Source organism: Dipodomys spectabilis, unplaced genomic scaffold, assembly GCF_019054845.1.
Source record: "Dipodomys spectabilis isolate Male_0828 unplaced genomic scaffold, ASM1905484v1 ptg000411l, whole genome shotgun sequence".
NCBI classification, from domain to species: Eukaryota; Metazoa; Chordata; class Mammalia; order Rodentia; family Heteromyidae; genus Dipodomys; species Dipodomys spectabilis.
In genome coordinates this window covers 1,346,422-1,634,779 of record NW_024871088.1, presented here as the reverse complement: position 1 = coordinate 1,634,779, position 288,358 = coordinate 1,346,422, and the positions used below count along the sequence as shown (strand labels likewise).

At 39.7% G+C, this 288,358-nt stretch overlaps 12 protein-coding genes, 1 non-coding gene and 1 pseudogene across 21 annotated transcripts in view; 6 read left to right on the top strand and 8 right to left on the bottom strand.

Moving 5' to 3' along the window:
• The window catches only part of Vbp1 (VHL binding protein 1), a 24,320-nt gene extending 14,507 nt beyond the window's left edge, over positions 1-9,813 (bottom strand). For both annotated transcript variants that reach the window (XM_042667549.1, XM_042667550.1), the window contains exons 1-4: positions 9,687-9,813; positions 5,660-5,784; positions 2,290-2,356; positions 939-1,037 (exon numbers count right to left, since the gene is read on the bottom strand). In XM_042667549.1, the coding sequence (XP_042523483.1) occupies positions 939-1,037; positions 2,290-2,356; positions 5,660-5,784; positions 9,687-9,779 (384 nt within the window). In that variant the 5' untranslated portion in view covers positions 9,780-9,813. The remainder of the gene's footprint in view (positions 1-938; positions 1,038-2,289; positions 2,357-5,659; positions 5,785-9,686) is intronic.
• Positions 9,814-19,564: 9,751 nt separating this feature from the next.
• On the bottom strand, positions 19,565-36,870 carry LOC122097045 (phosphatidylinositol-binding clathrin assembly protein-like). The gene is made up of 12 exons (XM_042667523.1): positions 36,792-36,870; positions 34,737-34,879; positions 31,961-32,036; positions 30,928-31,030; positions 29,490-29,583; positions 29,266-29,377; positions 28,582-28,688; positions 27,455-27,496; positions 24,132-24,211; positions 23,905-23,981; positions 20,831-20,861; positions 19,565-19,703 (listed from the first exon to the last, which is right to left on the bottom strand). Exons 1-12 carry the CDS (start codon positions 36,868-36,870, stop codon positions 19,565-19,567), a joined length of 1,083 nt encoding a protein of 360 aa, XP_042523457.1.
• A 6,512-nt stretch (positions 36,871-43,382) lies between these two features.
• On the bottom strand, positions 43,383-87,803 carry Brcc3 (BRCA1/BRCA2-containing complex subunit 3). 3 transcript variants are annotated; one of them, XM_042667535.1, is made up of 11 exons: positions 87,597-87,803; positions 86,993-87,009; positions 86,138-86,192; positions 80,389-80,508; positions 64,240-64,327; positions 62,474-62,562; positions 61,419-61,474; positions 52,555-52,686; positions 50,366-50,409; positions 46,036-46,210; positions 43,383-44,812 (listed from the first exon to the last, which is right to left on the bottom strand). In XM_042667535.1, exons 1-10 carry the CDS (start codon positions 87,717-87,719, stop codon positions 46,059-46,061), a joined length of 876 nt encoding a protein of 291 aa, XP_042523469.1. In that variant the 5' UTR covers positions 87,720-87,803; the 3' UTR covers positions 43,383-44,812; positions 46,036-46,058. The 3 variants fall into 3 exon arrangements, with proteins under 3 accessions (XP_042523469.1, XP_042523468.1, XP_042523470.1); XM_042667534.1 differs by having other exon boundaries at positions 43,383-44,817; positions 46,040-46,210; XM_042667536.1 differs by lacking the exons at positions 86,138-86,192; positions 86,993-87,009 and having other exon boundaries at positions 43,383-44,817; positions 46,040-46,210.
• Positions 87,804-88,137: 334 nt separating this feature from the next.
• Positions 88,138-95,121, top strand: Mtcp1 (mature T cell proliferation 1). 3 transcript variants are annotated; one of them, XM_042667442.1, is made up of 5 exons: positions 88,138-88,205; positions 92,977-93,128; positions 93,234-93,404; positions 93,487-93,538; positions 93,626-93,718. In XM_042667442.1, exons 2-4 carry the CDS (start codon positions 93,024-93,026, stop codon positions 93,532-93,534), a joined length of 324 nt encoding a protein of 107 aa, XP_042523376.1. In that variant the 5' UTR covers positions 88,138-88,205; positions 92,977-93,023; the 3' UTR covers positions 93,535-93,538; positions 93,626-93,718. The 3 variants fall into 3 exon arrangements, with proteins under 3 accessions (XP_042523376.1, XP_042523377.1, XP_042523375.1); XM_042667443.1 differs by lacking the exons at positions 88,138-88,205; positions 93,626-93,718 and adding exons at positions 88,395-88,482; positions 95,081-95,121; XM_042667441.1 differs by lacking the exon at positions 88,138-88,205 and adding an exon at positions 88,395-88,482.
• Cmc4 (C-X9-C motif containing 4) lies at positions 88,144-96,227 on the top strand. 2 transcript variants are annotated; one of them, XM_042667445.1, is made up of 3 exons: positions 88,144-88,205; positions 95,088-95,148; positions 95,887-96,227. In XM_042667445.1, exons 2-3 carry the CDS (start codon positions 95,091-95,093, stop codon positions 96,030-96,032), a joined length of 204 nt encoding a protein of 67 aa, XP_042523379.1. In that variant the 5' UTR covers positions 88,144-88,205; positions 95,088-95,090; the 3' UTR covers positions 96,033-96,227. The 2 variants fall into 2 exon arrangements, with proteins under 2 accessions (XP_042523379.1, XP_042523378.1); XM_042667444.1 differs by lacking the exon at positions 88,144-88,205 and adding an exon at positions 94,003-94,082.
• An 8,301-nt stretch (positions 96,228-104,528) lies between these two features.
• On the bottom strand, positions 104,529-116,109 carry Fundc2 (FUN14 domain containing 2). 2 transcript variants are annotated; one of them, XM_042667440.1, is made up of 5 exons: positions 115,954-116,109; positions 112,790-112,940; positions 108,687-108,762; positions 105,742-105,873; positions 104,529-105,045 (listed from the first exon to the last, which is right to left on the bottom strand). In XM_042667440.1, exons 1-5 carry the CDS (start codon positions 115,970-115,972, stop codon positions 104,968-104,970), a joined length of 456 nt encoding a protein of 151 aa, XP_042523374.1. In that variant the 5' UTR covers positions 115,973-116,109; the 3' UTR covers positions 104,529-104,967. The 2 variants fall into 2 exon arrangements, with proteins under 2 accessions (XP_042523374.1, XP_042523373.1); XM_042667439.1 differs by having other exon boundaries at positions 112,790-112,901; positions 115,954-116,059.
• LOC122097002 (ATP synthase subunit ATP5MJ, mitochondrial-like) lies at positions 106,660-107,839 on the top strand. The gene is made up of 2 exons (XM_042667446.1): positions 106,660-106,668; positions 107,450-107,839. The coding sequence occupies exons 1-2, from the start codon at positions 106,660-106,662 to the stop codon at positions 107,696-107,698; spliced, it is 258 nt and encodes an 85-aa protein (XP_042523380.1). The 3' UTR covers positions 107,699-107,839.
• A 2,065-nt stretch (positions 116,110-118,174) lies between the features above and the next one.
• On the top strand, positions 118,175-202,083 carry F8 (coagulation factor VIII). 2 transcript variants are annotated; one of them, XM_042667468.1, is made up of 27 exons: positions 118,175-118,488; positions 124,091-124,212; positions 126,321-126,443; positions 129,753-129,965; positions 135,416-135,484; positions 138,487-138,603; positions 141,100-141,321; positions 143,829-144,090; positions 145,364-145,535; positions 147,126-147,219; positions 148,260-148,474; positions 153,080-153,230; positions 156,414-156,623; positions 161,213-162,740; positions 162,780-164,198; positions 171,756-171,909; positions 175,126-175,338; positions 175,615-175,843; positions 176,033-176,215; positions 177,656-177,772; positions 178,306-178,377; positions 180,116-180,201; positions 181,783-181,938; positions 190,939-191,083; positions 191,500-191,648; positions 192,472-192,648; positions 201,174-202,083. In XM_042667468.1, the coding sequence occupies exons 1-27, from the start codon at positions 118,343-118,345 to the stop codon at positions 201,327-201,329; spliced, it is 6,900 nt and encodes a 2,299-aa protein (XP_042523402.1). In that variant the 5' UTR covers positions 118,175-118,342; the 3' UTR covers positions 201,330-202,083. The 2 variants fall into 2 exon arrangements, with proteins under 2 accessions (XP_042523402.1, XP_042523401.1); XM_042667467.1 differs by having other exon boundaries at positions 161,213-164,198.
• Positions 185,414-187,256, bottom strand: F8a1 (coagulation factor VIII associated 1). Its single transcript, XM_042667469.1, has 2 exons — positions 187,137-187,256; positions 185,414-186,923 (listed from the first exon to the last, which is right to left on the bottom strand). Exon 2 carries the CDS (start codon positions 186,674-186,676, stop codon positions 185,540-185,542), a length of 1,137 nt encoding a protein of 378 aa, XP_042523403.1. The 5' UTR covers positions 186,677-186,923; positions 187,137-187,256; the 3' UTR covers positions 185,414-185,539.
• A 9,375-nt stretch (positions 202,084-211,458) lies between the features above and the next one.
• Positions 211,459-218,019, top strand: Smim9 (small integral membrane protein 9). Its single transcript, XM_042667522.1, has 3 exons — positions 211,459-211,654; positions 212,788-212,917; positions 217,989-218,019. Exons 1-3 carry the CDS (start codon positions 211,459-211,461, stop codon positions 218,017-218,019), a joined length of 357 nt encoding a protein of 118 aa, XP_042523456.1.
• A 9,920-nt stretch (positions 218,020-227,939) lies between these two features.
• Positions 227,940-228,696, bottom strand: LOC122097052 (annotated as a pseudogene).
• Positions 228,697-230,220: 1,524 nt separating this feature from the next.
• Positions 230,221-256,056, top strand: Mpp1 (membrane palmitoylated protein 1). Its single transcript, XM_042667433.1, has 12 exons — positions 230,221-230,425; positions 238,560-238,703; positions 238,870-238,948; positions 240,885-240,970; positions 244,358-244,426; positions 248,285-248,481; positions 249,286-249,392; positions 251,660-251,740; positions 253,126-253,206; positions 254,553-254,755; positions 254,957-255,031; positions 255,476-256,056. The coding sequence occupies exons 1-12, from the start codon at positions 230,324-230,326 to the stop codon at positions 255,650-255,652; spliced, it is 1,401 nt and encodes a 466-aa protein (XP_042523367.1). The 5' UTR covers positions 230,221-230,323; the 3' UTR covers positions 255,653-256,056.
• Positions 256,057-257,493: 1,437 nt separating this feature from the next.
• Dkc1 (dyskerin pseudouridine synthase 1) lies at positions 257,494-268,564 on the bottom strand. Its single transcript, XM_042667432.1, has 15 exons — positions 268,445-268,564; positions 267,714-267,781; positions 266,994-267,080; positions 266,123-266,214; positions 265,796-265,980; positions 265,046-265,110; positions 264,760-264,886; positions 264,420-264,550; positions 263,791-263,934; positions 262,487-262,607; positions 260,976-261,094; positions 260,408-260,511; positions 259,473-259,581; positions 258,136-258,273; positions 257,494-257,751 (listed from the first exon to the last, which is right to left on the bottom strand). The coding sequence occupies exons 1-15, from the start codon at positions 268,458-268,460 to the stop codon at positions 257,683-257,685; spliced, it is 1,575 nt and encodes a 524-aa protein (XP_042523366.1). The 5' UTR covers positions 268,461-268,564; the 3' UTR covers positions 257,494-257,682.
• LOC122097085 lies at positions 264,188-264,320 on the bottom strand. The gene has a single exon (XR_006145466.1). It is a non-coding gene; the product is annotated as a small nucleolar RNA SNORA36 family (small nucleolar RNA).
• Positions 268,565-288,358: the final 19,794 nt, after the last annotated feature.

Below are 288,358 nucleotides of genomic sequence, written 5' to 3'. Positions count from 1 at the left end.
ACTCTTTATCTCCAATTAACCACTGGAAAACTGGAAATGATGGTATGGCTCAAAGTAGTAGTCTAGCTTTGAGGGAAAAGAGCTCAGGGACAGTGCCCAGGCCCTAATTCAAGCCCATGGCCAATAACAACAACAACAAAGTGAATGTGTTGTATAAGTTGAAATCTTCACTGCTAAAAAAAGGATAGAGAAGGGAATTTCCTGGTGCTAATCAGCATATCACTTCTTAGGAGTGATGCTATAGGACAGTAGCAAGGGAAAATCCTCCCAGTGGGAGAAAGCTAGAAAGCAGTACAAATGGTTTACTACTTCGTATCAGAACTTGCCTAAGGTAATAAGACCCACAGAAAGCTAGCTGGGATGGAGGAATGAGATAAAATAGTAGACAAGATCCATGAAATCATCTAAAAGTGAGTATTTTTTTTATTGTGAAAATACTGTACATAGGGGTTACAATTACATGGGCAAGATAATGAGTACATTTCTTATCAAGCACTGTAGCCTCCTCCTTAAGTGAATATTTTTTAAATGGACTCTAACCTAAAGGTCTTCATAATCATCTTTTCCTCTTTTCTTCTAGAGGGACTTTTCCAGAGCTATTAAACTCTTATAGGGAGGAAACATCTATTAATCAAAAATTCAGCAGTATTTTCTATTTCTATTCCTTTCCTTCTGTTATAAAACTAGTGAGATAAAACATTAGTTGGAGAAGGTTGGATCGTTTTTATCATGATAGGGATGTTAGAAACATGTTTTTTGGGTGCTATCTTCATTATATTTCTAAATCCAGTCAGTTTCTAACATAGACCACTTTAATTCTAACCCTGCATTCCTTTGACAGTCAAAAGATGGACATTTTATACATCTCAAGTACTACTATTTTGCTACACAAAATGCACTGGTTTACAAGTATGTCAGCCATGGCTATATATACTTACCCCCAACCACAGACACACTTTATCAGTAGGAGGAACCGAAGCTTTGCAGTACAGGTTATCTGCCAATAAAAATCTGGTCTCCATTGAATCGGGGGACTCCTTTAAAAAAAAATGACAGAACCATAAACAGGACAGATTGATATCAGGGTTATAAAAGAGAGATTCCATGGCAGAATGCTAAGGATTTAAAACTATACCATAATGCAAACTAAGTAGAGTTGTAAAAACAAGGCCAGGTGCTGGTGGCTATGGCCTATAATCCTAGCTACTCAGGAGACTAAGAATTGCAGTACAAAGCCAGCTGGGGCAGTAAAGTCCATGAGACTCTTATCTCCAATTAACTACCAGAAAACCGGAAGTGGTGCTATGGCTCAAAGTAGTAGAGTGCTAACCTTGAGGAAAACAGCTTAGGGACAGCATCCAGGCCCTGAGTGCAAGCCCCATGAGCGACAAAAAGCCAAAACAAATAAACTACTACTACTACCACCAGTGCCAGATGTCTAGCCATGGAGTCTGGCTCAACTACTTACTGTGTAAATTTGGCATCTCAATCTATGTCTATAAAACAGTAGTTCCTACATCTATTTAAAAAATGGGGGGGGGGTATTAAGTACTAAGTGTATACACACACATACCTATACAACTTGGTATTCAGAGTGTTAGATACATATTACATAAGTGCTATATACAAAGTAGTTATTTTATTTATTATATAATTATTATATATTTACATAATGCTTCATATGCCCAGTTTCTGAACTTTCTTAAAAGTTCACCACATGTTACAGTAGACGTGTAAAAAATATCCTTCCAGTACAATAATAAATCCTATGTGTACACAATCTTTTTAATATGCTTATGAAATTTAATCTTTATAGCCCATTTTTATTTAATGAATACTAGACTAACACTGGACTAAGACATAGGAGACTCAAATTTAGACCTAAATGTAATCAGTTAACGTGACACTGGTCACAAAACTAAATTATGAATTGAGAACCTGAAAAGGGTAATCACAAAGATTTTTTTCTAGCTGTATAGATCTTCTTAGTGAAGATGACCAAAAAAAAAAAAAAAAAAACCATTTTCTTTTTATACCTAAAACAATTTCTAATTACATCTGAGTTCTGCTAACACTACACAGAAAATAAGCCAATTATGAGCCTTAAAATTAAACTGGGCATTTAGGGAAAGGCCACAAAACCACATTTCACAAAAGCATACTATCCATAATAGTTATAGAGAAGCAGACTAGATCCTATAGTGGAATTAAATACCAGTAACCAAGAAAGACAGGCTGCAGCCAAAGCATCCTGGTTCGCTCATTTTTACAAACAAAAATGTAACTTACTTTTTTCTTCTGCATGTATTTTAGAATTTCTAAAGTCTGCTTAATTTCAGGAATCTGACTTTTCAGTCTGTGGACAAGAATAAAGGATAACTTAGTATTTTGCAGCTAAAAATACACTATTAGCTTTGCATTTTCTAGTTTCTAATGTCAAAAATAATGGATATTCAAACATAGTCTTAATTTGAAACCACTGTTCTCTATCCAATGCTGTGTAAACCTCCTCCTGGTGAGTGCACAAACATAGCCAAATGTCAGGTAAACCATAATGACATTTTCTCAGTATATACTTTTGTCATATTGTGAAAAAAATATATAAAATCATCTGCCTGTCCTCTGAATTGCCTTAGATGAATCACTATCTACCAAAATGACTGCTACAAGGTAAAAACAAAAAAAGAGAGAGACAAAAATGGCCAGAGTTGGGGGAGAGGGCTGAGTTGTGAAGTGAGAATAAAAAGTACCGCCAACAATCACTTTGTTTACCCCACTACCTGATGACAGTAAAGACAGTCAAGAGTAGAGGAAATAATCCCCCAAGTAAGAGTATCTGTTTGATTGCTGTATCCTAGACTATAACACCAGCAACATTTCTCCACTCCTACCCACTAGGAAGAACTTAAATTATCCCTGCCTCCACATAGATTATCGGTCAAAGTAGGTAACATCCCTGAGGGAATATGAGCAGATAGAGAAAAGAAATGATAGTCTAATAAACTTAGCTATAACAAAATAAATAAAACAGACTCATGAAACAAAATAGAGGCTGAAACGGGAAAATTTTGAGTTTGAGGCCAACCTGGGCTACACAGAGTTCCACACCAGAATAAATGGCTCAACAACTTGCTTTTTCCAAGAAATTTACCTCCTGGTAAAGAAAGACACACACACACACACACACACACACACACACACACACACACACACACACACACACACACACACACACACACACACACACACACACACACACACACACACACACACACACACACACACACACACACACACACACGCACACAGACGCATCTCAAAAGATACAAAAATAGCCTTTAATAAAACAACATACTGCTGATACACACCTGTAAGTTCAACACCAGAAAGCTGAGGCAGGAGGATCCCAACTTGGAGCCCCGCTTAGGTTACATAGTAAGACCCTGTCTCAAAAAAAATTCAGTATGTCTTCACAATAAAAGTTTTAAAGAAAGTAGGTAAGGCTATATACAACAAAGTCATAGCCAACATCACAAGAAATGTTTCTTGTGATTTCTTCTAAAATCAGGAACAAGACAAATGTTCCTATTCTCATTGTTTTTACTCAATATAATACTTGAATAAGAGCAACTATCTAAGAGAAAGAAATAAGGAGGGAAGGCGAGGAGAGGGAAAAAAGAAAGGGATTCAAATAGAAAAGAAATCCAATTATTCCTTTTTGAAGGTTATATGAGTTTATACCTAGAAAATTCTAAATACTCTCAACCAAAGACTTAGAAATGATAAATTTAGTCAAGTAGCAAGATACAAAAATCAACATACAATAATCCATAGCTTTTCTATAAAATAATGAACTCACTCAAATAAATCATGTAAACAGTCCGGTTCACAGTAACCATAAGGAAATAAAACTAGAGCCGGGCGCCGGTGGCTCACGTTTGTAATCCTAGCTACTCAGGAGGCTGAGATCTGAGGATCGCAGTTCAAAGCCAGACTGGGCAGAAATATCTGTGAGACTCTTATCTCCAATAAACCACTAGAAAACCGGAAGTGGCACTATGGCTCAAGCGGTAGAGCACTTGCCTTGAGCTGAAGGGCGCAGGAACAGCGCCCAAGCCCAGAGTTCAAGCCCCGTGACCAAACAAAAAAGAAAGAAAGAAAACTAGGAAAAAAGGCAAGTCAAAGAGGTTCAAGACTTCTGTAATAAAAACTATAAAACATTAAAGAAAGAAATTGAAGAAAACTATAGAAAATGGAAGGACTTTCACCCCCTAAATTCATGTACTGGCAGAATGTTGAAATGTTAATGTTAACTTGGCTATATTAATTACTTTAGTGCTCAGGCCTTGAGTTCAAGCTTAAGATTGGCACAAAAATAAAAAATGCAAGGCCTTAGTTTAAAGCCCAATACTACCCAAATAAATAAGTTAATTTTTAATCTAAAAGAATGTGCAGAGCAAATGAAATAATAGACAATCTACAGAAAAATATCTTTGTCAGCTATTCATCAGACAAGGGATTACTATCCAGATTATACAGAAAGAATTCAAACTATTAGACCAAACAAGTTAGTCAATCAATAAGTGGACCAACTGTATGAACAGACATCTATCAAAAGTAGTACAAAAAACTCATAGAGGTCATAAGTGTTATAGACCACGATAGACAATTTGTGTTTGTGACTTTAACTTAAGCATCACTATCCCACAGTACTGTGAAATTTGGGAAAGTATGTTATCACTTAATCATAATAAAGAATTTGAAAAAAAAAAAAGTAGTACAAATGGCCAACAAATTCAAGAAGATACTCAACATCCATAGCCATCAAGGAAATGCAAATCTAAACAACAGATTCTTATTGCAGTCAGAATGGCTACTGTAAAAAAAAAACAACTATGAAACCGCCTTGTACTATTAATGTACAAAAAAAAAGAAAGAAAAAAAAAAAAGCACTATTGCCAAGAATGTGGAGATATAAGACCCCTTATGCACTACTGGTAGGAATGTAAATGAGTATATTAAATCTTAATACAGAAACAATAGAGCATCTTCAAAAAACTCAAAACAGAACTACCACATAATTCACTGCTTAGTATATACCAAAAGAAAAGTAAGTCAGCATACCCATGTTCACTGTTGTACTATTCATAGTAACCAAGGTAGGTAATAAGTCTAGGTGTCCACCAAAAGATGACTAAAGAAAATAGAAAGAAAGCACAATATCTGCATATCTGCATATATGGATATAACACTGTGAAACCATTAATGTTTATAACTAATATGCATTAATTATAATAAAAATAAAAAACTAATTTACTGACATGATACCATAGGCCACCCACAAAGAATGTGACAAAACAGAAGTTACTATGTGCTTCCATTTTTATCAAGTTCAAGAACAGACAGAACCAATTTATAGTGAAACAAAACAGCTATCTTTTGTTTTTGTGACTGGAAAGTAACACAAGGGGAGTTCCTGGGATGATAGAATATACAGATCCCAGCAGGAACCAATTCTGGACAGACTTAGATATCTTCTTCAAAATTCATAAAACTTAGTACCTGACACAGGGACACTTTTCGTATATGTAAATTATATCTTGTTTTAAAAAATGTTTAAGCCATTTAAAAAAAAAAAACTTAAGAAATTTTTATTTACCTCCTTTTCTTTTGAGCAAGGTTGAGTTCCATAAATTTATACTTCTGATATTGTTCATCCAGCTTCTTCAGTACTGTATCTGCAGTCTCATTGCCAGGCTGTTTCATGAAGGAATCTACATCTTCCTTAATAATCAAAAATAAATAATACATTACAAAGTTTAAAATTCATACCACTACTCTGATCTTTTTTATTATTTTGATTTTAAAATCTAAAGGAAAATGCCAAACCAGGTACCAGTGGCACATGCCTGTAATCCTAGCTACTCAGGGGGCTAAGATCCCAGGATCATGGTTTACAGTCAGCCTAGTAGGAAAGTCTGTGAGACTCTTATGTTCAAGCCAAAAGTGGTGTGGTGGCTCAAGCAGAGTGCTAGCCTTAAGCACAAAAGCTCAGGGACAGTGCCCGAGGACTTGATTTCAAGCCCCAGGACCAGTACACACCAAAAAAAGGTAGATTTTTTTAACTAAAAAAAATCATTTAAAAAGTTAGAGATCATTTCAGACAGTACACATATGTTATATAACTAATTTAGTCTTTAATTTTCCTCTTACTTTACTATAAATGGTTTCTCTATTCCCTATGTGGTCCCAGTAGTAAATATGAAAATTACCAGAATCAAGCCCATTGCCTATTCATATGCCCTAGTCATAGAACAATTTAAGAAGGGGCTGGGAAGGTGGCTCAGCGGTAGAGTGCTTGTCTTGCATGCATGAGGCCCTGGGTCGATTCCTCAGCACCACATAAGCAAAAAGAAAAAAGCCGGAAGTGGCGCTGTGGCTCAAGTGGTAGAGCGCTAGCCTTGAGCTGAAGAGCTGAGGGACAGCGCCCAGGCCCAGAGTTCAGGCCCCACAACCGACCCCCCCTCCCCCCCAAAAAAAAAAAAACAGAACAATTCAACAAGCTGCCAAAGCTATTAGCTTCACTACTAAACTTTTTTTTGTCAGTCCTGGGGCTTGAACTGTGGGCTTGGGAGCTGCCCCTGAGCACTTGAAGCACAGCACCATTTCCAGTTTTCTGGGAGTCTCAAAGACTTTCCTGCCTGGGGGTGGCTTTGAACCACGATTCTCAGAACTCAACCTACTGAGTAGCTGGGATTACAGGCGTAAGCCACTGGCTCCTGGCTTCATAACTAAACTTTAAAATTTAACAAATTCTCCCATAGAAAATAGGTGGGAAACACTGGGGCCCATGGATTGTATAAAGCTAGCAAAAATCATCTAGTATATAACTGGACAGGCTATTTTTCTTGGCTTCCTAAGCAATCTACCTGTACTGATAATTTTGTATGGCCCATGAACGATGGTATAAATATCCAAATGGCCCTTAGCAGATAAAAAGTTCCTCACCTCTTCTATATGGCCCCTAGGTTCCCAACACAAACAACAAATATTTCCAGTAACTGAAATAAAGTCAATCCAAAAAACCCAATACAATCATCTTTTAAAACAAGCAGAAGAAAAGCAGTAACACTGGCCAACTGTAGTGACATTGTAATCCTAGCACTTGGGAGGCTGGAGCAAGACAACTGTGAGCAGGCCAGCCTGAGTTACATAGTGAGACCTGTCTTTTTTTTTTTTTTTTTTTAAGGAACAAATTGTAAAGGTAAGGCTGAGTCAATTACTGCAGTCTGTGTGAAAAGATAATCACCTTCAGAAAAAGATCAATGCAAGAATGAAAATTAACTCAGTTTTTGGTACATGGTACAGGTTGTCAAGAAGGAAGTCCAATGAGAATTAATCACAGCAGCACAGGATGTTGCTAAAAAGACAAGATCTGCCAAATTTCAACACTAGCTTCACTACATAGACTTGAGGAAAGTTATTAATCTCTCCTTGCCTCAATTTCCTTGTCTTGAAATAAATGTACCTTTCCTCACAGGAGATTATGTAAGTTAGTATGTATAAGGTGCTTAGAAAAATGTGTAACACCTATTAAGTGTTCAACAGACATTAACAATGTGATGTGGGGATGAAAGTACCAAGAATTTTGTTCTCTGGTAAAGGTCAGGAAAAATTACAGGAGTAATATCTGAACCAGTTGTTCAAAACTAAGAGGACAACAGACAAGGCTGAAAAAAACAATAGAAACAGAAAAAGAAGAAAAGATTACTGAACCTATGGGGATGGAAAAAATATCATGTCTGACTAGAACACTACCTCCTATTATTGCAGAAACTAGCACTTACTAAGTGCCTACTATATTGGCCATATTGAAAGCATGTTTTGTTTCTTATGACAGCTCTGTAAGTAGTCATGTCTACTTAGAAAAAAACAGGCTGAAATCAAAGTCATGGGTAAGCAGGAATTGGAAAGCAGGTTTTATACATTCAACTACTTAGAATCTTTCTACAATATAATGTGACTCATTATTTTGGAAACATAAAACTAATTATGGAAAACTGGGTTGTTTATTACATTGTTGGTAGAAAGTTTAAAGTTTAGAAAGAACCCACAAAATTTAGGGGAAAATGTATTTTTAAGACTTTATGAAGCCATATGTACCAAATTCATCTTTCTGAATTAGATTTCATAGTATTCATGTATGGATGTTGTATTTGAGGCACTACAGAAATCAATTATGCACTTATCTATCAGGCACTGTGCTAGGACCAGGAGAAATAGCACAAAGTTCTGAGTATTACCTCACTTTCTTCCAAGTAGCAGAGCAAGAGTACAGATTTGGAGCCCTACAGAAAGCCCAAGTTCAAATTCTGGATATCTCAAGTATATCCTGATCACAGAGAAATTGCTCAAGGGCTCTGTTTTTTTTCGTATTATCATCAGTAAAATGAGAATGACAGTACAATTGCGTCGTAGAGTTTTGTAAAACTCTTAAATTAGAAAAAAACTCTGAATTATTGAAAATTTCATTTCTGTAAAAAAATATCACTTTCGTGATAGAAATGGAGTAGGTCTGAGAGAAAACAAAAAATAAGGAAAATAATCACAAAGTCCAACTATCAAATGCAGATATATAATGTAATGTACAGTCAAAAAAACATGACCTTTTGAAGGATGAAGTACGTAACAAAAAGCAGGATATACCTTTTGGCTCAAAACTACATTAACATTTTACAGTAGCTCAATACAATTAAATGAGGAAAGACAAACGATGATGACCTGGAAAGCCATAACAGAAGTTTTGGCCCATTATTCAAGTGTTTTTTCGAGAATATTGGATAAGAAATGTATTCATTATCTTGTTCATGTAACTGTAACCCCTCTATACAGTATTTTCACAATAAAAAAAACTTAATTAAAAAAAAAAAAGAATAGCTTCATGAAAAGCTGGGGCTGATCGGTTCTACTTGGTTCTCTCTGAACTTGGATTGCTCTCCCTGTTGGATAAAACCTCTGAACTGAATCCCCTACCTCCTCTCTCAAATGCATACAAGTCATTCTCAACTAAATTGTTAGAACGATGCTCCTAAAACCAAGTGTGGTTGCACGGTGACACCTTGTTCTGCTGACGGCAGAATCTCGCACCCTTCCTAGCCACACACCACTTCACGCTCACCCCAAGCAGCGGGTTTTCCCTCAGTCGCTTTCCACTTCCCAGGAAACAGACCACTGCATTCCTCAAGCTGACCGACCAGGGGCCATTCGGCATTCACGCCTTGCCACCAGCTGCTCGGCTTACTCAAAGTGCTCGAGGTGGCGACGTGTATCTCTCCAGCATCTGGGCTGAGTCGCCAGCTCCTCAAAGCCTCTCTAGCTGGGGACCTCTGGGAAGTGGTGAGACCAGCAGCGTTGGGGCGGGACGCCCCGCCGGCCTGCGCTCCGGAACCCTCCCTCCGCGGGTCATCACTTCTAAAACCCTTTCAAAATGCGTTTCTTCAAGGCCATACCCAGAGAAGCCCACTCCGCCCACAGACGGAAGCTGAGGGACCGGAGGGAAGCGGACCGACCGCTCCCTACCGGAACCTTTACCTCAGCCCCGACTCCCAGTAGTCCATACTGGGGTGAGGTTCGCTAGGCGTTCCTCGACCTGGAGCCAAGATACCAGGAAACAACGCAACACTTACCACAAACACTGCTTCAGGAATCCCCAAGTGAAGCCGCCGCCCGGTCCCCGACGCCACTTCTTCAACGGCAGCACCTTCCTTAGCAGCCGCCATCTTGAGAAAGCGAGCTCCGGATTGACTGCCTTGAGAGCCGTTGGTACCTGGGGTCAGTGATTGGCTCGCCTGACCTAAGGGCCCGCCCCTTTTCTATACGTGCTGATTGGCTGTGAGCAAATGAGTGACAAACGTAGAACGAACTTAAAGGAAAAAGCTGGAACTTCCAGGAAGACCAATAAGGGCTCCAGGGAAAAGCGAACTGGAAGACTTCTTTTGAGAGCCGGCAGATCTAAACCCTGGGAATTTGAGCCACGCCAGATCCCAACTCAACCCAAAAGAGTAACCTCCGGCACGACTCCAATCTTCTCTGGCACTCGACCTAATCTGGCTTGTAGATAAGATAGCTTGAGGGGGAAGAGAAGGCTGGGCTTTTCAGGACCCGACATTCGGGAAACTTTCTTGCCCTTTGAAAGGGAACTTGTTTTCTGTCTGTTTCCAGTGGAGCCTCCGGGACTGTAGTAATAAATACCCAGACCCAAGCACCAACTTTTCTCAACTTCAGCCCAAAATTTTCAAAATCCTAAGAACTCTGCCTAAGCAAAAGTCCCCTTTAAAAGCAAGTTGCAAGCCTTGCAGTGGTGATTCTCACCTATAATCCTAGCTATTGCGGATCCCTTTCAAAGCCAGCCAATTAACCACCAAAAAGCCCGAACTCGAGGCATGGATCAAATGGTAAAGCACCAGCCTTAAGTGAAAAAGTCAAACAAGAGTGCATCAAAACACTGAGTTTAAGTCCTAGTACCTGCACACACACAAAAAGAGTGCCCATAGCTTCCAAAATTTTGAATCTCAAAAGTATGGAATGCCAAAGTGATTATTTTATTTTGAAGATGTGGATGGTTCAGTTCAGCGTGCAGGAAGATCACCAATTTTTTCCATCTCTGAGTCTGAATCCTTTTGCTTTTGTACCTCTACTTGGACTACATCTGAGTGAAAGAAAAATAGTTAAGTAAATCTTTAATCATTTCTACACCTTCTTTGTGGTTATAAAATAAATTATGAATGTTCTCATATAGAACTCTGGTCATTTTTTTTCTCAGTATCTAATATCTGAAAACTTACTCCTTCTAAAACAGATCCAAAAATTGTGGTATCTATATACAATGGAATATTATGCTGCCATTAGAAAGGACAAAATAATGGCATTTGCAGAGAAATGGATGGAACTAGAATAAATCATGTTGAGTGAGGTAAGCCAAGAACAAAGAGACAAATAGCACATGGTCTCCCTGATAAGTGGATGTTAAATCCAAAAACATGATACAACAAAGTAAACAAGACTGGAGAAACAAAGGACTTCCACTAATCTGTTCGAATCATTACTAAATAACCCCATGCTGCTGACCACATAGATGGTATATATGTGCATACCAGAGGGAAACTGGGAGGAGGACACAGAACTAGAGGGAAACAGGGAAAAACATACAACCGTGGGACCCAGCAGCTTCACTGGCCATTGATCAAAATGAACTAAGCAACTCAATGGCAACGATGGGAGGGAGGAAATGAGTGGGAAAGAGGGAACAGCTGACACTAAGCAAAAGGAAAGGAATGTACATATCACCCAATGTGAAAGAAATAACTGTATTGTCAAAGCTCACAGAATTCATAACCTTTATAGGCTACGATAAACAATTTGCCCCATGAAGATTAGAATGTGTTTGTGACTTTAACTAAGTATCACTGTCCCACAATACTGTGAAATTATGTAATCACTTAATCACAAATAAAGAATTTGCAAAAAAAAAAAAAAAAAAAGATTAAAAAACAAAACAACAAAGGGACAATCCTTATCAGTGTTTCACTGGGAGTCTCCAAGGGAACATAATTAAAAGCTTATTTCCAGAGTCTACTTTAAGGTAGTCTATCTGAACCATGCAAAATGGATAATTCATCTCCTGCATCTTACTTCTATAAGTGATGCTGTACCTCAGGGTTCAGCAGGGCTCCTTGAAACTGCGTGAATATGATCGAATTGCCTTCAAAGAGGTTCCACCAGTCTCTCTCCCTACCAAAAATAAGTAAAAACACCTGTTTAATTTGCTTGATTATTTTTTTCTGTTGGGCTAAATTATATTGTTATTTTAGGGATACAAAAAAATAGGGCCGGGAAGGTGGTTCAGCAGTAGAGTGCTTGCCTCGCATGCATGAGGCCCTGGGTTCTATTCCTCAGCACTACATAAGCAGAAAAGTCCGGAAGTGGCACTGTGGCTCAAGTGGTAGAGCTCCAACTTTAAGCTGAAGAGCTGAGGGACAGCACCCAGGCCCAGAGTTCAGGCCCCACAACTGACAAAAAAAATATAAATAAATAAATAAATAAAACAGATTTCAGGAACCTGAGAGACCAATATATCAACTGAAGAAAACAGTATTGCTTGTAATGCTAATATTCTATCCATTATGCGTTCACTAGTTGAAAGTTCCATCATCTAGTATTTACTGACCACAAACCTTCTCTCTGAATGTATTATTCCCTCCCTTGGGTGTCTATGGTGCTTTATGCTTATCTCTCTAATTTAATGTTTATATATGTTTACCTGATGGCATGCATTCCCCATTCTTGGCTGACCATCTTTTTTTTTTTTTGGTCAGTCATGGGCCTGAACTCTGAGCCTGGGCACTGTCCCTCAGCCCTTCAGCTCAAAGCTAGCACTCTACCACTTGAGCCACAGTGCCACTTCTGGCTTTTTCTGTTATGTGATGCTGAGGAATGGAACCCAGGGCCCCATGCATGCAAGGCAAGCGCTCTACCACTGAACTGAGCCACCTTCCCAGCCCATCTACTTTAAATGTTACCATTCAAACTGAGGTACTAGTTTCCTGGGGAGTCTTCCCTGAAATTTCCAGGTTGGATTACTCACCTTCTACACTAATTACAGTTTTATTCAGTTTTTTAACTGAATAAAAAAGGAATGAGCAAAAAGGACTGTTGAAACCAATTGCAGTTTAGCAATACAAAGTTCTCTCTACCAGGTTTACATAGTCCTGTGCCAGTCCTGGGGCTTCAACTCAGGGACTAGGGTACTGTTCCTGAGCTTCTTTTGCTCAAGGCTAGTGCTCTACCACTTGAGCCACAGTGCCACTTCCTGCCTTTTCTAAGTGGTTTATTGGAGATAAAAGTGTCAGGGACTTTTCTACCCAGGCTGGCTTCAAACCACAATCCCCAGCTCTCAGCCTCCTGAGTAGTTACAATTACAGGCATGAGACCAGCACCTGGCCTTTGTCTATGATGCACAAAATGCCAGAATTAGTTTTTCTTCTATGAAAGACCAATATTAAGCAAAAGATATATACATTCTAAAACTTCATTATAACATTGGGTTCTGTATTCAAGGACTTCTTTATCTATCAAGGCCCTAAGCAATAACAGGTCATGTACCTGAGGTCCTGAGAATGAGATGGAAAGGCTACTGGAATTCAAGCCTTGTTGGGTATAAACCATGGGTTGATATGCCATTAGGGAAGGAGATCCCATGGGAGTTTGAACCTATGAATTTGAATAAAGAAAAAAGTAAAAAACATAATTAGTTTTTAATTGCTTTCCTAATATAATCATACTAAGAGGACAAGTTTCCTCTGTACAGTGAACATTGCATTTAATGATTATCACTTGAAAGAAATGTTAAATGCCAAGTACAAAGGAAAAGAAAAATAGATCTTTGAAGAAGCTAGTAACAATCAAGTGTAAGGAGGAAGTCCCAAGTAATATTTCTTGAAAATCAAGGATGAATTAACTACAAAGTAGTACCTACAAACAAACCTTTGCAAAGGACTTTTAATGAATGGTGCTGGTGGCTCACACATGTAATCCTAGCTACTTAAATAGCTGAGATTTGAGGATCAGAGTTCGAAGCCAGCCCATGTGGCCCATGAGACTCGTATCTCCAATAGACTACTCAGAAAACCAGAAGTGGAGCTGTGGCTCAAGTGGTAGAGCACTAGCCTTGAACACAAACAGACTCAGGGGAAAGCACCCAGGCCCTGAGTTCAAGCCCCATGACCAGCAAAAAGAAAGAAAGAAAGAAAGAAAGAAAGAAGAAAGAAAGAAAGAAAGAAAGAAAGAAAGAGAAGAAAGAAAGAAAGAAAGAAAGAAAGAAAGAAAGAAAGAAAGAAAGAAAGAAAGAAAGAAAGAAGGAAAGAAAGAAGGAAAGAAAGAAAGAAAGAAGGAAGGAAGGAAGGAAGGAAGGAAGGAAGGAAGGAAGGAAGGAAAGAAAGAAAGAAAGAAAAAGGACTTTTGTTTTGTTTGTTTGTTTTTTTGGGTCCAGTCATGGGGCCTGAACTCTGGGCCTGGGCGCTGTCCCTCAGCTCTTCAGTTCAAGGCTAGCGCTCTACCACTTGAGCCACAGTGCCACTTCTGGCTTTTTTCTTTTTGCTTATGTGGTGCTGAGGAATTGAACCCAGGGGCCTCTGGTATGCAAGGCATGCGCTCTACCACTGAGCCACCTTCCCAGCCCCAGAAAAAGGACTTTTTATTTCAGTAACTGAAACTCAGGCTGGCTTCAAACCCTAATCTTCACATCTCAGCCTCCTGAGTAGCTACAATTACAGGTGTGAGCCAGAAGTGCCTGGCCTGTGTCTTTTTATGATGTACAAAATGCTACTGTAGGGTACTCTACATTGTGAGGTGTGTGTGGGGGGGTGATGAAATTAATACATGACTTAGTAGGGCCAATTCAATGTTAAATGTAAAGGATGTGTAGTATTTGTGAAGTGAAATGAGTGAGAGATAGCAGGCACATCAAGTCAAAGGCATTTAGGTCTGAAAATTAATGCCCATCTATTCTTACTTTGACATCTCTAGTTTGTATCAACAGAGGACTAATGAACTCAGATATTAAAATTCATCCCCAAAATGAAAGGATATTTAAAGAAGAAAACATAAATAAGGTACACAGACTCATTAATAAAAGACTGACCAATAAATGGACCATTAATGAGTGTGTAATCTCTAGACATTGTTTACCAAGCCCAGTGCTTCTCTTTCTAACTACTGGATGTTTTTTTGCTGAAGCAATATGGACTTACTCAAGAACTAGATAAACAAAAAACAATCAAATTGACTCATAAACAAAGTTAATGATTAAAGTGTTGACCTGCTGGGCAGTGTCTGGTGATATACTGCAAGGCTATGTTCTTGGTCTTCATCTTTTTTGAATGTGGGGGTTGAGACAGAGTCTCATTATATAGCCCAGGTTGGCCTCAAACTTGTGATATTGCTGCCTCAGACTCCTGAGTGCTGGTAACACAGGTTGCAAATGAAAATGCTGTGAATGGCATATTCATTGAATATGTCAATAACATATACATTGGAACAGATAATAAATAAAATATAATCAAACAATCTGTAGAACTGTGGACAAGGACACTACCAGATGGTATACTCTGGAATATAGAGAACCTAGGTGTACATATCTCATTCAATCCATCTGAGTCTATAGTTATTTGTGACTAAGGAGTGTAATTTCCATTCTGTAGTCTAGCCAGTGCTGGAACCTATTTTGTGCCTGGTTCCTATCAGCTCCATTCATCATTCATGCTTACTTGGAAAAAGATTCTGGGAAATAATCTGGCTTTTCATCTGGTCCTTCATAATTTTCACTCTGTAATCCATACTTTTTGCCTCAAACTTTGTTATTCTAATACAGGTACTTGGATTACTGATGTCTAACATGAAATCTGCCACACTCCCTTTGGCACTTGGAACCTGGCCATGTATCAGTGTAAATCATAAAGAGTTTTAACCACATTCACACCTTAATATCACAGAAGGTTTTTAAAAATATGTATATGTATACACACACAGACACACACACACACACACACACACACACACACATATTGGTTGGTCAAGGGGCTTGAACTCTGGGGCCTGGGCGCTGTCCCTGAGCTCTTCAGCTCAAGGCAAGCACTCTACCACTTGAGCTACAGCACCACTTCTGGTTTTCTGGTGGTTAATTGGAGATAAGAGTCTCACGGATTTTCCTGCCCAGGCTGGCTTTGAACCTTGATCCTCAGATCTCAGCCTCCTGAATAGCTAGGATTACAGGAGTGAGCCACTGGCACTCAGCTACAAAAATATTTTATTCTTTATTCTCCATTTTCCCTTTCCTTCCCTTCCTTCCTCTCCCCTTCCCTCCTTCCCTTCTTCCATACCTCTTCCCTTCTATCTTGGAGTTTTTATTTTTTTTTCTTTCTTGCTATTGTTTCTTTTTTTTATTTTTTATTGTAAAGATACTATACAGAGAGTTACAGTTACATGAGTAAGGTAATGAGTACACTTCCTATTGGGCATTGTTACCCTCTCCATTGTTTTCCCCCTACTATACCTTCCCTCGCTACCTTCCCCGAGGTTCTTTTTTTTGTGTGTGTGGTTAAGTGATTACATAATTTCCCAAATTTCACAGTATTGTAGAATAATGATGCTCATCACAAGTTCATTCTAACTTTCCTGGAGCAAATTGTCTATCACAGTCTATAATATATAACGGTGTACACATATACACCATACATGTGATCAGCAGCCTGGGGATATTTAGTAGTGGTTCGATCAGATGAGTGGAAGTTCTTTGTTTCTTAAGTCCTGTTAATTTTGTAGTATCACCTAACATTTTGGATTTAACATCCACTTATCAAGGAGACCATGTACCGTTTGTCTCTTTGCTCTTGGCTTACCTCGCTCAACATGATTCCTTCTAGCTCCATCCATTTCCTTGCAAATGCCATTATTTTGTCATTTCTAATGGCTGCATAATATTCCATTGTGTATAGATACCACAATTTTTGGATGCATTCATCTGTGGTGGGGCTATCTTGGAGTTTTTAAACCACTCTCTATATAGGCAATTGCTTTAGAGTCCCTGAATAAGCCACTGGAGGTAGTACTTTGAAGCAAAGTCCCAATTACTGTATAGTATAACTTCTGCTACTATCTAATGAGAATTTCACTACAGTGTAATAATAAAGTGATGTGAAGTTCTAGAAAAATCTATAATGCCCAGTGTGTTCATAATCTTCCTAGACTATCTTCATTATTGTTACTTGGGGTGATTATCATTCTACTTGCTTTCTTATTTCTACAACCTTACCTGAGAGCTAACGAGATTCAATTTAATGGTTCATGTCTCATGTACTAGTGGGTAAGAGTACTGTGGCACAAAATTGCTATCATCTATCATTGTCATTATCACCACCAGCACTACATTACTAGCTAATATTTAAAGCACTTATGTGACCGAGAAACTATTCTGGGTACTTTACATATATCCTTACAACAATTCTATAAGTGCTATTTTATCCTTACTTTACAGGTAAAAAACCCTGAGACATGGGGAGGTTCCAAACCTTATCCAAGTTCATACAGATATTAAGTAGACTCCCACCTAATTTCAAACTCAAGCAGTCTAGCAAAGCAGCCTGTACTCTTTTATTTTTTGTGTGTCAGTCTTGAGGCCTGGGTGATATTCCTAAGCTTTTTTTGTTCAAGGCTAGCAATTTACCAGTTGTGCCACACCTGCACTTCTGGCTTTTCTGGTGGTTGATTACAGATAAGAGTCTCCCTGCCTTTTCTGCTCAGGCTGGCTTCAATGACGATCCTCAGTCCTTTGTCCCCTGAGTATAGCTAGGATTACAGGCATGAGCACTGGTACCCAGCTCACAGCCTTTACTCCCAAACACTTCGTATAATATGACAAATTCCTCCTGGTCGAAGGCCTGCCAGCCAGTGTACTATTAATACTTCTTCCTACAATGCTAGAAGAACAGATTTTTCAATATTTTCATCACAAAAAAAAAAATCAAGGAGATGAAGCCTTATTTACAGTCTTTCCATAGTGCATGATACCTCTTAACATCACATTATACTTCAGTAAAAATGTACAATTACTATTTGTCCATTAAATCTATGAGAATTACCTTTGGACACATACTGTAAAGTGGGTAAACCTTGAAGATATTGTGTTGAGTAAAATAAACAAGACACAAAAACACAATGATCTTCGTAAGAGCTAAATATCTGACAGAGAAGAGTTTTCTCTTTTATCAGGTGCAGCTATGACTTCATGAAAGCAGGAACACTAATAAAAAGGGATTTCTTTTAAATTCTTTTATCACCATTTTAGATCTTGACTTATCAGTCACTGAAGTGATTAAGTAAAGCTATGACCAGGAAACTGGAATAAATCAGAGGGAACCTATTTATGAATTTTCTTAGCTCACTGACTAGATCTAATATACAGCATGGACTAAATCTAATATAGAAGATAGACCAAAGGAAATTATCTAGTATAAAGAACAGAAAAATAAAAATATTTCCAAGAATCAAAAAGTCTCAAGGATCGGTGGGACAATGTCTAATGAAATATGAGGAGAGAATGAGTATAATGATTTTTTACAAGTATTTGAAGAAATAATGGCAGAAAATTTCCCTAATCATTCTCAAGTTAGGCAAATGACATAAAATGCAAATTTGGGTGAATGACCCCAAAAGAGGATAAATGCCCCCTCCCAAATTTATGCCAAGCTATATCACAAACTCCCATAAGTGAAAAGTAAAGAAAGACATCTTAAACTCAGACACAGGAAAATAACACAATCCCAATTGGAGAATGATGACTATAGATTTCCTCAGAAATCAATGGAGGCCAGAATGAAGTGACATAGTTTTTAGGTGCCGATTTAAAAAAAAAATGAATATGGAATTCTATATTCATTGAAAATTTGCTTTAGAATCGAGGTGAAATATAGCTATTCTCAAATGGAAAAAATATAAGGATTCATAGTCAAAACTGTTAACATCAGAATTGCCAGTATTATTCATGAAAGTTCTTCAGGTTAAAGGGAGATGATACCAGAAAGACACTTGGGATATGAGGAATGCAGGAAAAACAATAATAATAAACACCTGGATAATTATAACAGACTATTCCTATATTCGAGGTCTCTAAAAACTTTCTTTATAATTATTTTGCTAGCTTCTTAATCATGCTTTATATTTTTAAATTCCAAGACACCATTTGAGGGCTGGGAATGGGGCTTGGTGGTAGAGTGTTTGCCTTGCATGCATGAAGCCCTGAGTTCAATTCCTCAGTACCACATAGACAGAAAAGGCTGGAAGTGGTGCTGTGGCTCAAGTGGTACAGTGTTAGCCTTAACCAAAAGAAGCTCAGAGACAGTGCCTAAGCCCTGAGTTCAAGCCCCAGGATTGGCAAACACACACACACACACACACACACACACACACACACACACACACACACACACATTTGACTCGGTGGATTTAAAATAAATGATGTAGACCTGTGCAAATCTCAACTACAAAAAGCTCTGGAAATCAAGTTTATTTATTCTTTCTCTAACTACTTTTCATATACGTTTATTTATTTACTTATTCGGAGGTTGATAATGGGTCTTGAACTCACATGATTTCTTTTTTTTTTGTCGGGGGGGGGGGGGGCGGGGGTCCGGTCGTGGGACCTGAACTCTAGGCCTGGGCGCTGTCCCTCAGCTCTTCAGCTCAAGGCTAGTGCTCTACCACTTGAGCCACAGCGCCACTTCCAGCTTTTTCTGCTTATGTGGTGCTGAGGAATCGAACCCAGGGCCTCATGCATGCAAGGCAAGGGTGCTACCACTGAGCCACCTTCCAATCCCCACTCACATGATTTCACTTGGGATTTTCACTCAAGGCTAATGCTCCACCACTTGAGCCACACCTCTACTTTCTCCTTTTTTAAATACAAATATTTACATTATATTCTACATCATATTTATTTAAAAAATTAAAGCAATTATACAGCATAGGTTTTTACCATGCTAGGAGCAGAAATGGAATCCCAGATGCTTGATGTGCATGTGCAGGTGTTTAACTGCCAGGTCATTCCATCAATCATTTCCTTCTCTGAAACCTGATGCTGATTCATGTCAGTTCTAATAGAAAAAGGAAAATAGTTTTAATAAATGATATTGGGGAAACTAGATATCCAAATGCAAAAAAATCAGACCTTATTCTCATACTATATATAAAAATCAATTCAAAGTGAATTGTACTTAAATGCAAGATTTAGTACTACAAAACTACAGGTTGGTCAGGCACCAGTGACTCATACCTGTAATCCTAGCTACTCAGAAGCCTGAGATATAAGAATCATGCTTCAAAGCCAGCACAGACAGAAAAACCTGTGGGACTCATTTCCAAAAAAAGACTGGAATTAGCTCAGGGACAGCACGCAGGCCCTAAGTTCAAGCCCCAGGACTAGCCCGAGTGTGTGTGTGTGTGTGTGTGTGTGTGTGTGTGTGTGTGTGTGTGTGTGTATCTGGGAAACCATCTATACTGAAGGACTGTGGTTTAAAGCTGGCCTGCAGGCAAACACATGTTATTCTAACTGAAAAAATACCTAAAGCAAAAAAGGAAAGGAGAGACTGGGAGACATTCCCTTTTATCTATGACCTAGAATTGAAACTATCTTTTTTCCCTTGCTTCCTTTTTTTTCCGGTCCTGGGACTTAAACTCAAGGCATGGGCACTGTCCCGGAGTTTTACTGCTCAAGGCTATCACTCTACCACTTGAGCCCCAGCTCTCCTTCTTACTTTCCTTTTGATTTGTGGTTGAAATTTTCTTACTGAAATAACTGATTATCTTACTCAGGAGTTATAGCTGGTAATTTTGTTGTCTTTGCTTCAAAATAAGCATCATTCATGTAATATGGTATATATCACAAAATAAGGAAAGAACCAAGAATACAAAAGACTATGAAGAATGTCAATTTTTTTTAAACATACTCAGAAAAAGAAAATCTTTTATATGAACCCAGAACAGATTATCACAGGGTAGAAACTATGTAATATAGTATATTTTAACAAAGAATTTTACTTTCAGGAGACAGAATATAGCAAATTCTCCATTTTAAGTAAAAATCTACATGTTATAATTTTATAACAAGTACTTACTATATCTGATTTAAAATTATTTTCTAGTTGTGACTCTTATGAGTCCCTTCCTCTGATATATATCTGGTATCTTGTTTAAGTAAAAACAAAAGCAAAAACAAACTTACTCATTGACAGGGCTTTCTCCAAAGTTAAGACCTGTTTCAAAAAACAAACACAAAGTTTATATTATTTTTATGTACTGTTTTATTTCAAATATTTAATATGTAAAAGATTGATTGTGAAAACAGATGATTACTTTCTGCAAGGCCAGCCAGTGAGTCATGTGAGTTTCTTGCTCTGCTTGTTTCACCTTGCTGACTGCCTCCAACAGACTTGGGAACTTGTGAAGATAATGCCACATAGCATGCAGCAGAAATAATCTGAATACAGAAAATGAAATGAAAATATAAACATATATAAATATCTACCCATTGCAAAGTAACAGGAGTTCAAATGATTGCATAAAAGAGTACAAACTTTAAATTAGTTGCTCAGTTTTTTGTTTTGTTTTGGCTTTCTTCTGGTGGTTGTGGAGCCTGAACTCTGGGCCTGGGTGCTCTTCCTCAGCTCTTCAGCTCAAGGCTAGTGCTCTACCACTTGAGCCACAGCACAAATTCTGGCTTTTTCTGCTTATGTGGTGCTGAGGAATCGAACCCAGGGCCTCATGCATGCAAGGCAAGCACTCTACCACTGAGCCACCTTCCCAGCCCAAGCTGTTCAGTTGTAATTGAGCACTTTTCATGCACCAGACACTGTACAAGGTACTAAAGTGGCAGCAGTTATTGACATGGCAGGAAGCCAAAAAAAAGGATAAAAAAAAAAAAATCTGTCTTTCTGTGTTTATATCCTATTGGAGATAGCAAATTACCAAGAAAAATAAGTTTTAGAACAGGTAAGAATATGTTCATAATATTTTAGCACTAGTACTTACATCTACAACTTGCCTGAGATTATAGCATGTACCATCATACTCTATTTTTTGTTTTTGCAGTCTCGTAATCTTTTCATCTAAGCTACTTCATACCGTGCTCCTCCCAACCTCTCCCTCCCAAGTAGCTGAGATTATAAGTGTGAGATACAATGCCTGTTATGTGTGTGTGGGGGGGGGGGGTAAGGGGGTGGGTGTGTTGAAACAAGGTCTGTAGCAAAATATAAGCCCAACCTTTCTTTAAGATTGCTATGCAAGCCATGATAGCTTGGAATTTATGATCCTTCTATCTTAGCTTCCTAAGTGCTGGAATTATGGACATGTACCACCATGTTGTTTAATTGCAATGAATTTTTCACTACTGTTAAAGAAAACAATATGTATTGCCAATTTTAACATATGTCTATACCCAGAAAGGTATTTAATGATTATAATATACTTTTTCTAAAATGATATTTTTGAAATATATTGCTTCAAAAATGATATTTTTTGAAATTTGAGTCCTAAACCACAGAGATTCAAAAAAGTGAGTGATCATTTTTTTTTGAGAAATTAAGCAAATGTCTTTGCTATACATATGACTTTATGCAAAAGATTTATACTCATCATAATTTTGGTCAGACTCACCCATTAAAAATGCAGAAGATATATCCATTGAAATATATACATATATACAAAAGAAAAATAAGAACAAATTACAGTTAAAATACATGCAGTTAAAGTCTCAAAGCTAAATTAGGAACAGAATTTTATTTAAATATATAAAATCATGATATTATAGCTCATTAATACATGGATTTGTCTATTAATGAGTAAAGAATCATCTAACATCAAAGACACAAAATAACACATTAAATAAAAACAAAATATGCCTGTCTATGAGAAGCCACATGCCAGTAAATATCGAACAAACAGCTCTCCAGATACAATGAAGACCAAAACAATACTGAAGGCTGCTCCTTTCTTTTTCTTTTTTTCTTTACTTTTTTTCTTTCCTTTCTTTCTTTCTTTCTTTCCTTCCTTCCTTCCTTCCTTTTCTTTCTTTCTTTCCACCTATCTCCTTCCTTTCTCTTTTTCTTTCTTTCTCTCTCTCTTTTTTCTTTCTCTCTCTCTTTCCTTTCTTCCTCTCTCTTTTTTTCTTTCTCTCTCTTTCCTTTCTTCTCTTCTCTTCTTCTTTTTCTTTTCTTTTCTTTTCTTTGTCAATAGTAAGGCTTGAATTCAGGGCCTGGGAGCTGTCCTTGAGCTTTTGTGCTCAAGGCTAGTGCTCTACCACTTTGAACCACAGCACCACTTCCACTTTTCTTGCAGTTTATTAAAGATAAGAGTCTCATGGATTCTCCTGCCCTGGCTGGCTTTGAACTGCGATCCTCAGATCTCAGCCTCTGGAGTGGCTAGGATTACAGGTGTGAACCACTAGCACCCAGCCAGGGTTTGCCCATTTCTTTTTTTTTTTTTTTTTGGTCGGTCGTGGGGTTTGAACTCTGGGCTTGGGTGCTGTCCCTGCGCTCTTCAGCTCAAGGCTAGTGCTCTACCACTTGAGCCACAGCGCCACTTCTGGTTTTCTAGTGGTTTATTGCAGATAAGAGTCTCACCGACTTTCCTGCCCGGGCTGGCTTTGAGCCCTGATCCTCAGATCTCAGCCTCCTGAGTAGCTAGGATTATAGGCGTGAGCCACCAGCGCCAGGTTGGCTTTGCCCATTTCTATAGTATAAATGCTACTATCATGGCCAATTTCAGACTATCAACATGACACCAATCACCAAGCAAAATTCTTAAAAAAGTACTGACTCTTGTAAGTTTATATAAACTAAACTAACCTTAATGGACTATAAAAGATTTCTACCTCAAACAGTCCAAAATGTCACTTTGTATGCATGTGAATATTTTCTTCATAAAATGTACAGATTAACAAGTAATTATTTCCAAGGTATGAAGTTCATGTAGGGTATTCAGTGAAGACTCTCCTTCTATCTCTTTTATGAATAGCCAGACATTTCTGAGAGGCAGCTTGTTTTAACTCATTCTTACATATCTCTCTAGAAGTGTGTGTGTGTGTGTGTGTGTGTGTGTGTGTGTGTGTTTCTGTTCGAAAATGCAAAGATGGTAGTATACTATAATTTGTATACTTTGCTCAATTGTTACAGAAAACCAAGCACTTCATAAGTATGCATATATGCTTCAGGAAAAGATAGATTGAAGAGTGGAAGAAATAAATATTCTAATCCTGTCTTCAATGATCACTGATGTAATCATGAAATAATGTCATATTACCTGAAAACAAAACTCTGCTTGCTGAAATTTCCACAACTGGACTCTTTGGGATGAGTGGGATAAATGTATGCTGGAGACTAAAGAGATCACAAGAACGATAAATAGAAACACATATATCCTCCTATAAGTGCCCCAAAGGGAATAGATAGACAGCGCCCTTTACTTAGGCAATTTCATAATTTAAGCTGAGGGGAAAATTACCTCTATTGAGACATTTATTAGCTTACCTATAAGGAGGCAAGATATCATTCTTGTCTTCCAAAGAAGCTAAATGCTGTTTTAGTGCTTCAATTAAACTGTGAGGAGCCTAAAATGATTATAAAATAGTTAATCTTTGATAGGTTTAGAAACTCATAATCCATTATATTATTACAAATACTTTCAAATGAACATTAAGACACTTCTGCACCAAACCATGAAGCTGCTGTGCTAAGTGAGGGAAATACATATAAGCACACACTATGGCCAAACTGGCTAGCAACCCCTGCACCTCTGACAACTACCATGGCCCAGAGTCATTATGTTTGAACTGCTCTAGTGTGGAGTATGGTACACTGGATCACAGGCAGAGCAGACCTTGACGCACACATTTGTGGAAGTTCTGTATACCAGGAACTGCAGGGAAGAGTGGAAAGGAGAGCAACAGACATACAGACAAACCACATGGCCACAAGTTAAGGCAGAAAGTATTAACTGAGGGAATGAGGCAAATTTCCTCCTTAGAGGTATAACATCCAGAAGGGATTTCTCAAATGGTGAGCAGTTTAGCAGTTTACCCTTAATTCACAAAAGGTAAAAACTGTTGGAAACAATTCACCATCACAGAAAGAGTGGCTACCCCTTCCCATTCCATGGTATCTAGCCATGGCCTAGCTGACAAAAGCTCCTTCAAACGGCATTGTTTTCGCAGACCTCTGTCAAGGAGATTTCCTGGCAGGAGCATTGTGGGACTGGCTTTGTTCTCACCTTTCCATTCCCTCACATTGCCCTGCATTCATTCCACTTTGGAGTTTCCAGGAAAGCTGTTGGCCAGGACAAAGTAACTGTACTGGCTGAGGGTAGAGGCCAGTGTACTGATAAGGAAGCTCTTTTGGTAACTTGGGCAGATTCGCAGATGAATGTATGGGGGATCTGCATGAACATTCACCAACAAGAGCCTCACCAAAAGACCTCTTCCTGCCTCCAAGACTTCCCCCAGGGAAGCAAGGGAAATATCAGAGTACTACATTATAACAGACACTTAGCCATGCTTCTCTAGTACTTGGTCCATCTTCTGAACCCAGGAACTTGAGATTGTGTCTTTTATCTTCTGTACTAACCCAAACATTTTCATTGTACCAGTGTCTCCACACTGGGGTAATCTGATCACTCCTTCAGGAAGCCATGTACTATTTAACCAGTGTACCACTCTTAGGGTTTAATATCTGTGTGCAAATCCCAATGTTTGACAGAACACATTTCCTGCTTTCAAAGATGTTTGAGCCATCAGGCAGAAACTACATTTTTGTGGGCCACCAAACAATGCTTCATTTACATCTATAACCATTCTCTATTCCTACTCCCTCATCCTCTTTGTGGCCACTACTTCCACTTGTGTTCTGGGTTCTATAATCTCCCTTTTCCCAAAGTACCACACTTAATTTTCTACCACTCTTCCCTTCCACACCAACACCTTCTCTCCCCACAAGCTTTCCTCATACCCCAAATTGCCACCTGAATCAGACACTGAGCATTCTACATGTGTTGTCTCCAGCAGCCTTTCATTCTTCAGTCTTAAGCAAGAAAGGCCTTGCTATATAAGATGGGAACATCTAAAGGGAAGAATGTGAAAGTCCAGGGTCTCCAGATTCCCCCAGAAATCTCTGCTATTCCCTTAGTTGGAAAAGATACACAGGCTTCTACACAAGTAACACAACTCATCAAGATCTGCCCTACCTCTCTTCCTGGCCTCTAGACTTATAATTAGAATCAACTCATCTTAATGATGAGCTGGGATTGGAGCGTTGTGGTTTATGCCTATAATCCTAGGACAATTAAGTCCCAGGCCAGTCTAGGCTACTGAGTAAGGTCCCTGACAAACCAGACAACTTAGTGAAAACTAAGACTACTTGCCTACCGTCCATGCATGAGTCCTTGTTTCAAAGATCAGCTGATATCCTGTCTTTGAAACAGCCCCTCTCTCTAAGCAAACAAATAGCTTCCCAAGAGGACAGCAGAAAATAGTGACCATTTAAACACATGTAAAGGATACAGGGGCAATGGTCCCATCCCCATCAAACTCACTCATGTCGAGTTTCTGGGGAAGGAAAAGTCTGAGCTCATTTGATCCTTTCAATGTTGTTAAGGGATAGAAAATAACATCATATGCTTTTGCAGGTGTAAAAATGAGGAACAGAGTTGGTTGTGGCTCACACCTATAATCCTAGCTATACAAGAGGCTGAGATCTGAGGATTATGGTTCAAAGTCAGCCCAGATAGAAATGTCCTCAAGACTCTTAAATTCAATTAACCAGCAAATGCCAAAGTGAAAGTGTGATTCAAGTGGTAGAATACCAGCCTTGAGCAAAATACCCAAACAAGAGCACAAGGCCTTGGGTTTAAGCCCCAGTATCAGCACAGGAAAGAAAGAAAGGAAAGAAAGGAAAGAAAGAAAGAAAGAAAGAAAGGAAGAAAGGAAAGAAAGAAAGAAAGAAAGAAAGGAAGAAAGAAAGAAAGAAAGAAAGAAAGAAAGAAAGAAAGAAAGAAAGAAAGAAAGAAAGAAAGAAAGGAAAGGAAGGAAGGAAAGAAGGAAAGAAGGAAAGGAAGAAGGAAAGAAGGAAAGGAAGAAAGAGAAAAGGGGGAACAGATAATGAAAATCAGTTGCTTCAAATCACACACCTAAAATGTAGATAAAACAATCCTTAACCTAAGTCTGTTATTCAAAATACTCTGCTATTTCTACTGGTGAGCTCTTCCTTTTAAAACACATGATATAGCTATCTTACTGTGATACACTGTGTGTGTGAAAATATTGTTTATGGGGAAAGAAAAAGACAGGCATGTAAGCATAAACAAAAGATGGAATCTCAGATGATGGTTAATATAGTACACCTTCAAATAGGCATACAAATATAACATGTTGGGAGCCGACAGTAAAGTTTAAAGGTCATCTTGACCCTGGTGCTCACTTGAAGGCATGTACAAGGAACTGGCTTACTTAAAAACACCAGGTGCCTGGGATTGCTTTGCTATGTCCTGCAGAGTTTGTTTTACTTTCTACCAGTTGACCTTGTCCTGTTTTTACTGAAATTTTCCTTGTTTTTCTGGACTATTGTAACCTTATGTTACCTCTTGACTTCTAATAGTATATATTAGGGAAAGTTAAAAATAAACGGTGCTGCAGTCTTGAGCTGCAGACCTCCTGACCCCATCCTTTGTCTTATGTCTTTATTTTTCCGCATCCTCGCCCCCTAATTCAGGATTCCCTTTCGTTGCTGGCAGGCTCCGGCAATAACATACAATGGTAGACATACAAATGGGCAAAAAATACTTAAATACGTAAGTCACTGACCTGAGTAAGATACGGAATGTTGCTCTGATGAATTCCAACTTCCTGAATTCACAAAAAAGAGGGGACAATACACATTACAGCAGGTAATGGCAACTAAAACAGAGAGATCATCATACACAAAAGAGAAAGTATACCAAACAATGTGACATTTTCTTACCTTCAGTCAAGAAAAAACATGTCAGGCAAAAATATACTTTGTGGAGCTGGGAATGTGGCTTAGTGGTAGAGTGCTTGCCTTGTATGCATGAAGCCTTGGGTTTGATTCCTCAGTACCACATAAACAGAAAAAGTGGGGCTGTGGCTCAAGTGGTAAAGTGCTAACTTTGAGCAAAAGAAGCTCAGGGACAGTGCCCAGGCCCTGAGTTCAAGCCCCAGGACAGGCAAAATAAAAGAATGTGTGTGTGTGTGTGTGTGTATACATATATACACAAGAATAGACTTTAAAAGACTTGTAAAGTATTAAGTCTTTGTTAATTTAGATAAGAGGTAAGCTGTATTTCAGCTCTCATACAAATGTATACAAATTTTATTTTATGTGTTAGTTGGAAGGCTTGAACTAAGGGCCTGGGCCCTGACCTTAAGCCTTTTTGCTCAAGGCCAGTGCTCTACCACTGAGCAATGGCACCACTTCTGTTTTTTTTTTTTTTTTTTTTGCTGGTTAATTGGAAATAAGAGTCTCGTGGACTTTTCTGCCCAGGCTGGCTTCCAAGCATGATCCTCAGATCTCAGCCTCCTGAATAGCTAGGATTACAGGTGTGAGCCACCAGCACCTATCCACAAATCTGTACTAATTTTTAATATTTCAAGAGTTGGTCATTATTCATGTTGTTGTTTTTCTGAGTGAAATGTGTTTATTATTCTCTTTGGATTTATGTTTCACCATTATTGTCTAGGAGTGGTTCTTTCTGTATTTAATGTGTTTGTGTCCTTATGAGCATCAGGAAAAACGTAAGCTTACTTCAGGTATTTCTATTACTATCTAAAGACCTGTTGTAGGTATTGTTCACCTCCTGTAAAGACTATGTCATGTCCATTTTGATTTAATTTTGGAGTCATTCTGCTGATAGGGTACTAAAACAATGCACAAAACAGCAAAAAATTCCTTTGACAGAAACTAGTTTCTGTACCTCAGCAACCTTCAGGAACTGTGCCAATCTGGTTGTTCTTGCAAGGAACGCGATGTAAATATCCAAACTCTGATTGCATTGGTTCTTCCTCATGTCAAAATACTTGCCTAACAAATAAAAAATACAAAAGTCAGAACAGTATTCTTTGACCTTGGTGGACATAGGCTTTAATATGTAGAAATATAACACCCCTTGTTTCTTATCTGGTAATTCCACAGATATATTCCTTAATATTTATATTAAAAATGTAAAAGTCTTTGCCTAATTAACCAAATACTATTTAGGTAAAAAGGCACTATAATATCTCATTACTTAAACATTTTTGTGATTCTGCAATGATCTTCAGTTTTGAATCTATAGCAAATATGAATCTGAAGGTAGAAAGATTTTTACAAGCTGGGCACCAGTGGCTCTTGCCTATAATCCTAGCTACTCAGGGGCTGAGATCTGAGGATCATTGTTCAAAGCCAGCTTGGGTAGGAAAGTCTGTGAGACTCGTCTCCAATAAACCACCAGAAAACCAAATGTGGCACTGTGGCTCAAAGTGGTAGAACACTAGCTTTGAGTGGAAAAGCTCAAGGACAGTGCCTAGGCCGAGTTCAAGACTCATGACTGACAAAAAAATTACAAATAGTCTTTACTCAGAATCCTCTTTTTAAAAGTAATGTTTATGCTTTACATTACCTAGAAGATTAAGGATTCCTTCATTGTAGGCTGCAAAGAGACGAAGACAATCTTTAAAGAGGAGCATAAAAGCAGCACGTACTATTCCATTAGTTATTTCATTGGGACTTGCCTAAAAAATCAAATAGTAATTCAATTACCACTAAGGTTAAAAATAACTCCTTCTGCTATGTGTAGTTAAATTATTTCATCCATTAATATTTTAAGGGATTTATAAGACTTACATTAAAATTAAGAAGAGCATCAAACTGGGTTTGAATAACTGGAAGTATGTTTAGCAGCTTTTTGGTGTTCATAGTCCTCATCACCCCATCTGTCCTATAAAAGGTAAAAGAAATTCATAAGCCCCAGTCACTAACAGCTTGTGAAGGAGCATGACATTAGCAACTTGTAATAGAACTTGTAAAAAAAAAAAAAAAGGATAGTTAAAAGAAAGCCTTAAGAATTAAAAAAATTGGTATCCTCTAAATAAAATTAAAAAAAGTAAAAATTGTCTTAAAAACAAACCTCAAAAAGTTTAAATATATAGCAAATGGTCTAAGTATATCTTAAAAATTAAAGCTTATAAGTACAGCTGGTATAAAATTAAAGTTAGCTGTAATACACAAAGTCAAAGTGGTAAAAAAAAAAATGTAAGGGCCTTTGGTACTGTTAATTTTGTTACTCACAATTAAACCTTGTTAAAAAAAAAATCAGCGCAGGCTATTAGTTCTAAAATCCCAATACCAAACTGTAAATATAAAAAACTGTAGCAAGGGACTGGGAAGGTGGCTCAGTGGTAGCGCCCTTGCCTTGCATGCATGAGGCCCTTGGTTCGATTCCTCAGCACCACATAAGAAAAAAAGAAAAAAGCCAGAAGTGGCGCTGTGGCTCAAGTGGTAGAGCACTCGTCTTCAGCTGAAGAGCTGAGGGACAGCGCCCAGGCCCAGAGTTCAGGCCCCACGCCCGGAAGAAGAAAAATAAACCAAAAAAAAAACAAAAAAAACCTGTGCCAATTAGGGAACCATAATTGGTCCCCAATGCTTTATTAGAGGAGGGAATGAAGAGCTAAAATAACTCCATTTTAAGATTAACCCCACCAACTTGTAGCTGTGCTGCCCTCAGAATAACTCCGAAAGAGGAACAGTTTTCGAAAAAAAAAACAAAAAAAAACCTGCAGGTTGCCACCAACCCTGCCCACCCTTAAAAAACAGAGCAATTGCCCAAGTGTTCCAGAAAAAAAAAAAAAAATGTGTGGTCAGGGTAAACTCAAACCTCAGTACTAGAAGTGGCGCTGTGGCTCAAGCGGTAGAACGCTCGCCTTGAGTTGAAGAGCTGAGGGACAGCGCCCAGGCCCAGAGTTCAAGCCCCATGACCGACCAAAAACAAAAAACAAAACAAGCAAAAGCAAAACCTCAGTACTATGCAATTTTTAACCAATCATGTAACTGCTTGTGTTAAACCCCCCTAAACTTGTAAACTTGTTTCTCACCCGTTACCAAGTGGGCGAAGAACCAAGCTCAAGCTTGTAATAAACCAACTCTTTGTTGTTTGCATTAATCGTGGCCTCTGGTGGTCTGTAAGGGGGCATCCAAAAACTGGGTACTTCAAACTGTGTTTTTTGGCAAATTACAAGGACTAAGTACTTTAGTTTTTCCTTAAAAACTAATTCTATTTACTGACCCTCTCTTGGATTTTGTGATGTCATATGCAATCAGTCTATATACGAGTGACTTTTCATTCAAGTATCTGCTGTATCGTCTGATGAAGGTTGACATAGTTGGACCTAAAAATAAGATGTGCTGATCATTTCCAATTCAACCAATATGATTTATACTATGTCAAGAAATGAAAACCCTTATCAGTCCACATTCTCCTGTATACCTCAAAATCTCTGAAGCACAAATTCCCTTAGTAAGCATCTAGCTTGACATCCTGTTCAAGATAGTATTCATTGCCTTAAAGCCTTGGTATCACCATTTATCATGTGGCAAGATGGTTACATTTCTGAACAGAGGAAGTAATTGAACTTTATCAGCTCCTTTGGTATTTCGGACTATTTTAAATATTTAGCATTTCCCTTGCTGTTCTCATGTGCTCCCCACCCTCCCTTTTCTTCCTTCTTTCCATTCAGCAAATGATATTGCTGTTCACTCCATGGAGAAATCAGAGAGAAGCCATGATATAAATTCAACTTCTCACTACTCAATCTTTGAATATATCTTGACATTTGTACAGTTAATCCATTCACTGAATAATTAGAGTGCCCACTCTAGGCCACTCAATACCTAGGTTTTAAGTATTGAAATTTTTGTTGTAAACAAACTAAGAGAACCATCCCTGCCCTCATAGATTTTACATTCTAGTGAAGACATAGGAAATAACTCAAAATATATGGTGAAAAGTAGAAAGAAGATAACTCAGGTAGAGAAATGACATACAGGCTGTGGTACAATTTTTGGTAGGCTGAACAAGGTCTCACTGAGTAGGGCCATGTAGGTATCATTAATGTTTATGTATCTAAAAACAGAATATTATGTTATTCATAGTAAGCAATCAAATGTGCTATATTAACAAATATAGAGGTTATTTACTTTCATAAAATGTACAACACGTTATAACATTTATAATTTAGAAACATTTCTTAGCTTCACATTTTTTTAAATGTTTTTCCTCTTTGCCACTCAGAAATATTTCCACCAAAGATTTAGCCTACCTTCTGGGACACCTTTATCCAGAAAGTTGTGTAAAGTAAACAAAGAATTTCGAGATGCAACATGACGGATAAAACGCTGTCAAACAAATGTGTCAAGTTATAAAATTAGTTTCTGTATACCAAGAAAGCTCATTGATTTTTGTCATTATAAATTTAATTATACATTTAATATAATTCTATCACAGTTTTTATTTTAGGAGAAGCAACTTGAACATGATTGCATATAATGATCTACACTACTGTCAGTTCTTTCCTACTCATGTAAATAATAATGGTAGGGTATAATAATACTGCTAAATAATAATAATAGAGGTTAAATACTTTCCCCAAGACTGTCTAATCATTCCATACTTTTACTTTTTGAGTCATTTTATAGTACAAGACAATACAAAGAAAAAATTTACATATCTAGGCTCTAGCTATGTAGAAATGACAGCATCTAAGTTTTTTTCATTTTTTTTAAGGTCATAGGGCTTGAACTCTGGGCCTGGGTGCTGTCCCTGAGCTCTTCAGCTCAAGGCTAGCGCTCTACCACTTGAGCCACAGCGCCACTTCCAGTTTTCGGGTAGTTAATTGGAGATAAGAGTTTCATGGACTTTCCTGCCCAGGTTGGCTTTGAACGATGATCCTCAGATCTCAGCCTCCTGAGTAGCTAGGATTACAGGCGGATTACAGGCGTGGGCCACCAGTGCCCGGCAGCATGTGAGTTTTGACAAACCTGCCTTGAGAATATTTTTATACTAAGAGTAATAAAGCATTACATTTAAAATAAAATTACCCTTGGAGTCATCCCCAAGATCCATTTCTTTTCTCTATCAGAAGTAACTGGCATTATAATTTTAACATAGTATCTTTACAATCTGTTTCCTTACAGTTTCACATATATACATATGTGTGTGCTACTGTATTTTAAATGGAAGAAACAAGTTGTTGAGTGAAATCCAACATTGTTGTTATACATCTTGTTTAATACTAAAGGTGTTTCAATGTTCTCTTTTCCAAAGTGGTAAGCTGCAGTAACTGCTAATTCACACCCAATTCAGAATGTGAGAGCTCTCATTTCATTAAAATCCTCTCAGTTCTTTACACTATCGTAATATTTTAAATTTTGCCAATTTGGGTATGCTCTGAGCCATTTGGTCTTCTTTTTCATGAACTCTCTATTCATTACTTTTACTCACGGTTTTGCCTTTTTCTTAGAATTGTGTGTTATTAGTCTTTAGTTTGTAATGTATATGTTCTAAATGTGTCCTTTTAATTTTTAAAAAATTACTTTATTGTTATTGTAGAGGTAATGTGCAAAGGGGTTACATTTACATGAGTCAGGTAGAGTACATTTCCTTTTCCACAGTGTCTTCCTGTTCCCTCTTTCTCTCACAGTCCCTCCCTCCCATCTCCACTCACAAGTTTTACAGTTCACTTTAACCAGTGTCCAGTGAGCTCCACTGCTGCACTTTTTCACCCTTTTTACCCCAAGTTCTGTACTCCCCCAACCTGCCCGAAGATGTACACTTAAATATACCATACATAAGGGAATGAAGACAGAATCATAAAAAATAAAATATAAAAAGTTAATAAATTAAATGAATAAAGAAGAGAGGTCTCTTGTTTCCATATAGAGTTTGTTTTAATACATATTTTTATGTTAATATGCAGAGGCACACAGGCATTGTGCCTTTGTATTTCTCCCTTAACAGTATCCTATTTTGGTCTCACCACACAGGATTCCTTTTAACTTTTTTTGTGTGTGCCAGTTCACAGGCTTGAACTGAGGGCCTGGGTGTTATCCCTGAGCTTCTTTTGCTCAAAGTTAATGCTCTACCATTTGAGCCACAGCTCCACTTGCAGCCTTTTGGTAGCTTATTGGAAGTAAGCCTGAGCTGGCTTTGAACCATATGCCTCATATCTCAGCCTCCTGCGTAGCTAGGATTGCAGGTGTAAGCCATTGGCACCTGGTTGTCCATTTAATTTTATGGTATCAATCTTTCCTAATGTCACAGAAAATTTCTTCAATCTTTTGCATATGAAGTAAAATAAGGATCTTAGTCTACTTTATTTTGGTAGGAACACCATTTGTGCTAATAGACTTTAAATTCTTTTCCCCAGTTGGGCATGGGTGGCTTATACCTGTGATTCTAGCTACCCAGGAGACTAAGTTCTGGAGGATTGTGGTTTGAAGCCAATCCAGGTAGAAATGTCTGCAGGACTCTATCTCCAATTGACCAGCAAAGAGCCAGGGTAGAGGAATGGATCTATTGGTAGAGTGCTAGCAAAGCATGCAAATCAAGCAAGTGCAAATCCCTGAGTGCTAGCTACAGAACTCACAAAAAAATATTCTTTTCATGTTTTAGGATCACCAAGCTCCCATATAATAGTTGCTCTATTTTTGATATCTCTGTTATGTTCTATTAAGATATATGTGAAATAGCAAGAGTAGATGTGTGGGGCGCGGCTGACAGGTAATGATGTGGCACACTTTGCAATGCCAAATATTGGGATTTTTGTCTAATTTATCTAAGATGTCTAAACAACAAATATCCACTCTGCTGTTTGATAACCAGTGAGTACTTTAGCAGCATGTAAATGGTGTACTTTAAAGAAGGCTGATTCATTTTTTAAAAAAGCAGGAAATAGATGTTTCAGTATATACTATTTCACCCCCACTTGTCATTAGTGGAAGAAAGGCTTTAAGAAATAAACATTTTTCAATTTTGTACTTAGTTATTTGTACTCGAAGGAAGGCAATGATGGCTCTAGGTGTATACACTGAACTTACCTCGTTTCCATGAATCATGAGGTGGTGTACTGTAATTAGTGCCTTGAACACCACTACCCAGCTGCAGTTCCCAGTTTTCTCCAGAAGAATATTAAATGGTCGTTCAGCATTCATATTTGTTCCATTTATGTACTTTACTAGGCCTAACGTAGAAACAATGGTATTAAAACAGAAAAGTTAACTTCCATCATTTCATTTCCCCTTGGTATGTGATTATTCTCTACTATCAATTCAAAGTTCTTTTTTCTTTCAAAATTAAGACTCCCATTACAAAGTAAGATAGATGCTAAACAAAAGTGTTTAATTAATGTTTCCCAGCAGCAGGTTGACCTTAAGTATTCACACACATTCATGTATTACCAAATATACCAGCTGCTGCCTCATGTTTAAAGTTATGTAGAATAAAATTCTTTCCTTTCTATTAAGTTAGAAGTGTGTAGTATTCTCCTTTCTGTACATTCTCCTGGCAGGTTTCCTTTTTCTCCATTATTTGAGGTTGTAGGAACCTTTGGTACAAAGGTATAAAGGTATAAAGTAAAATACACCTTTCCCCATTTCTTGTCTCTTTTTCATAGTTAACTGCTGTTCACCTTGGGTCTGTTCTGGCACACATTACATAACCATCCAGGGCTGGATAGCATATATTTTCCCAGAATTGATTACATGGTCAGAATAATGCTTATCAAAATTTGAAAAAAAATATAACTGAACTTATCTATTTAATGATGTATACAACTGCAACATTACATTTCATGATGACAAGATACAAGTTAAAAGGCAAATATAGATGGAGTCATTGGATAAGTTTAAAATAAAATATCGCTGGGCGCTGGTGGCTCACTCCTATAATCCTAGCTACTCAGGAGGCTGAGATCTGAGAATCATGGTTCAAAGCCAGCCCAGGCAGGAAAGTCCATGAGACTCTTATCTCCAATAAACCACTCAAAAACTAGAAGTGGCCCTGTGGGTCAAGGCAGAGTGCTCGTCTTGAGCTGAAGAGTGCAGGGACAGCACCCAAGCCCAGAGTTCAAGCTCCACGACCGACCAAAATAAATAAATAAATAAATAAATAAATAAATAAATAATAAAATAAAAAATATCAAGGGGTTGAGAAGGTGGCTCAGTGGTAGAGTGCTTGCCTTGCATGCCCGAGGCCCTAGGTTCTATTCCTCAGCACCACATAAGCAGAAAAAGGCAGAAGTGGTGCTGTTGCTCAAGTGGTAGAGCGCTAGCCTTGAGCTGAAGAGCTGAGGGACAGCGCCCAGGCCCAGAGTTCAGGCCCCACGACCGGACCCAAAAATAAAAATAAAAATAAATAAAAGACCAAAATAGAGAGGTAATTTGAGGGTGGGTCAGCTGTGAAGATTCCGCCAGCACTAGGACTTACATCATATTATTTATAGAGTTACTGCTTATTAGGAGCTGAAACAATAGGCAGTGGAGACAGCTGGAAGTCTGAATTTGAAGCAACAACATTTTAAGAATCAAACAGTTTGACCGGCAATGGGGGCTCACACCTGTAATACTATCTACTCAGGAGGCTGAGATCCCAGGATCGCGGTTCAAAGCCAGCCCAGGCAGGAAAGTCTGTGAGACTCATTTCCAATAAAGCACCAGAAAACTGGAAGTGGTGGTGTGGCTCAAGTGGTAGAGCACTCACCTTGAGCCGAACAGCTCAGGGACTGCACCCAGGCCCAGAGTTCAAGTCCCATGACTGGAATAAAAACTTTCACCTTAGAAATACACACAAGGGCACAAAAATCTTCTTGTGGACACTATAACCTACCTATGAACCTTATTAGAAATACCTTAGGGTTATATACTCAATAGACTGCTTCTTGTATTTCTGAAGACTCAAGGAATGTACTGATTTGGGAGACGTGGGGTAGACATGGAAAATCAGAACATTCTAAGAAACCTGACTTGCTATCCCATCACCAGTCCCCCCTGTAAGTGATTTAAATACAATTTTAGAATTTGACATTAAAACAGTGGTTTGATTACACTTAAGCTGCGCTAGCTGTGTGAGCTGCCCCAACTCAGCCTGTTACTCACTGGAAAGGTGTTTCCTCTCTGGTTCCGTGGGCTCTTCGGTGGTAGCCCCGAGGGCAGCCTTGGACGCTGACAATCCCATGTGATCATCCCAGGCATGTACTACCAGCCAGGAAGTTAAAGGCTGTAGAGTCCAGTCCCTCCTCTCCCTGACCAGCGGGGATGAGTGCCCCGCTTGGCAAAGGATGAGGAGTCTCAGATGTTGGGGAAAGGTCTGGTCCTAAGGCAACTGGTACCTGGTAAATTTCTTCGTGCAGCATGACATGGAGCTCTCACATTATGAGGTGGCATTTGAAGTCACAAAGCACCAGGGTTTGCAGGATTGCTGGGAAAGCTGGCAGGGGGTCTGGGGGGGAGGGGTTACTAGACCATCCTTTGGGACATGATGCACCCTCTGAACTTGGGGCTAGGATCTCCAAAGGAGTGAGGGCAGATTCTCGACACAACACAGGCTCCAGGATGGAATAAGCAACAGTTTAGCGAGTATTAAAAATCTTGTAGTTTTTCCCCCCTTCAGAGTCTATTCCTCTGTTAATCCCATCCAGAACATGTGACATTTCTTAATTTTTTCTTTTATTATTTTATGTTAATATTTTCCTTCAAACCACTGAGGATAGTCATAATGGTGACTTCTAATTCTTGAAGGTGCTAGTGTATATTTTGACATGTTCCTTAAAAGAATGTTATAGTTTGTTTTGACAGGCACATACATTAATTTCAAATCACTTTATCCTTGAAAGGTACATTTTTGTTAACAGTTATTGTTATTTAATTCATATATCATTTTCCCACAATACACAATTGAATACTTACTAATATATTCATAGAATTGTGCGACTGTCACCATGGTCAATTTATGAAATGTATATAACTTTCAGAAGAAGCCCTTTACCCACTAGCAGTCAGTCCTTCTCCCCTAAATCTCCAAGTAGGCAATGGTTTCTCACCTCCCCAACTACCTACCCCCAACTCAACAAAGAACTGAGTTATTGTTGATGGGTTCTGGTTCTGTTTTTCTGCAATGATGGGGATGGAACCCATGGGCTTGTAGGACTAAGGGCTGGCTAGAGCTATAGTGATGTTTCCTTTTTTTTTTTTCTTTTTGTGTCAGTCCTGGGACTTGAACTCATGGCTTGGCACTGTCCCTGAGCTTCTTTGCTCAAGATTAATGCGCTACCACTTTAAGCCACAGCATCATTTCCTGCTTTTTCTGGGTAGTTTATTGTAGGTAAGAGTCTTATGGATTTTCCTGCCAATGCTGACATTGAACCGTGATCCTCACATTTAACCCTCCATTGTAGTTAAGATTACAGGCATGAGCCACCGATGCCTGGCCAGGACATTTCTTTTTCAATACCTTTCTTTCCTTCTCTCCTTTTCTCCCTTTCTGCTCCCTCCTCACTTCTTATTTCAGTGGTACTATGGTTTGAACTCAAAGTTTCACACTTTCTAGGCAGGCACTTTACCACTTGATCCATACCTCCAGTCGTTTTTGCTCTGGTTATTTTGAAATGTGGTCTTTTTTGTTGGAGCTACACTATGATCCTATTTACATTTCCTCCTATAGCTGAGATGACAGGTGTGCAACAGCATGCCCTGCTTTTTCTGTTGAGATACCATCTTACAAAGTTTACTTGTCCAGACTGGCCTTCAACAGTAATTCCTGCCAGAAGATGCTCCCAAGTAGCTAGGATTCCAGACCTGAGCCAACAGTGTTCAGCCTTATCCATAGGTATTTTTTCATACAAAACAACAGACTCATTTAAAGTTTCAGTTGTGTGTCTGTGTGCATGCGTGCGCCAGTTCTGGGGCTTAAACTCAAGGCCTGGGCACTGTTACCTGAGCTTCTGGAGCTTAAACTCAAGGCCTGGGCACTGTTACCTGAGCTTTTTCGCTCAAGGCTAGCACTGTATTTTTTTTTTTTTTTTTATCATAGCTCCACTTCCAGCTCTTGGTGGCTAATTGGGGATGAGTCTCACAGACTTTCCTACCAGGGCTGGCTTCAAACCACAGTCTTCAGATCTCAGCCTCCTGAGTTGCTAGGATTACAGGCTTTTTTTATTGGTCAGTGGGGCTTGAACTTCGGGCCTGGGCACTATCTCTGAGTGCTTTTGCTCATGGCTAGCATTCTACCATGTTAAGTTACAGTGCCACTTCCTTGCTGTACATTTTAACCCTCATCCATATATACACTTCCTTCTAATGCCTAGTGAGCATGGATCCACTACCCATCTCTATGTCTCATCAGGATATTTTATAGAAGTAAGAGATAATACACTATGTGGCCTTTTGTGTCAGGATGCTTTCAAAAGCATGTGTTCAAGATTTATCCATGTTGTAATTAATTTTGATTTATGAGAGAATAATATTCATGGCATGAAGATAACATATTTCATTTATTCATCAGTGGATGGACAGTTATCTCTGCCCTTTGGCCATTGTGAATTGTTCTACTATGAATACTCATGTACAAATTTTAGTTTTAATACTTGTTTTCTGTGAGATATACACCTGGAAGTGCAATTGCTGTCTTTCATGTTTAATTTTAGAAGGAACTATCAGATAAACTGACTACACTATTTTACATTCCCATTTGGACTACACAAGTTCTAGTCTCTCCACATTCTCACCAATGCTTATTATCTTCTTTTTTTACTTACAGTCTTGCTAGACTGGCCTCAAACCCTGAGGCTCAGACTGTCCTTCTGCCTGTTTTCCAAGTATCTGGACCTAAACCTGTGTGCTGGGCTTACATTTTTATTTTAAGTGGGCATGAATATCTCATGGTTTTGATTTACATTTCTCTGCTGATGTTAAGCATCTTTTCATGTGCTTATTGTCAATTGGTATAGAAATGTGCATTTAGATTGTGCCCACTTAAAAAAAACTTAATAGGCATACACTACTTGTACAAAGGGGTTTCACTATATTCCCACACATATATCATGATCACCTCATTCCTTCTACTTTTCTCCCCCTCTCACTCCCCTTTCTTAAAATAATTTCAATAGGTTTCATAGTTCAATTTTCATACATGCAAATAAGCAACATCAACCATATTTATTTTGATTCATGATTCATCCTCTTTGTTAGCACCCCCCCCCACTTGCACAGGTTCCCAAACTCCCATCTGAGCCTATTTTACTTTCCTGCCATTAATTTCTTCTATTCTTCAGTGTTAATTGAACTAAGGAGTTACACTGTGGTATTTCAGAAGTGCATATATATTTTGCTCACAATAACACTTTATTGCTTTCTCTTCCCCAACTCTCCCAATCTCCTATTCCATGCCTCCTTTTGAACTGCATTATTTCATGATGGGTTTTGCCATCAATTTTTTCTAGGAATTTTGGAGACTAGTGTCTTAGATACATGACTTGCAAACATTCTCTCCCATTGTCTGAGTTCTGTTTTGATATATGGATGCACAAAAATTACTTTCATGAAGTCTAATGTATCTATTTTTGCTATTTATATTTTTGGTGTCATAACTATGAATCCATTGCCAAAAGCAAGGAAAGATGTTTTTGACTCTGCAGGCATTTCCTGCCAGACAGTTTAAGAGGTGGTTATGGAGATGGGGAGGGTCTGATATGGATCCACCGAGAGGTTTCAACAGCTGGAAGCTCAGGAAAGGGACATAGTGGTCTGTGGCCCCACTCAGACTGCAAGATAATTCTCTTTTTTTTTTTTTGCCAGTCCTGGGGCTTGAACTGAGAGCCTGGGTACTGTTCCTGAGTTTCATTTGCTCAAGGCTAGCACTTTACCACTTGAGCCACAGCACCAGTTCTGGCTTTTTCTGTTTATGTGGTACTGAGGAATCGAACCCAGGGCTTCATGCATGCTAGGCAAGCACTCTACCACTAGGCCCCTGCAAGATAATTCTCATTGCAGCACCAAGCCTGTGGTTTCTCCTCTTATATGCAATGTAGTGCTGGAATTCCTAGCCAGATCAATAAGGCAAGAGAAAGAAATAAAGTCAAATTGTCCTTACATGCAGATGATACTATATCACACTCAAAAGACCCTAAAGACTTCACTAAAATTACTCTCAGATGTGAGAAACACTTTTGGCTAACTAGCTATGTAAAATCAACATAAAATTAAGTAGCTTTTCTTTATACTAATAATAAATGATATAAGAAAGAAATTTGAAATACAATACCAATCACAATATCCTCAAAATTAAACATGTAGTAATAAACCCAACAAAGGATCCGAAAGATCTCTACTACAAAAACTAAAACCCTGAAAAAAATTGAAGACATTGGAAAATGGAAGGACCTCCCATGTTTATGGACTGGAATAATACTGTGCAAATGGTTATGCTACCATAAGCAATTTACAGATTCAATGCACCCCTTCATTAAAATGTCAAGACCATTCTTCATAAAAATATAAAAATCAATCCTAAAATTCATATGGAAGCATAGAGGACCCCAAATAGCTGAAGCAATTCTGAGCAAAAACAGCAGTTTTGGAGGTATCACACAACACCTGACTTCAAACTATACTATAAAGCCATGGTAACAAATGTAGTACAGTACTGCCACAAAAACAGATAATAGAAGACACAAAAATAACCCAAGCACATATATTCACTTGATTTTTGAAAAAGATGCCAGAAACATACATTGGATAAAAGTTTCTTCAATAAAGTTTTGGAAAAACTGTATATCCTTATGTAAAAGACTGAAACTAGATGGGTTGGGAATGTGGCTTAGTGGTAGAGTGCTTGCCTTGCATGCACAAAGCCCTGGGTTCGATTCCTCAGCACCACATACACAGAAAAAGCCAGAAGTGGCGCTGTGGCTGAAGTGTTAAGAGTGCTAGCCTTGAGCAAAAAGAAGCCCTGGCTCTGAGTTCCAGCCCCAGGACTGGCAAAATAATAAGTAAATTATAAAAGCACACCTTAAAAAATAAAGACTGAAACTAGAGCCCTATCCCTATTGTTTACAATAAATTTAGGTGGCACACACCAGTAATCTTCGCTGCTCAGAAAGCTGAGATCTGAGGAGCACAGTTCAAAGCCAGCCTGCGCAGGAAAGTTCCTGAGATTCCAATTAACTACCCAAAAAAGAAATGGTGCTGTGGCTAACAACAACAAAGTTACAAGCTATCACCCAAGCCTGGAGTTCACCCCCCCCCCCTGCCAAAAAAATAATCAATTCAAAATAGATCAAAGATCTTGCCAGGCCCTGGTGGCTCACACCTGTAATCCTAGCTACTCATAGACTTTCCTAGACAGCCCAGGCAGGAAAGTCTGTGAGACTCATTTCCAATTAACCATCAAAAAGTTGAAAGCGGAAATGTGGCTCAAGTGGTTGAGTGCTATCCTTGAGCAAAAAAGTTTAGGGATAGTACCCAGGCCCTGAGTTCAAACCCTAGGACTGGCATTAAAAAAAAATCTAAAAATGGAACTACCATATGTCCCTGCTGTATCACTCCTGACATATATCCACACACTAGCCCACCATGGAAAGACTAGGTGCCCACAAATGATTAAAATGATGGATAAAGAAAATGTGGTAAACACACAATGGCAATAAAAAATAATGAAATTATGCCAGTTGCAAGAAATGAGTGGATCTGTAGATTGTCACATTGAGATAGGGCAAGCTCAGAAAGGCAATGTATTTCTTATTTTCACTTCTCTGAGAAACCTAGACAAAAATGACATGTTTAGCCAGGCGCTGGTGGCTCACACCTATAATCCTACTAAGGAGATCTGAGGATCATGGTTCAAAGCCAGCCTGGGCAGGAAGTCTGTGAGATTCTAATCTCCAGTTAACCACCAGAAAACTGGAAGTAGTGCTGTGGTTCAAGTGGTAGAGTGCTTGCCTTGAGCTGAACAGCTGAGGGCCAGCACCCAGGCCCAAAGTTCAAGCCCCATGACTGATCAAAAGAAAGAGACATGCTTGTAAAGGTAGGGGTCAATCTTGGGGAGTGGGGAAGGACAGGGCAATGGAGAAGATAAATATAATGGAAGTAATGCATTAAAAAAAATAAAACATACATAGTGAGGCTCCCTAAAGTTAAAAAGGGGGATGTGGAGGGGCTAAGAAATAAAGTTTTTCTCAAAGTACATTATATGCATACATATAATAATCTGTACTTTGCTGCTAATAAAAAATTTCAAATAAGATGTCATATGTGGTTTTTATAATTGTAGGCTCTAACATTTAAGTGTGAAACATTTTGAGTTAATGCTCATATGATGTGGGGTAGTGGTCTAACTTCATTCTTTTACATGTGGATATTTGTCTGATCATTAGTTGAAAAGACTATTCTTACCCCAACCAATATTTTTGGCTCATTTGTTAAAAATCAGCTGACTACATATGTGCAGCTTTATTTCTGAACTACCAACTCTATCCCACTTTTCATGGAGAATGGTATGTGATAACCACCATCGTGGTGGTAGGGGTGCTCATTGATAATGGGTGTCACTTTTAGTTCCTCTTCATGAACACATACACCTCTTCCTTTGAAAAGAGTTCAAGTAAATACTTTAACTTTCAGTTCAACATCAGAGTTCATTTTGTCTTTCTTCCCTTTTTCAGGTTTGTAAATGATGTCTATAACACTGAAAAATCAAGCTCCCATTTTCTTTGTTAAAATTTCCAAGTTTTTATTTTGTAGTAATTGAATGTTGCAAAAATAGTACATGGTATATAACTAAGCAGATTATAGACTCTATGGTCACCAAACTTTACATGCATTTGTGTATATATAGATTTATACAACTTTAACACAGGTACAGATTCACACACAACACTACAATCAACATACAAAACTTCCATCACCACAAAGGAACTTCTTGTGTATTCCTATATAGTTATACATATGCCATACCTCATTCAGTCCTATCCTTGGAAACCACTAATCTGGTCTTCATTCCTGTAATTTTGACATTTCAGTAATGTGTGCAATCACACAGTATGTGACCTATTGAGATTAGCTTTTTCATATAAATTCAATGTGGTTAGTAGCCTTGTGTTTTTTTCCATTAAAAGCAGTATTCATTAGTAGAGATTTGTTTAATCACTTATCTATTGTAGGATATCTGGGTTGTTTTTGATTTCTGGTTAATACAAATAAAGCGGCTTTGAAAACTTTTGTGACAATACCAGTTTCCATTTCTCTGGTATAAATGTCCAGGAGTGCAACTGCTGAGTCACAGGTAATGTCTATGTTTAGCTTCAAAAGAAATTTCCAGAGTTTTCTCCAGTGTGGCTATACCATTTTACATTCCTGTCATTGATTAAAAAACCAATTAGTTTGTATTCTCAATAATGTGTGGTAGTTTCCCTATTTTTCTTCAGCCATTCTGACAAGCACAAGTACCTTCACTGTGGCATTAATCTGCATTTCCTATACTCATGAAATTTTTTCACGTCATGACTTATATATCACACATTTTGGTGAAATAGCTACTCAGGTTTTTCACTCACTTTTTAGATATTTTTATCTTTGAGGCTTGAACACAGTGTTTCCCACATTGATTAAATATTAACATTTTTTTCTATTTGTAGCTTGTTCTTATTTTGATGAAATACAACGTTACAACTTTTTTCTTTCTTTATGTATTGTGCTTTTGACTTGAAGTCTAAGAATTTATTTCCTAAGGATTTTTATCCTATGGCATTTTTCTAAAACTTTTATAGTTTTACATTTTACATTTAAATCCATAATACATTTTGAGGTAACTTTTATAGAAGATACTAGGTTTAGGTTGAAGTTCTCTTTTTGCTTTTAGGTACTTATTACTTTAGCATGACTTGTTGAAAAGTTTGTCCTTTCTCCATTGAACGAACCACTTTTGTACTTAATCAGACTTATTTGTGTTCTCTCTTCTGTTCCATTGATCCATGTGTCTACTCCTCTGCCAGAATCATACTGTCCAGATTTACTGGAGCTTCACATTAAGTCTTGAAGTGGAGTAATGTGAGCACTCTAATTTTTGGTTCATCAAAATCAATTTAGCTTTTTTTAAAGTGTAATTGTTCTCTGGGTATTTTCACCTTCCCTAGAGGAAAAGAAAAAAGAATAGAGAACTCTGGTGAGGGACACGAGAGAAAATACAGTACCTACATTCCATTTAAGTTTCAGAATAGTGGTTCTGAATATAAGCTGTTCTGATATGAGTACTTCTAGAATTGTGATAATCTAGGGAAGAAACAAGAAGAAAAACCCAAACCAAAAAACAACCTTTAGCATTGTTTTGGAGACTGAAGGTCTCTTCTTTCTTTTCTACTTCTCCAATCCCCACTTTAATTCTCAACATATAACTCTTTTCTGAAGACATACTTATTGTTCATGGTGATATTTGACAGGAATAGTGTAATCAAATTTTTTTGTGTGCCAGTATTAGGACTTGAACTCAAGGGTCTCACACTCTTACTTGGCCTTTCCCCTTATGTCTGGCACTCTACCACTTGAGCCACACCTCTACTTCTGGGTTTTTGTCAATTGGAAAATTAAGAATATAAAAGATTTGTTTTCCTGGGTTGCTTTTGAACCATGATCCTCAGACCTAGACACTTGAATAATTAAGATTACAGGCATGAGCCATGGGTGCCCAGCCACAAACTGTTTAAAGTATGATTCTTATTACATCCTAAGTTCTAAATGTTTCTGGAAAAATAAATTTAAATTACAATGAAAATTCCTAAATATATAGGATCTGTTCAGTAGAGACTTGCTTCACAGTCACAAGTTACAACTCATTTGGTTGGTTAAAAAGGACGCCCATATTAGACGCAGTATTTGGTATCAGAATACCTATTGTCTCTCAACAAGGGCAAAGAATAGGAAGGTGGGTGCTGATGAGGCACCTCTAGTACCTTTTGGAATCCTAGCATCATCCAGAAGCATCAGAAATACAAAATCAAAACGTAAAAAACTCTTCTTCCTTTAGCTTATTATAGGGGATAAGTGTAACTGGAAACAAAAATAAATACTGCCAAATTTAAAAAGAGAAAAACAAACATTTTAAATGTACTCCTCATTTTATTCCCAGATATCTCTTGCCAATGTACTTCCTATAGCCATACAAAATAAAGCTCTTTTATTATTTGTAGGCCAATTATAGGTGAGATGATTCAACAAGCTGTAGTGAAAATTTTAGGAAGACATCTTGTATTTATTGCATGCATAAAACTTACTGGAATATAAGAAGAACTGTTTCACTGTCTGCTAACCTATGAGCTGTGTGTGGATTCTAGATGACGTTTAGTGCACAAACTTACCCCATTTTTGTCTTCTACTTTATTCTAGGGAAGAAAGTTCTTCCATAAGCTTTTCCTTTTCTTGTTGCAACTCCTGTAAATGCTGTTGATTTTGTTCCAGTCTGTCCTCCAACCATTGCAGGAGAGGTCCACTGACTGCTGACATCTGACTACACAGATTCTTGGTGAACACTTTGGGAAAAAGACAGATGAGCTAACTGTGGCAAAGCTCATTTCATAGAATGTTCCCACTTCACCACCAATAGCACCTCAGTCATGAATATAGAAAAAAAGGAGATGGAGAAGTAGAAATAATGCAATAAATTGGGCCCGGGCAAAGAAAATACCAATTTCTAAAGTCACTTTGAGCACCCTACATTCACAAGCCAGTGAGAAGCCTGGCTATATTGAGAGCAGAAAAATGGCCAACTCCATTCCTTGAGGCAGAAGTGCTAAGAAAGTAGGAGGGCTCCCTCTCAGCCCTTCAGCCCTTTCAGCGCTAAATGACTATTAGAGAGCTAGCAATTTGCCTATCAAATGTTATGCATATAATTAAAGAAATAAATACATTAATTCAACTCACCTGAGAGGTCCTCTTTCAAAATGAGAAAACAAGAGAGATGAAGAATAAAGGAGTTATATTTTATGTCTTACCATAAATGTTCAGCTTCATGGTGAGACAAAGATTCTATAACATGCGGGTAGTTTTGTGTGTGTGTGTGTGTGTGTGTGTGTGTGTGTGTGTGAGTGTGTCCTGTGTGTGTGTTTGTGTGTGTGTGTCCTGGGGCTTAAACTCAGTGCCTGGTGCTGTGTGTGTGTGTGTGTGTGTGTGTGTGTGTGTGTGTGTGTCAGTCCTGGGGCTTAAACTCAGTGCCTGGTGCTGTGTGTGTGTGTGTGTGTGTATGTGTGTGTGTGTGTGTGTGTGTGTGTGTGTGTGTGTGTGTGTGTGTGTGTGTGTGTGTCAGTCCTGGGGCTTAAACTCAGTGCCTGGTGCTGTGTGTGTGTGTGTGTGTGTGTGTGAGAGAGAGAGAGAGAGAGAGAGAGAGAGAGAGAGAGAGAGAGAGAGAGAGAGAGAGAGAATCCTGGGGCTTAAACTCAGTGCCTGGTGCTATTCATGAGATTTAAAAAAAAAAATTTGCCCAAGGCTAGTGCTCTATCACTTAAGCCACAACTCTAGCTTTTTTGGGAGGGTAGTTAATTGGATTTGAGTCTCACAGATTTTGCTACCTGGGTTAGATTTGAACCATCATCCTTAGACCTCAGCCTCCTGATCAGCTAGAATTTCAGGCATGAGCCATCAGTATCTAGTTTATAGCACACTTTTAAAACCAAATCTGCCTAACAGAAATACTTCTTGTCTCTTAATACATGATTTATTGAAATGAACACTATAATACAAATCTTTCTAGAGATATTTGTGCATGGATATACTTATTTTGGGTGTTACTTTCCCCTTAACAATATCATAAATAGGGGCTGGGAAGGTGGCTCAGTGGTAGAGTGCTTGCGTTGCATGCATGAGGCCCTGGGTTCCATTCCTCAGCACCACATAAGCAAAAAGAAAAAAGCCGGAAGTGGCGCTGTGGCTCAAGTGGTAGAGCGCTAGCCTTGAGCTGAAGAGCTGAGGGACAGCACCCAGGCCCAGAGTTCAGGCCCCACGACCAGACCCCCCCCCCAAAAAAAAACCAAAAAACAATATCGTAAGTATTTTTCAATAAAAGTTAAAAAATCTAGTTTTCCTTAAAAGCTACATAAAACTCAATAGATATATGAACTTAATAAGTCTCTTGCTGATAGGGATCTAAGTGGCATCTAATTTCTGCTCTCTGCTTAAGTGGAATTGTCATACCTAAATTCATGTATACTTTAAAACTGATGAACCACTTTTTAATTGATTATACCATATTATAATTTCAGGAACAGAGGCAATTTTACTTTTCCCACATCCTTGTCTAGTTGTCTCTCAATTTAATCTTTCCCAATGGGTGAAAAAAATGGTAACTGGGTCTTGATTCATACTTCTTTAAAATATTATATTTAGTATTTAAGTTTTTCTGTAGGGGCCTATGAAAGTGTTCAATTTTTATTTAGTCAAATCTTTTATGAGTTCAGAGTTTCAGATTATACTTAGGCACCATGTCCCTAGAATTTGAAAAGTATTCTCTTGTGTTTTCTTAAAATGATCATCATTAGGGAGAGGCAGATTATAGACAATAAATCAATTTAAAGTATACAGTGCAATGAATTTTGAAAACTGTATACCCCATATAACATCCCCAGCAGAAACACAAATCATTTCTATCACCCCAAGAATCCTCTCAACAATTCCATTTAAGCAAAATGTGCCATCCCCCTCTATCCTCAAACAGCTACCAACATAGTTACCAGCATAAATTAGGCTTCCCTATTCATGAATTTGTAACTATACAGTATATGACTTTTTATATGATGCTTCTTGCACCAGACATAATACCTGAGATTCATCCAGGTTGTTCATGTGTCAGTAGTTTGTTATTATTCCTGAGTAGTACTTCATTGTATACATATATTACATACTATTTATCCATTCACCTATTAACAAACTTTGGATTATTTCTACTTTTTGGGTATCAGAATAATACAGCCAGGTACACTTGTATACAAATTACGTTAAAATTTTGTTTTCAATACTTTTGGGTACGCGCCTAGATGAACTGGTGGGATATCTGGCAATTTTAATTGCCAAAGTGTTTGAACCATATTTAATTATAAAATCTTAAGCATATTTGGAACATATTTATGGACAGGAATCTACCTTCTTTGAAACAGAAAAATAATAATACAGGCTCTTGAAACCTATGTTAAATTCAGCACTATATCCCAATGTCCAGAAGAATGTCTAGCAAAGAATAAGCTTAAAATTTTTTGTCAAGGGCTGGGAATGTGGCTTAGTGGTAGAGTGCTTGCCTACCATGCATGAAGCCCTGGGTTCAATTCCACAGTACCACATAAACAGAAAAAGTCCAAAGTGATGCTGTGGCTCAAGTGGCACAGCATAAGCCTTGAGTACTGAGAGACTCAGGGACAGAGCTCAGGAGTAAGTTCAAGGCCCAGGACCGGCAAAAAAAGTCACTAATCAGTAAATAATCCATCCATTTTATCGATTTGAAAAATCACATTAAATATTAATTCTTAAACATACATTGGCCTATCTCCGCGATTTACCTAGTTCCACTGATCTATTTAAGCGATTCCACATTTGAGTGATTATTATACTTTTTAAATTACTATTTTTAACCAATATTAACCCTTTGTAATGTTTTATTCTCAAACAGAAATGATGAGACAGATGGACCAAGCCAAGTCTCTCTTCCTTTCTTCATAAAGTGATTACTGCCTGTCAAATTTGAACGTGTCTACTTTTCCTCACTTATCACTTAGCAAGTAAATGGGGAAGACTTTACTGAATCACTGGGGGATCAGGGTTATTTAGAAAGTATTTATCGCTCCAGAGTTGTGGATGCTGGATAAAAGTGTCTTAAGTATATTGTAGTGAGTTTTTTTTGCTCTTTAACAGTATACAGGAATTTTTTCTCTATTAACATGAAAACACCGTCTTCTCTCTTGTGCCTTCCATTTTATCTGTCTATAGGCTGCTGATAATGTGCTGAACTAGCTTATAACACTTCACAACAGTGCATTATTTTTGAGCTACCATGCTAGGATTTTATCATGGAAACCAGCAAACACAGTAAATCAAATCTCTATTCCCTGAGAGGTAGTTGTTAGACATATGCCAGTATACCACTGAATTGATCTATCATAAATAAATCTCTTTCAATCTTTCCTCTTATCTTACTTTGGGCTGCATTTTGCAGTTATCTGGAGTTCAGGCACCGGTGGCTCACACCTGTAAGCCTAGCTACTCAAGAGGGTGAGGATCACAGTTCAAAGCCAGCCCAGGCAGAAAATTTCCCATGAGATCCTTTTTTTTGCTTATGTGGTGCTGAGGAATCAAACCCAGGGCCTCATGCATGCAAGGCAAGCACTCTACCACTGAGCCACCTTCCCAGCCCATCCCATGAGATCCTTATCACCAATTAGCCACTCAACAATCAGAAGTGGTGCAATATAGCTCAAATGGTAGAGAGCTAGCCTTGAGCACAAAGAGGCTCAGGAACAGTGCTCAAGCCGAGTTTAAGGCCCAGGACCAGGAAAAAAAAGAGTTTGTGAGCAAAAGCAGTAAAGCTCTTGAGAAAGGAAAATAAAAGATAACTGGTATTCATGACATGGTATTCATGCTTAAATGTGCTTCTGTCAGGTAAGTATTTCAGAGACCACTCTATTCGAGGAAATAAGAAACATTACCTGAGCCATTATGTATCTTGGTTACTGAGTCCAGATGTGTAAGACTAAAGAAATAAAATAAGTTTATGTCAGTAACAAAGCAACACTGAAGGGAAAACAAAAAGGTCATGATCTGTAACAAAATCTACTTTAGACCTTTGCCAACTGAGTTAGATGAATATTTATGATTTACGTTTCAATTCCTATTATTTCCAAATTATTGTAGGGATATGACTTTATTTAAAAATTTGAAAAATACTAATAGAAAACTTTGAAATTAATGTCTCTCAGTAAAACCTTGATATGCATTGATGGAGGAAATCCAGTAGAAAAGGGTTACTAAAATGTCATTTATTTTGTTTTCACAAACAAAATGAAAATATGCTTTTCCTTGAAGTATCCAAATATACCAGGACAGGAAGATATGTTAAAGAGACTGTTAAAATAGAGTGCAAGACAATTCCAGACCTCACACTCTCTACTGAGCTATAACAACAAAAACAATTTGGTACTGACACAAAAATAGGCCCAAAGCTCAATGGAACAGACTTGAAGACCTAGAAATAAAGCCTTATAGTTATCTGACATTTGATAAGGGAGCCAAAAATGTACGGTGGACAAAAGATAGCGTCTCTAATAATTGGTGTTGGGAAAACCAGACACCCATATGTAGAAAACTAAAATTGGATTCCTGTTTGTCACCGTATACTAACATCAACTCAAAATGGATCAAAGACCTTAATCACAAACTATTGCAAGATGGAGTAGGAGAAACATTAGGACTTATAGGCATAGGCAGGAACTTTTTCCAGAGTCCCGGGCAAAGCAGACAGAAGAGAGATTTGACAAATGGAATTACATCAAAATAAAAAGCTTCTGCACAGCAAATAACATCATTTCTCAACTAGAGAGACAGCCAACAGACTGGGAGAAGATCTTTACCAGCAATACATCAGACGAAGGTCTAATATCCAAAATATACAAGGAACTCAAAAAACTAACCTCTCTAAAGTGAACAAACAAATCAACAAATGGACAATGGAGCTAAAGAGAAACTTCTCAGAAGAATGGCAAAGACACATATGAAAAATGTTCACCACCCCTGGCTGTAAAGGAAATGTATATCAAAATAACTTTGAGATTCCATCTCACCTCAGTTAGATTGGATAGCATCAGGAATTCAAACAATAAATGCTGGTAGGAATATGGGGTAAAAGGAACCCTATTGCACTGTTGGTGGGAATGTAAACTAGAATGACCATTCTGGAAAGCAGTCTGGAGGTTCCTCAAAAAACTCAGAACTTTTCTATGACCCAGCCATAACACTCTCGGCATCTACCCAGAGCATCACAAGCCGGGATATCATAAAGACACTTGCACACCCATGTTCACTGCTGCATATTCACAATAGCCAAGTTATGGAAACAGCCCAGATGCTCTATAACTGATGATCAAAAAATGTGGTACCTATACACAATGAAATTTCACTCATTCATTAGAAAGAATATAAATATGTCATTTGCAGAAAAATAGATGGAATTAGTGTTCTAGTTAAGTGTGGTAAGCCAAGCTCAAAGAGACAAACAGTGCATGTTGTCTTTTATATATGGATGCTACATGTGAAATACAACTGGACATAATAACCTATTCAGGACTCTTGGCATTTACACACAAACAGTAAGACCAAAGGAGGATAGCAGTAGGGGAGGAACCCAAAGGTGTAATTCTCCTGAACATTTAAAATACTATTTATCGAAAAGAATTCCAGGAAGCAGAAACATGGGTTATATTTTGTTATTGATGGTGGTAGTGTGTGCTTTCTTTCTCTCTTTTTTTTTTGCTTCTTGGGGAAGACAAAGGGGAATGGTCACAGAAAGTGAGGGAGGAAGGGTGAACAAATGAAATCATGGTAATCAGTATACACTTTGTGGAAAATGAACTATATAACTTATGGGCAGGGACAAGGGGAAACAGGTTAGTGAAGGAAGGGGTGACATTGTTCAAAAGGGAAATGTATGCGTTGCCTGAATTGTGAAATGGTAACTCCTCTGTACAATGCCTTAATAGAAACAATATCATTCTTTAAAAAACATAGTGTGAGAACTGTAATTAGAGCAGTGAAAGGAAAGGAGATGTGGCTCAAGAGTTCAGCTGTTACAGATAAAAGGATTCGGCTCTGAGAAGTAGCAAAGAGGCACAACTGTGTCTACCTGTGAATCCTTCTATATGCATCCTGCTCTTCCTGGCACAGGATCTTGGGCAGCTCTACTGCTGATTCGAGGCACACTTTCCCAATGGTGACATGAGGTACAATATGGATTGGGATTTCAATTCTCTCATACCTGCAAGATAACCAGTTCAGATCAGTATTGAACCCTTCATTATAATAAGTTCTCTATAGTTTTGACACCTGGGGATATGGCATGTTTCAGAGGGTAAGCATTGCAATAATTCATTAAGTGGCTTAATTTCAAAGTAGAGAGAGTTCAAACTGGTTCATTTGGGGAGCAAATTAGGAGTCTGCTTGAAGAGTCAATATTCCTGGTCCTATAGATAATCAGAATCTACATCTGCTAACTTACCAGAAACCTTTGGGAGTTCAAGGTCCCACGCAAGGAAAATAGCCAACTAATATTGTTTTTAGTCAGAAAGTTGCCAGTGAAGCTGAACAAATTGATCATAAAGCCTGGAGAAGAGAAACTGCAAACTGTTTATTTTACAGATGGAATTATTCACATTCTGACTTGCTCTAACTCTGTTCACAAATGACCCTTACTTCTCATTCTCTCCTTTTGGGGAACACAGTTAAGAAGTTCACATGTATTTGTATTTTCATGCTACTGTGAAAGAAAAAAGATATGTATGTTACTAATGTCAACTAATCTCTTCTTTCTTCATACTCCCAATATACCTAAACTTCTAACTGTGTATTCAGTGGAGAATCCAGGTTGGGGACCTTGACATACTGCAGGCCCCTTGACACAGGGTGGTAAAACAGAATAATATCTAGTTCTATACTATCCTTTCCCAATAAGTATGCTTATGTACCATGCCACAAATGATGGGAAATTAAAATCACTCTTTACCTCTCTACACTTAAAAAGTCAGGAGAAAAATTGTGAAAAAATATGCCACAGCTGCTAAGTGGCTTGAAGGCCCTTTCAAGTAATATCTGATATTATTATTGATATTTCCAGAACCAAGACTGCTATTAGTAAAGTTACCAAGGCTTCCAAGTAAATCTATCAATAGTACAGGCAAAAATAGTTTCAATCGTTTATTGGGTTTAGACACATATCTTCAAAAATTCCTAGAGAAAAGTGCTAAAGGTTCTGTCAGGTTATTGAAAACAACAATCCTTGGACCAAAACGGGTAGAAATTTAAAATTTATGACAAAGAAGTGTTTAGAACAGATAAAACAGCATCTATTTAGAAGTCATTGGCAATGACTAATAACAGTACCAACAAGTAGAACAGGAAGAAAAAGAGCCTGACAGGAATAGTTTTCCTAGAAGGGTATTTTCTGATTCCAAGGAAGAAACTTTAGAATAAGTTGAAAACATTTTTCAAAAGGGTTTGTGGGTCCTAGGTCTCAGTTGAAAAAGTCAGTAGAGTAAGGCTCATAGATAATACAGATACATGAGGAAGCCAACATACTAGAATGTTTTAGGACTTTGTGCTTCCAGAGACACTGAATACCACCAGACTGATTAGAATACCTTTGAAGAACTCTAGAGACCAGTTGAAAAGTTCTAACATATAGACAAATGTAAAATAAAGCAGGGATTCCAGCAAAACTTGTAGAAAAATCTGTGATACTTTGTGTACCTGTGTGCTTCCCTTGTCCTATTTGACCTTTCATAGTACAAAGAGGATGGAAACTCTCACATTGAGGATCCTGCCTTGAGATGTAAATAAAGAGCAGACCAGCCTAAGCTAGGAAATTTCAGAGAGACTAGAATCTGTATCATTTGACTTGATTGCTGACAATACTGAAAGCTTGGTATGGAAGGTGATGAAAATAGATACAATCTGAGCAACAAAAGAGACTCAGTTCTATATGAAGCCAGAATGGGGAGCAGGAAATTTGGACGTCTCTAAAGAAGCAGAAAATGGTTGCTTAGGGAATTGGAAATAACAAAAATGTATGAAAAGTCCCAGAATCTCTAGATGGACTTACCAGTGAATGTTTTCCCTAGCACAAAGCCATTCAATAAAGACTAGGACAGGTGGCTGCTTTTTCAAATGTCTGAGTGTCAATAATTAACAACACTTCTGTAAAAAAGGTATATAAACAAACAGCGAAACAAGACCCAAATCACAGGGTAAAATCCAGAAAACAATCCTAAGAAAAGAATGATCTGAGATGCTTGACAAATAAATTAAAATAACTAGCATAAGGATGCTTAAGTAGGTCAAGTGAAAACACAGGTAAGTAAATGAAAAAAGGAAAATGATACACGAAAAAAAATGAAACCATCAACAAAGATAAGGAAACTGTAAAAAGAAAAGACGCAAATAGGAATTCTGGAACTAAAAACAGAATTACTCAACTGAAAATTTAACTGTAAAGAGCATATTATCAAGCAAAAATCATAAATAAGTATCTTGAAGTTAGGTCATCTGAAATATAGACGGGAATAAAATGATGCAAGAATGAAGCAAAAAGTGAAGAAGCCTAAGAGACTACTAACAGGACAGTAGGAAGTAGATCAATACCTTACATGATTTCAAGAAGGAAATGAGATGAAAGAAAGGTACAGAGATTATTTGGAGATATAACTCACTTCTGAGAAAAGAAGTACAAATTTACAAAAGTAAAAAAACTACAACTAGGACATATCCAATGACACTAACACCAAGGCCATATAAGCAAACTGTCAAAAGTTAAAGATGAGAAAATTATTGAAAGCAGCAAGAAAAAGTGCTTCATTATGTACAAGAGCTTGCTAGTCTATTTCTCAGCAGAAACCTTGTAGACTAGAAAGAACTGGGATGATCTATTCAAAGTCCAAAAAGGAAAATAAAATTCTTGTCAATCAATATTGCATCAGGCAAAACTCTCCTTGAAAAATAAAGGAGAAATTAATGTTCTACTAAATAAACAAAAGCTTAAGAAGTTCATTAACAATAGATATGCTCTATAAGAAATGCTAAAGGGTGTTTTTCAAAATAAAAGGAAGGGCAGAGAGGAACATGGAACCATATAAAAATATCAAGTTCTGCAGAAAAGTGTAAATACAGACAAAACCAGGAATCCACATTATATAACTTTAGCCCATAATTCATTTAATTTTTGCATAAATTTAAGCGACAAAAAGCATTTTTAAAACCCTATGAATTAAAACATTAGACTTGAATGGCAAGGAATTGATTTTAAATGCTGCAAAATCAAAAAAGGAGCTAAATTACAATGGAAAGAAAATCAGAATCACTGCAGACCTCTCCACACAAACCCTCAACACAAGGAGAGCCTGGAATGGTATGACCTGAAGATCAACAACTGCCAACCCAGACCGGTGTGCTCAGAGAAGCCATCATTTATATTAGAGGGTGAAACAAAACCTTCCATAACAAACGAAAATTAAAGGAATTCATGAACACTATACCAGCATTACAAAGAATACTAAAGGAAAGAATAAAAATCTGAAGATAACAACCAAAACCAAGGAAACACATCAGAGAAAAATCAGTAGAAGATCAATTTAGTAAGCACAGGATGTGGAAAGAAGTAAAATACAGGAAATCAAATGGGAAGAAGTAAAATACGGGAAATTAAGAAAATGGAAGGAAACATGACACATCTCCCTATAATAACTAAACATTAATGGACTCAATTTCCCAATCAAAAGAAATAGAACAGCAGATTTGATCACAAAACAAGATCCATCCATTTGTTGTATCCAAGAGACCCATCTCACAAAGATTATAAACAAACTCCAAGTGAAAGGGTAAAAAAAGATCTTCCATGCAAATGCACCTTGTAAGAAGGCAGGAGTAGCCATACTGATACCTGATAAAATAGACTTTTCATTAAAATCAGTACGAAGAGACAAGGAAGGTCATATTAATAAAGGGAATGATCCATGAAGAGGAAATCACAGTGGTCAATATCTATGCACCAAACAATGGAGCACCTAAACTTGTTAAATACTTTCAGACTTACAGAGACTCTTTTCTGCAATAAGCCACTCAGAAAACCGGAAGTGGTGCTGTGGCTCAAGTGGTAGAGTGCTAGCCTTGAGCTAAAGAGCTGAGGGACAGCACCCAAGCCCGGAGTTCAAGCCCCATGACCGACAAAAAAAGAAAAAAAAGATCATATCATAGTTCACACAAAGAACCTAAGCAAATACAAGAGGACTGGCATAATAGCTTGCATCCTATCTTAACCACAGTAGAATCCAACAACTTCTCAACAACAAAACATAATGCAGAAATTACTCAAATACATAAAGTCTTAACAACACACTACTGAATAACATCTGGGTCACAGAAGAAACTAAGGAAGAAGTTGAATATGAAAACACATCACAACAGAACCTCTGGGATACAGCAAAAGCAGTGTTGAGGGGGGAAAGCACACATAAAATGGAAACAGCTCAAGTAAAACTAATGATACAATTAAAACTGCTAGAAAAACAAGAAATAAAATCAAATCTTAAACCACTAGAGATAGCAAGGATTAGGGCAGAAATCAACAAATAAAGAAAACTATACATAAAATCAATGAAACAAAATTTGTTTTTTTGAAAATATTAATAAAATTGACAGACCACTTGCGAGATTAATGAAAAAAAGAAGAGAAAATTCAAATCAACGAGATCAGATATGCCACAGGAAACATTACAACAAACATGTAGGAAATCCAAATGATTATAAAGGACTACTTTCAAAACCTCTGCTCACTAAAGAAGGAAAACCTAGCAGAAATGGAAGAACTTCTAGAAACATACAAAATACCTAAACTGAACCTAGAAGATATAAACCAACTAAACAAACCAATAACACGTAACGAGATAGAGGAAGTAATCAGAAGTCTTCCAACAAGGAAAAGGGTAGGCCCAGACAGACTCACCATTGAATTTCAGAAGACTTTTAATGATGAACTGATACTAATCCTCCTCAAGCTTTTCCATGAAATAGAAGCAGAGGGAGCAATCCCAAACCTATTCTAGGAAGCCATTATCACACTCATCCCCAAACCAGGTAAGGATCCAACAAAAAAAGAGAACTACAGACCAATTTCTCTGCTGAACACAGATGCAAAGTTCCTCAATAAAAGATTACCCAACACAATCCAGAAAAAATTTAAAAAATCATACATTATGACCTAGTAGGCTTCATCCCACAGATACAAGGTTGGTTTAATATAAACAAATCAATAACTTAATTCACTATGTCAACAGAGCCAAGGTTAACCACATGATCATCTCAATAGACAAAAAAATAAACCTTTGACAAAAATACAACATCCATTCGTGCTAAAATCTCTGGAGAACCTGGGAATAGAAGGAACATTCCTTAAAATATTAAAAGCGATACATGACAGTCCAACAACCAATATCATACTGAATGGAGAAAAACTAAAACCATTTCCCCCAAAATAAGGAACAAGGCAAGGATGCCCACTCTCTCCACTCCTCTTCAATAGTTATGTTAATTCTTAGAGCAATAAGGCAAGAAAAGGACAAAAAAGGGATTCACATAGGAAAGAAGAAATGAAACAATCTCCTGTTGTGCTTTTTTTTTTGTCGGTCGTGGGGCCTGAAGTCTGGGCCTGGGCACTGTCCCTCAGCTTTTCAGCTCAAGGCTAGCGATCTACCACTTAAGCCACAGTGCCACTTGCAGCTTTTTCTGTTTATGTGGTGCTGAGGAACTGAACCCAGGGCCTCATGCATGCAAGGCAAGCGCTCTACCACTGAACCACCTTCCCAACCCCAAATTAAACAATCTCTTTGCAAATGACATGATCTTATATCTAAAAGACCCCCAAAATTCTACCCCCAAACTCCTAGAGCTAATCAACCACTCCAGCAAAGTAGCAGGATACAAAATTAACCTGCAAAAATCAGTAGCCCTTTGTATGCAACAATGTACAAGCAGAAAGGGAAATCATGAAAACAATACCATTTGCAATAGCCTCAAAAAAAGAATACCTAGGAAGTAACCTAACCAAAGATGTAAAAGATCTTTACAGGGAAAAATATAAAAATCTAAAGAAAGAAATTAAAGAGGACACCTGGAAATGGAAAGACCTTCCATGTTTATGGATAGGTAGAATCAATATTGTGAAAATGGCCATACTGCCAAAAATGATAGACAATTCAATGCAATCCCCATCAAAATCCCAATGATGTTTTTTTATCAAGATAGACAAAACAATCCAAAAATTCATGCAGACCAACAAAAGACCTAGAATAGCCAAAGCAATACTAGGCAAAAAAGCAATGCAAGCAGTATCAGAATATCAGACCTCAAACTTAACTACGGAGACATAATAACAATAACAGCTTGGTATTGGCACAAAAATAGACCCGAAGATGAACGAACAGATTAGAAGACCCAGAAATTAAACCACATATTTAGAGCTGGGAAGTGGCTCAGTGGTAGAGTGCTTGCCTTGCATGCATAAGGCCCTGGGTTCGATTCCTCAGCACCACATAAACAGGAAAAGCTGGAAGTGGCGCTGAGGCTCAAGTGGTACAGTACTAGCCTTGAGCTGAAGAACTCAGGGACAGCATGCAGGCCCAGAGTTCAAGCCCCACAACTGACAAAAAACACAAAACAACAACAACAACAACAACAACAACAACACATCCCCCCCCCCACACACACACACAATCATCTGATATCTGACAAAGGAGCCAGTGGAAAAAACATAGCCTCTTCAACAATTGGTGATGGGAAAACTGGGCAGCAGAAAACTAAAAGAGGATCCCTGTTTGTCACCATGCACTAATATGAATTCAAATGGGTTAAAGACCTCAACACCAGAAACAGAACTCTGAAACTACTGCAAGAGCAAGTAGGTGAGACATTGGAACTCATAGTATAGGCAGGAACTTCCTGAATAGAGTCCCAAGGGAACAACAGATAGGAGAGAAACTCGACAAGTGAGACTAATATAAAAAGTTTCTGCACAGTAAAGGACATAGTTACTAAACTAGAAAGACAGCCAGTCACTTGAGAAAAGACCTTTACTTACCATCAATACATCAGACAAAGGCCTAATATCCAATATATACAAGGAGCTCAAGAAACTAAACCCTCCCAAACACACCAATTACTACATGGGTAAGGAGGCTGAGAGACTTTTTAGAAGAAGAGGTAAGAATGGCAAAGAGACACATGAGGAAATGCTCATCATCCCTGGACATAAAGGAAATGAAAATCGAAACAACCCTGATAGATTGGCCAACATTTTGAATTCTGACAACAAATGCTGGTGAGGGGTATGAAGAAAAAGGAACTCTACTGCTCTGTTGGTGAGAATGTAAACTGATAGAATCACTCTGGAAAGCAGTCTGGAGATTCCTCAAAAAACTAAACATAAACCTTCCCTACAACCCAGCCATACCACTCGTAGGCATCTACCCTGAGCAGCATAAGCCAAGATATGATAAGGACACCTGCACATCCATGTTCACTGCCACACTATTTACAATATCCAAGATATGGAAACAGCCCAGATGCCCCATAATAGATAAGTGGGTACAAAAAATTTGGTAACTATGTACAATGGAATTTTACATAGCCATTAGAAAGAATAAAATAATGTGATCTGCAGGGAAATGGATGGAACTAGAATAAATCTTGTTGAGTGAGGTAAATCAAGACCAGAGAAGAAAACAGCACATTTTCCCTGACATGTGGAAGTTAGATCTAAAACACACTGGGATATGATAAATTATACAGGATTCTATATAGTCACATACAGTGAGACCAAAAGAGGACAGTCAGGAAAAAATCACGAAGGTGTAACACCCAAGTACATCTTCATACCTGTATAATATACATACCAAAACAAACTGCAAAAATATAGAAACAAAGGACTTTTTTCTTTTTCTGATGACTGTATTCTTTACCTTATATACAATATATTTATATGCACATCTGTGGGAAAGTGGGAGGAGGAAAACTGGTAGTATATGAATATTATCTGCAGATTAAGTAGTGGTATTATATGAATTTTAATGTCCTGATACTGACAATTATAAAATGGCTATGGAATATAAAGTCCCTGACTTTCAGGGAATGCCTACTGAAGGAGAATCATGTATGCAACTCACGCTCAAATGGTTCTAGAGAAAAATATCCACACATACAAAGAGAAAATGATATTACAAATGTACAATTTTTTATGTAGTCCCAGGGCTTGAACTCAGAGCCCAGACACTGTCCCTGAGTTTTTTTTGCTCAAGGCTTGTACTCTATCACTTGAGTCACACTGGCACTCCTAGCTTTTTTTTTTTGGATGAGTCTCATGGACTTTTTTTTTTGTCAGTCATGGGGCCTGAACTCTGGGCCTGGGCGCTGTCCCTCAGCTCTTCAGCTCAAGGCTAGTGCTCTACCACTTGAACCATGGTGCCACTTCTGGCTTTTTCTGCTTATGTGGTGCTGAGGAATGGAACCCAGGGCCTCATGCATGCAAGGCAAGCACTCTACCACTGAGCCACCTTCCCAGCCCCTCATGGACTTTTATGTCCTAGCTGGATTTGAACTGTAATCCTCAGATTGCAGCCCTCTGAGCAGCTAGGATTACAGATGTGAGCTACTGGCACCTAGCTTGTTGTATAATTTTAACAGTTAAAGATTCTGGGTGTGATATATACAAGACTTCCTTATACTATTCTTACAATTTCTCCGTAAGTCTGAAATTATTTTAAAACAGAATGTCAAAAATATAAGAATAACTAAAAGAATCAAAACAGAACAATTTCTTACTGAAAAAGATAAAGAAAAAACCCAATCCAGTCCAAAAAGTAAGAGGAAGGAAAGCATGACAGGAAAGAAAGAGAAGGAAGGGGAGAGGCAGGGAGCCTATCCATAAATACATGTTTCTGTCATACTTACTCTGAACTCTTTTGGGCCTGTATGGATTGGAAGCAGGTATAAAGTACCCGACCAGTCTGTTTAAAAAGAAAGAAAGAAATCATACATGAGTATTTTTGTTTTATTATTTCTTATCAAAATATACTTTTTGTATATCTTTGTGGAATACATTATAGCAATTCAATATCTGTATACAATATGTAATAATCAAATCAGAGTACTGGGCATTACTATCTCTTCAATCGCCAATCATTTTTGTGTTGGTAATTTCACAGCAACTTAGTAGTCTCTAACCTAAAACACAAAGGACCCTGGAAGTAGAAAGATATAAGAAATCTCAAACATGGAATTTGCCATAAATGAATTTTTATTAGAAGGACCATATACTCAAGTCTATATGATGGTCACAACCAAATGTTGCTAATAAATGTGAGATCCAAGAAAGTAAAAACCCAAACATTCACATTGCTGTGTTGGAAACAGATAAACTTATTCCACAACTATTTATGATGATTACACAGATAAATTTATGATGAAAAGCTGAAAGCATTTCACAGTATAAAGTTCAAGCTATTGAACTGCTATGTTTCTGGAAAAAAAGTAATTTCATGACCTTATAGGATTAGGTCTCAGGATATTCTGGAACTCATCTGGAATCAAATGAGCTGTCCATTAAATGGGGATACTTTTGAGAGGGAAAGAAACTAAATAGGACACTATTTAGTAGAGTCTCTGAGGCAAACTGGGATGAATGATCACAATCTTCCTCACTCTGCTATGCCAGTTTCCTCAATATTCCCTGTATATGCCACATTCACCTTAGGAATCTTTGCACTGCTTACTTCATCTGCCTAGGGTGATCTTCCCCCATGATATCCACAACTTGTTCCTTTGCCTTTGGGTCCTGACCCAATAACCCTTTTCATTGAAACCTTCCTTGAATATTCTATTAAAATTCCAAAGACTTTACTCTCTGCATAAACACACACACACACACACACACACACACACACACACACACACACACACACACACACACACACACACACACACACACACACACACACACACACTACCTTTGTGTTTTTATCCTCTATGAAACAGGAAAAAATAAGTCCTACAAAGCCTTGATCCATCATCTGGTACATGGCTTGTGTACGAACATCTGGAAATGAAAATAAAATATTCCATCAACAAATTATTTCACTTCTAAGCCTACTTCCTCATCAGTTAAACGTGGGTTAACATCAACCTATCTCTCACAAAGCTGATGATCTTTTAAAAATGGAGATTTTCAGAATAATGCCTAGCAAATCAAAGGTAAGCATTCTCATTCTGTTTCATCCACAACCACTGAAAACAATTACTGTCTCTAACATGTTACCCAAACTGCCTTTGTCAAGGTCACCAATGACCTCTACTTGGTTCTTGATTTGTCTTTTTCTCAACTGATCACTCCTTCCTGAAATACTGTTTTAGTTGGCCTTATACTCTCTTATACTTTGTATACATCGTAACTTCCTGGCTGATCTTGTCCAAGATCTTTTTTTCAGAATTCTCATCTTTTTACTAGAAATATTATGATTGCCAGGGTTAGTCTGAAGTCATTTTATCTATCTACCCTCACTCCCTGCATGATTCATATAGTTCATTGCTTCACATTTATATCTTCACTTACCACTCATAATCCATATCCAACAAACTAAAAATCCAGAATCATATATCTAGTGGTCTGACACACAGATTTAGTTGTCTAAAAGTGTTACTCAGCTGGGTGCCAGTGGCTCACGCCTGTAATCCTAGCTACTCAGGAGGCTGAAATCTGAGGCTCACAGTTTGATGTCAGCCCAGGCAGCAAAATCTGTAAGATTCTGATCTCCAATTAATCACCAAAAAAGCCAGAAGTAGAGCTATCTTAAGCGGTACAGCATTAGCTTGAAAAAAAAAAAAAGCTCAGATACAGTGCCCAAGCCCTGAGCTTAAGCCTCAGGAATGGCACACACACAAAACAGTGCTACTCAGTGCTATAGCAGGTCTGTGCACCATGTTACCTATTCATAAGGAATCCAAACAAATGTGGGGTTTCCTCACTGAGAAAGCCTTCTTAGGGAAAACAAAACAAAACAAGCTGAACTAAATATGTGCTTTGTGACACAAATGATGTAGTAGGTTCTAACCTCAGTTCCACCTCTTATTTTAACCTCCTGAGCCTTGTTTATTACTCTGTATAGTAGAGAAGACCACTAACCCACCGATTAATATGAAGGCTAGAGAAAACATTGGTAAATCATTATCATATAGTTAATTACTACTGCTCATCAATGTAAATTCACTCTAATCAAAGTTTTTGTACTTTCTAGAGACAGGTAGAAGAAAAAAAATCAATCATTCTCAAAAAAAGAAAAGACAAAAACAGCAATTTAGTTACATTATACTGATTGAGAATTAGGTTATGAATAGGAAGCCCTACAGAAAAGATTAATTATGTATAAACAGAGATTATAAATGTCAATTTTTCAAATTTCACCTTTAACAATAACAAAACTTCAGATTGGAAGTTACAAATAAACAATGTTCAGTTTTTCAGTTACACTTTTAATTTGAGGCGAATTAACAGCAGTTAGGCTTTAGTCCTGATTTCTCAGGTACAGTTAAAATTGGAGGCTGAAATTTGTCTCTCACTATTAAAACCAATAACACATGGCAAAAGAGATCAAGATAATGACATCTGTTTAAGAATAGTCAAATTTGAGGTTAAAATAACCCTGGCCTATGTGGTGGTGAAGGAAAAACAATTATTCATTTCTAAAGACAATAAACAATGCTACCACATGATACTTACCAACATGTGAAGGCCAAACGGTTATATGAGGATGGGAATGATACCAGCCCACAACTCTCATGGGGCGACCTGTTAGTTCAGCTAACCTGTGTGTTTGTCAAGGTATCTGCAAAATGTGTGGTAGCAGGACAGAACCCAGGCTTGACATACAAAGCTGTAACCCAAGACTCCAAGAATCTTTTGTTTTTTCATTCACTTCATTTCTCTCTGGCATTTATCAAGGTTAACATCAGCAAACAGAGTGGTTTCAAAGTCCATAAGGTTGAGGGTATAGCTCAGTTGTAGAGCACTAGTCTAGTACACACAAGGCTTGGGATCCACCCCCTGCACTATAATGCAAAACAACAAACAAACTCGACAGGCTAGGCACCAGTAGCTCATGCCCATAATCCTAGCTACTCAAATGGCTTAGATGCAGAGAACTGTAGTTCAAAGCAAGCCCAGGCAGAAAAGTCTAGGAGAATCAGTCTACAAAATGAAAAAAGTGAGGTTACCAGCATGACTCAGGTGGAAGAGCATAGATAAATGAACAAAGATCACAGCTTGGGCTAGAACTATCCATCTGAAGACTATTTTTTATTCTTTAGCTGTAAAAATAAAATCTTTCAGACAGGTAATCCTAATCAGCAATCTTAATTAGGAAATGGAAATAGGAGGGTTGCAGTTTGAGGGCAGTCCAGGAAAAAAGTTAGTGAGACCCTATCTCAAAAAACAAGCCGAACTTGGTGGTGCATGCTTTCCTGTAATTCTAGCTACCTGTGAGGTAGAGGTGGGAGGACTATGTTCTCAGATGAGCCCTGGGAAAAGCTTGAGACATCTATTTGAAAAACAAAGAAAAAAAAGTCTGGAGATGTGGTAAAGCACTTGTCTAGCAATTGCAAGGCCCTGAAAACTAGAGATAGCACAGTTGCTATTCTATAAAATATTGATTCGTTTTTCTAAAAATTACCTATACTGCATCCCAATAATCCTTGTTGTACAACTAGGTATGAAAAACATTTTTAAAAATATATTAAAAAAGAGACAGTCTTACTATGTAACCCAGGCTGGCCACAGTGCTTAAAACAAGTATAAAATATAGTAATGTATTTATCCATCGTACCATTTTGGAAATAGTTTCAGTATGAGGTTAAATATGGAATCTCAATACTAAACATAGTTTTCCACAATTATGTTCCAGAAATTTTATTTTGGCAACATTTGTTTACAAAACACCAATGTGCCAATTCTAACTGCAAAAGAAGCCTGCACTTCCCACAAGTCTTAGAGCAGTTGCAAGGATTTGTGAGATAAAGAATACTCTGGTATGGAAGGCTAGATGTTCTGTTATTCCCTTCTTGTCTAAAAGCTAGAGCAAGATGCCATCTTGAAAGAGGGCCTATTATTTAGAGAGTGAACTACACTAGGAGCCTGAAAACAAGGAACACACAGTTCAAGGAGATGGGATATCCTGCCCAAGAGTATGAGTAGGAGACAGCCAAGGGAAGTGGTTGAGGGACAGGATCAAGATGGACTCAGCAGACAAGTACAAGCTGTGAGGAACTGCAGCAGCAGCAAAAGGCCATAGGGTACCATGATGGCCTCACTGCCCTAGGCTGGGGGTGATTCCTACTGCCTGAGGTGAAAGTGGAACAAAAAGTCAAGCTAGTTAATGGCTTAATAATAGGCCCAGAGGGCCTGTTTCCTGGCTGTGTTGACTGTGGGTTAGAACCCTGACTCAAACCCTCTCAATCACCTGATACCCACAGGCTCAGTGGGTATTCTTCTTTCTCCTACCCTCAAAAGGAATTATTCAGCTGGGCCTGAAAGCACTGAGACCGGACTCTGAGTGGTTGTATGTTTTTGAGTTAGGACTGAGGGCCAAGTCCAGACACTCTAAATTACCTAACTGCCCATAGCCTCCTCCTCCATACTGGGAGGCAAATTTGGATGGAATCGGAAAGCACTGAGAGCAACAGGCACAGTCTGGGTCCATCACCTTCTACAAGTCAGTGCAGAGCTTATTGTTGTTTGCTCTCCTACTTTGAGGTTTGGATGCTAGCTGCCTGTGGGGATACAACCTAGGGCAAGTACAAAGCAAAAGGGCACCTGCCCAGCCCACAGGCTAAACCCCTTAGCAGCCAATAGTGGCTCTAAGTACAGAAATGGAAAAGACCATAGTGACTCCAGTTAGTTTACCTCCATCTGACCAGTGCTGACGCCCTGAGCATGAGGCAAATGCTTGGTGACTGAGCCACACACAGCCAGTCCAGTGGTAAGAAATACCACCCAACCTGGATACTACACAGTCCTCCTGAGTATTTAGATTATTTCAACGGAAAGACTACGAGGCAATTAAAGCTTCCAAACAATGACTTGGCCTCAGATGTATAAATACTAATGGAGAAGCACAAGTAATATGAGCAAACAAGGCAGCATATCTCTTCTTAAGTTCAACCATTCCAGTAGAGGACTTGAACAACAGCAAAGATGAAACTTTAAGCAATGAACTCAAAAGTACAGTAAGAATGATGAATAAAGCCTACATGTATAAGCAGCTGAATAACTTCAGAGTACATAAAAAGCTAAATGAACTCAAAGAGAATTCAAATAGACATCTGAATGAACTCAAAGAAAACCAAAATAAACAGTTGAATGAAATAAGGGAGACAATGCAAGCAATGGAGGAATTCAATAAGGGCATAGAAATTTTGAAGGAAAATAAAGTGGGAATAAAAAGTTCAGTAAGTCAGCTCACACTTGTAATTCTAGATAGTCGGGAAGCTAAGATCTGAGGACTGCAACTCAAACCAGCCAAGCATGAAAGTCCATGAGACTCCTATCTGAAATTACCCACCAAAAAGCCAGAAGTAGAGGCATGGCTCAATTGGTAGATTGCCAGCCATGAGTGAAAAATCTAAGGGGCAGCTCCCAGATCCTAACTAAGTTCAAGCCCTAGTACTGGCACAAAAACAAAACAAAAACCCTCAGTTGAAAGCCTTAATAGAATGGAACAGGTTGAAGATAATCAGTGATCAAAGACAAAAATTAAAGTCCTTGAGACTCTCAGTGCAGGGAAGCTGGACCTGGGGCTGTGCACCTATGATCCTATCAACTCTGAGAAGCTGAATGTAACAGAGTGTGGCTCAGGCACTATTCTGAGCCACCCAAGACCTAGGTGTTAATGAGAAGTTAGCATAAAAATAAACCACTGAAACATGCCTCAGAAGTATAGTGCATGCCTAGCAAATACTAGGACATGAGTTAAACCATAGTGCTATCAAGAAGGAAGGAAGGGAGAGGGGACCAAGATGGCGACGGGGCAGTAGGGAAACGCCATAGCTCTCCCCAACCAAAAAGAGAGTTTGAGTTCCAACGCTTAATCTCCCCAAGAGACCGACAACAACAAAAAGACGAACACCCAGAGAAAAACAGGAGGTGGGAAAAAAACAAAAAAGAAAAAGAGAAAAAGAAGAATTTCAGAACAGAGAAGTGCGAGGACCCCTCCCCCAACCTTCACTGGCTGCCGGCAGTAGCCAGCCTGCCCAGTGGGGGCTGCCAGAGTCCCAGAGACACAGGGGGCTGCCTGCAGATCACCCACGCAGAAGCCGCCTGAGGTACCGGTGTCAGACCCGCTGATCAAGTCGAACAGAGAAACCTCCCTCCGAGCCGGGAGTCTGTGCAAAGATGCCACCCCCACCACTCACTCTCCATCTAAGCAGAGAGGCTCCATCCTGCCAAAGCCACTCGACCCCACGGAGGGAACCCCAGAGCTACACGGGATACCCACAGAACACCAGAGCAGAAGACCTGCAAGGAACTGGCACGGGTCCGGAGAGTGCAAACAGAGACAAACCCCAGTGCTCAGAACCTGCACGGAGGCTGCCGGAGTCCCAGAGGCACATAGGGCTGTTTGCAGATCACCCGCGCAAAAGCTGCCTGAGGTACCTGTGTCAGACCCACCGATCGCGACGGAGAAACCTCCCAGCCAGGAACTCGGCCCCCCAGCGGGAGCCCCAGAGCTACACGGGGCACCCACAGAATACCAGAGCAGAAGACCTTCAGGGAACTAGTGCTGATCCTGAGAGCATAGACACAAACCCCAGCGCTCTGAACCTGCACGGAGGCCCCGCCCCCATCCCTCGGGCAGAGGCCGAAGGCCCACCTCGCCAGTACCGACAGCATCAACTGAGGCAGAGACAGAAGAGAATCACACAGAGCCACCACAGCTCAGCCCAGCCCGCAACCACCCCAACTGAATTCTGATTGCAACGGCATCCGACAACCTATATTACACAGAAACAACTAGCTCCAGGGAGAGTAACCCGCAAGGGACAGTATATCCCTCAAGGAAGACCAGAGCTAGTGGGAATCCCCAGACCCTGACTCAGACTCCCTACTCCAATACCTGGACCACAGGCCCCACTAAAACTGGGAACTGTTCCAGAGCTCCACCAGCCCGCGGAGCACACTCAGCTGGCCAGGCTAGAACAAAAGTGTCCCTGGAAGGGAGCTTAAACGCCCAAGCCAGGAACAGTGCCCCTAGGTCAAGACACCTGTGTACCCCAGGCTGCATAACCTAGGCGGTATACACAGCAGCACAGGCCCAACCGGTGTGCCCCAGGCGGGGGGGCCGAGACCAGGCCTGGGGATCCAGCGCCAGAGCAACACAACCAACTCCTCCCAACTGAAGTCAGAAGCTGAGCATACACCTCAGCAGAGGGGGAGGGGAAACAGGGAACTGCACCCTCTAGGAAGCACGCCTGTGACAGCAAAAGACCCGGGGGCTCAGGACAAGAGAAGCCCAAACCCCACCAGAACCCGACCCATATATTCTAGGCTGGAATTGGACAACACAGGCCGCCAGCACCTGATAATAGTCAGGAGCTCAGGCTTGTAAGGTGGCTCAGCAGTAGAGTGCTTGTCTTGGGTATGAGGCCCTAGATCTGATTCCTCAGCACCACATAAGCAGAAAGGGCCAGAAGTGGTACTGTGGTTCAAATGGTAGGGTGCCAGCCTTGAGCTGAAGAGCTGAGGGGCAGCGCCCAGGACCAGAGTTCAAGCCCACAACTGGCCAAAGAAAAACCATCAGGAGCCCATAGCAGACTCCAGCATCTGGGAGAGTGCATGCATCCAACACATCCGATCTTGCCAAGAACACCTGTAGGAGCAAACAGGAGCAGTCTAGGCTGCTCAACCCTTCCAAAGGCGGGAACTGCCAGTGATCTACAGCAGAGAGCTGAGAACCCTATGTGGGTCAGACCAGCAGCTGGAGGTCGGCCCCCAACAGAACCCAGATCACGTACAGACTCTCTCTACCAATACAGGAACAGCAACCAAGCAAAGACAGACACCTACTGACCAAAACAAAATTTCAGATTAGCTCCAATAATCCCTAAACCCTCATGCAAAAATCACAGAGAAAAATTACAAGGTTTATCAACACCCAGGATAGTGAACGATCCCCAAAAGCCAGCAGCCAATCAGGGGAGAGCCCCAGTGGGAACAAAGCAGGAATGGAAGACAAAAGCTACATCCAAGGGATGCTGGAGGCAATGACTCAAAAAATAAAGCGAGAAATAGACCAGAAATATAAAGAACACAGGGACGAACTATCCAAAGAGATGCAGGATCTCAAACAAGAGGTACACGCAAAAATAGAGGCAGCACACACGTAACTAAGAAGTGAGATAGGTGCCAAAATAGAGGCAGTACATACCTCCTTAAGAGGTGAGAGCAGTACTTTGAGAACCAACATCGAATCCATAAAGGAGTCCATTTCCTCCATGCAAACCACAATGGAAGCCACAGTTAACAGGGTGAATGAAATGGAATGTAGAGTGTCAGATACAGAAGACAGAATACACCAACTGGACCAAAAAATGACAGATACGGAAAAATCACTTAAATTATGCCAAAGGGAAATTCAAGAGCAAGCAGATAGTGCCAAGAAATTTAACCTTCGTATAATTGGAGTGGATGAAGGTGAGGAATATCAAAGCAAGGGAATGCAAGGAATGCAACACCTATTCAACAAGATAATTGGTGAAAATTTTCCCCATCTCAAAAAAGAACATCTTACCTACATAACAGAAGCATATAGAACACCTAACAAGCAAGATCCCAGGAGAAACACTTCTAGACACATTATAGTAAAAATGATAGATCTGAATAATAAGGAAACAATCTTGCATGCAGCAAAAAATGAAGAAGGAGCGGGCTGGGAAGGTGGCTCAGTGGTAGAGTGCTTGCCTTGCATGCATGAGGCCCGGGGTTCAATTCCTCAGCACCACATAAGCAAAAAGAAAAAAAAGCCAGAAGTGGCTCTATGGCTCAAGTGGTAGAGCGCTAGCCTTGAGCTGAAGAGCTGAGGGATAGCACCCAGGCTGAGTTCAGGCCCCACAACCGGACCAAAAAAAAAAAAAAAAATGAAGGAGCTATACTACAATGGGAAAAAATTAGAATCACTGCAGATCTCTCCACACAAACACTGAATGCAAGAAAGGCCTGGGAAAGTACGATTCGAGCCCTGAGAACCAATAACTGCCAGTCCAGACTGATATACCCGGCAAAGCTATCATTCACATTCGATGGAGAACTAAAAATTTTTAATAGCAAAGAAAAACTAAATGAACAAATAAACATTAAGCCAGCATTACAAAGAATACTAAGAGGGGGAACACAACCTGAAGAAAGCAACCAGGAACAGGGACCTGCACCCAGACAGGCATTAATTGAAGTCTAACTGAGCAAGCACAGGAGGAAAGGAAAGAAGAAAAACTGAGGAAAACAGGGAATGACAGGGACCACAATGCATCTCTCTATACTATCTCTTAATATTAACAGGCTTAATTTGCCAATCAAAAGAAAAAGAACTGCAGATTGGATCAGAAAACATGACCCATCCATCTGTTGCCTTCAGGAGACCCACTTCTCAGCCAAACATACAAACTCAGAGTGAAGGGTTGGAAAAGGATCTACCAATCAAATGCCTCCAATAAGAAAGCAGGTGTAGCCATCCTGATATCTGATAAAATAAACTTTTCATTAAAATCAATACAAAAAGACAAGGACGGACACTACATATTAATACAGGGAATAATCCAAGAGAAGGACATTACCCTCATCAACTTATATTACCCAAACATTGGTGCACCCAGATATGTTAAGCAAATACTCTCAAACTTACAGAATAAAATAGATCCCAATATGATAATACTAGGAGACTTTAACACCCCACTCTCACCAAAGGACAGGTCTACCAACCAGAGGATTGGCAAAGAAGCTACCGAATTAAGTGAGGCCATACTTTAAGTGGAATTAACTGACATCTACCGAGTATTTCACCCTAAAACAACACAGAACACATTCTTCTCAGCAGCTCATGGAACTTTCTCAAAAACAGACCATATCATAGTTCATGCCAAGACCTTAAGCAAAAACAAGGGGATCGACACAATCCCCCGTATCCTATCTGACCACAGTGGAATCAAGCTAGTTCTCAATAACAAAGCATACCGCAGAAATTACTCAAATACATGGAAATTGATCAGCACACTTCTAAACAATGCTTGGGTAACGGAAGAGATCAAAGAAGAAATTAAAAATTTCCTACAACTCAATGAAAATGAAAACACCTTGCAAAGAAACTTGTGGGACACAGCAAAAGCAGTCCTGAGGGGCAAATTTATTGCCCTGAATGCCCACATCAAGAAAATAGAAACAGACCAAGTAAATAATCTCATATTGCAATTAAAACAGCTAGAAAAACATGAAAAAATGGAACCTAAAGTTACTAGACGGAGCCAGATAACCAAACTAAGAGCAGAGATTAATGAATTAGAGAATCAGAGAATCATAGCCAGAATTAACCAAACAAAAAGCTGGTTCTTTGAAAAAATAAATAAAATTGATGGACCATTGGCAAGATTAATTAAAAAAAGAAGAGAGGAAACCCGTATCAACAGGATTAGGGATGCCATGGGAAAAATCACAACACGTAACCAAGATATCCAAACAATTTTAACGGACTATTTCAGAAGTTATACTCTCAAAAGAAAGAAAACCTGGCAGAAGTGGATGCATTTTTAGAGAAATTTAAGTTGCCCAAACGGAGCAAAGAAGAAGTAAATCAATTAAATGAGCCAATATCCTACAACGAGATACAGGAAGCAATCAGAAGTCTTCCAACAAAAAAAAGCCCAGGACCAGATGGATTCAGAGCAGAGTTCTATAAGACCTTTAAAGAAGAACTAATACCCATACTCCTCAAGCTCTTCAGACAACAGAGAAGGAGGGAGCTATCCCAAACTCATTCAACGATACCAATATCACACTCATCCCCAAACCAGGCAAAGACCCAACCAAAAAAGAGAATTGCAGGCCAAATTCCTTGATGAACACAGATGCAAAGATCCTTAACAAGATTCTAGCTAACAGAATCCAGAAACACATAAAAAAATCATACACTACAACCAGGTAGGCTTCATCCCAGAGATGCAAGGATGCTTTAACATACGTAAGTCAAATGTAATCCAACACATCAACAGAGCCAAGGTCAAGAATCACATGATTATCTCCACAGATGAAGAAAAGGCCTTTGATAATTCAACATTCATTAATGCTAAAAGCTCTGGAGAAAACAGGAATAGAAGGAACATTTCTTAAAACAATAAAAGCCATTTATGACTGACCAACAGCCAATATTATACTTAATGGGGACAAGCTACAACCAATTCTCCTAAAATCAGGAACAAGGCAAGGATGCCCACTGTCTCCACTCCTCTTCAATATAGTCCTAGAACCCTTAACCAGGGCAATAAGGCAAGAAAAAGACATTAAAGGGATCTGCATAGGGAAAGAAGAAGTTAAACTATCCCTTTTTGCAGATGACATGATACTATACCTTCACGATCCCAAAAACTCCATCCCCAAACTCTTAGAAATCATAAATCACTTCGGCAAAGTAGCAGGATACAAAATCAACCCACAAAAATCAGTTGCCTTCCTGGAACACTGACAATGTACAAGCAGAAAGGGAAATAAAGTAAGCAACCCCATTCACAATAACCTCCCAAAAAATAAAATATTTAGGAATTAACCTAACCAAAGATGTAAAAGAACTACTTAATGAAAACTATAAAAAGTTAAAGAAAGAAATTACAGAAGACACTAGGAAATGGAAAGACCTCCCATGCTCTTGGATAGGCAGACATTCTACAAATTCAATGCAATTCCTATTAAAATCCCAATGACGTACCTCTCTGAAATACAGAAAACAGTCCAAAAATTCATATGGAACAACAAAAGACCTAGAATAGCCAAAACAATTCTAGGGAATAAAGACAACATGGGAGGGATATCCATGCCGAACTTCAAACTCTACTATAGAGCTATAATAACAAAGATAGCATAATACTGGCACAAAAACAGACCCGAAGACCAATGGAATAGAAGATCCAGAAATAAATCCACATGCCTACGGTCATCTGATATTTGACAAAGGAGCCAAAGACATACAATGGAAGAAACACAGCCTCTTCAACCACTGGTGCTGGGAAAACTGGGCGGCCACATGCAGAAGACTAAAAGTGGACCCCAGCCTATCACCATGCACCAACATCAACTCAAAATGGATTAAAGACCTTAACATTAAACCTGAATCTCTGAAACTACTGCAGGACAGAGTAGGAAAGACACTTGAACTTATAGGCACAGGAAGGAACTTCCTGAACAGAGTCCCAGGGTCATAACAAATTGGAGAGAGACTCGACAAATGGGACTACTTTAAAATAAAAAGCTTCTGCATAGCTAAAGCTATCGCAACCAAGCTAGAAAGACAACCAACTAATTGGGAAAAAATATTTACCAGCAATATATCAGACAAGGGGTTAATATCCAGTATATACAGGGAACTCAAGAAACTAATCCCTCCCAAACCTAACAAACCAATTACTAAATGGGCAAGGGAACTAAAGAGAGACTTCTCAGAAGAGATAAAAATGGCAAAGAAACACATGAGGAAAAGTTCACCATCTCTGGCTGTGAAGGAAATGCAAATAAAGACAATCCTGAGATACCACCTTACCCCAGTCAGAATGGCCCACATCCTCAAGTCAGCCAATGACAAATGCTGGAGGGGATGCGGAGAAATGTACACTTATACAACCACTTAGGAAAGCAGTCTGGAGGGTCCTCAGAAAGCTAAATATTGACCTCCCTTATGACCCAGTGATACCACTTCTAGGCATCTATCCTGAACAACAGGAACCAGTATATAAGGACACATGCACCTCCATGTTTATTGAAGCACTGTTCACAATAGCTAGGATATGGAAACAACCCAGATCCCATCACAGATGAATGAATCCAAAAATTGTGGTATCTTTACACAATGGAATATTATGCAGTCATTAGAAAGGACAAAATAATGGCATTTGCAGGGAAATGGATGGAGCTAGAAGAAATCATGTTGAGCAAGGTAAGCCAAGAACAAAGAGACAAACGGTACATGGTCTCCCTGATAAGTGGATGTTAAATCCAAAATGTTAGGTGATACGACAAATTTAACAGGACTTAAGAAACAAAGAACTTCCATTCATCCGGTTGAACCACTTCTAAATAACCCCATGCTGCTGATCACATATATGGTATATATGTGTACACCAGAGGGGAACCAGGAAGACGACACAGAACTAGAGGGAATCAGGGAAAAACATACAACAGTGGGACCCATTAGCTGCACAGGACATTGACCAAAATGAACTAAGCAACGTAAAGGCAGTGATGGGAGGGAGGGAACAAATGGGAAAGAGGGAACAGCTGATGCTATGCAAAACAAAAGAAATGTACATACCACCCAATGTGGAAGAAATAACTGTATCGCAAAGCTCATAGAAATCATAAATGTTATAGACCGTGATAGACAATTTGCTCCAGGAAAGTTAGAATGTGTTTGTGACTTTAACTGAGCATCACGATCCCACAATACTGTGAAACTTGGGAAATTATGTAATCACTTAATCACAATAAAAAATTTAAAAAAGAAAAGAAAAAAAGAAAATAAATAAAAGCTCAGTGCAAGCTCTGTTCAGGGCTGCAGATCTTTGTAATTGGCCTTCTGCAGTCCGGTAACACTAAATAAAAACTCCAAAATTCCAAAAAAAAAAAAAAAAAAAGAAGGAAGGAAGGAAGGAAGGAAGGATAAAAGGAAGAAAGGAAGATAGGTAGGTAGGTCAGAAAAATAATCCTACTCATAAAAGACTGAAAAAAAATACCTCAAACGGCTAATAATGTTAGAGGAAGAAATTGAAAGAAGAAATTGAAGGACACAGTAGACAATGAAAAGTCTTCCCTTGTTCATCTATTAGCACAATTAAGATAAAAATTGCTATATTACTAACAAAATCAACAGATTCAATACAATTCCCATCAAATTCCCAATGTCATCCTTCATTTAAATAGTCAACTCACTGCTAAAATATATATGGAAACATAAAAGACTCTGAATACCAGAAGTAATACTGAGAAAAAAGAGCAAGGCTAGAAGTATAATAATATCAGAATTCAAACTGTGGTACAGAGCCACTGCAACAAAAAGAGCATGGCACTGACACAAAAGCATACAAGATCAACAGAACACCTGAAAATAAATCTGTAAAGCTACAGTCATCTTAGTTTTGACAAAGAAGTCAAAAACATACTGGAAACAAAGAGTGCTGGGAAAACTGGTTATCTGTAGTCAGAAGGCTGAAACTAAGCCCCTATTTCTCAAACTGTATAAAAGCCAGTTTAAAGTGGATCAAAGATCTCAATGTTAAGATCTGAAACTTTGACTGGGAGAGAGTGAGGGAAGGGAAGACACTGTAAAAAGGAAATGTACTTATTGCCTGACTCATGTAGCTATAATCTCTCTGTACATCATCTTTAAAATAACGATAAAGTAAATTTTTAAAAAAAGAAAAAAAATCTGAAACTTCTATAGGAAAATACTAGAAGATATAAATATAGATAATTAATTTCTGAAAGGATAGTAATTTCTCAGAAAATCAAATTAAAAATCTATACACTGGGTGTTATTGGCTCAAGCTTGTAATCCTAGCTACTCAGGAGGCTGAGATCTGAGAATTGTGGTTCAAAGCCTGTCTGGGCAGGTAAGTGTATGACACTTTTATCTCCAATTAACTACCAAAGAAAAGCCAGAAATGCAGGTGGGGCTCAAGAGGTAGAGCTCTAGTCTTGAGCAAAAATGGTTAAGCTCTAGGACCTGTGCACGCGTGTGCATGCACACACACACATACATACACACCCACACACACAACTTCTGTACACAATAGGAAACAATTACCAGAATTAAGAGACAACCCAAGAATGGGAGAAAACCTCTGCTAGCTATTTAAGGAGGAAGGGTAATTTCCAGAATATACAAAGTGCTCAAAAAAATTAATTAGAAATGTATAACTAATCCAACTAGTAAGTAGGAAAAGAATTATACAGACAAAAGGCAAATAAATACATGAAGAAATATTAACATCCTTACCCATAAAGGAAATGCAGACCAAAACAGTCTTTAGATTAAGATTCAATGTTACTCCCTACCCCTCAGTCAGAATGGCAATCATCAAGAAAACAACAATGCCTGTGAGATTGTAGGGGAAAGAAAATTAACTCCTGGTAGGAGTGCAAACTAGCGTAACCACTATGAAAGTCAGTGTGGAGAGTCATTTAGAAACTACGACCTCATGCTACACAACTGCTATACAACTACTGGGTATATATAGGAAGGAAAGCAAATTAACATATGAAATACAACTAGTATACATATATTTATCTTAACATTATTGGCAATAGCCTAGGTGGCCAACAGCTGATAAATGGATTAAAAAAATATCACTTGCAGGAGAGTGGATAGAACAGGGTATCATCATGTTGAACAAGATGACTCAAGCTCAAAAAAATCGACTAGCACATGTTTTTGCTCATATGTGGAATCTAGATCTAAATGACAGTGATGATGGGAATCAGCCAGAGGGAGGAGGAAGAGAAAGTACAGGGAAAACGAATGGGGTAACATTACATATGTGTGTGTGTATATATACAGGAAGGAATACAAAAGAGGGAGTGTACTTATTCAAAGTGCACTGTGTCGATGAAATTATCACAATGAAATACCAATGAATGGGCTTTCTGTTTCTGGTCAAGACTGAAAACAAAGAAACTGAACAATATATACCAAGCAACAATCTTCAAAACAATAGTCATCATTCAAAGAAAGCCAATAGGTGGGAAATAAATCTGGTGAGTCTTGGAGAGGACATCCAGCCCACACATGAGCAGGGAAGGGAAATAAATCTGGTGAGTCTTGGAGAGGACATCCAGCCCACACATGAGCAGGGAAGGGAAACTGAAACAGAGCCAGCCAGACCATCTCAACAGTTCAGAAAGGTTACTGAGTCCAGATTTGCTGGTTTTGAGGCCCAGGACCAGAGAGGACAGTTGCAAAGGTTGAGGCAAACCTTGGACATTCCCAATAGTTCCCACTGGAGACTACTCATCAGCAGACTACTGATGAGCGCAATCATGTGAGAGAACTACCTAAGGCCTGGGCTAGAGACTTCAAGAGGATGGTAGGTAACTGCAACAGTCTGCCAGCCAGGAAAGACAATCTCACGAAATGGGGAATTTTGCTACTGCTCAGAAGACTGTTGTCTTAGTAGTGTGAAAAATCTACATTACCAGCTGCTCTGGTCCATACTGCTTATCCTCAAAAGTCAAACTCAAAAGCATGGACCATGTTTCCAACTAACTCAACAGCTTCCCAGAACACAGCTCTTGGATCCAACTCAGGATACAGAAATACCTAGGGGCTAAAATTAAAAAAAAAAAAAAATCTGTCAGGGATACAATGCAGCAATGAAATCCAAACTTTTAAAGGAGATGAACAGATTAGTGGTTGGCAAGCGGTAAAGTGGTGGGGAAGAAGTAAATAATGACTAGGGAAAGGAAGTGGAAAGGTGAGTTTTCAGTAATGGAACAATCTTGTATCTTCAATGTGAGGGAAGTTCATGTATGTACACTTGACAAAATAGCACACAACTACATATACCCTATCTGTGTCAACTGCCTACTTTCCTAATTGTTACCATAATTATAAAACAGGCAAACTTCAGCCAAAACTGGGTTAAGGCCAGAGACTTTTCCGTTACAAATATCTCAAAGTAAAAATTTTTTTAAATAAAACAAGATACAAAATGTATACTTCATATATTATGGATATATAATCAATAAATTATATTTATAGTAACTATTAAAAAGAATGTATACATAAGCCAAAAGATTCCATCTTTCTTCATTTCAAAGGAAAGACTATAAAGTCCAAATTTTCTTAGAGAAAGTATTTAACAGATCTGAATGAGAAGAAATACTCTAAATGTGTATGAAGAATTCAGCTTATAAATTCTAAAATCATGTTCTGATGATGAAAAAAATAACAGATGTCATTATATAGTACATACGCTACTGCTTTCCACGCATGCATGTGTATGTGCTGGTCCTAGGGCTTGACCTCAGGGCCTGTGTGTGTGTGTGTGTGTGTGCATGTGTGTGCGTGTGTGTGCGTGTGTGTGCGTGTGTGTGTGTGTGTGTGTGTGTGTTGGTCCTAGGGCTTGACCTCAGGGCCTGTGTGTCTGTGTGTTGGTCCCAGGGCTTGAACTCAGGGCCTGAGCACTGTCCCTGAGCTTTTCTGCTAAATGCTACCACTCTACCACCTGAGCCACAGCTCCAGTTCCAGAATTTTTTTTTTTGTCAGTCATGGGAGCTGAACTCTGGGTCTGGGCACAGTCCGTCAGCTCTTCAGCTCAAGACTAGCGCTCTACCACTTGAGGCACAGCGCCACTTCCAGCTTTTTTTTCTGCTTATGTGGTGCTGAGGAATAAAACCCAGGGCCTCATGCATGCGAGGCAAGCAATCTACCACTGAGCCAACTTTCCAGCCCCCGGGATTTTTTTTTGGTGCTTGATTATAGAGATAAAATAGCCTCATGGGCCTTACTTCCCAGGCTGGCTTTGAACTGTGATCCTTAGATCCTGAGATCTCAGTATCCTGAGTAGCTGGGATTACAGATATAAGCCATTAGTATCTAGCTGTGTTATTGCTTTGTAACAATGAACTGTCAGCAACCAAATGTTAAATTCAATAGTGGGAATTTATGATCAAATGGACCTATAGATTCCTAAAAAGTAATTTTTAGAAATAGGCAGTAAATAAGAACAGTATAAACTTTAAAAAGTACAACAGATTAACTAAAAGCACTGGTGCAATTTAACTTGCATTGGATGAGGTATGAAGTTCTGATTAGTGGAAGCATGTCAACAATTCTTCAGTTATATTTACTACAGAATAGCGTATTCAGTTCTCACCAGTATAGTTTTGAGGGTAAGTCTCAAAACCCAATCCCTTCAAAAGACAGAGACCAAGATAGTAAATGGCCTAGAATTAGGAAAACTGGAAGAAGGAACAGAAAAGAATGGTGAGGGGAGGAACAAGGAATACAGAGTAAGGTTAATGGAACTCTTCACAGAGCTCATTTTCACAGTATTTAGCCCTGGAACTTTGATTGTGGAACTGTAGTGGGCTCTCAAGCAGGGCGACGTGAGGCCAGGCACTCTTACAGGAAGCAGTCTACTGAGGTAGCACAGACTCAGCAGACTCATGTTGACATCAAAGGGCTCTGTTTTTTATACCTCCTCTGCCTCCTTATTCAGTACATGTTTACACAGTATTTCATTTGCTAACTTTCAAGGATGCAAACTCTTCCCAGAAGTTGTCTACATGCTCTTTGCCTACAGGGCTCAGCCCTCCCCACAAACGTTCAGTCCAGATCTTCTTCATCCCCCACATGAGAACCTCTTAATGTTTAAGGGCACAAGTGTCAAAAGTTACTAATTTTCCTGAAAAATCCACTGGGAAAGAGGATGAGAAACTCTGATTAACCAAAGTACTGGATCTAAAGAGTAAATATGAAAATTAGGAAAGAAGCATCTGAAAGAAAATATGTGAAAGAGTGACTGTCAAGTCAGTGTAAAGAGAGTGGCCATGTAAAGCAGAGTGACTACAGTAATAAGATCAATTTAGCCCACAAGCCCCAGAGCACATGTTGATTGATAAGGATATCTCCGCCTCTGTTGAGGCTGCAGACAGCTGCTCTGGAGAAATTTCTACTCGATCCTTCCTCTTATCAGAACGTCGTAAGATGATGACAGAATGAATATGTACAATTCGGACGGTGTCAACCTAAAAGAAAATCCATAAAAATGGTTACTCCTGTTTCTAGCTAAAAATACTTGTCTCTCCAATTTCCTATTAATTATAAGATTGTATTTTATTACAGTATAAGGTTAAAGAACACATTTTAGAAAACTGATATTTTTGTCATGAATAACAAAGTATTTCAAATGAAAGCCACCCAACTTCTCTATACATACTATATTATATGTATATATTTCAAAAAATATATAAATGTTAATATTTAGTTCAAAGAAGTACTTTTTGAATGGCTAGGAAGAAATTATTTGATTAACTATGGGCAAAATACAAAAAGAAACATAAATAAGAGTGCTGACATGTTTAAAATGCTAATGACATGAGTAAGGGGCAAACATCATATATGAAGCTACACTAAAACACTGGTCTATTATTCAAGAGGCTGAGATCCAGAGGATCAAAGTTTGAGGCAACCCTGGGCAGAAAGTCTGGTAGACTTCATCTTTAAAATAACCAGCAAAGCCAAGCACTGGTGCTTCATGACTGTAAACCTAGCTACTCAAGAAGCTGAGATTTGAAGACTGCAATTCAAAGACAGCCCCAGCAGCAAAGTCTTTGAGACTCTTATCTCCAACTAACCACCAAAAATCCTGGAGTTGTGGCTCAAGCAGTAGAGCACCAGCCTAGAGCAAAATAGCTGAGCTCAAGTCCCAGGACTGTCACAGACACAGACACACAGACACACCAAAGCCAAAAATAAGAAGTATGTATTGTTCACATTTGTAGCTTACATTATATCACTAAAGAACTAAGATTTTGTTTTCCATATTCTCCTGGCAACTTTAACTTTTCAACAAAAATAAGAAAGTTGTCTAATTCAGCTTCTCAGTTTCTAATTTTGTATAGATATACAAATGTAATGACAGAACAGTTACTAAACTGAAAGACAGCTAACAGACTGGGAGAAGATCTTCACCAGCAATACACCAAAGGCCTAATATCCAATATACACAAGGAGTTGAAGAAACTAATCCCTCCTTAAGCTAATAAACCAGTCATTAAATGGGAAAAGAAGCTAAGGAGAGACTTCTCAGAAGATGAGGTAAGAATGGTGAAGAAACACATGAGGAAACACTCATCATTCCTGGCAGTAAAGGAAATGCAAATCAGAACTCTGAGATTCCATCTCATCCCAGTTAGATTGGCCCACATCAAGAATTCAAACAATTGTTGGCAGGGATGTGGGGGAAAAAGGAACCCTTCTGCACTATTGGTGGGAATGGAAACTAGTACAACCACTCTGGACAGCAATCTGCAGATTTCTCAAAAACCTAAACATCGACCTTCCTTACAACCCAGCCATACCACTCCTGGGCATCTACACAGAACACCATGAGCCAGGGTAGTATACACAAATGAACAGGATATGCACATCCATGTTCATTGCTGCACTATTCACAACAGACAAGGATATTTTTAGGAGAGGAACACAAAGGCACAATGCCTATGTGCTTCTGATCATATAAAATAATGTTTATGGAAATGATCTCCAGGAAATGGAAACAAGAGACTTTTTCTTTGTTGCTGTTTCGTTTTCTTTTTGTCTTGTTAGTTTATCTGTCTTTGGGAGGTAAGGGGGGGCACAGAAATGGAGGGACAAAGGGAGAACAAATGCAGTAGTGGTACTAACGAGACACTAAGTTGAAAACAAACTATACAACTTGTGGATGGGGACGGGAGGGAAAAACTGGGAGAGAAGGGGTGACATTGTTCAAAAAGAAAGTACTCTTTACCTGACTTATGTCACTGTAACCCCTCTGTACATCACCTTTAAAATAATCATTTTAAAAAAGGAAAAAAGGCCACCTTTGCACATCAAATGCTTAGTATTCTTTTAATTACAGCTGCTTCTTTTTCATAAGTAAGAAAGATATCTGGCCTAGAACCTACTGCAAGCAAATATGAATAGTTCTACTTATCAAATCAAAAGATGTTAAGCTCCTACATTATTTAGTTGCTTACAATTCCTAATACCATGTGGTCTATTTCATGGCATTTTTACACAGTCAGTTCTACTAACAGGTGCTTTCAGTATTTTTTTTTTCATCTGGTAGACTCATTAAATTTCCTGATCATCCTATAAAAATCTAATCATTTTCTCCCACAACTTCCTTTGTAATGTACACACATTTATTTCTGCCAGAAAATATACTGTGTGTTATGTATTGGCTCATAACCAACTTTCCACAAGATTGGAGGGTGTACATGAAAATAAAATGTTCTAAGGTTCTAAGTATAAATAGCCCCCAACCTACGATTGTAAAATTAAGTATTTTTTTTCAACTTTATCTTGGTGCACAATGCAATGTATGTTCAGTAGACACTGCACTTTGAGTTTTGGTCTTCCATAGGCTACGGCATATACTATGATGTTCTTTGGCAAAGCTGGACAGAAGCAGTGAGCTACAACTTTCTGTCAGTTAGGCAATCATGGCAGGAAAAAACTGATACTATAGTGTGTTGTTTTACTAAGCTAGGATATTTGATAGTTTAAATGCATTGGGCATATTTGGTCTACAATAGTTTCAATTTACAGAGTTTATTAGTATATAACCAAACTGTAGTCAAGGTATATCTGTATTATTGGGGAAATGATAAAAATAGATGTATTAGAGTGTCACAAATCAAGAATGCATATCATAACATGCCAAATAACCTCTACAAGGAGAGTAAAAGAATACTATAATAAATGCAGTATCAAAGTACAATAAATTATTTAATTAATCTAAAAGAAGGCAAGAAAAAATATAAAACAAAATTAAGCTGGGTGCCAGTGGCTCACACCTGTAATCCTAGTTACTTAAGGAGGTTAAGATATGACAATCGAGATTCAAAGCCAGCCCAGGCAGGAAAGTCTGTGAGACTCTTATCTCCAATAAACTACTCAGAAAATGCCAAAAGTAGCAGAGTGCTAGCCTTGAGCACAAAAGAGGCTCAGGGGATAGAACTCAGGCCCTAAGTTTAAGCCCCAGGACTGGCAAAAAAAAAGTCAAATAAAAAGTAAAATGATGACACTTATAATGCATATATATTAATTATTAAATATATTAAATATAAGTTGAAGATCTAACTAAGGAGATTATCCATGGCTAGATGGGTGGCACATGCCCATAATCCCAGCTATTCAGGAGGCAGAGGGAAAGGAATCATATCAGTCTGGGCTAAGATAGCCTTAGGCCCTGTTTCAAAAATAAAAACACAAAAGGCGGCAGGCATAGTTGTGGTGAAGTACTTGCCTAGCATGTGTGAGGCTATGGATCCAATCCCCAGTATTTAAAAAAATTAGACTGGTACTTGCCCATGTAATTGTCACTCCTCTGTACGGTATTCTCACAATAAAAAAAATAGACTGGATTTTTTAAAACTGTTAATAAGAGACATGTTTAAAATATAGAATATGAACAAAATGATCACACACACACACTCACACACACACACACACACACCATGGCAAAACAACCTACAAAGGTAAGTTTGCTAAACTCAAGAGTTTCTTTTCTTTTTTTTTTGGTCGGTTGTGGGGCTTGAACTCTGGGCTTAGGTGCTATCCCTCAGCCCTTCAGCTCAAGGCAAGCGCTCTACCGCTTGAGCCACAGTGCCACTTCCAGTTTTCTAGTGGTTTATTGGAGATAAGAGTCTCACGGACTTTCCTTGTCCAGGCTGGCTTTGAACCGTGATCCTCAGATCTCAGACTCCTGAGTAGCCAGGATTACAGGCGTGAGCCACCGGCACCCAGCTCAAGAGTTTTAACATCTAATTTAGGCAGTATGAATTTATATAAAATTCAAGATAAGAAAATTGTTAAAAAAAATCCTCATACATTAAGACCTCAGTGGATTTGACTGAGAAAGGTAAAGTAAGTATTATAGACTATTGCTTTGAGTTTAACTATGAAAGAAAGTAGAAGTAGTGATTAGAGGAAAATACAGGGTTGAGTAGTCTTTCTTTCTGTCAAAATGAGACTAGTTTAAACACAGGTGATAGAAAAAGTTACATGGTCCAAGAATCCACAAGATCTGTAAGTAAGCTACATCTCTAGATAGGAAGATATCTTTTTTCATAAAGGAAATATGGTTATTTTTGTCAACTAGATTTCGAGACACCTACGTTTCAAGAGCATGTCAGGGTTTATATAGGCATGTCCAAAGACAGTTCGCATGTGCAGCAGAGGCTGAGAGGAAAAGGCCCAACCTGTGGACGTCACCTATTTAAGAAATAGGTTGGGTACCTGGATGAAATAAAGGAGTAAGGAGGAGGAAGCCAGCCAGTGCATGGAAGTTCCATTCTTCCTGAACAGATGTGTTGATTGTTTCTGCCATCACCAATGGATACGTAAGATTCCAGCTTTCTGCATGGGCTTACTAGCAACTTTCCAAGATGCTTCCAGGCCTTTAAGCCTTTGGATTAGGGCTGTATCATTATTTCCCTTTGTGCTGAAGCTTTTATGCCTTTAAACTGAGCAGCTACCAGGTTCTCTGGTCACCGTTGAACTATACAGTCTCTAATGTTTAAGTCAATTTAATAAATCCCCTTGTATAATTGTGTATGTGTATGTTTGTGTCTGTGTTTGTATGTATGGGCGCATATACATGTATATTCTTTTGGTTCTATTCCTGTAGAGAACACTAATACAAAGGGAAAAAAAGCTATGCGCAGTGAAGAAATTTTTGTAAAGTGGAGTTCTGCCTAGTTGCTTTGGGAAAAGGAAGTAAGGTGTTTTTATTCTACTTTACAAAAGCACTGGTCTGAGCCAGGCACCAGTAGCTGACACCTACATAACCTAGGCTACTTAGGAGGCTGAGATCTGAGAACTATGGTTTGGAGCCAGCCTAGGCAGATAAATCTGAGAGACTTATCTACAATTAACCAGCAAAAAGCCAAAAGTGGAGGTAAAGCATTAGCCACAAATGGCTAATGGCTTTGCACTGAGAGTGCAAAGCCCTGAGTTCAAGCCACAGTACTGGAACAAAACAAAAAAGCATAGATATGTGATATATTGGAGGAAAAATTAACTGGTTTTATATACAACTACTGGAACATGCCAGAAAAGGTGGAGTGTGGCTGTAGACAGAAGAAAAAAACCCAAAGTAGAGTAACAACTAGGATAATATGAATAGTTTGATTGTATAAAGAAATGGGGTTACTGAGATTATCTTGGGATTTGGAATTAGGGGGTTACACTGATGAGAAACACATGCTAACAGGCAGTGACAGGAGGAGGATGAGGACAAGGACAAGGAGGAAGAAGAAGAGGAGGAGGTGGAGGAGGAAATGCAGTTTGTCCATTTATAGTCAGAAATAATTGTTATGGAAGTGTATAGGAGCACATGACCTAATTTTCATGTAATCAGCATCCCAGTAATGAAATAAGCATAAGTGTTCTGATGTGTTTATCCATTTTGATGAAATATTATAAACTACTACAAGGAATAGAGAATTAGTTCACATTTCTAATGAGTAGATTTTTTTCATCAGATTTTTACTAGAAATAACAGTGTACTCATTCAAAAACTGAATTAATACTCTGGCTGAGGTCATCAAAATACAGAAATCTCTCCGCAGTGTTAATTTCTGTCATGCAGAATTCAAACACACATACCTTTTCAGCAACTGTGCGTGTTTCAGTTCCAGTACATAGAAATTTGTAGTCACTCCTATTGGGGAGAGAGTAGGGGAAATAAAGGGAGGGGGTAACTGGAGTTTGGAATAGAAAAAGGAGCTCAAGCTAATTAACAGGATTAACAAATTTTACAATGGCAACCTTACTAGGAATGTATTAATGGTAATGTAAGGTACAACTGGACCTGTGGGTATAAACGAGGCGTGCTTGAGAAGTACAGTAAGGTATGCTTTGAAAAAGTTTAAAGGAAGTTACCCAAAAAGTTTTACATCTCAAGCGCTGAAGCTACTGGAGATCTCTGGAGTTGCTGTAGAGTCCTCCAAGATGGGAGGGAGAAAGCCATTGTCAATTTAGACGGAGGAATAGATCAACAGGGAGAAAGCATGTGAATGTGTATATTGTTTGCCACAAAAAAGTTACTGGTATCTCACTGACATTTCAAGGGAGAACTAATATGAAATACATAAAGCAAGAAAATGCAATATCATTAAGTGTAAACATAATATATGACACCTTTGTTTCAACCAACAAAACTGTATTTATAAGAGCTTTTACAGATTCACCTATGATCTTAGTTCCTTTTAAAAATGTTTGTATATAGAAGCATATATATGAATGCATACATATATATTTATCTATATATTTTTTCCCAGTTTCATGTATGAAAATCCTGTTAACAAGCCAGGAAAGGATCTTTGAAACTCAGGTAATTATATGCATCTGGTTTGACTCTTAATGGTAATATAAGATACAAGAGGTAATATGTTACCAAAGTTTTAATAATTTTTCTGTCAACGATGAGTTAGAGATCATAAGACGAGTAAATAATCTTACCTTGTGTCATCATTCAACTAGAGTGGGAAAAAGCAGAAAACATTATTTAACACATTGTGCTTATTTGATTACCGGGATGCAGATTACAAGAAAATTCGGTGATGTGTTCCTATATGCTGGCGTGAAAGAAAATGACTTCTGACTGAAAACCGCCAAACTTCATTTCCTCATCCTCTTTGGCCCCTTTTCAACATCAATACAACGAAAACTTTGGAGTCCATTAAGAAACCCTTCTCTCTTCTTTCTTTGCTACGCTTTAAAAAGCTTTATCAATACTTGCGCTTCCCCAAAGGGAGGCCTGGTTTGGCGACAAGAGGCTCTAACCATGGTCTGCGGCTTCGGAATGCCTAGATGTCTTCAACACGTCTGCTTTCGGGCCGGATTTGCACTTCGGGTCAATGGGGTGATAACCTCAGAAGCATCTCTTCCGCCGTGGTGCTTACGTAGACCGCTACGGCTCGGTCGGAAGGAAAGATGCCCAGCTACAGACCCAAGTACAGATCTTCCAAGGATCTTAATCCTGGGCTCCCTGTGGCCTCCCCGCCGTCCCTGGGACCCCGAGACTGCTCAGCAGGTTTCCAATCAGGCCTACTGACCTACTCACCTCCCCTATACATAGACCCATCACCTCCTCCTTTTCTGTGCTCAGAGCGTGGTTGAGACACACTAGAAAAGCATCAGACTCGAGATGAACTGCCTGTACCGCCTGCACCACCTGTACCGCCATCTTGGTCCGCTCAGTTCACATCCGCCTAGGGCCCACTCCAGCCAGGGCTCCCGCGCAGCCTCCCCCGCACTCTGCGCTCGGCGCTCCGCCCCGGCCAGGCTTCCGCGAGCCCGCGGGGGCGGAGCTTGGGCAAGCGCGGGGGCGGGGCCCGCCCGGCAGCACCTGAGAAACGCCCGCGCCATTTGGGGCGGGCGTGGCCTTGGGACAGGGAGGGGGCCGAGCGGAGTTGGGGTTTTAGGCGGGGGCGCAGGGACGCCCGTGGGAGAGTGCGCTCCTCGGCCTCTGGGGGACTTGGTCTGTGAGCGGCGCCCCAGGCGCCTAGGCTGACTGGTCCCGAGCGCCGGCGCCCATCTTGCTGGCTCGCCGACGCGCAGCTCGCGCGGCCTACACGCTTCGGGGACAGCCTTTGCGGCGACATCGCCGCGGACGCCGGCCTCTCAAGCCAGAGGGACGCTCTTTTGAAACTCGGTCCCAAAAGAGTTAAGGGTTTGTTTGATTTATTGATTGATTGATTGATTTTTTTAATTTCCAAGTCAGCCAGTAAATCTCCAAGTCTCTCAGCACCATTTCCGGTTGCCGGCCCAAAGTCCCCGAACTTCGGTTCTGGCAACCTCGACCCCGGATGTCCCTCCGCCGGCCCTGGCCCTGGGCTCACGCCGCCGCCGCCGCCGCCGCCGCTTGAGTGGCCCGGGTGGGGGACCTGGAAGTTTTAGCCTAGCTGGTCTGGAGGCGGAATAACTAGCCAAAGAAACGTTGTATTCATGTGAGTAACCTTTTACAGAAACAGTGCTAATCACTCTTCAGCTGGGCTGGCTGCCGCTGCTTTCTACAAAGGCTTTTTGACATATCTGTTCGAGACAGGGAAGGGGAATTGAAGGACTTTTTAATTCAAGTTCAAAAGTGTCTTACCACATATTAACACGTTTCCTCAGATCCTATCCTGATGGTGAAATGACACGTAAAAGGAATTTTATTTGGGGTTTTATCGACCAACGTCAGAAGAGTTAAAGTACCCAATTTACCAGTTTACTATTTTCATGAGGATTTTAGGAGCAGTACTAAAGCCAAGAAAATGTTTGCATTGCTACCAATCTACGTTTGTTTCTTTTATTTGTTTTTCTGATCCCTGTGCAGTTCCGCAAACCAGGCAGATGTGGCAGTATATTCTTAAGGGAACATTCTTAAGCTGCTACTTAAAAGAAGGTGTTGATGCTTTGCTCTTTTCTCCCAAATCAGTTCCAACTCAAGTCTTCTCACAAACAGGGTCCCAAATCCCGTAGCACAATACCAGCAGCCTGTTTTTACCTAATGCTTATGGATCACATAGCACACATTTCCACAATTAAGTGTGATAAGTATGCAAGCTGGGGAAATGAAAGTGTATAATCACATTGGATCTATTTACCTTCTTTCTTTTGATTTTATGTCATCTGTTACTTTCAGTTAATTTTTCATGGCTACTGTGTCTTGTTTCGATGAGGGCAGCAAGGACTGTTCATCTTTCCTGATGATCTGGGTATTTTGAGTTTATAAAATTCTTTTAGGCACCTTTAGAGAGAAAAACACCTTTGTTGAAGTTATTCAACCTCATATTCCAGAATAGCATTTACTAACTTTGATAATGTTCATGGCCACCTTTTACTGCTCCAACCATTTAAGTGGAGCAGAAAACCCCTTATTAACATTTATAGCAAGCGTACTGTGTGCTACATACTCTACCAAGCATTTCTATACCTTCTATGTATAAACTGCCCTAGTTGGATTTAGGCCCGGCAAATCCTAGCTGTCTAATCTTACAAAAGTTATCTAACTTCTCTGCCTTTACTTCACCTTTAAGTATAGACAATAGTACCAACCTCAGAGCACCATATGTGTACATATGTAAAACATATAACAAGTGCTAAGTACCATTATAATTAATATGTCCTTTAGTTCTCAGGAAACTGAGGTAGCAGGATATTAACTTACTGAAGAGCACAAAGCTTATAAGAGACAGAATCAGGATTCATTCACAGGCCAGGCTAATTTGGGGGCCTGGGTTCTTGGTAATTTCACCCATTGTACTTGCATAAATTTATTAGATGACTTCAAGTAAATGTACTCACTAATGTTTAAAAACTGTTCACACATCTCAAAATAAATTGTAATTTTTAAGAAGACACAAAATTCATTCTATAAAGGAAAATGATCATTTTATATAAATTACTACAGAAGCCTTTCTATGTTTCATGTCATCCATTTAGAACCTAGTTTACACAATGCCAAAGAGTACTGTGTTGAGGACAAAATTGCCTCTAGTGTCAAAGTGACACCTTGGGGACAGTCTCTTTTAGTGGATGATGTAAAGTTACCTAAACATATTTTGGAAGCCATTTGCATTTGCAACTAGTACTATTCCTTGGGTTTAATTACTTAGTTGTATGTACCTTGTACCTAAGTTTATCTTGAGATTTTTTAAGAGATCCATTCTTGTTCAAAGTTCTGAATTTTGTGAACAAGTGTTATGTACAAAAATGATCTCTAGTCAAATAAACTTGGGAAATGTTAAACAATACAAAGTTTCTTTACTGCATAATTTCCTGGACCTTCTACTATTCTGATGTGTTTTATAACTCCCAAACTTATTTAACCCCCCAAGAAAGTATTGGGAGCAATTGTTATAAGAATCACATAGCACATATGAATGGTGCTCCATTCATTTAATCTGTGGTTTTGTTTTTTATAGGCTTTGATCTCAGCATTTGCATTTCTCCACAGAGGAGGATGCTTATGGGTCATGCTCATGTAATGACTTCTCTGTCCCTTCATCACTACAGTTGCCTGTTTCTGGGCCTTGATGGTCTCTGAATGGTAGCACATGCAGGTCCACACAGATGTGCTAAGGGTTGTTCCCAGGCTCATCTGGATTATACAGCATGTTAACCTTTTTAGGGTCACAGAAGCACATTACGCTGCCTTTCTTCTGAGGATATTTTGTACTGAGTCATAGGCTCGCTTTGTAGTAACTCAGTGATTCAGAACATCACCTGCAAACTCTTTGCCCTGTGTTCTATTGGATATTTTTCCTTTCAATGTTGGGATAATGAGTAAGGTTTTGTTTTCATTTAAAAGAAATATAAATGTCAACATGTTGGTTGTTACAAAGACATATCAATGAAGTTCATGTGGTTCTGAATCTTTAACATTGGTTTCTACTTTTAAAAAATTGGCCCACAACTGTTGTCTTTTGTGCTAAAAAAAATCAAGGCTTTATTATATTTTATTTCAGTATTAGCATTTGCTGAGGTTCTGTTTGTCTCTTCTTTCCAAACCTCTGGAGAAAAGAGACAGAACAGTTTTATCTGCTAATGAGAAAGTGCTTGGAAAAATACAACTAGAGAGTTAAGAATTTTAGAAAAGTAGAAAGGAAAAGATATGGATCTTGAGATAAACCTGGTATCCAGTGGAAAGTTTAGTTTGGATACCAATGATAGTGGTGGTACTTGCTACAATTGGTGCCGGATAAGATGTAGGTAGCTATTAACGAAGACATCTAAGAAAACTAGTTTTCATTCTGCATGAGAGGTGGTGTTATCATTGAAAGAAATTGAGATTTGGCTAAGGAGAAAAGATTTCATCTTAGATTAATTTGAAATAACAGAGTATATCCATGTGAAAATAGAAATGTATGCAGGCTCAGAGTGAGATCCTCTCAGGTCATACTGGGTAAAGCAAGTATGATGCTCTAAAAATTATTCACAAAGACAAACCATTTCATAAGTCCATAAATGTCCTTTTGTACTTTCCTTTTAGAGAAGTCAAACTGTTAAAAAAACAAAAGCCAGATTCAGAATGTTATACTTGAAAAAGAATTAATAATTAGTGTAGGTTGATACATTTTTTTTTTCTTTTGTCAGTCGTGAGGCCTGAACTCTGGGCCTGGGCGCTGTCCGTCAGCTCTTCAGCTGTAGACTAGCACTCTACCACTTGAGCCTCAGCCCCACTTCTGGCTTTTTCTTCTTATGTGGTGCTGAGGAATCGAACTGAGGGCCTCAAGCATGCAAGGCAAGCGCTCTACCACTGAGCCACCTTCCCAGCTCCTGATACATTATTTTTTTTCATCTAATGTATCATATGTTGTAGCATCTGGTTTGTTCTGGATAATCTCACTTTGGATGTGCTAACCACCTCCCAAGCTGTGCTACATTTTATTTCCTACATAATGGCTACTTCATGGGAATAGGAGGCCTTGTGTACTGGGACAGATGCTCTAGCTTCATATCTCTGCTATGTGAGAGGTGGATATACAAACTGTACCATGAAGCTATGAAACTGAGTCATAAGAAACACATAGAAAGTGGAGGCATGGCTTAAGTGGTAGACCACCAGCCTTGAGCAAAACTGTGCAAGGCCCTGAAATAATTCCCCAACACTGACACACCCAAAATAATGACAAGGTCCTCAAATGAGATCTAGGGCTAGAGTTGGCCTTACCATCCACTCCTGGAAGTGTGCTTCCTTTCTACTTCTCAGAGTACAAAAGTGCTTCTGTGGACTTCTAGCATGGGGAATAAAAATTTATGCCTCTCTAGCTCCTGTAGAATATTGAATTGAAACAAACATACACATCATTGAGAATCTTGCCTTTTTTTTGGGGGGGGGGGGTCTAGTTGTGGGCCTGAACTCTGGGCCTGGGCGCTGTCCCTCAGCTCTTCAGCTCAAGGCTAGCGCTCTACCACTTGAGCCACAGTGCCACTTCCGGCTTTTTTCTTTTTGCTTATGTGGTGCTGAGGAATTGAACCCAGGGCCTCATGCATGCAAGGCAAGCGCTCTACCACTGAGCCACCTTCCCAGCCCCAATCTTGCCATTTTTTAAATGGAAGCTGCTTAGAAGTGGTTTTTACCTAGGGAGTATGGTATGCATGTGCTTATTTTATTGCCTTTCTGCCAACTTAGGCACCCTATTGTGCATTTTACCTATTACTAACTACATTTTGCCAGGCACTACTTTGAGAATGCAGAGGATGAGAATAGGGCCCAGCCTCCTGTCATGCAAACTACATTAACACAGAACCCACTTAGAAGGCTTTGCCCAAGTGTCACTTCAGTGTCACTTTCAGTCTTTCAGAAAGCTTCAGATGGCACTAGTTCTAGTTAGGCTGTTCAAACAGGTTTGTTTGGTTCTGATAGGTGGTTGCTAATCACCAATCACCTTGCTCATTGGTGAGTTTATTCCAACCCAAAAGTCACACCTGTGTCCTGTGCACGGGTGCTGCAGGCTTAGGTGGAGAAAAGCAGGGATAGAATTGGAACCCAAAGCCCAGAATGGCAAGAGAGGATGTGGGGGCTCCACCCGATCATCTCTGGGTTCACCAAGAGGGTATCTACCGAGACGAATACCAACGCACATGGGTGGCTGTCGTGGAAGAGGTAACTGCTCATTTTGCTTATTTGATTTTGCATTCAAATAACTTGATTTCTATCTAGTCTCAATATCCTGAAGTCTATGGTTTTGTTTTTGATCATTCCCATTAGGAGACGAGTTTCCTAAGGGCACGAGTCCAGCAAGTTCAGGTTCCTTTAGGTGACCCAGCTAGGCCAAGTCATCTTGTTACCTCCCAACTACCTCTCATGTGGCAACTCTACCCAGAGGAGCGCTACATGGATAACAACTCTCGCTTGTGGCAAATACAGCATCATTTAATGGTACACATGTTGCTTAATCATTTTCCATTGTATTGGGACTCCTATAATAGATTACTCTATAAAATTTTTCTTTTTCTGACAGGTCAGGGGAGTACAGGAACTGTTGCTTAAGCTTTTGCCTGATGATTAACCTGGTGAGTATTTCTATTTCTCTGCCTTCCTCCCCCTTCCTCATTTTTACTCTATTCAGTTATGGTGATTTTAATGATTTTTTTTTCCAGGTGCTGTGATTCTAGGAAGATATGCTCCTCTGTTCAATTCATTAAATGGCAATCACTTCATCCACCACTGCAGTGCACCCACTCTTGGGCCTGGGGGAGGGAGCGGGTTGAAAAACTGCTCAAGGACACAGAAGTTTAGGAAGGGTCATGAAGAATACTGCAAATGACACTGCAGAGAGGGGGTAACTCAGGCAGAAAGCAAATCAAAGCACGTAGCGATCACACGTAACTTGAAATTGACTTCTTTGGAAATTGCCATAGAACCTTTAATGGACATCATCGGCTGGAACCGGGATCTCATGAATCCCACAAAATCAGCTTGTGCTACCGAACAGATGCCCTGATCACCAAGGACTTGGTACTGATTTAGAGGGAAAAGAGCAGCTCCTAGCAGCATCAACATCCATTTGTCACTTATTTGCCCTGCAGCAAATTCACCTGCCTTTCCTTCTATCCTGTAAATATCTTAAGTTTTGTTCTAGTATTTCCCACCCTAGTACTACCTAATTTAGATTCTGGAGGAGGGATGTTATTTGCACTGATTAGCTACAAATGCTTCTAGGCTTTTCTTTCTGAAATTGTGTTTTCAAATTGTGAAAAAAGTTGCTGATCAAGACTAGGAGCATTTTTTTAATTCCTTTTCTTGTTATAGATATTTTAAATAAGCTGGTTTTCATAAGGGCTCTCAAAAGAAATCACGTTAGCTACTTAACTGACACTTTGCTCAGGAAGTAATAGCACCAAATATTGCTGATTTCTAGGGAAGTATGTACTGCCTGTAAGGAATTTCCTGAGCTAATAGTCAGTTTATATACATTGGGTTTTTACTTTTTAAAACAAGTCTTGGCCAGAAGAAGTGGTACACATCTATAGTCCCATCTACTGGGGAGGCAGACACAGGAGGATCGCTTCAGCCCAGGAGTTCAAGGACAGCCTGGACAGCATAGCAACATCACGCTTAACAAAAAATGAGGAAGAAAAAAGTAATACTTGGGAATAATAGGCTACCATATAGTCCAGTCACTATCCTGTGTATTTTATATACTTTGTCACATTTAGTCCTTCCATCAATGCTTTGAGGTAGGTATGATTCCCATCCACATAAGCAGTGAAGAAAAATGCTTGAGTTTAACCCTTTGTCAAGAGTTTCTTCTGTGAATCATAGAGCTGGGCAGTGGGCCAGGACTGCCAAGCTCTGGTGTCAATGCAACATTGATATGATATTCAAAATGAGCTTTAATTTTTATGTCAAGCCATTTATATTTTCCAAAATTAATAAATATTATTAAAATATAGTTAACTCCTCCCATGAATGAGAAGAGTACTTTCAGTGTAAATGCTTTCCAGCAATTATAAGGGCCTACTACTTGTTCCAGAAGAAAATTCCATGTACAGAAGTTTTAGTCTTTCTGGTTAAAGAGAAAACCAAAATTTAAATTATTTTTCTTGTTTTAGTTTTCTGAATATGCTGCCAAAGGATCCATGCCAGAAACAAGCCTGTGAAATACAGAAATGTTTACAAGGTAATATGTAAAATGTTTTTAAATATTTTTTGACTGTGGGAACTATAAGAGACCACTTATTCTCTTATCAGCAACTTATTGCTGACTGAGGTAAAATAGAATTGCAGATTTTTTTGGTGTTGCTGTTTGGGCTTGTACTGGGGCTTGAACTCAGGACCTCTCACTCTTGCTTGTTTTTTTTTTTCACTCAAGGCCAAAAATGTACCAGTTGAGCCTCTATTACCTGCTTTTTGCTGGTTAATTAGTGAAGTTTCAGGCTTCTTTCCCTGTGTGTGTATTTATAACCCGTTCAAAATCTAAAAGCCATTTTTACCTCCAATGTAAAAATGGGGGGGGGGTCTAAATTTGACCCTCAAGTGGTTTGCCATATCCTGATGGACAGACTTAAACTTGATAGGAAAAGTCCAACCATCAGCTTAAACTGTAGATAAATAATGGGGCTATGTGTCTTTTTTTTTTTTTTTTCATTACGAAAATCACAAAGGGCATGCTGGAAAAGGGCATGCTACCTTAAAGGAAAAGGGAAATCTATTTTAACATAGCTTCCAACTACTTTGTAAGTCATACTTTTCTTTCCAACTGGCCTCCTGAGAAAGAGTTCAGTGGACTTGAGTTTATCTCCTCTCTTCCAGTTACATAACTACTGGAAGTCAAAAGGGGTGAGAAAGGCTTTATCTAAACCTCCTTGAGTCTTCTTAGTACTGTGAGATCATGACTAGAATGTGCCTATTTTTCCAGCCAACAACTACAATGAATTGAAGTGTCAGATTGTCATCCAAGAACTACGTAAGTGTTGTGCTCGATACCCGAAGGGAAGATCTCTGGTCTGTTCAGGATTTGAGAAAGAAGAAGAAAACTTGACACTGAAGTCTGGATCAAAGTAAAGTTCTGCTGGAAAAGAAATGCTGCTCTGTTTCCACCAAGCACATTTTATTTAAACTTCCGACTTTCTTCAGGCCAAGTAGCAGCGAATATCAAATGAAAAGGCCAACTACGAGTATGCCACCTATGCAGGGGCAGAAATATAAATATGTTAAAAGACATGTAGAATGTAATAAAACTGAGCTGCTAAAATAAAACTGTTTAAATTTTTTTTTGCCAGTCCTGGGGCTTGAACTTAGAGCCTGGGCACTGTCCCTGAGATGCTTTTCCTCAAGGCTAACACTCTACCACTTGAGCTACAGCACCTCTTCCTGCCTCTTCTATTTATATGGTACTGAGGAATTGAACCTCTACCACTAAGCCACATTCCCAGCCCAACAGAATTTTTTTTGTCAGTTGTAGGGTTTGAACTCTGGGCTTGGGCATTGTCCCTGAGTTCTTCAGCTCAAGGCCAGCGCTCTACCACTTGAGCCATAGCGCCACTTACGGTTTTCTGATCTTTTTTTTTTTTTTTTGTTGGTCGTGGGGCTTGAACTCTGGGCCTGGGCGCTGTCCCTCAGCTCTTCAGCTCAAGGCGAGCGCTCTACCACTTGAGCTACAGCGCCACTTCCGGTTTTCTGGTGGTTTATTGGAGATAGGAGTCTCATGGTCTCTCCTGCCCGGGCTGGCTTTGAACCGAGATCCTCAGATCTCAGCCTCCTGAGTAGCTAGGATTACAGGCGTGAGCCACCAGCGCCCGGCTTGGTTTTCTGATGTTTAATTGGAGATAAGTGTCTCACGAACTTTACTGCCTGGGCTGGCTTTGAACCACGATTCCAGCCTCCTCAGTAAGATTACAGGCATGAGCCACCAGCATCCAGACAAAGAGAAATTTTTTATATGACTAAATGTATTTTAAGACTCTTAGACACAGATATAATCTGTCTTTAATACTTGAGTTCAGACCAGTGCCAGTCATGAAACTGAAGTCACATGAGGCATGGCAGATGAAAGGACTCCTGCATCTTTCACCATCATAATCATGATGCCCCACAGATTCCATGGTAAATTAACTCTAAGCTTCCTTTAAGCTAACTGTATAGCACTAATGCAAAATGTCATTACAGATGCCAGGGGGAACATTTCTGCTTTTGCTTATTTGTTCAGTCAATGGTAGCAAAGTCATATTACATGACGCTTAGTGTTCAGTGATCCCTAGTTTATTTTTTGCCAGTCCAGAAGCTGGGTGGTGCCCTGAGCTTTTGTGCTTAAGATTGGGGCCCTACTGCTCAAGCCACAGCTCCACTTCTGGCCTTTTGTGGTTAATTGGAGATGAGTGTCATGGACTTTCCTGCCCCGACTGGCTTTGAACCATGATCCAGATCTCAGCCTCCTGAGTAGCTAGGATTACAGGCGTGAGCCAGTGGCATCCAGCTCCCTAATTATTTTGAGGAACTGAAGAAAAAATATACTTGGAAGTCAGGTAAGTAGCAACAGAATTAATGTATTATGTGGTTTATCCTTTCGCTGTGGTTGTTTGTATGAATATAGGCAAATTTATTTCTGTGCAGAAGGGTGAGCCATTAGTCTTGATATCTTTATAATCAAAACCAATTAAAGTAGAGAACAATGACATTAAACAAATCTGCTGAAGAAAGAATGTTGGCAGTTGGCAGCTACTTTGTGTTGATTAGCTTTTTTCAAATAGGTGCTGGAACTGCCACTGACTCCCCCAAAAAGAAAAAGATGTGCTGGGCACTGTTGGCTCATGCCCATAATCCTACTCAGGAGGCTGACATTTAAGGATCATGGTTTGAGGTCAGCCCAAGCAGGAAAGTCTGTGAGACTCTTTGTTTCCAATAAACTAACAACAACAACAAAACAGAAGTGTAGCTGTGGCCCAAGTGGTAGAGTGCTAGCCTCGAACAAAGAAGCTCAGGAACAGTGCCCTGAGTTCAAGCCCCAGGCCTGGCATGAACAAAAAAAAAAAAAAAGATGACTAATATGATAGGTCCTTGATGTTCAAACACCACTATTGAGGCCAACTGTTTTCTTTAAAGCAGTATGTCCTCAAAGTCTTCCTAGGAATTTTAACAAGGAAATAAAAGGGTTCTTTGGATATTTTGAGGAATACTGGATGAGACACAAGTAAACAGGTTTCTTTTCTGTCTGACTTTAGAGCCATATATTAAGTTATGCTTCTTTTGAAAGGCTTTTCTTTGGGTCACTGGGACTTGGGAAATTTATTGCCTTAGAGACATTTGATTCACAAGCCAAAGAAACAGTGCAAAATTTGCAGGAAATAAATGAGCTATCATTAGCAGTAAAACAATTTAATAATGCATTTTACAACTGTAAAGTTTGCATCATCTCTAAATCTCAATCACATTTAAAATCAGTTGACAGGATTCCACTAGGATTGTTAAATATCAGGTTGATTTTTTGTTACAAAATTATTGAATTATTCAAATGATTGTAAGTACTTTTTTCTAAATGTAAAGTACTTCACATAGAGTGTCAAAAACTTCAAAACTGTTCCTTCTTTTAAACTGTCCTGGCTGAGTTTGTCAACAGATCTATTAGAAGACATCAATTTGGATTTCCCTTTCTTTAGCTATTATAACATACAGAAAAAGAAAATAGCTAACAGAGAAGGCTGAACATCTACAAAGTGATTTTTGTGATAAAAAAATCAATGTTAGCACTGAAACTGTTTTTGATCTCCAATTTTAGACATAAAAAGGCCTTTAACTGTTAGTGATGCTGTTTAATCACAGTGACTAACATACCTCTGCTGGAAAGGTAATTCTCCTTTTACAATGGGCAAATCAATCGTAGGGGACTTTGCAATATATGAATAAAAAAATTAGCACCCTACAACCTTTCACCTGGTAGTTTTAGAAGCCACTGATGACAAAAGCCCCTGCAAGAGCAGGGAATGGAAGACCATTTTGCCGCAGTACAACTCCCTCCCTTGAACTGTGTAATAATAATAAACTAGTGTCACACTTCTGTTTAAAATCCAGAAGCCACCAATAGTTGTATGACGCTTAATTTAAAAAGAGTATAAAGTCCTCTTAAGTATTCATGTATTAACAGCAGAACTATAATTTTATTAGCACCAGCTTCCAACTCAGTTTCTCAACTTCCAACTCTGGTTTTCTCTTGGTTTTTCATTAGGAATATTTGAGACATTTTCAAACCTCAGGCTGTGCTAGGCAACACTATTTAAAATCCATATAATTCTCATGTGCAAGCAAGAATGAGAACCCCTTCTCTCAATAATCGTGTCATTTCTTAACACTTTAATGTTGGAAAAAGAGAGCTTTCATAACTCAAAAGGGTAAGAAAAAGGCAACCCTTTCTGTAGAAAAATCCGTTTGGGGTGGAGGGGGTGACGGTACAAGTAAATAGGCTGCAATCACAGCACCAGAGGGAGGCTGAGGCAGGAGTGATGGTGCTAAATTAGATACTTTGTCGATGTAAATTACAGACATTGAAAACAAAAGCAATTTTTACAGGTCGTGGAAAAATTCCATGACTAAGAGCCAGATCTAAGAATAATCATTGTTTTACTTGGTAACTTGAAGTCTGTCAACTTCCCAGCCCCCACATCACCACCACAACCAGCAGTTAGGCAACAGCAACTAGCCATGCTTTAACTTTACACCATCACTTGCCTAGAGCACATTCTGAGTAAACAACAAGAAAAACATCTGGGAAAGCTCACCCTTGAATAAGTTATTCTCTCGTTCAAGAATATCCCCTAATAACAGGCTTTTCTGCTCTAAACAAACATATTCTTCTTTAATTTTTCAACAGACCAACAGGCTTTATTTGGGAGTGAAGCCTGGGAAGGGCAACCAAATCTCCTTCAGCTTGGCTGAAGGGGAAATGGTGCGTCCGCTTACAAGTACAGTCTCTTTAAATATCAAGAAGAAAGAGTGAAGACTGAAGTCAGAGGGGAGTGGGGGGGGGGGGGGCAGATGAAAGCAATGTGAGCTGGAGGTGGGGTGGGCAGCACTGTTAATCTGAGGAGTTTCAAGGTCTTAACAGCATCTGTGTCAGTCGCATCTGCATCAGACATGGCATTGCTTTCAGGCTCTCCTCCAAGACTGCCAGTGCATTTGTTCAAGGGGAATGGAAGGGGAGATGATTCAGTGGAGTTGGCAGTGAGCACAGCTCTAAGACATGGCTGTCAAGGGAAAACACATCTTCTAACTGGGCAAATGCACCAACAATACCCCCTATGTCAACTTGTCAACTGAGGAGACTTGGTGTTTGGAAATCTCAAATTTTTATTTTCCAAAGCATAAGCTATAATTAGAGGAGAGTTGTTAAGACTGCAAAATTACAAAGCACACATTTCCTTTTCCAAAGTAAGAATATACAACACAGTTTTTCTAGCCCTGCTCTAGATGAATTATATATCTAACACTTAGTGCTTGCCATTTAGTCAACGAGTACCAATAAGTCTTACCCATGTGTCAGAGACCATTTAATTAAGAAGTTCACATCAAATTCACTATCTTCATGCTTAGATGATAGCATCAAAATTTTATAACAGATGATTTAGGTAGTACCATGTGCTTATTTGGAAGAAAGTTAAAAGTTGGAAACTTGCTTTGACTCACTTAAGCCTTACGAATATGCCCTACCCTTGGCATCCACTTTTCATATGTCCACATCTCCAGTATATTAGAGACGCATTGTTTTCCTTCCTTGCTAAATAAAATTTATATACAATTCTAACCTAATCATCCTTATTTTCTGTGACGATGCCATGGAGCTGGATAGACTCAAACTCACAAGCTACAAAGAGAAACACTGGCTAAAGTGAGAGAAATAGAGGCAGAGACAGAGAAAGAAAGAAAAAACGAAGAAGAAAAGGAAGAAAAAGGTGAGGGCAAGAGGAAAAGGAATGACTGAGTTTGAGTCCATCCTGGAAAACCCTATCTCAGAAACAAACAAACAAAAAAAGGAGGCAAGGAAAAGAAAAGAAAGAAGGAGGGGAGGGAAGGCAAAGGGGAATGAAAGGGAAGCAAGCAAACCAATATCGCAAAAAAACAATTTTAAGAAAATCCATGACCTTTAAAAATAAATGCATATAAGCCACACTAAGTGATTTCTGGGAAATCAGGTTCAGGCCTAAAACAGGTTTTCTACCCTGTTCTCCAAGGGTTAATACTAACATTGTATAAATGATTAACTGAGCATAGAATTTTTTAAAATCTGACTCTGGTTTCCCAGAAATCTTGCTGCATGTCACGACTAAGAAATGAAACAGTATTTGGTGGAAGGAGTAGAGAAGACAGCGCTCTTTCCTATGGGGTGAGGGGCTGGAAGAAAGTTTCCCTCAGATATCTGAGGACACTTAGAAACTTAAAATCTATCCCTATACCATAATTTTTTTTTCCAAGCAGAGATTTATGGTGTTTTCATCAACTGCACAAAAATAGAGGTTTCAAATAAGAGATTAACTACTAGCTGTGCCCATTTTTCTGGAAAACATTGAACAAAAAGATGGTGGAGAACTCACTCCTTTCTCTTTTTTGGCCAGTCCTGGGACTTGAACTCAGAGCCTGGGCTCTGTCCCTGATCCTCTCTGTGCTCAAGGCTAGAACTCTACTACTCAAGCTACAGCACCACTACTGGCTTTTTTGAGTCGTTTATTAGAGATAAAGAGTCTCACAGAGTTTCCTGCCTGGGCTGGCTTCCAATTGTAATCCTCAGATCCAGCCTCCTCAGGAGCTAGGATTACAGGTGTGAGCCACTGGTGCCTAGCTTAAAGGCATTCTTTTAGTAGTTAACTACACAGGAGCTTCTGTCTTAAGAAACCACAAGCTCCCACATTAATAACATTAGTTCATCCCTTATAGTCTAGCAGAACCCAGGACACAGCATCTGACAGATCTGGCAGCGAGGGCTCTCATCCAAGTGGTGGGCAGATCAACCAGTTAAGAGGTGGGGCAACCTGGGGCCATTTGGGTAAAGTGATATTAGGACATCATTTGAATGTCAGTGACACGTGCACTAGCTGCTCTGGCAGAGGATTCACCAGGCCTCAGGATTAGCAGAGATCATAGGGCCCTGAGACTGGAAACTTGGAGTCTGCCTGTTGAGCTTCAGCAGGCAGCTGTAGCAAAGTGCCTTTGACCCTTCCTCTTGCTCTCTGACCTGGGGAGGGGGCAGACCTCAAGTCCCTGCTTACTCTGTCCCACACGGTAAAGGTCAAAGGGCTGCCCAGAGTAGTAAGGATGCATGGCACAGCTGTAGTGGCTTAGGAACCTGAAAGAGGCTGAGGAGACAGCACAAACCCGGGTGCGTGGGCGGGGAAAGGGGGGTGTCAGGGAGGAGAGGATGGCAGTGGCTATAGCTATCTAGGGCCACAATTTGGAGTTCCAAGTGCAGGGATACCACATCATTGCCAGCAGAGTGCGCCAAATACCAAACACATTGAAAGCCAAGTTTCTCTGAACCATACATTCTGACATGACTCAATCCCTCTGTGAAGAAATTTCGTTTCTCAGCTTTATAACTACTAGTAATAAGCCAATGTTGCTGGACTCTGAGTACTGCAGGACGCATTTGCCTCACTCAATAGATGTAAATCAAATGAGAGGAAGTGCACTCAGTGCAGCTGCCTTGCCTCATGTCACCACCTGTTTCGTATACAGGGGCGGCTATTCTTTGGTGGCTACCTTCCTACTTCAGCTGAAACAAAGCTGTGGGCACAATGAGACTTCCTTTCAGGTTTTCTCAATACCTAAGACCACTTCGATGGTGGTTCAGCTACATGCAAACATGAGAAGTATACTTACTAGTAATGGCTCAACCTCTGCACCACCTGTGCACAATCACAAGTGACTTGAGGACCACACTCTGAGCAGAACTCAAGGCCATTCTTCCTGCTCTCATAGTACCAGATGAAGCAGACATGTACTGTTGTCTTCAACCATGCCATGCAAGGTCTCTGAAGCAACTACCTCGAAATAAAAACATCACGACGGACCTACAGATCTTATTTCAGACAACCAGGAGTTATGAGGCTGGAGTATTCCAAATTCTCAGGGATTCTCAACCTCCTCATCTTTACTGGCCTCACCCACAATCACAGAAAAAAGAGATGTTCAAGAGCAACACCCATCCCACTGGCAAAGCATTGGTGGCCCACTTTCCCCCACATGCAACCCAAAGGAGTACTTTAACTATCTCCCGCAGTCACCACTCCACTGGTATTAGTTACAACAGAAATGACAGCTGCAGCCACGGTCACCACAAATGGCCTAACCCAGAACCCCAGGCATCAGAAGGATGTGGAGAACTCTGAAACACACTGCCTTAGTGTCAGCCATAAAGATACTGCAGGTAAAACAAACAAAAGGAACTAACACTGACTCACATCATGCACATGCAATACAGGCCTTGTTTGAATTTTGATTCAAACTAAATGTGAAACACTTAAGACATGATGAGTCAAGCACTGGAAGCCCACACCTGAAATGCTGATACTCAAGGAAGCTGACACCTGAAGGATCATGGTTTGAAGCCATCCTGGGCAGAGAAGTCCATGAGACGCCACTTCCAAAATAAGAAGTAGAAAGCTTTGCTGGAGATGTGCAAGGAAGCTGAGCAATTGCAAAGCCTACAGTTCAAACCCCCAGAGCCAGCAAAAGAAAACAAAACAACCTCCCACTGATGGAGCAGATTGTTTTCGATTATAGTACTAGTTATAGTACTAATATTAGTTATAGTACTATAGTACTAATTACTTTTAAGAGTAGGGCTGAGCTGGGCATGGTGGCTCATGTCTGTAAGTCAAGCTACTCAGGAGGCTGATATTTCTACCACTGAGCCACCTTCCCAGCCCTGGCTTTTTTTTTTTTAACTTGTGTGGAGCTGAGGAATCGAACCCAGCGCCTCATACATTCAAGGCAAGCACTCTACCACTGAGTCACCTTCCCAGCCCAATGTCCAGCTTTTATCTTAAAAAATAATACTAAGAATCCCAGGTCACCATGACACAGTGGGTTGTACTTTATAGATATTATTTCACATGTGCTACCATTATCTCTTACAATTATGAATTCCTAGAATGCTACCTCATTAAAATTCTCATTTAAATGCTGTATTTCACACTAACTGAATAAAGCAACAGAACTGCCTCAGGACAACTATGGCTGTCCCTAGCATTTTAACAGACATGCTTCACATTTCAAAACATAAAATTTTTTTATGAAACAAAAATCCAAGAGCTTCTTCCCATCTAAATGACTTGGACATGAATTCCCCAACTCATCTGACAATTCAACAAGGTACTTCTAGAAGCTGATTTCCCTAATCACCTCCCTACTGAGTAAAATACCTTTTGCTCATCATATATCTCAAACACAAGTTCATTTCATAGATTTGTTGTTACTATACTTATGTTGCCATTTTTGTCAGGATAATTACAACAGGTATAAACAACTCTCCTTCTGTAAAAACTAAAAAAGAAAGTACACACCAAGATACCAAAATCTTTTATGCTTAAAGGCCAATGTATTCAGTTCCTTTTCACACAGCACATACATTCACTATGTGCTTCTTTTCCGAAAGCACAGTTTGGAACAGCCTTTCGGGATTCAGTCATCCTCTACAGTGAACCATCTTGTAACATGTTCTGGTATGAATATTACATAGGGGAAAAGGAACATTCTTGTTGATCTATAGACTGGCCAAGTAAGGAGTACACTAGGAGGAAAGCTAACATCTACTGTCTCTTCCATTGCTGCCAAGCTCATGTAGGTGTTGTTTAACTTGAGCCAACAGCTTGACTAGAGAAGCCATCCAGATAGATTTGCTACCGCAGGGAGGAAGGCACAGAAGAAGAGGAGGAAGAGAACAGACTTGATGTCCTATAGATGGAGTGTAGAGACTGCTGGCTGGGAAAAACCAGAACACGGGAAGATGCATTCCTTAGGATGCCATGCCGAGCAGAAAGCCTCCCAAAAATCCTCCAGTTACTAGAACGTTCTTCTTCACAAATGACACAACCTGAGAACAGAAGATTTAGCACAATACATTAAGTTTGCTAAGAATGTTAAAATCAGGAACCAATTCTGTTACTGATGAATAATAAGTGAGGTCCTTATTTCCTTTAATTCCAAAGCTTTTCATCTCCCCTTCGCTTCTATAAAAGTTCTCACTTGCCCAAGGCTCCTTGTCTATGCTCCACCAATCAGCTATGTGTATGACAAGCAGAGGATGGATGTTCAAAGTCAAGAAGACATGGGAACAAAATATAACTTACTATATCCTTTCCAACCATTATGATGCCCCATTCCTACAAGAACTAGTTAACTACCTTAGTATCTGTATCACTTTTTGCTCTCACTGACAAAGATCAACAAACACCTGAATTACCCAACTTTAATAAAATGCCTGTTTAAGCTGGGCATAGTGATAGAGGCCTGTAATCCCAACATCTAGGACAGTGAGGCAGAAAGATCTTGAGATCAAGGTCAGTCTGGGTTACCTAACAATAACCTGTCTAATAAGGAAGATATTCAATAAAGATATTTCAACTAATGCTGGCCTATAGAAAATAGCTTTCATCTCATTACTTCAAGTTCTTAGAAATCTTTAAGCTTTGTCCACTGCTGAGACATTGGTGCACCTCACACCCTCACTTTGTACACACAAAATTGTCTGTAATCTTTACACAGTACATATGAATATAACAAGTCTTACCTCCTCAGCTTTGCTCTTCACCTCAGTTGGTATTTGGTTGCTTTTACGAATCTTCAACTGTTCTTTGGCTTTTTTCATGTCCTTTTCTACGCGTTGCCAGTCAACTTTGATGTAGCCAGTATGGTTTGCAATCTACATTTTCAATAACAGTGATAGAAATGAGAAAATAAGCTTGCTATTTTGCGTCAGCATAAATTACAAAGTTGCGAATCAGAAACATCAATTAGAAAGCTAAAGTAGCAACCCAGAAGAGAAATGGTAGTGCGCTTAGCTTTAAAGATAGAGATAAGATTCTATCCAAAATGACAAGGCAGACAATGAGTAGCACTTTTTATAACATGAAAATAAGAAAAAGAACAGAGAAAAATCTGGGAAAGGAAGTAAAAAGAAAAATGACATTTTGAAAAATGTGTTTTGAAATGTCCACAATATACTCCTGCATCTAGTAGCCAATTTTTCATTTGTTTATTATCTACTCTATGGTTCTTTGACATGTACTTGACACATAGTATATAATGCAAGGTCCTATGCCACTACCACCAATTAGCTACCTTAAGAGCCTAGAGACAATATGTTCATTTAAAAAGTGAACTTCCTAGCCTGTGCCTGTGGCTCACACCTATAATTGTAGCTACCCAGGAGACTGAGATCTAAGGATCATGGTTTGAAGTCACCCTGGGCAGGAAAGTCTGTGAGACTCTCATCTCCAATAAACTACCCAGAAAAAACTGGAAGTGGCACTGTGGGTCAAGCAGTAGAACAATAGCCTTGAGCAAAAGAAGCTCAGGGACAGCACTGCCCAGGCCCAGAGTTCAAGCTGGGACCAGAAAAAAAAAAAGAATAGCAATCAGGAAGAAAAACATCTGGAAACTGGGTAAAGACAATTCACAGAATACAGTTGCCCAAACGGAAAGTTCAATGGTACAAGTAATCAGGGAAATGTAAATTAAAATAATGTGCCACAATAATTTTTTTATAGATCTGAGAACATTAAAAGACAAAATATTGTGGAGGTAAGGAAAAAAGATGCCATACACTTTGAGTGTTAACTGGAGTCTGTCAAGGGAACAATTTGACATTATTTACTAACACTGAAACTGCAAATGCTATAATAGCTTTCCTTGTAATAGAAAATAACTGGAAATACTCCCCAATTTGGCTATAAACAAAGCTACTTATAAAAGTAATTGAGATGAATACTGAAAATCATATGTTGAATGAAGGTTCATTTCCTTCACCCAGTTTGTCCCAGAGAATCATGTTAATAAAGCATTAGAACATAAAGAGACCTCTGACAAGAAAAGAGCAGCAGGTAAGTTAGAGGAGACCAGAATTCAAAATACCACTGAACTAGTACTATGTTTCCTTATTTTTTTCTGCAATACCATCTGACTTACTTTCAAAGCAGAAATCAAACCGTATCTGACAAAATTTAACACACAGTTAAGATAAAATTTTAGTAAACTAGGAATAGAAGGAAAATTCTCCAAGTTGATTTTAAAAAAAATCCTATAACTGCTGTACACTGGATGCTAGCTATTTATGCATGTAATCCCAGCTACTCAGGAAGTAGAGATTGGGAAGATCATAGTTCGAAACCAGCCTGTGCACAAAGTTCACAAGACCCCATCTCAGAAAAAGCTAGGTACAACCAACACAATTCTGTCATCCAACTACAGAAGAAAGTATAAATTCTAAGGTGTCCTAGGGAAAAAGCAGACCTTTGTTCAAAAATAACCAAACCAGGGGTCTGAGCCCTCCGACCTGTCGAGATGCTTCAAAAAGCTTTATGAAAAATGTCTGGGTCACCCTGAAACCCTACTACACCCAGGTTTACCAGGAGATCTGGGTAGGGATGGGGTTGATGGGCTTCATCGTGTATAAGATCAGGAGTGCTGATAAAAGAAGTAAGGCTTTAAAAGGTTCCACTCCTGCGCCTTCTTACGGTCATCATTAGCTCCTCTGCATGACGGGAAACGCCAGTCTGCCTGCATATTTGAGCAAGCTTTGTTAGATGGGAACATGGAACACCCCTGTACATATCCTTGTAGGAGCACCACTTCTTATGTGGCATGAATAAAAGTGTCTGTGAGATGTACCACACCGTACGGGTTCCAGTGTGTCCTCCCCTGGGGTCCTGCTCGGGCAGCAGGCACTGAGCCTCACACCTGGTGGCCATCCTAGGTAGAGCGCTAGTCTACAGCTGAAGAGCTAAGGGACAGCGCCCAGGCCCAGAGTTCAGGCCCCACTACCGACAAAAAAAAAAAAGTGAATTTAGCAAGGTCATAGGATACAAGATCAACAAATGAAACCAACTGCCAGCAATATGAACAACTAGAAATTGACATTTTAAAACAATATACACTTGCTGTAAAATTAAATACTAGTTGTAAACATAAAAATATATAGAATCTATATGTTGAAAACCACAAAATGTCAAAGAAAAAAGACAATCTAAATATGTGAAGAGATTGTGCCTATGGAATGAAGGATACAACATAGAAATGACATGTTAAACAATGTCATGAAGATTTTTGTAGACAGATAAATGGATTACAACATATAAAAAACCAAAGAGGCTAGGCAGTGGTGGCTCACACCTGTAACCCTAGCTACTGAGGAGGCTGAGATCTGAGGATTACAGTTCAAAGCTAGCCTGGGCAGGAAAGTCCATGAGACTCTTATCTCCAATTAATCACAGAAAAAGCCAGAAATGGAGCTGTGGCTCAAGTGGTAGGGTGCTAGCCTTGAGCAAAAAAATTAAAAAAAAAAAGAGCTCAGGGACAGTGCCCAAACTCAGAGTTTAAGCTCAAGGACCAGCAAAAAGAAAAAAAAAGTAGAAAAGCTATTCTAGCATAATATAGCCACGGTAACAATTCCTTATCATATACTGCTTAATGAGCAAGCACAATTCCCAAATATTTAGGAATACTTCATATACAGACCTGAAGGAGGAAAAATCCTCCACCCACAGCTGTTGCAGCCAATTTCCCAACCTTCTGGAATATGAAGCCAGTACACCTACAAAACCAAAATCAACATCAGATAAGATATACACCAACATGCATGTAATGTCCCACCTGGAGGTGATCCGACTCCTTCCCACCCTCTGCAGAATCAAAAGCAGTCCCCCAAAAATCCAATCTTAGCTCTAACATTGAGTATTTTTTTGGTCTAGAGCAAGTACTTTAAAATCCTCAGATTATATGTTTAGATGGCTGAATGGCCAAGTGCCAGGTACCAATGGTTCATGCCTGTAATCCTAGTTACTCCGAAGGCTGGGATCTGAAGATCTCAATATGGAGCCAGCCTAGACAGGCACTTATCTCCAGGAATGAGCAAAAAAACTGAGTGTGTTTAAATACTAGCAAAAAAAGACTGAATGAAGGGATGAAAGTAGAGACTCCTGTGAGGAGGTTAAAATGTAATTCTTTGATTTTTTTTTTTTTTTTTTTGGCTGGTCCTGGGGCTTGAACTCAGGGTTGCGCGCACTGTCTCTGAGCCTCTTTGTGCTCAAGGCTAATGCTCCACCATTTTAACCACAGTGCCACTTCTGGCTTTTTTGAGTAATTTATTGGAGATAAGAGTCTCATGGACTTTTCTGCCCCGCTGGCTTTGAACCATGATCCTCAGATCTCAGCCTCCTGAGTAGCTAGGATTATAGGCATGTGCCACCCGGCTTGATTTGTTTCTTATTATCTATCTTCCTGTTATACTAAAATGTAAGTTGCATGAAGGCCAAGATTTTTTTTAATTCATTGTACACAAGTATGCTGTAATTATTAACCACTGCTGAGTAAACTTCTCTAGACAATACTTCTCCAGACATCTTCCCTTTACTCAGCCTCTCTTTACATCAAAACAAGTAGGCTGCCTACACCTTCTGCCTCTTTTGATTTCTCAGTCAATTCTCTCAAAGCCACTCCTGTAGGCTTTTGTACCATGATGTCAATAAAACCACTTTTTTTAGAGGGGGAAGGATTTAATGGGGCTGGAACTCAGAGCCTGGGCACTGACTGTCCCTTAGCTTTTTCCCTCAAGGCTAGTGCTCTACCACTCAAGTCACCGCTTCATTTCCAGCATTTTGGGGGTTAACTGGATAAGAATCTCATGGACTTTGCTACCCAGGCTGACTTTGAACCACAATCCTGAGATTTCAGCCTCCTGTGTAGCTAGCACCCAGATGAAACCATTCTTATCAAGGTTACTTCTCATGTTCACCTTTGCCAAACATTAGTGGTAACTTCTCAGTCTTCATTTCATTTTAACTTCTTGGTCTTCATTTGATTTGAACTTCATTCCATTTGAACTTCTCAGCCTTCATTTCATTTGAACCAGTACTTATTGACACAATTATTACTCTTTCTTTTAAAAAGATAACCAAATTTACATATATATGAGATAAATACACACAGTAAAATGTTGACTACAATGAAGCAAATTAACATATCTATCATTTCACACAGTTATAGACGGTTACAAGAATAGCTATAATCTATTTATTTAACCAATCCTGAATACATTCTTTTTTGTCAGTCATGGGGCTTGAACTCAAGGGCCTGGGCACTGTCTCTTAGCTCTCTTGCTCAAGGATAGTGCTCTACCACTTTGAGCCACAGTACTACTTCCACTTTTCTGGTGGTTAATTGGAGATAAGAGTCTCATGAACTTTCCTGCCTCGACTGGCTTTGAATTGCAATCCTTAGATCTCAGCTTCCGGACTAGCTAGGATTACAATCATGAGCCACCAGTGGCTGGCCTGAATACATTCTTATTACCTATAGTCCTGATACTGTATTAACTATTCATCCTACATATTTCCTATATTTTTTGTTTTACATTTCCTCTTCTGTACACCAACGATGGTAATCACTATTTTATCTCCACTCCTCTCTCCTCCTCTCCACCACATATATTTGGCATGGTTTTAGATTTCACAGTGAGATCATGCACTATTTTGTGTGTGTGTCTGTCAGCCTTACTTTACATAATGACCTCTAGTTCCATCCATGTTATTACCAATTTGTATATATTTGATTTGATTTTTTTATGGTGTGTAGTATGTCACTGAATATATGGACCATATTTTTTTTTATTCATCTTTCAGTTGACAGCTAAAAGTTGTTTCTATGTCTTGGCTATTATAAATAATGCATCAGTAAACAAGAGAATGCAGATGTCTCTCATATACTGACTCAATTTCCTTTGGCTATACACCCAGGAGTGAGACTGTTGGGCCATTATGGCAGTTCTACTTTTAGTTTGAGGAACCTCTATACTGTTTTCCAAAATGGCTATAATGTTTACGTGCCCACCAACAGAACAAAAGGTTCCCTTTTCTCTACATCCTCAGCAGCAACTGCTATTGTTAATCATTTTGACATTGGCTATTCTTGCTGGAGTAACATGACATCTCATTATGGTTTTGTTTTGCATCTTCCTGATGATTACTGACAATGAGCACTGTTTTGTGTGCTTACTTTCTAGATTTTCTCATATAGTTCCTTGGCTTTAAATATGATCTGTTCTGGCCTATGCCAAGATCTCTGATATAGATTGTTATTACAGGGTCCCACCCTGGGTCTCCAGATGTCTGATTTTGCCTCCTAGAATCTACTATCAACGGACCAGCCTAAACAGTCTTTCTAAAATAGAACCAACCACACGCTGGCCTAGGAGCCAAATCCAGACACTTGCTAGGTCCTAAGATAGCCTAACAGAAACTGAAACCAGTATGTGAGACAGACATCTGCCCTTCAATGTTTATTGCAACTATTCATGACCCAAAGTATGAAATCACCTAAATGTCCATCTATGGATGAATAGAGAAAATGTAGAAGATATATGCATTGGAGTACTATTCAGCTATTGAGAAGGGAATACTATCATGTATGGATGAAACTGGAGAGCACTGTGCAAAGTGATATAGGCCAAGCACAGAAAGAGAAATATTGTATGATTTCACTCACAGGTGGAGTATAAAAGAAATTAGCTTAGCTAGATGCCTGGTAGCTCATACCTATAATCTTAGTTACCTGGAAGGCAGAGATATAGACTCTCTTACAGAAACATGTACACATACACACTGGGAAATGTGCATAAAAGGGTTCATATCAGCATTGTTTGTATTAGTCAAAAACTGAAGCAACTCTAATGTCAGCCAACAGGATAAGAATATATTGTACTATACTCATAAAGGAATTCTAAATAAGATGAAAATGAAAAACTACAGCTATATACAACATAGCTGATTATGCAAAAGATCAACTGAAGCCCCCCAAAAAACCCAAAGCAATAATCAAAAGAATGAATACTGACCACATTTCTTTAAAGTTTAATCCAGGCAAACTACAGTATATTATTCAGTGATATAAATAGGATTGAAACTACAAAGAAAAGCAAGAAAATAACAACTTTTAGAGTTTTGGAGTACCAGACATATGTTTTAACTTGTGCAGCTGTTACATTATGAATTTACTCTATTCCTTATAGTTTTCACAATTTTCTATATTTGGGTTATGTTGTACAATAAGTTTTTTACATCTACAGAATTTCTGACTTGGATTGGATATTTGCATACTGAGTTTGCAATTCACATTTTTAACCTACCATGAATCAAACAAAAAGCTGTGTCAAATTAACAATTGACACGGCTAATCAGAGCAAGCTTCTTATTCTATTACTAGCAGCTATGTGGTCTTAGGCAAATTAATCTTTCTGAGCCTCAATTTCTATAAAATGAGTACAGATAGTAACAGTACCAATGTCAGACGACTTATTGTGAGTAGAAAATGAGATATCTGAACAACCACCCAAAACAGTGCCTGACATGTAGTAACTATTATACACAATAAAGCCCATGAGCTATCACTATACCAAATAGTATTTTAACATGATTTTTAGATAAATGATACATATTCAGTGAGCAATTTCAACAAAGTCACTGTGTTTTCATTCATTAAAAGAAAAAGTACCTATAACCACAATGTTAAATCATGCAAAAAAAAAATACAAACCAATGCCACCGGGCTTCATTCCCATCACTTACCATCCAGTTACACCGCCAATTAACAGCTGAGTTGCCACACTATACTTTTCAACTGATGGTCCCGAATCCTGTCCAAACAGCTTGCGCCACCATGGTTGCTTTCGGGCAAATTCTGCAAGGTCCAAGGATTCAAATTTTCCCTCAAAGTTTCCTAACAGAATTAAGATACTAAATAAGAAAATATCTACTTTTATAACGTCATTACCTTCTGTAGATTGATTTTTTTTTTGGTATCCATGTGCACCAGGTCCTGTGGCTGGAACTCAGATCTTGGGCGCTGACCCTGAGTATTTTTGTTCAATGGAAGGCTAGCACTCTACCACTTGAGCCACAGCTCCACTTCTGGCTTTTTCAAAAGGTTATTAACTGGAGATAAGAGTGTCATGGACTTTCCTGACCTACCTGGCTTCAAACCTCGGTCCTCAGATCTCAGCCTCTTGAGTAACTAGGATTATAGGCACGAGCCACTGGCACTAAGGCCGAGATTGCGAATTTTTAAAAAGAAGTTATAATACAGAACATCCAAATATTGTTCTATTTTAAAACAGTAAATTAACTGAAATTATGATGTGTAATTTCAGAAAATTAAAAATATTATGTATTAGAAACATTTTCGAATTCTACAAACTCTAGAATTAGTCTGGTTCTTGCGAATTTACAACCAATTAAGAGCTGGATGCTGGTAGCTTACACCTATAATCATAGCTACTCAGGAGGCTGAGCTATGAGGATCACAGTTCTAGGTCAGTCTATGACACTCATCTCCAATTAACCACCAAAAAGTTGGAAGTGGAACTGTAGCTTAAGTGGTAGAGCGCTAGCTTTGAAGAAAAAAAGCAAAGGAAAAATACACAGGTCCTGAGGTAAACCCCTGGACTTGCACCAAAAGAAAAAAAAAAGAAAAACCTTGTGGAAAGGGAGACTTTGTTGCTGTTATTTGGCTTTGCTGAATTCATCTGGAAAAATAACTAGCCACAATAATCTTGTGGGGAGGGGAGTTTAAGTCTTTTCAAGACTTCCTATGAAGCTATACTACAATCTACATGTATAGAATTTCAAGATTTACAAACTATGGCATTCAATACAGTGTTGAATTGACACAAGAATACACAAATATATCAGTGAAAGAGACAACAGAGTCCAAAAATATATTTACACATATCATGACACCACGGTAATTCAATGGGAGAAAGCAAGTCATCTCAACAAACAAGTGTGGATGCCAATTTAGCAGAATTACAATACTGATGCTGAGGAACTGAGTTATTGATGGCCTTGTAATAAAATATTTGTACTATAACAAGATACCATTAGTATGTTGAAGAAAAAACTGTTAATGAAAACAAGAATGAGTTTTAAAATGTAATTTTTCAAAGTCCCTTTCTTAGTAAGTGGATCTAGTCAAAAGGGAGATTAAACGGAGTGTAGTGGCGAACACTTGTAATCTCTGAACTTGGGAGGCTGGGTAAGAAGATTAGAGTTGAATGCCAAATTATACAGTGACACAATTAAAACAGGGTGGGGAGGCACTGTTAAATCAGAGAGCCATTAGGGTACACCTACCCAATTTCATTCAGTCATTCCTGGAACACCTCTAAAATCTACATAAAAAAAAAAAGTTAGTTACTAGCCAGGCTCAGATTTCTAATCCTAGCTACTCAGGAATCTGAAATCTGATCATGGTTCAAGGCCAGTGCAGACAAAAGTATCAGTGAGATTCCCTCTCCAAAATAACCAGTATAAAGCCAGGCTGGAGGTGTGGATCAAGTGGTAAAGCTGCCAGTGCAGGGACAGAGAGTACCAGGCATGGGGTTCAAGCACCAAAAAAGAACCAAATAAGTAAAATAAAATAAGTTACTTGCCAACATCTCCATCCCAAGAAATCAATGATTAGTTTTAAGGATTGAAATTCCTAGCCACTTCAAAAAAATGCAGTTCATTTAACATTAAGTTTATATAGTTGATTTTTAAAATTTTATTTTTGTTAGGCCTGGGGGTTGAACTCAGAGTATGTGTGCAGTCCTTGAGCTTTTTAATTTTTGTTGGTCGAGGGTCTTGAACTCTGGGCCTGCGTGCTGTCCCTGACTTCTTTAGCTCAAGGAAAGCACTCTACCAACTGAGCCACAGCCCCACTTCCAGTTTTCTCATGGTTTATTGAAGACTTCTCCTGCCTAAGCTGGCTTTGGTTGCTGAAGATAAGAGTGTCATGAACATTCCTGTGCAGGCTGGCTTCGAACTTTCATTCTCGGATGTCTGCTTCCACAGTAGCTACGATCACAGCTGTGAGCCACCACTGCCTGGCTATGACTGAGTTTTTGATGACAGCTCTGTTTAGTATGTGAATCCTGTAGCTACTGACTAGTGTATATTAAATATAGCAAAGTTAGGTAAGAACAATAAAAGAAACAAGGCACCGGTGGCTCACGCCTGTAAGCCTAGCTATTCAGGAGGCTGGTATCTGAGGATCACGGTTCCAAGCCAGCCTGGGCAGGAAAGTCTGTGAGACTCTCATCTCCAATAAACCACTAGAAAACAGAGAGAGAGAGAGAGAGAGAGAGAGAGAGAGAGCAGCAACTAGCGATCCGAAGAGTGGTGAGTTGTTTTTTTTGTTTTTTTTTTTTTTTTTTCCGGAGCCATGAACGCAAAAGCTAAGGGACATCACTCAGGCCCTGAATTCAAGCCCCAGGACAGGCAGAGAAGAAGTGAAGAAAGCATAAACGAAATGTTCCAGTAGAAATCGGAGGAAATATTCTTTAGTGTAAGCCGACGAAACCTAAAACAGACTATTTCAAAGTGTCATCCTCTACGGAGTCATTTTTTAAAATTCGTCAATAGCGTAGTTGGCGAGCTGCCACTGCGTCTGACGGGCTGCCAGGCATCTGGGCGGAACTTCCCACCGGACAAACAAGCTCGTCGCGGGGGCCGGAAGGCTTCCGAGAACAGGGAGTGCGTGTCTCCGGGCGGGGTCTACACGCCGAAGCCGCTCCGCTCCACCCGGCGCATGACCTTGGCAGAAGCCGGAGTGGCAGGGTCAGGGACGAGTGTCGGGCGCCGCTCGGTCTCCCGGGGGAGGTCAGGAGGCACCGGCATCGCGGGGCCTCCCCTTTCCGGAGCTCGGAAAGGCGGCTCCCCAGGGACGCTTTCCCGCGAGCTCCCCTCCTTACCTTGACTGGACGCCGCCATTTCGGCGAGTTCGTCTCGCGAGGACACGCGCAGAGGTTCTGCGCGGTAGGATGCCGAGTAGCGCGCCGTGGTGAAGGTGGTCAGGTGGCTTCCGGCCCGTGAAAGAGATGTTTCCTTTCCCACTGCGGTGGCGGAAGAGGGCCACTTATGCCAGGCTACTTCCTGTCCCGGGCGGTGCGTCACAATCCCAGCCGCCAACGTCACAGGCCCGGCGGGCCCGCCCTGCAACCTGCCCGTCTTGCGCCTGAGAGTGCCGCGAGCAACGCCCAGCTCCCTGCGCCCACGCGAATGTGAACGTTCTCCACAGTGCCTTAGTGGTGAAACACATTTTAAAAACACGTCAGTCCTAACAATGTCTTCGTACTGTCCCTCTCCCAGCTTCTCACTGCTGTCCTCCTGATGTTTAGAACCGTGTCTTTTCAAATCAAATAGGTGAGGCTTCAGGCGAACCATTTAGCCCCTGTGCGCCTGTTACTTCATTTGCACCTGTGCTACAGAACTGACGCAGAGATTCAGTGTGTGTGAGCTCGCGCCGCAGCATTTACCTATCACGCTGTATTGCAACTCCACCTATCTGACCTCCCCCTTGAACAAAGACCCCCAGGTGGCAGGAACTGTCATAGTCATTTCTAAGGTGACCATGTATACTATACTGGTTAGGAGATGCCTTCTGGTGCCTGATTGTATGTGTGTGTGTGTGTGTGTGTGTGTGAATGCTACCACTTCACAGCTGGGTGCCCACAAGAAACTTTCCTAATGTCTCTGCACTTCAAATCCAGTGCCCATAAAATGAAGACAAGAACAACTTGTATAACAAAACACTTAAAACCACTTTTCCCACAGAGCAACCATTAGCTACCACACAGGAGGCCTCAACAAATGTTCATCAAACAGGCTGCCTCCTGCTGACATCTACGCTGGATAACAACTCACCACTCATTCATTCCCTAACACTTTCATCCATTTTCTTCTACTTACTTCCTATACCGGGAAGACCTTGGCAAAACTCCTCACCCCCACAACGAGCATTAACCTGGCTACACTCTCTGCTTAAGCTTATGGCTACATGTGCTACAAGTAAATATATCTTGCATGACAGCCACACATAACCAATCATAAAAGGCATCAGGTAACAACAATCACACAAAAATAATGTGAATTAGTTTTGAGTGCTGTCAAGAAAAATGAAGGTGCCATAATGGTCCATCTTCAAAGCTCTCAAAGAAGGCAGATTTAGACCAAGACTTCAAGGATGTGTGCCAATGGGGCTTACTACACATATGGGAGGAAATATTGTTCACATCTAGTGACATGATTGTTGAGAAACAGTCACAAGGGCATCAGAAGAAAGAGCAAAAAATGAGCTCAGCAGACCAGATCAACTTTAATGGAAAGTTGAAAAGGGACACCATGGTGACCTGAGGAGAGTGAGGAGGCCAGGCAGACATGGCCTAATGGAGGCAGGGGTGGAAGGGCTTAAGTAAGGTAATGCTTGCAGAACAGGGTCACTGTGAGCTCAAATGTTCATATGGTGGGAGACAGGGTGTCACACGTAGCTCCAGGGCTCAAAGACTTTCAGGAGTTTCTGATGCCACGGGTCAGGAATCTGTTCTTTAAGACCTCTGCCCCACAGAATAGGGACCTATCACCTGGGAGTGCAGTGGGGGTAGGGTTGGAGACTGGGCTTTCACATTTAGATTAAGATTCTAGGCTGGAGACTGAGCTGGAGAATTTCAGGAGGGTCCCCTGGGGGAAGGGCAGTCAGTGGGCCAAGCCATGGGAACAATATTGTTTTATGAGAACAAAGCAGATTTTCATCAATGAGTGTGCTTGAAAATTTAAAGAACAGTGTGGCCAAGACAGCTAAAACCCCTAAGTTTCTGTAAGGGTTTTAGCTCACTCTTTTGAGACTGCCACTTATACAAGTGAATTCCAGAATTTTCAACAGTCCTAACTTCAGAAGACTAGGAAGGCGAATACAAATTAAACCTCCTTTCACCATGACACCCCCCTCCCATCTCTCACCTTCTCTCCTTAAGGGCTCTAATTTACATCACGCAGTCTGTGCCCTCTGTTGCTCTCAGAGACTAATGGGTTAAACCCTAGCTCCGCCACCGTTTCCTACTCTAGTTCTTCCTGTGGATGCTTTCCCACTGCCAAAAAGGAAGCAGTTTTTCTGCCTTGTTCAGTGCTACTGCTGCTCTCACTTTCACTGAGGCAAGTCCTTAAATTTCTCTGCAAAACTTTTAGGACTTTACACTAAATCATAGACATTTTACCTTTTTTTTTTTTCTCCTGGAAGCTAAAAGTATTTCCTAGAAGAGTTCATTTTTCACTTCTCTAGTTGAATGTTTGCTAGAAATAACAGCCATGCAAATAGAGCTTTCTACCTCCTTCTTTCTGTGCCTTTTACAAGTAAGTTTTAGCGCCACCAGAAGATACTACCTGGGTGCTGTGGAACTGTCCTGGGACTATGTACAAAGTGATCTACTCAATGACCTGCATGTGGACACAAGGTAAAATCTTGTAAAGCCCAATTAAGTACTGGCCAGCATTGTGAAAATGTGACTGGTTGGAGGAACATACAGATATCAAGCAAGAATAGTTAACTGATGCTTACTTAAGCTTCTTACTCAATATTTTCAGGGAAGGTGTGCATGCATCTATGCCAATTAAAAAGAGCAAGTCCTGCTGTAACTTTAACTGAAATGTCATCGTATATACACAAATTTTAATATGATCACAATTATCTCTATGTACTTTGAAACTTACCAAATTCTGTGACTAATTGTAATAATTGTATGCTAGAGTTTTTAATGAATCATAGCTAAGTGAGAAAGATTCTTTTACTTATTTTGCAATGTTTAGAGATTGTTGCTTCACTTTTTACTTTATTGATTTGTTGGGAAACAAAGAAATGCTAATCATTACAGCACAAGCAAGCATTCCTGTCAGTCCCAGGATTTCACTTGTGATAGCCTTAATATTTTGCTATTTAAAATAACATTTTCTGTTTAGTTTCAGTAAATTATCTCATTCTATTTACATAAAATTATTATAAATGACGTTTCAGTATCTAGTATTATCTGAATTATCCTCTTTACTATATTGATGGTAAATGGTTATGTTAATAGATTTACAAAATACCCTTACATTCTTGAATACAATGTACTGTTCATATAAGTTATTATACTTCTATGTGCAATTTTTCCTTAACCACTGTGTGCCATTAGGCACTGGTGGCTCATGGCTGTAATCCTAGCTACTCAGGAGGCTCAAATCTGAGGATCATGGTTTGAAGCCAGCCCAGGCAGGAAAGTCTATGAGACTCTTACCTGCAATTGACCACCAAAAAGACAGAAATAGAGCTGTGGCTCAAGTGGTAGAGTGCCAGCTTTGGGCAAAATGCTCAGGGACAGCACCCAAGCCTTGAATTCAAGCCCCAGGACCAGCACTGTGTGCCTTAATATGTGGATTGATCTATAACTTCTTCTTTATTGGTTTCTTTTTGAAACATAGTCTTACTATTTATCCCACCCTGGCTTGTAACTTTCTATTCTCTAGGTTGGCCTCAAACTTGATCCTTGTGCCTCAGCCTCCTGAGTGCTCAGGTTACAGGAATGAACCACTATGTCAAGCTCTATAGCTTTATTTTGTACTATGTTTATTGAGGTTGGTATTAAATATTGGATAGATTTATTAAATACATTAATGAATATTCCATTCTCTTCTATTGCCTAAAGCAGTTCAAACAGTATTACAATAATCTATTATTTAAAAGTTTGATAAGACTCGCATGAATCCACTTGGTACTGGTAACATTTGCAATCTCCTCTCCAGCTTTTATTTTTCAATTTTGTTGTCACAGTGTTGTACAACATGCCTTGATGATTCTTTCCTCCACATTGTCCCTAGGTTTGTGCACTTTCTCACTACTAAATTCTTGTATCTTTGTTATCTTTTTTCTGTGATTAAGTTTGCCAAGGATTTGTCTATTTTGTTGTTGATAGGAATCTTTCCAAAGAATACACTTTTTGTTTGTTTTTCGTAGATATTTAAAACTATTGATTTTTAGATTTAATACTTACTGACTATGGCTTTCTTATGGATCGCTGCACTTTTTTAATACATAGAAAAAGTAGTATTTTTTTTCTTTTTATTTGTTGTTTTTTATACTGAAAGTATTTAAAGCTATTCGCCATTCTCTGAGAACACCATTTCTGTATTCTATAGCATTTGGTGTGGTTTTCTTTTTTATTGAGCAGAGAAGAAAAGAACGATTGATTGTTAACTATGCTGTTTTATTGGCAAACTGCACATTAATTTCTTTTTTGTTCATTTACTTTATTGTTATTATAGAGGTAATGTACGGAGGGATTACATTTACATGAGTCAGGTGGAGTACATTTCCTTTTGTACAGTGTCTTCTGTTCCCTCATTCTCTCCCAGTCCCTCTCTCCCATCTCTACCCACAAGTTTTACAGTTCACTTTAACCAGTGTCTAGTGAGCTCCATTGCTGAACTTTCCACCCTTTTTACCCCAAGTTCTGTACTCCCCCAACCCGCCTGAAGATATACACTTGAACACACCATACATAAGGTAAATAAGACAGAATCATTATAAAATAAGCATTTTAAAATAAATTTGAATCCCTTCCTCACACAATACATAAAAAGTAACTCAAAGCAGATCAGTGACTTTAATATAGGTACTAAATGTACAGTTCTTTGAGGAAAATATAGGTAAAATTTTTGTGAGTTAGACTTGGTAATGACTTATTTACATATAATATCAAAAGTAACTAAAAGGGAATCAAAAGTAACCAAAGGGGAAAATTGTACTTCGTGAAGTCAATTGGACTTTATCAAAATGAAAATTTTTGTGCTTCAAAAGATACCATCAGGGCCAGGCACTGATAGCTGATGCATTGATAAAAGAAGACTAAAATCAAAAGAAAGAGAGAGGGGGGGATGGAGGGAAGGTGGGAGGGAGGGAGGGAGGAAGGAAGGAAGGAAGAAGAAAGAAAGAAAGAAAGAAAGAAAGAAAGAAAGAAAGAAAGAAAGAAAGAAAGAAAGAAAGAAAGGAAGGAGATAAAGGAAGGAAGACAGAGAGAAAAATGTCTTTTTTTGGGGGGGGGGGGGTCCTGTCATGGGGCCTGAACTCTGGGCCTGGGCGCTGTCCCTCAGCTCTTCAGCTCAAGGCTAGTGCTCTACCACTTGAGCCACAGCACCACTTCCGGCTTTTTTCTTTTTTGCTTATGTGGTGCTGAGGAATCGAACCCAGGGCCTCAGGCATGCAAGGCAAGCACTCTACCACTGAGCCACCTTCCCAGCCTGGAGAAAAATGTCTTTTGTTTCCATGTCTTTTAGTTCATTTCAGTATATATGTTATTTTATATAAATATGAAGAGGCACTTAGGCCTTGTGCCTTTGCATTTCCTCTCTTAAGACTATCCTCTTTTGGCCTTACTGTGTATGAGTATCTAGAATCCTGTATAATTTATCATATTCCAGTGTATTTTAGATCTAATTTCCGCATATCAGAGGGAACATGTGCAGTTTGTCTCTCTGAGCTTGGCTTACCTCACTTAACATGATTTGGTCTAGCTCCATCCATTTCCCTGCAAATGGCATTATTTTATTCTTTCTAATGGCTGTGTAAAATTCCATTGTGTATAGGTACCACATTTTTGATCCACTCATCTACTTAATATTCTTTTTTTTATATAAGAAATCCCACTGTTCACCATTGGATAAAATATATAAAGGTTTATGTATTGCACCTTCATTCCTTTTCATGGCTGAATAAATATTCCACTGAATATACACATTTGGACTATTCTGGGTAATGCGCCTAAGAATATTCAAGTGCAAATCTTTGTGTGGATGTATGCTTTGATTTGTACTTACAAGTAGAGTTTCTTGCTCAGGCTGGCTCTCTACCACTTGAGTCACTCCAGTTGGTTAGGAGTAGAGTTTCTATGTCATATGGTCATTCTAAATTTAACTTTGTGAGGGACTGCCAAGCTGTTTTGCTAAGCAGCCACTCCATTTTACACGCCTGTTAGGAGTGTATGAGTATTCTATTTTTTCCATATCCACACCAACACTCGTTGCACTATGTTTTCTATTATAGCCACACTAGTAGGGATGAAATGGCATCTTATTGTGTTTTACATTTGTATTTATCTGAGTAATTGCATTATGTGTTCTTTCATGTACTTATTGATCATTTGTATATCTTTAGAGAAACATCTATTGAAATATTTTACTTGAGTTAAATCTTTTAACTGGTAAAAAACAGTTGGCACATTCTGTATGTAGTCTTTACATTTTCCTAATAGTATCTTTTTGTGTGAGCTGATCCTGGGGCTTAAACTCAAGGGCCTTGGTCCTGTCCCTGAGATTTATAGCTCAATGCTAGCACTCTAGCACTTGAGCTACAGATCCCCTTCCTGGCTTTTTGATAATTGGAGATACAAGTCTCACAGACTTTCTTGCTGGGCTGCCCTAAAACCTGGATCCCAAGATCTCAGCCTCCTGAGCAGCAAGGATCAATGCATCAGCTGCCAGTGCCTGGCCCTGAAGCACAAAAATTTTCATTTTGATAAAGTCCAATTCACTTCATGAAGCACAGTTTTCCCCTTTGGTTACTTGTGCTTTTGATATTATATGAAACCAAATCATTACCAAGTCTAACTCACAAAGATTTTACCTACATTTTCTTCAAAGAACTTTATATATTTAGTCCCTATATTAAGGTCATTGATCTGCTTTGAGTTATTTTTCATGTATGGTGTAAGGAAGGGACCCAAATTTATTTTATAATGTATATATAGCATTCATTTGAGTACAATTAATGATCTTAGCGATTCAGATGGTCAGTAGCCTAGTATTAATTGAACAAGTAGTCATTTTTATTTTAACCTTGGTCTCAATTTTAATATTGAGACAATTATACATCATATACTGTACTTCATACTGCAGTCTCAATATAGTAGCCTAAAGCATAATAAATAATATTGTGAGTTTAAAATTGAATTTAATGAATTAACTCACTTATTATTTATCTTTCTGTTGTGTAGGAAGTCACATGTATTTACAAGGAAGAAGTTGGTAGCATTTTTATTTTAATCACATTGTTTTATAATCTAAATTATTTCATTATGATTAACAAGATAAGCTGACTCTGGACACATCCTGACAGTGATTGCTAACGTTTGAAAAAAACAGCTAAGGAAACTCAGCTTCACATTATCTGTTCCTGCAGCTGCTCAGATTCTTCTAAGAAATGGCCAGTGAATATAATAGGCTTTCTGATTGGTTTCAGATAAAACATGAAGGAACAGTTTATGTCAAGGACAATTATTACCAAACATATCTGACAAGATTTATATGCCAAATCCTAAGGGAAACACACAAACAAAAGCCCCACAAAAAAAAAACAGGAACGAGTAAAATCTGTGAATCTTGGAACATTATGTCACTTACTTGTGCCGATTATCCTGAAAGTTTAGAAAGGCATTCTCCTGTAGTGGAAATGTCTCCACTTTGTCTCAAGCTGAGGCACAAACTTGAGGAATTGCTGGTTTCGCCCCAGCATGTGCTTACATGTATTTCTCATACTTAGCACAGCATCTTTGTGGTTTGGTGTGTGGAGGGTAACTTGTGTTCCTCCCAGAGGTGACCTCACAGCCTTCTCCATGCAAAGCATTTGGTGCATTTATGTTTTCAGTATTTCTAAAGCAGGTCTCTCCCAATCATGTCTCCTAAACTCTTGTGGCAAATTTATAGCTGGCAGTGAAGTATTTGAAAGCAAATCGGACAAGTATTTCTAGCCAATTCTATTTCTCTGCTTTATTAAGTACTTTCATAGTTTTCAAACCACATGTAGGAATGTTAACATATGCATTTCTTCTCTTTTGTCTTTCATATATAGGAAAGTAATTGGGGGTGGGTTGGCTCCTCTGGATCAACACCTTGGTGGAAGTACAAGAATCAGGATTGTTTTGAGGGATTCATATACAATTCCCAATTTGCAGAAGAGGATAGTGTATATGTGCAGTGGGTTCAAAGAAGATCCATCGAAATGAATGATTTTTCCTTTGTTTTCAACAGATTTCCTCCTAAAATGCCAAGATCTTCTCCACTCAACACCTCCATCATGTACAAAAAGACTGTGTTTGTAGAGTTCACAGATGGTCTTTTCAACATTACCAAGCCAAGGCCACACTGGATGGGTAATAAAAACAATACTGAATGCTAATTATACCACTGAGTATCTTATTTCCTAGCAAGGATTTTCAATCCTGAGGCTGCAGTTAAAGAGAGCAGGCAGCTGCCAAAGAGAATTTTCTTTTGGCCAGGTTTCCTTCACGTCAGGGAAATACACTGGCTAAATTTTCCATCTTCTCTGTTTGACTTCTGCATGCAGAACTTGGTCCTTGGTTTATTCCATTCTTTACATTTTCAGTTCCTAATGCCACTCACCACTGTCCCTTTCAAGGAAGATCTTACAGTCTTGAATCTTTTTCAGCTTGCTTCTGCCTTAAAGGACATAGAGGCAGTGGTCAGTTAGGGAGGAAGATTAGGAAACAGAGTTTGGAAAGTGATGAAACTGCCAACAAACCACTTTTACCTATTATTGGTTTCTGAGCCTGTCAGACTTAACTAGAAAATAGAAGTTTAATGTAAGAATGGATTGGACTTGTTAGTGCCTTAAAATGTTACAGCTTGTTAATACCTAATGGTTTATGGAAAAGACTGGTTTTTGTTAAAGCACCTAAATGGGAAATTCCACACAATGCAACTTAAAACTGTGGTTTAAGAAAAACAAAGCCACTTTATGTTTTCACTTACTGATTCCACTTGATTCAATAAGCCTTTATATTCATCTTATACTTAAAATACCTGTGGAACACAACTATTAATTTCCCATTAATTTTATGTGACATGGATGGATAATCACCCAGTAAAATGTCAAACTCTTAGGAATCATTCTTAATATTTCCTCTTCCCTCTGCTCCTCCCCTCCCCTCCTCTCTTCTTCTGTTCGCTGTCTTCCTATTCTCCTCTCTTTCCTTGTACACCTTCTTTTTTTCCTTCTCTCTCCTTCCTTCCTTCCCTCATCTAAGCCATCACCAGCTCTTGTTAACTATTACTACAAAAAAGGTCCAAATTGTCTTACTTCTTCTAAAACAAAAATAAATCTAAATTAAAATGGCCTATGTTGCTACCTGCCTATAATCTTATTTTCCTGTCACTATCCTGCTCATTTGCTTTGCTTCAACCACATTAGCTAACTATGTCAAGCTTACTCTTTTTTTTTTTTCTTTTTGCTGGTCCTGGGCTTGAACTCAACGGCTGGGCGCTGTCCCTGAGCTTCTTTTGCTCAAAGCTGGTACTCTACTACTTGAGCCACAGCGCCACTTCCAGCTTTTTCTGAACAGTTTATTGGAGATAAGAGTCTTATAGACTTTCCTGCCCGGGCTGGCTTTGAACCACAACCCAGAGATCTCAGCCTCCTGAGTAGCATGGATTAAAGACGTGAGCCACCCGCACCCAGTTGAGCTTATTCTTGACTAAGAATTTTTGCATTTTTAGTTGTTTTTAATGTTCTTCCACTAGATATTTTAAAATATTGCTTCTTTTTATCTAGTCAGATATCTGTTCAAATGCCAACTCCCCTAAGACATACTTCTTGACTTCTGTAAAGTATCCTCTGCCTCTTGCTTCATCATTGTCTACCACATGATCATCTTCAATAGAATTTATAACATCTAGAAATCATCTTTGTTTAGTTCTTTATATGCTTCATATGTTTAGAATATGATTTGCAAAATATCCAGTGCCTAGAAAAACTTTTTGTGCCAGTACTAGGGCTTGTACTTAACATCTAGGCACTGTCCCTGAGCTTTCCCTGCTTAAGGCTAGTGCTTTACCACTTGAGCCACAGCTCTATTTCTAACTTTTTGGTGGTTCATTGGAAATAAGAGTCTCACAGACTTTCCTGCCCAGGCTGTCTTTGAACCATGATCCTCATGATCTTAACCTCTTGAGTAGCTAGGATTACAGCGATGTCACTCCACTGATGCTTGGTTAGAAAAATTCTTATAGACTATAGTAACTTAAATTACTGGTTGAATTATGAATGTACTAAACAAATTTCCAGAAATAAGTCCTCAGAACAATCATGTAACTGAGGTGGTATTAGCAACAAGCATAAGCAATTTTTTAGCAATAGTCCAGGGACATGCGCCATTGTGAATATGACACTTACTTTTGTAAAAACAAGTTTTTTGATGTGCCATCCTCCAAAGAGCCTTTCAGGGACTTTTTGTTCTTATAGGTCTGCTGGGTCCTACCATCTGGGCTGAAGTTTATGACACTGTGGTTATTACACTTAAGAACATGGCTTCTCATCCTGTCAGTCTTCAAGCTGTTGGTGTATCATACTGGAAAGCTTCTGAGGGTAAGTCAAAGGCCTTTCTCTTTTCTTGTTGTCTTAAAGATACAAAGCCAAGATGCATATACTTGGTGATGGTGACCTACTCTACTTTTGGTTTATGTAACAAAAATACCTGACTGAGTGCTATAGTAATAAGTTTATTTATCTCTTATTTCTGAGGGTCTAAAAGTGTGACCCTAGCATCTACTTTCTTTCTTCCTTCCTTCCTTTCTTCCTTTCTTTTTCTTGGTCGATTGTGGGGCTTGAACTCCGGGCCTGGGAGCTGTCCCTCAGCTCTTCAGCTCAAGGAGAGTGCTCTACCACTTGAGCGACAGCACCACTTCCGGTTTTCTAGTGGTTTATTGGAAATAAGAGTCTCACAGGGACATTTCTGTCCTGACTGGCTTTGAACTGCAATTATTACCCTTAGCCTCCTGAGTAGCTAGGATTACAGGCATGAGCCACTGACACCTGGCCTAGCATCTACTTTTGGTGAGCAGATAGAATAACAGGTGACCATGAGCTGAAGCTTCTGAAACTGGGAGATAAAACTAACCTTTCAGGCTGGGATGTAGCTCAGTGGCAAAGCATTTGTCTAGCAAGTGCAAGGTCCTGGGTTCTAATCCCAGTACCAAAAAAGAAAAAGACAAAAAACCTAACCTTTCTTCTTTGTAAGTTAGCTGTCTTGTTTATTTTGTTACAATAACAGAAAGTTTATTAACTTACCCTACTTCTTAAAGGTTCACATGTTTTAAAACCAATATCTCAAGAGCCAGGCCTCCAGTACAAGACCTTTGAGAAACAAAATAGTGGCACATCTGGAATTGGATTGATTCTGTTGAATATAAATGTAATCCCAGTTGGACCTGGAAGTATGGTTTAAATGGCAGAAAACTAGTCATGAGTGAAAGAGCCAGTGAGAGTTTGAGGCCGAGTTCAAGCATGTGTGTGCGAGCACGTAGGCATGCAGGCACGCACACACACACAATTATGGAAAGTCAGTAACTGATGGAATAAGGTTCCAAACCTAGGCTCATTAACTCTAGAACTTATGCTGTAAACTACTATACTACTGTGCAATGTTGCCATATAGATAATGTTGAATTTTGCTTATAAAACTAGAAAATCCATGGAGCCAACTGAGTATGGCTGGGTTCATGGATTCAGATGATGGCTTTAGCATCATGGCTGTTTTTTCTCCACTATCTCAGTTCCACATTCCTTCTTTTTGCTTTTATTTTCAGGCTGACTTTTCTAAGATGATGACATATATGACCACTGGAAGTTCAAGGCTTGCCTTGTTGTTGTTTTTTTGCAATTTTTTTTATTGTGATTAAGTGATTACATAAATTTCACAAATTGCACAGTATTGTGGGATAGTGATACTTAAAGTCACAAACACATTCTAACCTTCATGGGGCAAATTGTCTTTATCGTGGTCTATAAAGTTTATGAGTTCTGAGACTGGGAAGGTGGCTCAGTGGTAGAGTGCTTGTCTTGCATGCATGAGGCCCTGGGTTCTATTCCTCAGTACCACATAAGCAGAAAGAGCTAGAAGTGGCACGGTGGCTCAAGTGGTAGAGTGCTAGCCTTGAGCTAAAGAGCTGAGGGACAGCACCCAGGCCCAGAGTTCAGGCCTCATGACCAACAATAAATAAATAAATAAATAAAGGTTATGAGTTCTGTGAGCTTTGAAAATAGTTATTTCTTCTACATTGGATGATATGTACATTTCTTTCCTTTTGCTTAGTGTCAGCTGTTCCCTCTTTTTTATATAAATTTAATTTTGTTAAGTTAAGCTTCACACATCTTCTCGGTCTTGGGCCTGAACACTGTCCCTCAGCTCTTCAGCTGAAGGCTAGTGCTCTATCACTTGAGCCACAGCCCACTTCCGACTTTTTCTGCTTTTGTGGTGCTGACGAATGGAACACAGGGCCTCATGCAAGCAAGGAAAGCACTTTACCACTGAGCCACCTTCCCAGCCCAGTTGTTCCTTCTTTCCCACTCATTCCCTCCCTCCCATTGCTACCATTGAGTTGCTTAGTTTGTTTTGATCAATGGCCAGTGGCTTGCCTTGTTTTTACAGACAATGATCCAGAGGTGGAAAGGAAGTTTATTCTTTTTTTGGAAGTTTATTCTTAATGTTGAGTGGTATGGAAGTATTAGAAATAGGAAAGAAACATGTCTTACTTAATCTACCCCAGAAAAAGGTCCTGTCCTATATACAGAGAGAGATTCTCTTATCAGAAAGAAGAGGGAAGAAACATGCCAGGAATCCAGAAATATCTCTACAAGCTGATCTTGAGAATTGCAAGAACTTGGACAGCAAAAAGGATGTTTCCTTGGCATGAAGGCCAGATATATAACAAAAGATCCTACTGGCTCATGGATTCTACATTTCCACATTCCAAGTGAAATAGCTAATCTAATTCAACCAGCTGACACTAGCCACAGTCTATATTGCACAGTTCAATATGGCACCCACAAGCCACTTGAAATGTGGTAAATTATAGTTAAGACACTGTAAAATACATACTACATCTGAAAGGCTTGGCAAAAAAAGAATGCAAAATCCTCTACTCTTTGTTTATGGATACATGTTGAAATTACAATCTTTTGGTACAATGGATTAAATGAAATACATTAGTGAAAATAATGTCCACACTTTCCTTCACTTTTGTTAATTTGGCAACCAGAAAATTTAAAATTGCACATGTGCTCATGTTTTATTTCTATAGGATAGCATTCAACTTGACAGATGTGACAAAATCTCATCTATCATATATGAAGTGGCTCATCTCAGATCTGGATAGACAAAAGTTTTTCATCCAATAACTGGAGTGCCTCCAAGGTTTTCATTAGGTACTCAGAGTCTCAGTCAGGAAAAGATGGAGGAATAGGTCAGTCCTTGAGACTGTATTGGGATTGATTAATTATGCCATCATGACATATAAACCTCCCTCTTAAATGTGGCCTTGTCAAAGGATTCATTTGGAGACCTAGTAGAAAACAACTTCATGAAATTAGGAGCATCATAATTTTATTCTAAGCCCTGAATTTGGATTATGTCCTCTCTTTTCCCATGTGGAACAAGTCCAATAACCTTTCCTATTCACATAAACTTCCCAGGAAGGATCAAGTCTAATAGTATGTAGGTAAAAAAAAGAATTTTCTTTCTGTTTCTTAGTGACTTTCCAGACATTCTTTCACCCACATATTTCTCAATATGGATACTTTTATGAGATAAGAGTTACCTAGCAGAAGTCTCAGTAATTCTAATTCTTATATGCACAGTGGGCCTAGAAAGGAACATTTTATTCCTTCTTGCTTTAGGAGCTGAATATGATGATCAGACAAGCCAGAGGGAAAAAGAAGATGATAAAGTCTTTCCTGGTGAGAGCCATACCTATGTCTGGCAGGTCCTGAAAGAAAATGCTCCAATGGCGTCTGACCCACCATGTCTCACCTACTCATATCTTTCCCATGTGGACCTGGTAAAAGACCTGAATTCAGGCCTCATTGGAGCTCTGCTGGTGTGTAGGGAAGGTAAGGCTTACAAAGGATAGGACTGATACAGAGTAAATAGGTAAGTATAAACACCTGACCTTGTGTTATTTATTTCTTCTGGAAAAAGTGCTTCTTTCCCCTAGCATCATGTCTATGGAAAAGAAAACAATCCATTTTGTGAGAAAAGCATATCCATCCTATGTAACGCCAATAAATGTAAGCCAGGCTCAAGAGCAGACAACATCCAGAATTAGGTCGCTGTTTTCAAAGAACTGCCATTTCCACTTCAAATCTGTGGGCTATCTCTATAATGTTTCTACTATCCTTTACCTTTTACAAATATTGAGCTAGTTTCCTTGGAAGTTCCATGGAGGTAAACACACCTTTCAGTAACATAGGGTCATTTGTTATTTGTAAGCCAAATCTACATAAAAATTGGAGAAAAGAAACCATTTATTTGTACTGATAACTTGTTATTCTAAAACTAATCTTCCATTTATTTGCCTGTTTTTAATTTATTGCTTAGTAACATAATCTGAATTCAGGAAATATACTTAATGTAATTTCACTTTAATCCTATGCCAGCATTGGCTTCCCTGGAGCTTTTTCTTTGTTCTAGTTATTACTGAACAATCCCACAATTCACTGGCTTAAAACAACAATAATACTTCTTTAAATCTCTCCTAGTTTTATAGGTCTCATAGAAATTGAAAGCATCTTGTCTGAGACTATCTTATCAGGTAGTAAACTGTGGCCTGAGGTGAGAAGTTCCCAACAGTGACTTCATTCACATGTCTGGTACCTGGACTTGACCAGCTCAGATAGCTAGCTCAGTTCTGTCAGGTGCCATAGGGTAGCCAGACTTCTCAATCCAGAGCTAATCTGAAGTTACATTACCATTTCTAAAGTAACCACATAGAAGCTATTCCAACCAGGCCTCCCCCACATTACTCTCCTTTCCCCCTTTCTAATAAAATTGCAACAGGCTTCATTATTCTATTTTCATACATACCAACAATCTATTTCAACCATATTTGTTCCTTTTCACCTTCATTAGCCCAACTTGTTTCTATTTCTCCTCCACTCCAAGTCCCCCATTGATAAACAACTTTCATTGGAGTGCTTTGTGCTCTTTTCATATATTTTGGTAGTATATCTCAAAATTATCCTCTTTCATTTTTCCTTCTTCCTTCCTATCCTAAGTAGATCCTTAGTTAGACTCATGCTGGTTTATATACATAGACTCTCTCTCTCTCTCTCTCTCTCTCTCTCTCTCTCTCTCTCTGTCTTAACAGATAGATACACAGATAAATATAATTTTTTGACTGCATTTGCCCACTCTTCCTCTCTCCATTTGTCCACTCCTCTCTCCTTGACCTCAACTCCAGCTTTCTGGTATTTATGTTGTTAAACTGTAAATTAGTTGTTTAAAGGAATTACATCATTGGAATCATTTCCTGCATATACTTTATTTTTTATTTTATTTATTTATCTATTTATTTATTTACCTATCTCTTTATTTTATTTATTTATTTATTTAGCCAGTCCTGGAGCTTGAGCTCAGGGCCTGGGCACTGTCCTTGAGATATATCTATATATCTATATTTATCTATATATCTATGTTTCTCTTTCTATATATACACACACATATCACATTTTATATATACCACATTTATAAGAAAAAAACACATTAGAAAAAATAATATAACCCAGGTGCTGGTGGTTCATTTCTATAATCCTAGCTACTTAGGGGATTGAGATTCAGAGGATTTAGTTCAATATCAGCTCAGGCAGAAGACTCAGACAGGAGACTCCATCTCCAAAATAACCAGAAAACTTGTCCAGAAACATTGCTCAAGTGTTAGAGTAACAGTAGAATAAGCAAGCAAGTTGAGCAAGCTTAAGGCCCTGAGTGCTAATTCCTGTACTGTCCAAATAATAATGATGATGATAATAATAATAACCATCATCAATAATATACGTTAAAAGCAAAGCATAAGAAAAGATAGATAATGCAAACATACATATAAAGGAAATGGAAAGGAAGTTTATTCTTTTTTTGGAAGTTTATTCTTAATGTTGAGTGGTATGGAAGTATTAGAAATAGGAAAGAAACATGTCTTACTTAATCTACCCCAGAAAAAGGTCCTGTCCTATATACAGAGAGAGATTCTCTTATCAGAAAGAAGAGGGAAGAAACATGCCAGGAATCTAGAAATATCAATTTCACCTTCCATGTTATAGAAATATCCCCTTATCATCATCATCAAAATAAATAAATGACATACATTAAAAATATATTAGAAAAATAACTCCATCCATTATTTATAGACAACAGGATTGGCCAAATAGAAAATCTCAGAAAACATTTTTTAAAAACTCTCATAGCTAATAACTGAGCTTAACAAAATTTCAGGATACAAGATCAAAATATGAACATCATTTATAGTCTATATCAAAGAACAATTAGAAACAAAAAGGTTTTAAGAAATGTAGGTAGAGGGCTGGGAAGGTGGCTCAGTGGTAGAGTGCTTGCCTTGCATGCATGAGGCCCTGGGTTCGATTCCTCAGCACCACATAAGCAAAAAGAAAAAAGCTGGAAGTGGCACTGTGGCTAAGTGGTAGAGTGCTAGCCTTGAGCTGAAGAGCTGAGGGACAGTGCCCAGGCCCAGAGTTCAGGCCCCACGACCAGACCCAAAAAAAAAGAAATGTAGGTAGACATTTAGCAAAATATGTACATTGCCCATATAGTGAGAACTACAAAGTACTGTTGAAAGAAATTGAAAACTTAAATAAGTAGAGAAACACACTAAGTTCATGGACTACAATATTAAACCTAAAGATGTCTACTATCTCCAAAAATACATATTTAATACAATACCAATCAAAATCTAAACATCAGGCTGGGGCCCAAGGGTCAAATGTAAAGCACTTTCCTAGAAGGCATGAGGTCCTGGGTTCAATACTCAATACTTCCCCAAAAAATCCAATATAAATTTTTGTTTATATAGACCGATTCTAAAAAACAAACAAACAAACAAATTCTGGTCCTGGGGCTTGAACTCAGGGCCTGGGCGCTGTCCCTGAGCTCTTCAGCTCAAGGCTGACACTCTAGCACTTGAGCCACAATGCCACTTCCTGTTTGTTTGTTTTTTTGGGGGGGGTTTCCGGTCCTGGGGCTTGAACTCTGGCCTAGGCGCTGTCCCTCAGCTCTTCAGCTCAAGGCTAGCACTCTACCACTTGAGCCACAGCGCCACTTCTGGCTTTTTTCTTTTTTTCTTATGTGGTGCTGAGGAATCGAACCCAGGACCTCAGGCATGCAAGGCAAGCGCTCTACCACTGAGCCACCTTCCCAGCCCTCACTTCCTGTTTTCTGATGGTTAATTGGACATAAGAGACTCATGGACTTTTCTGTCTAGGCTGGCTTTGAATTGTGATCCTCAGATCTCAGCTTCCTGAGTAGCTAGGATTACAGCATGAGCCACTGGCACCTGGCTGATTCTACAATTTACATAGAAAGTTACTGTTGCTAGATTAGTCAAATGTATTTTTACAAAAGAATAGGACAGACTCATAGACCAATGAAGAGTTCAGAAATAGATCCACACAAGAGCCATGAAAAAACAATTCAATGGAGAAAGGCTAGCCTCTTCAACAAATGGTGAGGTAATAGACACTCATATGTAAAAAAATGAACCTTTATGTAAACTGTACTTCTTTACCCAATATTAACTCAAATTCTTAATAATCCAGGTTTAAGAGAAGAGTTCTTAAAAGACACAAAAAATGAATGATTTTTGCTTCGTGAAAAACAATGTTAAGAAAATGATTTTTTAAAAAACAGGCTATATATTGGGAGAAAATATTCACAAATCACACAAAGAGACTTGTTATTCCATGAGGTTTTTCAGAGTCCTTGAGAGAAATCGTTTGTTATTCAAATGTTCATTACTTTCCTTGAGAAAATATCGTTTTTTACTTTCTTAAGTCAATAAAATTTTTTATCTTCAAGAAGTTGAACAAAGGAGGTGGCATTTAACAAAGCAATTTATTAACACAAGGCATCTTGATCAGTGTTAATTCTTTCAACATTCTCATCCCACTTTGACCTACCCTTCCCCTTACTTTTCTTAACTATATGGTATATACAATGAATTCTTTTTTTTTTTTTTGCCAGTCCTGGGTCTTCAACTGAGGGACTGGGGCAGTGTCGCTGAGCTTCTTTTGCTCAAGGCTAGCGCTCTACCACTCTAGCCACAATGCCACTTCCAGGTTTTTCTGTGTATGTGGTACTGAGGAATCGAACTTGGAGTTTCCTGCATGATAGGCAAGCACTCTACCATTAAGCCACATTACCATCCCTACAATGAATTCTTGACTGTATTCTTTCCCCACTGCTCTCCTTCATTCATCTACCTTTCTCCCCTTGGTCCTATACCCCTCTTAAGTTACTTCTTATTTCTAAGCATTAATGGTTATTAACAAAAATCTTCCTACTGAAAATAAACCTACAAACAAAAGATATATAATACTAAGAAACACAGCCACCAAACTCAACAATTAAAAATTAAGAAAATTCACTTTATCAAGTGTAGGTGTTTGTTTCACTCATGACTTTTTGCTGTTTTACATTGCAGTAATGTAAAAAAAATTGCAGGAGTAATAGAAGTTCCCTATATTAATTGCCTATGTATATATTTTCAATTAACAATGTTTATTGTGCTATAATTTTTCTTTTTCTGTTGTGATGTATATGTGTGTATGTGATTAGTATATGGGCTTTTATTTTGTATGTCTTTTAAATTCCATTTTACAGTAATTCATTTTATTTTTACTTCAATTTGTTTTTGAGAGACTCTCACTATATAATCCAGACTGTCCTAGAATGAACTATATGTAGCCAGACTGGCCTCCAACTTGTAATCCTCCTGCCGCTGCCTCCCATATGCTGGGATTAGAGGTGGACTACCACATCTGATTTATGTAATTCATTTTAATTGTCCTCTACAAAAGCAATGATCAGAAACAAAATTTATTTAATAACTAAATCAAGTACTCAGAAAATACTTGTGTAGGAAACATTGCACCAAAGAAAAATGTTATGACAAAGTTAGCAATAATTAGAGGAATACATGGGTTTGGGGTTTTTGTTTGTTTTTGCTTTTTGCTTTTTACAATACTGGGAATTGAACCAAGGGTCACACGCATGCCAAGCAAGTGCTCTCTACATCTTTATCCACACATTCGACTTTCTTGACTATATTTTGTTTCTAAGATAGCATTTCACTAATTTTCCCCAGGCTAGCTGTAACCTCAAACTCATGATCCTCCTGTCTCTATCTCTAAGTAGCTGGGGTCGCTGGTATGTGACATTATGACCAGGTTACTTGTACTTACTCTCACCATCAGTTGATGAAGAAATGTTGCCGCCTACTGGCAATATTTCTATGATGTGATTTTTGAACAGAAGACCTTTTCATTTCTTTCAGGGAGCCTGGAGAAAGAAAGGACACAGACTTTACACCAATTTGTACTACTTTTTGCTGTATTTGATGAAGGTTAGTGAGCTTCAATTAACATTTTGAAATCCTGAAAAAATCAAATATATTTCTTTAAGGAAATCCAGTATATTTCCTTAATCTGGTGCTTGAGAATGTGGGTAGCTTGTTAAGGGATTTATATATAGAAAGATCACAAACTATTACTATGTAACAGAAAGGAGACAGGATGAAAGTGAATGTTAAGGATAAAATGCAATCTCAATTCCACTGGCAAGTATGAAGTAAGGATAAAAGAGTTGGGCAACAGGTAACAAACACCATTGGCTCTACTTCTTACATCTTTTATTTACTCTCTTAGTAAATATGCAACATTTGGAAAGTTCCTTCATTTTTTTGTGCTGCAGTTTTCTCAAATCCAAAATTGAAATGAGTATTTTTATTGTTATTATAGTAGTGACATACAGAGAGGTTAAAGTTACATAAGCCAGGTAATAAGGACATTTCCTTTTGAACAATGTCACCCTTCCCTTGCTCTCTCCAAGTTTTTCCCTCTCATCCCCACCCACAAGTTGTATAGTCCATTTTCAACATAGTGTCTAGTGAGTATCACTGCTGGGTTTGTTCACCTTTTGGCCCTTCAGTTCTGTGCCTCCCTTCATACTCCCAAAGACAAATAAATGAACTAACAGAACAAAAAAAAGAAAAGAAGAAAAAAACTTCTTCTTTCCTGGAGTTCATTTCAATAAACATTATTTTATATGATCAGATGCACATAGGTATTGTGCCTTTGTGTTCTCCTAAAAATATCATCCTTTGGTCTCACTATGAGAATCTAGAGTCCTATATAATTTATCACATCCCAGGATATTTTAGATGTAGCTTCTGCATATGAGAGAAAACATGCACTGTTTGTCTCAATGAGCTTGGTTTACCTCACTTAACATGATTTGTTTTATTTCCATCCATCTCCCTGCATATAATATTGTTTTCTAATGGCTGTGTAAAATCCCATTGTGTATAGGTACCACATTTTTTTGATCCACTCATTGTGACGCATCTGGGCTGTTTCCATATCTTGGCTGTTGTGAATAGTGCAGCAATGAACATGGATGTGCAGGCGTCCTTATCATATTCTGGCTTATGATGTTCAGGGTAGATGCCTACGAGTGGTATGGCTGGTTTGTAGGGAAGATCTATGTTTAGTTTTCTGAGGAACCTTTAGACTGCTTTCCAGAATGGTTGTACTAGTTTACATTCCCACCAACAGTGCAATAGGGTTCCTTTTTGCCCCACATCTCCCCCAATATTTGTTATTGTTCAAATTCAGATGTTGGACTCTCAGAGCTGTATTGATTTTCATTTCCTTTATGGCTAGGGATGATAAGCCTTTTCTCATGTGTTTCTTTGCCATGCTTACCTCTTCTGAGAAATCCCTCCTTAACTCCTTTGGTTATTTAGTGATTTTGTTTATTAGCTTTGGTAGGGGTGAGTTTCTTGAGCTCCTTGTCTGATGTGTTGCTGGTATAGATCTTCTCCTAGTCTGTCAGCTGTCCTTTTAGTTTAGCAACTATGTCTTTAGCTGTGCAGAAACATTTTATTTTGATATAATCCCAGGGTCAAGTCTCTTTCCTGGGACTCTTATTTTTTTTAATTGTGAAAATACCGTACAGAGGGGTTACAATTACATGAGCAAGGTAATGAGTACATTTCTTATCAAGCATTGTTGCCTCCTCTTCTGTTTCCCCTTACCATCACTTCCCATCCCCCCACCCCCCGCCACACCAAAGTTGTAAAGTTCATTTTTCGGCATAACGGCTTGTACATCTCATTGTTGTCTGGGACTCTTTTTTTTTTAAGTTTCTGCCTATGTCTATGAGTTCTAGTGTTTTTCCTACTCCCTCTTGCAGTTCTTTCAAGGTTTCAGGTCTGACCTTGAGATCTTTGATCTACTTTGAGTTGAGTTGGTATTTTTGCATCATGACAAATGGGGATCCACTTTTAGTTCTCTGTATATCGACATCTAGTTTTCCCACCACCAATTATTGAAGAGCCTATCTTTTTTCCACTGTATATCTTTGGCTCCCTTATCAAATATCAGATAACCACAAGTATATGGCTTTATTTCCAAGTCTTCTAGTTTGTTCCATTGATCTTCAAGTCTATTTTTGTGCCAATACCGAGCTGGTCTTGCTATTATACCTTTGTAGTAGAGCTTGAGGTCTGGATTGTGATACCACCCACATTTTTTGCCTAGAATTGCTTTGCTATTCTAGGTCTTTCGTCGTTCCATATGAATTTTTGGATTATTTTCTCCATGTCAGTAAAGAACTTCATTAGGATTTTGATGGGAATTGCATTGAATTTGTAGGTCATTTTTGGCCATGTGGTCACTTTTACAATATTAATTCTACCTTCCATTAACATGGAAGATCTTTCCATTTCCTGATGTCATCCTTCAATTTTTTTTCTTCAAAATTTTAGAGTTTTCATTATAAAGGTCTTTTGCTTCTTTGGTTAGGTTTATTTCTAAATTTTTTTTGTCAGTCGTGGGGCTTGAACTCTGGGCCTGAGCACCATCTCTGAGCTCTTCAGCTAAAGGCCAGCACTCTACCAATTGAGCCACAGCACCACTTACAGTTTTCTGGTGGTTAGTTGGAGATAAGAGTCTCACGGACTTTCCTGCCTGGGCTGGCTTTGAACCACAATCCTCAGACCTCAGCTAGGAGTGACAACCCCTTTAAATAAATAAGCTAATAAGTAGAATGAAAGCCTCATGGGCTAAAAGTAACCAAATAGTCTCTTTCCCTTAGTTATCTTTTGTCATTTTCCTACCTACTGATATGGATAAGCCTGGGGAAAAATAATCAATTTAAGCAAGAAATGTCTGCCATTAGTAATTATATTCTTTCTCTTACTTTGAGTCTTTATCTATTTTGCTGGAACGACATGCTTACGGTGTGAAATAGTCTTTCTCCTATAGAAGGAAGAGGAGAGATAAAGGGAGATTAATTCAAGAGATAGAACTCAGCTGACTCTATTTTTGCTTTCTCTCTCATCAGGTAAGAGCTGGTACTCAGAACCAAAGGGTCCCTTGACCCAGGCTACAGATTCTGCACCTGCTGGGGCCTGGCATAAAATACACACAATCAATGGTTATGTAAACAGGTCTCTGCCAGGTATGTGTACACCTGATCAACAAATGCCAGGGTTTTCTGAATTCAATAACAATACCCTCTTCTCCAGTTTTCAGCTAGCTCTGCACCCCAAAATGAAAGCCCACTGAATTCTGGCCTCTGGTACTCTTAAATAATAATGACGAATTCCTCTTAATATCACTTGAAAATGAAAGCCTACCAATGCACACAGACAGAGCTTACAACCAAATGTCTCTTTATGCTTAAATACAAGTGAAAATTTAAGGATAAACTAATACCTAAGAAAAGTCTGAAATATGAAAGACATACACAAAAATAAACAAAAAATAATTTCAGAAAGAGTGAAATAATAATCAGAATAAGATTTGTCAGAAGCTCTAATTAGTATTTTTACAATAACTCAATATATTTCATCAATAAAGTACCAGTAGAAGTCTATAAAAAAGAAACAACCAGAACAAAAACATACTCATAAAATTAGAAACATGATGGTCACAATACAAACTCCGATAGAAAGTATGAAAAGTAGAGAAAATTTCCCAGAAAGTAAAAGATTGAGAATATATTCTAAAATAAACTTGCAAATCAGAGAAGACAAAATAGAATGTTAAGAAATAGAGATATGCATCTTGCTACTAAAATTGCCCATCAAGATAAACAAAAAATACACTGGTAGCTCACACCTGTCATCCTAGCTACTCACAAGTCTGAGATCTGAAAATTGCTGTTCAAACCCAGCCCAGTCAGGAAAATCCATGAGGATTTTATCTTCAGTTAACCACCTAAAAAAGTGGAGCTGTGGCTCTAGTTGTTGAATGCTAGCCTTGAGCAGAAAAGGTCAGAGACAGTGTCCAGGCCCTAAGTTTAAGCCCCATGACTGACCGAAAGAAAGAAGAAAGGAAGGAAGGAAGAAAAGGAAAGAAAAAAGAAAGAGAGAAAGAAAGAAAGAAAGAAAGAAAGAAAGAAAGAAAGAAAGAAAGAAAGAAAGAAAGAAAGAAAGAAAGAAAGAAAGAAAGAAAGAAAGAGAAAGAAGAAGGAAGGAAGGAAGGAAGGAAGGAAGGAAGGAAGGAAGGAAGGAAGGAAGGAAGGAAGGAAGGAGAAAGAAAGGAAGGAAGGAAGGAAGGAAGGAAGAAGGAAAGAAAACAGAAGGAAGGAAAGGAAGGAAGGAAGGAAAAGAAGGAAAGAAAGAAAGAAAGAGAAAGAAAGGAAAGAAGGAAGGAAAGAAGGAAGGGAGGAAGGGAGGAGAAAGGAAGGAAGGAAGGAAAAGAAAGAATTAAGAGTCCCACATGGAATTATCATTATGGCATTTAAGAGCACAAAGAAGATATTACAGCAGCTTCTTCTGGAAGGAACATAAGAAGTAATAAAAATTAGACAGATAAAAATGAAGAAATACCTGTAAGAGAAATATTTTTCCAGGGAAAATTTATAGGCCAACTATGAATCATATTTGGGGGGAGACCAAAAACATCTTCAGAAATGGAAGACCCTAGAACCCACTAAATATGTACTACTGTAAAACTAAAGAGTAGCTGGGTGCTGGTGGCTCACATTTACAATCTTAGTTACTCAGGAGGTTTAGATCTGAGGATCACAGTTCAAAGCAGCCTAGGCAGGAATGTCCATGAGACTCTCATCTCCAATTAACCACCAGAAACTCAGAAGTAGCGCTGTGGTTCAAGTGGTAGACTACTAACCTTAAGCAAAAAAAGCTCAGGGACAGCATCCAGGCCCTGAGTTCAAGCCCCACAACTGACAAAAAACAAACACACAAAAAAACCTAAAGAGTAAATTGAAAAAGAATTTGGGAGATTGAGCAATCCAAAAGAAAAATAAAAGATGGAGGGATATTTTCTTTTTAAACCTTTTCTGTGTTTTATAGTAATTCCAAAATTGATGTGCATAATTTCAGAATTAAGAAATTAATTTTTAAAACATTTAGGTTCCTCTTCTCATAGTGTATAGCATAATGGGGAGACATATAATAAACAGTCATAATAACAAATGCAAAATTATAAACCAAGAATTACTCTGTGTGGAAATCACATAATTATATGTAAGCATATAGTAAAGGAGTCTGGCCTAGACTAGAGGTCACTTGAACTGAACTTTGAAACAAGATCAGGAATATGGATTTTATGCGATATCCAAGTGGAGATTTGAGAAGGTTCTTGGTTTTATGAGTGTGGAATTCTAGGAGGTTTCAGGAGTGAGGACAGCATAAAAACAAAACCAGAGGGATATTGCTACAAAGGTTAAGGGAGAAGAAAGTTTCAAGATGAATTGAATGTTAATAGATGTAGACAAAGACTGAAACTGGATTTAGTAGCATGGTGGTTATTAGTGACCTTGGCAAGATCTGTTGGTTTAATAGTAACCTGATTTCCATGGCAAATTCATTTATAAGTCAAGGTAACAATAAAATATATAGGGTTAATTTGTTCATCCTATCCCCAGCAAGTATATTCCACTTCAAATTTTCTTCTTGGCTATAGATGTCCTATTTCTATCTTACAGGTCTGATTGGATGCCACAGGAAAATGGTCTACTGGCATGTGATTGGAATGGGAACTACCCCTGAAGTACACTCAATATTTTTAGAAGGTCACACATTTCTTGTGAGGAACCATCGTCAGGCTTCTTTGGAGATATCACCAATAACTTTCCTTACTGCTCAGACACTCTTGATGGACCTTGGGCAATTTCTACTGTTTTGTCATATCCCTTCCCACCAACATGGTACTACCATCTTTGATCTTAAAAATGAATTTTATAAATATATAATTATAATGGAATTTACTGGATAGTGTATTACTATATAAGAGTTTCAAAGGGTGCCATTATAGAGTTAAGTTTATGTTACACCTCAACTAATATCCCTTAGTGGCTAGCATTCAGAATAAAGATTTTACCTTGAGTGTAAGAGGGTATTAGTAGCGTGGGCATGAGCAAGATGGGAAACAGGAAGGACAGTGTGTCATTGGTTTCTCAGCCTGATCCCATTAACTAGGCTTCAATAATATGGAAGAAGGCTACAGATTGGAGGCAAAGATTTAGGGTGATAAGGTACCTCATGAAATCTTCTAGGACTACTTGATGGAGAATTTATCAAGGATCAAAGGTCTAGTGTAAGCAAGTTAGGACCTATAGTTTCAAATTATTGTTGAAGGATCAATATCAGGGTACTATCATTGAACAAAGTCTTGCTACATCATATGTGGCAAAAAGATTCACATGACAGAAGAGCAAAAGAAGAGACCAGAGAGGAGGAGAGCAATCTCTTCCTGTGATAACAAACTCACTCGAGATAAGTGTCAATTCATTCATGAGGCTGGAGCCTAAATACTTAAAATGTCCTTTCTTCCTCCCAACAACATCACAATGGCAATTAAGTTTCAGCATGAGTTTAAGAGGGGCAAACATTAAAAAAGAACTGTTATGTCTTGGGAAGACATAATATTTCATGTTTAACAACACTAGTTTTGTTCATAATACTTTCATTTAAAGTTCCTTGGTGGCTTAGGAAAGGGATTTGAAGCTGGGCTCCAATAGCTCATGCCTGTCATCTTAGCTACTCAGCAGGCTGAGAAGGGGAGGATCATTTAGCATAGGCTCCATCTCCAAAATAACCAGCAAGAAGCCAGGCCAGAGGCATGGCTCGTGTTAGAACACAAGCTGAGCAAGCACAAGGCCCTGAATTCAAAACCTGGTATAGGCAGGGGAGGGATTTGATCTTGTCATATATCCACCAAATATTTCCTCAAAGTCTTTTATAGTAATTAATAATAGAAATATCTAGGTCTGGGGCACTAGCAAGTATGAGACTCTGAATTTAAATCTCACTACCACAAAGAATGTAGGATATCTTTTTCATTTCTTACATATTATTTATGAATTTTTAATATATATTTTTATTGTAAAAATTCAGTACGGAGGGGTTATGGTTACATGAATAAGGGTGATGAGTACATTTCCTTCGAGCATTGTTACCTCCTCCTTTGGTTTTCCCCTACTATCCCTTTCCCTCCCTACCTCCTCAACTCCTCCCTTACCACCCCCCAAAGTTGTAAAGTTCATTTTCAACGTAGTGTCTTGTACATCTCATTGTTACAATGGGTCAACCTGTATCCTTGTTTCAGCATTTTGTTATTTCCCTTCCCCTCCCCAAATCAGAAAAATGTATATATAAGATACAGGGCACTGGACTTAAATACAGTAAACAAAAAAGGGGGGAGGGTTATATCATGGGGGAAGAACATACAAAAGAAACAAAAAAAATCACATAGTACATTAAAAACAACAGCAAGAAAGATAAAACCTCTTGTGTCCTTATCTTTGGGTTCATTTTGCTTAGCAACATCTTATATGATCATATTTATGATTATTTTTGAGAAGATATTAGTGCAGAAAGATATCATAATGGATAGCTAAGAGGAACTTGATATAGAAACAAAATCACATGGGCACATAGGCCATTTAATTATATGCAGATTGATGATTGTCCAGTTTGAGCCTGACCAATGCAAGAGGAGTATGTACTTATTTAATCTTCTTGACAACCTCTCTTCACTCATTTTAATCTTTACTTTTTATTAAAATACTTTGTGAAATTAGACTTTACACAAAACCCTTCATTTTTCCATCCAAACAGATGGGAAGTTGGTCTGGCCTAGGTTTTCAAAGGCTGAAAATAACGCACCTTAAGTCTTCTTATTTTATATTTCCAGCCTTTGAAAGTCAAGGTCAGACCAACTCCATATCCCATCAATTACATAATGATGTCTATATTTACTTCATCATGTGATACAAACCATTGATTTAGTAACAGCTTATCAGGAAAAAGTAAGGTTTCTGAAGACTTCAGTTTCAAAATTTGATAAACACAAAATGAGTTCCAGAAAAGAAATATATATATATATATATATGTAATATATATATATATATATATCAAAGCAAATTAATAAGTTAATTTGGTTATATATATTAATAAGCAAACCAATAAGTTTTGGGAAAGGAGTATAACTTACATGGAACACAAGAATACAAAAGTCAGGAAAATAAAATATAAAATGAGAGATAATCCATATAGGAATAAATCCATATAGGAGATTGGCTAAAAAGGATACCGATATAGAAAGAGGGATGGTCTGGAGACAGTCTTGAAAACCTAATAACAGAGAGGTCATAGTAGTTAAGGCAAGAAAGTATTGTAGGAGTATGATATTGTTTGGTTTGTCTGGTTCCAGATGGCATGGAAGCATATATCAAAGTAGATAGCTGCCCAGAGGAACCCCAACTACAGAGGAAAAATAATGAAGATGAAGATTATGATGATGATGATGATGATCTTGATTCTGAGATGGATGTGTTCAGATTTGATGATGACAACTCCCCCTTCCTCCAAATTCGTTCAGCTGCCAAGAAGCATCCTAAAACTTGGGTTCATTATATTGCTGCTGAGGAAGAGGAGTGGGACTACGCGCCTTCAATCCTCACCCCTGATGATGGGTAAACAAATACCTTTTGACTATAGGCACTATTCTCCCCCATGCTCAAAAGGTTCTTCTCAGTTTTTCAAACCAGCAAATCCTTGAGCTCCTTGAAAGGGTTAGTACATGTATGCAATCAAATGACAAAGGTCTTGTGATAGTCAACTTTTCAGCACTGTAACCAAATTCGAAGATAAATGACTGATAAAGGAGGAAAGGCTTATTTTGTTTGGCTTCATAGTTGTTTTGCCATGTTGGTAGCACAGTGCATCTGTTGTGCCAGGCCGCAGACCCCCAAAGACCACCAAGGAGCTGAATCCGATGCAAGTACACAAGAGCCATTTATTGCAAGCTCGAGCCTGGACTCACAATCATCACCGATGCAGTGGGTCAGAGTTGTGAGTCCCAGCCACATGTTCAGCAGGGTTTTTATAGGGTTTCCAGCAAGAGGAGGGGGTTTCCATCCTAGCAGTTACATGATTGACTTAAGGTTCACGGGCTTCTACATAATTGGTCAGCATTTCATGGGCAAGTTTCAGGGTAGGATCATTGGTTAGGGGCATAGTCATTTCCAGTAAGGGTAGGGGCTTTCTAACTTAGTGATTACAGGATTGGTTAAATCATACATAGCAAGTAGATCATTGGTTGGGACACATAAGACTAACCATAGGAATGCAGGCAACAATATTTTTTTTTTTTTTTTTTACTGTTTATGACCTACAGCTGCTTTTTCCAGGAACTTGACCAACCTGTCCATTTTCCAGTAACTAGGGTCCTGTTTCTCAACCCTTTGTCTAACTGGCAGTTGCTAGGTGTATAATTGCAGTTTCGATTGTGGGTTTTCTGAGAACTTTTCCAAAAACTGTTTGTCCCTTAAGTGGCTAACTTGTGTTCTTCCTCAACACATCATGGTGCCAGTGCATGATGGGAGAGGCCTATTCTTTTCATGGCAGTCTGGAAGCAAGAGGGAGAAAAGGGGCTTCAGATCTCAATATCCCCTCCAAGGGCACGCCCCCCCTACCCAGGGGCTAACTTCCTCCCTGTAGTCTCCAACTCCCAAACATTTCCCCACCTCCTAATAAAGCCACAGCTGCGCAAAGCCCTTAGGGAACATTCAAAATCCACACCGAGGCAGCTATTAACATATTTGGGAACTACCTAAGCAGCAGAGATACTTGGATTTTCCTCAGTCTTTGCCTTTACTCAATCATTTCAGCTATTTTAGAATTTCATTTTCCTTATCTAAAAATTTCTCCTTAACTTCTCATTCTTTTTGTCTTTCTTTTCTACAGAAGTTATAAAAGTCAATACTTGAAAAATGGCCCTCGACAGATTGGTAAAAAGTATAAAAAAGTTAGATTTATGGCATACACAGATGAAACCTTTAAGACACGTGAAACTATTCAGTATGAATCAGGAATTTTGGGACCTTTACTCTATGGAGAAGTTGGAGATACACTGTTGGTAAGTTAAGGAATGATCTGAGATCAGATCAGAAGACAGTCTGGAGAATTTTGAGTTTCTACAATACTTCATAATTCAGCCTTGTCTTCAATGGACAATGTTCTAAAAATTATAAATGTTACACAAATAAATACTAATTACATATTTTAAAGGAGTATGTAGAATAAAAACAATGTTACCCATAAAACTATCAACTCTTTTGAATACTGTTTAGAATGATACACATCCATCTACAACTTTTTTCATTCTTTGTGTTGTAGGAATTATTAGACTATGTTTATGAACCAGATTTCATTTAGAGCCACCTTTGGACAGTCTGTGACCTTAGAGAAGGGCTTTTACACTTATAAAATGTTGCAAAGAGAAGAAGCAGGGGAGAGGAGAGGAGAATATGTGACAAACCCTACAGCATTTACTCTTAAGCTCTTTCTAGGAAATGTTGGCTGACTTATGATTAAGCTGCCAGACGTTTAAATAAATTGTTTTCTTCCCCCAAAATTTGCAGATGGTTGACTGCATGGATTCACCTGCACAAAAGTGTCATGAAGGGTACTGGTTATTGTCTATGGAATTTTGTTAAATAATGCCAAACTGACTTACCATTCCTTTACTGTTTATGATTCCCACCAAAAATGCATGAGTGCCTCTTTCCCCATGCCTTGTCAATAATAACTGTTAATATTTGCATATTGTTTTCTTTTGTACCTTCCTATCTAGTAGATTGTGTGTTCCTGCACATGTGCATGCTTACACTCATGTGCGTGTGCATCCATTCCAGTCTTGGGGTTTGAACTCAGGCTTGGGTGCTGTCCCTGAGCTGCTTTTTCTCAATGCTGGTGCTCTACCACTTGAGTTACGGCTCCACTTCTGGTTTTTGGAGATTAATTGGAGATAAGAGTTTCATGGACTTCCTGTCTGGGCTGGCTTCAAACTGTGATCCTCAGATCTCAGACTCCTCAGTAACTAGGATTACAGCATCAGCCACTGGCACGTAACTCCTACCTTTTCTTTTAAATATGAAGCATATAATCTCCTTATGAGAGTAATGAAGCCTCAGAATACAGAGTGCTTCTGGTGAATTAATTTTTTGATCAAAAAAGAATGCTCAAGATCACAAGAAGGAGATGCCATGTAACTAAGTCCATTGTCTTCACATTTGTGTAATAGCAAAGCTACCCTCAAACCCATTGCTGGCATGTGCATAACAAGGAACAAGAACTTAGTAAAATAATTAAAATGATAATCAGGTGACCATCTGCCTATGAAAGGTTTAAACTGGATTATCTAGAAGGCATAAATATACCAGGATGAGGCCTACTATTTTGAGGTCCCACTTAGTGTTTTAGGTAGTGTTTCTTTCTTCTCTATTTCTCCCTGATTTGCTACACTTGATTAAATCTTTAAATAAACTTCCAAAAACCCAAGTAGCTATCTGAGCAATTTCATGAAAAGTAGTATTTTTAACTTTATCTAGGCTCATAATCATATAGCATAGATGCAGGTAGCTTTTGGTTTTCTGGAGTTAGGTCAGTTTTATTCTTTACTCTAGTCACCTTAGGACTTGATCTTCTATCGCATTAATACTTTTAGATTATATTTAAGAATCAAGCAAGCCGACCATATAACATCTATCCTCATGGAATCACTGATGTCAGGCCTCTGCACTCAGGGAGATTGCCAAAAGGTAAATATTAACTCAGTTTTGTAGATAATGTGCCTGTAGATGTAGGTATATGTAGATGAGGTCATAGCATTAGTAACAACTGAAATTCTGCTGGTTTTTCCCAAGCTGTTGTCATAGAACCTGAGGCCCTAAAGTTATACCAGATAAATTCTAGGCATCCTTAGGTAGGATCGCACATATGTTAATAATGAGACTCGGGTGTACTTTTGTATTGCCCCCTAGTGATAGTCGAATATTGCTTAATATTATTTGTCTGAATCTTTTTGTTTTTTTGCCAGTCCTGGGGCTTGAACTCAGGACCTGGGCACTGTCCCTGAGCCTCTTTATGGCCAAGGCTAGTGCCCTAACACTACAGCACCACTTCCAGCTTTTTCTGAGTAGTTAATTGGAGATGAGTCTCACAGACTTTCCTGCCCAGACTGGCTTTGAACCGTGATCTTCAGAGCTAAGCCTCCTGAGTAGCTAGGATTACAGGTGTGAGCCACTGGTGCCCAGCTTGTCTGAATCTAATAGGTGCCACTTAAGTTTTAATTTACTAAGAAACTACATGTACACACAGATTTGGAAAACTTTTGAAGTAAAAACACAATTGTTTGATGAAAAAACTAAATTTGACTTTTTTTACTTTAGCAAAGAAATAATTCATTGATTGGGAAAAAATGGGGATCATCTATAATTCTGAATGTTTAACCTCCCCACATAATTCAGGCTGTATATAGCCAGAAAACATGAAATGACTTATACAAATGACCTAATTGGGCACAGTTGGAAGATATATCATCCTGCTTTGACAGCTTTTGGCCTCTAATGAGCTGGGGTTCAGAAGCTATGATTTCCTGAAAGGTAGCTACTTGCTACAAAAGTATATTTCCATGTTGTTACAAACTATTTGCTGATTAAATTAGGTTTTATTTCTCTATGTACAAGGAAACCTTTAGAGCAAACTTAAGATATGTACAGAACTAATTTTACAACAAACATAACCAATGCAGAGTTTATAATATTCTAACTGAGCTATTTCTGGGTTTGGGTGTGAATAGGTGTAAAACACTTGAAGGATTTTCCAATTCTGCCAGGAGAAATATTCAAGTATAAATGGAGAGTGACTGTAGAAGATGGGCCAACTGAATCAGACCCTCGATGCCTGACCAGGTATTACTCTAGTTTCATTAATCTGGAAAGAGATCTAGCTTCAGGACTCATTGGCCCTCTCCTTATCTGCTACAAAGAATCTGTAGATCAAAGAGGAAATCAGGTGAGTTCTTCTCTTTCTTTATTGTTGTCTGAGTGTGATAGTTCCTTCTTATTTTCAACCTCCATATTCTTTCTTTATGTTCGAATCTACTAGTAAAGCTTTCTACTTCTGTTTTCTATTCGATTTATTGAGCTTTTCATGTCCAATATTTCTATTTCCTCCCCCCCCCCCAGAAAAAAAGTCTTAATTTCCCTGCTGAATTCTCATCCATACTTTAGAATTTCATGTCCTGTTCCTTTTTTTTTCTTTTTCTTTTTTGTCAATTGTGGGGCTTGAACTCTGGGCCAGGATGCTGTCCCTGAGCTTTTCAGTTCAAGGCACGTGCTCTACCACTTGAGCCACAGCTTAAGCCACTTCCAATTTTCTGGTGGTTTATTGGAGATAAGAGTCTCACAGACATTCCTGTCCTGGCTAGCTTTAAACCGTGATCCTCAGGTCTCTACCTCCTGAGTAGCTAGGATCACAAGTGTGAGCCATCAGCAACTGGCTTTGTCCTGTTCTGATTTCTTTAATTCATTATCTGTTTGAGTGCTCTTTGAGGTCATTGGTCATTTCTCTAATTTTTGAGTTCTTCATCTGTCATTTTAGCCATCTCAGAATCTTTGAATTAAGTTGTTGATCTATTATAAGAATTTGAGGTAGTCATATTGTCTTGCTTTTGCATATTATTTGTGTTTCTCTGCTGCCATTTGTATATTAGGTTGGGCATATTTTTCTCTAACATTCAAGAACACAACATCAATAATTAAATGAACAATTTAAAACAACCAGTTAGCCAGATGCCAGTAGCTCATGCCTGTAATCCTAGCTATTCAGAAGGCTGAGATCTGATGATCATGGTTTGAAGCTAGCCTGGACAAGGAAGTCCATGAGACTCATCTTCAATTAACTAACAAAAAAGCCACAGGTGGAGCTGTATCTCAAGTAGTAGAACACTAGTCTTGAGCAAAAGAGCCCAGGGACAGCGCCCACGCACTAAGTTTAAGTCCTAGAACTGACACCAAAACAAAACAAAAAGACAGTTATTTAGATGTGGTTAAAAAAAAAAAGTTGAAGCCGGATGCTGGTAGCTCTCCTCTATAATCCTAGCTACTTAGGAGGCTGAGATCTGAGGATCACAGTTCAAAGCCAGCCCAGGAAGAAATGTTTGTGAGACTCTTATCTCCAATTAACCACCAGAAAACTGGAAGTGGTGCTGTGGCTCAAGCAGTAAAGAGCTTTCCTTGAACTCTGGGTGCCCAGGCCCAGAGTTCAAGCCCCACGACTGACAAAAAACAAAAACACCAACAACAAATGTTGGAAACTTCAATTATTCCTCTCAATAAAATTATAAAGAAAAGGAATTATATAGTATATATATATTATTGTACTATAAAATACATATTACAGTATATAATTATGTATACTTATATACATATATAAGTATATACACTTACTTATAGTATATATTACAGATAAATATAAGTGTATAAAATATATAACTTTATAATTTATAATCTATTGTATAAATAAATTATAAAAAATATGAATATTTATATATTTGTAAATATATAAATTTTATAAATGTAATTCTAATTATATATTAATATCTATATGAATATATAAAAATCTACATAACTATATCTATATACTTATAAGTATATATAATTATGTGTATATAAGCATGTATATAATATATAATTTAACAATATACTATATATTATATAGATATATTGATATATAATGTAAAATCATAATATGTATAGTATACTTATGGGATAAACTAGGAGTTTATACTAAAAGAAAGGAAAAGAGAAGTCATAAAAGTGGGGAAAGTATATATTGTTAAAGTATTAGAAATTGTAGTGACAGAGGACATATAACCAGAGTTCAAGGCCAGAGGTCCAACATTAATGGCTCCACATATCAGGTCCAGCCACTCACCCCAATATATCAAATAGGAGATGAGTAATGGGGAAAGGAAAGGAGGGAAGAGGCAAAACCAGCATTTCGCAACACCTTCAGGGTATAAATATGAGTTTTAGGTTTAGTTAGAAGAAGAATTAGGGTAAGGGGCAAGAGGTATGCCTAGCCCCAGGCAAAATGGGTACTGATTAATAATTAAATTCTGGTTGGTGAGGGTTCCAGAGAAGGGAGCAGTCTGGTTCCATGACAGGATTCCTACTGCTCCAGTGTGCAGCCTCATTCATTATAGGTAATTGTCTTCATTTGAGGCTAGGGTGGTCTGTCTTGCCATGCTCTGCTGATCCTTTCCTTGGGGGGTAGTTTTATTCCTTTGTCATAAAGATGTTGTCAGCTAGTTGTGTCCTTCCTGGAATTCAGGGTGGTTACCCGAGAGTGAGAGACTCCGAGTAAAGGAGACAGATGTAAAATGGAGGCAGGTTCGGAAGGTTTTCCTCTTGCTTTTAGGTGAATTCATGGGCCCAAGTCAGTGCTTTTTAGCAAGAAATAAGTACTCAGAAAAGTACTGTAATGCCCAGAGACTTGAAGCGCCTAAAAAGACCACCAGAGACCAAAGATCAATGCAAGTGGCAATGAGTCGTTTATTGACGAGCTCGAGCATGGACCCCTCTGTGCACTGATGTCCGAGTGCAGAGAGAGGCCCCCAGCACAGGGTTACAGCACTTTTTATATGTTCTTTGGTAGGGGTAAGGCCTCAGTGTGTATTGGCAACGAATCAATACACCACGCGGGAAATTTAAATCATAATTCTAGCGGATGATTGGCACAGTACAAAGCGGGAAAAGGGCTGGGGCTAATAATTAGTCAGCCTAGCGAGCTATTGTGTTCTAAACTAATTAGACAGTACTTCTAGGGTAACTTAGGAGAAGTGGTTGCCAGGCAGCAACGATCTCCGATCCTAGGCCCGGGAAAGTGGTCTGGAATGTGTCAGGTACTTTGTCAGGTACTCCCTGCCAGAGGGTCGTTAATTTCAGCTCCACATCCAGGAGTGTCAGGGGCTCAAGGGCAGGTAGAATAGCAGCTGCATTCTTCAAGCAGGTCTAATACAAAATGGCAAATACAGGTCTATCTGGTTATATATATCACGCTTCTCAGTACTTCTAAGTAGCTGTTCTAAGCACAGTAAGAAATGTGCAGAGAAAGACAAAATAGAAAAGTTAATATGAACACATCAACAATAGCATCTTTAGCCGGGTGCCGGTGGCTCAGGCCTGTAATCCTAGCTACTCAGGAGTCTGAGATCTGAGGATCACAGTTCAAAGCCAGCCCAGGCAGGAAAGTCCTTGAGACTCTTATCTCCAATCAACCACTCAGAAAACCAGAAGTGGCGCTGTAGCTCAAGTGGTAGAGTGCTAGTCTTGAGCTGAAGAGCTGAGGACAGTGCTCAGGCCCAGAGTTCAAGCCCCACGACCAACAAAAACAAAAACAAAAAACAAAAACACAATAGCATCTTTAAAAAAGAAAGATTAAAAAAACACTAAGGAATAGAAGTGTCATTCAAGTGGTAGAGTACCTACCTAGCAAATGATGTCCTAGTTCAAGTCCCAGTGCCACCAAAAGAAAGAAATGCATAAAGAGAAAGCAAGCCAGCAAGAAGTAAAAGAAAGGCAGATAGGAAGGAAGGGAGGGAGGGAGGAAGGAAGGAAGGAAAGGAAGGGAAAGAGAGAGGGAGGGAGGGAGAGGGGAGAAAGAAGAAAGGAGGGAGGAAGGGAGGGAGGGAGGGGGGAGGGAAGGAAGGAAGGAAGGAAGGAAGGAAGGAAGGAAGGAAGGAAGGAAGGAAGGAAGGAAGGAAGGAAGGAAGGAAGGAAGGAAACTTTGGTTCTTCTTCCTTGTTGTGAAGGTAGGTGAATTCTCTCTAGAGCATTTTTAAAAGTCTGAACAGGTTAGATCACAGTGGGTTGTTTGATTTGGGAATTTAGCTCAGTGGCAGAGTGCCCATCCATTCAGTGCAAGGCTGGAGCCAGATGCTCTCACAACAGGTAAACAGAAAACAGTTTTGCAAGTTGGGCAAGCTTCAGACCACTGTGGCCCTCATGTTTTTCAAGTTCTCTCTCCACTGGATTGATGGAAATTTGCATCTGCCAGGCTCCTGCACAGTCTTAGCTCCTTCTCTACTCCACTAACACAATTCTCAGATTGCTGTGGTGTGCACCAACTTCTAATTATCTCTCCACTGGGCTCAAATCAAATGGAACCCAGGATTCTAGGTGGCTCTGTCTTTCCATTTGGCATGGTGTTCATACCTCAACCCATTCCTCACTGTACTTGTGCTGGGCAGTAGTAGACCTGCAGACTCACTGTGGCATCGCTGCCTCACAGCTTGCAGTCCTCGCTCCAGTACTCCCTGTCTGCAAATGGGAATTTGAGTCTCAGTCCTGCATAGTTTCATGGGTACATACAGATTCACTGGATGGTCCTTTGGTTTAGTGAATGTGATGTTGGGATTGAGATTTGGAAATATAAAATTGCAGTGTCTTGTGCTATCCCAGACAGAGGTCTTTGAGCCCCTCTCCTGACATGACTCCCCAACAACTCAAGAGGAAATGCAATTTGAACCAGAGGATTAGTGTATTCCATCACAGAATTTCACTTCCTCACTCACAATATCATTTCGTTCTCTTTTTCAATACATGTAATTAACAGATGATGTCAGACAAGAGAAATGTCATCCTGTTTTCTGTATTTGATGAAAATCAAAGCTGGTACCTCACGGAGAATATGCAGCACTTCCTCTCCAACACAGCTGCAGTGCAGCCAAAGGATCCAGAGTTCCAGGCCTCAAACATAATGCACAGTGAGTAAAGTACCACTTACATACAATGGATGTTGTATAAAGGAAAATGGACACCACCAAAAAATACCAAGATAGTGAAGGAGATCAAGAATCATGCAAGTAATGTTTCTTTAAAACTTGTTATCTGCAAATGTATAATCAAGTGCACAAATGAGCTTATCATTCATATTTTTAAAATGTAGTCACATTTTTTTCTTTCAATGTTTACTTGGCTGCATCCTCTTTCTTACCACCCATATTATAGCTTTCCAATTATTGCATGCCCAATTAATTCATTTAAAAACATATTTTCTCCATGTTTATATCAGAGACTTATGTTCTCACAGTTCTGGAAGCTGGAAGGTGCTGGTAGGCTTACTTTCTTCTTTGACTTGCAGAGGTTGTCTCTCTCTGTATCCTCACATGGTCTTCCCTATGTTCCTGGCTGACTGCATTATAATCTCTTCTTATAAGGTTACTGCACATCCCACTGACCTTATTTTAACTAATTGTATCTTTAAAGACTCATCTTCAAAAACAGTCACACTTTGAAGTCTTGGGAATTAGGACATAATTCAGTCTATCAAATACATTTGTAAATTGTTTATACATACACGTCTGAATAGTTAAAAGCATGGTTATAATCTCACTACCCTACCAGGAAAGGCAAAATAAATGAAGTAGAAATTATGACCACTAGAGGGCCTATAAATCAAAGAATATTCTCTCAAAATGCTAGTGGATAGCTAGTATTTTCTCTTCCCTCTCCCCTCTCCCTTCCCTTCCTCGCCCCCCCCCCCCATGTGTGTGTGTCTTTCTCTCTCTCTCTCTCTTTCTCTCTCTCTCCTGGGGCTTGAACTCAGGGCCTGAGCCTGTCCCTGCACTTTTTTTTTCCTCAAGGCTAGTGCTCTACCACTTCCAGCTCTTTAGGTGCTTAATTGGAGATGAATCTCACAAACCGTCCTGCCAGGAATAGCTTTAAACTGTGATTCTCAGATCTCAACCTCCTAAGTGTTAGTATTACAGTGTGAACCATCAGCACCTGGCTAGTATAGTCTTTTGGAAGACTGTACTCCACCCATTAAAACAAAAATGCATGCCTTTTGAAATTTTGAATCTGTTTAAGACAGAATAAACAAACTTCATCCCATTTATTCCCTAAATGAAACTAAAATCCTGAACAAAATGCATGCAAAGACTGTCCAAAAGCCCTAAAAAGTCATATTATTGGTTATACTCACCTGCCAGTATGTGACTTACTTAATTCTGTGCATCTTTTCTGAAAGTTTAGCCCTTTAGCTTCAAGTTGAGCCATGTATTTAGCTTAAATTTCTTTTTCTGTTGTTGGTGGTGGTTGTGGTGCTTGAACTCTGGGCCTGGGTGCTGTCCCTGAGCTCTTCAGCTCAAGGCAAGTGCACTACCACTTGAGCCACAGCATCACTTCCAGTTTTCTGGTATTTAATTGGAGATAAGAGTTTCACAGACTTTCCTGCCCAGGCTGGTTTTGAACTGCGATCTTCAGATCTCAGCCTCCTGAGTAGCTAGGATTACAGGTGTGAGCCACCGGTTCTATGGCTTAGCTTAAATTTCTACTAGTAGTGGCCTGTTATCATTCAGATTCATAGTCTATTCCTCTAAAACTTTTTAGGTTTTTAGTCCCTTCAGTTACATTTTCATTTTTAAGCCACTTCCAGCTTTTTGCTAGTTAATTAGAATTGAGTCTCTTGGATTTGTCTACTCAGGCTGGCTTTAAACAGGGACCCACATATCTAAGGTTCCTGAGTAGCTAAGATTACAGACCTAAGCCTGTCTTATTTTTTAATTATTTATTCAAAGCAATATACTCTCTGACCATTGATTACTGCACTTGAAAGAGTAGAAAAAAGTTTATAAAATGGGTGGAGGGATATCTGTATGAAAAAGAACCTCAGAAACAATATCCCTTAAAGCCAGTGTTACTTCTGCTTAGCTCTTTAATTTCCAGTGATTTAAAACTTAAGATGTTTTAAATTTATACTGAGAACATGTATATACTTTTTACCCAGGTTTACCAATTTTTAACATTTTGCTAAATCAGCTTTATCATTTTCTCTATATACATATTTTTTTATGCCAGTCCTGGGGTTTGAGCTCAAGGTCTGGGTGCTATCCCTGAGTTTTTTTGCTCACTTCCACTTCCTTCCTGCTTTCAGATGGTGAATTGGAGAACAGATGGTCATGGAGGGTGGGGGGGCTAATGCACTCAAAAATTCAATGTATATTCTACAAAATTAAGAAAAGAGAGGGTTGGATGGGATGGGTGAGATGTTGAAAGGGGTAACATTGATCAAAACATATTGTATTCATAAACTGTTTTGTAGAATGGCAGCTCCTTTGTACAATTATTTGAAGATAATTAAAAGAAACATTTTTAAAGAGTCTCATGGACTTTCCTGCTTTGGCTGGCTTCAAACCATAATCCTCAGATCTCATCCTCCTCAGTAGCTAAGTTACAGGTGTGAGTCACTGGTACCTAGCCATATGTACTTTTACTACTTATTTTCCACTTGATACAAGTTGCAGATATCATGCCATTATATTTCTTTATACTTCATTATATATTTCCTATGAATATTTATTCTTACATAACCAGAGTGACATTATGAAATTCTAGCTATTTCACACTGATACATTTCTGTAACTGCTAGCTGACATTCCAGTTGCACCAACCAACACTGCATTTTACGTATTTTATTTCTTCCTTCCATACAGGGAACTAGACAAACATCTAATGTTTTATTTCCTTGAATTTATAGCATCATTAGAGGTTTATAATGATCACCAGAGGTTAACACTAATTAGTTGGCCAAGTTTCTGGTTTCTCTGTGTAAGTTTCTATTTCTTCCCTGCAAACAATAAACAGTTTGTAGGGAAATAGCTGAGATAATACAAATACTTGCTCCCTCATTAAACTGCCCCCTCACCCGATAAAGTATTCAAATCCATCGTTACATGATGGTCTATGACTCTCTTTGTTAGGACTGAGGGCCTAGCCTGTGAAGCAAGAGGGATAATGCTATCTTTGGTTGGATAGGGATAAGGCTATCTCTTCCTAGGAGGTGATGGGCATAAAATATAATGAGTTCTAATTATATCATGACAATCATAATCCAAAGAATAAATCCAGGATACTGCTAAACCTCTTGTTCCCTATTGCATTTGCAGGCATAAATGGCTATGTTTTTGATAGCTTGCAGTTATCAGTTTGTTTGCATGAGGTGGCATACTGGTACATTCTGAGTGTTGGAGCACAGACTGACTTCTTATCTGTCTTCATCTCTGGATATACCTTCAAACATAAAATGGTCTATGAAGATACACTTACCCTATTCCCATTCTCAGGGGAAACTGTCTTCATGTCAATGGAAAATCCAGGTTAGTTATTTATTTTATCCTTTCATCAACTGTTATGATTGTTTCAATAGCCATTTATATACTTTTCACATTTTTAATGATTTTGCTGGTTTATGTTAAATTGTACATAGTAAAGGGTTTCATCCTATTTCCATATGTACATATGATGTACTTTCGTCATATTAACGTCCTCTAATGTACTCTACATCTACTTCATTTTTACTTCTAGTAGTCCCCTACTTACTTTTATGACCTTGTTTTTGTTTCATTTTGTTTTCTACTAGTTTCATGAGATACTTGTCTTTTGGGACTGGCTTATTTTACTTAATATGATGATATTCAGTTCTATCACTTTCCAGCAAATAACACAATTTCATTCTTCTTTATGGCTGAGTAAAAATTCCATTGTGCTTATATGCCATATTTTTAATCCATTCCTCAGGAGTCAAGCTAGCAGGATTTCTTTCTTTGACAGGTGATTATATTGTCAGTATAATTTCTCTCAAGTCCATCAAGATCAAGGTTGTAGGGTTGTTTGTATTTCCTTCCGTCCATCATTTACAAAACAAACTTTACTGCAAAAGTGGCTAGAGTAGATAATTATTTGCTTGGGTCTATTTCTTGAGGCTTGTGTTGAAAGAAGTCCAGCAAAGTCACTGATAATAGCTTGTATACCTTGATCTCATTTTTGTAATAAATATTTTAAATCAAAGTTTGACACTACTAAAAAATATGCCCTCCTGGACTTTTCTGAAATATGCAAGCCATAAGTAGCCACTCTCTGGATCTTCTAATACCTTTTTGACATTGATTGCACTTACACTATTTTGTATTTTCTTAGCATCAGGATTTTTATTAGTTTGATTGAATGTAGAGTTTGTGTTCTGTCTCTGGGATGATTTCTGAAATGAAAAGGAAAAGAAATGGCTCTGTGGGTCAAAGAAGTAGAGCACTAGCCTTGTGTGAAAGAGCCAAGGGACAGCACCCAGGCCCCAAGTTCAAGCCCCATGACTGGCAAGAAAGAAAGAAAGAAAGAAAGAAAGAAAGAAAGAAAGAAAGAAAGAAAGAAAGAAAGAAAGAAAGAAAGAAAGAAAGAAAGAAAGAAAGAAAGAAAGAAAGAAAGAAAGAAAGAAAGAAAGAAAGAAAGAAATGAACAGGAAAAAAGTGGAAAAAAGCTTTTGTCCACTATGTTAAAAACAGGTCATCTTTTGAAGTTTCATTAAAGACACTGAAGGTGACCAGCTACACCAGGAGCCGGCTCAGTATGGCTCTTGGCTAGATGCCTGCTTTTGTGAATAAATTTTTATCAGAATACACATTCAGAAACTGGTCATCTTCAATTAAGTAATACTTCCTTATAATTCTTTCTTCTTTTTTTGTTGATCATGGGGCTTAAACTCAGGGACTGGGTGCTGTCCCTGAGCTCTTTTGCTCAAAGCTAGCCATTTCTGGTTTTCTGGTGGTTAACTGCAGATAAGAGTCTCATGGACTTTCCTTCCTGGGCTGACTTTGAACTGCAATTCTTAGATCTCAGCCTCCTTAGTAGCTAGGATTACAGGCATGAGCCACCAGTGTCCAACTCTTCCATTTTTTTCTATTTCATCCAGATGAATTACCATTTCACTCTATATATACACTCTATGGTCTTAACTTGTGGAAACTGTGTCTTGTATTGATTTTAATATACCAACCTTTCTGCTTTCACTTTCCATTAGGATTTACAGTTCTCTTTTTGTTCTACACTATTTTTTATAGGTTAAATGTTGCTATTTTCTCTTATCCTCAAAGAACATATGAATATGACCTGATCAAGATTGTTAACATATAGAATAAATTACTGTGCTGGGTCAGTATAGAACAGGATTAGAAATGAAATAAATGACTTAATTAGGGTTTGTGACACTTAAAATTCCATTGTTATACCCGAGACCAAACTAATTCCTACCATATACCAAGGAAAATAGCAACTAGGTGAACATAAGAGAAATGAACCACAATAAGCAAACAAGAAAGGACTGACCAAAGATAGCAGGGCTTTATTCTGACAGAGGCCTGGGATTTGGAAACGATAATTAAGAGACTTTAGTTACAAGTCAGGTGTGGGTGGCTCGCAACTGTAATCCTGGCTACTTAGGAGGCTGAGATCTGAGGACTGTGGTTCAAAGCCAGCCCAGGCAAGAAAGTCCTTGAGACTCTTATCTCTAACTAACCACCAGAAAACCGAAAGTGAAGCTATGGCTCAAAGTGGTAGAAAGTTAGCATTGAGCAAAAGAGCTCAGGGACAGTGCCCAGGCTCTGAGTTCAAGCCCCACAACCAAAAGAAAAAAATAGTTACATACACATTGGTTGAATTTTGTAATGAGATTAACTTCTTATATTACATCAGTGGCCAAAATAAATTTAAAACACTATAACGGCTACAAGATGTGAGGATTGCAGTCCAAAGCTAGCCTGGGCAGGAAAGTCCGAGAAACACCAAAAAGCCAGAAGTGAAGTAGTGGCTCAAGTAGTGGATCACTAGCCTTGAGCACAAAAGTTCAGGGACAGCGCCCTGGCCGAGTTCAAGCCCCAGGATCAGACCAACGCGTGTGCGCGCGTGCACACACACACTTTCACACACATACACACACACACACCTCCAACAGTATCATTAATTCATAAATTTAAATATAAGAGCTTAAAAAGAAGCAGATTATTTTATGAAAGAATCAATACAATAGATAACCAAATACAGTATAGAGACCAGTTTCCTGCCTCCATGATCTAATATAAATTTTGGGGTAATGTTATGGTCTGAATATGCTCCAGTCTTGTTTGGATTTTTTCTAGACCTGAGGCTTAGTTATCAACTTGGGACCTTTTTTCACCTCAGGCTAAGTTCTTGGTTCCTACCTCACATGTTTTATTGATTCTCCTTTATTTTGATCATGAAAATTCTGTAATTGCTTCCTGAGATTAACTGAATTAGTGGATGTTCTGTGTATTTAACATTAGAAAATGTTTTTATTCTCCTTTTCCACTTTATAAATAATTTGATGGCATGCAGAATGCAACATTCAGGATTGACTATAGAAACGTTTTTCCTGGACATGCCACCATCTCATATGGCTCTGTAGAATAGAGGCTTCTCTTGGAAGGGACATATGAAATTAAGATCTTGTCTGCAAAGACTATGCAAGATGGCAAAAATTTTAAAGTATTATCTAGGTAACTTATCCTTTATGCACTTTATACACTACTTTACCACCCAGAATTGCCTATTTTAATGTATTACATTCCTTCACTCAGCTAATCCTGCCTATGGTAGAAATTTAATATTCATAGTATTACCATGGTATTTTATATTAGATATGCCCTAGACCCAATTGCTGTGCTATTGTGCTTACGTATCCTGAAAACTGCTATCAGTGGATACTAATATGTGTAAGTCAGTTTTCCTTCCCTATAATGATGAATGCATAGCTATTTCCCCTAGGAAAGCTATTTATGAAGAAAATAAGATACTAAAAACTCAGGATGGCATGGAACAGACTCTGGTTAGTGCCCTATGACAAACAGCACATGGTAGAATACATGTGGAGGAAGGATCACATCTCATACCAGAAAGTAGAAATAAATGGATGGAACAGGCTCAGGCTTTTGTAATAACCCTCTCTGTTAAGAACTACCTTGAGGTCATGAAAGAATTACCTTAATCCTTCCTAAGGGCATTCTCCCAAATGTCCTAAGGTTCCACCACCTCCTAATGCTACCCTAATTGGAATGAAGCTTTTAATCACATAGAATCTAGGGAGACAAATTATTTGCGAACCATAGCATGTATGTTATATGATTTCCGTGCATTATATGATGGGATATACTATTAAGTCTTACTGAAGATTAGAAAACTGGAGTTCAAAGAAGTTAAGTGACTTCCTCAATGTCATGAATGTGGTGAATGATAGATAGAGCTAGGATCTGAACCATGGAAATCTGACTTTATAACTTGTTATATCAGGTATATATACAAACCTTCCTAAATTAAATCCTTGTCATCATCAAAGAACTTGTGTGACTATTGAGCTCTTCACTGTTGTATATTTATCCCAATATCTATTCATTTTTAATTACAGCTCTTGCTTGTTATGGTCACAAACTGGCAATGCACAAGAATATCAAGGCAAGCTGGGCACTGGTGGCCCACGCCTGCAATCCTAGCTATTCAGGAGGCTGAGATCTGAGGATTGTGGTTCAAAGCCAGCCTGGGCAGGAAAGTCTGTGAGACTCTTATCTCCATTTAGCCACCAGAAAACTGGAAGTAGTGCTGTGGCTCAAGTGGTAGAGTGTTACCCTTGAGTTGAAGAGCTGAGGAACAGTGCCCAGGCCAAGAGTTCAAGCCCCATGAACGGCAAAAAAAAGGAAGAAGAAGAAGAATAGCAAGGCAAAATTAAAAAAAAAAACCCAAACCATAGTTGGATGGTTACATTTGTCAGAGCTTTAACACAAGACTTGAGCTATAATGGACTTTCCTATTAGTTTCACATTTATCTAGGTATAGAAAAGAACCTCTAAAATAGATCTTACTTAGAACCTGAGTTATGAGTAACCAGTCTTATTCTTTTCATCTCCAGGTGTGTGGGTTCTGGGGTGCCACAACTCAGACTTTCGGAACAGAGGCATGACCGCCTTACTGAAGGTTTCTAGTTGTTACAGGAATATTGGTGATTATTATGAGGATATTTATGAAGATATTTCAGCATATTTGCTGAGTGAAAACAATGCTCTCGAACCCAGAAGCTTCTCCCAGAATTCAAGGCAACCTAGCACTAGGAAAAAGAAATTAAAAGCTACTACAATGCCAGAAAACAACATAGAGAAGGTTGACCCACAATCTGGAGAAAGAATAGGGATGGTTAAAATACAAAATGTGTCCTCCAGTGATTTTTTGAGGCCCTTGGGACAGGGTCCTACTCCAACTGGATTATCCCTGTCAGATCTCCAAGAAACCATATATGAGACTATTCCTGATGATCATTTACCTGGTCCAACAGACAATAATGAAGGCCCATATGAAGTGGCAGACTTCATGCCAGAACTCCATCACAGTGGAGGCATAGTATTTACTCCCACGCCAAACATCCAATTAAGCTCAAATAAGAATGTGGAAACAGCTATGGAATCAGACTTAAAAAAACTTGATTTGAAAGTTTCTAGTTTACCAAAACACCTAGTAACTTCAACAATTCTATCAAGTAATTTAGCAGCAAGTCCTGAAAAGGCAGGTTCCTTAGGATCCCCAAATATATCAGTTCACATTAATAGTCAGTTAATCAGCACTGTATTTGGCAAAAAGCCATCTCCATTTATTGACACTGGTATACTTGTGAATTTGAGTGAAAAAAACAATGATTCCAAGTCACTAGAAGCAGCTTTAACAAATAGTCAAGAAAGTTCACTAGGGAAAAACGCATCATCAATTGTGATTGATAGGTTACACAAGGAAAAAAGGTCAACTGGACCCATGTTGTTAACCAAAGATAATGATTTATTCAAAGTTAATACCTCTTTAATAAAAACAAATAAAGCATCTACTCATTCAGTAACTGATAGAAAAGCTCACACTGATAGCCCAACATTAATTGAAAATATCACATCAGCCTGGCAAGATTCTATATTAAAAAGGAACACTAATTTTCAACAAGTGACAACTTCGGTTCCTGTTGAAATGCTTGTAGATAAAAATACTACGGTTCTGTCAGTAAATCATGTATCAAATAAAACTACTACATCAAAAAATATGGAAATAGATAATCAAATAAAAGAGGGCCCTGTGTTGCCAAATGCAGAAGATCTGGAATCAGCAAACTGGATAAAAAGTATGCATGGAAAGAACTCCCTGAATTCTGGACACATACCTACTCTAAAGCAGTTGCTATCCTTAGGATTAGAAAAGTCTATAACAGATCAGAGATTTCTGTCAGAGAAGAGGAAAGTGGTAGTAGAAGAAGATGAAATTACAAGAAACACGAGACCCAAAGAGATAATTTTTCCAAGCAATGACAGTGTATCACTAACGGCCTTGGTGAATATACAAAAAAAAGATACATATGACCAAGTAAAAACTTTACAGGAAGAGACAGAAAGGGATGATGCACTAACACAAGAGAATGTAGTTTTGTCTCAGGTGTATGCACTGACTGGCACTAAGAATGTCTTGAAGAACCTTTTCTTACTAAGCCCAAGGCAAAATTTAAGTTTAAATGTAAAGGCATATGCACCAATACTTCAAGATATGAGATCAAAAAGTGATTCAACAAATACAGCAGAGATTCACGTGACCCATTTCTCAAAAAGAAGTGAGGAAGAGGAAACAAATATAGAAGGCTTGAGAAATCAAACCACACAGATGGAAGAGAATTATCTAAGCACAAGAATGTCTCCTAATATAAGCCAGAAGAACATTATTGCTCAGTATGGTAAACAGGCTCTAAAAAAACACAGATTCCCTCTACAAGAAACAGAGCTTGAAAAGGGATACATTGTAGATGGCACTTCAACCCCAAACATGAAATATTCAACCCAGGGCCTCCTTACACAGATAGAGTACAACAAGAATGGAGAAAAGGCCATTACTCAGTCTCCATTACCAGGTATTTTCATGAGCAATGGCACCACTCAGACTAGTAACTCTGCATTACCCATTGGAAATATATCAGCATTTCCATTAATCATATCTGTGGATCTGATGAGGATACCATCCCAAGAGAACTCTTCTCATTTTCTAGCTTCAGACTATACATTCAGGACAAAAAGCTCTAGGGCTCAAGAAGGCAGCAATTTCTTACAAAGAGCTAATAAAAATAACCTTTCTTTAGCTATCCTACCACTGGAGAGCATTGAAGATCAAGGAAAGGTTGACTCCCTGGGGACAAGTGGCACAAACTCATACAAAAAAATGAAGAACATTGTTCTCTTGAAAAGAGTTTTGCCTGAAGCACCTGGCAAAGTTGAATTGATTCCTGAAGTCTCCATTCATCATACACCTACAGAAACTAGTCATGGATCTCCCAGCCAAGTGGACCTCATGGAAGAGACCCTTCTTCAGAAAACCAAAAACTCTGAAAAGACTCCCTATGAGCTGCTGGATTCTCTTGCTTTGGATAACCAATATGTTACCCAGATACCAAATGAAGAATGGAAATCCAAAGAGAACTCACCAAAAAACACATCCTTTCAGACAATGGACAATATTTTGTCCTTGAACCCTTGTGAAATGAATTACCCATTAGCAGCAAATGAGGTAAAAAGTTCACCCCAAAGAGAAGGCACTTGGAAAAAACAAGAAAGAGATGGAAGACTGTGCTCTCAAAACACAGTAGTCTTAAAACATCACCAAAAGGAAGTAACCCATGCTACCCTTGAATCAGAGCAAGAAGAAACTGACTATGATGAAACCATCTCAACAGAAATAAAGAGAGGTGATTTTGACATTTATGGTGAAGATGAGAATCAGGGCCCCCGAAGCTTTCAGAAGAGAACCCGACATTATTTTATTGCAGCAGTGGAACGGCTTTGGGACTATGGGCTGAGTAGATCCCCTCATGTTCTAAGAAACAGGTATGAGTCTGTTGGTTATTCCCTTTTCCTGCTCTTGTGATCTCTGACTTAGCAAGTACTGAAATGGTAGAAATACAGCCTCATTTGTTATATTATGAGCTGCATGAGGAATCTTCTTCTCATGAAAAAGCACTAAGGAAGGAAGGAGGAAGAAGTGAAATGTGTGACAAAGATGTTGATGTAGGTAGGGTTCATTTCCAAGATATGGGGGATCCAGAGGGCAAAATAGCCTATTTGATTTCTAGAGGAGAAACAAAAAGGTTGAGCAGGGAAGAGAAAGCACATTAATATTTGGAAGGTTAGCATAAGAAGAGTCAAGAAGTATTAGGAGCAGCTACTATATGGCAGATACATTTGTAGACATTGGAATGGAGCTTACATTCTCCTGGGGAGTTCAAGATTATAATAAATTAAAAAATAAGTAAAGGAATTTCAGTGGGAATATTCAGAAAATATCATAGAACAATATGGTACAGTAGCTGGTAAGTATTGCTTTCACTGTGGTGGGGAAAGAAATCCTCTTTTAGGAGTTGAATCCTAAGTGATAATAAAATGCCAACTGATAAAGCTATGGAAAAATGTTCTCCTGGGTGCTCGTGGCTCCCTTGTGTAATCCTAGCTACTCACGACGATGAGATCTGAGGATCCCAGTTCAAAGCAGCCCGGATTAACCACCAGAAAACCAGAAGTGTTGTTGTGGTTCAAAGTGGTAGAGAGCTAGCCTTGAGTGAAAGAGCTCAGGGACAGTGACCACGCCCTGAATTCAAGGCCTGTGACCAACCCTCCCCCTCCCCTCCCAAAAAAGAATGTTCTCAAAAAGAGGGAATAGAAAATGTAAAGAACCTGGAAATGGGGCAAGTGTAGCATATTTGAAGGACAAAAAGGAACAAATATGACTGGAGGGTGTGTGGTTGGGAAATGAAAAGGTGGAAGTGAGCAATAGTTTGAAATTATAGGTCCTTGAAGAAGGATAGAGCTCCCTTTAGATACTCATAACACTTTTCCACATTTTCTTCAACCCTTTATGTTGCCCATCAGCCACAGAATATTTCCCTAGTCCACTGAATTTTATGTTCTCCTTGATTTCTATCTTACATTTTCTGCTTTTCCTTGTCTCCATGTTTTTCACCATCCTCACTCTGATACTGTGCAATTAATATCCAACATATTTACTGAAATTGAGGCCCACATACTCTAGTATGTGAAATGAATTGCCCATTAGCAGCAAATGAGGTAAAAAGTTCACCCCAAAGAGAGGCACTTGGAAAAAGCAAGAAAGAGATGGAAGACTGTGCTCTCAGAACCCAGTAGTCTTAAAACACCACCAAAAGGAAATAACCCATGCTACCCTTGAATCAGCCGTTCCACTGCTGCAATAAAATAAAAAGCTGAAAGTATCGGGGGCCCTGATTCTCATCTTCACCTCTCTTTATTGATACTCTAGTATCAAATGGATCATCTATATGCCTAAAGAAAGCCAACCAAACCAGTCGCTGGTGGCTCACACCTGTAATCCTAGCTACTCAGGAGGCTGAGATCTGAGGATCAGTTCAAAGCCAGCCGGGGCAAGAAGGTCCGTGAAACTCTTATCTCCACTCAACCACCAGAAAATAGAAGTGACGCTGTGGCTCAAGTGGTAAAGTGCTCACCTTGAGCTGAAGAGCTGACAGTGCCCAAGCCCAGAGTTCAGGTCCCACAACTGACAAAAAAAAGAAAGAAAGCCCACCACACCAATTTTATACTTGATTTCATTCCTTCTTCTCTCATGAAAAACATTGATCCATTATTTCCACTTCTCTCCCATACATCATCAATTTTCCCTCTTTCAGATTCATTTCATAATCATCAATCATGTTATTATTAACATGAATTGTTAATAATTATTAACTGAATTGACTGTTCCATCCATTCAGTTATTCAAACTTCCAACCTTGAAGTTAATCCTGATCCCTTTCTTCCAATTTTCACCCCTAATCCATCAGAGGATCATTGTGGCTATAATTTTTTAAGCAAACAGAATTTGATTATGGACTGAATATTGGATAAGATGAAAATGTACTGAAATGGAAAGGTAATTATTGTGGGATAAAACCAGGCTATAAAATACTCTCTATAATGAAATATTATTAAAGTAATAAAATCAGAGGTCACTCCAGCAGGCTGACACCAGGTGGTAACTCATGATGATGACTCCAAATCCCTATCTTCCCAATGAACTTGCTATGCCTCCATCCCTCCCTGAGCTAACTTAGACAAATTATTGTATAACCTTACAAAAGAACAAAGAAGGATAGTCCTTGTTAAGCATGTGTAGCTCCATGTATGAATGAGCTTGCAGTCAATGTGAATGGAAACTTACAGAATGAAGCATTATCCTTGGAAATGAAAACTAATCTGAAGAAGGCAACCTCTTCCATCCCAATTCAACAGAGGACCTCCATATCAGGAGACTTAATAAGAAGAAATTCAGCTCCAGCAGGCACTTGGAGCAAAGCCATGGTGTGTTCTTTATTCCTGTAGAAGAGCAGCTGGTTGAATTGCAATGCAATGTTGGGCAAGCTCTGGAGAGGGACTGGATGCAGAGAGGGTCCAGAACCATGGATAGCCACTGAGGATATTGCAACACAGAAGAGTCCTGAGTGTCAACACAGTCAGGCCATCAAAACTGGGAAGTGGGTTTTTAAGAATGAACCATCAGGGCTGGGAATGTGGCTCAGAGGTAGAGTGCTGCCTAGCATGCATGAAGCCCTGAGTTTCATTCTTCAGTACCACATAAACAGAAAAAGCCAGAAGTGGCACCGTGGCTCAAGTGGTAGAGTGCTAGCCTTAAGCACAGAGAGGCTCAGGGACAGTGCCCAGGCCCTCAGTTCAAGCCCCAGAACTGGCAAAAAAAAAAAAAAAAAAAAAGAATGAACCATCAGTCTATCAGTCCATCAGTGTTTTCCTGAAGTACTAAGCTCCAAGTTGGAATCATCTTGCTTGTATTAAGGCCAAGGTTAGCAAAAAGAGGGAAATATACAGAATTGCCTTTTCTACAAGTTTGCTGCCAGAACACAGATTTCATGAAAACTACCCAATGCTAAATGTAAGCCAAAACCAGGAAAGGAAAAGATTCATATCAACATCTTTATCACCAGACATATGGATTCAGGCAAGTCCACTACTACTGTGGTGTGATCAACAGAATCACCATAAAAATTGAGTCTGCTGAGATGGCAAAGTGATCCTTCAAATACTAGTGGGTCTTGCATAAACAAAGCTGTTATCACCTTGGATACTTCCCTGTGGAGATTTGAGACCACAAACTATCATGTGACTATCATTGATGCTCCAGAACATAGAGATTTTATCCATGCCCAGAGACTTTACTGATTCCCCCAAACATGATTATGGGAACATCTCAGACTTGCTTGTGCTGTCCTGATTGTTACTGCTGGTGCTGGTGAATTCAAAGCTAATATTTCCATCATGTCATTCTGGCTTACCCACTAGGTGTTAAACAATTAATTGTCTGTATTAACAAGATGGATTCCACTGAACAATCATACAGCTAGAAGAGATATGAGGAAATTATTAAAGAAGTCAATCCTAAATTAGGAAAATAGGCTACAGTTCCAAATAGTTAACATACTTTTGTTCAAGAGATGGAAAACCATCTTTGAAAATGGATATGTGAGTGAAGCTGTACTGCTTTTAGTTCTGCTTTATATCCTTCCAATAATTTGGCCAACTAACAAATGCTTGTAGCAGCACTTTCAGGGGATCTACACAACTGGTGACACTGGTACCGTGAGACTGATTGATGTTCTCAGACTCAGCAAGGTAGTCATCTTTGCCCACTTCAATATCACATGCTGAAATGAAACATGAACCTCTGAGTGAAGCTCTTCCTGGAGACAATGTGGGCTTCAATGTCAAGAATGTCACAGTCAAGGGTTAGAGGTGTAGCTCAGAGGTAAAGTGCTTGCTTAGCCTGCAAAAAGCCCTGAGTTCCATCCCTAGAACTGAAAACAAACAAAAAAAGAAATGAATGTGTTTGCTGAAGGTGTTCATTGTGGCAATATGGGAGGAGACAGCAAAAATAGAAGCAGTGTTTTTCATTTCTAAGGTAATTATCCATAACCATTCAGGTTCCGTCAGCATTGCTATATCTGTGCTGCATTAGCACATAGATAATATTGCTTAAAAGTTTGCTGGGTAGCCAGGTGCTGGTGGCTCACGCCTACTAGCTACTCCGGAGGCTGAGATCTGAGGATCACAGTTCAAAGCCAGCCCGGGCAGGAGAGACCTTGAGACTCCTATCTCTAATAAACCACCAGAAAACTGGAAGTGGCACTGTAGCTCAAGTGGTAGAGCACTCGCCTTGAGCTGAAGAGCTGAGGGACAGCGCCCAAACCCAGAGTTCAAGCCCCATGACCGACCAAAAAAAAAAAAAGTTTGCTGGGCTGAAGAAGAACGTTATTCTTATTAGCAGCTGGAAAATGTCTCCTGTAATGGTTAGCCCTGTCAACTTCATTGCATTGAGAGTTACCTAGGAGATTTGTGAAGCACACTTCTAGGTGTGTTTGTAAGATCATTTCAGAGATGATCAGATCATAAGGGCTCTGGTTTAACAAAAGGCTTAGTCCATTGACAGATTAATAATTATATAGACTATTGGAGGTAATGAAACTGTGGAAATTGGGGCCTGTTTGGAGAAAATGGGTCATTAGGGGCATGTCTTTCAGTGCTTTATCTTGCTGTTGCCCTGGTTCCTTCCTATTACTTCCTCTCTGCTTCTCAGCATCCATGAAGTAAGCATCTTTGATCCACTCCACCCTTTCTGCCATGATGCTCTGCTTCTCCACAAGTTCACAGAATGCATTAGACAATAGAATGAAACCTTTGAAACCATGAGCCAAAATAATCTTTCCTCCATTTAAATTGTTCTCTTAGCCAGGCATGGTGGCTCATGCAGGAGACTCATTAGTTTGAAACCACCCTGGTCTCAAATCAATCAATCAATCATTAGTTTCTCCTATTTATCATAGCAGTGAAAAACCTAACAGAGTTCTATTGTGACTTTTATAATTATGGTTTCTGTCAAATTTTTCCTTGAGATCTGTCCCTTGAGAGTGACCAATAACCAAAGTATACTTTCTAGGAGACCACAAACTGAGGAAGAAGTTAGGTTTGTGTGATTTGGTCAGGGGAGAAATAATGAGCAAGTGAAACTAATATGCAGAATAGAACAAAATAATAATAAGCACCAAAAATAAATATATCAAAATCTTTGCATTGAATTTTCTGTGAATATCTATGGGAAATTAGAACCTTTAAAAATACCTAAATAGTATATACATATGTGGAAAATGTCACAATAAACTTCCTTGTATAAGTAATATATGCTAATTACATGTACAAACATGTGTGTGTGTGTGTGTGTGTGTGTGTAGCCAGATTGACATTTGTATAACCAGATGTGATGTGGTGGTACATGTCTATAATCCTAGCTAATTAGGAGGCAGAAACAGAAAGAGCATGATTTAAGGCCAGAAGAGTCCAAAGTTAGAACCTATTTCAGAAACAAGCTGAGCATTGTGGCACATACTTGCAGTCCCAGCTACTCAGGAGGCAGAAGAAATAGGATTATAGTATAAGGCTAGCTAGGCAAAGCTACTGCAAGATCCTTTTAAAATATCTTTAAAAATTATAATAAAAAAGGACTAGGTACATTACTCAAGTAGTGGAGCACTTATGTAGCAAGGACAAGACCTTGAGTTCAATCCCAAGTACCAGAGAAATAATGCAAAGATATAATATCTACATAGATTGAAAAACATACTTAAAAAGAAAATTACTTCCAAAGTGATTTAATTCAATATAGCCTGAATGAAAATCCCAACAAGTCTTTTCCTCTATAGATCTCAGCAAGCTTTCTCTAAAAATTAATACAAAAATTCAAAGAGCCAAGAAGAACAAGATGGGAGGAACTGCTTTATTGCATAATTGGACTTATTTTAATTATAGTAATTACAAGTATGACAATTGGCACCAGGTGCTGGTGACTTGTCCAGTAATCCTAACTACTCAGAAGGCTGAGACCTGAGGATCATAATTGGACGACAGCTGGGGCAGGAAAGTCTTTGAGACTCTTATCGCCACTAAACTACCCAGAAAGCCAGAAGTAGCACTGTGGCTCAAGTGGCAGAGTGCTAGACTTGAGCAAAAGCAGCTCAGCAACAGTGCCTAGGCCCTGAGTTCAAGCCCCAGGACTACCCTAGACACAAAAAGTTATGACAATTGGTCTGAGAATCAACATATATGTAAATAAAACAATAGAAAAACAGAAAATAGACACATATGTACACATGCACTTTATTTGTAGCAAAAGTATCACTGAATAGCAGTTTTCAGTAAAAAAATTTTTGAAATTTTTGGTATCTATGAAAAAAACCACTGATATGGATAACTAGTTCACAACTCTCTCTACCTCCCTCTCTCTCTCTCTCTCTCCATTGAAGACAGATAAAATCATAAATACTTTAGCAACAAAGAAATAAGAGAATGCCTTAATCTTAGGGTATAGAAAGAGAACTGACATTGAGATACAAAACAAAATTACCTTGAGAGATTTTTTTACTATGCCAAAATTATCAACTTATGCATATTGAATGATAACATAAAAAGAATAAGATCAGCTACAGAATAGGAGAAGATAGTACTGTACTGATTAGGAAAATACAAAATAAATCTACAATGAGGCAAATACTAATGTTCCCACCAGGATTACTAAAAATGAAAGTATGGTCAATGCAGTGTATTTGTGAGAGTTTGGGGTAAATGGATGTCTCTTGTATTGGTCATCAAAAGACTTAACAGAAGGTTCATATCAGGTGTAAGCATCCAAATTTACAAAGAACGCTCTTGTATGTAATTGGGATATGTTGACACAACAGTACACTATGCCACAGCAGGAATAAACTATAGATACACACAGCAATGTAGATTAATAATAATGCTTAGCAAAAGAAAAAAGGTATAAACATTATTTTCCATTTAGATACTTCAAAAGCTGAACTATATTCTTTAAGGGCATACAAACATGAGGTAAAAATATGAAAAAGGCAAAAACAGACAAAACAGAAAAAAATCTGCTTTCATAGATCTGATGTATTAGGAAAGGCTTGAAAAAGTAAAGGAGGACAGAGTAGATGACCATGCAAAATGTTTTTTAGATGTCTTGTAAAGTGAAAACATGAAAAATTTGCAAACTCTTGACCTCTGTGTATTTGTTAATTTGACTCATACACATATTCCATATGTCTAAAACCATGTATCCAACCTACTTCCCCTTTAGGGCTCCCCTTCTCAGAATTACATAGCTATGTTTTTTCATTTGGCCAAACCAGAAACCTGAAAGCTGTCTTCAATGCCCCTTTCTCTCCTCCTTGACCCACTTCTCTGGACAATCTATCACCAATTCTACTAAGTGTCAGAAACAATGAGAGCAATGAGATCAAGTAATTCATCCTATCTGTCCATCATAATACTACTTTTTCTATACTTTTTCTCCAGGGATCAGAGTGGCAGTGCTCCTCAGTTCAAGAAGGTAGTTTTCCAGGAATTCACTGATGGCTCCTTCAGTCAACCTTTATACCGTGGAGAACTAAATGAACACCTAGGCATCTTGGGACCATATATAAGAGCAGAAGTTGAAGACAACATTGTGGTGAGTTAAAAACAATGGAATTATGAAAATAAACTAATTCCATATATGTAGTTTGTTTCTGATTATAAAGATAAAGTATTCTCATATTTTAAAAATTTGAAGTTAGGGGCTGGGAAGGTGGCTCAGTGGTAGAGCGCTTGCCTTGCATGCTCGAGGCCCTGGGTTCGATTCCTCAGCACCACATAAGCAAAAAGAAAAAAGCCGGAAGTGGCGCTGTGGCTCAAGTGGTAGAGTGCTAGCCTTGAGCTGTAGAGCTGAGGGACAGCGCCCAGGCCCAGAGTTCAGGCCCCACAACCGAACCCAAAAAAAAAAATTGAAGTAAGCTGGGTACTAGTGGCTTATGCCTGTAATCCTAGCTACTCAGGAGGCTGAGATTTGAGGATCATAGTTCAAAGCCAGCCCAGGCAGAAAAGTCCCCATGAGATTCTTATCTCCAATTAACCACTTAAAAAACCAGCAGTGACACTGTGGCTCAAATGGCAGAGCACTAGCCTTGAGCACAAAAGGGCTCAGGGACAGCACCCAGGCCCCTGAATTCAAGCCCTACAACCAAACAAAAACAACAACAAAAAAAAATTCAAGCCTCACAAATGAACAAAAAAAAAAATAAACAAAATAAAGAAGTTGAAAAGGAATCCCAATTATCTTTGTTGTATAAATATATTCTTTTTATTTCTTTTGGCAGTAGCAGGGTTTGAACTTAGGGCCTTGTGTTCACTCAGCTTGCTTGCTCATCTGGTGCTCCACCACTTAAGCTATACCTCCAGCTCTGCATTTTGTTAGTTATTTTTGGAGATGGAGTCTTATGGACTTTTCTGCTTAGGTTGGCTCTGAACCACAATCCTTTAGCTGTCAGCCATCTGAATAGCTAGGATTACAGGAATGAGTCACTAGTGTGTGTACTGTTTCTCCTATACATTTTTCTATTCTTTATGTAGTCACAATTATGCCACATTGAATTTTACTTATTTTTTGACTAAATATTTTACAATAAACATTTTTTGCTGGTCCTGGGGCTTGAACTCAGGGCCCAGGCACTATCCCTGAGTGTCTTTGTACTCAAGGCTAGCACTCTACCACTTCAGCCACAGTGCCACTTCTGGTTTTCTGAGTAGTTTGTTGGAGGTAAGAGTCTCATGGACTTTCCTGCCTGGGATGGCTTCATACTGCAATCCTCAGATCTTGCCGTCAGAGTAACTAGGATTACAAGCATGAGCCACTGGTGCCCAGCCTCAGTAGACATTTTTATGTCATCACAGAACACTTTCTAGTAATTAGTGTATAATAGTCTATTATAGGGCTCAGCATGATATGGAACATGCCTGCAATTCCAGCTACACAGACAGCAAAGACTGGAAGTATATGGTTTGAAATCAGCCTGCACAAAATTAGTAAGACTCTGTCTCAAAAAAACAAGCCAAGGTGTGATGATTCACACTTGCAATCCCAATAGGAAGCAGAAGTAGGAAGATCACAGTTCAAGACTAGGTCCTATCTGAAAAATAAACTAAAGTAAAATGGGCTAGAGATGGGGCTCAAGGGTTACCTTGTAAGCATAAATCCCTGCTCTGCTAAAAAGAGAAAAGCTCTACAATCGTATTTCTGCTATGATAAAATTCCAGAAGTGAAATGTATATGAAGGCTTTAAGATTTCCTCTTATTGACTATTTGTTTATGTCATTTGCAAATTTGTCTTTTTGGAGGGAGTACTTCTATTAAAATTACCTTAATATTAGATGCTAACCATTGATAATTTTAGTAAATAGTTTTTCCAAGTTTATTTAATAAAAAAAGTCTTAATTTCTCATGTGATGTTTTGAAAACAAAACAGGTTTGAATGTTTAGGTCATAGTCCATAAAACTTTCCTCCTTGACATTTTCATTGGTTTAATTCTTTTATTCATTTTTCAAGTTATGAGTACAATGCACCTTGATCAGTGTTACCCCACTCAAGCATTCTCCCCCATCTTTCCCTATATCACCCTCAAGTTCTGTAGTTCAATTTTTATGTAATATACATTGACTATAATGATTGCATTTGCTCATCGTTCATCCCTCCATTCATGTGTCCCCCTTTTTATTGTCTCCCCCCTGAACATGTTAAAGCTTCCTGGTATTCATGTTGTTAAATGGTTTACTAGTTTTATGTTTTATAAAAATTGCTTTCTGTGGAGAGATTTTAAAAATCATCTATAATTTCTGTTGCAACTTATTTGTACATTTAGCTATTTAATCTATCAATAATTCCTGTAGACTACAAGTTATTTTAGTCATTTTGTAAGACAAGTGTCAATGGTCCTTTATTCTAAAAATAGCCATTCAGCTGGGCACTGTGGCTCATACCTGTAATCCTAGCTACTCAGGAGGCTGAGATCTGAAGATTATGGTTCAAAGCCAGCTCAGGCAGAAAAGTCTGTGAGACTCTTATCTCCAATTAAGCACTCATAAAAATGCCAAAATTGGAGCTGTAGCTCAAGGGGTAATGCTGTATCCTTCAGTAAAACTAAGCTCAGGGACAGCACCTAGGCCCTGAGTTCAAGCCTTGAGTCAAGCCCCAGGACTAACACAAAAATATTTAAAAAAATAAAAGTCATTCATTTGATTGGCTATAACAAGAATATAGAAAGATCTAATACCATAGGATTATGGCTTCATTTTTTCTGACTTGAATTTTATCTTACTTTCCATATGATACTGGGGTTTAAACTCAGTGTTTTACATTTGCAAGGCAGGTGCTCTGCCACCAGAGCTATACCTCCAGTCTTAAGTTCTTGTCTTAACTTTAGAATTTAAAATCTCAAGACAAGCATTGATGGCTCACATCTGTAATCCTAGGTACTCAGGGGGCTGAGATCTGAGGAGCACCGTTTGAAGCCAGCCTGGGCAGGAAAGCCTATGAGAATCTTCTCTCCAATTAGCCAGCAAAAAGCCCAAAGTTGAGGTGTGACTCAAGTGGTAGAGCACCAGCTTTGGGTGAAAAAACTAAGGAATATGCCCAGGCCCTGAATTTAAGCCCCAGTAGCCTCCTTCCATCCCCAACAATCATTTCAGATTTTCCTTCATAGATCTGTAGGTTTTTGTTCTAACAATATCTTTCGGTTTCCTCTAGGATATTTGTAACTTCATAAAAACCAGAAGATTCCTATTTGAGATGTATAACCTAAGCTAAAGATTAAATGACCTAAGAGATGATTCTTGCATTTTTTTCCTCTACAGGTAACTTTCAAAAATCAAGCCTCTCGTCCCTACTCTTTCTATTCTAGTCTCATTTTTTATAAGGAAGATAACAGACAAGGAGCAGAACCCAGAAAAAACTTTGTCAAACCAAATGAAACAAAAACTTACTTTTGGGAAGTCCAACATCACATGGCACCCACGAAAGATGAGTTTGACTGCAAAGCCTGGGCTTACTTCTCTGATGTTGATCTGGTAAGGAGGTCTTCATTGTACTAGCCATATTCTCATTTAAAGAAAATGGACATTAGACTGAGGGTTAATGATGTTGGCATTTATCCTAAACACAATGAGAAGCTTTAAATAGGAGAGGTGATATCATATTTGTCTTAGAAATAGCCTGGAATCTACTGAGGATGGATTTATATTGGGAAGACTGGGAAGCAGGATAGTATAGCACAAATGTTGAGCAATCTATTTGGTTTGTGGATGAGAAAACTTTTCCTAAGAGTTTGTGTCTTTCCTCCCTAGGAGAAGGACATGCACTCAGGCTTGATTGGACCCCTTCTGATCTGTCGCACTAACACACTGAGTCCTGCTCATGGGAGACAAGTAACAGTACAGGAATTTGCTCTGTTTTTCACTATCTTTGATGAGACTAAGAGTTGGTACTTCACTGAAAATATGGAAAGGAACTGTAGGACATCCTGTAATATCCAAAAGGAAGACTCCTCTTTAAAAGAAAATTATCGCTTCCATGGTAACATATCCCACACACAAATATTACTGTTAAATACAGTGATACAGTATATACTTTTTAAAAATGAGCTTGAACATTGTATGATTCCATATACATAATACATATAATTGGCCATCAGTGGTTCTCATGGAATGGAGGGAAGCAACATCATAATAGATTTTAACAGCTTTGTCTATTTTTTTTTTCCAGCAATCAATGGCTATGTGATGGATACACTCCCTGGCTTAGTAATGGCTCAGGATCAAAGGATTAGATGGTATCTACTGAGTATGGGCAGCAATGAAAACATCCATTCTATTCATTTCAGTGGACATGTGTTTACTGTACGGAAAACAGAGGAGTACAGAATGGCTGTGTACAACCTCTATCCAGGTGTGAACTAGTTTGTGCTCTTTATTCTACATACTGCACTTGTTGAGCACTTACATAAAATGGTGTAGGCATTAATAATATAATCAGAGAACAAAGCAGACAAGCTCCCTGCCCTCAAGTAACATTAGCCTACTTACAGAGAGAAATAAATATCAACCAAACAAGTTTATTTCAGGTACATAAAATTCCTACAAAATAAACACAATACATGAATGGTTAACTTCATAGCACTTTGCTAGGAGTCCTTTTTCATTTTTTTTTAATCTCAGAACCAACATGCTACCAGCTATTACCCAGAGTTATCTGTTTATACATGTAACTAGGTTTGGTGGTGCAGACTTATAATCTCAGCACACAGGAGGATGAAGAAAAATGATCATGAATTTGAAGACAACTCAGACCACACGATGAGACTTTGTCTCAAAACAGTAACACAAACATTTGAATTTCATTTAACTTCAATCTTCCCTCCCCCAACTTGAGCCTGCATCAGACTGGAAGTCTGCATTGAGAAAAGGATATATAGTTGAGTCCTTTGTTCTCTCCCTTGGCAAATTGTGCTTCCCAACTCCAACCTCTTGTTAAGGGCTCTTTTGAACTCCAGCATGGATAGGTTAACATAAGAGAATGAGATAGTTCTTACCTACTCACAACTGGCAGCATTGTTGTAAGCTAGCTTCATTGTGTCTGCATTAGACTAGCAATTAAGTCTGACTTTCTTATTAGGACCATTCAGGAGCTTCCCAAAGACTCCTTTTGGGGATTCTCATGAAGTACCATTGGCTTGGTTGTTCCACCTTTAGTCTAGGTGTGCCCTGTCACTCATTCCTAAGTTGCTCCTGCTTCTTTCTTTTGGGATTACTTTGTCTGGTGATCTGGATCCAAGAAGACCTCACTCTGACTTCTCTATCACTTGGAGCTCATATTTGGAAAACAGGAAAGACACTTTTGCTCCAAAATGCTTTGAGTGTATCCTGATCCTAATGCAGAAGCATTCTCCTGTATCCAACCTCACTTTGTCTCATATTCTGGAAGAGGGATGGTCAGAATTCAGTCTCCAATGCCTCTGACATTAGTAATCACATAGCAACAATTTGGGTTTGAGAGTAAAGTTAAATTTTTTTTTTTGGGGGGGGGGTCTGGTCATGGGGCCTGAACTCTGGGCCTGGGCGCTGTCCCTCAGCTCTTCAACTCCAGGCTAGCACTCTACCACTTGAGCCACAGTGCCACTTCCGGCTTTTTTCTTTTTGCTTATGTGGTGCTGAGGAATCGAACCCAGGGCCTCATGCATGCAAGGCAAGCGCTCTACCACTGAGCCACCTTCCCAGCCCCTAATGTTAAATTTTGTAATTCTACTTTGGTATTCTGCTTAAGCCAATGTATTCCATGCACATTTCTTAGTACAAAGAAATAATTTGTGTTCCTTTTGGTTTTGAAAAGGTGTTTTTGAGACAGTGGAAATGCTACCATCCAAAGCTGGGATTTGGCGGGCTGAATGCCTTATTGGCGAGCACCTAAATGCTGGGATGAGCACTCTCTTTCTGGTGTACAGCAAGCGTGAGTAATATTATGGGCAGAGTCTCGCTGCCACCTTAGCTTACTGCAGTACAGCTTTCCTTTTCCTTGGGAATGATTGCCATTGTCAATAAATAAAAATATGCTCATATCATCATTAAATTTAAAATATTTAGCCACAGTAGTCCTTGGAAGACATATATGCTGGCAGCTAAGTAAAATTTAAACCTCTATTAGTTCACAAATGGGTGAAAACTTCATTTTTCACAATAGAAGATTTTGTAACTTAACTTTCTTTCAATGACCAAAGATAATCCACAACTATCATTTGGAAGAGTTTGAGAATTAATCTTAAACAAGTAAGAGAACCACCACTGGTTTATTTCTCTATAGACTATAGTTTCCTCCATCGTAATTTATGAAGAGTTGTAGCACTTATCTGTTGGAATGAGTTAAATGACATGACAAATAAACTACTTGGCTCAAAACATTTTTGATGTTTTCCCATTTTTATTGACTTGAGAAATTGAATTCTGTATACTTGTAGCTACTATGTTCCCCCTGTTTGATTTCAGAGTGTCAGATTCCCCTGGGAATGGCTTCTGGACACATTAAAGATTTTCAAATTACAGCTTCAGGACAATATGGTAAATACTGTTAATTTTGCTCCAAGATATTTGTGCTGATTTTATCTTTCATTATTTTTGTTGGAAAGCTTCAAATAAGCGTGTAATTCCCATGCTTTTCTTTTTCTTTTCTTTTCTTTCATTCCTTTCCTCCTTCTTTCCTTCCTTTCTCTTTTTTGTTCCAGTACTGGGACTTGACATCAAGGCCTCTATCTCCCTTGGCTTTTTCCACTCAAGATTGACTCTCTACCACTTGAGCCAAACCTCTTATTCTGGCTTTTGGCTAGTTAAAGAGAGATAAGTGCTTCTCATATTTGTCTGACTGGGCTGGATCTAAATTATTTTTAGATCTCAGCCTTTTGAATAGGTAGGATTATAGGGTTGGCCACTGGCATACAACTCCATGCTTTTCTTAACTCTACTCCATAGATACTAGCTCTTAAATATATCTCTTTCTATTTCCCATTGCCACCATCTTAATTCAGGCCACATCCACCTGACTTGAGCAAGAGCACTGCTCCCTGAAATATCTTCCCGAGTCTATTCTCTTGACTGTAGCAGATAGCTACACTTTCTTGTGAGCAGTTATGCTTGGACAGAACCTATTGAGTTTAACACAAAATTTTAGAATATGAGTTGGCAAATTACTGCCCGAAGTCCAAATCCAGCCTACTGCCCATTTTGTATGGTATTTGAGCTAAGAACATTTCCCATTTTTATTAGCATATATAAATTATACAAAAATAATGGACTGCATTGTGACATTTTTCTACATGCATATAATGTAGTTAAGTCATTTCATCCCCACTACTCTTATTTCCCCCAACCCCTTCTTTTTTCAGATAGTTAATTTTCCCATTTTTAAATGGTTGAGGAAAACTTTTTCGTATAAAATTATAAAATTCAAATTCCAGAATGCATAAACTCAAACTAGAACATAGCTACATGAATTTATCTATATATAATTTTTTAGTTTCAATAGAGATCATATAACCTGCCACTTTTAAATTGCTATTATTATTAATAATATTATTATGGTAGGACATGGGACTTGAACTCAGGGCTAAGTTTTTTCACTCAAGGCTAGCTCTCTACCACCTCGAGCCACAGTATCATTTCCGGTTTTCTGGTGGTTAATTGGAAATAAGTCTCACAGACTTTCCTACCAGAACTGGTTTTGATGCACAAATCTCAGATCTCGGCCTCCTGAGTAGCTCGGATTACAGGCATGAGCCACTACCACCCGGCTTCTTAAATTATTTTCTATCTAGATCTTGAGAGAAAAAGTTTGCCAACCCCTATTTTAAAAGGAAAAAAATCTCCTTAGAAAACAAGCGTGAGAATTACTTATTAAAGTTGTAGTTAGTGTCTGTGCCTGGATAGAAAGGTGATGCTTTTTTTTTTTAAATGTTTTATTCTTAGTTTTCATTTTCTGATTTTTCTGCAATAATACACACTGGATAATAGATTATATAATTTGGTATTTGCTGATAACAACTTCTAGTATCAGCTAATTATAGGTACTAACACTCAACAAAATTATTCAATTTCAGAAAACGGCATGTGCAATAGCAGCAAGAAACCCATTAGATAGTTATCAATACTGCCAGGATACAAAGCTTGTATTCCTTTATCTTATAGGTTTAACTTATCAAAAGAGTGATTTTGTTCCCAAGTGTTTAGGATCAATCAAGTTGAACATAATCTCTCTTTCCTTTCTTATATAATCTCTCCTTCCTTTCTCCTTTCTTGGCAAAAGGACAGTGGACCCCAAACCTGGCCAGACTTCATTATTCTGGATCAATCAATGCCTGGAGCACCAAGGAACCCTTTTCCTGGATCAAGGTTAGAAAATGACATCAATGGCAGGAATAATCATTCAATCACATCACCTACTTACCTTGGAAGCTCAACCATTATGCATGTCCTTTGAGCCTACCATTAAAGCTTAGTGAACAGATGAGGAAACTAAAGGATAGAATGGGTTATGACTTGTGCAAAAAAAAAAAAAAACCTCAAACAAAAGACTTCAGAACAGAGACTGGGAAGGTGGCTCAGTGGTAGAGCGCTTGCCTTGCATGCATGAGGCCCTGGGTTCGATTCCTCAGCACCACATAAGCAGAAAAAGCCAGAAGTGGTGCTATGGCTCAAGTGCTAGAGTGTTAGCTTTGAGATGAAGAGCTGAGGGACAGCATTCAGGCCCCACGACCGACATAAAAAAACAATAACAACAGAAACCCCTCTTACTTCCATAGGGCTGGGATGTAGCTCAGTGGCAAAGCGCTTGCCTAGCAAGTGCAATGTCCTGGGTTCGATCCCCAGTACCAAAAAAGAAAAGACAAAAAAAAATACAGTTAAAAAGACTTCAGAATAAAGTATGCCAGTGTATCCTATTTTTATCTCCTGAGATTATAACATGTATATGCTTTCTATAATATTTAACTCATCACCTCTCAAGACCATGTATTCTCCTGTTGAATGCCTCCAAATGAGTCCTCCAGTATTCTTCATTTTAACACTAAACAAGTGGCTAAATCCCCCATTTAACAAGCAATTTTATACCACTAAATTTTCTTACTACCACTGTAGTAAGAAATACCTACTCAAATTTAGTGTAATAACTAAGATGGAAGCAATACATGCAATATTGTTTATGCTAACTAAATTTCTTTTTCTTTTTTTGTCAGTTGTGGGGCTTGAACTCTGGGCCTGGGCGCTGTTCCTCAGCTCTTCGGCTCAAGGCTAGCACTCTACTACTTGAGCCACAGCACAACTTCCAGTTTTCTGGTGGTTTACTGGATATGAGAGTCTCATGGACTTTCCTGACTGGGCTGGTTTTGAACCATGATCCTCAGAGCTCAGCCTCCTGAGTAGCTAGGATTACAGGTGTGGGCCACCAGCATCCGGCCTAAATTTCTTTTTTAAAAGACTCAATATTTCACATTTTCTCACTTTTCAATTTCCTCTAGAGTAGCACTGTCCAAGGCAAATTTAAGGTGAGCTACAAATGCAAATCTCATGTCTGCCCTTATTAAAAAAGAAATGTGTAGTCTGTCGTCAACAGGCCCAGTGGAGATATGCAACTGCATATACCTCAAAATGCATTACTGAAGAAGGTGTAGCAGCTTATCACTGGTAGTGATTTGGGGATGCACTGTACAACAGATGTGAAGGTAGAAGAAATAACAATGATTTGTAGGTGGGCTAGTTTGCTAGGAAGCAAGGAACTTGATAACCACTTTCTGTACTCATTCCCACCATTTATCCACAACTTCACAACTATGCCATGTATGTACCTGATTCACTTGCATGTCCAGCATCATGATGTGCAAACCTGTAGCAATGCAGATTTTTCCTAAGCTGATAATTAATTTCTGGAGTACACACACTTAAAACCAGGTTAGAATAAATTGTTTTCATTGGTAGGTGGATCTGTTGGCACCAATGATTATTCATGGCATCAAGACCCAGGGCGCCCGTCAGAAGTTCTCCAGCCTCTACATCTCTCAATTTATTATCATGTATAGTCTTGATGGGAAGAAGTGGTGGACTTACCGAGGGAATTCCACTGGGACTTTAATGGTATGTAATTAGTTCTTTTAAGAGAATGCATAATTGGGTTTCATACTTTTAGACACACTAGATATGTTACAAACACTCTTAATGTCTGCAAATTTATCTCCAAAAATGAATGTTGTACCTATGGGCACTGGGACTGGTTACAGACATGGACAAAAGGAAGTGGGAGTGTCAGGGCTCTCTTCAGTAAGACAAATGTATAGTCTACTATACTTGTTTCCTTAAGGACAATCAGATTGAAAGGTTCGGCAGTCAGCAACTGAAAGACTTGAGTTTAAGGGGAAAAACCTGGACCAGAGATAAAGATTATATCTTATGCACAAAAGGATAAAATCATTGAGAACTGATTAATTTTCTAGCAGTGATCTCAAGACTTCTGATTAAACAGGCTTATACATCATTGCATATACTTCTCTCATTTTTATTTTCTCCTACCCTGATTAGCTGCCCCACCAATCTGCTCAATTCTTTACTTCTATGCTCCTTATATCTCTTCCTTCAGTTTTCATTTTTAATGGTAATAGCAGTCTGGGGCCCCATACCTCACATTCAGCCTATTATGTCACATTCCTCTTATTCTCTGCCTTCTGTTCATCGTAAGATCTTAGTGTGCCATGATCCTTACCCTTATTTTATACAGTAAGTGGTGCCAGAAGATGGCCCAGGAAACAGTCCTGCAAAATGCAATTGTGCAATCATATTCAAAGGAACATGGGATCGCTTCCTCGTTTAGGAAAAAGATTAGCAACCCATGACGTGTGATGATATAATGACTCCAATTGCCACTAACAGTACTATTGGATAAGCTGCAGACATTCTAAGATATCGGGAGATATTCAGTCGCTATCACAACAGCTATAGTATCAGCTGAGTACAGAGTGACTTGTCATCCTTTTACAACTCTAGAGGGCATGCATAGAAAAAAGAAATGAAACTTTATAGAGATATTTTTAAAAAATCAATTAGCATACATGGAAAGCCAGAAAGCATCCTTTGAGCCTTGAAGGAATTCACATCCTGTGGTTGTAGATATCTATGGCTGAGGGGCTAAGGATTAGTTATAGAGTTCAGTTTGAGTATCTCCAATAAACTACTAAACTACTAAAAAAAAAGCCAGAAGTGGAGTTGTGGCTGTGGCTCATGGTAGGCAGCTAACCTTGAGCAAAAGAAGCTCAGGGACAGTGCCCAACCCTGAGTCCAAGCCCCAAGTCCAGAACACACACACAAACTGGTTTACTTAAGAGAAATTTCATTGATCGAGTTTGGGAATCTAGATTACATTGAACATAAATTGGGAAAGCTTCCATATTTTCAATGAAAGAATTACTCTAGAATACCTTAAGTAATCACATATTTAACCAGTCAGAAGAAAAACTTACTTGAGCCTTGTGCTTTATTTGGTGGTACTACTTTGACTATCTTATCCATTTCTCAAATTACTGGCACCCTTATTTTCTGTAACCTTAAATCACTGTAATGTGCACAGTAGTCTTACCATTCTTCCCATGCCATCCACCGGTCTGTTCCCACATACATATCTGTTTTCTACTTTTTGATCCTCCAGCTTTGGCTAGTGCTATTCTATTGCACTGGGTTCTTTCTTTCGAAGAATCAACTTCTGATTTGAAAAAACAAAAACAAAACCTCAAACTTAGGTTAGGAAGTGCTGTTTTGTAATTCATTTGTTCAACTCTTATAAAAAATATTTTGTTCTTTTGGTTAATTTTTGTCTTCTAGAACGTAAAGCTGAATACTTAATCCATTTATTTTAAAGCTTTCTTTTATACTGAGAGGGATAAAATGTAATTACTGCTTGAGTGTGTTGACTTACCTCTGTAGTCCCAGGCATTCAAGAGTCAGAGATCAGGATTGTGACTTGTGACTTAAGTCAGATGGAGCAAAAAGTTAGTGATGCTTTGTCTCAGTTAAAAAAAAAAAAAAGATGGGTATGGTGATGCACACCCATCACCCCAGATACATGGCAAGTATTTATAGAACTCATAGTCTCATCTGGCCTGAAGAAAAAAATGAAAGACCCCCCCCACCTGTGAAATAAGTAAAGCAAAAGGGGCTGGGGTCATGAGATCAAGAGGTCAAGTACCTAACAAGCACATGCCTCTTGGTTCAAACCCCAGTGCTATCAATACATAGAGGGAATAAAAATCCCCTCCTTCCCAATTTCCAACTTAAAAAAGCTGACTAATGGTATAATTATTTGTATTTATTTGTGAAAACATTTGACTTGTCACAGTCTCATGCTTGTAGTCTCAGCTATTCAGGTAGCAAAGATCTTGAGAATTGTATTTGGAGACTAGCCTAGGCAAACATGAGAATTCATCTCAACAAACAAACTGCCCTAGCTACAAGGAAAGCTGTACGAAGAATTGTGATTCAGGCTCACAATTGTGACTCAGCACTCATTTGACAGCTGATATAAAACATAAAGTAAAAGGTGGGCACCAGTGGCTCACACCTTTAATTCTAGCTATTCAGGAGGCTGATATCTGAGGACTGTAGTTCTTTGCCAGCCCCAGCAGGAAAGTTTACGAAACTTTTATCTCCAATTAACCACCAGAAAACCAAAAGTGGAGCTGTGGCTCAAGTGCTAAAGTGCAAGCTAGCCTTGAGCAAAAAAAGCTTGGAGACAATGCCCAGGTCCTGAGTTCAAGGGCCAGGACTGTCAAAAATAAAGCAAAAAGGACTGAAGGCCTGGCTAAAGTGGTAAAGCACCTGCCTAACAAGTGAAAAGCCCTGATAAAATCTTAGTACTGCAAAAACACTGATAATGTGTTTGGCATGTTAGAAATCAGTGTTAATTACAGAATTTCCAAACTAATCCAAGTTAGCATTGATATAAAAACCTAAATCCAAACTAAGTCATCATCAAGCATGAACCAGAACCCTAAACTTTTCTGTTAGAGAAATGTAACAGAATAAGTTGGGTACTCTGGTCTGAAGCCAGAGTTGAAAAGAGCATTCCCAAAAAACCAGGAGCATGCATCCTCTCTACCTTTGCAATCAGCTGGATGGAAGTCTTGGTCTAACCTGCTTGCACAGGGGAGAGTGAGGAATGAATACAGTTAGGTATCTGGTATAAAACATAATTTAAGGAAACAGTATAGCTACTGGTTTTCCATTTGCCTTTGACTAACTCTCAGACACTCCATAGTAGACAGAGATTTGATTCTAAGACAGCCCAGGGAGAAAAGCCGGTGAGACCATCTCTAATTAACCTGGAAAAAAGTCAGACGGGGATCCTTGGTTCAAGTGGTAGCACACCAGCCTTGAGGGAAAAAGTCAAGGGAGCTAGAGGCCTGAGTTCAAGTTCCGGGGTACCAACAAGCACACACATACACCAACAGGACCTACCTATTATGCTTTGTTCCCACCCTGCTGCCTTAAATTGGGCATCTAGAAGCTATCTTTCAGTCCATGAATCACGCCCAAGGTGACGATGGGAATGACAGACAACACAGGAGCAAGAAGACCATCTTTTATTTCTCCCCAGTGGCAAAGTGGGGAGGGGAGGGGAGGGGAAAGGTACTGGGCGTGCTGTGGGGTGGTTGGGTCTCTGGCAAAAGGGCATCTCGGTTGCTGGGATTCATCAGACGCCCTGTCCCGAGGGGGAGATGGTTTCTTGCAAAACTAGGTGAAGGAGGTGGTTCTGCTCGGCACTCAGCAGTGGCCACATCTCCACCTGCAGCGACTTGACGGCTTCCGTGTCTTTCTCATGGGTGGCCATGACCAAGGACTGCAGCAGCAAGAACAGCTCCTCAGGAAGCTGGCCGCTGCTGCTGTCCTGGCAGTGGCTGTCGAAGGCCTCCCAGGAGTACCTCTCCAGGGTCTGGGCGTGCTCGGGCAGGAGCTTGGCGGGTGGCGGCTGCAGGAGCAGCAGCAGCAGTACGCGGGACACCTCGCACCGGGCCAGCACGTCCGAGAAGGCGCCCAGCGTGGCGGGGGAGGGCGCGGCCGAGCCCGAGTTCGCGGGGAGCGGCGCAGAGGCCGCACCGGGTCCCGGCTGCTGGGGCGGCGACGGCGGGGGCGGCGGCAGGGGGTGGCTGCCATGGTCGCGCGCCAGGCGCTGCATGCGCGTGAAGACCGCCAGGGCACCGGTGTAGTCTCGCGCCAGCAGCTGGCACGAGGCAGCGTCGCCAAGCGCCTGCAGCGCGGCCAGGGGCAGCTGGGGCAGGTGCAGCTGGGCGGCGCGCTGGAAGTGGCCGGCGGCGGCGGCCGGCTGGCCGAGGTCGCGCAGGGCGGCGGCCAGTTCCAGGCACAGGGCGGCGGCGGCGGCCGGCTGGCCCAGCTCCAGGTGCAGGCGCACAGCGGCGCTCAGGGCGCTAGCGGCCGCCTGCAGAGCTTCGCCGTAGGCGGCGGGGCAGACCAGGCGCTGCCGGGCGTCGCACTCCTGGCGCAGGAAGAGGCGCGCGGCCTCGGTCAGGGCCAGCGCCTCCCCGGGCCCGTGGAACAGCGCCTGCTGGCAGCGCGCCACGGCCAGCTGGCACCAGGCCGCGTAGGGCAGGCACTCCTGGGCGCGCAGCTCCCGGCCCAGCTGTCCGAACTGCTCGCCGGCCTCGGCCACGTTCGGCTTCCGCAGGAAACGCTTTTTCAGCTTGTTCGACACCAGCCGGTACCGAGCCAGGAAGTCCCCGGCCTCGGCCCCTGGGCTTACGCCGCCGCCGCCGCCGCCGCCACCTAGGCCCAGGCCGAGGCCGAGGCCCAGGCCTGACGAAGAGGCCGCCATGTCGACCACTCGCCGCTTCCGGGTGAGCGCGCTGACGCAGCGGGCCAGCCGCGACGTGCCGTGCGTCCCCGCGGGGTGCGCGGTAGACCGCCCGCGCTCCCGCCCCGCCGTTGCCTGGCAACCAGCAGGCCGTCCGGGAGGAGGCTGCGAGCGCACGCCGCTCGCAGTCACAGCTGGGGAGGGGGTTGCCCTGGCACCGCCGCTGACGCTCCGCAAATCCGGACCTGGGCCTGGCCGCCGGCTCGCCCTGGGGGCACGAATGACAGCCGGTGGGACGTGGACCCACACCGGCGTGGTCCTCTACGCAAACCCGGCTGGGGCCCTGGGCCGTCCTGACCTGCACACCGGGCCTCCTGGCAGCCCAAGCCACCCCTCCAGCCCCACCCCAATCGCCTTCAGACGTGGGGCCTGCGGGGCCCTCGTCGTGGCTCCCAGCATGCCATCGTCCCGGCAACCTCACCTGGCCTGACTCGGGGGCTGTCTGAGAGCCAAGTGTACCCTGGAGGGCTCCTGTCCCAGCCGCCGCCTGGAAGGGACGCCGGGCACCACAGTGACCCGGTGCCAACTGCCTGCACGCGGGCCTGCCGGCGGCGGGTAATGACCTCACCAGTCCGCCCGAGCCCGTCCGGAAGTGCCGTCGCGCGCAGGTGTCGTCGCGCGCAGGTGCCGTCGCTCCCCGGGAGCCTGCGTCTCCCCTCAGGCGGCGATTCTAGTGCTTCCACCCGACCTGGATCATGCTGGGAAAGGGCAAGGGCCTCCAGCTTGCTGGACAGGTGCTCTGCCTCTGCACTCGGGCCTCCAGCCTCGATCTGCATTGGTTATTTTAGCCGTTGGCTCTTGTTGCATGCCCGGGCAGGCAGGCCTGCGCTGTGATCCCCTTACTTGAGCTTTTGGATGTATGCCACTGTATCCCACCATTGGTGGAGATGGAGACGCACAAACGTTTTGTTTCCTTTTGTTTCCTTTGGGTGCTGATCTGGAGCTTGAACTCGGCCTGGGCACTGTCCCTGAGCCCTGTTACTCAAGGCTAACGTTCTTCCACTTGAGCCACAGCTCTACTTCTGGCTTTTTGGTGACTAATTGGAGTCTCAAAAGTTTTCTTCTTTTTTTTTTTTTTTTTTTTTGCCAGTCCTGGGCACTGTCCCTTAGCTTCTTTTGTTCACGGCTAGCACTCTACCACTTGAGCCACAGAGCCGCTTCTGGCATTTTCTGTGTGTCTGGTACTGAGAAATCAAACCCAGAGCTTCACGCAGGCTAGGCAGCACCCTACCACTTAGCACATTCCCAGCCCTCTCACAAACTTTTTAACATTTTGTGTGCCAGACCTGGGACTTGGACTCAGGGCCTGGACGCTGTCCTTTAGCTTTTGCACTCAAGGTTAACGCTCTACCACTTGAGCCACAATGCCACTTCTGGCTTTTGGGTGATTCATTGGCAATAACAGCCTCATGGATTTCCTTCTGGGCTGGCTTTGAACCTGGACCTTCACATCTCAGACTCCTGAGTAGCTAGGATTACAAGCCTGAGCCCGGCACTAGGCTTGTCTATGACTTTTCTTTTCTTTCTTTCTTTCTTTTTTTTTGGAGGGGTCTGGTCATGGGGCCTGAACTCTGGGCCTGGGTGCTGTCCCTCAGCTCTTCAGCTCAAAGCTAGTGCTCTACCACGTGAGCCACAGTGCCACTTTCACTTTTTTTTTTTTTTTTTTTGCTTATGTGGTGCTGAGGAATCGAACCCAGAACCTCGTGCATGCAAGGCAAGCATTCTACCACTGAGTCACCTTCCCAGCCCTTGTCTATGACTTTTCATCATTTAAGTATGATGTTTCTCAGTATAAACCTCTTCAAGTTTAGGGGGTTTTGGTTTTATAAGTTAAGATATCCATTTTTCTCCCTTTGGGGAGTTCTAAGCCATTATTTCTTTGAGATTCCTTTATGTCTTTTCTCCCCTTTTAAGGCTCCTATGTAATACAGACTTTTCATTGTTAGTGTCCCATAAATTCTATATGCTTTCTCCATTGCCCACTTTTTGTTACTCTTAAGTGTGGATAATTTCAAATACGGTGTTTTCTTTAACTCAAGTTATTCTTCTACATGATTGAGTCTTCTGTTGTAGATTCCTATTGAATTTTTCAATTCAATCATTGTATGCATCAGCTTCCAGATTTCTGTTAGGCCCTCTTTAAAGTAGTTTTCTTCATTAAATGTCTTTGGGGGGGGGTACATACTGGGACTTAAACTCAAGGCCTCTTACAGTGCCTTGGTGTTTTTGCTCAAGGCTGGTATTCTATCACTTGAGCCATGCCTCCATTTCCTTAAACTTATTTTGTTCATATTGTTTTTTCTGATTTAGTTAGTGTCTATATTCTCTTATAGCTCATTGAACTTTTAAAAATAGATATTTTGAATTATTTGTCCAATATTTTATGAGGTTCCACTTCTTTGGGGTTGGTTACTAGAGCTTTTTTTTTTTTTTTTTTTGGGCCGGGTCGTGGGGCCTGAACTCTGGGCCTGGGCGTTGTCCCTCAGCTCTTCAGCTCAAGGCTAGCGCTCTACCACTTCAGCCACAGCGCCACTTCCGGCTTTTTTCTTTTTGCTTATGTGGTGCTGAGGAATCGAACCCAGGGCCTCTGGCTTACAAGGCAAGCGCTCTACCACTGAGCCACCTTCCCAGCCCATACTAGAGCTTTATTAATTTCTTTTGCTGGTGTGATAGATCCTAACTTCTTTGTATAGCCTTGTTTTGGTGGTGTTTTTGCATTTGAAAGGCACCTTTCTAGTTCTGCAGTAGTTTCTTCAGGGTGAGGATGGGTGTGGCTCCTTCTGGGTTCATGGGTGAACAGAATGGTATCTGGACCATGGTGAATGAGGCAAGTCTGGAGTTGGGCTGTTCCAGGGTCCTGAGTTGAGCCCATAGTTAGAAGGCTGTTTTGGGCCAGAGATGGACACGGCTCCCACCAGGTTCATGTGAAGACAATTTCTTCCCGACCATGGTGCAGTGGCACCATGTCAAGGGTTTCCTAGTCTCTATTCAGCTCCATTTGCTAGGTCTCTTTCTCGTATCATGGACTGACATAGCTCCTGCCAGTTACCTGAAAAAAAGTAGAGATGCTCTCAGACCATAAGAGTGTGGGACTACAGCTGAGTCATAGAGCTATTCCAAAGTCCTGTGTATTAGTCTATTTCTGTTACTATTACAAAATATCTGAGGCTACATAGTTTATAATAGAAATTTATTTAGCTCTTGTTTCTAGAGGTTTATTGCCATGCTACTGACTTCTGAGCACTGATAAGGACCAAATAGTAGATTGTGTCACAGTAATGGAAAACTGTGTGAGAGGGAAAGATCACATGACCATATAGGGAGGTACAGAATGATTTAGAAGCCAGGCTCACTCTTTTTTTTTTTTTTAATAACAACTCAGTCTTGTAATCCATGAGATCTCCTGTAATACTTTTGAAGGCAGTGCCCCTAACAACCTCTCATTAGGCTCTTAGGCCACTTTTTAATATCAGCTCTTAGGCCACTTTTTAATATCACCACACTCGGGACCAATATCTTAACACATGAAATTGTGAGACAAACAGCATCTAAACCACAGCTGTTATAGGGGTGCCAGTGAGGGACAGGCTTTCCAAACCTCTGGAATGATAGGGTTAATGTCAGAACTACACAAAAGTGGAACTAGAGCTAAATTTGAAGGAGGTTGTTTGCTTCTGAGTCCATAACCAAGACCTCAGCCAAAATACAGGTCTGGCTTATGAAAGCATCTATATTTGGATTCGGATTTCACTGGGATTTTTCAGTCTCCTTTCTGCATTTCAAGACTTCCATAGAGGCAATTTTATCTACAGATGTCTTCCAAGACTATTCTTGTAGGTGGGATGAGAGCTAGGGACCTCCTATTTTACCAATTTGGTGATGTCACTCTCCAAACATTGTATTTCTAATTGCTCTAGTAAGAGTAGGAGTAGCAAAGTCCTAAATCCTAAAGTCCTTTTGTAAGATGTTTACAGTGGGCCAAGGAAGAAAATGACTTCATTTTCCCCAGACCAGACCTAATATTCTTGTTCTGCTTCTCTTCCTGGTACTTATCTCCTCCATGTATAACATTCTAACGTCTGTATATCCAGCATGGTTTTATTTGGATGTTTCATACTGTTGAAAAATGGACAAGGTAAAATCAAAAGGAAACTTCAAATAGGAGAAATTGTGTTTCACTTTACAATCACTTTCCATGTATGTCTACCCATCCTTCCAAACAGGTCTTCTTTGGCAATGTAGATTCATCTGGGATAAAGCACAATATTTTTAATCCTCCAATTATTGCTCGGTATATCCGTTTGCACCCAACTCATTATAGCGGCCGCAGTACTCTTCGCATGGAGTTGATGGGCTGTGATTTAAACAGTAAGTGTCTAGTTATCCCTTATCATTTCCTTTCCCAACCACAAGTAGTATAACCAACTGTCCTAGTTATTGTAGAACTTGGAGGAGGGGATCTCTGTTGCTGGACACAGAATTATTAATGATAAAACCAACACAATGCAGAAAAAGCAAAAACAAAAATAAAAACAGGAATTTGTTGTCCTAACCATGAAATTCCCAGGAGTCAGCCACCTCCTATATTTCTACCAATAAAAAAATTAGTCAAGCAAATATGAGCAGAAATGACCAGAAAACAAGGTCATATCAACAATAACTGAATTTGTGTAAGAGTTAATGCCTGAAAAATTGTCAGGATAATAGTAACCCTAGAGAACTGGAGGCGGCCCAGTAAGCTGCAGACTTTCCTTGTGATAACATTGTCCTTTCATTTCTTTGAGGTTGCAGCATACCATTAGGAATGGAAAGCAAAGTAATATCAGATGCACAGATTACTGCCTCTTCCTACTTCACCAATATGTTTGTAACCTGGTCTCCTTCACAAGCTCGACTTAACCTGCAGGGGAAGACTAATGCTTGGCGACCTCATGTAAGAGGCAAAATATCTACTACATAACTAAAGCAGAGCAGGGACTAGACGTTGGGAAAAATAGGAAAGGATCTTGTTTCTTATAGGTATTTCTGTTGACTGTGCTTCTAATAAGAGGATCTAAGAAGGTTTGACTATGGGAAGACACCCCCATAAACATTTATTGGATGTTCCATGTGATTTCAGAGAGCATTCATTGGAGAGGGAAATGAACTTTAATTGAAACTCTTCACAGAAACAACTGTTTTCAGTACTATGTTAATATCTGTTAATAAGCCAGGTACCAGTGGATCACATCTATAATTTTAGCCACTCAGTAGGCTGAGATCTGAGGATCATGGTTCAAGGCCAGCCTGGGCAGGAAAGTCTGTAAGATTCTTATCTCCAATTAAATGCCAAAAAGACCAGAAGTGGTGCTGTGGATCAAGTGGTAAAGCATTAGCCTTGATCCAAAAAGCTCAGGGATAATGCCTAGGCCCTGAATTCAAGGCCCAGGACTGGCACCAAAAATATCTGTTAATACTCATAACTTCTTAAGAGGTGTGAATGTACTTAACTCTCTCTGTTTTCCAAGATTAGTTTAAACAAAATAGGCTATCAATCTTTAACACTCTATCCAATCTATAGAAGGCTCTTATAGTTATTCAGCATTTGCTGGGCACCTATTAAATGGATATTCCTTAGGTTTCTTTGTCAAATAAAAGAAGCTGACAAACCATTAAAATGCAGAGTGATAAGTGCCGTAGTATAGTTAAGAAAGTCTTTGGGGATTTCTGGGAACAAATAGTGGCCAACAGGATGTTCATCCAACACTTTTTTTAAGGTGAATAATCCAAAAGAGTGGCTACAAGTGGACTTCCAGAAGACAATGAAAATCACAGGGATAATCACCCAGGGAGTGAAATCTCTCCTTACCAGCATGTTTGTGAAGGAGTTTCTCATCTCTAGCAGTCAGGATGGCCATCGCTGGATTCTCATTTCTCAGAATGGGAAAGTTAAGGTACGATGTTCTCAAAGAAAGACAAAATCTCTCTTAGATCTTGACATTGAGAGATGTAACCAACTTGATCAGAGTAGCATTTGCAGAGTACCTGTGGTAATAAAATATGGTGAATGACATTCTGAGAGAACATAGTGCATTTAAGCAAGGAAGTAAAAATCTAAGAAAAGGAAAGAGTATAGCCAAGTGTTGATTCTTCTCGATGTCATCCAAGATGACAGCAAGAATTAGAAGGCTGGAAAGAGTTACTTGCTAAATGTTTAATGGTTCCTGTAGCCTCACCAGTAATGTAGATTTCTAGGCTTTTTTGATCTTTAGTAGTCTAGGTAGTCTTTGTTCCTGATCTGGATTTGCTAGATAAATTCAACAAATTATACTCATTATAGAAAGAACACAAAGTTGTACTATCCCATGAACAATAACAAAAAACAGTTCATACCTGTGGTTTTTGGTGTTTTTGTTTTGTTTTGTTGTCAATCATGGAGCCTTAACTCAGGACATGGCCCCTGTCCCTGAGCTTTTTTGCTCAAGGCTAGCGCTCTACCACCTTGAGCCACAACTCCACTAATGGCTTTCTGGTGGTTAATTGGAAATAAGAGTCTCATAGACTTTCCAGCCTGGGCTGGCTTTGAATCACAATCCTCAGATCTCAGCCTCCTGAGTAGCTAGGATTATAGGCATGAGCCACTGGTGCCAGGCTTGTGGTGTTTTGTTTTGTTTTGTTTTTTAAAAATAATCTCCTTTGTCACTAAGTATTAACCTGATGGGTGTGTTAGTCAGCTCTCTGTTACTGTAACAAATGCCTGAGACAGCCAACTTATAGGGATAAAAGGTTCATTTAGAAAACATGACAACAAAAACTTAAATGTCATAATTGAGATGAATAGAACAAGAAAATTTATTTTTTGTGATAGATATTTGGTTAGATATATGTTTTTTTCTTTTTTATATTTTTGTATGTTTTTATTGTAACAATACTGTACAGAGGGGTTACAGTTACATGAGCAGGGTAATGAGGACTTTTTCTGTGCAGGATTGTTACCTCTTCCTTTGTTTTTCCCATACCATCCCTTGCCTCCCCATCTCTCCAACTCCTCTCTCCCCCTCCCCCCCTGAAGTTGTAAAGTTCATTTTCTACATAGTATCTTGTATACCTTATTGTTACAATGGGTCAACCTATATCCTTATTTCAGCATTTTGTTATTTCCCTTCCCCTCCCCAATTTAGAAAAATGTATATACAAGATGCAGGGCACCAAAATCAAATACAGTGAAAACAGGGGTTATACCATGGGGAAAGAATATACAAGAGAAATAAAAAAAATCACAGAGTACATTATAAATGTGTTTAAAAAATAGCAAGAAAGAAAAAACCACTTGTATCCCTATCTTGGGGTTCATTTCACTTAACATCATCTTATCTGGTCATATGTACATAGCTTTTGATCTTTTCGGCTTGTCCTAGACATATACTAGTTGTTGCAAATAAGGGAAACCATGGGACCTATGTTTCTTTGGGTCTGGCTTACTTCACTTAATATAATTTTTTCCAAGTCTTTCCATTTCCTAACAAATGGGGCAATGTCATTCTTTCTGTTGGAGGCATAGAGTTCCATTTATATATACACCACATTTTCTTGATCCATTCATCTACTGAGGGGCATCTGGGTTGGTTCCATATCTTAGCTATGGTAAATAATGCTGCAATAAACATAGTTGTGCTGGTAGCTTTAGTATACCCTTGTTTGTGATCATTTGGGTAAATGCCCAACAGTGGGATTGCTGGGTCATAGGGGAGCTCTATGTGGAGTCTTCTGCGGAACCTCCATACTGCTTTCCAAACTGATTGAACAACTTTACACTCCCACCAACAATGAAGTAGGAGAACAAGAAAATTTAAAATTACTACAGTATCGAAGAAGTAAAAATGTTGATTAATAACAAACATGGCCAGTTTAATGCATGTCACAATTTCTAGGATAACCAATAAATAATAGAATATAAAATAGGGTGTAGGACTCTCAAATGGTACAAAAATATGAAATGATAAAATATAATCAATAAATCTTAATGAAGCAAGCAAAGCAGAATGAAACTGATGACAGATTTAAATCCATATATAACAATAATCATATATTATATGAATGGATCAGTTAAGAGACAAAGATTGTCAAATGGATCACAATGAAAACTGTCTTTTACAAGAGCTATCTGTAAAATATTAAATACAGACAAGTAGCAAGCCACAAATAGAAAAGAATTTTACAAATAGTATCTAAAAGATACCTGTTGTCGTTCTATTAATATCAGACAAGACAATATTACCAAGTTAAGAATATGAGTTAATAATAATATGGATTCTCTAAGAAAATGCAACAATGTTAAATTTATATTACAGTTTATATATCCTCAAACAGTTTAATACAAGAACTGAGAAAAGGAAAAGGAAAATAAATTCACAATTTAGACTCACAGACTTTTAAATGTCTCATCAATTGATAGAAAAAAACAAAGGAAAAGTTTTAGAAATAGAATTTAACAATTCACAAAATCTGATCTTGTGGACGTATTTACAAGATTATACCTTAAAACTATAGAATTATATACTCCTTATGAGCACAAAGGAAATGTGCTCCATTTTGCACTATAAATATATTATCACTAAAGCACTTCAAATATTAGATAATATCAAACATCTTTTCTGATCACAATATAGATATGATTAAGAAAGACATGACAGTGTTAGAAATCAAGAAATTCACTTTTAATAATCTAGAGGTCAAAGAAAAAATCATAAACTTGGAAATATTCTGAACTGAATGATAAAGCATTATATAGCAAAGGTCCCTAAAATAATACCTAGAAGAAAATATATAATGCTGGACATATATGATTTCAGGAAGTGGAGCACATGGTATTTTTTTAAAAAAAGATTGCATTAAAGAAGGCAGGAAATAAAGAGTTGCCTGTCTCACCCTTTCTTCAACTTCAAGTAGCACCACAGGGTGGGGAGGAGGAATGAGAAAACAGAGGCAAGAAAGAGACAGAGAGAGACAGAGAGACAGAGAGAGATAAATAGAGAGGGATTTCCTACTTGGGGAAGGGAACGGAAATGAAAATTCGGTCTTGAGCTGGGATGGTGGCTCAGTGGTAGAGCGCTTGCCTTGCATGCGTGAGGCCCTGGGTTCGATTCCTCAGCACCACATAAGCAGAAAAAGCCAGAAGTGGCGCTGTGGCTCAAGTGGTAGAGCACTAGCCTTGAGCTGAAGAGGTGAGGGACAAAGCCCAGGCCCAGGACGGACCAAAAAGAAAAAATGTTTTAAGTCCTAGCACTCAGGAGGCATAGGCATACATTGAATGTGGGTTACATGGTAAGTTCCAGGCTACTCTGGGAGTGAGAGTGAGACTTTGCTTCAAAAAAAAAAAATAAAAAAAAGTTTAATTCTTAAAAAAAAAAAAAAAAAAAAGAAAATTCAGTCTTAGACCTGCTCCTACCATGCTCCTCCCACCCCTTCCCAAACCTGAGGTGACAGAGAGGGTGCAACTCTTCATCCACTGAGGAACAGGGCATAAAATTTGGCACAGGTCTTGGCCTTGCTGCTTAATGTCAGGCATACCATGGTGAGACTCAGTTACTAGGTAGAAACTGATAAACGTATATTCAGGCCAGAGCTCATAGATGGAGCTTTTCTAGTACCAGCATGCTAGTAGATGGACTCAAGTTTCAGCCTAATGATAAGACAGAACTGATGAGACTGTCCTTGAGACTGTATAGGTGTCTGTGACTGAGATTTAGGAGTGATGTCACTTGGTGTCAGCCTGACTGGCCAAGGAACTACCTTCACTACCAATACCACACCCTTGGGCAGCACACTGGAGGAAAGACTTTGCCCTAGAACTTAGTGACCGGCTGATGAATCCTCACCTTGGGCAGGTCCAAAATGCCTCTATCCATAGGCCTGCTTGTTTGACACAGCTTCTGCGTTAGCTGCATTGCTTTGGGGGAGGTACATGATCTATTCCATGTAGCCGGTTGTAGGAGAATCAGGCTATTAGACTGAGCAATAAATACCACATAGCAGCATGGACCTTCATTTTTCCTCAGTGTTGTGCTGATCTTGGGAATTGTGGGATCAGGATGTGACATTGGTGGCCTGTCATTGTGTAGGAGCCTGAGGTTGATCCATTCATAGTAATTCTGTTGAAATCCAAACAAAATCCTACGGTGCCTGAGCACAAGCCAATAGCTGTGAACAAACCCGCTGGACCCACTTCAGCCCCAATATCAGGCACATTACTCTTTCTAAGGACTCACTTGTTTCATTCTGAACAACACACCAAGTTGGGATTTGGGACAAACCTTGGCTTAGATCCCCCTCTAGTGGTAAAACAATGATAATAGATAGCCAGCCAACTCAAGGCTGAGAAACATTAGAAGTGACTGCAGGCTCAAAACAATATGCAGCTTGAGTTCATTTCCCTAACATCACCTTAGCTGACCTTTTCTGCTTGACTCAGACATATACTAGATATTGAAAATAAGGGAACCATGGGACCTATGTTTCTTTGGGCCTGGTTTACTTCACTTAATATAATTTTTTCCAAGCCTTTCCATTTCCTAACAAATGGGGCAATGTCATTCTTTCTGATGGAGGCATAGAATTCCATTGTGTATATATACCACATTTTCTTGATCCATTCATCTACTGGGAAATGAACCCTAAGATATGTATTCAAATGTTTTTTTCTTTCATGTGATTGTTTCTAACACATTTATAAGATTATTTGTTTGTTGCTTTGTATGTCCCTCCCCCACAGTATAACCCCTGCTTTCACTGTATTTGATGTTAGTATAATATGTGGAGGGGAAGGGGGAAAACAAATCGTTTAAATAGGGATACAGGTGGACCCATTGCAACAATGAGATGTACAAGTCATTATGTCAAAAACAAATACAACTTTCATGCAGTGGGGGGGGAGGATTTGGTGGGGGGCGTGGAGAGGATGGGAAGGGATGGGGAGGAGAAACAAAGGAGGAGGCTACAATGCTTGATAAGAAATGTACTCATTACCTTGCCCATGTAATTGTAACTCCTTTGTACAGTATTTTCACAATAAAAAAAAAAAAAAAAGAAAGAAAAAATATGCAGCTTGGGCTGGGAAGTTGTGTCAGTGGTAGAGCACTTGCCTCGCATGCATGAGGCCCTGGGTTCTATTCCTCAGCACCACATAAGCAGAAAAAATCCGGAAATGGTGCTGTGGCTCAAGGGGTAGAGCGCTAGCCTTGAGCTGAAGAGCTGAGGGACAGTGCCCAGGCCCAGAGTTCAGGCCCCATGACCGGACCCAAAAAAAAAAAAAATGCAGCTTACTTGGAATTTTTGGAAATACAAGAACAAAGATAGATTGGGAAGAGTGCATCAAACATCTGATACTTTGGTACCCAGATGATACTGTATGCCAAGAGTATTTAAAAAATCTTGAAGAACTATTAGTATTCACAACAATGTGCCAGAAACTGGCCAGTCAGTAAACAGTACAGGAGAACTTTCAGAGAACCTAAAACGGCTGTTTTAAAAGAAATTAATGAACTTGAAAAAATACTGAGAAATAATAAACTATACTAGAAGAAATTTAGAGCAAAGACATAGAAGTAATTAAAAATCAAATTAGACATCATTGGGCTGAAAAAATACTTTCAACAAAATTTAAAATGCTATAGAAGGCATTAGTATCAGCATAGACCAAACAGAAACAAAGAATTAATTATCTCACATACAGGTTATTTGAAAATTCATAGTTGGAGGAGGAAAATAAACAAAAAAAAGTATGAAGAGAAATGAAGAAACCTTATAAAAATTTGAGATGGTCTTTTTTTTTCTTTTTTGGGGGGGGGGGTCTGGTCGTGGGGCCTGAACTCTGGGCCTGGGCGCTGTCCCTCAGCTCTTCAGCTCAAGGCTAGCACTCTACCACTTGAGCCACAGCGCCACTTCCGGCTTTTTTTTCTTTTTGCTTATGTGGTGCTGGGGAATCGAACCCAGGGCCTCAGGCATGCAAGGCAAGCGCTCTACCACTGAGCCACCTTCCCATCCCCTTGTTTTTGTTTTTATTTTGTTTTTGCCAGTCCTAGGGCTGGAACTCAGGGCCTGGGCACTGTCCCTGAGCTTCGTTTGCTCAAGGCTAGCACTCTACCATTTGAGCCACAGTGCCACTTCCAGCTTTTTCTGTTTATTTGGTACTGAGGAATGGAACCCAGGACTTCATGCATGCTAGGCAAGCACTCTACCACTAGGCCACATTCCCAGCCCCTTTAGATAGTCTTAAAAGATAATAAGAAAAAATTCCAAAACCTAGAGAAGGATACAAAAGTCCAAGTGCAAGAAGGCTAATGGTCACTGGAGAGATTTAGCTCAGGTGTACTCCAAGACATTCCAAGTCCAAAATCCAGGGTGAAAAATGAACATAATATTCTCAAAATTGCATGAGAAAAGGAACAAATAACATATGAGTACGTAAGTGTTAGAAAAGATTAAAAAATTAAATGTAGGGGCTGGGAAGGTGGCTCAGTGGTAGAGTGCTTGCCTTGCATGCATGAGGACCCAGGTTCCATTCCTCAGCACCACATAAACAGAAAAAGCCAGAAGTGGCACTGAGGCTCAAGTGGTAGAGTGCTAGCCTTGAGCTGTAGAGCTGAGGGACAATGCCCAGGCCCAGAATTCAGGCCCCAAAACAACAACAACAACAACAACAACAACAACAAAAACCTAAGTGTAGAGGATATGATAGTATACAAAAAAAAAAGAATCTACATACTACTAGAATTGATAGAACTAGAAAATGAAAATACTAAGTGATATTGTATTAATTTTATACAATATTTTTGTTGGTAAAACACTGGTGTTTTGTGTTTGAAAAAGGACCTTTCCTCAGATTATGGTGAAGTATTTAGAAGTAAAATGCGCTAATGTTTAAAATTTTTCCATATGGTTCATTGAAAATTTGTGTACAACACATGAGTAAGAGAGATAAAATATCTCAATATGTTAACAGTGAACTAGGTGAAGTACTTAAGCATATTCATTGCACTATTCTTTTTTTCTTTCTTTTTATTTGAGATTTGAACTCAATGCTAGGTAGGTGCTGTGTCACTTGAGCCATTTCCCCAGCCCCTATACTTTCATTTTCCTTAGGCTAGTAAAATTTCAAAATAAAAGCTTAATAAGATTAAATCTAACAAAAGATACACAACTTCCAAAATAAAATATTCATCAAAGATTCTCAGAATAAGAGCAGTAATGTTTTAAAAGTTCAATTAAGCACAAGAACTTTACTTCAACAAATGCTCCTGTTAGTCAATTTAGGTACAAATGTTCTATGTGCCAAAGACAATATACAACAATGACCAAGGCCTCTGTCCTCATGGCAATAATGTTTGAAGGGAGAAGGCAGACTAGTCATTGAGTCTTTATAAACAACATACAGCATACATGGTACAAAGGAATGAAATAAGATGATTTAAAATAAAGAAGAGTCCTATTTGAAGTAAGGAAGAGTTTTCTAGAGATATGGAATTTCAACTGAAACATGAAGGATAAAAAAGCACTAGATAAAAAAAGAAGAAAGAGAAAAGAGCCTTCCAAATGGAGGGAATCATCATACAGAGAATTCCATATTTAAAAAAAGAATTGGCTAGCCAGGTGCCAGTGGCTCAGGCCAGTAATCCTCGCCACTCAGGACGCTGAGATCTGAGGATCGCGGTTCAAAGCCAGCCCCAGCAGGAAACTTCGTGAGACTCTATCTCCAATAGACCACTAGAAAACTGGAAGTGGTGCTGTGGCTCAAGCAATAGAGTACTCGCCTTGAGCTGAAGAGCTGAGGGATAGTGCCCAAGCCCAGAGTTCAAACCCATGACGGACAAAAAAAAAGAGTTGGCACTGTCCAGGAACAAAAGACCAGTATGTCTCCTCTTCAGTGTAAAAGGAAGAAGATAAGTCAGAGACTTGGGCTAGGGCTATATCATTCAGAGCCTGGAAACTGCGTTTAGGTTTCATTCTAAGTGGCATGGAAGTTTTAATCAGAAATGTGGCATGTCCAGTTTTATGTATTGAGATATTTCTGGGCACCACTTAAAGAGGCTAGGATAGGAATATACCGATTAAATCAGCATCTCTGGAGGAGCTGGCCCGAGCCTCATTAGTTTTAGAAAACTCCCTAGAGATGACTTCAGTAAACAGCCAAAGATGAGAACCCAGAGGGGAAGATGGAGCCAAGAACAGGGCTTAGACTTCTTTTGCTCTAATAGCTAAACACAAACTGCCTTGGGGGATCTTGTGATATCACTGATCTATCTAGCATGCAGCACAATGGGATGTTATGATGCCAAGGGGGTTGAGCAAGGGCCATGTTGGAAGAACAGCTATTGATAGAGGAAGAGGCAGATGAATTTAAGAAGCTTAGCAGGCATGAGTTACAAACTTCACAAATTGTTTCTTTTTAGATAATTAATAGATCATATCTTCCTTATTTCAGGTTTTTCAGGGAAATCAAGACTCCTTCACACCTGTGATGAACTCTCTAGACCCACCACTGCTGACTCGCTACCTTAGAATTCACCCCCAGAGTTGGGCCCACCAGATTGCTCTGAGGATAGAGATTCTGGGTTGCGAGGCCCAGCAACTATACTGAGGACCTTACAGTCCTGATCTGCCCTTCACCAAGTCCATCAGCTCTCAGGTATTCCTCAACTCCAGGCCAGGGTCCCTTTCAGGCTTCCAGGTTATACAATACCTCGACACTGTCCATGGCACATGCATTTTTAATATGTATTTAAGTTACATAATGCTAGCAGACACTGACCTGAAGCTTCCTGAAGTATTAATCCTGCATTTCTTAAAATGTAGGATTAGGTTTCTGACAGAGCTACACCTTTGTTGTAGAAAAACTTGATGTTAAGAAAAATATTCTTTGTATTCACAGAAGATATTCATGATATAAGCATCAGGCTGAACTTCAGACATTTAGAATTAGACTCGTGCTTATTATCCTAATGGATCATGAAATAAAACATGTTTGGGGATCTTATCTGCATAGATGTGAAATAAAAAAGCAAGTAATTTTGACAGTAAATGAAGTAAAATGAAGATAATAGAAGAATTGCTATATTAGAGTCTACTTGATTAAATAAACAATCTCAGAAGGATGTAGAAATGAAGCCATTTTATCTTAATTCCAATAAACAAAAAAATACATTAGAAGTATAGAATTTATCCAGAACCTTGAAATTGAAGTGACAACGTCCTATTGAAATTTGTGGTGGCCAAGAAGAGGAATGCTCATAATAGGCTTAAAACACATTGTTTACAAAATGTTTGCATTGGGCTGGGAATGTGATCTAGTGGCAGAGTGCTTGCTTAGCATGCATGAAGCCCTGGGTTCGATCCTTCAGTACCACATACACAGAAAAAGCCAGAAGTGGCGCTGTGGCTTAAAGGGGCAGAGTGCTAGCCTTCAGCAAAAGAGGCTTAAGGACAGTGCCCAGGCCCTGAGTTCAAGCCCCAGGACTGGCAAAACAAAAAGGTTTGCATGGAAAAAAAGGAAAATCTGTGACAATTTATGGTAAGAGATAAATTTTATCATTTTAATAATGTACTCATTTTATTCCCTCACCTAATTTCCTGTTGAGACAACTCAGCAAAGATTGTACTACAATTATAAACCAAAGTCCCTCCTAAATAGTTGGAATTCCAAGGAATCAAAAGAAAATTAACTATTAAATACAGAACACACTGTTCCATCTCATTCTTCACTTTGCCCCACTCCAGAAGCTTAGGAATGCTTCACTGTTCCTTCTGTCTGTGCCATTTACTAGAACTACACCAACATCTCCTCATGGCAAGGCTAAGTGGAGCAGTCAGGGGATGCTGCAGATCGGCATCACTTGAAAACGGGAGCTCCTAGCATAAGAGAAAACTTTGTCTCCGTTTAAGAACATGCAAGAGGCTGATTTTCCCCTATGTTAGTGCCCTTCCTCATAATCCTGGATGACCCTGATCTGACATCTTCGGGGATTGTAACATAGCTACCACACTATAGTCACAATCCACAAATGGTGAAAGTGAAAATATGTAAAGTTTTATGGTCCTGTAATATTGTTTTGTTCTATAGCCTGGTGGGAAAACTAACTCCAAAGATGACATGGTTTTATTTTCTATAAAATTTTAACCATTCTTAAACTTAATTTAATGTTGTGATATTGTATGCATCTTCTCCAATGCTCTTCCTGCTAGATTGTTCAATTGTGTTCAATAAAAAATTGACACATACAAATGACTTTAAGAATTGTATTTTTAATTAAAAATATGAACAATCATTTAAAAACATAAACAGGGGCACTGAGTAGGAGAATGTATATTTTTAAAAAATAATAAGTTGGGCTGGTGGGAATGTACACTTATACAACCACTTTGGAAAGCAGTCTGGAGGGTCCTTAGAAAGCTAAAGATTGACCTCCCTTACGACCCAGTCATACCACTTCTAGGCATCTACCCTGAACAACAGGAACCAATATACAAGGACACGTGCACCTCCATGTTTATTGCAGCACTGTTCGCAATAGCTAGGATATGGAAACAACCTAGGTGCCCCACCACAGATGAATGGATCCAAAAATTGTGGTATCTATACACAATGGAATATTATGCAGCCATTAGAAATGACAAAATAATGGCATTTGCAGGGAAATGGATGGAGCTAGAAGGAATCATGTTGAGCGAGGTAAGCCAAGAACGAAGAGACAAACGGTACATGGTCTCCCTGATAAGTGGATGCTAAATCCAAAAAGTTAGGTGATACGACAAAACTAACAGGACTTAAGAAACAAAGAACTCCCGCTCATCTGATTGAACCACTACTAAATATCCCCATGCTGCTGATCACAAATATGGTATATAACATGTGAACACTGTTATATATTACAGACTGTGGTAGACAATTTGCTCCAGGGAAGTTAGAATGAACTTGTGACTTTGAAATTATGTAATCATTTAATCACAATCAAAAAAAAAAAAAAAGAACCTCGGGGAAGGGAGGGAGGGAGGGGATGGTAGGGGGAAAACAATGGAGGGGGTAACAATGTTCAAGAGGAAGTGTACTCATAACCTCACTCATGTAACTGTAACCCTCTGTATAGTAGCTTTACAATAAAAAAAAATTACAAAAAAAATAAATAAATGTAAAAAGCTATTAAAAAAAAATAATAAGTTGGGAAAACAGATTAAAGCTAAGCACTGGTAGCTTATGCCTGTCATCCTACCTTCTCAGGAGGCTGAGATCTGAGGATGGCAGTTCAAAGACAGCCCAGGAAGGAAAATCTGTGAGTCTCTCATCTCCAATTAATTACAGAAAAAGCCAGAAGTAGTGCTGTACCTCAAGTGATGGAGTGCTAGCCTGAGCAAAATGAGCCTAGGGACAGTGCCCAGGCCCAGAGTTCAAGACCCAAGATGGGCAAAAAACAAAAAAGAAAAGAAAACCAGATTAAATTGAACTCAGAGTAAAAAGAGATCTAATTCATGAGAGATAAAAGCAATAAGAAACAGAGCTTCAATCTTGGAAAAGAGCTGATCAAAACACCAAGAGAAAAATAGAGAGTTGCTATTCAGGAGGCACAAATTTGCAGTAAAATGCAGAATTAAAGAAAAGCTAAAATATACATTGGAGCCAATGTTATATTCTAGCAATAATAGAGATATAGAGTTCTACGTATATAATACATGACACTATGTGTTATGATTTTGTTCATATTGGTAATCAAGACTGAGACTTTTTTACTGGAAAGTCATAACATTTATTTGGTTACTGAAACCATAAAATAAATTCTAAATAATTCTATAAAACATGATGTCTACTTAGAGGGCTTTTTTTTTTGGTTGGTCATGAGGCTTGAACTCTGGGCCTGGGTGATGTCGCTCAGCTCTTCAGCTCAAGGCTAGCACTCTACCTTCCATACTCACAGGCATTGTAAAAAAAGCATGTGCAAACAAGAGTACAAAAATGGAAGGGGACCTGTGCGTGCATTTAGTTACTCTACTCATGTGCATGCTCTATTGTCACATTGTTTCACTAAAATATAAAATTTATTAAATCAATATTAATATTATTAATTGACATATATTTCTGGCCATACTAAGATTTGAACTCAGGGTACCATGCTTCTTAGGCTAACACTCTGCTGCTCAAGTCATACCTCCAGTAAAAATGCTTTAACACACTGATATCAGAGAATTAAAGCAAGGCTGAGGTCTTTTTGTGGGGTGGTCACCCTAGCAACAGCTATCTGGAAAGTGGATCTCTCACACAGTCAAACCCTCAGATGACTGCAGCCTGCTGTCATATGCTTCCTCATCAAAGACCTTGCCCACACCGCCCCCCCCCCCCCAAGCCAGAATCACTTACCTACATCTCTCCAAAAGTTCTTGGCCTACAAAAACTATAGCTTTTTAAAACTCAAGCCACTAAGTTTTGGGCTAACTTTACATATCATGATAGATAAATAGGCATCCATATGTTTACACTTAAAACACCAGAGCCAATACAACAGACTGATTTTCAGTTTACACACATTGTCACTGTTGGCTTACCTGGCTGGCACAGGGCAGTGACCAAATTTATATGATCTCCAGCTCTTTATAGTTTCTTCAGTATTTTCAAGTCCTGAAAAAGGTTGTGTATTTAGCCCTTTGATGAAATAGGTAAACCTTACATGCAAATTATCCCAGCATCAAAGTTGGGAGTTTGGAGGTATTATGGGACTGAAGCAGGTTTTAGTCCATATCTAGCTTTACTTTGCAAACTTCTAGTAAGTATTGTTTTCTCCAACTTCACCCCATCCCACCTTGCTGTCTTTCCTGAAGACTTCAGACCCTAGAATCACACACAGAATGAACAACCTCCCATAGACTATTAAAACAATTCTCAAAATACTGATCATTTCTTTTGCTTTGAAATGAATTGTACCTTGCTTGTACATTGTAGAAGCAATATAGATTGTCATTAAACAGTTTTCATTCAGAAAATAAAAGCAGATATACAAGTTTGCAAGACAATTTAAGAACAGTATAGTAGTTTAAACAATTATTTAAAAAATATGGTGACAAGTAATAATACTTGTGTATGTTTAATCATAAACCTACTTCAAGTGTGAGATAAAAATGAATGTTTTCAAAGATTTACTTTGAGGTATTTGTAATTCCTTGAGGAAAAAAAGATTTCTCAGGATATATTTATATTTTTCTCAGTTTCACTGTGTGAAAAAACCCTTTATTAGGAAATGGGAACTCCACCCCCATTATCTCAAGAAATAGTATTTCAATGGCAAGTCTGTAGTCTTTTACAAGTACAGGTCAAATTTTTCTCATGCTTCCTAAATGATGCAACTAATAACACCTACCTTGCTTTAGTTGTAATTGTCTACACATGATATACAGAATACGCTATTGATTTATGAAACTTTTTATAAGTCTATGGTATTTTTTGTCCTCTATTTTTTTTTAATTTTTTTATTTTTTTAATTTTTATTTTTTATTGTGAACATACTGTACAGAGGGGTTACAATTACATGCAATGAGAAGTACAAGTTGTCATGTCGAAAGCGATCTATGGTATTTTTTTTAATTTTCATAAACTTTTCTTGTGTGTGTGCTGGTTCTGGGGCATGAACTCAAGCCCCTGAGCTTCTTTACTGAAGGCTAGTGCTCTATCACTTGAGCCACAACTCCACTTCTGACTTTTTGGTAGTTTCTTAAATTGGTGATGAGTCTCACAGATTTTCCTGCCCAAGCTATCTTTGAACTGTGCTACTTAGATCTCAGCCTCCTGAGTAGCTAGGATTACAAGTATGAGCCACTGGCACCCAGCATTCTTAGCTTTTTTTTTCTACTATGATGCTGGGCATTTCTGATTTTTTTCAATGTGATATTGAAAAGCTTTGTTATTGGTATTTTACATTTTAGGAAGTCAAGGCATAATTTGATAATGCAGTTTGCATTCTACTTGCAGTATTCTTTTCAGAAAATAAAGCATCTACTACTATAAGTTTTCCATATATCTTTGTCCTTGTACAAAATGTTCTAATTTGATTTTATAGTCAGTATATGTTTGATGTTTTAAAAATAATGATTTGTTTTTTTAAAAGAAAAAAGAAAATTTTCAGCTCTGTGTCAGTTCCTAGATACTTAGGAGGCTGAGTTCTGAGGATCACAGTTCAAAGCCAGCTTGGGCAAGAAAGTCCATGAGATTCTTATCGTCAATTAACTGGCAAAAATCTGGGAGTGGGGCTGTGGCTCAAGTGAGTGGTAGAATGCTAGCCTTAAAAAAAGCTCAGGGAGGGCTGGGAAGATGGCTCAGTGGTAGAGCGCTTGTCTTGCATGCATGAGGCCCTGGGTTTGATTCCTCAGCACCACATAAGCAGAAAAAGCTGGAAGTGGTGCTGTGGCTCAAGTGGTAGAACACACAGCACCTAGGCCCAGAGGTCAAGCCCCATGACCAACAAAAAGAAAAAAAAGCTCGGGGACAGCACACAAGGCTGAGTTCAAGCCCTAGAACCAGCACACACACACAAAAAAAATAAAATGACAACTTTCATATGCTATTTTGCTTGACTGGCACCTGTGTGGTATTACACAGGAATTCACCAAGGAATTCACATAGTTTTCACTTTGCAACAATGGCAGGGAATTATGGAAAACCCCCAGACACTCAATGATTTATCTTAGTATTATGTGTAGATGATTCTGTAGTATACCTCCTTTTAGTATTTTTTAGGTTTTCTTTCTGGGAAGCCATTAGACTTTGAGTATTGTAATGTACAACAGCTTTCTTTAAAAGTTTCTCCTTTAGAATATTAACTCTTCCACTTTTGAAGTTTAGTTGTACAGTTTTTGATATCTTAGAAAAGTATTCTAAGCACAAAATAAACTTTTCTGAGCACTTCAATATACATATATTCTACATGCATGTATGTATGTGTATTTTTTGCTTAGTCTCTGGCCCATATAGAGTTATTTTTGCAGGGCTAGGAATTAAATGCATACTAGGCAAGTGTTCTACTACTAAATAATACTCACATAGAACTTACCTTTTTTATAGTGGCAAAGAATTCTCAAGTACATCTAAATGAAAACCAATCATCCCATCATCATATTAAATAATGTCTGTTTTATCCTTTAAAGAAATGTCGGAAGTGGCGCTGTAGCTCAAGTGGTAGAGCGCTCGCCTTGAGCTGAAGAGCTGAGGGACAGCGCCCAGGCCCAGAGTTCAAGCCCTACGACCGACAAAAAAAAAAAAAAACATAAAACAGCTTTAAAGAAATGTCACCTTTATCTATTAAAGTGCCATACATACACTGTTATAAGGTATAATATAGTAAATACTACACAGTGAATGAAATATTTTGAAATCAAATCAAATCAAACTTAAGTAGATACAACTACTATAAGAATGAGTTTTATTATCAATACAAATGTGTATTCATGGGCAGAAAAAGATGTCTGTGTGCATAACTATCAAATAGAGGATACTGGGTGAGATTCAAATGAGTTTGATGATGTCATAAAGGGTGCTAAGTTTCCTTCTGGAACTCCAGAGACACACGGCAACGACTGGTCAACTTCAAGACTGTTGCTCCCTGAATACTGAGAGCCATTTTCACGATTCCTTTGGATATTTTGATGCCCAGTTAATTCTCAGGTAAGTGGCTTCCTACCAGACAAGGGTCTATTCAAGTCTGACTCCACAATAGATTAACATCAATTAATGTAGCAACAAAAGCTCAAAATGTTACCAATGGGCTTGCCAGGGTCTTTTCGCTGTACACAAGTAGAAACTATTAGTAGGTAAGCAGTAGTTCTTCTAGTGGGGGAGGTCCTGAGGCCTTGGATGCCAAAGGCCCACAGACTTGGCTGACAGACTCACAGGGCTATATCTCCAAGCCCTGATAACTTGTAAATTTCTGGCCTTAGAAGCCAAAAACTTACTAGGTGTTCAGGTTAGAGGCTTAGTGCTCTGAGTTGTGATTTCCAGATTGGAAAGTAGTAAAATCTTCAGCTCCAAGCAGCCACAAGCTACAGCAGCAGTCAGCACCAGTCTTGGGTATCTTAAGTCTTAAGTCTTGGGTATCAGGACTCTGGGCCTTCATATTAGTAAGCTGTGGTGTTGGGACCCACAGCTTTCAAGGCTTGTTAACTCCCAGCAAGTCTTTCAGCAACTAGTGTCTGTAGTTTTCTTTTTTCTTTTCTTTTTTTTTTGTTGGTCGTGGGCCTTGAACTCAGGGCCTGAGCACTGTCCCTCAGCTCTTCAGCTCAAGGCTAGTGTTCTACCACTTGAGCTACAGCGCCACTTCCGGCTTTCTGGTGGTTTATTGGAGATAAGAGTTTCACGGACTTTCCTGCCTGGGCTGGCTTTGAACCACGATCCTCAGATCTCAGCCTCTTGAGTAGCTAGGATTATAGGCGTGAGCTACCGGCACCCAGCATGTCTGTAGTTTTCTACCCACTCCCTTCTGCTTTCTCTGTACCTCCATCACCACTCCACCTCCATCACCACTCTACCGCTGTCCCAAGTCCTGAATAGCCTGCTCTAGGTGATTTTGCTCATTCACGGGGGAAAAAATGATAGGGTACTTACACAAAAGAGTTAAAGAAAACAGCCCATGGGGCTGGGAAGGTGGCTCAGTGGTAGAGTGCTTGCCTCATATGCATGAGGCCCTGGGTTCGATTCCTCAGCACCACATAAGCAGAAAAAGACGGATGTGGCACTGTGGCTCAAGTGGTAGAACACTAGCCTTGAGCTGAATTGTTCAGGGACAGCGCCCAGGCCCAGAGTTCAAGCCCCATGACTGACAAAGAGAAAAAAGAAAACAGCCCCAAACTAGTATTCTCAACAGTATTTAACAAGGTTTCACAATGCTTAATAGTACTTAGCTCTGTTCCAGTATTCTAGGTAAAGTTGAGTCTATCCGTCCTATTTGAGCAATAGCTCAAACAGGGTTATTTTTCCTGTAACAAGTAGTTGAGGAATGAATAGTTACAGGTATCAATTTAGTGGCCTGAAATTGTTATAATCAGAATATATCCCATTTTCTTGGTGTTTTCCTTATGAATATTGCCTCATGATCATGAGATGGCTGCAGCAACTTCAGGCCATGCTTTTTAAACTGTGTTAAAAGGCGACATGAAGGGAAAATAGCAGTGCCATCTCTTTTATTGAGGCAGCCTAAAGCCTTCCCAAAGGCTGTTGACTAGATTTTGATTCTGTTTCTTTGACAAGAACCATGTCATATGGCTAGAAATGGCTAGGAAGGTAAGATTCAGGTTTTTGTGCTTCTCTCAGTTGGATGTAGAAATGAAAAACAAAAAATGAATGGCTGTTGGTTATGTAACAAATGTGTGAAAATTCACCATTCATTCAAACACTACTAAACATTTGGATATCCTATGTCTTAGATGCTGTTCAGCAGCAAACAAAACAGACATAAATCTCTGCACTCACAGCATGTCCTTATTATTCCAGCAATTGAGAGGAGGCTGAGGCAGGAGGATCTGGTGTTCTAGGCCAGCCTTCTAGGCCAGCCTAGACTACATAGCAAAAACCTTGTCTCAAAAACTAAACCAAAACAAAAACAACAAAAATTCCTTGCACTCATGGAGTGTGCATTATAATCAGGAGAGATATACAATTAAATGAAAAACTGTATTTACACTATATTCTGACGAGGTTTGTAAAGAAAAATCAAGCAGGTAGCAAGATTAACAAGTTTGTAGAAGACTGGTATAACTTCAATGAAGGTGATAGTTGCCAGACACCGGTGGCTTACACCTCTAATCCCAGCTACTCAGGAAGCTGAGTATTTGTGGAGAGGACATAGCAAATAAGAATATGCTAAGCTTGTTCAACAGGAACGAAGCTGAGTCAGTGACTGTAAGACTAGTAGGCTATGAGATCAGAGAAATAACTATGACATGATCTGACCTACTACTTACAAGATCTCTGGCTGTTCAGTGCACAAGAAGTTGGAGGGAGGAAAGAGAGTTGAGGCTGAATAGCAGTGGAGATAGTGTGGAGTGACAGGATTCTGGATACATTTTGTAGGTAAAACTGACAGGGTGTTTCTGATGTGTTAAGGCATAGGAGTGAAAAGATGATGATGCTATAAAGGTGATGCTGAAACTAGGTGCCAGATTTCATACCTGAACTCCTAGCTACTTATGTAGGAGGCTGAAATTGAGAGGATTGCAGTGCCCAGTCAGCCCAGGCAGAAGAGTATATGGCAGTCCATTTCTATACAGGGAAGTTGGATGTGATAGTGCATGCCTGACATGCCAATGATGACAGGAATATTCAAGTAGGCAGATAGTAGCTCAGGCCTGGTTATGAAGTGAGACTCACTCCTAAAATTAACCAGTGAAAAGGGGCGTGGTTCAGTGATATCTCACCAGCCTAGCAAAAGCGAGCCCTGAGTTGTTCTAATCCCCAGTACTAGTAAAAAAAATAAATAAATGTGATAGTTTTTGGCCTGTACAGCAGAAAGTTTCCACTGAGTTAAAGAAATATAATATTAAAGTACCTGGCCTGATAGAATGTAGTGAGATTTTGATGTGTTCAGGATACACCCATATGATTCTGTAAATCCTTGTGTATAGAACAGGTGAGAGGAGTTACAGTGTTTGATTTGCAATGAGAACTAAACTATCATTTTCTTAACTTTTCAGGCAGGTTCTGTGGAAAAATTTAAACATAAACCTTTCCTTGGAAGTCAGAGTCCATGGAACTTAAAAAACATCTGTGCATTGTGTTTCTTCTGTGCATACTGACTTTACTCTTATTAGAGATAGAAGCTTCTTCATCACTGTCTAATACTGGACATCAAGAAAAATCAGAATCAAAATCCCACCCAAAGAGCATACTTGCCATTAGGATGAATGTTCCTGACTTCGAAAGACATAAGATTTATTTCTCAGGTCAGGAAAAATTATTCCATATTTTTCAGTTGCTCCTAAGAATTCTATCTTGGATTTGTTTGATTTGTTTCAGTTGAGTTCAACAAGCACCAACAAAGACAAAGACCTTGGTAAATACCAAGGTAAATACCTGTTCACAGGTGGGCAGACAACCCATAGATGCCAAACTTCCATGCAATTTGATAAATGCTTGTCTGGGGGAGGTGAAAGGGGAAACTTCATGAAGGAGGCGAAATTTAAAATAAACCTGATGATCTGCGGAACCACAGACTCATTTTGGAGTGTTCTGGTTCTGAGACTCAGAAAGTGCTGCGCTGGTGAGTGGTGAACTCCACTTGGAACAGACCTTTGTGTTTCCCCTTGTGGTCAAATCACAGTATCCTCTCCTTCCCTCAGCATTTCTTTTCTTTTTTTGGGGGGGGGTCTAGTACTGGGGCCTGAACTCTGGGCCTGGGCACTGTCCCTCAGCTCAAGGCTCAAGGCTAGCACTCTACCACTTGAGCCACAGTGCCACTTCTGGCTTTTTTCTTTTTGCTTATATGTGCTGAGGAATCAAACCCAGGGCCTCATGCATGCAAGGCAAGTGCACTACCACTGAGCCACTTTTCCAGCCCCCCTTCCCTCACCATTTCTAAAGGAAAGACAGCACTTTCAGCCCTTTTTTGTGCTGGTCCTGCGGCTTGAACTCAGGGCCTGGGCATTTTCCCTGAGCTTTGGGGCTCAATCCAGCCTTACTTTTATTAGCAGACTTTCCCCAAAGTCCTTATCCCAGTTGTTCTGGCCCCTTCTTCCTCTGCTCTGGGGACATTAACTCTGTTCATCTTCCTAAAGAATATGTAGACATGTGGTAGATAACACGTCACTGGAGATTTTCTTATTATCAGTTCATGCTTCTCTTTCATAAAGTATTGCATAAACTCTAAACAGTCCTGCAGATATCTAGAACTGAAATTGTTTTTTTCTATTTGACTTATGAGGAAGCAAAATGATATTTATCTAAGGAGATTCCTTTAAAATAATGTATATCCTTTGAATACCCCAGAGGCAGCAGAAGAGAATAGTACATGTTATATTATCTGGCCAACAATAATAACAAGACCTCTCCTCAAAGAATGTCTATGCTATTTTTGCAGGAAAACAAAGATCTTGGGTTTGGAACATCAAGAATTACCTGCGTGATCTAATCAGGAACTCCATACCTTCAATAGCCATCTTTGCCTTTCTTATGTCTGTAGCAGTAATTGGCACTCTCTGCTGCTTCACGTAAGCTATTATGGGATGAAAAGAGAAGAGGAGAGAAAAAATGTCAAGTAACATAAGGGGACAGAAACATTCAGGTGCTCTTTTGTAATTGAAGGAGAGTTTAAGGAGGAAGATTCTGTAAGCAAGATGCTCCTTGAACTTTTTCTTTTTTGCCTGCAATCTTTCCTATCCATTACCAACAACTAACAGTTGACATTTAATAGCCGGGGTTTGCAAATAATCTTTTCTGTGTGTGTGTGCTGGTCCTGGAGCTTAAACTCAGGGCCTGGGAGCTGTCTCTGAGATTCTTTTGGTCAAAGCTAGTGCTCTACCACTTGAGCTATAGCTCCAGTTCTAGCTTTTTTTGGGTGGGGGTTAGTTTTTATTAGAAATAAGTGTCTCACACTTTCCTGCCCAGGCTGGCTTCAAACCATGATCCTCAGATCTCAGTCTCCTGAGTAGCTAGGATTACAGGTATGAGCCACTGGCTACCACCAAATCTTTTTTCTTCCTTCCTTCCTTCCTTCCTTCCTTCCTTCCTTCCTTCCTTCCTTCCTTCCTTCCTTCCTTCCTTCCTTTCTCTCTCTCTCTTTCTTTTTCTTTCTCTCTCCCTTTCTCTCTTTCTTTTCTTTTTCTCTCTTTTGCTTTTCTCCCTTCCCTCCCTCCCTCCCGCCCTCCCTCCCTCCCTCCCTCCCTCCCTCCCTCCCTTCCTTCCTTCCTTCCTTCCTTCCTTCCTTCCTTCCTTCCTTCCTTCCTTCCTTCCTTCCTTCCTTCCTTCCTTCCTTTTTGCCAGTCCTGGGGCTAGATTCAGAGCCTACGTGCTGTCCTTGAGCTTCTTTTGCTCAAGGCTACCACTCTACCACTTTGAGCCACAGCACCATTTCTGGCTTTTTCTGAGTGGTTAATTGGAGATAAGAGTCTCACAGACTTTCCTGCCCAGGCTGGCTTCAAGCAGTAATCCTCAGATCTCAGCCTCCCAAATAGCTCAAATTACATGCATGAGCCACCAGTACCTAGCTAAATAATTTCCTTTATTAACCTCATTGGCTCATAATTTTCTGTCCTATGATTCAGGAATAACACATAGAAAATATATAATTATATTTTCAATTGTCTGAAAATATTTGTCCATCTAAAGCTACAGAGATTTCTGAGGAAAACAAAATAGTTAAACTATATTTTGTTAATTCATCCATCATTTACCAAGAAATGACTATATCTATGTGGCTAGAAAGAATGATAAAATTACTAATTGGTAGGTCACTGCTATGGTAGGAGACAGAGTCCAAAGGAGGAGGGGATGTCTTAGAAGAGATAAAGTCAAAGAATAGCTGGCCAGTTTGCATAAACAAGTGGTTGGGAACAGGGAATAGAAATGTGGGGTCATACAGACTTCAAAATCAAAATTACCCCTAAATTCACTGATTGAAAGTCACCTGAGCTTTTGAGAGAAGTTTATTGCCAAAGAACCCGCAAGCTGGAAATCAAATGAGCTATCAAAGTAAATAGTAAGTAGACCTACGATCTTCCATGAGAAGACCAGCTTTGAAGGTCTCAAAGGTCATGCTCCTCAATACTTGCCTCAGATTCAGCCAGAGAGAATAATGGACGGAGGAATTTCCCAGATAGTGGACAATGGGCCCAGGATGTCCTCCTAGAAAGCTAAATCTGGGCCTAATTATGGTTAGTCTAGCACGATTCCAGGATGGAGCCAGTGTCTCTCATTCTTGCTCTTTCAAATAAGAATGTTTACTGTGGTTATCCTCTTCTGCTCCATCATTGTTACAGGGTGTGGAAATCAAGAGCAGATAACTTGTTTCAGTTCATAGGCCACTTAACCAATAAGAGTCATTCCAACTTGAAATAATCTGGACTTTGAACCACATACAGTGATGAACAGGATTTTAATCTTGGTGGTGGGGAGAGGAAGGTGTGCCACAGTTCAAATGTTCTATAAGCAGATAGCGATATCTGAGTTTGGTATTCTGGGTATTATTATAGTTAAATGCCTGGAGAAGGCTGTGGAAAGAGGGAGAAGTTGAACTGCCTTGCAAGCCCCACAAAGTCTTGGTTGACCCCATCAAATTCATCCCACATGAGCCTGAAACCACTGTAGAGTCTCTAACTTTGATGTGAGGTGGCCTCATGAAGAAGTATGAGACAGCCCCTTGCAACTGAGGCAAGCCCTAACAGTTAACAGAGAAAGGCTGTGTATTGTATCATCAGCATTCTGAACCACCTAGGGACACAAGTCCTTTCTCAAGGGAAAATCTGCAAGGCAATTTCCATACAGGCTACATGGAGGCCATGCTCCTGTGTCAAAGGAAAAGTAGAAACATTGGGAAATGCTAGAAGCAAGTTCAGCAATCTTGTGCCTTCTTCCCAAGGGAAATGTGAAAAAAAATAAAAAGCAAAGCATCACAGAAAATAATAAGCACAAAGGAGAAGAGACAGTGATGGAAAATACAAAAGAAGATATGGAAAACAGGCTTTAAAAGCAAACAATATTAAAGACTTTCAGGAATGTAAGATTAGGACAAAATGATAGATGTAAGAGACATGATTTTTTTGATGAAGACACCTAAAATACTTAAATTTTTATATGTTGAAAACAGAAAGAAAAGCTTAAATCTATAGTCCTAAGGGGCACTTGGCACTAGGTACATTGAAGATTCTCAGTAACATTCCTTCATTTTTAATTGATATGTTTCAATTGCAAACAGCCTCTATGTGCCGCATTCCACACTCACTTCTCTCTCACTAGCTGCAGCTGTAATGAAAGCTTAGGCCAGTGGCTCATTATCCTTAGGCAATTACTGTGGATGCTGGGTTATCTGCTAGCACTGTGGCAGCTTACAAACACACACACACACACACACACACACACACACACACACACACACACACACACACACACACACACCCACACACACACGGCAGTCTTTAACTCCCATCCCCTGCATGCAAGCAGGAAATGCTTCTCTTTTTCTACTTCTTCCTATTTTATCCTGATAGACTAAAAGAAATTCTTGCTACACCTCCCCCAGTTTGCTGGCCTTCTCCCCTGCCCCAAATCCTTCCAATAAAAAGGCAAATCAGAACAGGATACACTTCCAGGGGGACTATTCATTGGCTGCATTCAAAATGTTAGCTGTAGTTCATCGATTCTGAATATTGCGCCAATTTGGAAGTTCCCAATATCTGGGAGCCCACTGAAGATTTCTGCTATTGAAAAGTTAAGCTGCATTTGCTGCCAGAGTGAAGGCAAGGTTATTGGCATGAGAAGTGTACACAGAGTCCAAGAGAGTTCCTGGAGGCCTCAAAACAGCTTCCAATCTTTGCAAGAGGCAAGATTTCAGCAGACCAAGAATGACATAGGTTGGGGATTTCATTGTTGGATGAAGTAATGGGATGCAATTGCTTTAAAGTCTGGATGCAGGAGGAAACCTCTTTTATTCACTGTCATTTCAACATTGCAAGTTGAACTTGGAGTCGTTGAAAGAGCAATCAGGTTTACAAGATGAAAGCAAGGCAAGAATGTTAGATGGCAGTGGAAGCCCTTGTGCTTCTGAAAGGTAAAATGTCAAGGGAAACCAGAAATGTGTGCCATATCCAGCAGACTCTAGAAAAAGCTGCAATTGGAATTGTTTGAAATAGCAGGTGCAATGAACGTTGTACTAAATGGTGTTCAAAGTGCTGTAGGTGCTGACTACTAGTGTTAAAATATGTTCAGGATTTTTTTGATACCTGTATGTATTGAATTTTTGTTAAAATCTGTTTTTGTGTCTTACATGTAACAGATATACTAAATATTTGTTTACAGCCTTTATTTAAGAAATTATGCATTTAAGGGGAGGGAGGATGAGAGAAATGGAGGGGGATGAGCTGGATTAAGCCACATGTTTTATAATGAAACCTGCCCTTGTACAACTAAATTATGCTAATAAAAATCTTATTGAAAGCTGGGCACCAGTGGCTTGCCTCTAATCCTGGCTACTCAGAAGTCTGAGATATGAGGATCATGGTTCAAAGCCAGCCTGGGCAGGAAAATCTGTGAGACTATTATCTCAAATTAAGCACCAAAGAAGCTGGAAGTAGAGCTGTGACTCAAGTGGTAGAGTGCTAGCCTTGAGCAAAAAAGCTCAGGGACAGCTCTCAGGCCCTAAATTAAGCCTCATAACCAACACAAAAAAATCTTAAAAAATAAAGACACAGACTTGGAATTTTAATACAATTTATAATGTTAAAAATGGAGACAACTTAAATGTTCCTAAGACTGGAAATGGCTAAATAAAGCATTAGGAATTCATATGATGAACACCATACAAACACCAAAACATCAATATAGAACAATAATTACGTGAAACCATATTGTTGAAACATTGTTGAGTAGAAAAAACATTCTAATAGAAGATATATATTTAATCCAAATTATTAAGAAGTAAATGTACAGGGAAATACCTTTCAGGATTTAATCATATTATTAAGCATTGATTATATTCCTTGTGATAGTTAATAGGTTGTTTAATTGTTATTTATTTTCATTTTTTATCTGCACTTTCTAATCTCCTTGTAACAAATTGTATTGTTTAAGTAGTACATTTTTTTTAAACTTGGAGCCTGGCACTCTCCTTGAGCTTCTTTTGCTCAAGGCTAATGTTCTACCACTTCAACCACAGCTCCACTTCTGGCTTTTTTGTGGTTAACTGGATATGAGAGTCTCATGGACTTTCCTGTCCTGAACCATATACCTCAGATCTTAGCTTCCTGATTAGTTTGGATTACAGGAATAAGCCACTGGCACCTGGTGAGTAGTACATTTTTAAAAGATACTTTAAAATGAAAAGAAAAATGTCTGACTATACCTTTATCACAACTTCTGATCCCAACTGTACTATAAACATATTCCTACTCTTTAATCATCAAAGCATTTTGTACCTATGAAATGATTTGGTTCATATTAAGAGAAGTAGCTAACTAAAATTCCAGTGTTAGAACAGGTGATGTAATTGCATAGTAGCATTGCAGCTCTGGAGAGGGTATAGCAATGTAAACTGCATTCAGCATTCATCCTTTTATTTTTCTTTCTCAGCATACTCATAGGTGAACCAATTGTCTACTGAGCATCTATCTCGAAGACGCAATGGAGCAATGAAATATTTGGTTTTCCAGATTTCAAGGCCTGAAAAATGTGCTATTTGCTCAACAGAAGGTTAAAATTAAATTGTTCTCCACCTTAAATTATCCTTGCCTTTATTTTCTTCAAGAACTACCATTGAAAAATGTGAATACTTTTATTACTGTTTTAGTTTAAAAGTAATATTTATTGTAATATTTTTTAGGAAGAAAAAACATTCATAATGCTAGCACTGAGAAATACAAGCCATTAATATCTTGGTGTTTCTCCTCTCAAGCTTTTACCTAAACTAGTATAGATTACCTGTTTCAAAGTCCATTCTATAAAACAACATTTTTATTTAATTATTTTTTATTTTTATTTTATTTTTTTAATTTTATTTAAATATTAAAAAACAATAGAGCTCTGTGGTCAATTATATTTTGAAGACACAGGATTTAACAAATTTAAATGTTTTCTTTGCTCCCAGAATTCTGAGAACCTTGGAAAGGCTAGTATAAATCTCCATAAAAGAGTAAACTAAGCATTTCCCAATTAGTTATAATGATACATCATCTAATCACCTGAAATATAATACTTTTTAAGTGTCTCCATGTATTATAAATGTGATATAAGTAATAGTTTAAAAATTAATCTGCTTCTTGCTGTTCTGGGTTTGAAATCATTCATTCGATGAACACTTACTGAATACCCTCTATTATTATATCTCAGTGAAATATGAGATACAAACTTTTTAAAAAGACTAAGGAACAACCTGGTCACTGGAGCTTAGCCTGTAATCCTAGCTACTCAGGAGGCTGAGATCTGAGGAACACAATTTAAAGCCAGCCCAGGCAGGAAAGCCTGTGAAATTCATCTCCAATAAACCACCAGAAAACTGGAAGTGGAACTGTGGCTCAAAGTGGTAGAGCACTAACCTTGAACAGAAAAGCTCAGGGACAGGGCCAAGGCTCCAAGTTCAAGCCCCATGACTGACAAAAAAAATAAGGAACAGTAGCTGGGCTGTGAGCATCGTAGACTCAACAGAGGCTTATGGTACTATTGCTACATGGGAGCAATGAGACCATTGTTCAAATTAGAAGATGATGGGCTGCATTAGAGGCTAACAGGGGCCAACAATACAGGGACAAGAGACATCCATGTAGATACTGGTTGGTAATCCCACACACTTGCTAACTGAGACAATGGGTCCAATTTACCCACACACACCGTAGCATAGCATAAAGCACATAATCTTTTTTTCCTCTCTATATGCAATTCTTTAAAAAATTATTGTAAAGGTGATGTATAGAGGGATTACAGTTACATAAATCAGGTAATGAGTACATTTCTTTTTGAACAGTGTCACCCCCTCCCTCATTTTCTCCCAGTTTTTCCCTCTTATCCCCACCCACGAGTTGTATAGTTCATTTCCAACATAGCGTCTAGAGAGTGTCACTGATGAATTGGTTCACCCTTTGTTCCAGAATTTCTATGAAAAGCACATAATCTTTGTCCCAGACACTCAGATGTCAAAAAAAGACTACTAAATCAGAGATATCTACAGGAAACTATAACAAACATCCAAGAAATCCAAATGATTATAAAGGGCCACATCCAAAATCTATACTCAAAAAAGAAGGAAAAACTAGCAGAAATGGACAAATTTCTTGAGACATACAAACTGCCAAGAATGTGTAAACCAATAACATGCAATGAGATTGAGGAAGTAATCAGAAGTCTCCCAAGAAGGAAAAGCCCAGACTTGGATGGATTCACCACTGAATTCTATAAGAATTAAAGATGAGGAGCTGGGTAGGTGGTTCAGTGGTAGAATGCTTGCCTTGCATGCATGAGGCCCCGGGTTCAATTTCTCAGCAGCACATAAGCAGAAAGAGCCAGAAGTGGCACTGTGGCTCAAGTGGTAGAGTGCTAGCCTTGAGCTGAAGAGCTGTGGGACAGCGCCCAGGCCCAGAGTTCAGGCCCCATGACTGACTAAATAAATAAATATCTCTTAAAAATAGAATTAGAAATGAACTACCACCAATACTCCTCAAACTTTCCTGTTAAATAGAAACAGGTCAATTCCAAATTAATTCTATGAAGCCAATATCTTACTCATCCCTGAACCAGGTAAGGCTCCAAGAAAAAAGAGAGAGCTATCGACCAATTCTCTGATGAACACAAATGCAAAGCTCTTCAATAAAATACTAGCCAGTAGAATTCAGAAACAAAAAAAAATCATACATTATAACCAAGTAGGCCTCATCCCACGGATGCAAGGCTGTTTAATATACACAAATCAATAAATGTAATTCACCACATCAACAGCACCATAGACAATAATCACATGATCATCTCAATAGATGCAGAACAAAATTTTGACAAAATACAACTTCCGTTCATATTAAAAAGCTATTGAGAATCTAGGAGTAGAAGGAACATTCTTTAAAACAATAAAAGCCATATAAGACAAACCAACAGCCAATATCATACTAACTGGGGGAAAAATTAAAACCATTTCCCCTAAAATCAAGAACAAGGCAAAAATGCCCACTCTCTCCACACTCCTTCAATAGAGTTATGGAATTCCAAGCCAAAGCAACAAGGCAAGAAAGGAGGTAAAAGGGATCTACATAGGGAAAGAATAAATTAAACTATCCCTATTTGCAGATTACATGATCTTACACCTAAAGGACCCAAAAGACTCCAGCCCCACCCTCCTAGAGCTGATCAACCACTCCAGCAAAGTAGCAGGATACAAAGTTAACCCATAAAAATCAATAGCCTTTCTGTATGCCAACAAAGTGCAAGAAGAGAGGGAAATCAGGAAAACAACTTCAATTTACAGTAGCCTCAAAAAATAAAATATCTAGGAATAAACCTAACCAATGACATAAAAGATCTTTATAATGAAAACTATAAAATCTAAAGAAAGAAATCAAAGAGTACACCTGGAAATGGAAAGACCTTCCATGTTCATTGATAGGTAGAATCAATATTGTGAAAATGGCCATACTGGCAAAAATGATAGACAAATTCAACACAATTTCCATCAAAATCCCAATGATGTTCTTTACCAAGATAAAACAATCCAAAAATTCATATAGACCAACAAAAGCAATTCTAGGGGGAAATAGTAATGTGGATGGTATCACAATACCAGACCTCATGATCTGCTGAAAAGCTATAATAACAAAAACACCTTGGTATTGGTACAAAAATAGACCCAAAGATCAATGGAACAGATTACAAAACCCAGACATAAAACCACACACTTACATTTATCTGATATTGATAAGGGAGACCAAGACATTCAATGGAATAAAATAGCCTCTTCAATAGTTGGTGTTGGAAAAAGAGCATCCATGTGCAGAAAACTAAAAGTGAATCCCTGTCTGTTAACCATGCACTAATATCAATTCAAAGTGGATCAAAGACCTCAGTGTCAGACCCAAAACATTGAAATTACTGCAAGAAAAAGTAGGAAAAACATTAGAACTTATAGGTATAGGTATAGGTATAGGTAGAAACTTCTTGAAAAGAGTCCCAGGTGTACAGCAGATAGGAGAGGGACTTGACAAGAGGGCTTACATCAAAATAAAAAGGTTTTGCACAGCCAAGGACATAGTTATGAAACGAGAAGGCAGCTAACAGACCGAGAGAAGATCTTTACCAGCAATATATCAGACAAAGACCTAAGATCCAATATACACAAAGAGCTCAAGAAACTAACCTCTCCCAGATCTAATAAGTGAAATAACTAAATGGGCAAGGGAGCTAAGAAGAGACTTCTCAGAAGAAGAGGTAAGAATGGCAAAGAAACACATGAGGAAATGCTCATCATCCCTGGCCATAAAGGTAGATAGATAGATATAGATATAGATATAGATATAGATATAGATATAGATATAGATATAGATATAGATATAGATATAGATATAGATATAGATATAGATATAGATAAATGAACTCCAAGATATGGAAACAAGAGAACTGTCTTCTTTTTTCCTTTTAATTTATTGTTTTTTTTTATGATTCTTGTTTCCCTTATGTATGGTGTATTCATGTGCATATCTTCATGAGGGTTGGAGGGGTACAAAACTCAAGGTAAAAAGGGTGAAAAAGTGTAGCAGTAGAGCTCACTAGACACTGGTTAAAGTGAACTGTAAAACTTGTGGGTGGAGATGGGAGGGAGGGACGGAGAGAATGAGGGAACAGAAGACACTGTACAAAAGGAAATGTACTCTACCTGACTCATGTAAATGTAATCCCTCTGTACACCACCTCCATAATAACAATAAAGTAAATTAATTTTTTTAAAAAGGAGACTACTATTTATTTTAGTATTAGCCGGTCATTTTAAGATAGGGGCTCACTGGGTAGCCCAAGCTGGCCTGGAACTTGCAAACCTGCTAGGATTACAGGGTTGCACACCACACTCAGTGAACCACCATTCTTTTTGTTTGTTTGTTTGTTTTGAGGGGGGGGGTCTGGTCATGGGGCCTGAACTCTGGGCCTGGGAGCTGTCCCTCAGCTCTTCATCTCAAGGCTAGCACTCTAACACTTGAGCCACAGCGCCACTTCCGGCTTTTTTCTTTTTGCTTATGTGGTGCTGAGGAATCGAACCCAGGGCCTCATGCATGCAAGGCAAGTGCTCTACCACTGAGCCACCTTCCCAGCCCCATGAACCACCATTCTTATCAAAGACTGTGTTCATTGACTATGAATTGTCAGTGTACACTAATCCTTTTTGTGTGTTTGTTTTCCAGCCCTGAGGCTTCAACTCAGGGCCCTGGCACTGCCCTTTAGCTTTTGTGGTCAAGCCTAGCCACTTTGAGTTTTTGGTGGTTAATTGGAGAAGAGTCTCGGATTTGTCTACTCGGGCTCACTCTGAACTGTGACCCACAAATCTCAGCCTTGCCTCGTGAGTAGCTAGGATCTCAGGTTTGAACCATCAGTGCCCAGCAATAAGTTATTTTCATCTGTCTATCATCACTGTCACCGTCATCATCATTGGACTACTTGTGCCAGTAGTGGTACTTGAACTCAGAGTGTGGGCACTCTCCCTTTGAGTCACAGTTCCATTTCCTTCCCTTGTTATTTTGTAGTTATTTTATTTATTTATATTTTGGTTGGTTGTGGGGCCTGAACTCTGGGCCTAGATGCTGTCCCTCAGCTCTTCAGCTCAAGGCTAGCGCTCTACCACTTGAGCCGCAGCACCACTTCCGGCTTTTTTCTTTTTGCTTATGTGGTGCTGAGGAATCGAACCCAGGGCCTCATGCATGCAAGGCAAGCACTCTACCACTGAGCCACCTTCCTAGTGCCTGCTGGTGATTTTTTTGAGATAAGCTCTCATCAGAGCACCACAGTCCATCTTACTTGAAGCTTCCTGTCACTGCTGGGATCACAGATACACACCACTGCCTCTAGCTTCCTTCTATGGAGATGGAGTCTTGCAGCATTTTCTGCCCAGGCTGGCCTAGAACTGCAATCTTCCTGATCTCAGCCTCCTAAGTAGCTTGAGGAGTCTTGTGAACATTTTGCCTACACTGACCTTGAACTGAGATCCTCCTGATCTCAGCCTCCCAAGTAGCTGGTGAGTCACCAATCCCTGGTTTATTATCTTGTCTTTCCCTAATAATGAATGAGATTGAAGTTTTTTTTCCATGTGTTTAGTGATCATTGGTCTTTCTTGTCTATGGAATATTTGTGAGTAGATTTTGCCTATTTTTCAAATTAGTCATTTTCTTTATTCCTTATTGGTCAGCTGGAATTCCTTAGATATGTATATAGTAATCTTTTGTGGATTATATATGAGGAAAATAGTTTCATTTGAAAAATTGTCTTTTTACTCTTGATGATATAATGAATTTGACCATGGTTTTCCTTAGGTTAATATTTGGGTTGTGTAAGAAATCCTTTTCTACCCCCAGAGTTGTAAAGGAATTTTACATATTATCATCTGAAATTTTCATAGTTTTGCCTTTGCATCAAATTTCATAAGCTACTTGGAATTGATTGTTATATGGGATGAGTTCATTTTCACTTTTTCATATTGTAAAGGTATAATTCTCCACACAGAAACTTTGAACTGAGCTTTGCTAGCTAAATTAGGCAGTTCTAGAAATTCAAAAGAGCAATATGCCATAAATTCCAAGAAGCAATAAATTCCCAGGAGCAAACCAAGATTGTGAACAATGACTATCCTGACCTGGAGCCAGCCAACCATAAAACAGCATGGGAATGCTGGGAAAGCCTGACTTGTTTGTTGAGATGTCTCCAGACCAGCCCTCTGAATCAGGCACCTTGCCCTCTGGTATTTTTCCATTCTCAGTTTTGCCTCAGGATACAGTTTAACTCAATTTTGCTCAAAGAATCCCTGTGTCTTCAGTTCTTCTGATTACGGCAGCTTGGTTGAAGTGTTTGCTCCACTGAAACTAGTCTGTTTCTATTGGGATGGTTCAGCTGGCCCAAATGCCAAGCGCTGCTTGACAATCTGTCCTTTCCCTGCTGCTCTGCAATGCTCCCTTTGCCACACTGCCAAGTGTCTGAATATAAGTACACGTGCTTCCAGACTCTTCTGTTTCATAAGCCCATTTTCTGTACCATGCTGTTTAAAAATGTTTTGAATCTCAAAAAGTTGTACAAGGGGGTTACAATTTAACATTTTCATCCAAGCGTCCACTCTCTTGCTCTCTGCATTTTTTTTCTGTCAGACATGGGGCTTGAACTCTGGGCCTGGGCGCTGTCCCTCAGCTCTTCAGCTCAAGGCGAGCACTTTACCACTTGAACCACAGTGCCACTTCCGGTTTTCGGGTGGTTCATTGGAGATAAGAGTCTCCTGCCTGGGCTGTCTTTTAACCGCGATCCTCAGATCTCAGCCTCCTGAGTAGCTAGGAATTCAGATGTGAGCCACCAGCACCTGGTGCTCTGTGCATATTTTAATTAGACTGCAGAGTGGCACAAAACAAACTTACCTTTTGAAAATGCTTTTAATCACAAGTGTACTAAACCTATAGGGCAATTTCAGGCAGGATCTGACACTTCAAAAAAAATAGAGCCTTCCAAATGCAATTTATCTCTTCATTTTAGCTCTTCTTTCATATATTCTCATAGAGTTATAATTCTCTTCATAGAGCATATGTGTATTTCATGTATTTCTAGATATTTGGTAATTTTAGATGTCATCATGAAATAGTATGCTTTAACTTCTCTGTACGTGTGTCTGTGTGCCTGGTGGGGGGGGGGGGAACCTCGAACTCACAGCATGTGTGCTATCCTACAGCTTCATTTTGCTCAACTCTAGTGCTCTACCATTTGAGCCACAGCACCACTACTGGCTTTTTTTGAGTAGTTAATTGGAAATGAGTCTCACAGACTTTCTTGCCTGAGCTGGCTTTGAAACATGATCCTCAGATCCTCATATCTCAGCCTCTGAGAAACTAGGATTACAAGAATGAACCACCAGTACCCAGGTGGTTTTAACATACTTTCTGAGTGTTTTTGGTATATAAAAATGCAACTGAGGGAGGGGAAAAAGTGGGAGAAAATGAGGGAGGGTGTGACACTGTTAAAAAAGAAATGTACTCATTACCTGACTAATGCAACTCTAACCCGTCTGTACATCAAGGTTATAATAAGATTTAAATGAAAAAAATAAAAATTCTAAATGAAAAAAATGCAACTGACCAAAGTGCTAGTGGCCTGTAATCCTAGACACATAAGAGGCTGAGATCTGAGGATTGTGCCAACCAGGCAGAAAAGACTCTTATTGCCAACTAACTAAAAAAAAAAAAAAAGCCAGAAGTGGAGCAATGGCTCAAAGTGTTAGAGCACTAGTCTTGAACAAAAAATCTCAGGGACAGTGCCCAGGCCTTGAGTTCAGGTCTCAGGATTAACATACATGCACATAAAAAATGTAATTCTTTATTTTGTGATGATAATAGGTAGCAGTTTTCATAATACAGTTTGTTAAGTTTCATAGTATCCATTCATTTTGACTATTTTAAATAGGCCACAATATTTCAGTAAATAATGACAATTTTGTTTCTTTCTAAGTTTTTACTTTGGCTTTGAACTACTAGGATTTGAATTCAGGGCCTCATCCTTGCTAAGCAGTTCTACCACTTGAATGACACTTTTGCTTTACTCTTTTTTTGCATAGGGTCTCCCATTTTTTGACAGGGGACAGCCTTGGACTGAAACCCTCTACCAATGTCTGTCCTACAGCTGGAATTATAGCCATATACTATCAAGTATGGTTTGTTTATCCAGATGGGCTCTTTCTAACTTCTTGACTAGGCTAACCCTGAAACACAGTCTTCCTATTTCCCGTCCTGAACAGCTTGGATTACAAGTGTGTACAATCATGCATGGCCCCTTTCCAGTGGTTTTGGTTTTGGTTTTTTTTTTTTTTTGCCTTACTATATGTGTCTTTGCCTTACTATACAGGATAGGAGTTATAATACAACTGAGTGGGGCTATAGGAGCAGCTTTGTTTTGTTCAAAATCATAAAGGAAATATATTGAGCTTTCAACCCATATGTCTTTATAGAGTGTTAAATAACTATAAAATTAATGATGGGACCTTCTATATGTGTCTGAACCTTTTTTCAGTTAAGAGATATTGTATTGAATATTTTTTACCTGCTGAGATAATAGAGGCTTCCTATTAACATAACAAATAAGATAAATTATTTTTCTAAATTTGAGATTATCTTAAATTCTAGTTTTTGAAATTTTTTGCCTAATTTGCTTATCTGTGGCTTCTGCTAGATCTCATTCATGGAATCTTTTGTTTTTGTTTTTGTTTTTTTTTGGTACTGGGGATCGAACCTAGGACATTGCACTTACTAGGCAAGCGCTTTGCCACTGAGCTACATCCCAGCCCTCATTCATGGAATCTTATTTCCTTGTTTGGTTATTTTATTTTGCTTATACACTATCCTATTGATATTATTCTTTTTATTGTGAGCTGCACATTTTGTTAGTAAAGGTATGTGAAAATTAAAAGCTCATATTAATAGAGATATCTTCAGAAAAAAAGTGAAATTATCCACTTAAAGTTTGTAAGGTCCCACCTCTAGTGTAACTTTGGCTTGCCAACCTATTCTTACACATCTCAGAGAAGAGGGACACCCCCTCCCCACAGGGTCATTTCAGTTGCTGATCATTTAGAAAATCAATTAATGGTTACCATGGCTGGGAATGAGAAGCCACTATTTATGGGGGTAGTAGTTTCTGTAGCGATGATAAAAGTGTGAAAGTATGTTGTAATCCAAATGTTTGTTTCCTACAAATTTTATGTTGAAATTTAATCCCAAATATAATGGTATTAAGAAGCACAGCTTTTGAGATTAGAGACCTCTGAAAAGACCAGTGAGCTTGTTCATTACATTCTACTAAGTGAGGAAATTTCTGTAGTTTACAAACTACCCCGTTTACACTGCTTTATTAGTAGCTATAATTGCACAATTGTATGAATACACTAAAAACCACTGGATTTTTTTCTCACTTTAAATGGACCAATTTTATAATATGTAACTATTTTTCAGTTTTAAATAAGTACTTGTTTCATAGAAACAATGCATGTTTTGCAGTAAATTATATGCCAAGTTATCAGTGTGGTTGAAGAATTTTGCATAAATTTATTGCATTTGTATTCCTTTTCTGTTTTTGGGGGGTCCGGTCGTGGGGCCTGAACTTGGCCTGGGCGCTGTACCTCAGCTCTTCAGCTGAAGGCTAGCGCTCTACCACTTGAGCCACAGCGCCACTTCCAGCTTTTTTTATTTTTGCCTCATGTATGCAAGGCAAGCACTCTACCACTGAGCCACTTTCCCAGCCCCTATTCCTTTTCTATTTTTTTTTAAGAAATCAGTTTATTATAATTAACTCAAAATAACATCAGAACAATGAAGGCCACACAAACACCTGTCAGCCCCAACTCTATACCATTTCAGTGAACCTGTATTAAGAGTTACAATACCCTCTTCCATGGCCACTCTTGAGGCAACTATGCAATTAACAAGAAGTTAACTTATAGTTTTATACTCTATAGTGTCACTACCAATTACATTTCCATGTTAAATTAACTTGGTCATCAGAGATGATTTTCCATTTCTTCAACTTGAACTTCATGGTTAAACTAGTCCATTTGCAATTCTGCACTGCTTCAGCACCTCATTGAAGCCCTCACAGAGCTTAAAATCACCCTGGTTCTGGGCACACTCCAAAAACTGCTTTATTTCAGCTGCGCCAGCTGAGTTCCCTGGGGCTCCTGGTAAGTGATGTCCGGCCTGGCAGGCTCAGCATTACCAACTCCACTGAAGCCACCAGTGATGGCATGGCTCAGTGTGTGCCCAACAGCAAAGCCCACAGCTACACCAGCGGCTGTGGACGCCATCTGGGCCATCAGCCCAGGCTGCCGGGGAGTGGCTGCCGGAGAGCCCACAGCAGATGCTGGGGCTGCCATTGGAGGTTGGGCTGCAGGAGCTGGCCTGGGTGCAGCTCTCATCTGAGGGGCATGGCTCTGCGTCACGAGGTTGACAGACCTCGAGAACCCGGCCCGGCTCCAAACCCCAAACCCCGGGAGGGTCTCACCTGGCCGGTGGGGCCACGCGGGAAGTGCGGCTCCGGCTTCCACGCGGCATCTTGGACTCCGACCTTTTATATTTATTTTTTATATTCACTGTTCATATCCTTATTCTGCTAGAGCTTTTCCTTATTTCATTTCTTTGTTTTCATGTATGTATGCATATATGTATTGTTTATTTATTCTTGGTCCTGGGGCTTTAACTTGGGGCCTGGGAACTGTCTCTGAGCTGTTTTTGCTCCACTGGCACTATACCCCTTGAGCCACATAGTTCCACTCTTGAATTTTTGGTGGTTTATTGGAGATAAAAGTGTCATGGACTTTGCTGATTGGGCAGGCTTTGAAGTATGATTCTCAGGTCTCAGACTCCTGAGCAACCAAAATCACAGGCATGGGCAACCCGCACCTGGGTATTGTAATACTTATTATTATTTTGCATATCACATCTTTCCCAATTGCAGTTCACTTAATGAAAAGTCCCTCTTGGCTGATCTAATGTAGTTTGTTGACAATATACCACAGATATATATATATATATATATATATATATATATATTATTTCTGAGGTCTCCATTTTGTAGTATTACTCAATCTGTCCTCTCTGTTTCCATCTCTGTCCCTCTGTCCCTCTGTCTCTGTCTGTCAGCAGTCATGTGAGCTCATCCTCTCAGGCCTAAAGTATTGCTTTTGATGTTGTTTGTTTTTGTTCGGCTATGAGAATATCCTGGTGGGGAGCTTTGAGGATGGTCAGAGTAAGGTTAGGTGCACTGATGAACTGTGTGTAGGTAGCATTGTGAAGCTATTAGCTCTGGGCTAGGAGGTCAGCAGCTCTGAAAGCCCAGTAAATGTTTGATTTGCTCAGAAATGCTTCGCTTAGTGTGGGTGGTGTTTTGCCATCTCTGAAGCATTAGGATGTCGGGTGGTCCTTGTTTCGCTTGTTTGGCTTAGTTTCCGTGATTCCTGAAAATTTCATGGCATTAGCAGCAGAGACGTGGGCCAAGGTAAATAAAGCCCGTTGGCTCTTGTGGGCAATCAAGTGTTTCATCACTGAACAGCGAACCGCAACGGAAACGACAGGGCACTGCAGCTCTGGCGCCTAAAGGTATTTTTGTCCTGTGAAAAGCTGGAAGGGTGCATTTGCCACGGTGCATTCATTTGCCCTGCTCTGGCTGTCTCCCTTCACACGCAGGGCCCGGGGCTCCTCACCATCTCCCATTCTTCACCTGTAGCTAAGCAAGCTGATTCGAACTTTCCATGTTTTTCCAAATGTAGAAAGCACTCTTGGCGATGCGGGAGCTCCCAGCCGGGGTGGGGTGGGGGGAGAGGCTGCGGCAGCTGCGGGTTTCCGCACTGGCCGGCCTCGGGGGGTCCCCTTCCAATCCTTATCTTCCTGGGATCCAATCCCTGCGTCCCGCTTGGAGGCCGTAGAGGTGGTGGTGAGCTAGGTGCTTCCTGTCATCCCTGGAGTGGCGCGTGCAGGCGTGGGTGGGCTGGGGGCGGGGCGAGGGCGGGGCTGCGCGGGGCGTGGGCCGAGCTCCTCCTCCGCCGCCGCCGCCTGGCTCGCTGCCTGCGGGGTGGTGACCAGCGCAGTAGCGCCGCGTCCCCGCCGCCTCTGCCACCTCTGCGGCGCCCGCCTCCGCCGTCTTCCCACAGGCCTCGGGGCTCGCCTCCCAGTGCCGCCGGTTCCTGCGTGGCAGATCCCCGGCTCTGCGGCGAGATGACACTGAAGTCGAGCGAGGGCGAGGGTGGGGGCAGCATGCGCACGGCGCTCTCCGACCTTTACCTGGAGCACTTACTGCAGAAGCGCAACCGGCCCGAGGTGAGCGGGCCCCTTGGGGCCCGGGGTGCGGGGCTGGGGCTCGGCCACAGGCCTGTCACCCGCCGCTACGTTCCCCCCATCCAAGGCCCTGTTCCTAGCGGTCTCACCCGGGAGGGCCTGAGGTGGGGGTGCCCTGCTCCCTGGGTGGAGGCCTCCGCAGCCAGCCGGGTGGGGACGGAGACGCTGCTCTCCTGGGTTCTTGCTGGGACCCGACTGCGACTGGTGGAGATCCGAATTCGAATCTGGATCCGTAGCCACAGTCGCCCCTTTACGAGGGGGGGTGGTGTGTGTGTAGGAGCGGCTGTAGTCACCACAGAGCACTACTTAAGGTCAAGTAAAAGTTCCTCATATAAGAGGCCAGCGGAAGAGAGAGATTCAAAGGAGCACAGGACGAGGACTTGGTGGTTGCTGTAGTACTTGTGTTCAGATGATCACAAGAGAAAACAACTTCTGGCTCTAAAGATTTGTTTGCTCACTACCTGCCCCCCCCTCACTCCCGTATTTACATAGCTCCCTTGTGCCATGGTGCCAAAGGGATATTTACTGCTGTGTATATATGTTTATGGAGCAGCAGTCCAGGGAGTTCGGGAGGTAATGCTGGTCTCCAGATTCCAGTGAAGACATACAAATAGGTATGAATTTCTGCCCCCCAAGTGAAGGCTGGCTCTCCTGCTTAATGGGAGGAAAGGCCAGCTCCCCCAACTCCACACCCTTCGTCCAAAGAGACACTTTAAGGAGATGGCAAAGCTGACATCGTGATGGGCAATTACAGATGTTAAAAATACTCATTAATAAGATACTTTACAGCTGAGTATAGATGAAACAGCAAAATAAAGCAGAAAAGGCCTCAGGGGCAAGGTAGCTTCGAAGCAAAAACCTATTACATGTTTTGGGCACATATATTTCTTTATATGAAGGAGGTAAAAGAAAAAATGAAGAACCACAGAAGAACGCTCCATGTTGCCAAAGTTGTGTTCTGGTTCCTAATTCAGGGGCTTGGTTTCCTCTTCCCTTCTTCTTCTGTCACTCCCCTCCACCAGCCAATTTTGGAAAATTGGTTATTTAACATGCTTTCCCATATTCCACACCCAGACACCATTTCAAACAAAACTGAAAGATTAGAACACTTCACTGCTCAGGACAAAATTTCTGCATCAACAAAATGTCAGCTGATTTGGCCTTCCTCACTCGCAGTGTCTCCAGACGATTTTGTTTGTCACAACTACTGGAGTATTACTTCTCTCAACAAAGAATTACTATACCTCCAATACCTGTTCTTGATCTTCTGGTTCAGTATCTTATCTAGGGGAGAACAAATGAGAAAAGAACAGAACTTGGTAAAACTTTCATCTACTTAAGTCCTCCTGGCCACAGTAAAACTAGACTTTTTTTTTTAATCTGCAAGGTATACTAAGTCTTTCCAGTTTTTTAAAAAATACAATAAAGAACCAGGAAGTGAAGGACAGAGGAAGAACACTACTGACAGACCACAAGACACACTAGGGGAATCAGCAACAGAACTTAATAATTGGAAAAATGCACTTTATTTTCTAGTACCCATTCCTTGAAAAGAAAACTTCCTCAAATGAAACAACCAGTTGGCAGCAAAAGTTCTTCATCCAGCAAAATAATAATAAGGAGCAAACTCACTGGCCATGTACCCCACAAACTCAGGCAACACTTAGCTTCCTGACACAATAGAATGCAGCATTGAACAAAAATCTTTCCTGGAGTGTTCCTTGCCCATTCTTTCTAGACAGTACAAAATTCTGGTTTTCTGAGCGTGGGGTAACCGACACTGCCTCACAGCACTCTGAACCTCCTTTGGAGGAAACATCTGCAGCTGGGTTCAAAGGGCAGAGACAGTTGCTCAAAGGAAGTTGGAATCAGTAAGAGAAAACAAACTTGGTGGGGGTGGGGAGGAGGAAGGCAGTAAATAGAGCAGGGATAACTGCAGTTAGCGGTCTCATCCAAACTAATTGGCTTAACAGCAAGTAATAGGGAACTAGTGAGCATAGGAATGAATAAACAGTTGTTCAGCTTACTATGAGGCTCTTTGCCAGCTGTTTCCACATGGAGACTGAGAAGCAAGTGATTAATGACACAAGACCCGTGGTAGTCCCTGGACCCAGGTGTTCCCACTTTTTCCTGGACAATATCCTATTCCACTTGGGGAGAGGCGAGTGCTCAAAGGAATTAGGGATTATTATTGCCCAAAATGACAACTGGGGAGACAGGAAGCCCTATGAGCCAGAATTTTTCTGGCAGATACTGTCTTAACATCATACACTAGATGTCTCTCAGGCTCTAAAGCCATCCGTGAACATATCTATCTGCAAGAGGCCAAATATGTAAAGATGTTTTTGCAATGTGCTTTATCTACACAGTGCAGTCTGTTCACATGCCTCTTTCTACTGAAGAAAAACAGGAAATTATTCCATACAGAAGAACAAAAAACTACAAGATACTGTGCAGATACCTGGCTCTGGCTCTTTGTCCTCACATTGCCATTAAACTAGTGCTGGGACTATGTCAAATAATGTCTTTCTTTCTTTCTTTCTTTCTTTCTTTCTTTCTTTCTTTCTTTCTTTCTTTCTTTCTTTCTTTCTTTCTTTCTTCTCTCTCTCTCTCTCTCTCTCTCTCTTCTCTTTCTTTCTCTTTCTTTCTCTCTTTCTCTCTCTCTTTCTTTCTTTCTTTCTTTCTTTCTCTCTCTCTCTCTCTCTCTCTTTCTCTCTTTCTTTCTTTCTTTCTTTCCTAGTACTGGGGCTTAAACTCAGGGCCTGGTGCTATCCCTGAGGTTTTTTTTAACTGAAGACTGGTATTCCATCCATTGAGCCACACCTTCCTTGGTTTTTTGTTGGTTAATTGAAAATAAAGAGTTTCACAGACTTTTCTGCCCCCGGTGGCTTTGAACCAGGATCCTTAGATGTTAATCTCCTCAGTAACTAGAATTACAGACATGAACCACCAGCACTCAACTTAGTATTTTATTTTCTAGGTGAAGTCATATTAAATTACATTCCTATCCCCATTTTGTGATCAGTATTTGGAGGCAAATGTGGTTTAGAAACCTGTTTGAGCTTAAAGCACCTAATAATTTTCAGACTCCCAAGAGTTAAACTGTAAGCACAGTTCCAAGACCTTGTGAGAGTTCAAGGAGAGACCATAATGTAGGGTCCACCAGGTCTAGAAACGCAGGTGAATCAATATAAATGCTTCATTAAGAGTATGGTACTGCCTGGCACTGGTGGTTTACACCTGTAACCCTACATACTCAGGAAGATGACATCTGAGAAACCTGGTTTCAAGCCATTCCAGGCAGACAAAACTGAGAGACTCTTACCAGCAAAAAGCTAGAAGTAGATGTGTGGCTTAAGTGGTACAGTGCCAATCTTGAACAAAAAAACTAAGATTTCTTTGGCTTTGAGTTCAAACCCCAGTACTATTACACATAAAATATTAGGTTCCAATAAAAATAAAATAAAAAATTCTCTCACTAATTTATTTCATGAAAGTAATAAAAATGCACATAATACATAATTTGAACTGTGTGATAAGCAGATAAACAATGAAAACAACCTCTTTGTCTATATTTTGTAGATACCCAATTTGCTTCCCTAGAAGCAATTATTACTTCTTATGTCTTCTTTAAACATACTTTTCTTTCTCTGCTTTTCTTTTTGTTCCACTCCTGGGGCCTGCTCAGGGCCTAGGAGGTGTCTCTCAGCTTCGTTGCTCAAGGCTAGCTCTCTACCACTTAACCCATTCCTCCACTTCTGGCTTTTTGGTGCTTACTGAGAAATAAGAGTCTCATGGAGTTTTCTGCCCAGGCTGACTTTGAACCATGATCCTCAAATCTCAGCTTCCTGAGTAGCTACAATTACAGGCATGAGCCACCGGTGCCCAACTTTTAAAACGTAGTTTTTATACTCATAAGCAAATGTGAATGTATTCTGTTTTTCACTGTTTAGGTGGATGCTAGCTCACTAAGGTCGCCTTGTTGTGGCAATGTTAACTGTATCATTGAATCATCTGTTCTAGTGTACCTTGGAGTTCTGTGGTGTTCTGTACTTCCAGATAATCTAAGTCAATATTCAAATTGCACCCTCAATGCCATATGACTAGGTGTCATGTGAGTCTTCTGAGGATGTCGTTGCTAGACAAGACAGTTTCTCTTTCCCAGTACTTCCCTTATCTGAAATCACCCAGTAAGTAGCATTGCTTCTTAATGGCGAGTAAAGCCATTTTGTCACTGTTTCTGCTAACCTTTTAGAAAATAGGTGGCAAATTAAAATTAAAATGTTATATCTTGTATAAAGCACCTCTGCATTAGGCGACCTGTGTATATTTGCAGACATCACCACCAGACCACCTTGCCTCCCATTTCCTTTCCTTTTCCCTCTGGATTCATACATCAAGGGACTCAGGGACACTGCCTGGGAAAATGCCCCCACCCCCAGCCTCTTCTTCCCACCAATAAGGCACAAGGTCCACGCCTTTCAGTTGTGCCCATTGAGAGCACCTTTCATCTTTTGTGTTCTTGAAGGCCACCTGTGAGTGTGGCTGCCACACCCACATGCCATACTGACCCTTCTATACTCCATGCTCAGCCTGCCCCTCCTCCTCTAGGTGTTGTGTTGGTGGGGGTTTTTTTCTTTGTTTTTTGTCAGTCATGGGACTTGAACTCTGGGCCTGGGCGCTGTCCCTCAGCTCTTCAGCTCAAGGCTAGCGCTCTACCACTTGAGCCACAGCGCCACTTCCGGCTTTTTTCTTTTTGCTTATGTGATGCTGAGGAATCGAACCCAGGGCCTCGTGCATGCAAGGCAAGCGCTCTACCATTGAGCCACCTTCCCAGCCCCATGTGTTGGTTTTGATTCAACAGTTTATACTGGAGTATTTATTGGTTAAGAGGCAAATGGTTTAATTAAATTTTAGGACATTGAAAAATAGTCTTGCCAGGTCTAAGCCAATGGTGCCTCCAGCTGGGCACCTGTGGCTTTCTCCTGTCATCCTAGCTACTCTGGAAGCTGAGATCTGAGGATAGTGGTCCAGAGACAGCCCAGGCAGGAAAGTCCTTGAGACTCATCTCCAATTAACCACTAAAAAGCCTGAAATGCTGCTGTGGCTCAAATGGTAGAATGCTAGCTGTGGGGGAAAAAAGCTCAGGGACAGCACGTAGGCCAGAGTTCAAAGTCCCACCACCAGCACCGGCACATGTGTGTGCACGTGTCTCATGATTATATTACTGTTTGCTACTTTTTTTAAAGACTTTTTTTGCATGATTTTTTTGTGCCAGTCCTGGGACTTGAACTCAGTGCCTGGTCACTGAGCTGCTTTTTGCTCAAGGCTAGCACTATTTGAGCCATAGCACCACTTCCAGCTTCTTATGAGGAATCAAACCCATGGCTTCATGCATACTAGGCAAGCACTCTACCACTAAGCCACATTCCCAACCCACTGTTTGCTTCTTTTGACACACATGGGAGATGGGAATAGGGTGGCATCACTTTAGTAAGGACTCCAATATGATTTCAACAATTTACAGACATGAGGGGTGGCTTGCCATTTTCATCACTGTTTTATTAAGGAGTCCAAAGTTACTAAAAAGTTGTTATCCATATAGTCATGCAATCTAGGTTTCATAAACAACATGCTACTTTTTTGCTTTATTACACCTCTCTCCCAAACCACCATCTGCCAATCCACCTTTCTAGTATTTCAAGATAAGTTACACATCTCAGAGCTCTTAACTCTTAAGAGCGTCAATACACATTTTTGGGCTAGAATTCAGTATTAGTTTATTGCTCTTTTTTACTTTGATGTAAATTATATATATATATATATATATATATATATGTATATATATATAAAGTAGAATCCAAAAATAGTAAATGCATTCTTAGATTGTTTTTCACAAATGCATAAACTTATGTGATGTAACCTCCTAGCATGATATAGAATAGCACCAGCTTCCCCCGAGTTCTCTCATGCCTCTTCGCTATCCCATGAAGGTCAACTACTGTTTCAATTTTTGTTGTTCCAAGACTAGGACTTAAACTCAGAGCCTGTGTTCTGTCCCTGAGCTTTTTTTTTTTCACTCACAGCTGGTGCTCGCTCTACCACTTGAGCCACAGTGCTCCTTCCAGTTTTTTGGTAGTTAATTGGAGATAAATAAGAGTCTCACAGACTTTCCTGCCCAAGCTGGTTTTGAACTGTGATCCTCAGATCTCAGCCTCCTGAGTAGCTAAGATTACAGGTTTGAGCCCCTGGCACTAGGCTGTTGTTTTAATTTTTTATAATACTTATGCTAAAATTTCATGTAGGGGCTGGGAATGTGGCTTTATGGTAGAGTGCTCCCCTAGCATGCACAAAGCCCTTGCTTTGATTCCTTGGTACCATATATACAGAAAAAGTTGGAAGTGGCACTGTGGTTCAAGTGGTAGACTGCTAGCCTTGAGCAAAAAAAGCTCAAGGAGAGTGTCCAGGCCCTGACTACAAGCCCCAGGACTGGCAAAAAAAAATCATGTAAATTGTGTCATGTAGTATATATTCTTTTTTCTCCTGGGCTTCTTTTACTTAACATAATGTTTTTGATATTCATCTAAGTTGTCACATGTATTGGTAGTTGGATGCTTTTTGCTGACAAGTAGTATTTTCTTGTATGGATGGACCACAACTACAAATAAACACCTATGTTGTTTCTACTATTTGGCTATTACGAACAGAAGGCTGTTATGCATGTTCATGCACAACCTTCTGTGTGGACAAATGTTTATTTTTGTCTCGGGTGAATCCCTAGAACCACAAGATAGTATGTGTTTAACTTTATGTAACTTTGTTTTCCCTAGTACCTGTACCATTTAATATTCTTATTAGCAGTGTATAAGAATTCCACCACTATTATCATCTCTTTTTCATTTTAGCCATCCTAGTGACTTACTGTGGTTTCAATTTGATGTGCATTTCTAAGATTTTAGCGATCGTGATCAGTTTTTCCTGTGCTTATTAGCTTTTCATGTCTTGTTTGCTGTAGAGTCTGTTCAAGCCCTCTGTGTTTTCATTGGATTGCCCCTGCTATTTGAATTGTCAGAATTTTTAGAATGTTCTATGTACAGCCCCTTGTCAGATGTATTTTCTTATGATTTTGTCTGTTTTTTGTTTGTTTTGATTGTTTTTTTTTAATTTATTTTTATTTTTATTTTGGTCCGGTCGTGGGGCCTGAACTCTGGGCCTGGGCGCTGTCCCTCAGCTCTTCAGCTCAAGGCTAGCGCTCTACCACTTGAGCCACAGCGCCACTTCTGGCTTTTTTCTTTTTGCTTATGTGGTGCTGAGGAATCGAACCCAGGGCCTCAGGCATGCAACGCAAGTGCTCTACCACTGAGCCACCTTCCCAGCCCCTGTTTTGAGGCAGGGTTTCACTGTGGTGCCCAGGATGGCCTCATACTCTTGGGCTCAAACAATCCTCCTGCCTCAACCTCTGGATTAGCTGGGGTTGCCGATATACCATGTTTGGCTTGAATATATGTGTTTTTGTTTTTGGTTTTGCTTTTTGAGTCAGGCCTCCCCAGTGTTAGCCTGTCACTTGGAAGTGTTCTTTATATGTTGGGAATGCCATTGTCATTTATAGTTGTTTCTTCTTCTGAACTTGTTGTCTGCCTCCTGTCATCATAAATTAATTTAGACCCTCCCTGGGGTCTTTACTGTATAAAGTGTGTGTGTGTGTGTGTGTGTGTGTGTGTGTGTGTGTGTGTGTGTGTGTGTGTGTGTACACCATACAGAAAATGATGAGGGTCCAAGGTGCTTCAGGATTCAGAATTTAAAATTTTTTATATGCTATACAATACTCCCTGCAGGATGCCAAGGAGCACCCTATAGATCAAAGCTGTTCATGTACCTGCAGTGACCTAGTTAAAAATATCTGTTAATTTAGACAAATAAAATCAACAAGTGACTTTACATGATTAGATAAATAAAATCAACAAGTGGCTTTACATGAATTCAAATGAGATTGAATGCCAAGCTTATGAAATGTTGGTATTTTCAAATCTTAGAGACTTTAGGTTTACAAACGATGGGGTGCCAGTGTGGCTTTGTCACCTAATCCATCCACTCCTCTGTTGTTTTAACTTGACAGGCTGTGTCGAAGCAGTTGAATGCTGTAACTGAGGACATGTACACCAATGGGTCCACAGGCTCGGGTAACCCTGCCCAGGCTAAGGGGCAGGAGTTGAGGAAAGTGCGTCTCATACAGTTTGAGAAGATCACAGAAGAGCCCATGGTAACACTGTGTCATTTTATGGGTCTTTGTCCCTAATCTGCTTGGTGTAGATTGGGCTCTCCTGGTGTAGATGGAAGATAATTTCCTCAGAAATTGCCTTCAACTATTTGAAAGATATTCTTAGAAAGAGCTTAAAGCAAATCTTATTACATTGCCTTTCTTCCAGGGAATCACTCTGAAGCTGAATGAAAAACAATCCTGTACTGTGGCCAGAATTCTCCATGGTGGCATGATTCATAGACAAGGTACTCTGGATGGAGGTCCTATGTTGTATTTTTTTCCTGGATTAGTCATTCACTTCTTGTTCAGTGATATGGGACATCAAGCTTATAATTCTTGAAACTGATAGAACTTTATAAGTGTGCCAAGAGATCTTTGTGGCTTAATTACTGACTCTTTAGAAAACTCTCATGATAAGACCTTACTATGAATTGCCCAGTGCCGCCATCTTTACTCTGAGTTTTCTTATATACATCTGTGTACTGATCGTTTAGTTAATATCTGAGTCATTACTGCATGTCACCCATTGCGTTAGACTTTGAACATATAACAATGAGGTGAACAGATATCCTCTACCCTCCTGGAGCTAGCAGTTTATCTGAGAGAACAGATACTAAAGAATCAGCTATTTGCTTTCCTTAATGTTGGTCATCAATTTTCTGATGTGTCTTTTACTCATCTACTGTAGAGATTGATGACAGGATAGAATGCAGCATGTGTAGACAGGCCTATTGGCTCATACCGTATATAGTACATGAGGAGTGCTCCAGGATAGCCTAGGTTAAAAGTTCATAGGACCCCTTCTAAGCCAGTAACTAGGCAGGGTGGCAGGTATCCCAGGTACGCAGGAGACTGAAATCAATAGGATCATGGTTCTGGGCTATTTCCTGCAAAACAGTTTGAGTTTCCATCTCAGTGGAAGAGGCTGAGAGTGGTGGTGTGCACCTGTCATTCCAGCTACAGTGGGAAATGTAAAATGGGAGGTAATGGTCCAGGAGTGTGCCTGGTAGAAAAATGAGACCATATCTTAAAATAAGCAGTGCAGGAAGTGTGGCTCAAGTGGTAGAGTGTTAGCCTTGAGCTGAAGAGCTCAGGGAAAATGCCCAGGCCCAGAGTTCAGGCCCCACGACCGACAATAAATAAATTAAATAAATACAGAGCTTAAAAAAGCAGTGCAGAAAAGAAGGGAAGGGGGCGGAGATTTACCAATAGAGAAAGCATGAGGCCCTGAGTTTAAATTCCAATATAATAAACCATTAGCACTTTCCCTTTAATATTTATGTTTTCCCTGGCACTGCCATAGCTAATGTACTCTGATTAAAAACAAATAGAAGCCCTGCTAATAATCTTAGCTACTCAGGACACTGAGATCTGAGGATCACAGTTCAAAGCGAACCCAGGCAGGAAAGTCAGTGAGACTTGTATTTCCAATTAACCCCCAGAAAAAGCTGGAAGTGAAGCTCTGGCTCAAGTGATAGAGTGCTAACCTTAAGCAAAAACAAAAAAAAGCTCAAGGACAGAGCCCAGGCCCTGAGTTCAAGCCCCTGACCCAAAACAACAACAAAAAGTTACTTTTTTTCTATTCAAAGCAACATGACTAATATTAGCCACTTAATGATTGACTTTACCATTTGAAAGCACTTTGGAGGGCTGGGAAGGTGGCTCAGTAGTAGAGTGCTTGCCTCTCATGCATGCGGCCCTGGGTTTGATTCCTCAGCATCACATAAACAGAAAAAGCTGGAAGTGGCTCTGTGGCTCAAGTGGTCGAATGCTAGCCTTGAGCTGAAGAGCTTAGGGACAATGTCCAGGTCCAGAGTTCAAGCCCCATGGCTGACAAAAGAGAAGAAAGCACTTTGGAGTTTTAGCCAAACAAGAAAAAAAGAGCTTTTGACCTTGCTGGCTAATGAGTAGAACTGACTTTGCCTTGCCCTGTTATTTTTGGTAGTATATATGGCAGGGTCTTTTGGAGTTCCAGGAGTTGAATCAGAAAGAGGAGATAGTGTTGGCTTCTCAAGTGTTTGCCTTGATACATCCTACAAGGGGTTCAGAAAGATGTTCATTTTCATCTGTCCTTGTTGAGGATTTTTAATCCTCAGCATCTTACGATCTATGCCGTCTCTTCTATACTGACATCTCTTGAGCTTTTTATGTATTCATTTTGTTGTTGTTGTTTTATGGCAGGCTCCCTTCACGTAGGAGATGAGATCCTAGAAATCAATGGCACAAATGTGTCTAATCACTCAGTAGACCAGCTACAGAAAGCAATGGTAGGTATTTTCTATGCTTGATGAAGATCATCTGTTTTGTTAGAGTCATCATTTCTTTACAAAAGTATTTCACTTTTCTGGTATCTGTGCTTATATGCAAGAGGTGACATTTCTCTGCTTTCTCTAAATCAGGTGAACAGGGCATCAGTGTGGTGTATGGAATGACATTTGCATTGCAAGTCATGAGACCTTGGTCTTTAATGGCCACTCTGAATTCAGCTTTGTTTTATTCTGACTCAGTAACTTGAGCAGGTGAATTAACTACTCTTCATTTCCTAATCTACCAAAATGAAGACCGTAATCTCTATTCTTACATCATAGGTTGATTATGAATACAAAATGGAATGTTATAAATGAAAATTTGAGTGTGCTATTTATATTCAGTTGATATTTGTTCATCACCTATTATTATGTGTCATGTTCTGGTTCTTTTTTTTACAAGTGTATATTAATTGTAAAAAGGATATTTGATATATGCATATATTGTACTTGATCAGATTAACCTCTCTATTGTTTTGTGTTTCCCCTGTATTCCCTTCCTTCTGCTGTTCAACAGTTTTCAGTGGATTTCTCTATGATGCCACCTTCATACTCAAAGACAATATATTCCTATGTTATTCACCCTCTATCGTTTTCTTGCCTTCTCTCCCTTCCCCATTGTCCCCCCAACAGTCTCACAGTTAGAGTCATGTTAGACACACACACACACACACACAAAGTCTGGATTCCACAAATGAGAGAAAATATGTGACCTTCATCCTTCTGAACCTGCCTTATTACACTTAACATGATAGTCTCCAGTTCCATTCATTTTCCTGTAAATGAAATGATTTCATTCTCCTTTATAGCTGAATAGTACTCAATTGTGTTTTCTTAGTTCATTCATCAGTTGTAGGGTACCTAGGTCAATTCCATAGATCAGCTATTATGAATACTGCTTCAAACATGAGTGTGCAAAAGTCTCTATTGTATCTTGACTTACATTCCCTCCAACATACACCCAAGAGTTGTATCATAAAATCACATGGTAGTTCTATTTTAGCGCTTTTTATGAGCCTCCACTCTGATTTTCATAGTGGCTGCACTAAATTACATCCTCACTAATGGTGTAAGAGTTCCTGACCTTGGTAGTATTTGTTGTTCGTGGTCTTGATGATAGCTATTCTGACGGGGGGCGGGGGGGGTGAGAATAAATCAAAATCTCAGTTTTTGTATTTGTAGCTCTTTTATGGCTGGGGTCATTTGTACTTCTTAAGAGAATTGTCAGTCTCTTTGCGAACCTTCTTGACTCTGTCTTATGCCACAGGAGGCTGACTCTAATGACTGCATCAGTTGGGCTTCTATTGGGCTTCAGTAGGCTCAGTAAGAAGTTAGAAATGAGCTGCCCACGGTGGTGAATGTGTACAATCACAGCTACTCAGCACCATGATTGGAAGCAGATGTTAGCCAGCTTCCCCCATCTCAGTCAATGTGGCTCTGATATGCATCAGCTTAGGCAGGAGAGTAGTGGTGTGATGGCTGCCTCACCCAAAAATGCCAGACTCTACCTGAAAAAAATAACTAAAGAAACAAAAGAGGGCTGGGGATGCAACTCAAGTTGTAGAGTGCACGCCCAAGTAAAAGACCTTGAGCTCAAATCCCTATACCACAAAAAAAGACATAAAGAAAGGAGAGAGGCAGAGACAGAGTGACACACATGGATATCAGGCCATTTGTATGTATCTCCATGCAAGATCAGTCTGGTGAAGGCCAAACCCTCTTTTGTAGGTACAGCTTTAACAAAGGTGTCCTTGAAGAATCCTTAAAAAGCAGGAAATCAAGCCACACTTAGGTGGCTCACACCTGTAATCCTAGCTACTCGGGGCTGAGATCTGAGGAAGGCGATTCAAAGCCAGCCGGGGCAGGAAAGTCCAGGAGACTCTTATCTCCAATTTACCTCCAGAAAACCAGAAGTGGTGCTGTGGATCAAGTGGTAGAGCACTCGCCTTGAGCTGAAGAGCTGAGGGACAGCACCCAGGCCCAGACTTCAAGCCCCAAAACCGGAAAACAAAACAAAACAGGAAATCAGTCCAGTGCCAGTGGCCTCATACCTATAATCCTACTCAGAAGACTGAAATCTCAACATCGTGGTTTCAAGCCAGCCAGGGCAGAAAAATCCCTAAAACTCTTATGTCTAATCAACAACCATGGATTCTGAAGTGGAGCTGTAGCTCAAGGGGTAGAGGACTAGCATTGAGCAAATAAAAGCTCAGGGACAACACCTAGGTCTGAGTTCAAGCCCCAGGATTGGCACAAAAAGGAAGAAAAAAATCATATCATTTGTCACAACATGGTTGAACCAGGGAGACATGTAAAATAAGCCAAGCACAGGAAGATAAGCACCACATGAACTCCTTTGTATATGAAATCTAAAAAGTCAATCCCTTGGAGTGCTTCCCAGCTGCTGGGGCTTCAGGGTGGATAATGGAGAGATAATGGCCAAAGGGTACAAAATTCCATCTAGACAGGAGGAATAATTTCATTAGCTCTATTGTACAACATAGTAGTGGTTGTAACAGTGAATTATATTCTTGAAAACTGCTGAGAGTCAATTTTAAGTATTCCCACTACAAAAAGCAAGTGTGTGGACGAATACATGTGTTAATTAGCTCTATGCAGTCATTCCAAATACATACACATCTCAAAACAACATATTGTATTGCTAAATACAAAATTTTGCCAAATTGAAGAGAAAGGAAAAAAATAGAAGAGAAATAGGAAATGTTCTCTACTTGGATTATGCCAAAATTACAAAATAAACTATGGAATACTTTCCATCCATCAGATGGAAAAGGAGTGTGACTTTAATTCTGGCAAAAATTTTGAATAGAAAAGATTCATTCATACACTCCTGCTGGGATTGGATTTGCTATATTTTTTAGAAAAGTAATCTGAGGATAAAACTAGAAATCAACTTGACATGGTGCTGTGTAACAGAATGAATGAGATCTTTTTTATACCAATATAAAGTTTGTCCCTGAAGCAATGCCAAATATAATCAAGTAAATTAAAGTGTATATAGTATATTGACATTATGGTTAAAAACAAAAATGCATGTGTATGTCTATAGAGTGTAAATATTTGTGATGCTTCCTGTGGTGTAGAACAGGTTATGGCTACATTTGTGCCAGGGCACAGGTTAGAAACTTCTGGAAAACACATGGAGAAGGAAAAGTCATTAAGTTTTGTTTCATTATTCTTTGTATATCTTCATGTAGTTATGCTGGATTATGGACACATGATACTAGGAAAGATGTCTGCCAGGTGGAGAAAATCTGATATTGTAGGACCCCAAATCATCCAAGTTAATTTTCCTTATAATTACATTTTTTCTTTCCTTTTTAATAGAAAGAAACCAAAGGAATGATCTCATTGAAAGTAATTCCCAGCCAACAAAGTCGTCTTCCTGCACTACAAGTATGTGGCACTGTTTGTTGAGATAAGATTATGAGTGATATGGTTCTCAGTGTACATTCTAAATATCTCAAAAATGTGTAGCTGCTTGGTTCAGGTTCTCATTATTCACTGAAACGTAAGACTTTCGAAACTAAACTAAAATATAAGAGTTCATTCTCCTCTTTGATGTGGAAGAATTGATATGAACAGAAACGGGGCATTCCAAGCCCACATATAGCTTAGCCAGGCATCCATGGCTCACGCCTGTAATCCATGCTACTCAGGAGGCTGAGATCTGAGAATCACAGTTCAATGCCAGCCCAGGCAGAAAAGTTCGTGAGACTCTTATCTCCAATGAACCATCAGAAAACTGGAAGTGGTCGTGTGACTCAAAGTGGTAAAGTGCTAGCCTTGAGCACAAAGAACTCAGGGACAGTGCCCAGGCCTGAGCCCCACAACCTACATACATATATACATACATACATACATACATACATTGCCCTATAAGGTATGAATTCTTTTGTATCTCATTTAGTTCATACAGCATTATGTTTATGGGAGTCATATAGGTTGCTTGTATAAATAGATGATTCATTCTCATTGATTTATTCTATGAATGTGGTATATTCATCTGTTCTTCTGTTAAAGTATTTTGGCGTTCTCAGCTCTTTTGTCCTTAGGTAGCGTCCAGAACCCTCTTGAATCTGTATTTTGATGTATACGTCCACATTTCTTTTGTGGTGGGTAGAATTGCTGGGGTTCTAGTGTCCAGATATGATCATCTTCAGGTGATACTGCTAAATAATATTTCAAAGTAGTTGAACCATTGTATATTCCCAACTGCACTTCTTTCATATTCTCACCAAGACTTGGAGTTTTCTGATCTTATTTGTGTGTTCATTTAAACTATTCTGATGGTGGTACCGGATATTAAAATCACATTGTGATTTTAATTTGTATTTCTCTAATAATTAATGAGGATAAGTTACTCATATATGTTTCTTTTTCTACCTGAATATCTTCTTTTGTAAAATACCAGTTTTGGGTTTTGTCTTACCAATTAGTACGTCACACATTCTGGATAAGAATCCTTTGCCATGTTTATTCTCCAAATCTGTTCTCTTTTTGGCTTGTTTTATTTTATTCATGGTTTTGTTGATAACTAGAAATGTCTATTCATTTTTGGTAATACTAAGGTTTGAATTCAAGGCCTTGCACTCAGCTTGCTTGCTTAGCTGTATTCTACCATTTGATCTATGCCTCCAGACAGGCTTTTTGCTAGGTCCTTTTGGAGATGGAATCTTTAATTTTTCTGCCAACACTGGCTTAGAACATTGATTTTTCCCAGATCTCAACCTCCTGAGTAGCTATGATTGCAAGTCTGACTCATTGGCACCTGACTAGAACTTAATTAATTGAATTCTGATCTACCACTTTTTTTTTCTTTTAGGATTAGCATTTTTGTTTGTTATTTACTTATTTAACTACAAGGCCAAGAAGATTTTTCTCCTACGTTTTCTTCTAAACCACACCTGGAATTGATTTTTGTGTGGTTTTCTGTTGAGTAAGAGGTCAAGTGTCTAATTTTTCCATATGGTTATCAGTGGGTGCAGGAGTATTTATTAAGAACAACCATCCTGTTCCTATTACATTCACCATCACCTTTGTCATAAGTCATATGTGTAGGTCTGTTTTGGAACTCTGTATTCGTTTCTTCTGAGCTGTTATTTATCCTGGAGGGAGGAGACATCTTCACAATATCCCAATAGAAGTGGTGAGAGCAAACGTTTTTCTCTGTTTTTCAGTCTTACAGGGAAAGTTCTTAGTATTTCACTGTGAAAGTATTGTCCTGACTACAGGGTTTTTGTAGCATTCTTCATCAGATGAAAGTGTCAGGCCACTGGAAAAAGTAAGCAGCCAGGAAAAATGTCAGGTGAGGGGGGGACAGGCTGCTGCCTAAAACGACCCTGTCCCTATCAAAAACACCATCTGAGTGAACCAGTCTTCCAGTGCACTGGCCTAAAATCACCCAAACTGGCAAAACAAGCTACATGCTACAAGTCCCTGCTCACTAAAAGTTCTGCTTTTACCCCACCTATAAAAGCTCTGCTGCAACCAAATTCAGCCTGCTCTCTCTGATCCCAACCAGGGAGTTCGTCCTGAAGCAGACCCCAATAAACTTTCCTGTCAGTCTTTTTATTCCTCTCTGCGTGGTCCTTTTCTCACCTAAAACCTTACAGAAAGAAGCTCTCTTCAATTGTGGGCTTGCTGAAAATTTAAATCTTGAATGAGCTTTGATTCTTATCAAATGTTTTTTTCTACATCTAGTGAGAGGATCATATGATTTCCCTGCATTTTTCAGTTAATGTGGCAATTTTCCCCATCAGATAGTACTGCTTATGTTGCTGAACTAGATCCTTTTTATTGTAATTTTTGTCCTTTTTACACATTGCTGTATTTGGTTTGTGTTTTATTTGGGGGTACTTATGTCTCTGCTAACTGAGATTCATGTCCAGTTTTTATGTCATGGTTATGCTATTTATAAAATGAATCAGAAAATTCCATTATTTGATGTTGTTTGTAATTATATGAGATTACCTTTATTCAAGTAAGGTTTGGAATATTTGCTATCAGGTGTGGGAGTACAATTTTCGGTAATGTGTTCAAACTATTTAATAGATCCCCTCTTCATTTTTCAATTTCCGGTTGTATCTTTTGGTAAATTGTGATCTTCAAGGAATTTGTTGAATGTATTGCTATGAAATTATTTCCAATATCCTCTTACTACCTCCTAAATATCTCCAAGGTCTCTATTGATAAATTGTCTTCTCTGTTTTTTAAATTTTATTGTGTTGATGATGATGATCTTAATGCTATTTTCTCTCCCATTTCTTTTGATCCTTAGTATTTCTTCTTCCTTCATTTGGATTGGATTTGGACCCCAAATCCCACTACTGTACACTTATTAGTATTAAATTCCAGTATGATTTCTTCCACGCTTTTTCTATGCATAGTTATTTTTAAATATTGAGCATACTAGTTTTCGTTTGACTATTGATATTTTCATTTACCAGGATACTAAATAATCTTCTAGAGATTGAGTTTCCTGCTTATATAGTAACATAGTCAATACATGACGGAAATTGAAAAATGAAGAGGGGATCTATTAAATAGTTTGAACACATTACCGAAAATTGTACTCCCACACCTGATAGCAAATATTCCAAACCTTACTTGAATAAAGGTAATCTCATATAATTACAAACAACATCAAATAATGGAATTTTCTGATTCATTTTATAAATAGCATAACCATGACATGTAACCAGTTCTCCATTCTTGGAAAATTAGGTTGTTTCCAATACTCTACTCTTACAATAACTTTGTGGTGAACATGCTTATCCACACATCATTACTAACAGCTCTGTTGAATCAGATAAATGCACAGAAGTAGAATGTGGGTCTAGTTGAAGAGTTTGGCCACATTCATATTGCTAGTCTGTTACCTAGAAAAAGTTTATCAAGTTTCTTTCACATGTTTGTGGAAGTATTTCATCAAAGAAACATGTTCCAGACAGTAGCAGTTCTGCACTCTGAGGTAGACAATTCAGATCTAGTAACAAAACATGTTGACCCCAAAAAGCATTTCTTGCTTTGTTATTAAAGGGATCAGTTCTGACAGCTCTGCACAACAAAAGTCAATAAGCAGTTGCATGCACTTCACTAGTCCAATTTCCCACTCTTGGGTGCTTCTTCACCGTTCTTCTACTTTGTCCATTCATTCGGTTTCCTTACAGCAAGTCTTTCTGTATGCATGCTCTGATGCTGATGTTTCTCTTGGTCTGGTGCCTGCAGTTCCATTTGCCTTTTCCCCCACAGATGTTCATGAGAGCACAGTTTGACTATGATCCCAAAAAGGACAATCTGATCCCTTGCAAAGAGGCAGGGCTGAAGTTTGTTACTGGAGACATTATCCAGATCATCAACAAGGATGACAGCAACTGGTGGCAAGGGCGAGTGGAAGGATCCTCCAAGGAGTCTGCAGGATTGATCCCTTCCCCGGAGCTGCAGGAATGGTGAGCCATTCGTGCAGGTGGAGAGGACATACCCCTGCTACACATAATCACTTTGTTTCCAAAATTTGTTGTCAAATGTGTAGTTTCCATTTCTCGGAAACTTACCTTCTTTCTAGCCCTGGCATAATGGGTGAGGGAGGGGCCACGAGGAGCTGATAAGCTTCGTTGGCAGGCCTTTTGTTTCAGGTACAGGAGCCTTCAGCGGGCCTCAGTTTCTTCAAATACTTTCCTGACAGCTGTGAAGCCTGTCCAAGACTCCTGCATTCCTTTCACCACTCCATGCTATTTGAATGTCCCACAAAACAGTTGCATTTTCAGTGTGTGCCTTTGATACATATTCCGTGCACATAGAGGAAATGAATCCTGTCTTTGAGTCAGATTGCTCACTTACCCTCCCTCTATCTCTGCAAAATAAGCCCAATAAAGATTAAGACCTCCGGGAATATTATTTCCCATAGTAATGTCTTAGTTTGGAGCCAGTGATTATACAGTGGAAGCTTGTTTAATCAAACTATTGCTTTAGATGTAAATGTGGTATGTGTGCACATCCGTGTTGTACTTTCAAGATGTGTAGGTGTGTAATGTTGTTTTGCAGTGAATACTGTTTCTTACAGCGAGATGAGTACTAGTCCTCTTGCTGTGTGTAATGCAGGGATGGCTCCGGGACTCACCTGGGACAAAGTGAATGGAGAAAATCTGACTGAAAGGAACAGCAACAGTCTAGGATTGTTCTAGGACAGGTAAATGAACCTATAGCTTCAGCACTGAGATCCCACTGACCCTTTTGTCATTTGTTCCTGCCAGGCGAGTGGCAAGTGTTGCTCAGTCTGCTCCAGGTGAAGCCCCAAGCTGCAGTCCCTTTGGGAAGAAGAAGAAGTACAAAGACAAGTACCTGGCCAAACACAGCTCAAGTAAGCTTCTGAGCCCCTTTGCTACAGGCTCTGCACACTAGTGTATTGCTGAGGCTCTTTAACCAAAAGAAAATAGGAGATGGAGCATTATGCAGTAGGTGTGAACTACAGAAGGAAGGACATTTCTTCCGGTTTTGATCCTCATAAGATCACTAGAGAGGGGCTAGGAAGGTGGCTGGCCTTGCATGCATGAGGCCCTGGGTTTGATTCCTCAGCACCACATAAGCAGAAAAAGCTGGAAGTGGCCCTGTGGCTCAAGCGGTAGAGTACTGGCCCTGAGTTGAAGAGCTGAGGGACAGCACCCAGGCCCAGAGTTCAGGCCCCACAACCGACCAAAAAAAAAAAAAAAAAGATCACTAGAGAGAGATAGCAGCAGTGCAGGTAAAGGCAGGCCAGCGGTGTGTCCGCTGCTGCCCATCACCTCATCTCTTGGATAACCAATTTTTCCAGACTTTTTCCCATGCTCAAACTTCACTGTTTCTCAAAAACTTCAGTGTGACTTGATTGCAAGTGTGAACAATCCTAAAGAGAACTGGAGACCTAATTGTGAGTTTGCCCTTCACCCAACATAGTTCAAAATATAGCAAAGTTATCTCTTGGTACTTTTAAAGGATTAATTCTTGCACCTGTGAATCTCAAAGTCCACAGATGCTCAAGTCCCTCATATAAAATGGTATGGGATTTGCATTTGAACCTATGGACATCCCCAGTACACTTTAAGCAATCTCTACAGTGCTTATAATCTAATGAACTGCAAAGTAATAGAAACAGTAGTTCTGTACTATGTTGTTTAGAGAATGGCAAGAAAAAAGCATACATGTTCAGTACAGATGCATTGTTTTCAAATATTTTAAGTCCATGATTAGTTGACTCTGATGATGCAGAACCCATGCATGACTATATATTCAAATTATAAATGAGTTAATCTGCCAGTTACCATTTATTAAATTTTCTATTCTTTTGGGAACATTCAAGATGGAGACAAGAACATGAACAAATCATAGAACCTGAACTCATTAGCATGTGACAAGCTTCTGCAAAAGTAGACATAGCCAAGGCATCCATTTGGGAGGAGGGGTCAAGAGTTGAGCTGGCAGCCACATTTCCTTCCTGAGCAGTTGAGTCACTAATGAGAGTAAAGAGGTAGTAATGGCATTGTTGGGTATGGGATAACCAAGTTACATGTCCTAGGGAGCTAGAGCCGGGAGAAGCATCTGTGTTGGGAACAGAGAACTATCAGTTTACTGAAACTATGGAAAGTCACTTCAGAGGAAAAGGAAGAACAGAGTCCAAACACTTGGGAAAAATGAGAGTTCAAAGAACTGGATGAAAATGTCATGTCAAAAGTTCAGATAGAAGGTATTGGGAAAAATCAAATCAAAACCCAGGGGAACATGCCAATCCGTAATACAGAATTACTCTGAGCCCAATGCTGGTGGCTCACACTTATAATCCTAGCTACTCCGGAGGCTGAGATCTGAGGATCACAGTTCAAAGCCAGCTTGAGCAGAAAAGTGTGTGAGACTCTTATCTCCACTTAACCAGTGAAAAGCCAGAAGTAGAGATGTGGTTTAAGTGGTACAGTGCCATCCTTGTGTGAAAAAGCTAAGGGACAGCACCCAGGCCCTGAGTTTAAGCCCCAGTACTGACACAAAAACAAAAGATAAGAATCAGCTTACTCTAATACCCTTCTCTTCATAATTTCAGTACTGCAGGGCAAGCACTCTACCACTTGAGCTACAGCACTGGCCCCTCTTCTTAATATTTTTTAAATCAGTACTTCTTTGTGGTTGCCCTGTGTGCTAGCATATCCAGTAAATTTCAATTCAGTTGTTTCTCCCGAAGATAAAATGGTGAGAAATGGAGTTGGCTCTAGCTAAGAGTCTCAGAGCTTCTGCAGCGTATTTCCTATCCAGCAGTCAAGGTAATCCTTTCAAAATGTAAATGGGACTATATCAGTCCCTTACTCAAAACTCCCTTGGCCACATTAAAAATAAATTTATCCCAAAGTCCTTCCTCCCCGCCATATCCCCTTGGCCTCATCTTCTCCCATATTTCCTTTCATGCTTTTTTTGGAGACAGAGGCTAACACTGTAACCCAGGCCTCAAAGTTGTGATCCTCTTGCCTCAGCCTCCAGAGGGCTAGGGTTGCAGGTGTGCACCATTCACAGCTGCTGTCTCTGCCGATTAGGTATTAGCTCCTCAACTGTGGCCAGGGCTTTCCCTAGCCAGCCCTGAACATGAACATTGCTTTGTTTTATCTTTAGTTTTTGACCAGTTGGATGTTGTCTCCTATGAAGAAGTAGTTCGGCTGCCTGCATTCAAGAGGAAGACCCTGGTGCTGATTGGTATCTTACGGCCTCACGCTGCTTTGATAGTTCAAGACTACATTATGTCCTTATATTCCCTCCTGTATCTTGTGTCTACCTCTCCCCTGCCCCTGCAAAAAAAGGCAGTGAAGAAGAAAGGGAGTGAAGTCTTTTGGGTTCTTCGTATAGGGCAGCTATAAAGAACTTTCTGGGTCCTTTAAGTACTCCATCTGAATCCACCTCACACGTGAAATTAAACACTACAAATTCTTTTCCTCCTTTTACTATTTAGGAACTAATTCTTTTAGGTTGGGTTTGATCTTCAACTTCTTCATCCACTTGACTACCAGTAGAGCTGTGATATGCTTTAACATATTTTGTTACTATAAAGGTGTTGTGCAGAAGGGTTGTTATCTTATAAATCAGATGAGTACATTTCTTTTGGCTATGTTACCCCTTCCTTCACTTTCCCGAAGTTTTCCCCTCCTATCCCTGTCCAGAAGTAATGTAGGTCATTGTCCACAGTGTCTACTGAACAGCACGATTGCATTGTTCACCCCTCCTTTTCTGTACCTTCTTTTTCTTCCCCCTCAAAATAAAAAAAGCAAAAGCAAACACTACCACCACCAACCCCAAACCCATGTTTCCATTTCCTGGAATAATATGCTTTCTAGAGCTGTTATGATAGCTCAGTGAGTGTCCCAAAACAAAATGAGTTCTTGCTCCAAACCCAGATACAGAGCCTTGGTGATGCTGACTGGCTCAATTTCCCATTCTTAGATTTGAAACATTAATTGCCATGTGATCTGTATTAAGATTCTGGTGAAACTTCCAGTAAAAACACGAATTTAAATTCCATTTAATTTTGGAGAGCTTAGAAAAGCTAAGGTACTTACAAAATAAACAAAAAGCTTCACTTTAGCTGTCTTCTCTGTGGAACTAAGTCATGTTTAGAGTCCTGCCCCTTAACCTTCTACTGGCTCCAAATCTTCCAACAGCTCAAAAGTCCCGAGCTCTGCTGAGATACAGCACCAACCCATTCTCACTAGTTGACAATTGTGTGCATGCATTCATTTGTGCTGGTCCTGGGGTTCCAATTCAAGAGCCTGGGTGCTCTGGGCTTTTTTGCTCAAGGCCAGTGAGCAAGCACTCCTACCACTAGAACCACAGCTCCACTTCAGACTTGTTGCTGGTTAAATGGAGATAAGAATCTCAGACTTTCCACTTGTGGCTTCGAACCACAACCTTCATCTTAGTTTTCTCAGTAGCTAAGATCACACATATGAGCCACTACTGCCTGCTTACATATGTGTTAACAATTTTGAGCACCAAGATGATAATCCATTTCTTATCCTCTGTCCCATCTCTGCCTTAGTCTTTTTTGGGGGAAAAGAAAATCACAGCTTTGTTCTCTCCTCATACAGGAGCCAGTGGGGTGGGTCGCAGCCACATTAAGAATGCCCTGCTCAGCCAGAATCCAGAGAAATTTGTGTACCCTGCCCCATGTAAGTGACTTTGGGCCATTTTAGAGGGGAAGAGTTTGAAGAGCACAGCATCAGTGTTATGTGTACAGCACAGTTAGCACTCTCTTGGTTTGAGGCCATGTCATCTTTCATTTGAGAAAAACTAAATTTTGGCAAGATAAAAATGTGCACCCACAATTGCTTCGAATATTTTTTCATTCTCTGCTTAATTCCCATTGAGAACTATTTCATGGTCCACTGATACAGTCTTAAGTTGGATATTGGGCATACTATAATTTCCTTATCTCACTATGGCTCAGTACTTAGGCTGCCTCTGATTCTCATGAAGAGTTCTAAGTCAAAGCAGTGCTTTAGGAAAGGCCAGATCATGGTGGCATTCCTAGATGTGGGACAATGGCCAAGCATGCAGTTAGACAACTCTACACCCAAAAGTGAATATTCAGCAGGGTGCTTGTATCTCACACCTGTAATCCTATTCAGGAAGCTGAGATCTGAGGATCGCAGTTCAAAGCCAGCCCAGGCAGAAAAGTCCCCATGAGACTCTTCTCTCCAATTAACCACCAGAAAACCAGAAGTGGCGCTGTGGCTCAGATGTTGAACATTAGCAGCAAACAAGAGTTCCGGGACAGCACCCTGAGTTCAAGCCCCATGACCCACCAGAAACAAATTGAACCTTCACAGTTCAGTTGTGCAATCTCAGTTTGTGGAATTGTCAATTGTGAACCTGATGAGTTTTTTTAAATCTTAATTCTTGTCTTTTTACACAGGGGTCACTGAGAGTTGCTCATAAGGTCATAGTAAAAGTCATCTTAGTGGGGCAGAAAGCAGCGGTGTGCTGAGGAATGGAGGAAGTCTGGAAGTAGAAATAACTAGTATAGACACCGCATTCTTGCGTTTTGCTGTTATACCCCAGCCCAGAGATCTTTTTATTTTTTGGTCAGTCGTGGGACTTGAACTCTGGGCCTGGGTGCTGTCCCTGAGCTCTTCAGCTCAAGGCTAGCACTCTACCACTTGAGCCACAGTGCCATGTCCCAGAGATCTAATTAAAAATTTAGCTGTCTTCACTTCTGAGTTTCAATACTGACAAGTTTGGTGGTTCAGAGGTTTAACTTCCTATAGGGAACATGGTAGAAATATTTTTACATTGGGCTTTGCCTCTTAAATGTTAAAGATACCAATACAAGGGTGACTAAGTTATAATTAAGTGTAAAAGTTAATTATATTCTCAGCAAATGGGAGATTTCCTGTTCTGCCCTACAGGGGCCCATAAGAGGAACTCCTAGATCACACTCTTGTCCCCAATCAGGTAGTTTCCATACAGACTGATATGGAGCCAGAGCTCATCATAGATTTGGGTTCTTGTACAGATACAACGAGGCCACCCAGAAAAAGTGAAGAAGACGGGAAGGAGTATCACTTCATTTCAACAGAGGAGATGACAAAGAGCATCTCCGCCAATGAGTTCTTGGAGTTTGGCAGCTACCAGGGCAATATGTTTGGGACCAAATTTGAAACCGTGCACCAGATTCATAAGCAAGACAAAATTGCCATCCTTGACATTGAGCCCCAGGTAAGTAGGCATGGAAAAACAGGAGTGATGGGATCAGCCATCTAGCAGATGGAGGAGTGATCAAAAGAAAAGCTCCAAGACATCTGGAGTTCCGTAGTATTGAGAATAGTGGAAAATAGTATGGGGATGGTAAAGCCTAGGCCAAGTATTAAAAAGAATTCATTTTTTCTTTCATTTTCTTCCTCCTTTTCCTTTTTCTAGACTCTGAAGATTGTTCGGACAGCAGAACTTTCACCTTTCATTGTTTTCATCGCGCCTACTGACCAGGGCACTCAGGTAAGGAGCTATGTAGAACAGAAGAGGTCTACTTAAGTCTGGGCCATTGGCCACCTGCATTTCCACCAAGGTCAAGACGAAGAACATTTTTTTTGCCAGTCCTTGGGCTTGAACTCAGGGCCCTGTCCCTGAGCTTCTGTGTTCAAGGCTAGCACTTTACCACTTGAGCCACGGTGCCACGTGGTATTACCTGAAAATGTTTTTAACCATTTGGTGTATCTTCACCATGTGCACGTTTTTACTTATGCCCTTTTTATGGCTGCTGAATTTAGCAGAGCAATTGCCAAGCAAATACCAGGTCCTGAGTTTGATCCCAGCCCAAAAGACAGTAATAATTAGGTGACAGAGACAGGCAATGCTAATAAATGCCTGTGTAAAACCCACTGTTGGTTTGGGCTGTGGGAGAGGCACTGATGACTGCTTCATCCATGGCTTTCTTTGCAGACTGAAGCCTTGCAGCAGCTGCAAAAGGACTCTGAGGCCATCCGCAGTCAGTATGCTCACTACTTTGACCTCTCACTGGTGAATAATGGTGTTGATGAAACTCTTAAGAAGCTCCAAGAAGCCTTTGAGCTGGCGTGTAGCTCTCCACAGTGGGTGCCTGTCTCCTGGGTCTACTAAACTTGCAGAATGGGAAACTATAACCCTTTCACCAACATTTGGAATGCCATTCCCCTTGCTTTAAATCAAACAGGGCTGCTTCAACTAGTTGTGTCAGATTCTGTCTCTCTAACTGTCCTTGCTCAAGCTCCTGAAGGGCAGGGCCCTACCGATCTGGAATTCAAAAGTATCTCTGGAAATGTTAGTATAGAAATGAAACTGCTAATCAATGATACACAAATAAAGCAATGGCACCTGTCCTTCTGAAGCCTGAACTCTTCACCTTCAACTCAGCATCTTTCCATCTTCTTTTCCTTTGAATCAAATATCTTTTGCAACTTCCTAAAATGCCAAAATGAAAGCTGTGCAATAGACTGTTCTAGGGAAACCCTCAAAAGCAATAAAAATACGTCTTAAAACACCAATGGTCTTTTAACTCCGGGTTATCTGTGCCACGTATCTTCAGAGTACATCCCACTTCTGGTGCCTGCATTAAGCCTAAGGTTTCCTCTGGGTGGAAACCCATTATGGCATACACTTAAGCTTCCTATTAAAAACCCCATATAAAAGGTTAAGAAAACCTAGCCTGGGAAAGCGGGGGCTGGGTGAGCCAGCACCACAGTGCACTGTGCTTACCCGGCTTAACCCATGGCTCAGTACTCAAAAGTTGTTTGCATTTTCTTGACTTCTGATAACCAACTGGAAGCAATTCCAGAGCTTCCCACTAACGATTATTACTAAGGCCTTCAGATTCCTGAACATCCCAACCCCCAGCTTCCAGAATTGACAGCTTCAACAGGCCTCTACCAGCATGTGTTCCTTCATAGTACTCACTCCTCACTAGTACATCTGCCTGGCTTTCTCCTCTCAGTCCTTTGATTCCAGGTGAAAGGTCCTAAGGTCAATGTTGTAAGATAGAGACAGAATCAGAGATATTTAAAACTAGCCAACCATAAAAGGAAAAGCAAATTGCAAATCAAGGCTATGTAAGTTCCCCGATTTTTTTCTTTGCTGCCAGTCCTAGGGCTTGAACTTGTGGCCCGGGCGCTGTCCCTGAGCTTTTCTTCAAGGTTAGCACTCTACAACTTGATCCATAGCACCACTTCCAGCCTTTTCATAGTTTACTAGAGATGAGAGTTTCATGGACTTCTTGTCTGGGCTGGCTTTGAACCATGACCCTCACATCTAAGCCTCCTGAGTAGTTAAGATTACAGGAATGAACTACTGGCACCCAGCTAGGACTTAGGGTTTTAACCAAAATATTTTATATTTTTTTGTTCTGCCAGTCTGAGATCACTAACAAAAAAACCCAACAGGAATACTTTTAAAATGTCATGAGTTAATTTTAATAAGTAAAAACCATAATTCTTCTCCCAGCAATGAGCAAATCTGTTCAACAGTAAATAAAGGTTAAACACGAGGAGACAGGACAGTGCAGCTTCCATCACAAACACAAGTAGCCAGATGGATGGGATAAATCTGCTGTATGGAAGTTTTGGAGAAGTGTACAAAAGACTGAGAACTGGGCCAAAGAGAAGATAGATACCACCCAAGCCTTAGCGGTCCACACCTACACCACACTGTATCGCTGTCCTCACAGGACACTGCAGGCAAGCTGTGCCCAGTGAACATGTGACTCAGTTACACCTTTCACTTAGAGGGTTTTATATTATTTCATAGAGCAGTCTTAACATATATGGACTTTTTAAATGAGGGGGGCTTAAAAAACCAAACTAGGAAAGGACTGTGAGGTTGTTTAAAATGGCCTTTAGTAGCTGCAGTTCCACTGGACAGTACTAGGTCTGAAGGTGAGGCTTCCCAACTGAAGCAGAGAAGTTGATGGCATAAGGTCTGCCTCTTTCATCACCCATATCCTTAAAACAGGACACGATGGCATGAGCCACACCAGGTAACACCACTGAGGTCTCAAGTAGCAGCAAAGTGTACAACTCTGCCCTGTTCTGGACCTTTGTTCCATTCCCTTAACTAAAACTGTTTTTACAACAAGGCTTTTTCTTCCCAGCTGGACGCAATGCTTACAGCAGCCTTTACTAGTCAGATGCCACTTCTACCACCTTTGCTTTCTTCTTCTTTTTCTTCTTCTTGGTGGTATCACTGTCCTAGAAAGAAAAAGAAAAAGCTCAGAGCATTTATTAACAAACCAATTAGGACTCCCAAAAGGACATGTGGTGAACTATAGACAAGCCTTATCAGGATCTATAAAATTTGGAATTGAGTAGGTTTTGTATTTTTCATGTGACAATAAGTTCTGTGAGCTTTCTAGTGAAGTCCTATAAGTCTACTTTCATAAAGAAGCTCAATCAAACTATATATATTGCCCCCACCACCAACAGACTTTCTATCTGTCCACCTAGGGAGCCCTAGGCACTATACTATCAACAGGAGGCCATGACTCCTCCACGAGTTACAAAGCCAATACCACTGGCTAATTCTTGCCACAACCAAGGGCCAGGTCAACCCAAGGAGCCAGTGTTTATACAAACCCCATCTCCAGGTTCGCCCCCACTCTCTAGCATAGCTTTGGCTTTCTTGTCCTTATTCTTCTTTTTCTTTTCCTTCTTGATCAACGGAAGAGCTGCTGGAGGGGTCTCATCACTTTCACTCTCACTCTCTCGCTTTCGCTGAGATGAAAACAATTGGTCAAAAGGTAAATCGTGGGCAATAATGGATAAGTCAGTCAAAATGTAGCGTGCCCAAGGTCCTAGGTTCTACACACACACACACACACACACACACACACACACACACACACACACACACACACACACACACACACACACACACACACACACACACACACACACACACACACACACACACACACACACACACACACACTTTAAAAAGTGAGACATGAATCAAAGAAAGTTTTTTGTTTACAAACTCGGAAAGCACTGTAATTTACTCAGAGCTTGCAGACAATCTTTTTTTTTTTTTTTTTTGTAGGGAGCCAGTCCTGGGGCTTAAACTCAGGGCCTGGACACTGTCCCTGAACTTTTGTGCTCAAGGCTAGTGTTCTACCACTCAAGCCACAGTGCCAGTTCCAGCTTTTTTGGTGCTAACTGGAGATAAGTCTGACAGAATTTCCTGACAAACTGGCTTCAAACTGCAATCCTCAGATCTCAGGATTACAGGAGTGAGCCACCAGACCCCAGGAAAGACAGTCTCATCTTACAAGTCCAGGAAGCCATGAGGCATGACAGGAGCACCACAGCAACAGCATGGGGCTTGGAGGATAAAAAGCCCCGAGAAGCTGCTCTTCTCAAAGAATGGATTACATGATTTACAAAGTACTATCTTAAGTCCTTAAAGAAAGCAAGCAAAGCCAGAATTCACATCAGACAAGTTCTGTGTACACAGCTTGTTATAGGTCTTCCAGCACCACCCAAGGATTCGGAGTACAGATGTCATTCTGGGCTCTAAAGTTAGCAGTCCTCAATCACTGGAAGCTAAGCTGCAACTTAAAATGAAGAGGATTGGTGCTGACCAGTTCGTTTTGATATGGACCTGATTTCAACATACCTATACTACCACTTGACCTAAGGTGGAGCTAGAATTATGTGTGACACCCGTTCTATCCAGTGTTATTGACATAACTGAGGTGGGAGGCAAGGTCAGTAAATCTGATTCTTAAGCCCACTAAGGCCAAACATGTACCCCAAGGTATGAGGCACGATCTGTGTATATACCACAGCAAGGAGGAGGGCAAGTAACCTTGCTGAGCCAGGACATTTTTGATACACTGTAGGTAAGTCAAACACTGGTGGTGCTTATAATCGTCTCTTGGAGCACATTCCAAACATCATAGCACACCACTCACCTTTGTGACTTTTACTGCTTCAGCAACTACTTGCGGAACTTTTACCACTTCAGCAACTAACTGTGGGCCTTTTTCTGCTTGAGTAACCACTTCTTTTTTGACAGAATCACTGAAAGAACACATTAAGAGGTCAAAAAAAGCTTTCCATTGTAATTCTGCTGCCTCCCTTGCCCCCCCCCCCACCTAATCAATGATATTGGATAAAGCTAAAGCCACCTCCAAAACATGGGCTGGCTTATATTTGTAATCCTAGCTACTCAGGAAGCTGAGATCTGAGGATCACACTTTGAACTCAACTTAGGCAGGGAAGTCCATGAAATTTTTTTTTTTTTGTGGTCGGTCATGGGGCTCGAACTCTGGGCCTGGTGCTGTCTCTGAGCGCTTCAGCTCAAGAGGAGTGTTCTACCACTTGAGTCACAGTGCCTCACGGACTTTCCTGCCCTGGCTGGCTTTGAATCGAGATCCTCAGATCTCAACCTCCAGAGCAGGTAGGATTACAGGCAAGAGCCACTGGCGCCTGCCCGTGAAACTTACCTCCAACAAACTACCATAAAGTTGGAAGTGGTGGCTCAAGTGGTAAGAGTGCTAGCTTGAAAAAGAGGCTCAGGGACAGCACCCAGGCCCCAAGTTCAAGCCCCAGGACACATACACACAAACACCCACTGACAACTGACAAGAAGAACCCATGAGCAAGACTAGAAAGAAATGCTTACCTGCTGTGCAGGCCCAACCATACCTGATCCAAGCCTCACAAAGTCCAGTAAAGAAAAAGCCATCTACAGTACTGGGTCTTACTGGTCCAGCATTCCAAAACGTTGCCCAAAGTCAGTCCTACCTGTATCCCGTAGGCTCTGTGAACTCCTGTCCTTATCCATCAACAATGCCCAAATGGCAAGTATCTCTTCTCTATAGTCCTCAACAAAACTTTTACTCACCTGTAGTCAACATACTCTTGCTTCCAGGAGGCAGGGGTGCTGTCTGTAGGTTTGCCATGCTTATCCAGAAGGCCCTGCTTGATCATCAGCTTCTTTTGACTTGCCTGGGGAAATATGGGGTTTCATTGTTAGAAAGGTGTCAATACAGAAAGCAGGCATTGTAACGAACGTTATGCCATAGACCCAGTTTGCACAGAATGGCACGAGGTTTCTCCCTTTTATATCTCAGCAGGGGCTCATACTCTGCTGTAGATCTTCCCTGAAAAACACTGCCCAACCCCCTGACAAAGTTAAACTCACTGAAGACTCCCCAGATGCTGGAGATGTCTCTGCATCCCTGACAGCCATTTACCATGGCTGAAATTCACTACCTTACTGTACAACTATTTAAGTAATGCCAAGTTATTCTCCATTAGACTGAAAATCTCTTAAGGTCCAAGACAGAGCCTATCTCTGACCACCACCAACTATCCAGAGTCTAGAACAGTAAGAGGTTATGGCAGTAGGGACACACAAAGAAATGACTAAGTGTGCATTCAACAACACAAAACAGCCCAGTTCTACTTACCTTTGGACCTAAACCCCACTTGCGAGGGTAAGTGTCTCTCTCCATGATAACTCTCTTAATCTTGGCTACTATACCATGGTCACAGGTAGAAATCACAGCTGTGGTCATTAATGCAATAGCTAATAATTTAAAGTAGAAAGATGTGGTTATTGTTGAGCCCCAATTGTTCTATGCCTAAACTTAAACCATTTAAAGCTCTGAGCTCTACTACATTGTGTGTATATGTATTGCTGAGGATTGAACTAGGGCCAGCACCCTATTGTTTTTGAGATAGAATTGTGCTAATTTTGCCTAGGCTGACCTTAAACTTGTGGTCCTCCTGCCTACACTTCCTGAGGAGATGGTATAGGCATGTCTACTACCTTAACTGAGTATTCTAGGCTCAGAATGTGCTTATGGAGACAACCTTCCTTTACAGGAAGGGAGTTTTTCAAATGATGTTAAACTTAGCAAGTTAAAAAACAACCAACCAGCCAGGCGCCAGTGGCTCACTGGCTCACGCCTGTAATCTTAGCTACTCAGGAGGCTGAGATCTGAGGATCACGGTTCAAAGCCAGCCTGGACAGGAAAAGCTGTGAAACTCTTTTATTATCTCCAATAAAGCACCAGAAAACTGGAAGTGGCCCTGTGGCTCAAGTGGTAGAACGCTAGCCTTGAGCTGAAGAACTGAGGGACAGCATTCAGGGCACAGCGTTCAAGCCCATAGACTCAAGTCTATGACTGACCAAAAACAAAAAACACCCAACACCAAAGTAAGAGAATATAGACATGGCAAGGGTGTGGTTCACAGAATCCTTAGGTATCCCTTTCCCACTGTCCATGGGGATGAAACCTTCCAGGGCAGACCCACCTGCTTACAGAATTGACATAAGGGTTCTACAGACATGCTCTACTTCTGGTAAAAATTAGGACTGTAACCAAAACCTCTGATTTCTTCACTAAGAGTCACATCCGGGTACTAGTATACTGCCTACACTTAGCTACTCAGGAGACTTGAGATTGGAGAATCAATGTTCACAGCCACCCCAAGCAGACTATCTCCCATAAACCACCAAAATGCTGAAAGTGGAGGTCTAGTTCAAGCAATAGAGTGCCAGTTCTAAGTGAAAAAGCCAGATAAGTGGGCGAGGCCCAGCGTTCAAACCCCACCAGCAAGGGAAGGGGGGAAAAGGTCACCAAGCATTTTAATGCTGAAGACAATCCAACTAATCTGTCACAAATTAAAAATCATATATACTAGTTACATTTTATCTGCAAGCACACAAGAATGAAATACATAGGGCCCTCATTTTGACTACTATATAGGGAACCATTACCACTCTTTACCAGTAAAGCCCTGGAGAGCGTCAAGGGTGCAATACTACCTACCTCCTCACTTGTACTTAACTTGCCAGTCCCTCCACCGTAGAGACCACAGGAAACCCAAGGGCATAGGAACTGAATCGGTGAGCTAGTGTTAAGAGTAGAATGAGCCCCAAATCCAGAACTAATGAAGGTAACAATCCCCTTACCCATGCAGATTGCTTCCCCTTTGGTGGTAATGACCACAATCTCCTGGTTGACCTCAATGCCGTCCTCATATCGGAGAACACCTGGAAGCATGATCTTGGCCCCATAGCAGATTGCATTCACCTGTATGGATGGTGTCATATTGAGAGCCTCAGCTACTGCCCCCCACCTCATTTCCATACCAGAACAGGGGAGAACATGGGGAAGGTAGCTTGACAGCAAGAAATAGAACAGCACTGATAGCCCACTGACCACAAGGGACGAAGAGACACGCAACAGTTGCAATCTAGGCACTGCTCTAAGAACTTTATACACACACCCAAATTGCTAAGCAGACTTTTGAAGTTTTTTTGTTTTTTTTTTTTGGGTCCGGTCGCGGGCCTGAACTCTGGGCCTGGGTGCTGTCCCTCAGCTCTTCAGCTCAAGGCTAGCACTCTACCACTTGAGCCACAGCGCCACTTCCGGCTTTTTTCTTTTTGCTTATGTGGTGCTGAGGAATCGAACCCAGGGCCTCAGGCATGCAAGGCAAGCACTCTACCACTGAGCCACCTTCCCAGCCCCACTTTTGAAGTTTTTAGTGTCCACTTTTTCCATTGGACCTAAAACAAACTAGCCTTAGCTTTCCAGAATTGCTTCTCCTTTACAGAAGATCCAGGCTTTAACAGGCTCCCAAAATAACTAGCAGAGAAAATTACTAGGCCTGTTCAATTACAGACAAGTTCTGGTATAGCATTTACAGGCCACCGTTAAGGCCACCTCTCCAGTTTGATAGCACTCAATGCACCCATCCTTCCTTCAATTACTTAGATCTCATATGTGATGACATTCCACCCTCTTTTTAAACTCACCCAGAAGCCAACTCCAGCACAGGGAGGCATATCAAAGCTATCCCACTTCACTCTTTATCTCATTAAATGCTTTCAATTCCTATTAAATGCCATGTTTTAGCGTACTTTCTTTTTTTTTTTTTTACTGTGGGCCATATAATATAAAAAAACCAAATGTCTGCGATTTAAGACTTGAATATGAATAATTTATTGATCTTAAATCATCAACTGTCATTTCTATTCTTCAACAACTATGGCTATACAGTACTCTATACACCAGACCAGAAAGACAATTTTAATTTATGAAAGGCAACATTCTCTGATAATACAAATTAACTCACCCTTTAACCGCCTTACTAAGAAATTCAAACTAACAATAAATATGAACTTGTAATGCCAAAGTTTCATCTTTTTAAAAGACTGACATTTTCATGCTTTCATAATAGACCATGCAAATATGGACTTATTCTAGAGCTTACCGCACTATCTTTCATAACCAGTCGTTTATGAGATGTCAACAGCTTTTCCAAAGGATAAATGACACGCCGGAGGTAACTCTCATCTTTATGGTTATCATACAGCCACTGAGCATCAAGTACATCATGCATTGTTACCATGTGGTCCTGAAAAGCAGCCAGGTGTGAAAGAAACTCAGTATTTGCTTATCTCAAACACTCACTGGACACCAAACCTCCAAAATCTGATTCTAGCTGAAATTTGTTTGCTATTCCAAACTCATCACTAATCTTAGTTTGTTTAGAGTTGGCTGTCTTCTGGGCATCTCTAACTGTTCCTATAGCAGATCTAAGTAGGCACATTTTTCTTTTGTACCACTGGGGATGGAACCCAGGGCACTGCTCTATGACTGGGCAGACATGTTGTAGGCTGGGAAGTAAATGAATAGAATAATACTTTCTACCCAGTCTTCTCCCCGAGCCAATTTCAATATTCCAAAATTTAATTAACAGAACAGGGGAAGCTGCCCTGAACTGAACTCAACACTTTGGAAGTTATCTTTCCTAGAATGGTGCAGCATTCTAGGAATGCTGGGAGACATTTAAGAAGGATCAGTTCTGAAACTAAAACCTCTAGCCCAATAATGGAATACCTTTTCACTCATGACTCCAGAACGAACCCTCCGAAGTTCCTGCATTTGACCACCAACTCCCAGCAACAAACCAAGGTGCACACACAGAGTCCGAATATAGGTGCCGGCCTCACAACTCACCCAAAAGATTCCTAAGAAACACACACAAAAGGAAAGTAGCACCTATGTCCAACCATAAATAATCACTAGTGGAGAAAATCATTATTCTCCATCTTAAGTCAACTAGAGATAACAGACACAGGCAGTGACTACACAATGTGCTAGGAGTACCTGCGGATGGAATCTTCAAGCATGCATTCCTACCCACTGTGGGTCTATAGCAAGTCCCCTAATGACTCACCTAGCCTTCTTTCGGGATCATATTCAATCATTTTGCTCTCATAGATAGTCCTCACTCGGAGCTGCCTCTTTACGGCAGCAATGAGCGGGGGTCGCTGAAATAGGGCTCCTGTCAGTGTTTCCAGGGCCTAAGAAGAAGCACAAACAAAAACACTCTATTAGGTGACCTCTCAAATGAAAGAGCATATTTTAGGAGTCTAAAGGACAACAAGACAAAGCAAGTTGGAAGTTTAAGGGCTCATACTCCCAAGTCACTAAACGTGCCCTCTCTCTAGTTGCAGACTTACCCTAGAAAGCTGGGTCCCCCCTTCAATAGCATTGTGCAGCCGGACAATTCCCACATACTCTTTGCCTGAAAAATGACAAAAGAGTAGTCAGGTGTGGCCACTGAGTTTTCTATATCTGCCATTTTTATATGCTCAACCACTGCCATTTCACAGTGAGAAAGCAGGCAATTTGATGTCATGTTTTCTTAAAATTAGTATGAAGCAAGATTATACAATGTTGATGAGAAAAAGAAACGAAGATACTTTCTCCAGCCAAATGTGGTGTATTGACGCATGCCCAGAATGCCAACACTTGGCAGGCTGAGACAAGAGCATCCCAAATTCTAGCGAGATCCTCCCCACTCCCCCAAGTGCAACTCAATGCTCAGTGTGCTGATAAACACAGGGACAGGTGGAATACCTAGTCTACAGCCTGACTGGAAAACCCTTAGAAGTAGGAGAATTTTTTTCACATGAAAGGACAGGACACTTGAGGAAGAAACAGGCTCAGTGAGAAGTCAGGAGCAACAAGCTCAGAGACAGACAGAATTCTGTTCCTATAGTAGGAATGTGCACATGTCTAGTATTAGAACTCCAAACAAGGGCAGACTCACCAGGAATTGCCAGAGGACATAAGGTACATAGAAAGCAAAAGAATAACCCTGCAACAAGACTTTTGCTAATGGAGCCCAAGAGCCAAAATACAGAAGGGAGACAAATGCAGAATGCCTTACAATCTCTAAATACTTCTTCATGCCCTTTTCCACATACCTGCACTCTGTTGTGATTTCACCAAGCGAGTGGCTCGTTCTATGCACACAATTAAACACCCAGTCACCTTGGGATCCAGGGTGCCACTATGTCCTGTCTTCTCTACCCGAAGTATTCGTCGGATCCAGGCCACCACCTCATGGGAAGAGGGGTTAGAGGGCTTGTCAAGATTAATGAAACCTGTCCTAGAGTGGAAAAAGGGTTAATGTACCACCTGGTCTTGTGCTCTTTAAGAGTTAGAAAGAAAAACTCATCAAAGGCATAGGACATATACTTCAGTATCTCCTTGAATAATGAATATGAAGCTTTCACTTGAGAAAGACTTACCTGATGTAGTCCCCAATGTCTCTCTTCAGAGGATTTGAACCACAAGGAAGAGGTGTATAGTGTGTTGTCCTTACATTCAGCTTATCAAAATTCTGGAAAGCAACAATACAACCTGAAGTTGACTTACTAATGCATCACTGAAATATATAAAACAGTCAGCACCACATCAAACAAGAAATGCAAGCTCCATAGAGTTCCACTCCTATGTTAATACTATTATTTGCTATGACAGACTTATACTGAGAAATTTCCCAATACCATTAAGTACAAGACTAATTTGAACACTTATCAGTTTATGGCATTTTGTAGAAAAAGGCTTGTTGGGGGCAGTACTAAGCGGATTAGGCTTCATTGTGCAAGAGCATGAATAAAATATGGACTAGCATTCATTTTCTTAGGGAAAAAAGCCAAATTAAGGATAAATGGCAACTTTTTTTTAACATAATGAGCTGTTTTGCTCCAGATGCCCCCATGTGTGCTTTTCACGTCTGCTTCTTTTCAGTCTCCTCTCCAAAGCTTGACCACCAGTGGGGAAGAACTCACCAAGTGAAGCCCACTTTTGATTTGTTCAGTTTGACTGATGCTGAACAATATAAGCAAACCTCAGTCTTTTACCACCACATACACGATTCATTTAGCATGCCAAGGGGTATCTAAATAGCCTTTTTTCTCTAAGCTACATAGCTGACACGTACACTTTGCTGAGCATGTTAGAAATTTCTATGTAACCTGGTATTCCATCTCAGCTCTCTTGAGGATAATAGTGGTTTATGCTGCATTTACTAAAGTGAAAAGTGCTATCAGCAAGCATTCTTAACTTTTTTAACAATAAGTAAAATCCAGGCATTTGTCTAGGCACACAAGCACATACCTTTAACAACAAGGGCCACTGAGAAGTGTCCAACTGAGCCACTTTGGACTCTGGTTTGATAAGAAATTCTTCAGCATATTGTATTTCCTTCAACAAGACAGAAATATAAGCCATGAAACTTCACACCTGATTTTGAACAACTCTGTTACTACAACTGAATTGCATGTTTTTAAACAGAAACCAGGGTCAGGAACTTCACTGGACCTCAAGACCTCAAAAAGAAATGATCCAGGGAGAAGTACCACTGATGTGGGAATAACAACAACAACAACAAACAACAACAATAATAATGCTTTGTGGATGGGATAAGGAAAAGAAATGTAGCTAACTCGGGTCTGGGAAGGTAGCTCGGTGGTAGAGCGCTTGCCTGGCATGCACGAGGCCCTGGGTTCGATTCCCCAGCACCACATAAGCAAAAAGAAAAAAAGCCGGAAGTGGCGCTGTGGCTCAAGTGGTAGAGCGCTAGCCTTGAGCTGAAGAGCTGAGGGACAGCGCCCAGGCCCAGAGTTCAGGCCCCATGACCAGACCCCCCCCCCCCCCTCAAAAAAAAGAAGCAACGTAACTAACACTAAAATTTAGTGAACTACGCATGCTGGGTAACAGGCTGTGTCATTTCAGTGCTTTCTTGCTTCCACACCACTACTATTTGGAAACATTTAAAAACTTTTAGTTTGTTGTTGAACTTAAAATCAAAGCTAAGTGAAACCCATTTCTACTCACAGCTACATCATCTTCTTGTAATGGCTTCCGGTCCTTTTTCTTCTTATGCTTCTTTGGCAAAACAGTCACTAGAGAAATGAGATTGGGCAATTTGCTTTGAAAACAAATGAGGCGAAGTTTAAAGGCCAAAAGCAGGGCAGACAGAAGAGGGCTTTAAGTTGAGCATTACTAGAGAAAACTCAAGCGTGTGTGGCTGAGCACATGGGCCGCCAGGCTGGGGCTGTGCAGGCTGTGTGGCGCACGTGTTGCCTTCCCTTCCCTTCCGGTTCCCCTCCACGTTGCTGCGACAGGGCCAAAAGCCCAGGATCGCTCGCTCTCAGGCTGGAAAGTTCCATAGGCGACCACGCGGCTGCAACCTTGTACTACACCCGCTCCGGGATCCCGGAGCTTTTCTTCCCAACACTTTCCCTGCAGAGTTGCTCCCCTCATTTCCCGGCGCTAAGGGCAGCAACTGGACCGATGGGGGTCGGGTTGCCATGTCTCCGTTCACCACGGGGTCACAGGGCCCTACGCGGATAGTCATCGGAGGGAGGCCTAGACGCCACGCCAAGTCTCCCGGCGGGCTCTCCCACCTGGGGCCGAGGCTCACCCAGCGCTGGCCTGAGGCCCGCGGGGGCGACAGCTTACCCGCAGGAGGGAATGGGCCGCGACCGACACCACCTCCCCGCTGCTGTCCCCTGAGATCACCAGGGCAGCTCAGGTCTCCCGCCTCGACCTCCCACAACCCTTACCTTCTGCATCCGCCATCTTGCGCTACACCGCGTGCGTGCCTCCCAGGCCACCGCTGAGAGGGAAAAAAAACCCGCAGACTCCCGCCGCCGAGTCTCGTCAGGCCGCGCCGCTAGAACCCGCCCACCCGTGCACCAACCCGTAGCGTCCGGGACCTTGGGACGGGAAGGGGCGGTGCCAGGACTCAGGAGGCGCGCGCCACAGATCTGGTGAATCCCATTGGCTAACTCGGCCACAGTTGTGGTGAGACTGCGCATGCGCATCTTCTGCTTTCTCTCACAGAAGCGCACGCAGCGCTTGGCGCCACCCTCTGGAGTGTGTGGGCGTGGCCCGTACCGTGGCTGCTTTGCTCACAGTCTGTTCGACTCTTGCACCTGACACCCTGTTTAGCGCTCTGTAAATTGTTCATCCTTTCATCCCATTGAAGTAAAAACGGTCGGGTGCTTGTGGCTCATGCTTGTAATCTTAACCTACTCTTGAGGCTGACGTCTGGAGATCCCAGTTCAAACCTAGTCGTGGCAGGAAAGTCTGTGAGACTCTTGCCGCCAATAAACTACCAATAATCTGGAACTGCACGCATAGCTCAAGTGGTAGAGTGCCAACTGTGAGCCAAAAAGCCAAGCCAGAGCATGGGACTGACTTCAGTACCCAGAACTGGCGCACACACACACACACACACACACACACACACACACACACACACACACACACACACGAAACAGATCCATTTTAAGAATTAATTTTATTCAACCCCACATATCAGAAGTATTACTATTTCAACATTGAAGCAATATGCAACAATACGTGACATTTTCCTCCCCCCTCCACGCAGGAAATCTTTCTATTGTGTTTCACACTTCCCCGCACACCTAGAAGTTTGGACTGTAAACCCTCCACTCTCATCCCTACTACATTCTTCTTGCTCTCAATCAGAGGCTCATAGCCTAGTTTCTATAAGCTTCATTAATTCTTATTTAACTCTTTACTTTGATTGGGATTATTGCCATTACGCTTTCTAATGAGTTGTCCGATAAAGACAATGGCTAACGCTTTTCTATGGTTCTTATTCAGCAATAAAACAAACTTCTACAGAACTATTTTTTTTATAACAGCATAAAAAGATAATTGGCATTTCCCCACCTAATTTTTATTCTATCTGAATTTATTTGGGTGCAAGTGATATTGATAATGATGTGAACTTTTTAGTAGCTTATTTATTTACGTTATTTACACTTGGGGGTGGACAGAATTTTTAATGTTACATTTCCACATATGTCTGTAATATATTCCAATCAGTATCACCCCCTTTATCACAGTGTCTATTCCTGTACACCAATTCTGAAAACAATTTCAAGTGGTTTCATTGTTCTATTTTTCATATTTGTAAATAATCTACTTCAACCATATTCAAACTCCTTCATCCTCTTTGTTTGCCCAACCCTCACCCACAGACACAGTTTATTTCTCTTTTTCTTTCACCATTTCCCTATTGATCAGCAACTTACATTGAAAGCTGAGTGCTACTAGCTCTTGCCTGTAATCCTACCTACTCAGGAGACTGACTTCTGAAAGTTGAGGTTAGAAGCACCAGGGTAAAAAGCCTGTGAAACTTTTATTTCCAATAACCAGCAAAAAGCTGTGGAGGTGTGATTCAAGTGGTAGAGTGTCATCTGTTGAGTGGAAAAAGTCAAGCGAGAATTTGGGATCTGAGTTCAAGCCCCAATACTGGCGCACACACACACACACACACACACACACACACACACACACACACACACACACAAAACCACCAAAACTAGAAAAAATCTTACATCAAATTTCTTTATGCTCTTTTCCTTAGTTTGATTCAGGTTGTAAGTTTATCCATATAAATAATTATGTATGTGGATATATATGTGCATGTCCACAAACATGTATATTTCTTAAATCTATCTTTCACCTATGAGTGAAAACATACATTTGGCTTGTTAATATGACAACCTCTAATTACGTCCAATTCCTTGCAAACAATATGATTTCATTTTTCTTTATTGTGGTGTACTATTCACATTATATGACTAATATACATACATATATACATATGAACAGTATAAACTACCAGAAAGTTAGTTTACATATGAATATATGTATATACATGCATATGTATGTGTACATATGCACACACATATATATGAATATATATAATATTTCATATTTTCTTTATCCATTGCCCTCTTGATTGGTACCTCAACCTATTTCATCATTAATCCATTGTGCTATAATAAACATGAACATGCAGATATCTTTTGGTATATTGATTTACCTTCCTTCAGATATATGCCCAATAGTGGTATGGCATGACTATAAGGAAGATTTATTTTTAGTCTTGTGAGAAACCTCTATACTGACTTACATAATGGTTGCACTAGTTGATATTCACAACACTGTATGAGAATTTTTATTTTTCCCTGAATCATCATCAGATTTGTGGTTGTTTTCTAAATGGCTACCATTTTGACTGGGGTAAGATGCAATTTTAGTGTAGTTTTGATTTGCATTTCCTTTATGGCTAAGGATGTTGATCATTACTTAGCCATTTACATTTTATTAGCCATTCATCTATTAGGCATTATATTAGCCATTTATATTTCTTCTGTGAGAACTGTTAGCTTGTAAATTTATTGATTACATTAGTTGTTACCTTGCTGTTTAATTTTCTGAGTTCTTTGCATACTCTGGCTATTAACCCATTATTTGTTGAATAGTTGGTGAAGATTTTCTTTCATTCCATGGGTTGTCTTTTGGTTCTGATGATGGTTCCTTTTGCTGTTCATCAAGTCTTTGATATATTCCCAGTTACCCATTCTTGTACTTGTTTTCTGGGAAATTGGAGTCCTAATCTGAAAAAGCTTGACTTGTGTCTAACCTCTAGGATGTTTCCCATATTTCCTATACATTTAAAGTTTTAGATCTTTGAGTTCTTTGATTCAATTGGAGTTGATTTTTGTATAGGATGAAAGACAAAAGTCCAGTTTCAGTCTCCCGCAAGTAGATGCTCAGTGTACCCAGCACCGTTTTGTTGAGGAAGCTGTCTTTTCTTCACTTGAATGTTCTTGGCTCCTCATCAAACAGTAGTTTGTTGGGCTGGGAAGGTGGCTCAGTGGTAGAGCGCTTGCCTTGCATGCCTGAAGCCCTGGGTTCGGAAATTCCTCAGCACCGCATAAGCAAAAAGCAAAAAAGCCGGAAGTGGTGCTGTGGCTCAGGTGGTAGAGCGCTATCCTTGAGCTATCTTTGAGCTAAAGAGCTGAGGGATAGTGCCCAGACCCAGAGTTCAGGCCCCATGACCGGACCCCAAAAAGAAAACAAAAACAGTAGTTTGTTGTAGTTGTGTTGTTTTGTTCCTAGGTCTTTCACACTGTTCCATTGGTCTATTAGCCTTCCATTCGTTGGTATTTTGTGCCAGTACCAAACTCGTTTTGTTACTATTAGCTCTGTAGTATAATTTGTAATACCTCCAATTTGTACTTAGAATTGCTTTTGTCATTCAGTGTCTTTTATGACTTCGTATGAACTTTTGGATTAATTTCCATAATTCTGCAACAAATCATTGGATTTTGATGGGTATGCCATTACATCGCATTTGATAATATGACCATTTTCACAATAGTAATTTCTGCCAACCTATGAGCGTGAGAGGTCTTTCCATTTCCGGTACCTATTTCCAATTTCTTCAAAGATTTTAGTTTTTATTGCAGAGGTTTTTCAATTCCTTGATTGTCAATATGTATATATTTTATTATTTTGAAGCTATTATGCTTATTTATTTTTGTCGGTCATGGTTCATGAGCCACCAGCGCCTGGCTTGAAGCTATTATAAATGCAATTGTTTTCCTGATTTCTTTTGTAGCTTGTTCATTGTTGGCATATAGAAATGCTACTGATTTTTGAATGTTAATTTTATGTCCTGGTACATTTCCATGGGTCTTTATCAGATCTAGGGGTTTTTTTTTGGGGGGGGGGGTTGGTAAAGCTTATAGGGCCTGTTAAGTATAGGATAATATAATCAACTAGTAGGGATAATTTTTAAAAATGCATTGGCTTATATCAATTAACATGAGTGGGGGTTCACTGTTACATCTCCACACATGTAAATAAAGATGATTTTGAGTTTTTTCTTTATCCTGCCTTATTGCTCTGGAATCCTAGTACCATATTGAATCAAAGTGGGCCATGTGATGTCAGAAGAGGGTCAGGGGACAGGGGAGGGAATGAATGGAGCGAGGAAAGGCAGGCAAAAACAGATGCAATGTTCAAGGTGAAAATGGAACCAGATAACTTAATGGGATGGTTCGGATTGGGAGAAATGGAAAAAAAACACAATGGAAAAGATAATATTGATCTAGATACATTGGACTCAAACTGGCACATTGAATTAAAACAACTTTATACAATTAATTAGAGATAAATAAATAATACAATGAGGAGAATAGACATACTTCATTCTTGACTTCAGGCGAAATTATTTGAGGTTATTTTTTGTCATTTAATGTGATATTGGCTATAGGTTGGTGATATATGGCCTTTATTAGGTTCAAGGATGTTCCTTCTATTCCTAGTTCCTTCCGAGCTTTTTCCCTCCCTCCCCCCCTCATTCTCTCCCTCCCCCTCCCTCCCTCCCTCCCTCCCTCCCTCCCTCCCTCCCTCCTTCCCTCCCTCCCTCCCTCCCTCCCTCCCTCCCTCCCTCCCTCCCTCCCTCCCTTCCTTCCTTCCTTCCTTCCTTCCTTCCTTCCTTCCTTCCTTCCTTCCTTCCTTCCTTTTTGTTCCAGTCCTGCAGCTTGAACTCAGGTCCCAGGTGCTGTCCCTGAGCTTCATTGCTCAAGGCTAGCACTCTACTACTTGAGCCACAGTGCCGCTTCTAACTTGAGTTTTGTGGGAAGCAGGGTTTGGTGGTTAATTGGAAATAAGCGTCTCAGAGATTTTCCTTCCCCAGGCTGGCTTCAAACATTGATCCTCAGACTTCAGCCTCCTGAGTAGCTAGGATTACAGGCATGAGCCACCAACACCTGGTTTTTATTTATCCCTCAATTATAAGGATAGCGTTGGTGGGTACCATAGTCTAGGTTGACAATTGATCTATCAAGGGTTAAATTATGCCCTTCCATGCCCTCTTTGCATTTAGAGTTTGTATTGAGAAATCTTATTCTAATGGGCTTGCTGTTGTATGTTTCTTCTCAAGTCTTGCTTATTTGGTGTTCTGTAAGCCTCCTCCCCCTGAACGACCCTCTCTTTCTTGAGGTTTGGGAGAGTTTCTGCTATTCTTTTATTGTTTCAATTTTCAATACCTACAGTTTATATTTCTTGTTCTTTTCTTTTTTCTTTTTTTGGCCAGTATTGCTTAGCTAGGTTTGGTCATTGATGGAGTCCCAGAGGATTTATAAGTTCTATTTGTATCTTCTAAGTGATTTATCATCAACCTCTTATACTCTATTTTCAACTTGTTCTATCATGTTAGCCAGGCTTCCAGTTGAGAATTATTATTTGGGCAATTGAGAGCTTTATTTCCAGCATTTCAAATTAATTTTTTCAAGATTTTGATATCGTTATTGAATTCATCTTTCATGTCCTGCACTGCTTCCTTAATTTCTTTCTTTTTTTTTTTTTTTTTTGGGTCTGGTCGTGGGGCCTGAACTCTGGGCCTGGGCGCTGTCCCTCAGCTCTTCAGCTCAAGGCTAGTGCTCTACCACTTGAGCCACAGCGCCACTTCCGGCTTTTTTCTTATGTGGTGCTGAGGAATCGAACCCAGGGCCTTGAGCATGCAAAGCAAGCGCTCTACCACTGAGCCACCTTCCCAACCCCTGCTTCCTTAATTTCATTCCATTTGAATTATCTTTTAATTCATTGAGGAATTTCAATATCACTTCTTTTATTTCATTGACCATTCTTGTGCTTGTTGTATTGAGCCAAAATGTTTTATTGAGCTTTCTTCCTCTTCACTGTCATGTAAGTCCTTTATTGTGGAGTTGGCTTTTGAAGGGGACATGCTGCCTTGTTAATTCATGAATTTAGTAATTTTTGCTGGGGTTCATGCATCAGGAGCCATGATTTGGTGCAGAGTTAAATCTCTTGTGTTCTTTCCATTACTGATTTTTTTGAAGATTACTTAGTACTGAGTAATGACTAGGTTGTGGTATATTTTTCTTATTACTAGATTCTAATCTAGTAGAAAGGTAAGTCTCAGTTGCCCAATAATCAACATCAATATGCAACAAATTGTGAGGAACTCTTTTCTACTCAGTGTGAAGAAGCTCAACTACAAAAGTTTTTGCATGCTGGGCACCAGTGGCTCATGCCTGTAATCCTAGTTACTCAGGGGGCTGAGATCTGAGGATCATGGTTCAAAGCTAGCCAGAGCAGGAAAATCTGTGAGACTCTTATCTCCAATTAACCACCAGAAAAACAGAAGTGGTGCTGTGGCTCAAGTGGTAGAACACTCGCCTTGAGCTGAAGAGCTCAGGGACAGTGCCCAGGCCCAGAGTTCCCAACAACAACAACAAAAAGAAGACAGAAAAGCTTCTACAGTTGGTAGACCACAACTTTGTGTTTGTGGCAAGCCCTAATAAAAAATAGTCACCGCCACTGCTCCAATACTTTTAGATGATATGGAAGCTAAGATGTATCTTCATGGTCTAAGGAGGCCCTTATTGAGCAGGCTAGCAATATGAAGGAGGTAGTGGATATAACATTGATGAATAGTACTAGGTATTTTGTTAATGAGAAGGTTTAGTGAGGTAGTAAAAAATGTAGCTAACATTGTGTAGGGGTAGGGAGAGGGCTGGTGAAACAACAAGAGCTGAATGGAAAAACACATGTACACATGCAGAAAGAAAAACGGTCAAATTCAAAACAACTAATAAAAATGAAAATAGAAAGAACTGATGATACTTTAGGCAATCTAGTTACCTCTTAAAAGCATAGGCAATGAGGAAGGGTTAAAAGTTGAGGAATGCAATTGTTTCTAACGTATTTATAAAATGATTTCTTTGTTGCTTTGTATGTCCCTCCCCCACAGTATAACCCCTGCTTTCACTGTATTTGATGTTGGTATAATTCGTGGAGGGGAAGGGAAAAACAAATCCTTTAACTAGGGATACAGGTGGACCCATTGCAACAATGAGATGTACAAGTCGAAAAATGAACTTTACAACTTTGGTGGGAGTAGGGGGAGGATCGGGTGAGGGGAGAGGGGAGTATGGGAAGGGATGGGAAGGGATGGGAAGGGGAGACAAAGAGGACGCAACAATGCTTGATAAGAAATGTACTCGTTATCTTGCCCATGTAATTGTAACTCCTCTGTACGGTATTCTCACACACACAAAAAAAGTTGAAGAATGGGGTAGAAGGAAGTATGAACAAGAGAATGGTTCTGGCCTTCCTCAGCCTCAGCCATGGTGGCAGTGAACCTGAATGCAGTGAGGAGACCCTGGATGCTCTTACTGACATTTCAAGAACTTTGAATACTGGTTTAGGTATGGAAACCCTGTCTATTTGTGTATGGCTTTGTGAACAAGGTATTAACCCAGACGCCTTATCATCTGTGATTAAGAAGCCTCCGCAAGGCCTCTGAAGCACTCAAGTTGACTTTCTGGAGAAATTCTGATGAGATTTCAGCTCTTCAAAAGAATTTGAAGATTACATTGTAGTCAAGAATGTCCAGTTAGATCACTACATGAAGCTGTGTAGCAATTTTTTCCTTCTTAAAAGAATTATAGAACCATAGCTTTATAAATCAGGGGAACGTTGCTTACATGATAAACTATCATATGTGTTCATATCACATCTTATGGGCACGTTTTAATGGCCTCTGCTCTGGCATTGCTGTGTTCATATTTATATATTCCTTATTTATAGCTCTGATACCTTTAATTTTCTAAGCAATCTATCAGATGTGTACATCTGCTGTGCCTGGCTGAAGGATAGTGGAACCCATCACCAGTAAGGTGTAGTAGTTAAAATGTGTTGACATTTCCATTATAAATTTTAATTTTGAATTGTTTATGCATAATAACGGCTTGTCAAGCTGAAAGTTGACATGATTTCAGCCACCTCTTGTGAGTTTGGACTTAGACTCCTTATGTGTTCCAAAAAAGAGAGAATGGTTCTACTTTGAGATAGAAGGAAAGTGTGAAATGGAGAATGGGTAGAAGGAAATATGATACCTGTAACTCTAACTACTCAGAAGGCTGAGGTCTGAAGATTGTGGTTCAAAGCAATCCCAGGCAGTAAAGTCCATGAGACTCTTAGCTTCAATTAACCACCACTAAAAAAAGCACTAGTTTTCAGCAAAAAAAAAAAAAGCCCAGAGACAGTGCCTAGGCCCTGAGTTCAAGCCCTAGGATCAGTATAGTTACATACATACAAGATCAAAATAATCATATCAAACAGCAACAAAGAGAGACATACACGACATATTTCTATTGGCTGTGTGTGTGTGTGTGTGTGTGTGTGTACCCACACATACATACCTCTCTGCGGGGGTGATTTAGATCTGGTGATCTGGTGATTTAGATCTGAGTGAGAGGGCTGTGCCTCCCTCAGCAGTCAGCACCTGCAGCCAAGGGGCAGACCCTGGACACAGCTGCCCTGTCCTCAGTTAATGTAATTTTCTTCTAATCAGAGTAGATGGAGCTATGTGCAGATGCCTTGCTCATGCCTTAGGAGTCCTAACTACTTCTAATAACACCTGTTATGTGATTCTGTAGGCAGCTGTGCTGTGTTTGATGTCTAACCTACCTCTACTGGTAGTTTCTAGTAGCTGCAGCCCAGGAGTTCCTAAACCAAGACACTATTGTTGTTCAATCTATGTCTTTGAATATTTTCTATAGCATCTCTTACTGCTGATCTCTAGTTTAATTAATTCCATTGTAGCCTGAAAGAATAACGTAAGTAATTTTTCTGATACTGGTTAAGTCTTGTTCTGTGTTCTAGAATATGATCTATTTTGGAGAAAGTTCCATAGGCTCCCAAGAAGAATTTATATTGTACAGCTACTGGGAAAAATATTCTGTAGATGTCTATTAAGTTTATTTGGTCTATGTATGAGGTTTCTTTGTTGGTGTGTGTGTGTGTGTGTGTGTGTGTGTGTGTGTGTGTGTGTGTGTGTGTGTGTGTGTGTGTGTGTGTGTGTGTGCTGTCATGGTGGTTCTGGGGCTTGAACTCAGGGCCTGGGCACTGTCCATGAACTTTTGTGCTCAGGGCTAGCGTTGTACCACTTGAGCCACAGCTCCACGTCGGGCTTTTTGGTGATAAATTGGGAATCAGGGTCTTACATACTTTCCTGCCCCAGCTGGCTTTGAACTGTGATCCTCAGATCTAAGCTTCTTGAGTAGCTAGGATTACAACTTTGAGCCACCTGTACCTAGCTTCTTTCTTGATGTTTTTATTTGAATGAACTGTTGAGGGTGGGATATTGAAGTATCTCATTACTGTTGTTCTATGGTTTATCAGCACTCACAAGTCCATAAATATTTATTTAAGGAACATGGGTGTGATACTATTTGGTGCATGGATAGTAACAATTATAATTACCTCTTGGATCATTCTCTTTATTACTATGACATGAACTTTGTCTCTTTCTGACTGATTTTAGTTTGACTATTTCTATCAGATGTACATATGGCTACATGGTACCCAGAGGTCCCCAGACCTATACTATTTTCTAGCCTCCAAACTTTCCAGTTGTGACTCAATCCCAATGCTTATTTTGTTGTTTGCTTGTGACCAGTCAATATAAATTGATTACTCTTTCATCCAGGCTATCTGCCAACCTACCTAATTCTTTTGCTTTTAGAAATGGCTCCAGGTAGTGAAGTTCCCTGTTTTTGAATTGGGCCACTGAACTGCTGGGGTCTGAGTTTGCCTGCCAGAAATCAATGTAAATTTATCTCTCATTAATCAGAGCTCTCTACCAGCAGAGGCTAGGCCTTTTGTACTCTGGACAAAAGAAAGGTTGGCTAGAACTTTGAAATATCTCTCACTGAAGAGGGGGTCTGCCCTCCTTCTCTATTTCCAACTCTGATGGCTGCTATCACCCATTTGGACAGTGGCTGGTTGCTGCCAGTTATGCTGATTATCAATTATTTCTTTGTTTCTAAGCCCCCAGTCCTGTCTCTGTCTCAGAATGTGGCTGGACACAGGTGGCTTACAGGCTGCTAATAAAATCCAATACCCTGGGTAGTTCTATTTCAAGCAGGAGACCTTCCCACAAGATGGAGCTTTGCTGCTGCTCTCCAAGATATGGGGAGCCAAAGGTTCTGTCATCTGATGTTGGACTGTCACACTGAGCATGTCACTGACCTGCCAAATCCCTACACTGCCATTCGATGCTTGCAGGAGGTATGGATTTGTCCAACAGAGGTCACCTGGCTCATCTTGTGGTAAGGGTTTTGGCCTCTTTTCACTGCCAGAGATGGAACTGGAGCTGCAACCTGTGCACTAGTTTTGTCTACCATCTTCCTTTTCCTCCACACTATTCAGCTGTCTTTTTCTTCTCTTGTGGTTCTCGGTGCTTGTTCTCAGTTTTGCTTTGTTGCTCAGACTATTTCCATTAACCTAATCTGAAAAAGAAAGCCTCTACTCTTTCATCTTGCTCCACAATCTATGATCTTATTTGAAAAAAAAGGTGTGTGCAGATGTAAATGAAGCAAGCATCTTGAGATGAGCTCATCCTATATTACTTGGGTAGATCTTAAAACCAGTGACCAGTGTCTTCACATTGGAAGAAGAGGAAAAGCCATGCCATGTGAAAATGAAGCCAAGGTTGGAGTCCTTTCAGATTTCTAGCCTCCAGACCTGCAAAAGAAAAAAAAAATCTGCTTCTTAGTCACTGACTTGGATAACTGAACAGTCCTAGGAAACTAACTTACTATCTGACTAAGAACAAAAGCCAAAGACTTTACTATGTCCTTCCACTCAGCTACTTACTCACACCCTCCTGCCATGATGCTGTTTGGCTATTCCTGAGTACCCTAAGGATACTACCCCAGTGTGGGGCCTTTGCACTTAGGTTTTTCTATGTATCAAAAGGATTTTATTGTCTGTCTCTGCTCACGAATTTTAGCTTTATAAAGATAGGAAATTTTTGTCTAAATTGTTCACTGTTATATATCCAAGTCCTAAAGGATTCTCAGGGCTACAAGCTGAAACCAAACTGGATTCTCTCCAAGGATATTCATAGAAGAACTATTCACAATAGCCCAAATCACAACTAACCCAAACATTCATCCATAGATGAATATATAAACATATCTATACAATGGAATATTATTCAGCATAAAAGGAATGAAGTCCAGCACTGATGGTACTTGTTATAACACATATACATACATATACATTATGCTGAAGGACAGAAGCCAGAAAAGGCCACATGACATATGATTCCACTTATATTAACTAGCTACAACAAAAATATAAATAAATAATTTCATTTAATTTATAAATAAATAAAATATTTTTCAGATAATCTCTCTGTATAGTCTAAGCTTATCTCTAGTTCATGAGCTCAAGTGATCTTTGTTTCTCAGTGTCCTGAAAAGCTGAGACTATATGCTACCATGCTTGGCTGTAGAGACTAGAAATAGATCACTGCTTAGCTAGGGCTGGGAAGCTTAGGGGAAACATTGGGAACAAGTGCAAATGGGTTCATGATTCCCTTCTGCTTTCTTTTTTATTTTTCTTATTTTCTCACAGAAATAAAAAATGAGTTCTAAAATTCATTTGGAAGCACAAATGCCGCCAATACCCAAAGCAATATGGAGCAGAAAGAGGAGATGTCGCAGTATCTGACTTCAAATGATACTACAGAGAAAAAGTAAAAAAAAAAAAAAATAGTGGAGTGAAACCCTCATCTTAACCAATGGGACTGAAGACTCAAAAATAAGGCAACACTACAACCTGATCTTTGCCAAAAACCTATGTGGCAGGGTGAAACTAGATCCCTATTTTCCACCCTGTACAATAATCAATGTGAAATGTATAAAAAACCTTATTGTAAGACTTGAAACATTGAAAGTGCTAAAGGAAAACAGAGAATAAACTTGAGAGAGACATAAGTATGAGAATGTCTTATTTTACCCATTCTGATTGGTAGTGGTATCTCATTTTTAATGTGAGATTAGGGTCTGAACTCAGGGCTTTATGTTTGTTTGTTTGTTTTTGGGAGTCTGGTTGTGGGCCTGAACTCTGGGCCTGGGCGCTGTCCCTCAGCTCTTCACCTCAAGGCTAGCGCTCTACCACTTGAGCCACAGTGCCACTTCCAGCTTTCTTTCCCCTGCTTATGTGGTGCTGAGGAATCGAACCCAGGGCCTCATGCATGCAAGGCAAGCACTCTACCACTGAGCCACCTTCCCAGCCCAAAGGCTTTATGTTTGTTATGCAAGTACTCTCACTTAAGCTACATTGCCACCCCCTTTTTGCTTTTTTTTTTTTTGATAGGGTCTCCATTTTTGCTCATTCCTCCTATTTGTGCTTCTTATTGGTTAAGATATGGGTTTCACAAACATTTCTGCCTGGGCTAGCCTTGAATCTTAGTCCTACTGATCTCAGCCTCCTGATTAGCTTTGGTTACACATCTAAGTCATTGCCTCTGGCTTCTGTGTGTGTGTGTGTGTGTGTGTGTGTGTGTGTGTGTGTGTGTGTGTTGTTGTTGTTGATCATGGGGCTTGAACTCTGGGCCTGGACCCTGTCCCTGAGCTCTTCAGCTCAAGGCGAGTGCTCTACCATTTGAGCCACAGTGCCACTTCCAGTTTTCTAGTGGTTATTTGGAGATGAGTCTCATGGACTTTCCTGCCTTTGCTGGCTTTGAACTGCAATCCTCAGATCTCAGCCCCTTGAGTAGCTAGGATAGCATGAGCCATGGTACCTGGCTTTCATCGTGGTTTTAATAACCACTTTCTTAATATCATGCTGAACATCTTTTCATGTGTTATTTGTCACTTACATATCCTCTTCAGTGAAAATGTCTCAAGTCTCTACTTCCACATTGGATTATTAGGTTGTTTTATTTCTTTTAATTTTAAGTTTCAGGAGCTTATAATATATTCCTCATATGAGTCTTTTAGTTTTAAAATATTTTATCATAGCTTGTAGCTTTTTTATTACACTCTTAACAATGCTTGTTTATAGAACAAAACTTTTCATTTCAATAAAAAATCCATTTTTCAACATTTTCTCTTATGTATTATACTTTTGGTGTCATATGTAAGACTTCATCACCAAGCCCTACATCCCAAAGATTTTCTCCTGTTGTCTTCTAAATGTGTTATAGATTTACGTTTTACAATTAAATATAGGATTCCTTTTGAGATAATTATTGTATAAAGTGTTTGGGTGGAATTGATTTTGTTGTTATTTTTGGTATTTTCTGCCATTTCCCCCAATGGATAGTCAATTGTGCGGGTCAATTGAAAAGACTGTCTTTTCTTCATTGAATTACTTTTGCACCAATATTTTTCAATTTCATTTCTATTATCTTTAAATCTCTGCTAATATCACATACTCTTGAACACTGTAGCTTTATAAAAAGCTTTGATTTCAATATAGTACTGGAATTACTAGCTAGAGCAATAAGGCAAGAGAAAGATATAAACGGGATCCAATAGGAAAGGTCAAACTATTCCTATTTTCAGATATAGCTATATCTGAAGGAACCTAAAGTCTCACCCACATGCTCCTAGAACTGATCCATACCTCCGCAATATAGCAGGATATAAAATCAACCCACAGAAATTAGTAGCATTTGTATATACTAATAATGAGCAGCTAGAGGGGCAAATCAGGAAAACAATTCTGTTTGCAATAGAATCAAGATTACCTAAGAATAAAAATGATAAAATAAATGGAAGACTTCTACAATGAAAATTACTAAACTTTGAGAAAACAAATAGAAGAAGAAAGATATCAGGAAGTGGAAGGACTCCCACATTCATTAATTGACAGAATTAGCATAGTGAAGATGACCATGCTGCCAAAGGCTATCTACAAATTCAGTGCAGTCCTTATCAAAATTCCAATGACATTCTTCAAAACGAGAAAAGCAAAAATTCATATGGAACCATGAAAGGCCCCAAATAGCCAAAGCAATCCTGGACAAAAATTAAATTAAATCAGTGCTGGAGGTATCACAGTCCCAGACTTCAAACTTTACTACAGAACCATAGTAAAAAAAACAGCTTGGTACTGGCACAAAAATAGACCTGAAGACCAATGGAACAGGCTGGAAGAACTAAAAATAAGTCCATATACCTACAACCATGAGATATTTGACAAGGGAGCCAAAGATGCATGTTGGAGAAAAGACAAATGGTTTGGGGAAAAACTGTACAGATATATGCAGAAGACTGAATCTGGGTCATTCGCTGTCACCTTGTACTAATATCAATTTGAAATGTATAAAATACCTCAATGTTAAGACCTGAAACTTTTAAACTACTACAGAAAAGCATTGGAGAAACACTAGAACTTATTGGCACAGGCAGAAACTTCCTGTGTAGAATTCCAGGGGCTCAGAAAGTAGGAGAGAGAATTGACAAATGGGATTTCATCCACCTAAAGAGTTTCTGCACAGCAGAGGACACAGTTACTAAACTAAAACAAAATAAAGTAGCCTACAAAGAATGGGAGAAAATCTTTGCCAGCAATACATTGGACAATGGCCTAAGATCCAGAATATAAAGAGCTCAATAAACTAAACTCTCAAAGAATCAGTAACTCAATAAATGGGCCAAGGAGCTAAATAGAGACTTCTCAGTAGTAAAAATGGCCAATAAATGAATAAAAAACATGCTCAACATCTCTAGCCATAAAGGAAAGGCAAATCAAAATAACATTGAAATTCCATCTCACCCCAGTAAGAATGGCTATCATCAAGAATACAAACAAATGTTGACAGAGGTGGTCCAAGGATACCAACCACTCTTAAGCATTTATCCAAAAGATAAATAAGATAAGGATAAAAAGATAAGATAAAAAGATAAAGTCAGGATACAGTAAAGATATTTGCACACCCCATGTCCATTGCTGAACTATCCGCCATGGCCAAGTTATGGAAACAGCCTAGATGCTGTACATTGGACAGACAAATGGATCAATACAATGTAATTAATACTTGTGTGTGTATATACACACAATGGAAATTTGCTCATCTGTCAGGAAGAATATTTTATCTTTTGCAGAGAAATGGATGGACTTGGAAGTCAGGCTAAGAGACAAGGGTGCATGTTTTCTCTAATATGTGGAAGTAAGACCTAAATTATAAACATATATGAAAACATATATAGAGTCATATGGATATATATACAAATTGACTAAAGTATGTTATACACGGGGCAGAGGGGGTGGGGGTTGGATTCCAATGGTGTAATTCCCTTGAGGAATAACTTACAGGTCAACAAAATGAATACTAGGAAACTGAAACATATGTTGTAAGTGAGGGGCCGGTCAATGAGAGAGGGGCTGATGGAAGGGGAGAGGAAGCGTGGGTGAAAACAGTCCTAATATTCAATGTACATATTCAAAAGTGTAACCAGGTGGTGAGAGGTTGAGTGGGGTTGGGAGAGATGGGGGAGAACAATAGAAGTGATGACACTTACCAAGATGCATTGTACTCATAAACCCTTGTGCAACTTAAGATAAAAAGAAAAAGAAGCTTCGAAATTGCACAGAGATTCGTGCATATCGCAGCTCTGTAAAAATGCACTTGTTAATTTGGAGCCAGGTTACAGATTCTTTGAGATTTTCTATGAAGATATTTGTCATCTTCAAATCAAGACAATTTTCTTCTTCCCAATCTATATGCCTTTTATTTCTTTTCTTACCTTATTGCACTAGCCAGAACTTCTAGTGCTGTGTCAAAGCAGAGTAGCAAACATAGATATCCTTGTCCTGCTACAAATACTTTTTATTTCTTTTTTTTTTGATGCCAATGCTCATGTTCCCAATTTGAAGAGGACAATATTGTATGTCATTATTAAATATGTAAGAAATAGTGTTTTTTTAGATAGATTTTTTTGAGGGGGAAATACAAAACTTTATTTTGCAATACAATACTTAAGTTCCACTACTGAAGAGGGGCAGTATAGGACATTTTTTTTCATTTAATAAATACAAATGAATAAAAACACTTGGTTTTGGGGAAATTGCCTCTCTTCCTCCACCTCCATAAAAGCCTGCAGGGATCATGTGAGCATGTTGTTCTATAGATTTTTAACAAATTGTGGAAGCCCTACCTTGACTTCTAGTTTACTGCAAGTTTTTGTATAAATGGCTGTTAGATTCTTTCAAATGCTTGTTCTGCCTTACTTAATATAAGTATGCAACTTTGCTTCTTCTGTCTGTTACTACAACAAATTGCATTGGTTTGAAAAAGCCGTGCTGGGGATTGAACTGAGGGCCTCACACTTGCTGGTTCTCTACCAATTCATAGAACTTGAGCCATACTCAAGTCCTTTTAGTTTACTTTTCATTTTGCCTGGAACAACCTCAGATCTTGATCTTCCAACAGCCCTAAGAGGAGTAGCTGGAATTATAGCTTGTACAATCACACTTCTTTTTGGGGGGATAGGGTTTCCTAACATTCTGCTCAGCCTATCCTTGCGCTTCTATTCTCTGATATCTGCTTCCCAAGCAGCTGGAATCATGGCATGTGCCATCATGTGTACTGGCCATGATTGTTTTTCAAATATCAAACATGCCTCATGTATCTTGGCTAAGCCAACGAAGTCACAACATGCAATTCTTTTATTTCTTTGTATGTTTTGATCTCTGCTTATCAGTATTTTGCTGAGGATTTTTGTGAGTAGATTTATAAGGTGTATTTGTCTATGGTTTTCCTTTTTTATTAAACTCTTTGTTTTGGTATCACAGCAATACTGGCTTTATAGAGGGAATTGAGAAATATTTGGTTTGGAATTGTGACAGTAATTCATATAGTTTAAAATAGAATAGAAGATATGTCAAGAATTTCTTATAAGATATGAGAAACATATAGAAAGCTATCACTCTGAGAGAAGCATTTTATGGATGTCTATATGGGAAAAGACAATTACCTATTTAAACCTGTACCATGCCACTCCAGTCTTTTAGTTCAAATGTTTCATAGACTTAGCTAAAGAGATGGAGTGGTGGGCAATATAGAAAGGCACAGGCCTTTCTCTGTCCCTATTGGTCTTCATGGACATGCATAACTTTCTTCCCATGTCTACCCATTCACTCTTTTTTGAAAAAAAAAATGTTGTAGGGCTATTTTCTTTTCAAATTATCTCTGTTTTCATAGTGAATAATTTGGACACGTGCCTTCTTGCCCATCATGGCATAATTGAAATAGAAACCCTTCTGCAATAATGAACGCATTTATTTCTGAAAGTCTTTCCAGTTATAATATTTACAATATATTGAATAAACTGACAAAATGAACCTATTTTGGTATTTTTGTGATGTTGTGGATACAACCCCAGGCCTTGTGCATGGTTGATGAGCACTCTAACACCGAGCTATACCTTCAACCTCACTAAACCAATTTTAAATAAACAATAAGTGCAAAGGACAAAAAGAGAGAATCCAGGTGCCAAAACTCATTTTCTATTCAGATTTTTCTCCTTTCCTCGGGATCACAGAGGTGTGGACAAGATTAAGAATGAGCAATGAATGCTGAGACTCCTGAGGACTAGAAACAATTGATATGGTCGCAGCCACTGCTAAATTCTCAACCTGCCATCAGCCAATACCAACAGTGAGTAATGATTTGTTTCCGTTTCATAGGCACTAACTTCATTCAGGGATTTTTTTTTTCCAAATCCACATTTCTGTTAACATTCCCACTTACTGAAACCATTATTCACAGTGCAATTCCTCACATAACAAACAACATGTCTGATCAAGAAATCCTAACTACTTTGAATTACTGACCATCATATGATATTGTTTATCCATAGCCAGAATTGATAGGCTCAGGAGTCAAGAGCTGGAAGTTGGAGCAGGTCCCCTCATGAGCATATCTAAGAATACAGTCTCTTTCTACATGCACAACTTTGATGAGGTCGGTCTTGGTTACCATTGGGAGGAATCCTTCCACCAAGGATGCAGCATTGCATTTTATCACATTGCAAATTGAGACTTCAACCTGGACATTTGGTATTCTCTATGCCACTGAACCAAAAGGCAAATCATGTTTCCTCCTGAACTTGCTCAGCTGTTTTTGTTGTTGTTGTTTCTGTTAATTAAGTGGATACACAGGGTTTTTTGCTTGTTTGTCTTCTAATAAACAATGGGTTCAAGGAGACTGTCTTGAATCCAAGGAATCTTCTAATAGTGATATGTGCTGGCAAGACTATTGAGGATCTAGACTAAGTAGGAATAAATGTTTGGGTCACTCACTAAGCAAAGAATTCTGAGCAGCATTACTTGCTGGAGAATGGAGGAAGAGTAATGGAGCAACGAACTTATACATAACAATTTTAGTGACAAACCATTCATATAAATGAAGAGTAGTAGCTCACCTTTTTTCTTTCTTTTTTCCTTCTTTCCTTTCTCCCTCCCTCCCTTCTTCCTTCCTTCCTTCCTTCATCCCTCCTTCTCTCTTCCTCTATCTTCCTTTTTTTTCTTTGTGTGAACTTTATTTTCTTTTTGACTATATTTTATACCTGCTGTATTAAGAGTTGATAAAAGTTAGGCTTCCATTTTTTTCTTTAGGTTGTAGGAATACTGGTATGGAATGGTCATGGAGAAGAATTAGTATCCTGCAGAGTTAACTACAATGACTGATGGAACATTTGGTATTTCATTTTAGGTGCTTTTTTTTTTAGTTACTAGGAAGGATAGTAGTAAGTTTTGTGTGTGAATACATTGTTGCTATGGTAAGTTTATTTTCTATAAAAGAGAGTGTGGATATTAAGTAGCTGCAGGTGTGTTCTGTGTGTCTCAACTTCTTTTTCACTGTCTTTATTATTGGAGAGGTGGCAAAGCTTAAAAGAGAGATTTAGAATCCTGTTGAGTGTACATTTCTGGATGTGAATTGAGTGTGGCTAATTACCTAGGCTGGTGTGAGGTTTGTAAGGGAGAGATGAGACGGATGCATCCTGTGATGGGAAGAGTGAAGTGGGTTCTGCGATGTGAATGCTCAGAACAGCTGGAGTCTCTAGCTTTGTGCCAGAAACAGTCTTCCAGCTTTTGGTCTGAATTCTGCTGGTATGCTTTGAAGCTTAAAGTTTAGGCTGTCCCCTGATCCTATTGCTCCTGTACTGCCAATCATGTTGTTAAGTACCTACCTAAGCAAAATGAATCTCTTCCTGAATGAAACTCGGTACAGTAGATTCTGTTTATCTAATCCTGATTGTAGCATGACATGAACCATACCATTAAAACAAAACCAAACAGTTCTGCCTCCCAGAAATTGTAGGATGCACGGCGGTGAGATGAGAGGTTGTTTGTAAATTATTTTTCCCGGAGTGTTATTTCCAAGTGGAAGGCTTCACGGCAGGGGAAAAGATCCCTGTCGGTAGGGAGATTGGCCCAAAGCCACTGCGCATCACATATCTGGTGCCCCTATCATGGATGCTTTTCAGTGTGTGAAGGGCAGAGGGTGGTGCTGGGTTTGGATGATGTCCTCATTTCACTCACCTGCCACATCGCGCTGTTTAATGAAGCCGAGGGGCGATGCTTTAAAGCACTTACGACAATGACGGTCATCCTGTTCGCTCTCAGCACGGAGGAAGGCCGAGGTAAATGGTAGGTGTTTATGATCGTTGTCATTATTTAAGTGTTCAGCCCACTGTGTGGCACTATCAGCCAGAGAATCATGTTTTAAACTCGAGTGTCAGAGAGACTGCAAATTGCATTTGGATGTGGATCCTGTGCGCTCGTGAGGATATTTAGACAGTTTTGCCACC

What these genes read in the sequence shown, in the direction of transcription:
- Smim9 (XM_042667522.1), top strand. Translation starts at nt 211,459, where the DNA reads ATGGAACTTAAAAAACATCTGTGCATTGTGTTTCTTCTGTGCATACTG. An exon ending in ACATAAGATTTATTTCTCAG is followed by an intron (nt 211,655 to 212,787) that starts GTCAGGAAAAAT and finishes CTATTTTTGCAG; the next exon opens with GAAAACAAAGATCTTGGGTT. An exon ending in GGCACTCTCTGCTGCTTCAC is followed by an intron (nt 212,918 to 217,988) that starts GTAAGCTATTAT and finishes TTTCTTTCTCAG; the next exon opens with CATACTCATAGGTGAACCAA.
- Mpp1 (XM_042667433.1), top strand. Translation starts at nt 230,324, where the DNA reads ATGACACTGAAGTCGAGCGAGGGCGAGGGTGGGGGCAGCATGCGCACG. An exon ending in AGAAGCGCAACCGGCCCGAG is followed by an intron (nt 230,426 to 238,559) that starts GTGAGCGGGCCC and finishes TTAACTTGACAG; the next exon opens with GCTGTGTCGAAGCAGTTGAA. An exon ending in ATTTGTGTACCCTGCCCCAT is followed by an intron (nt 253,207 to 254,552) that starts GTAAGTGACTTT and finishes GTTCTTGTACAG; the next exon opens with ATACAACGAGGCCACCCAGA.
- Brcc3 (XM_042667535.1), bottom strand. Translation starts at nt 87,719, where the DNA reads ATGGCGGTACAGGTGGTGCAGGCGGTACAGGCAGTTCATCTCGAGTCT. An exon ending in CACGCACAGTTGCTGAAAAG is followed by an intron (nt 80,509 to 86,137) that starts GTATGTGTGTTT and finishes ATTTTCTTTTAG; the next exon opens with GTTGACACCGTCCGAATTGT. An exon ending in CGTTTGGCCTTCACATGTTG is followed by an intron (nt 62,563 to 64,239) that starts GTAAGTATCATG and finishes TTTCATTTCCAG; the next exon opens with ATGTTCGTACACAAGCCATG.
- F8a1 (XM_042667469.1), bottom strand. Translation starts at nt 186,676, where the DNA reads ATGGCGGCCTCTTCGTCAGGCCTGGGCCTCGGCCTCGGCCTGGGCCTA.
- Cmc4 (XM_042667445.1), top strand. Translation starts at nt 95,091, where the DNA reads ATGCTGCCAAAGGATCCATGCCAGAAACAAGCCTGTGAAATACAGAAA. An exon ending in AATACAGAAATGTTTACAAG is followed by an intron (nt 95,149 to 95,886) that starts GTAATATGTAAA and finishes CTATTTTTCCAG; the next exon opens with CCAACAACTACAATGAATTG.
- F8 (XM_042667467.1), top strand. Translation starts at nt 118,343, where the DNA reads ATGCAAATAGAGCTTTCTACCTCCTTCTTTCTGTGCCTTTTACAAGTA. An exon ending in GACCTGCATGTGGACACAAG is followed by an intron (nt 118,489 to 124,090) that starts GTAAAATCTTGT and finishes TGTTTTCAACAG; the next exon opens with ATTTCCTCCTAAAATGCCAA. An exon ending in AACCCTTTTCCTGGATCAAG is followed by an intron (nt 180,202 to 181,782) that starts GTTAGAAAATGA and finishes TTTCATTGGTAG; the next exon opens with GTGGATCTGTTGGCACCAAT.
- LOC122097045 (XM_042667523.1), bottom strand. Translation starts at nt 36,870, where the DNA reads ATGGGATTGTCAGCGTCCAAGGCTGCCCTCGGGGCTACCACCGAAGAG. An exon ending in TCATGATTCATGGAAACGAG is followed by an intron (nt 32,037 to 34,736) that starts GTAAGTTCAGTG and finishes TTTGTTTGACAG; the next exon opens with CGTTTTATCCGTCATGTTGC. An exon ending in ACATTCCGTATCTTACTCAG is followed by an intron (nt 24,212 to 27,454) that starts GTCAGTGACTTA and finishes TAATCATTTTAG; the next exon opens with GCTCCTCACAGTTTAATTGA.
- Dkc1 (XM_042667432.1), bottom strand. An exon ending in CTGGAGTCATGAGTGAAAAG is followed by an intron (nt 263,935 to 264,419) that starts GTATTCCATTAT and finishes GCTGCTTTTCAG; the next exon opens with GACCACATGGTAACAATGCA. An exon ending in TGGTTATGAAAGATAGTGCG is followed by an intron (nt 262,608 to 263,790) that starts GTAAGCTCTAGA and finishes CCATCCATACAG; the next exon opens with GTGAATGCAATCTGCTATGG.
- Mtcp1 (XM_042667443.1), top strand. Translation starts at nt 93,024, where the DNA reads ATGGCAAGAGAGGATGTGGGGGCTCCACCCGATCATCTCTGGGTTCAC. An exon ending in GGGTGGCTGTCGTGGAAGAG is followed by an intron (nt 93,129 to 93,233) that starts GTAACTGCTCAT and finishes CATTCCCATTAG; the next exon opens with GAGACGAGTTTCCTAAGGGC. An exon ending in AAATACAGCATCATTTAATG is followed by an intron (nt 93,405 to 93,486) that starts GTACACATGTTG and finishes TTTTTCTGACAG; the next exon opens with GTCAGGGGAGTACAGGAACT.
- Fundc2 (XM_042667440.1), bottom strand. An exon ending in GAGGATTTTTCCTCCTTCAG is followed by an intron (nt 105,874 to 108,686) that starts GTCTGTATATGA and finishes TTGAAAATGTAG; the next exon opens with ATTGCAAACCATACTGGCTA. An exon ending in TGAAGAGCAAAGCTGAGGAG is followed by an intron (nt 105,046 to 105,741) that starts GTAAGACTTGTT and finishes TTCTGTTCTCAG; the next exon opens with GTTGTGTCATTTGTGAAGAA.